The sequence below is a fragment of the Sinohyriopsis cumingii genome, chromosome 13, assembly GCF_028554795.1.
Source record: "Sinohyriopsis cumingii isolate HCF-2022 chromosome 13, ASM2855479v2, whole genome shotgun sequence".
Classification (NCBI taxonomy): Eukaryota; Metazoa; Mollusca; class Bivalvia; order Unionida; family Unionidae; genus Sinohyriopsis; species Sinohyriopsis cumingii.
In genome coordinates, this window is record NC_142973.1 from 37,137,368 (window position 1) to 37,425,725 (window position 288,358).

The window sequence follows — 288,358 nt, forward strand, 5'->3', positions numbered from 1 at the left end:
CAATCGTACACTTAGACGAGTTTGCATAATCACTCTGTCTTTTCTTCTCTTGCTGGCTGAACACCTCTCTCTCTCTCTCTATATATATATATATATACTCTCTCTCTCTCTCTCTCTCTCTCTCTCTATATATATATATATATATATATATATATATATATATATATATATATATATATATATATATATATATATATGATGAACTTACACAGCTCAAACCAAAACCTGTCTTAGCGGACACGTATATATAAAGAATGCATACTCGTGATGACATTATATACCTCTATCATAACGTTTGCTTGCATATTTCGCCTGTATATAAATGGCATCTATTATAGTTTGCGTGGCTCAAGGCGCCAACCTGGCAGAAAGTCCAAGCCAGTGGTGTTACTGTGGTATGCATGATTGTTTGGTCAATTGCAGCGCAGGGCTCCAGAAGCGTGGTGCCAAAGGCAACCGCACTGCTCGCCTGCCCTAAGGCCGGTCCTGTTGTCTTCTCATGCTATACGAAAACAAATACATTGCAGACAAAGTTCAGAAGAAAAAACATTAGATAATAACTAAAGTCTGAATATACCCCCATCCCCCGGTTTGTTTGTACTCCCTCACTACCGATTTTTAAAACTTAAAGCACAAATGAGATAAAAGATGCACAGGACTTAGTCAGTTAATTTATTGATTTATAATTTCAAACCTGGTTATGCCAAGGACAGCCCTTAACACCGGTATCGTCTGTGCGTTTCATTCCAAACGGACGTTTTCAGTGTAAAAGACGACCCTGCTCTCCAGTCATAACCAGTTCCTGGACAAGTCCAGTTTCGGCGAAGTGGTTGATGCATGACTAGACATGTATGTACATAGATGAAAAATACTACGTCGTCTGCTTCCGATATTTACAATGTCAATTCAAGCAAAGAAAAAGAATGAAAGCTACAAGTTTGCCTTTCACGTGGATTTAGGGTGCAAGGGGCATTTTTTTAAAAAATTATATATATTGCACACACCTGCCTAATATCAAACTTCATATATATATAAAATACATGAGTGAGGTCAAAAAGGTCCATATTTAGAGATAGGTATAATAAAGCAAAACAAAAGAATATCATTCACTTGACCTGACAAATCAGTGGAAATTCATAGAATAAAAAGTTGATGCACCCAAACCCCGAATTTATACGTGCATTTTTCATTTCCGAAGGTAATTTTTGAGAACATGTGCTGCTTACAGTGCAAACACAAGCCATTTCCCTAGGTGATAATTTTGAAAAACATTATTTACTTAATAGCTTGATGCAATTCAAAATAATTGTCATCCTGGCATTTTTTTTTTTTAAATAAAGATATTCTGCCTGCCTTTAATCAACGTTTTTGCTGCTATAAGTGGCCAGCTCTGCTTCTTAACTGACTATTGGTATTTCATTGGCTGCATACTATGCAGTGACTACAAGAGCAGTCCTACATGTAAGACATAGCACAGTTTGATTTTGTTTAACATAAATATCAGCGTCAGGTCTTACATGTAGGACTAACTACAAGAGGTGTACATGCCTCGCATCGATTTGGAGAAAAACACAAGCCAGAAAGACCACATTCTGAAATATATCCATATGTTTAATTATTACACAATAATAGGTCAAAACGTCACACCATAGTCTTAAGTTAAGATATTTTCCAGGGACCAATTTACAAAACTGTCCCTTCCCACCTATAAACGGTGTAATTTCCATATTCATGTGTGCTAAGGGATATAATTCTAAACTCTCAACATTTTGGTAATTTACAGAATTATCTGGCAGTTACCGAATAAGATGAACTACGTCATTCTGTTGTCTGAGGAAAACGGACTCGCCCATATTGTACGCAATATGATGTCGTATTAGTATGGAAAGTCTGTTAATCATGAAAGGCGCAGAGGATGCCCATCTTAGGGCCATCTGGTCAGAGTCAGTCTAGAAATTATAAATCAGTGGATGTATTGGCTAAGTTCTGTGCACTTTCCATCACACTAAAGATTTCTTTTATTGAAACTGGTAAGGGGGTACAAACAAACGGAGAGGTATATTCAGACTTATTTTGTTTATAGAGCACTCGAATCTGGGACACAAATAAAACACGGCATGCAAACAACTATTTTATTTTTGCTAGGAGACCAAATATGTCTTAATATTTCTTTGAGAGCTGAGAGTTCTAACATATTTTCAGCACACACACACACCGCTCCTGTGGCCTGGTGGTTAGAGCGTCCGCCTCGGATGCGGGAGGTCGTGGGTTCGATCCCAGGCCGAGTCATACCAAAGAGTTACAAAAATGGTACATACAGCAGCCTCGTTTGGCGCTCAGCATTAAGAGGTTAGTGTTAGGACTAGTCGGCCTGGTGTCAGGATAATCCAGAGCGCGCGCACGCACACACACGCACACACACACACATTTGATGTTGGATAAAGCCCTATAGTCTTGCAGGTACGACATTAATATACATGAAAATAATAACTGTCAAAAAACGAGAACCAAACAAGGACGCAAACAAAAATCAATATAAATAATATAATGAAATAAATAAATCAATTAATTCATTATTCGACTCTCATTTGACGAATGCAATTATTTTGTGGTGTACAAAGCTTGTGGGCCAATAAATCAGCTTCTTGCCATTTATGAATATGATTGGCAGTTTAGTGGATGCTATCACTTATTCATTAAAACATACACAAATCTGCGGAAATTTTTTTCTGCACGCATCGGTGTATATTTTATGCACTTACCGGTACTATCGTCGGCTGAAGGGTTCTTTTGATGGCATGTACGTTATATTTCCGGAGCCAGTCCTATGTTTGGAGCCTTGTAAACCTACATGGAATAGAACAACCCTCTGTCATGTGGGCATTTTGAATTTGGATACATATGGCTGTTACTACAAAAAATATCGGTATGTATCGAAAGCGTACGAAGGTTTGTTCTGGAAAGATTTGCATGCAGCAAAATTGCACATTTTAATGAACAGCTGACATCATACCCATATCTCGTCAATCAGTACCACCTCATATTTGGGGTTGGGGTGTTTTTTTTTTGTCGGACTACAAAGCCTGTACGTTGTATTTGATTAGGTATTATCACAAAGTGAAACGATTGCCATGTTATCCCACGAAAAGCTGACGTATATTCTGACCCTTTCTCTGTCTCTGTCTGCTTGTCTGGTATACACCCAGACATTACATAATCCCATGAAACTAACTGTTACTGTTTTTCTTGGACAGATTCATACGAAAGGTTAATTCTCTGTTTTATTTGCAGGCGGTGACTAATCATAAAACGTATTTCTTTTTTCATATGAAACCATACCGCTTGAGGGAGATCCAGTGGTTAGCATGCCGGACTCCCGACCTTACGGGTGAGGGTTCGAATACTACAATCGGACCAGCCTGGTTAGCTTCAAAGGTGTGCCCCGAGGCAAGGCACTGCAGTTGCCTCCGCACTAAAACTAACCTACTTGTCTACTTGTGTTGCTGTGCCGCAAAGCACCAAACCAACCCCCAATACCACTCCATACCGCTTGATAGATTTTAATTCCATACAGTCAGAGAATAATGAGAAGAAAAAAAAGATGACCTATTTTCAAAATGCGTTACTAGCGTTTCTTGTATTGGAATGCGCTCTTTTTTCCGTTACGTATATTCAGTAAACTGGAACATGCCTGCGGTCTTAATCGTGTCTGTGTTTATGTCCATGCAGGCATGTTATTGTCCGTTTACATTATAATAGTTGTTGGACGAATTTTTTTTTATTACAAAAATGTTATTTGTTTAACACTTATCCCCACACCCCGTTCCCCCCGCCATGCAGGTACATTATAGTCTGTGTATTTAGTATAAAAGTTGGTTACTGTAAAAAAAAACAAACAAATTATTTGCAGTGAAAACCCAATTATGTCTGGCCATGTACATATGCTTTCCATGTATCTGCTTTGAAGGATTAATTGACCTCAGCTGATTGAAGGATGAACCTAAAACACAGGTATAAAAACTATCATAAGACATGCACACTCACATGAATGATTTTAATATCGGATCATAACACAGGCGATTAAACTTTATAGGCTAAAATTTTATTTCAATTTGGGCGTGAAAGTTTATAAATGATAATAAAAAATAGTTTCCACATTGACTGCCAGGGAAGCAAAATGTATACCACCTGTGCAAAAGTGATATTGGTATTTAGATGGAAAACATGAATTTTTGATTCAATATTAAAAAGCATCCACGTCAACATTTTCATTTAACCGATGCTCTCGAAAAGACAAAGTTCTGCAACAATGATAACACGTGTATCAGCAGGCCAATGATATATTGGGGCATCGTGTCGCAGACATGTAGCATGATATCCCACCAAGTCACATTATCCTGACACCAGACCGCCCAGTCCTAACACTAACCCCTTAATGCTGAGACCCTAGAAAAGCAGCTGTTAGTACAATTTTTATAAGTCTTTGGCATTACTGCCCGGGTTTGAACCCGCGACCTCCCGCAACCAGGGCAGACTCTCTAACCGCTAAACCAAGTTACGAAGTTACATACTACGAAAATTTAAGCTTGAAAAAGCTTACGACGTCTAGACCCTCATATTGCGCAGCCACTGCCTTTTTTTTTTAATGGCGCAGCGTCACACTGAAGGTTATATCGTGCCTAAGCATGCAGTGCCCTTTCCATAAGCACACAACGACACTAGTTCTATTATATTATATTATATTATATTATATTATATTATATTACATTACATACGAACGTACGTACGGACGTACATACATACATACATACATACATTCCGTTTTATATCTAAAATAAAATGTTCGACATTTTTAATAAATCTAGATCAAATAATAGATCAACTGCACCCCATAAACCATAACCTAGTTCCGGCAAAATATGAATCATGCAAAACGAAATTACACACCGATAATTTCTGGCGAAATCAGTGCACAGGTGAGTAAAGAAGAGAACCTTTTCATTGTTGGTAGTCGAGCTTTATCCATTAACATATGTCGTGGGTATGATACCTTATGGGAGGTGAATGGAATAGCCAATCACATGGCGTGACGTCAGGGGGCGAAGTATAGTTCAGTGTGAACGTCAATAATAGTGAAGTTAAGTAAAATTTAATCTGTGACAAATAGGTTCGCATGGATTTATAAAATTAAGAAAACGCCGAAAACCCGAAACTTATGGCTGTTGTGGCCGAGGAACAAGCGCTTCACGAGGTTTTGAGTAAGTATATAAACATAAGTTCCAAGGCAATTATGTCGTTTGGAGGCGGTGTTGTGTATCTAAATAAAAAATAGTTGAATCGTCCAATACGAGAATACACAAATGCGAGCGTTTATGCAGACACACATACACGCCTTTTATATTTGAATAAACTGACATGAAATGATACGCTTTATCCTAAATTTCGAAACTGTTACAATTTTGCTGATCCAAATTTTTGTACTTGGTGAGAATCCTTTTTCATTCCCAAAAATATGTACTTTACTTGTGTCATTAGTCAGCAGACGTGACAAGTTGACGTGGTTTTCTCTTAGATTATTTTGTATTATTATAGTTTCACTTATTTCCATTAATTATTTTAATGTCAGTTTTATTTTTAAGTTGATGGAGCAGCAACAACCATGACAACAAACAACAATAATGTAGTATGTGTTGTGATGGATGATAAATGATGAGGTTTTATGTAATAATTAGTATTACAGTCTATAGCTGTATTTACTTCAGGACTCTCAAGGGATAAATTCGACACCTACTAGTACAGCGAATAGCTTTATAACTGCAGGAATCCCAAGGGATAAATTTGACACCTAGTAGTAATATTGATACAGCACAATAAGTAGATGAAATACTGTTAAAAGTATTTAGAGAATTTTAAGCAAATATTTTTTAATTGTGTCCCTTTCCTTTTCCAGTTTTTTTCAGAATTTTCCCTACAGTTTTATTTTGAGTTCAGTAGTTATTCAATGTGGAGTAATGAAACATAATTAAAAAGTGAGAAAATATTTAAATAAACACAGATGATTACGGTAGACAGATTATAATATAAATAATAATCCATGTGAACTTCTGTATAGTGCTACCATCTATACATGCTTACAAGTCAATTCCAACTGCAGATGACATAGCCCCTGATCTGCTGTAACATAATGTTTTGGTAGTTCAGGGCCTATGTTGTTTGTTTAGTTGATTACTCATAACAAAGTGCATAGACCCAGATCTTCAGGCACATTATGACTTGTATGTGCAGAGTGCAACTTGGTAGAAGACTAAATACTTACATTCTGTACGATCTACAATAGTCATCTATCAGTAAGTCTCAGAATATATTTAATTACTGCTTCAATGACTTTTGCAAATTTAGGGATGAAGTACACCCAGATTTAAAATAAATTATGCTTTAATTGTCAGTCAATCAATTAACTAAGATCTATTACATTACATTTTAATTTCGTGGCAAAATTGATGATCTTGTTGATAGCTAAACAAGAAAATGATATTTCAAAAGTATAGCACAGTAATTATCTACATATTTTATAAAAGGACCATATATATATATATATATATATATATATATATATATATATATATATATATATATACTCTTTTAATAGTAAAGTTCTTGCCTCGCTCTAAGATGCCTCAATGAAAGGTAGTCTCATTTACAGAGTGAATTTGTCATGGATCCCATTTAATTATTAATAGAAATATTTTGTAACAAATACCTTAATACAAGGTAACCTTGCCAAAAAGTCAGTCAGTTGTCTGGCCTCCATCGACAGTGTTACGATGAGTGAATACTGTACATATGAAGTTATAAATGAATAATTGTTAATTTCATCAACCTTCATGTGAAGAGTCACTACAATAAATGATTTGCATACATTGTCATTGTTGAGTTCATTCAATTCAAAAGCATGATAGCATGAAAACATTATTAATGGCACAAACATATTAAAAGCTGTTCATAATAATAAAATTTGAATTGGTAAAAACTATAAACATTAATTTTATCAAAATCTCGGAAGTTAATCCTGATAATTTTATTTGACATTTTAATTCTCAACATCAAAGTGAGATTTGTTAGTAGCTTGAGTGGAACTGGTAGGTTTTTAAAATAAACAATTCCATCAGAGCTTTCTGTATTAAACAAGGCTAAATGCATCTATATTTCTGACCTATTTGCCATCGCTTGATGCATCCATTATCTGTAATTAGGGGTATATAATTCAGAGACATGTTTTGCTATCTGTTTTTGGTAGTATGGCCTTAGCTTGTAGGTCTTTGGCAATTCATATTTGTGCGATATTAATCAAAGTGAAATATTATACAAGTACATTATATACAAATAGTGAAAGTAAGCACTTGTTCTGTGAATCACAAAATGCACTTTTTTGTTTTAAAATTTAACCATTCGGAGCAGTTGTTTTTTTATATTTGACCTTGTGCTGGCCAGTTATGTCTGCCTCAGGTTCTTTAAGTTCTTAAACTGGGAGGGTTGATGAAAGGATAACACAAGGTGGCAACTCAGAGAGAAAATCACAAAAATCAATACAGACAATATGTTCAACATTTTTACATGATGGTTTGGATGAAAAGTGAATAATGAGCCAGGCAGGATGTGGGAGAGTAGAAAAAAGTAGTAAAATACAAATATCCTTGTTGCACCTAATTCATCTTCGCAAGCCAAGGGTCCAGTGTGTTAACTTGCCTATAACTTCCTGATTGGTCAGATATTTTATTGCTTTGTCCTAGTGTTATCTGTTGGTTTTTGTGAGTTGCCTCCCTTAGTTTATAATGCCAACTTACCACTAGTGTGTAACAGCGCTGTATTGTACATATGCTGATAATGGTGGAGGCAAATAACTTCAGAATGATACATTTTAAGTTTAACATTGAAAGTATGACTATACCAGAAAAAAGCCATCACATGTGTATTTGAGGGAAAGGACATAATTGTGCAAACGCAGATTGGCAGTGGAACATTGCTTATTTATGAGTCCATTCCAGTCATGTGCTCTCCTTGTCTTGATCATGTAGTAACATTGTTCAGATTTAAACAAATTGATTTTGATTGGATGCAGTGGCTTGCCATTGAATCCAGTGAAAATCATAGACTTAAAGCACTGAAATATCATATCGATTCACCAACATGTAGATAGGTTAACATACCATAACCATGGCTAGTGAAGATGCATCTAGTTAAGATATTTAAGTCATTTCAAATGTTCCTGGTATGGAAAATATGGGATAAGCGTGAGGACTATGTTACAGCTATATTTGCTAAAGACATGTACTTTCACAGCACTAGTATCTTTTAGTGTTTGTAGCTAAGCAGTGAATGGCTTTATTTCATTGGCTAGTCCGAGTGCAAGATTTGACATTTGTCCAGCCACCATAAATTTTGGTCTTCTTTAATAGGAGCCCAGTGTAACAGTCATAATCAGGACAATGTTGCTTATTAAAAGGATCCTCTTATTAAAAGGATCCTGTTTGAATTAGGAAGGAGGCTTGTGTTCCAGCTCATATTTTCTGTGCAAAGAAAAGTAAGCAAAACAAAGCAAAACATAAATGGTAAACTACTGACATTATTGAGCTGGATACATTAAGAAATCTGCTACTTCAGTCTATTATACATCTTGGTAGCTGCCATATTTAAGTTTAAAATAAAAAAGAAATTATGTTTGCTCTGAATGAATAATGGATATATTTCATCTTCTTGGTTGTAAAACCCCCCAGTATTTTCATAGTTTTGTTCACCATTGAAATGAAATATATCCATTATTCACTATATGCAAGCAAATATTCCATCTTTAATTCAAATGATATGGAAGAAAGGATTATACTGAAACTTTCGGCTCAGCAAATCGTAGGTATAACTTAAACATATGTCCCAATGCAGTTTACATATGTTTCCAGTTAATTTCTTATTATAGAGTTGTCTGCACATGTCATAAAGCATGGATAATAAATAGCTATGGTCGGATTGATAATTATTTGATGTCTTTCCTACTGTAATTTGGGATTAAATATGGCTTTTCATGTCAATTAAAATCATGCTGTGTTCAAAGATGGCTTTCTTGGATCCTAACCTAAGTTTGCTCAATCATTTGGAAAAAAAGGCCCACATTTCATCAAAATGTTAACATCTCTTAATTAAATGACTTTGTTGAATATTAGGTCTGTGTAATTTTAAATCAATATGTAAGAGCTGTCTATCATTTAAATCAATATTCATTGAAAAGAATTACCTCTGACCTTAGGATGTAGATCACATGGTCAAATCTTAGTCCAATGTGAGAACATTTCACTTAGAGGACTTACAAGCCCATATGAGAAAGCGAGTTATTTTAACCTTTCTAGTGTTTGTTTCTGAGGTAGAATAGTTTTACACATTCAAATTCCTATGGAGTAATTGTAATTTGTAATGCTGCAAGTACTTGTTTGTTTCATCATTGCCTTCTTTACACAGGCTCAGGTTTCCAAGTTGATATCCATTACTTTCTTTTGTTTGCTCTTGTACTTTGACAATTGCAAACATCCTGGTCTCTCTTCTACAAATCATGCATGTATATTTTTTGCCATGAGGTCATGATTTTGCTGTTAAACATACAGCCAAGCTTGTACACTAATTGGCAGCCAGCTTCCAGAAAGGGCAAAACGAGAGGTTAATTTATTTTTGTGCTATTTCAGTGCTTCTCATTAAGAACACTGTTCTTGAAAGCCATGAAAGTGACCCTTGTTTTAAGTGAGAAATCTTTACACTGAGGGATGATCTCTCTCCTGATTATGCATTCAAAGACAAAAATGTGAAATCTCATTACACTTGTTTTTTTAAAAACCAAGAACCAAAATAAAGTATGGAAAAAAATCAAGTAGTGATTTTTAAGCCAAAGTAAAATAAGAAGCAATGATGAAGTAAGTTTTGACAAATTTAATGGAATCATGTAACTTAAACTGTGCAATAAGAGTGGCAGAAATATATTGAGGAGGTGAAAGTAATTAGAGAATAATACATTTGTTTGAAAATGTAATTATTAGCAGGTGTCCTTTATATTGAGGCTTCTGCCAAAATAGATTTCACTGTAGTTCTGTGTGGAAAAGCAGCATTACTGGAGATTTCGAGCTTACTGGGACATGTACATTATTTCTCACCTGAAAAGACAAGGTAGCCAGATAAATCAATTTGCCAGAAAGAAGAGTGGGGACTTAATAATTAAAGTACATGTGTTCACCAGGACTTTGTACAAATTGGCCTGGACTTGTCATCAAATGTGGGCTTATCAATGGATGAATATGGAATAAGCACAGTTCTTAACATATACAGCACTCCCTTCATTATAACATGATCCCTTTTGTAAGGTTGTTATGTTCATGGATCCCATTTTATTTTATACATGTAGGAGTACAATTTTATCAAATGCCTACTGTATTATTTATGTTAAAATGCCCATATCATAATTTTCAGATATGTAACATTTGTAGAAACATATATGTCATAATCATGTAAAGATGTCATAATATCATGCACAAGGAAGGCATAACAACTGAGGCATTCCAAATGTATTTCAAAGTCATTTCGCTGCACCATTGTGGTTTGGTAAAATAAAATTGTGCGATTAATTAAATCTGACATTTATGCAAATTCCAAATGAAAGTTATGAAACTTTTCATTAAGTTCATTTTAAATAAATGCTCATGTAAGATGCTTGATATATTCTTCATTATAAGGTGGTTTCACTTTAAAGCACTATACTCAGTGCTTTAATGAATAATTGCTGTATATACTATATACCATAGCATGATTATTATATGGGGCCCAGAGTGGCTGAGTGGTCTAAAGCACTGTCCGTTATGGATCACTGCCATCTCACCTCTGCCTGCATGGGTTAGAGTCTCAGATGCAGACAATGTGGGTATGTGAGAAAGTTTGCCAGTAGCTTCTTGTGGGTTGGTGGTTCTTTCTGGGGATTTTCCTGGATTCTTCCTCCACCATTAATACTAGCTGCCATGTATAGCCTATTTTGTGCTGAAAAATGGTTTTAAAGCCTACAAGCAAATCACTTCCTATTATAAGCCCATCCCTCTTTTATACCAGAATCTAAACTTGTGTATAAGTGGGGTCCAAACCATGTAGATCCTGATCTGCTGTTGCATACTGCAAAAAAATACGTGTTTACTATTGCACTGGTTTTAAAAATAGAATATGTGGGTAGGTATTTATAAAAAAAATGTGTGTGTGTGTGATTTTTAATGTAGCTTTGACAATTTTTCAGTCATATAGCTGTGATGTCTGCAGCATGGCAGTTTATAGTGATGTCTAGCACTGGGGCATCATGCTGCAGATACGTAGCATGATGTCCTACCAAGTCACATTATCCTGACACCAGGCGAACCAGTCCTAACACTAACCTGTTAATGCTGAGCACCAAGCAAGGCACCTGTTAATACCATTGTTATAAGTCTTTGGCATGACTTAGCCTGGCTTTAAACCCACGACATCCCACATCCGAGGCAGACTTTCTAACCACTAGGACACCAGAATGGTCCTTTTAAAGTATAACATTTTATATGTTATAATGATTAGTATATATAAATTGCTAAGTACATCTTGTACTGGGCAAAACTGGCTCAGTTAGATGCACAAACCAATTTTGCGAATTTAAAAAGAAATGTTTATATCAAAAAAATTTGCCATGGGGGGATGAGAATGTGCCAGGGTTGTAAATGAAAAACAGGTACAGTAAGCTGACCAGAAACATGGGGGGGGGGGGGCTAAGTTGCTGGCAGAACAGGGTGTTTGTTTTTGTTCTGCTGATTAGTCCTAACAAACTGCATAGACCCATATTTGCCAACAGAGTATATTATAGAAGATCTGGGTCATTTGGATCCAACATGTATGCAGATATATGGTATGAGGTGCCCCTTGGGAGAACATATAGTCTGTGAATCGGTATTAGTACAGGAAGAGTTCAACACAAAGACAATAATATGCCTTCATGATCTAACAGAACTAAAGTATTTCTTGGCAAGCAGATACGTGTCTGTGGTTGTTAAATTCACTGGCAGATCAGGATCTTGAAAGTATAATTATAATTAGCAACACAGTCTGACCCTGGTCTGCTAGCAGGTCTTTGGTCTGCTTTGTTTGCATATAAAATGCTGGTGAAGGCCTAGACTTTAATATAATGTTTGAGGAGGCAAATCCTTTGTAAATATGTACCATGAGACAAAAGGTAAGATGTTGCAAAATCCTCAAAAAGGCATGCAAAACAAAGATAAATGCAAAATGGTTAAATGTTCAAAAAGAAATTGCAAAACGGTAAAATCCTCATAAACAAAGACAAATGCAAAGCAGGATAAAATCCTCAAAAATGGTTCAGTATGAACTGCAGTTTTTTTACAACATACAAGATCTCCTTGACTGGAACATCAACACAGGAAGCATTGCACTGTACAGCAGACAAACAGGTTGTTTCTATTCGACTTCTTTAATTCCAATTGAAAGAGCATATTAAATCTATTATACAGGTCATAGAACAAGCAGGGGCATCACTGATTTGCAAAGACACATGATAACAATTTTAGTTTGCAGCTTTATACACCTAACAATTTTTTTCATATAGTGTACACAAGACAATAAATTTCCAACCCACGTAAGTTATATATGGCATGTATATCAGTCTTTAATGCTCTTGGAGGAAATCGGAGCTGATAATTTGCAGAGTAATTAATGATCATTTAGTGACAAGGACCTTGTCCAGTTGTTCTGAAGCTCTCAAGCAGTCATTGAGACTTTATCTACTTTCCACTCCTCTAAAGTGTTGTTGTCATTGGATTTGAACAAATCTTGTTTTGATTTACACTCTTCAGACAAGCAATTACTTATGGTTAATGAGTTTTAGATATTGTACCTCTACTAAAATTTGGGAGCAGAAATGACTTGTCTCTCCTTTTCATATGAAACTCTTGGACTACAATAAATCAGTTTTGTGTGCTCCCAGTGCTTGCAGAACAGGGATCTTGATTTGGCTAATTGTACATCCATCTGTTCCAAGAAACTTGTTGGCAAGATTGCACTATAACCACTTAATAAAATGTGGATGGCACATTTATATACTCTTTAATAATAATAATAATAATAATAATAATAATGACTTTGTATAGAACCTAATCTTTAGAATCTCTAAGTGCTTTTACGTTAGACAACACCTAAAACATAAAAAACATGTATAATGAGATGATTACAAAAAACAGACACCATGAAATCGGAAAACATAAAACAAGCTGAAAATATTTAAGGTAGGAAACATTATTAGGTCTTTAAGTTTGTTCTCGCAGTTGAGTGTGTGTGGTTCGGATTTTTAACGTAGCTTTAAAAAAAATTGGTCATATCACTACGATGTGTGCATGAGTGTGACAGTTTATAGTGATGTCTAACACTGGAGCATCATGCCGCAGACATGTAGCATGATGTCCCACTCAGTCACATTATCCTGACACCAGGCCAACCAGTACTAACACTAACCTCTTAATGCTGAGCGCCAAGCGAGGCAGCTGTTAGTACCATTTTTTGTAAGTCTTTGGTATGACTTGGCCAGGGATCGAACCCACAACCTCCTGCATCCGAGGCGGACGCTCTAACCACTAGGCCACCGGAGTGGTTTCTCGCAGTCGAAATTGGTGAGTTTAAGAGCGCTCTTGAATGAGATTACTGTATTTTAGTGTCTAAGTTCAGTGGGCAATTTGTTCCACATTGTTAGGCCCTGGTATGCAAAAGAACGTTGTCCATATGACTTCATTTTCATAGAAGGAATAATGAGTATAGGATTGTCAGAAGAGGAGCATAAGTATCTTGCTGGTGTGTACACATGGGTGAGAATGGATAGGTATGTTGGACTGGAGTGAAACGTAGCACAGAGAACAAATTTTGTGTTTGATTCTGGATTGAATGGATAGCCAGTGCAGGGTACAGAGCAAGGGGGGAGGTGTGCTCTGATCGTGGTACTCTCAGGATGATCTGAGCAGCAGGTTTTTTAAAAACTTTTTGAAGTTTCTGGAGTAGATATTGAGATATACCGTATTGTATATACAGTACATGCTTATAAGTTGGGTCCAGCTGTAAATAACATAGACCTTAATCTACCAGCAGATTATGTGTCTAGTGTCTATGTTGTTTGTTCTACTAATCAATCCAAACAAGCTGCTTAGACCCATACTGGTTGGTGCATAATATGACTTCAGATTTGGTTTTCTGCAGTTTGCAGTTGGATCTGACTTATATGTGAGTAATTAAAGTAAATTAAGATGACCTGATTAGATTTTCAGGCTATTGGTCAGTATTGCCATTATCTTAAACAAGATATTTCTATACTGCTGATTAAGATGATGTCTGACATATCAACAAAATGAGTTACAGATTGTGAAGTGTTGACATGAATATGTAGAGATGATGACAAACTGATGTATGTTTTCTTAAGATGGCATGTTGCCGCAATATAACAACTTAAGTATGTAAATAGGTCATTTTGACTGCATATTCATTTCAACACATTGCAGTCAGTAACTTTTGTTGATGTTAAATGATGTCTTGTCCATATATGGTATAGAAAAATCTCGTTGTGGTGATAGAAGCTTTAATACTTCCATATTGTATGCAGTTTTTTGCTTTTTAGACTTTGATTTTTGACCAAAATGTTAATCTTATCAAGCAAATATACAAATCTAGTCACCCAAATGAATCTGACTCCACTTTCCAATGCATAAATCAATGAATGAAATGAGTAGGTTTTGTTTATTTTTATGGTTGAAACCATACATATGTATATAAGTACATACATACAATGTATGTATGCATGCATGAATCCATCCATCCATCCATCCACACACACACACACACACACACACACACACACACACACACACATATAAATAGTTTGGTCTGCTGACCAGAAACACAATTATATTTATTTGCCTAATGCCACAGGTATGTATATTGTCAAGTGTGATTCATTTTGCTGTTTGACTTAATGGGTTATAGTTCAGCCACAAAAAGTAGGAACTAATTTTGCTGTTTGACTTAATGGGTGATAGTTTGGCCCCATACAATAAATAGTACTCATTTCACTGTTTGACTTGAAGGATTATAGTTAGGCCCCATACAGTAGGACTGATTTCACTGTTTGACTTAATGGATTATAGTTTGGCCCCGTACAGTAGGACTGATTTCATGGTTTGACTTGAAGGATTATAGTTTAGCCCCACACAACAGGAATGATTTCACTGTTTGACTTGAAGGGTTATAGTTCAGCCCCTGTGTAACTTTTAAAAATCCAACATTATTATAAACTGCTCAAGACTCAGACATGATCATAATTTGCAAAACACAAATTTCGCAATATGCATGCATGAGAGATGGAGGGATGGTTATCATACACTACTACAATGTAGTATTCTGATTAGTGAAAGTGTCTTCAGCAAGGTATGAACACCTGACTGGCAAATACTGCCTATGGCAGCTGTTTGCAGCCTATGGCATGCATGCCAGTAGTGGCATGCCAGACCCTTTGGGAAAGCACAATATGGTATGAGTTGTAGTTTTGTATTGTATGTACTAAAAATTATAATTAAATTAATAAGATGAGCATGACTTGGCACACAGCACTCTACACTTGAGCAGATCTGGCATGGCAGTTCTAACAGGTTGATGATGCCTGGCCTGAGGTATTCAGTATAATGCACAGTAGCTACCATTGAACCATATCTGGTAGAGAAATGGGCAATTAGCAGGGGAAGTAACTGGGGATCATTTGGGTCAGAAATTAATGATACGAAAAAAGGGAACATTATAGAATGAAACAGGAATTGGGTGCTCCTCTTGTAGAAATGAAATAAAATGAAAAATAAAAATTCAAGGCTTATTGGTATTAGTAACAAAGTTACAGTTGTAAGAAATAAAAATACAGGGAATATTAGTGTTGACAGAGTTCAACATTTTGTTACTCATCCTGAATGGATGCTCATACTATCACAATGAGGTTTTCACTAAAAGACTTCTTATGATTTCTATTTGGTCCTAAATAAAAATGATGGTGATCTGACACCCAATATAGTCACCATTTCATCCATGTTAAAAACCTTGCTATCACATCTTTTATGGAACAGAAATTCTTATTAACTTTGGGGTTTTCACCATAAGACTTCTTATGATGTCCAGTTGGTCTTAAACAAAAATGCTGCAGATCCAATGTCCAATATTGCTGTCATAGCAGCCATCATAAAAATCTTGTTATTGCTATTTCTTTTGAAAGGAAATCATATCTTGTAAAATATTGTTGTCTCTACACCTCTTGAAATGACATGTTATTTCAACATTGGATTTTCACCAGTAGATTTTTTTATGATACCTAGTTGGTCGTAGATGATAATGATGCCATTTGTATAACCAATATGCCAGCCATGACTACTCATTAAAATCATTACCACTACTCCTGCTCGTTGATCATTTTCACGTTTTCATCAAAAGACTCATGATGTCTGCTCTGTCCTAAATAAAAATGGTGCCAAGCTGACATCCAGTATGTGTACCACAACAGCTAATTTGAAAATCTTGTTATCACTAAAGAATATCAGAGATAATTTCAACACTCAACAGCTAAATGGAAGAAATAGTCTTGAATTTCTTTTGGAAAAAATTTCACCCATTAGGATGTCAGTTCCATCAAGGGACTAATGTTTTAGGAGAAGTTGAAAGTGGCAAACATTGTCAGGCAGATAGTATACAGTATGATGAGACTCAGGACAAATGTCAGGCCATGCCGTTAGTTGAGTTCATATGACCTTATGGCAAGGTGAGCTAATAAACCCTTCTTGAGTTCTCTTGCAGGGCAGTATGACCTTGGGCTTTTCTGGTATTTGGAAAAAGCTTTCAGCACAGAATTGTGCCTTATTAGTGTTAAACTTTTTGAAACTGCCTTTATTATAAAATAAATTATGATTTGATGTGATAAAATAGTTATAGAATTGGGAGGACACAATGAATCTGAGATGGTCTTCAAATAAAATTATATGATAATTAACTTGTACATGAGTTTGATTCAGAAGCCATTGACCAAGGGCAGTAGTAGATATTATTCTATTTATATGCAAATTGGTGACCCTTTAAGAATTTGTTTTGTCTTTTGTACAGGTAGAGACCTGTATGGAATTGACAATGAGGCCCTAGACTTTGATTTGGAAAAGTTCATTAATGAGGACAGTATGTAAGTAATATTTTCCTTTCCCATTTTCCTTGTTCATTTCCTTTCCCATTTTCCTTGTTCATTATGCAATTAAACAAGAAAACTGGATATGACTGGAGCCAGAAGATTTGTGCTGATATTCTCAATAGACTTTTTTCTCATTTCCTTTTTATATGTTGACCATAAAGCAGAGTGTAGAATGTTGTGATGCAAATATGTTAATTAATTTGTCCATCTGTCTGTTACCAATTAAGTTTCTGCACAATGAATTGAGTTGTCCACCATCTACGTTTACCAGACATTAGGCCAAGATTACTCTGATTGAAAGAACAAAAATGGTTTCTGCATAATAACTTGATCTGTCCACTGTCTACAGTAATCAAACTTTGTGGTATGCATGCACATAGACTAAATTAGAACCCTATTGATTTTGGAGTCAAAAGATGATGGTTAAGGTCACAGACAAAAAGAAGAAAAAGAGTTTCCAGACATTAACAAGAGTTCACCAGCATCTACAGAACAATACTTTGCAGATATCTTGTACTTAGGAAAAGGAAGAACTGTGTCAGTTTGTGGGTCAAAAGTTCAAAGGTTAAGGTCACAGTTACTGAAAGAAGCAAACTATTTTCTGCACACTATTATTACTTCATAAAATTCCTGAACCATACTTTGAGGCTGGGTTGCACATGGGTTAAAAAAGAAAATCCTTTTTGGGGTCCAAAAACCAAAGTTCAAGGTCACTGTGACTGAAACAGATGCTCTGTCTGCACAATAACTTTAGTTCTCCAGTGTAACAATTACCAAATTCTGTTGAAACCTTACAGTTGGGGTAAGTGAGAAGTCAGTCAGGGTGGGGTATCTAAAGGTCAACAGTCAAGGTCAGTACAAATGGAAAACAAAAAATGAATTCTGCACAAGGCCATTAGTTCTAAACCACAAACCAGGATCAGACTTTGTATATCCATGCACTTGGATAAGAAAGAAGAATATTGTGTTATGCATATTTATATTGTGTACCTAACTGTTGTCATGAGGGTTGTGCCTATCTGATTTTTGTCCTGATTCTAAGAAGTAAACGATATTCACTAAAAGTTGAGTTCAGTGCCTAACCTTGTTTATGAACTTGAACATTCTGGATGTGAACTTGTATACATTGTGATGGAATTTTCAATAAGAAATGACTCTCATCTAGGGAAGTTCATAGCATTATATTTTGTTTTGTTTTCTTAAAGGTTTTAATGCCGTTTCTCAGCACAAGATAGGCTATACATGGCAACCAGTATAATTGGTAGAGGAAGAATTGGTAAAAAACCCAGTAAGAACTACTGGTCCATGGGAAGCTACTGTCAGCTTTCTCACATACCCACATTGGTTGAGCCTGAGATTTGAACCCATAAGGACAGATATGAGATGGCATTGATCAGTAAAGGCAAGCGCTTTAGGTCACTCAGCCACCGGTATATTGGACTTGATAAACAATTATTCATTACTGTTTCATATCAGTCTTTGTGAATCTATGATCAGAGTTTATAGTTTTGTTCAGATATAATTCTAGAAGACTTATATTTTGAAATTATTCATTGGAAGTACAAAGTGCTCATTTACTTTTTTGGGACTAAAATACTACTCTGGAATTATAAAGGACTCATTCAAAGACATTCTGAATTATATCTCTGTGGTACATTGTTGGAGTTCGTTTGGAACATTTTATACTGGTGATAGGACATTTAGGATTATATTTAATTTAATTTACAATACTGTAAGCTCCTCCTAAATTTACACATTGTAACTTTGACAAATTGTTTGTTGAATTCTTCTTCATATCAACCGCTTCGGTGGCCTAGTGGTTAGAGCGTCCGCTTCAGATGCGGGAGGTCGTGGGTTTGAACGCCGGCCGAGTCATACCAAAGACTTATAAAAATGGTGCTGACAGCTGCCTCACTCAGTACTCAGCATTAAGCGGTTAGTATTAGGACTGGTCGGCCTGGTGTCAGGATAGTGTGACTGGGTGGGACATAAACTGCCACACTACAGACATCGTAGCGATTTGACTGAAAAATTGTTAAAGCTACATTGAAAATCCAAATCTCTTTCTCACACACACACTCACACACATGCACACACACACACACACACACACACACACACTTCCTTTCAGTTGCATAGTTTAGACTATATAGTCCAAAGAATTGATTTTTGAGTCAAAAGATTAAAGGTCAAGGCAACTGGTTGAAAATTGAAAATTGCTTCTGTATAAAAAGAGTCAGTTCTCAGCCATGTACAGTTATCTAAGTTTGTGGATGACTTACACTCTGGTGAGAAAGAAATCGTATTGAATTTGGGGTCATTGTTGAATACCATGATATAGTTTATTAAATTGTTATGCCTTTCACCTTATTATTTTTTATACTTATACACCTAGACCGTTGGCCTTGCTGACTAGAGGCTCAGAGCTGTTTAATCTTTTAACTGTCCTCTGTCCTTCTCTGGTGTTAGTAATAATACCATAGGGGGTCACGTGACAGTGACTTGAAGAAAAATGGGTTTTGCATGATAAATTATGTTCTAGACTAGGTTCTTTGTGGATAGCTTGCACATAGTATAAGAACAGTACCTTTAGATTTTGGGGGGCATAAATGTCCAGGTTATGGTAAGACTATAAGACTAATTAGAAAATAGTAGTTTCTGCCCAGTAAAATTAGTTGAAGACCACATACCTTGATTAAAATCATTGGTCAATAATCCCCAGTCAGCCATGCCATATTAGTGTTTTATAGAGGACTGTTGAACATGGGACAGGTGCATGATATAATTCATGGTACTCATGTTTTGATCCACCTATTTTACAGTCAAAAATCTGTTTTTCAGTTGTTACCATAAAGTGGGGGAAGTATATTTTTGCAGATTTACCTGCATATAAATGTAAAACCTTTACTCACATAGTATGAAATAGTTATGTCTCAGGTTGTGGGTAAATGTGTTTTTGGTTTGTGTAAGTGTGCTGGTATGGGTCTTTTACACATTGCATGAATGGGTTTGACATAAATTAGCAATGTGATATCCTGCTGTGCACCTATCCATGTTGTTGCCAAAAGATTTAATACATACAACATTTTGCCAGTTTAGTTGTAAAATCATTTTTTCAGACAAAAGGGATCTAATTCTTTTGAAGGTTAGGTTTCTCTTATTTTTGTGGGGTTATCATGAAATTGACAAATCATTGATTCCACTCATGTGTCAGTTCATTTTTGCATATTGGAAATTACTATAGAGTGCTAATCAATAAAATTGCAGGCTTTCCTGTACTGTTTGTTTATTGTTTTATAGCTGTAGTTCTAACACCTAATATGTAACATTTGCAAATAATAATTACAGAAACTTCACTTTTTGTAAAAGAGCAAAGAGATAAACAAATTTTTTCTTTGAAAGTTCTCTTTAAATAATATTTTCAAAAGAAACACTTTGATTGTACCACTGTATAGAAAATCTTATGCTAATGAGCATGTGTGACTGTGAAAAGAGGTGATTTGTTCATTTTGTATTAGTTATCTGGCACTCCAAGGGTTGAGCTTTTCATCCTGGATTTGGTTTCATCATTGTGCCTCTACAGTATTATTAAATTCATAGTGGTATGTTTCAAAACTTGTACCTACTGAACTTTTTTTATTATGCTGATTTGCTAGGTATCACAACAAAGGGCTTTTAAAGAAATCTTTTTTGCACAAATCTTTCTTGATATTGTAATCCAATATATGCACCTGTTGACATCTGCATAGTACAAGATTTTCTTATTTAGTAAAAACTGCACACAGCTGATTTGCCACTGAGAGTAGCAAAACCTGTAACATTAATTAATATTAATTTTTTTTACTCTAATCATGTAACCACACAAGTTTTATGTTAACTGTCATAATAAAACCCATGCTAAATAACTTTTTTCCAATTGGCAATAAGATCATTTCACGGACTATCTAATTAATTAAAGCATTTTACCATTTGGCAAGATTGTACAATGGTGGATACGTTCTTTTAAGTATTCATTGGTAATGTCTCTTTGCTTTTATATAGTTTTAATAGATATGACATGATGGCATTGTCATGTGACACAGCTGCTGTGCTGGTATTGAATATAAAGGACTATGAATTCTATCTTGATATATTAAAAGTAATTTTTTACACATTTGTTGAAATAGACAATAATGGGTCTATTCATACTATGTAAAAATGGCCACTGCTTAAATATTGAACATCACATTCTCCCCACATCTTTTTAAAAAAGACAGGGGGAACCCCTTCTGTGTGAAACTCCTTTGGAAATCACTACATATTTTTGCAAGACTGCACACAAAATGTATGATATTATGAAAGATGAACTGACAATCAGTGAAATCTTGCAGCTTAGTCATTTGGATCATAAAAACAGGTGGTCAGTAGTTATAACTGAAGTGTTATGATCCTTATTAGCCTCTCACCTGACAATTTTACCAAGTGACAGTTAATTGTGGACATTCTTCCCATAGTTATTAATGCAACCCATTTATGTTGACTACATGGACCTTGTACCAGTGGGAATGATTGCACTGTAACTAGCCAGCCCCTGTTTGTGGATCTCAGATTTTCATATAAGGTTTCCTATTTGATTGTTTTCTGCTTGTATGCACTGTCATGGTGGGTGACACTTAAAATTGTTTATAGGTGGAGAAAATTCTCGATTTGGATATGTCTGATCTAATGGTTCTGTACCACTTCTGACCTGCGGGTTCTCTTCTTCCAGGCTATGTGGTGAGGGGAGCCCTCAGTGGTATAATTTTTAATGATATGGTTGCCTGCTGTAATAACATATATTTATTTCTCCATTATAATAACTCTATATATTACATTTTCTATCTCTTCTATTCTATTAAGGCCCCATCTTGTATCTCTCTCTGTATTTCCTTATCTCTATCTCTCAGTATTTCCCTATCTCTATCTCTCTGTTCTCTCTCAATCTATATGTACCGGTATATATATAGCTTACCAAAATCCACTCCTTTACATAGGAATATGACAGGCTGACTCTTACTAAATGAAGGAGATGATTCCCCCACAGACCATACCATAATCAAATATGCAGATCCAGCATTGAGAAGAATATGACCCAATTACCCAGATTTGTCATTGCCTTCCTGAATTCCACCAACTGTCCCTGATATTGATGTGTTTTCCAAATTCTCCATTTCCAATATCACTCACTTACATGATTTGTCATGATGTTTACATAGAAGAATATGACCCAGTTACCCAGATTTGCCATTGCCTTCCTGAATCCCACCAACTGTCCCTGATATTGATGTGTTTTCCAAATTCTCCATTTCCAATATCACCCACTTACATGATTCGTCATGATGTTTACATAGAAGAATATGACCCAATTACCCAGATTTGCCATTGCCTTCCTGAATCCCACAAACTGTCCCTGATATTGATGTGTTTTCCAAATTCTCCATTTCCAATATCACCCACTTACATGATCTGTCATGATGTTTACATAGAAGAATATGACCCAGTTACCCAGATTTGCCATTGTCTTCCTGAATCTCAAATCCCTGTTTTCCAGATTCTGCCTCCCCTTTGTTGCAAAATAGAAACCCAATACTTGTAACTGTTATTGTGATATTTGCTGCCTATTCAAGCATATCCATTTACTTTTTTTCCCCCACACTTACACCCTTTGGTCATATGTGCCACACCTTCATATTAAATTTGCTCTGCGAATTTCCTATTAACTTAGCTATAGTATAAACATCCTACAGTATTATTATATTTATTAGACATTTTTATATGTAATATCACCTATTTTCAGAGCCAAAAAGATAAGCCTTGTTCTTTGGAAATACTGTATATATATATATATATATATATATATATATATATATATATATATATATATATATATATATATATATACACACACAAATCTCCATTTCCAAACACCATAACAATGACAAGTTGGAGATGGACAGGACAACTCAGTTCACATTCATACAGCAATAATATCATATCTTTAAGTTTATCCATCACAAAATGTGTCCATATTTTCTTTCTTCTTTCGTTTAGTTGAGTACCACTATATACATTTGCATGACTGTAGATTCCCATGTGTACTATAAAGCAAGAAAAGTAGACCTTAAATGAAAGAGACAATGCGGTCATGAATATTTCTAAAATTTCGACAGTTGGAAATAACAAGGACCTTTTTAAACAACTTTGTTTTGTATAGTCCTCTGGTTTCATGAATACATCATGTCTCATTTACTTCCATACACCAAACCTCATATTGTCACTCTTGGCTTGCATTAAGATGGCCTCACAAATGTAAGAACGAAGACTTATCAAGCCAAATGGACAATAGTGTGGGTCTCTTTGTTATTAATATTTGTTTGTTTTCTCATTCCATGCATGTAATTAGGTGGTATTTCATTCTTTTAGAGATTATATACCAGTAGTTTGCATTTGCATTTTCTTTTCCCTCAAAGAATTTTGTCTATATGAAACTCCCTAATTCAGAAATGTCTTGGGCACAAGCTTCTCCATTCTTACATAAATAAATATTGGTTAATTTTCTTATTTTAGCCTCATTTAGGTCAGGAATCCTAGTTCCTTAGCAATACTGATATATTTGGGATCAGTGTCCTGGACCCAAAGTCTGCTGTGGTGCCTGATGCTGGGAGGCTACCATCTGTTAAAGTTATTTCAGCAATAGAGAGCTGATTTAAATCCTGACAGAACTGTCATTATCCACTTCTGCATAACATTAGAAAATAACTGTTGAGCCACCTGTGTTCAATTTGTCAGAGAGGTTACTAAATACAGCAACAGGAAAAACTTCTTTCACTAATTTTTGACATTCATACCACTGATATACCACCCTGCATCTCTATGCAGTGAAAACTCCTGTGTAAATGGTAAGCTAAATAGGGTTTCTAATACACTAAATTTGATCTGAATTTTTTACTTCCTCCACAACCTACAGATACAAAACCATACCATATTCAATAGGTGCAAACTTTCATAATTAGGAACATGTAGTCATGATTACATGATTAAGCTGTTAAATTGTCTAGTTAATTAATTTAAACAGATTTTGATGATTTGTTTTAGTCTAAATGTCAAGTCCATTATAGGATTAGTAAATAATGACAAAGATGAAAACCAATATCCTTCTATGCTTGAAATTACAGACACATCACATGTGAATGAAAGGGTGATTTGCAAAGTTACAGTATCTCAGTTACATAAGACTGATCAGCCATAAAATGTTGCTTTCATTTAATAAAGTTGTAGAACAAAAAATACAATATAATATTTTTATCCCGTTAAAGTATACATGTCATTAAAAGAGATTACTCGTGTACTCCTACATGTATTAACATTTTGAACAATTGAGCAAAACTTATAACTGTATAACAAAAGGTAAGTAAAATGTGCTCTTAGTAACTTATTATAATCGATTATAAGTTTGTTAAGTGGAATTGATTATGAAATTCTGACTGATTTCCATTGCTAGATCTTACACATTTATAATAGAGCAACATATATTTTTGTCCTTTCTCAATGTCCATCATTTGTTTTCTTGCCCTTAGATCAGCTGAACTTGACTGGTCAGTAAGTTAGTCAGGAGGTGGGTCATTTCAAGATAAAATATCTGATTGGCCAGGCTTTTAATTGAGCTCTGGTACCCAGAGTACCCAGAGTCCTGCATCCATCAATTTTCATTAGCTCAGCTGTTGGTAACAAATTGTCTCAGCTTCAGCTAACATTGTCACCGACTCATAGTATGAACTTGTTGGCTTTGGTCCCGAATCTCAGGAATTAAGTATCATTAACCCGATACACAAACATTGAAACTAATGCACAAAATTAGATGCTAATAAATTCCTGGGTTACCCTGCTTTTGCATACCTATGGTGGGAGATATATTTGGGACTTCTTAAAAATTGAGACCGCAATTGATAACAAATATATATTTTTTTGTATGCATATTTGCAACAACAGTGAAAACTGCAACAGTGTTTCCCTTTCATAAGGCCCAAATTTATGGTTTGAAAGTTAGCCTTATAAAAGAGGTAGCCTCTCATGAGGGGTACAGACTGGGTAAATTACACTATTATGGTACTGATACTCCTTTTATTTGCTTCAAATTTATGTTCTGAGAGTACTGACATAAGCTAGTGTACTTTTATCCTCTAGCTCTTTTTGCATCTTCATGTCATAGAATAATGAAGTGACTATAATGGGTATTTACCTACCAGTTTAATGTTCTCACTTATTTACATACTGGATGTGCAGCATTCACTCTGCTTTTTACAAATTACTGCAAAAAATGTCATTGTTCATTCCTATATATTTGTATTATTGTGTGTACTCTTCAGAACATGGAGGAAATAAAAATATGAATCAATCAGTTATGCAAGTTTGCCTTAAAAGAGGGGTGGCCCCTTTTTAAAACATTAACCCCTGGAGCTTTTTGTCATTTTCGCCTGAAAATCGAGTAGGAAACACATTTTTGAAAGTTATTTCTGAATAGACTCGAAAACACCAAATCCCTGGTCATCTTTCAATAACATACTGCCTAGTGGTATTAGAAACATCGGTTTTCATTGGCTATTTGACTTGCGCTTGAGCAGAAGGGTGAAAGTTGGAGTTATTTTTTTTATTTTATTTTTTTGCTAAACGAAGCCATTATTTTTGTATGGAGACCACTCTTTAGTCCAACTGCCCATCTTATCCTACTTTTTGCAAAGGCTAATCTGTCTGTTTGCAGTTCATACCAGTTTGCCTTAGATCTGAGACCAAAAAGTCTAAAATCCTGACACAAAATCGGATTCCGACCACGGGCGAATTTTGGGTAAAAAAAAGTCATGTCCAAAAAATGATTTTTTTATCTGTATTTTGTAGTGCAACTTGATAATCCAGATTATTTGGTATCATTGTAGAGCTACATCGGTCTACCTTTCTATAATACCACCCACTTTAGTGTATCATGCATGACCATGATGCTACAGAGCTCGGCAGTAGGCTACTACCTCCTGCCCCGTTAAGTCGTCACTAGGGGTTAATGTGCTAACAGGGGCCTCAAAAATCAAGGTGAATCACTATACCATGCAAAAAAAGTGCATTCATGGTAGTCAGAGTGATAGAATGTATAAACCAACATTAGAGTTGATGCAGACCAGAGTGGAGTACTTTTATTGCAGTTTTCTTATCCTAAGATAGTTCTTTCCATGAGTGATGATCATGCTTCTGTTGGATTAAAGGTTAAGTATTTACCAGTTAGTGACTTTTTGTTGCAGAAAGAAACCTAGGAGCCGTCAAGGACGTGTTTAAAATTCTGGTACCAGCTTTTGTGATCTCCTCTTCAAAATGTAGTAAAGAGAGATAACAATCCAGTTAAATGCGGATGCTTTTTATTGTCAACATGATATTCTTATGGTGGCTGAGTTTCAAGAGCAAAAATAATTGGGCACACCATTTTAATAGATTTTTAAGGACTTACAAAATGGTTTATGAGTATGAAAATTGAAGTGCCTTGGAAACAATGAGAAAAACACAAATTCGCCATGAATATGATTTATGGGGCATTTGCTTCTTTTGCCGTGCCAGTTTTCTCTTTTGTAAGGTATGAGTAGCGTCTGGTAATGAAATTCAGTGTTTGCTTTATGAAAGGTGGCACACAAATATTGGGCTTAGTTTCACAAAATTATTGGTGTGAAATTTTCTTGAACGTGAGACTGACTTTGTTTTTTCCCCTCAAATTTAGTCATTAAACATGTCCACTGCTGGCCAGTTTATGTTTTCTACACAAATTATGATGTAATCAGTGATTTGCTATATAGGCATTGCATGATCCATTAGAGCTAGGTAGCACAGCTTTAAGATGCAATGATGACAATTTTACACTAGTAAAGAAAAACATGGAAAAATCTAAATGCTGTACCAACATAATATTTATCTTACATTATTTTGAAAAAGAAAACAAAAAGAGAACATTGCATATACTATTATTAATGAGATTATTGTAAATTTATGACCTGCCACAAATTGCTGCACTGTCTTTCGGCAAAACAATATCTTTACAGTCATAATAATTGGTACTGCAGCAGAAAATATCACTCATTTCTTAATGAAAAATTATTATGTGAGAGGTTAGAGATAACCTTCAAGGATTGTTAAATACCTCAAATGAAATTATTTCTGTAGATACATATATGTATTGAGATATTTCCTACTCCTGTGTTTAAGTGTAATTATTTTTTATATTTTAACCCATGTTTTAGAACCTATTGCAGTAAAATGCCTTTGCATTCTTTATGTTTTTAGATTGTTTTGATTCTTAGTGATGAAGAACATCATTTTTGCCAAAAAATACTTTGACATTGCACTAGTGACCATTTAGTAACAAAAAAGATAAATAACCCTCATAATTGTAGTATTTTGAAGCAGTATACAACCAGTAATCAGAGAAAAAGTGTAAGTTTATGTGGAGCATGGCATTCAACTTGAGGGACATCAGTTGATGCAATGTCTGATCCTTTCAGGAAATTACTGAAAATGCTTATATGTTGCACAGTATGCATTGCATTTTTTTATGGAGAGACAGTTCTGTCTGTAGGATGCTTTCTTATCTGGCACAGATTTCTGTTGAATTATCTGTCAATATGTATGTTTGAATGTATATGTATGTATGTATGTATGTATGTATGTATGTATGTATGTATGTATGTATGTATGTATGTATGTATGTATAGTTTCTGCCAACACTCCTGGCAGCTTGTATCCCTCTACTGATTTCAAAAACAAAAAACATCAAGGATATAAAAATATACAAAACTTTCTCATTTCATTTATTGATTTATAATTTCTAACTCATGGATGGTAGTGGCAACTTGATTTGGGTGACTAGTTTAAGGATTTAAGTATTATGAAAGTTTTCATTAGTAGCAAAAACCGATCCAGAATTTGATACGATGCAGGAGGGGGATGGTTTTGCAAGATTGAATCGTAAGTGAGGCTGGGATTAGCCCTTTCCTGGGGTCTAAGTCTTAGTGGAAAAGTCTGTGACCCATGCTATACAAACATTTTTAGGCAGAAGAGGCACACCACACCACCTCTTCCCCAGACTAAATCCAGTGAATTAGGTTGCCTGTAAATTTCCATGATTTATGACATGGTTCACAAATATGCAGTAAGTACCCACTTTGCTTCTGAGCTGAAGAGCTCTTGCCTTCGTTTTCAGTGAGTATTTAAGATGCTGTAAATTGTATTAAGGGCCCTCACCTGAAAACAGCACTTATCAAAAGATGATGTTTAAAACACATCAAAGGATTGAACCACTTGATTATATCACTGAGAGATTGTCTAGATCATAAAACAGAAGAAGTTAGCATCAATTTTGATTGATATACTTTAATATCAGGGGAGTTCAGATTTACAGATATCAGTGGATGTTGGTGTATTTTTCATATGCTTGTTTGTAAAATTCTTCTCCCAAGACAGCTTCTTAGGTATGATATATCAAATGTGATAATGTACTTGAAAGTGTCATTTTATCATGTATCCAGTGCATCAGTACTTTCATTTATAGCTCCACTGGCTATAAGGCCAAGTGAGCTTATGTGATGGCTGTGCATCAGTATTCCTTGTCCATCTGTCCCTCAATCATCCATCAATTAATTGTTACATTATGGAGACCAAATTTCCATTCTGATTATGGATTATAAGACAATATTATCATGATCTCAGACAGATGTAAAAATGAATAAATCTATGAATATTAATAAAGAAATATTGGATCAGATTTGCTGAGTTTGTAAGCACTCTGGAGGCCATATATTTTATCCAGTTTTGTTCAAACTTAGAACATGGGCTTTATAATTATCATGGTCTCGGATCAGTTTGAGGTCCATTCATACTAATGAGGCGGTCTTTATAATCATCGTGGCCTTGGATCAGTGTGAGGTTCATTCATACCAATGAGGTGGTCTTTATAACCATCGTGGCCTTGGATCAGTTTGAGGTCCATTTGTACTAATGAGGTGGTCTTTATAATCATTGTGGCCTTGGATCAGTTTGAGGTCCATTCATACTAATGAGGTGGTCTTGCATCTGTTGTCTGGAGTCAGTTTTTCTGATCTGAATTTCATCACTTGGAATGCTTGTATCAGCAAGATCTGGAAAGAGGTCATTAGTGAGCAAGAGTAAAGTGTATTAATGAGGTTATTTTGCAGCTGATTGGCTGAACTTGGTACCATGCTGAAGGCCATATTTATGATTTGATTTTGATGAATCTTGAGATTTGGGCTTAAATGAACATGATCTGAGACAATATTAATAATGAGCTAAATTTGTGCATATTATTAAAGTGATACTGCATCTGATTGGCTGAGCTTGTTAATGCTCTGGCAACTCTATTTATGATCAGATTGTGATCAGAGTTGTGAAATAGCCATATATCATCAAGATGTTGGAGGAGTTTGATTATGAGCCAAATCTACAGATATTATTGAGGTAATCTTGTTTATGATTGGTTGTACTTGTTACCAATCCAAAGACCAAATTGGTGAATTTCACCGGTGGCCTAGTTGTTATAGCATCCGCCTCGGATGCGGGAGGTCAAGGGTTTGATCCCTGGCTGAGTCATACCAAAGACTTACAAAAATGGTACTTACTGCTGCCTCGCTTGGTGCTCAGCATTAAGAGGTTAGTGTTAGGAATGGTCGTCCTGGTGTCAGGATAATGTGATGCCCCAGCACTAGACATAACTGTAAACTGCTACACTGCAGACAGCGTAGCGATATGACTGAAAAATTGTTAAAGCTACATTAAATGTCCAAATCACACACATACACACACACCAAATTTGTATAATGGATTCTGCTCAGACTTTGTAAATAAGCTTATATTATTATGGTCATAGACTTGCACTGTAACAAGTGAGAGCTGCTCATTTTTTAATGTGGTTAATTTGAAGCTGATTGGCTGAGCTTGTTGCCTTTCTAAAGACTATATCTCATCCTGTTTCAATAAAACCATGTAAACAGGTTTATATCATCAAGATCTTGAATGAGTTAGAGTGTGAGCTGGAATTATATACCTTTAGCTTGGAAGTTTCTTTTCTTCTTCATGGTAAGCGCTTTTCATGATAGAGATAGGAGACATGTTTGCTGTATTTTATGATTTTATTTGATGCTGTGGAGGATGACAATGATGTTTTTTTTTTAACATTGCTTACCCCTGTGCTGAATCTGTACATTGATCCCTTGGCAGACTAGATCATTTGGGTCACAACCATCAGTGACAAAACTAGTTATATGTAGGTCAGTTAAAATCAAGCATCATGTGTGAAACTTCTGATTGGTAGTGCTAATGAAAGTATAAGGAGTCAAGTCACAGTTTCCTGCAAACATTGTCCTTTAAATTCATTTTTTGAGTGATGGAATTTGAGAATCTAATTAGAGGAGTTTATTCACGATCATGCACATGGTTATCGTTATTCCCATTGCATGATGTTTTAATTAGTCCAGCACAGTTGTTAGCATTGATGTCCAAAGTGGTGTAGACCTATGATTACAATACCACTTTGACTAGCCACAAACTTGAAGCATGGTGGTGGTGGGTTTTGTGGGGAGGCAATGAAAATGCCTGTTATCTTTTATGGTTTTGAAATTCCATTGTTATTTATTTGAAATTCTAGTGTTATTTATTTGAAATTCCAAGTACAAGTTGGTGAAGTAAAGTTTCAGATTTGCATTGAATCATCATCAAATTCAGTGAACTCAGATTTTTGGACCCTTGCTTTTCAAAGAAAAGATGGAATTTTTATGATATTGCCCTTCTGTAATTGTCCTTCTGTACATGCATGTATTGTGTGTGCATGCAAAACAATTCATCATTAATTGGTGGCAACAGATCAACAGGGTTTTTGACTCAACTGGTTGAAAACCAGAAGTGCGTATACCATGGTCTGCCATAGCTGTTAGCACAGTTTTGTTATTGTGACTTCTCCCAAGGGACTTTCCATTTACTTTTTGGGATGGGGGACCCTCAAAGGATTTTTTGGAACTAGAATATTTTTTTCTTTCACTTTTTCTGCAGATGATTGATATTATATTTTTTTCATCACTGGGCAATGGAAAATAAGAATTTGGAATACCTACCTGATATTTATCAGGATTATGGAATACAAGATTTTTGAATAAATTCATAAGCTTTTTCTTTAACCTAAGTGAAATTATTGCTTGTCAAGTTTTATTAAAATAATATTGTCAAAAATGTGTTTAGATTTCTATATGTTGCATGATTAATAGCATGGCAAAGAACGGTTATGTCACAATTGCAGTACACATTGAGACTCGAGTAGAACACTAACAAAGTAGGCTAATGTGATACAGGTTTGATGCCACAAATCAGTTAATTCCCTTGTAGCTGTGGTCACTTGAAGATACTCCTTTCAGTTTGATTAATCCTGATAGTTACAAATATTCATCATGTAATACAGTGTATACCAAACAGAGACTGTCACACATCTATGGTCTGGAACTTAGTAACAGAAAAGAGCAAAAGTGAACAAGTTTTGTAAAATTAAACAAATAATTTATTTCCCTGTAATACAAAATTAAAATTAATTTTTTATATAGTACTGTGAATTAAATTCCAAATAGTCCTAAAAGTTCTATCCAGATGTAAGAAGTTCCAATTGAATTTCAGTGGTATTCCAAATAAATTCCAATATTGAATGTGTTATGTGCCTGTAGTCTTGAACATGCTGATGTGCCATTGGCTTGGATTGTGGCAAAGTGTTAAGAGTCTTTTGATATATCACAAAAATTTAATCCAACCATGATCTTCACTGAATTCAAAGTAATGTTCCAGTAGAATATTATTGATGAGCACTTTGTATTTCCAGGGAATAATATATTTGAATAAATAAATTCACCCAAATGAAAAACTGAACACAAAAATAAGACTGATTTTGCATTGTGATGTTAAGGCAAGAATGGGTCATTTTTAGATAAGAAAATTATATATCCTTCAGCTTGACCTAGGTTGCAATTACCATTTTATGGTAATACTCTGCCAATTAATGGAAACTTCCATTCTGGAAGTTTGTAACATGTAGAATCAAGACTGTATCTTTTAACTCAGATTCAGTTAAATATGTTTACATTAATAATGATATGAATATTAAATCCACACTGTGAAAATTTTAGATATGTATTCTGTTGTTTAGAAAATAAATGCCCCTGGTCAGGTATGCAGTGATCTTGATTTTGGACAAAGTCAGGTACAAATTACAAATGTATATAACATATAATCATAAAGAAAAGCTAACAAATAATATAAATTAAATATACATAACAAGACTTTCTTTATAAAATTATTCTGGTCCATAATGCCCTGCTGGACATATTTATTGTGGCTTATTTTCATAACTGTCCATCCTGTGAAGCATTGTGTAAAATATTCTTTCAGATTTAAATTTGGTAACTTTGAAAACTAATAATGGTTAAATGTTCCTTATTAGTAAACATAGCTAGCTTGCACTGACTGCCTAATTGCTATATTAATCAAATACCAAGTCAGAACAGGGGAAAATATGCTTTTCAGTGTTTTAGCTCACCTATAAAAAAAAAAGGGTGAGAGCCAATACAGTTACTGTGATAAGAACATAAACATCATTCCCAGCCATACTGAATTCAGTACCAGCATTCTGTTGTTTAATGTTTTAATATAGATACTAATGGTCTTCAGATAGTCTGGTTAATATAGATACTAACGGTCTTCAGATAGTCTGGTTAATATAGATACTAACGGTCTTCAGATAGTCTGGTTAATATAGATACTAACGGTCTTCAGATAGTCTGGTTAATATAGATACTAATGGTCTTCAGATAGTCTGGTTAATATAGATACTAATGGTCTTCAGATAGTCTGGTTAATATAGATACTAATGGTCTTCAGATAGTCTGGTTAATATAGATACTAATGGTCTTAAGATAGTCTGGTTAATATAGATACTAATGGTCTTCAGATAGTCTGGTTAATATAGATATTAACGGTCTTCAGATAGTCTGGTTAATATAGATACTAATGGTCTTCAGATAGTCTGGTTAATATAGATACTAATGGTCTTCAGATAGTCTGGTTAATATAGATACTAATGGTCTTAAGATAGTCTGGTTAATATAGATACTAACGGTCTTCAGATAGTCTGGTTAATATAGATACTAATGGTCTTCAGATAGTCTGGTTAATATAGATACTAATGGTCTTAAGATAGTCTGGTTAATATAGATACTAATGGTCTTAAGATAGTCTGGTTAATATAGATACTAATGGTCTTTAGATAGTCTGGTTAATATAGATACTAACGGTCTTCAGATAGTCTGGTTAATATAGATACTAATGGTCTTCAGATAGTCTGGTTAATATAGATACTAATGGTCTTCAGATAGTCTGGTTAATATAGATACTAATGGTCTTCAGATAGTCTGGTTAATATAGATACTAATGGTCTTCAGATAGTCTGGTTAAGATGGTCCTACTGTAGTACATATTCCTTAGTATCAGAGTGACTCAAATACAAAATGTAAATGTCATCGTTAAGTATTGAAAACAATAAAAGGCAGTGCAAGTAAGCAGCTGGAAAGATTACCAGTAGAAATAGTAGACCCATTTCAGGCAATTAGCTGATTTCAAATTTATAGCATGTGCCTGTGGTCAACATGAGACATTCTAATTATTGTTCTCAAATTTGAGCATGCACAATTGTCTATTGGATTTTATTAGACACCCCAAACATACATACAGTAGCATAGCAAGATATTCTGGGTCTCCGCAAAGCTTAATTATGGGACCCGCCCCAATACACTGTTAGAAAGTTGACTGATGAGAACTTTTGGCCCTCCACTGGGTGTGAGATGCTTTACAGTTGCCAGGGTGACAAGTCTACACAAGCAAGCATCATTTATCATACCTTAACTGGAAACATAATGAAGATGATTATGTTTTAAAGTAATTATATAGCTTTAGAAGGTGCTAAATACTAACGTCAATGACATCTATAAAATGAAGCTGTGTCTACTGTTTTTTTTGTGTGTGACCTCAAACAAGTATATTTTATGGTTTTGTTTTTGATGTTGATATTACAATGTTTGAATCACATAAAATAGAAACCGCTCTGGTGGCCTAGTGGTTAGAGCATCCGCCTTGGAAGCGGGAGGTCGTGGGTTTGAACCCTGGCTGAGTCATACCAAAGACTTACAAAAATGGTACTAACAGCTACCTCCCTGTGCTCAGTGTTAAGAAGTCAGTGTTAGGACTGGTCGGCCTGGTGTCAGGATAATGTGACTGGGTGGGACATCATGCTATGTGTCTGTGGCATGATGCCCCAGTGCTAGACATCACTATAAACTGCCACACTGCAGACATCGTAGCGATATGACTGAAATAGTGTTAAAACCTATGTTAAAAATCCTAATCTCACACACACACACACACACACACACACACACACACATAAAATAGAAGAATGATGTTGAAAAGTTGAGAGGAAGGTGAGCTAGTTACAAGACTGCATAAATTTTGTTGTAAATTCTTATGTTAAACACTGTTATCTTAAGGTTGTTATTTTGTCTTCTTGAATTCACATAATATCAATGTGAACTTGCAGCTGTTCCTATTGTAAACTGTAATAAAGTGGCTTGTGTACTGCTACAGAAGTACTGCAGATGAGCATCAGTACTTTTGTAAAGAAGAAGTCAGCAGACTTGTTCATATTATGGTATACCTGTTCATAGGAACCATGGAAGTTGATGGAAATCACCTAATATTGAAGTATTTTGTACATAATATTAAAATTAAATAATATAATAGGACCCATGGCTATACCTTCCTTTTAGAACAAACTCTCTTATATAGAGGCATCTTATAACGAAAGAGTACGAACCATTTTTATGTCCCCACCATTTTCAGTGGATGAGGCACAAAGTACTACCCATGTCTGTCTGTCCTGTTAAGTCTGTCGCCTACTTTTGTTCATGCTCTTTAACTTTAGAAGGCCTTCATGGATTGAAATAAGTGTTGGTAGGAGGCTATACATCAAGAATACCTAAATAATGTGTGGTTTTCACCTTTTTCTGGCAGATACTTACGGTGTTTTGGCCTCTGATTGACTTACATATAGCCCTTCCATTTTATTTCTGCTCAAAAACTTGTCAAGGCCATTATGGATTTAAATCTAATTTGATATGAACCTTTCCATTAAAAAGACCTGGGTCCAACTCCATTTTCAGATTTCTTTCAGACTTTTTATAGAGTTGTGGCTCCTTTTAGACCTAAATCTTTCTCTGTCCATAGCTTTTGAATTACTTGATGAATTGAAATCAAATATGTTATCAGGCTTTTCATTAAGTAGAACTATTGCCCATATTTGGCTTAGAGCTTTGCCCTTTAATTCCACTAAGTAACCTTGAGAAGGATTTTATGAATTCAAACCAAATTTGGCATAAGGCTTTACATTAAAAAGACCTAGATCAAATTTGTTTCTGCATTTTGTTGACAAAATATAGTGGAGTTATGGCCCCTGTTTGAGAATTAAGCCCTTTATTTGCATCATATTGGCAAGGGCATCTTTATCTTTTGAACATAAATTTCTCATGTATGTCTTTAATGCACATCCAGCGGCAAGCAGGCTGGACTAAGATATGCCATGGTTTTATAAAGTACTAAATACCATTTTACAGTTGATTATAAGTGAACAGCATCGACTCTGACCTGCCAGATATTTAGTGCTTATTTACATACCAGGATATTTAATTTATACATGAGTTTTCCTCTTGGTACTTTTACTGATTGTTTTTTCTCTTCTTTCCTTTTTCTTCCTTGCACATCATAGCTGTATGTTTTTTTCTCTTCTTTCCATTTTCTTCCTTGCACATCATGGCTGTATGTAAATAAATATTTTAAATGCTGTTTTATAAATATATGTGATGTACATGGTGTGATGTTTTACCCCAACCCCTTGTATTATACATGTATTTATAAGTCTGTAAGTGGAGCCAGGTAAGCTTTGTTTTTCCAAGTACCTAAGTTGGCTAATCCTCTTACGTAACCCAGTCTTTGTTGAGCTCTTGAGTGGAAATCTGGCGGGAATCTTTGTACATGGGAACACGTGACGTAGACAACTTCAAAGAGCCGGAAGCCGACAATGGTAGGCTGGACAGTACATGGGGACACACAGACTGACATTTTTATGATTGACAGTTCGATCAAATGACCAGAGTCCGTCGCCATCCAATCGGGATGCGTTGTAGGTGGGACTTGATTCGAGAAACTGGCATAAGACTTGTACAAGCCTGAAATTCGTCAGTTGGTGTTTAAGAGTCGCAGTGACACACACTCCGTTAGCCATTCGTAAAAATTGGCGGAATTTAGGAAATTCATGAAATAGCTTCGATCAGGAAGCTTTCGGGGGACGAAAGAATTTCAGAGAATTTCGGGGGACGAGAGAAGTTCAGAGAATTTCGGGTGATGGTGAGAGATACCGAGTGAATTTCGGGTGACCTCAAGGGATACCGTCAAGGGTTCCGGATACTAGAAGAGGAACCGGAAGTCAAGATAACGGCAAGGAACAAGGATTATAGAAGAGGAAGCGGAAGTGGAGATCACGAAAGGAGAGAAAGACAAGGGAACGAAGAGATTTAGATGAGTAGCACTCAAGAAGGGAAAAATCTCCTCACACTGTGAACTCAAATGATGATCAAAGGGATCATTGGGTGAAAGAGAGACATTGATTACTTTAAATTCTTTTAAATTTCATTTATTAAATTGTTATTGTTTAAATTTCATCTTTGTATTTCTTTTAATTTAACTGTCGGCATTGCTGACTGGGGGCTCGTAGCCATAAATATATTTAGTCAATAAATAATATAGTGTCCAGAATTAACCTTCTGAATAAGGACCAGGGGAACTTCTCATAATTCGTTAAAGTCTATAAGAAGAACCCCACCCCTAGACAACCACTACACCCCCACAGTGGGCTCTTCGTCCGGGATATGAATTAGACATATATATTATTTTGGGACTTAAAGTTATTGGTAGAAGTATTAGTGAACAGTGTGAGATATTTTCCATTCTTTGTATTTGAAATTTTGTGATTTTCTCATCTTGTATTTTTATTGTCATATGTGCAGGCTTTGTAGATCTTCCATTCATAGCAGTACGTGTGAAGCAGATATCGAACAAATATCTTACCTGAACGAAACTAGTTGTTGTCGACAGGTAAGTATTTAAACTGGTATTACAAATATCTGTATATTGTTTGAATTTTGAGACAAGGTATCACTTTACATTAGTATAATGGCTACCGAACGACAAATGATAAAGGAATACCGTGCCATGGGGTCGGAAGATCTTGGATACGAGGGAGATCGCCTGGCAACCTTTATAGAAGAAAGGATCAAGGAATGGAAGGCCGAAAAAGCAGCGGAAAGAGAAGCCCAGAGAGAACTAGCCAAGATAGCAGCGGACCAAGAGTTAGCCAAGATAGCAGCGGACCGAGACGCCCAGAAAGAGCTGGAGCTAGCCAGACTCGCTCACACTCTGGAGATGGAAAAGGTCAGAGTTGAAGCTAGGACCAACGGACGGGATGACGCCAGTACAAGCTCTGGAACAACCGGCCGACCTTTCATCGACCACCGGATAGTCCAGATCAACATGTCACGCTTCAATGATAGGGAGGAGGCTATTGACGATTTTCTCGTCCAGTTTGAGAAACTCGCACGCGCTCATCAGGTCCCTGAACAGCACTGGGCCATTAATGTCTCAGCCTTTTTGCAAGGTGCAGCTCGGGAAGTCTACCACGGCTTAACTGCAGAAGAGGCTGATGACTACACTGCCCTCAAGAAGGCGCTTCTCTGCCATTATCGGCTGACCGCCGAGACTTACCGGAAACTTTTCCGGGACTCGGTGAAAAAGGTAACAGAGACCCACTCTCAATTCCACAACCGTGTTCGAGGTTTATTTGAGAAGTGGATGAAAATGGCCGAAGTCGAACGCACGTACGAAGGGCTACGCGAGGTAATACTCAAGGAACATGTCCTGGGTACTTACCGTCGCGAGTTGACAGTTTTCTTAGCAGAAAGAGAACACCGGACGCTCGAAGAGATCGCTAACATGGCGGAGCGGTACGAGCAGGCGCACTCGAAGAGTGGAGATTCCGGGGTTGCTGACCGACCCCGACCCTCTGAGTCGCGTCGTATGGGGGAGGTTGAGCCGGCTGTCCGTAACCGTCAGGGCGACGGGAAGGTCGGAGGGGCACCTACAGGTAGGGCTGCCGCCTATCGACCTGGACAGGCCTCACCCACGAAACCAGGACTTGCAAGTCGGCGAGGGCCGCCGACATGTTTTAATTGCAAGCGCCTGGGGCATTTTGCCAGGGACTGTCCCAAGGGCAGGCAGACCCAGGTGAATGTCGTAGCTAAGAAGGAATGTGTGCCGGAAGCGAGTCGCAACCCAGCCAACCTTGCGGCCGCAACTGTCAATGGTGAAGGCGCCACCATCTTGTATGACACTGGGTGCAGCGTCCCCGCGCTTGTCGACAAGAAATATGTCAAGCCGGAGAACTATACAGGGGAGGTAATAGAAGTTCAGTATGCGAACTGCGCGCGTGACTCATTACCAGTAGCTGTCATTGACCTCGATTCACCATACGTGAAGGGGAAAATTGAAGCTGCTTGCTTGGAGGGGCTATCACATGACGTCATATTGGGTTGCCGTTATGTGTTACCCCAGCCGAACCCCGAAACCTGCACACCTATGCCAGTGAGTGCTGTTGAAACCAGGGCCATGAGTCGACAGCCGAAACAAAAGCCAATCCAAGTTACATCGACACCGGTTAGTAATGTTATTCCAGCGGAGTTAAGGAAGCTGCAACAGGAGGACGCAACTCTGGCGCAGTTGCACAAACACGCAGAAGCGGGAACAGAAAGGGAAACTCCGAACGGCGCGGTGAAGTTTGTCTACAAGAAGGGAATCTTGTATCGCCACTCCAGGAAACACAACGAACACTTCAAGCAAGTCGTCGTGCCAAAGGAAAAGCGTTGCGAAGTACTGAAACTTGCACACGAGAGTCTCATGGGTGGACACATGGGAATTGCTAAGACGCGTGACCGTCTTGTAAAAGAGTTTTACTGGCCAGGGGTCCAGGGAGACGTAAAACGGTTCTGTCTCTCCTGTGACAAATGCCAGAGAATGGCACCGAAAACGGATCAGTGACCCATCCCTTTGGGGAGTACGCCCCTTATCGATGAACCATTTAGACGTGTTGCCATGGATTTAATCGGACCGATAAAACCCGCGTCTGCGCACGGAAATCGATATATTTTAACGGTTGTCGATTATGCTACACACTATCCGGAGGCCGTTGCGTTGCATAACATTGACACGGAAACCGTCGCGGAAGCTCTGTTTGCGATCTGGTCAAGAGTCGGAGTGCCCGACGAGATCTTGACCGATCAAGGAACACAATTTATGAGTCGTGTGATGGCGGAGGTGAATCGTCTCATGTCGATTAAACACCTCACGACTACACCGTATCACCCCCAATGTAACAGATTGGTCGAATGGTTTAATGGGACCTTGAAAAACACGCTCAGAAATTGTGCGAAGGCCGCCCCAAGGATTGGGACCGGTATATTCCGGCCATGCTTTTTGCATACCGGGAAGTACCGCAAGCGAGTTTGGGGTTCTCTCCCTTTGAACTCTTGTACGGGAGAACCGTACGCGGCCCAATCGCCGTACTGAGACAGCTGTGGACAGACGACCACGCTGTAGAGGAAGTACGCACTACCTACCAGTACGTCGCGGACTTGCGCAACAAACTGGAAGAGGTTTGTTCTCTCGCGCAAGAAAATCTCAAACGAGCTAAGGCGCAACAGGCGAAAAATTACAATAAGCGCGCAAAACCACGTCAGTTTGAGGTAGGGGACAAAGTGTTGTTGTTGTTGCCCCAGGAACACAACAAGTTGCAAGTTTCCTGGAGGGGTCCATACGTCGTCACCAAGAAGGTCGGAGGTCAAACCTACCGGATACAGCTACCGACGAAAGAGAAATTGTACCATGCCAATTTGCTCAAGAGGTACCGGGAAAGGGAGACCGCCAGCGATTTTGTTGTCGCAGCGATAGTCACCGAGGATATCGAAGGCGATACGGAAGGTGCTAACACTGTCCCGAGCTGTCCATTAACGAGGGCCGAGACTCCGTCGGACGTGGAGTGTGACCCCATGTTAACTGAAGGGAAGCGGAACGAGATAGAGACCTTGCTGGCCGGATATTCCGACGTGCTAACAGAAAAACCCGGGAGGACGACGCTTGTCGAGTTCGGGTTAAAGATGGTGGACGACCGACCAGTTCAGCGTAAACCCTACCCCTTGCCCCACGCGAAACGACAAGTTGTAAGGGAAGAAATCGAGCAGATGATTGCTCTGGGAGTAATCGAACCTGCCGACTCTCCGTACAGCTCACCAGTAGTCTTAGTGCAGAAGAAGGACGGCACCCATCGGTTCTGCGTCGACTACCGGAAGCTGAATCAGGTGACAGAATTTCAAGTTGAAATGCTACCTGACCCCGAACATATCTTCGCTTCGGTCTCGAAAGCGAAATATTTTTCCAAACTGGATTTGTCCAAGGGGTATTGGCAAATTCCGGTAAGGAAAGAAGACCGACCGAAGCTTGCTTTTGCTACTCCCGACGGGACATACCAATGGTTGGTGATGCCGTTCGGGGTACAAAACGCGCCCAGCGTCTTTACCAGAATGATGCGGAAGTTGTTGGAGCCCTTGCGCGATAGGGGTGTCCACAACTTCATGGATGACCTCTTGTTAGCTACAGAGACATGGGGTGAACACCTCGCTCTGTTAGCTGACGTTTTGGAGCGGCTATGTCAGGAGGGCTTGACAGCCCGCCCTTCCAAATGTCACCTTGGTTTCAGGACATTAGACTATTTAGGACATACCCTGAGCCAAGGCACGCTGTCTCCAGAGAAGTCGAAGGTGGAGCAGTTGAGAAACGCCGCACGCCCCACCACGAAAACGGAAGTGAGGTCATTCCTGGGACTGGCCGGATATTACCGTAGGTATGTCGCTAATTTCAGCGCGATTGCGGGCCCGTTGTCTGACCTAACCAAGAAACGGACCCCGAGTAAGTTCGTTTGGACAGATGCGTGTGAGCACGCATTCCAAACGCTAAAGGATAGACTTACATCCGACGCAGTTGTTCGTCTACCGGACTTGGATAAAGAATTCGTTCTGCGCACCGATGCATGCGACACGGGACTGGGAGCAGTACTGCTCCAGGAGCATGACAAGACGCTTTTTCCTGTCGCATACGGCAGCCGGAAGTTGTCTGCTGCCGAGAAGAATTACTCAGTATCGGAGAGGGAATGTCTTGGAATCGTGTTCGGCATATCACGGTTCGAGCGATACCTATATGGACGTAAGTTCATATTGGAGACCGACCACCAACCACTCGCCTATCTGGCGCAGGCAAAGTTGTCCAATGGTCGATTGATGCGATGGTCGCTGTTTTTACAGCAGTACCAGATGCAGATCAGATACGTGAAAGGATCTGAAAACGTAGGCGCAGATTTCATGAGTAGAAGCGCCGAAATGATATAGATCATTTGTTATATTTTCGTGTTCATGCTCAGTTTAGCATTTAGTTCATTTTGCTGATTTTGTTCTTTATATCGTGTAACACTTTTGCTTTTTTAGTTTGAGTGAATAAAATCCTGATTTTATTCTCAAGCGTGGGGGGATGTGATGTTTTACCCCAACCCCTTGTATTATACATGTATTTATAAGTCTGTAAGTGGAGCCAGGTAAGCTTTGTTTTTCCAAGTACCTAAGTTGGCTAATCCTCTTACGTAACCCAGTCTTTGTTGAGCTCTTGAGTGGAAATCTGGCGGGAATCTTTGTACATGGGAACACGTGACGTAGACAACTTCAAAGAGCCGGAAGCCGACAATGGTAGGCTGGACAGTACATGGGGACACACAGACTGACATTTTTATGATTGACAGTTCGATCAAATGACCAGAGTCCGTTGCCATCCAATCGGGATGCGTTGTAGGTGGGACTTGATTCGAGAAACTGGCATAAGACTTGTACAAGCCTGAAATTCGTCAGTTGGTGTTTAAGAGTCGCAGTGACACACACTCCGTTAGCCATTCGTAAAAATTGGCGGAATTTAGGAAATTCATGAAATAGCTTCGATCAGGAAGCTTTCGGGGGACGAAAGAATTTCAGAGAATTTCGGGGGACGAGAGAAGTTCAGAGAATTTCGGGTGACGGTGAGAGATACCGAGTGAATTTCGGGTGACCTCAAGGGATACCGTCAAGGGTTCCGGATACTAGAAGAGGAACCGGAAGTCAAGATAACGGCAAGGAACAAGGATTATAGAAGAGGAAGCGGAAGTGGAGATCACGAAAGGAGAGAAAGACAAGGGAACGAAGAGATTTAGATGAGTAGCACTCAAGAAGGGAAAAATCTCCTCACACTGTGAACTCAAATGATGATCAAAGGGATCATTGGGTGAAAGAGAGACATTGATTACTTTAAATTCTTTTAAATTTCATTTATTAAATTGTTATTGTTTAAATTTCATCTTTGTATTTCTTTTAATTTAACTGTCGGCATTGCTGACTGGGGGCTCGTAGCCATAAATATATTTAGTCAATAAATAATATAGTGTCCAGAATTAACCTTCTGAATAAGGACCAGGGGAACTTCTCATAATTCGTTAAAGTCTATAAGAAGAACCTTACCCCTAGACAACCACTACACCCCCACACATGGGTTAAAAATTAACAGCAGACTACTACTATATATATATATATACACACACACACACACACACACACGTACGTATATAGAGTCAGTATCATATGTATCTACCTGTATTATCTATAGATTGTCTTCTTACTATTTTCTGTTTTCTTTTATGAAATTAATTTTTCCTTCTCTCATGACAATAAATAGGACATCTGGGTTAATTCATCATTAAAACTGAATTGTTTTAGTATATTATGATAGATGTTACTTTCTGTGCAGCAATTTATTTGAGATTTTGCTGCCCCTAAGCCCATTCAGATGTGCTGACCCCACACAATAGCAACAAGGTGAGAGGCGGCAGGCTTTGCAAATTGCAGATCTTATTTTTGACAACTTCCCCATAAAATTTGTCACCCTTGGCCTGTGCTGAGTTGTCCTGTGCAGAAATATGTCACTGTATATATACAGCAAGTGATGATCATGAAAAGATGTTGCAAGGTACATGTAGTCCTACAGCTACCTATGTACAGTACAGGGAATATTAAAATAGTATATATATACATATAGATACACACAAATACACACACACACACACACACACACACAACCTAAATTTTGATATCTTTTGGATTATTTTTGTAGGATCCACACTGTATTAATTGGATCATTGTTACTGGACAGGGTGCCATAGACATTTAGTCCATGCAATTTAATAACGGTTTCTAAATATAAATATCAATGAGTATATTGATAATGATGCAGTTTTCCTGATTATTTAAGGTGTTTGAGATTTGATCTTCATACCTTGGCAAATTCATAATTATTTTCTCCACTTTTAGTTGTCAAATGTTCATTCTCTTTAAGATTCTGATAAAACAGATAAACATCAAAAGAAATGTGAGATGAAAGGAAGAAACAAATTCAGTATCGGCTGATAATTAGTTTTTAGTGATTCACATTTAACAAATAATAATGGTGCATATGGCAGTGATAATTATTATAGAAATTACAAAGTGCCAATTATTATCTTGAAGGAGAAAAAAAAAGACCCGGATAGGTTTACATGTGTATGTGTATATATATATATATATATATATATATATATATATATATATATATATATATATATATATATATATATATATATATATATATATATGTGTGTGTGTGTGTGTGTGTGTGTGTGTGTGTGTGTGTGTGTGGTTACTATACACATATTTGGAAGTTTTGTTAAACAGTATATTTCTGTATATCATTAGAACATGGTTATAAATCCCAAAATGTAATAATATTGAAAAGTATAATGACTACTTTCAGTTTCTGTGAAATAAAATAATCAGGAGACAATTATTTCTTATTTCTTGTCATGTCACTTACTTCTTGTCATGTCACTTTTATGTCATTTTAAGTAAGTGTATATTTTGATCAAACCCTTACTTTATAAATCTGTCTGTGGTCAGTGAACCATCTCGGAATGTAATGATGGCTTTTTGCCCACACCTCCCATTACCAGCATCATAGAAGTTAATATTGTTTAGTTGAAAGACATGCCTTGTGATCAGGATGTATGATAAACTCATAGATTATCTGTCTGCGTAATTATTACATTATATCAGTGTTACATTTTATAAATTTGAGAAATAAAAATTCAAGGAAATTATTGAGTTTTGTCATCAATGAATATTGTTATAATTGGAAGTCAATAATTGAAAGAGTCAGTAATTCCCTTTAATTTTAGAGTTGCTCAAGCTTTCATTGGCCTTCAAAATGTTTTGTAGTACCACATATAGTTGCTTACAAGACCAACTCCAGACAACGTAGACCCTGGTCTTCTGGCACATCATGTGCTGGCAGATAAGGATCTGTTGTTTTTTTTTATTTCTTTTTCATTACTCCTAACAAACAGCATGGACCCAGCAATGCCATTATGCAATGGCAGATCTGAGTCTGTGAAGTTTGCATTTGGACTAGACTAATAAGTGATTATATATGGTATTGTTTTGTCAATGCATATAATTATTTTCAGCAGATTTTCTTATATGAATCCTAGTGTCATTTACTGGAATATACTTTTTCAGATTTGGCAAGATTACAATTTTAATAAGTTGTTGTTTTGCAAGGATTCTGTTCTATATAACATTTAACTGTACATGTTGTCGAATGTGTACTGCATGCAAGTAGAGGGGCCCCGAGTGGCCGAGTGGTCTAAAGCGCTCACTGTTTCGGATCACTACCATCTCACCTCTGTCTGCATGGGTTCAAGTCTAAGGCTTGGCTTGCATGGGTACGTGGGAAAGCCTGCCAGTAGCTTCTCGTGGGTTGGTGGTTCTTCCCTGGGTTTTCCAGGGTTCTTCCTCCACCAGTTATACTGGCTGCCACGTATTGCCTATCTTGTACTGAAAAATGGCGTTAAACCCTAGAACAACAACAACAACAGCATGCAAGTAGCAATTCTTGTATATTCATAAAGACAAGAGTGACTGTAGGAGTAACTACAGCAGTTCATTCTGTAAGTATTGTTATGGACCAACCTTGTTAAAAAGGGGTTATATGTAATTGATAAGCTGCCCAAAACATTTGCTTGTTTTTTCAGTACCATCAGACTCATTAGTAATTTCTTGAGTATTGCAGGACTGAATATGTGTTGATACATTGCTGGAATGTTTGTTCCAATTCTTACCTGGAGTCAGAGTAGGACACTCCTAGGTGAAAATATACATGTCAGCGATATACAATTCCCACACAGATAATTCATCATAACTGATATGTGGAATTTCCAACAAACAAAAGATACTAGCATGAAATCTAATACATGTACTTCAACTGAAATATAATCAGTTTTAAATCACACAGTGCATTAAAATGTCAATTATCCAGACCCACTGGGTAAAAACAAAACAAAATAAAAAAAATAGTCTCTGATTTTGACTGTGGTAATTTATATTGCATTTGCTGGAGATTTACCTAATTTGTGTCTTTAATGCAGAATCCAAAGGTTTAGTATAATATGTGGGAGAAAACCCCATTTTTTTATCTGATGATGTTAATAGGTAACACATGATGAAATGTTAAAATATATAAACGACATCACAATGTAACATGTCTGAGCCACCAAGTTATATCTGGTTCCTTTTCTATTCTTCCTCACCTGATTTCAGTTCATGTAGAGGGTGTGTGTGGGATGTATGATTTTGATTTTTAACGTAGCTTTAAAAAATTTTTAGTCATATTTCTGCAGTGCGGCAGTTTATAGTGATGTCTAGCACTGGGGCATCATGCCGAAGACATGTAGCATGATGTTCCACCCATTCACATTATCCTGACACTAGGCTTACCATTCCTAACACTAACCTCTTAATGCTGAGTGCCTAGCCAGGCACTTGTTAGTACCATTTTTATGTCTTTGGAATAACTCGGCCAGGGTTTGAACCCACAACATCCTGCATCTGAGGTTGATGCTCTTACCACTTTGGCTACTGGAGCAGATGTTCATGCAGAGGGAACCATTGTAGCAGCTAGTCAAGCTTCTAATGTGCTAATTTGCAGAGACAGTGAACTAATGTTAAAAAGATCTATGAGTTGAAATGTTGTTATTGCAATGATACACTGTGAAAGAGTATGAGCTGTTAGGTGTATGAAATCCAGGAAGAATATTTAAATATCCAGATAGAATAGTATTGGCTGATTTGAAACTTTGGATTAATTGACTAAATTATATAAATATAATGAATGAAAAATTATTCTAAATTTAAAATAATAATAATAGTGTTATTTTACAATACAGGCCACTGGCCCATGATAACATATCCTTACCTGATGCAGTACAAAAATCTGAGTATGTAACAGGAAGAAAACACAATAATATCCATTGAAAATGTTATACATAAGTAATCAGTTATTATATATTGTTTCTATTTGGGTGAAATATAGATGTATATTGCACATTAATCATATAGTATAGAGAAAAGAGAACTGTAATGCCTGCATGGAGCAGGAGCAATGCATAAATCAAACAGATGTTTTGTGATACTGGTCTAATGTCTACATAACAGGAATGGCTTCTCTAATCTTTAAGGTTTTTATATTAAACAGTGCTGTATTGGTCATCAGAATTTTTCTAGTATCATTTTGTTCAAAAGACTTCAATTTTTCTAAAGTTGGATTTTTATATACAACCAAGGGTAAATATTTTGTTTGCAATTCTCCATATATAATGGACAAGCAGTAATAAAATGGATATTACTATTACAGATTTGACATGATCTTTCTTCATAACATAAATTTTCGTTTTTTCCTGTGTGAGTTCTGATTGGCAAATTCCCCACTCTAAGCTTAGTGAATATATAATAAAAATCACCATCTCCTAACAATTCTAAATATCTTTGACTGCATGAATGCTGTTCTTAATGACCTATAGAAACACAGCCTTTCCATTGACTTCATCTCATCCTGCAGCTTCTGCCTAAAAGTATCTTCATATCTCTTATAAACAATCAAAGAAGTGTATTTTCATCATTTAAATATTAAACAAATTAAGGAAAGGAGGCTGAATGAAATATTTCTTCTGTTATTTGGAATTTTTCAGAAATAAATGCAGAAATTCAACTATTCATGGTGCCTTGAATTTCATTATTTAAAAATGCTGAGGTTGATACTGGTTGTGTCCAAGTTTGATAGAGACTATAAGCACAAATCAAAGGGAAAGAAATTCTTTTGACTGATGATCAAACTTTCATGTGCATCATTTGAATGAGTCTTGATTGTAATTTCTGTATAAAATACATGTAGAAACTGCATTTGTCTGCTTACGTTTTTAATAGTCCAAATATGAAAAGCAATTAACATGCAAACAACGTGTGGATCCTGTCTTTCCTAATCATTGAGGGAGCCATGGTATCTCATTTGGCAGTGTTGGACTTGTTATCCAAGGGTCACAGGTTTGGGTTCAGTATACACCCAGATCTGCCCAGGTCTGAAGCTCAGTGTGTCCTTAGGAAAGGCACTAAGCTTCCAGTCACTTACACTATGTACCCAGAAATATATTAAAAGTGCTGTTAAAACCAACCAGTACAAATGTCAAATCAATATGGGGAGACACAAAATCAGCAACAATAGGATGCCAGTATTTGCTACATTTTGGTATAGCTTCACAGTGTCGATACAGTACTGTATTTACTATGTTGTTGTGCGTGTCCATGACTGCAATTTGCATTAGCCTTATTAAAATCAAAATTTTATAACAAGTGGATTTGACAGGCACTGATAAACGTTCATGTTCTGGTCCACTTGATTTTAGTAAGCTATGAGAATAAATTAGAAATGATTGTTTTGAATGAAGCTTGTCACTGTCATAAAAGGTATAATTTGACTGATGATTCAGAAGGTTAGATCTCCATTATGCCAGAGATCTTGATCTTAATCAGATTGCAGTCGGCATAGACCCTAATATGTTGTTACATGATGCTTTTTGTGGTCCATTTTACTTATTTACTTGAACATTGTAGAGCCAGATCTGCAGGTGCAGTATGTTAATGTAGTATGGATATGTATGATTAGTTGCGCTGATTTTCAAGATACCCTGATAATGAACCACTTGTCGTCATAAAGGTCAAGGATATATCTCCAGTGATGATCCACCTACATGTTGTTACATCTAGGATGCCAAACCCTAATGACCAAGGGTCAAGTACCAGATGAAGATTAAAGTATGATGCAGTGAAGAATAATATTCCAAACCCAACCCATTTCCAATAACATGCTCAACTTGATTCTATCCATGGAGTAATGTATATACTTGCTTATACCTTAAGTTCAGCTGCAAACTGCACTGAACCAGAGCTGCCATAACATAATGCACCAGTGGACCTGGGTCTGTGCAGTTTTTAAAAAATCTAGAAATAATTGGCAGAACAAAGACTATAGACCTTGCTCTGTTGGTTCATTATAGGATGGTACATCAGCATCTATGTTGTTTGCAGTTGGACTCCACTGGTAAGCTAGTATAACTGGAACACTTTTGATCCAAATGTGCCTAGTACAATTCACTGTCATGGAGGCTCATCACCTGAATTAAGCTTCAATTCCTGCTTCAGACTTTTGTTGATTCTATGAATATAGACTACTTACCATTGGACTAGAATGATGAGTTGTGTATTTCCTTAATATATTTTCTAAAACGAAGCTTAGCGAGTTACATCAAAGGTTTTTGACCAACATTATTAAACCAAGTGACTTGTATTACAAAAAGAGCATAGTGGATTGTTGGATGTGGCTTGTAACCCTGGTGACTGTCTGTGACATTTGCACGCATTGGGGTGGGGTTCTTCCAATATAATTTATTTAAATTATGATGAAAGTTCCATCCTGTCTCATGAGGTTAGAAAGTTAAATTAGTGACGAGGTACATTTACAGCTCTGAGCCCCCAGTCAGCAATGCCAACGGTTAAATTATAGAGAACACGAAGATGAAATTCAATCAATAACAATTTAATAAATTTGATAATTTAAAAACGATAACTTCCAATCACTCGTCTTTCCCTCGACCAAGTGACAGCCTAATTCATCCCGTGATTTACAGTGTGAGTTTGATTTTCCCCCCGTCCTTGCATCTACTCATCTCTTTCTTTCCCGCCAATTCCTTCCTTCTTTCCATTCTTCTAACTCCTCTTTTGTCTCCGTTTCCCTCTCTACTATCTCCTCCTCCATTTTCGCTCACAGACTTCAACTTCTCCTTTCTTCTCCTTTCCTCCGTCTCTCTATCTGAGACTACGGGACCAAACTGTAACTGGTCTGTCCCTCAAAGCTTCCTGACTTCTCTCCTTTCTTCTCCTTTCCTCCGTCTCTCTATCTAAGACTACGGGACCAAACTGTAACTGGTCTGTCCCTCAAAGCTTCCTGTGAAAAACCACAAGGCGTTAACATGTTTTATCGAGTCTCACCTCACACTATATCAACAATTAATCATCAGATAAGCTATCATGGTTTCGGTCACGCATGCGTACACATCGAAATTCCCACACACTTCTTGCAGGGTAAACAATGGAGTAATAACACAGTATCAGCGAATTGTCATACAGACATCAATACATTGCATCAGACAGTATATACACATATATATTTAATCTTATCGTACTACAATCTGACAACAATCAGACGCATGTCTGTACATTACAGATATTCAACAATGGCAAAATCTATAATCATATGAACACATGTGTTAGTCTACTATAAAATACCCACATATCAACGAATTACAATATTGACTCTACGACGGCTAGCAAGCTATATAATTCTTTACAAATATCAACTCATTTCTTCAAAATATGCAAACATATTAACAAAACAAAGTAATTCTTTGTACTACGATTCTAGTAATAATAAAGTATGCATACGACCTACAATTAAAAATGCAGTCGCATTCCACAAAGACCGAACAAATATCCCACTGACCTTATTTGAAGTTCTCTGTACTTAGAATTTCCTGCTCTAAGATTTTCCCGCCAATAACGAATGGCTATTCGGAGTTATGCTAACCTCCACTCTGGGTAATTTCTCTTAGCAAACTAATTCTTGCCGGAAGACGCAGAGATATCATTCTACCCAAATCAAGGTCTCTCCCCTATCTCGATTCTGATTGGGTGGCGCTGTGACCCTGTCCAATCGTCTTAGCGGCCAGTTCAACCTGTCTGTCTGTTTGCAGGGAAAAGAAGTTAAGACACTCCCACTTCTTCAGGCAACTTCTTTTGATCTTGGAAAAACATTTCCACACCTAGGTGATAATTGGCTCCGCAACTCCGAGGTCCGGCTCTCCACTTCTAGCTAAGGCAATCTTACATAATGGATTAGTGCTAGCCTTCGGCAATGTTTAACATCAAACAATGGCTTGTCAGAATTACCTTGATTATACATGTTTCAACTGGGCTACTCTGGGTCGGGGTAAACATGACACTGTCACAGGATTTAAATCTGTAATGCACTTTTCTGAATTTGAATTCATATGTATTAATGCCAATTACAGGTTTTAAGAAATGAAATCTGTTGGCATGAATATTCTTGTGCTTATATGCAGAAGACAAAATGATCTTTTTTATTTTGACTTATACAGCCCTCCCTCATTATAACACTGTCGATTATAGCCATTGTCAGAGAAACATAAGTATAACACTGTCCATTGGAGCCATTGTCAGAGAAACATAAGTATAACACTGTCCATTGGAGCCATTGTCAGAGAAATTAAGTATAACACTGTCCAATGGAGTCATTGTCAGGGAAACATAAGTATAGAACTGTCCATTGGAGCCATTGTCAGAGAAACAAGTATAACACTGTCCATTGTAGATATTGTCAGTGAAACATGAGTACAACACTGTCCATTGTAGCTGTCTTCAGAGAAACATAAGTATAACACTGTCCATTATAGCTATTGTCAGCTTATATAAGTATAACACTCTCCATTATAGCTATTATCAGAGAAACATAAGTATAACACTGTCTATTATAGCTATTGTCAGAGAAACATAAATATAAAACTGTCCGTTATAGCTATTGTCAGAGAAACGTAAGTATAACACTGTCCATTGGAGCCATTATCAGAGAAACATAAGTATAACACTCTCCATTATAACCATTGTTAGAGAAACATTAGTATAACATTGTCCATTGGAGCCATTCTCAGAGAAACATAACATAACACTGTCCATTATAGCCATTATCCAAGAAACATAAGTATAACACTGTCCAATATAGCTATTGTCAGTGAAACATATGTATAACACTGTCCATTATAGCCATTGTCAGAGAAACATAAGTATAACGCTGTTCATTATAAGTATTTTCAGAGAAACATAAGTATAACACTGTCCATTATAAGTATTGTCAGAGAAACATAAGTATAACACTATCCATTATAAGTATTGTCAGAGAAGCGTAAGTATAACACTGTCCATTATAGCCATTGTCAGAAAAATTTAAGTATAACACTGTCCGTTATAACCATTGTCAGAGAAACATAAGTATAGCACTGTCCATTGGAGCAATTGTCAGAGAAACATAAGTATAGCACTGTCCATTGGAGCCATTGTCAGAGAAATATAACACTGTTGGAACCATCATCAGAGAAACATCAGTATAACACTGTCCTTTGAAGCCATTGACAGAGATGTAGTGTGATCTGAAACAGGTTGTAGACATAAACACAAAGATAATATATTTTGTTGAGCCTACCCTGGTGAAAGCTCAACACACTTGTAGTGATCACTTTGGCATCCATTTGCATGTATGTACATCTATACAGATCTCCATGGTTCATCCACAGCCTCAGTTAAAGTAAATGGTGAAGTTCTGTAGATTAAGCTGAGTGTTCAAGTATTGTACTTTCTTGACAACTATAACATGAACTGTATAAAGGGAGTCTACTTTGATTAATGATTACAAGAAACAGGCCTAAATTTATGATTAGAAAGCTAGCATTTTCCTAGTTATGAATCTACCCACTGACAAAAACAGGAACTAGAAGTTTCTTCCCAGTGATATTTTGAAGGTTTCTTTAAATTTCTGTCTGAAAATAAAATATGAAATATTCTTGTGAATGTTGAAAATAGCCTGATGCTAAAATAGTCTGATGTTTGCTGGATGGAATTATTATAGCTATCAAAACACTCCAATTACTGTAAAACTTTTATTTTTAAACCCAGGTGAAATTTTATTAACTGGTCAAAATGAATAATTGAAATATGAATTAGTTCACAAGCTAAAGCAGCTCCCAACATTATATACCCTGTTATATACTTGCTTATAAATCCACACAACATAGATTCTTCTATGCCATTGCATAATGTGCTGGCAGATCAGGGTCTGTGTTCTTCTACTTACTGATTGGACCTAACAGACTGCATAGGCCCAAATCTGCCCATACATTATACAAAAGCAGATCTGTCTCTGTGCAGTTTGCAATTGGATCGGACTTGTGAGTAATATGGTCTGTAACGCTGAGTCTTGAACTTTTCCAAGTTTAAGTTTTGTTTTGTTTTGTATAATGGTGCAATCTAGCAAGCTCCAGTTGGTTGCAGGCAAAACTTTCTGTGAGAATAGGACCCTAAACAGAATTTATCCAATTGAGTAGACATTTTGAGTAATTGACCTGTTCCTTTTCTTCTTTGGAATATTAAGACAGATGATTTCATAACATTGTTATAATAGCCTTGGATAGAACTCGCAGAAGTAAAAAATGGATTAGGTACGGAAACAGGATTCAGTGATGCTTTATTTTGATCTTCTTCATATATCTTTGGTTTCATAAAAATAAACGTCACACATTATAATTTTCGCAATTTCTTATTTATTCCTATAAAAAAATTTCAGCAACAGCTTCTTGTCTGTATGCTGTCAAATTGTTAGTGTTCAATAATAATTTTAAAAATCAAATTGGTGTCAATCCTAAAGTTGTACAATAGGTTCCTATGCTCTGATACCTACTACCAGGTACTCAATATTATCTGATTAAATGTCAATTACTTTAGTTCCTTTATTATATAATTGATTAGTTTCATGATTTTTATTTACTTCAGCAGGTGTAATGCACACCTTTTTATAAAATGTAGGTAATTATCATTGTATAGTTATTTTGAAATGTAGATAAAACGTTATTACATGTAATTGATGCCTGTTTTTTTTTTCACCTGTGAAATTCTAAGGCAGTAGGTAGAGATTTTTATACTGGATATTTAAGGAAGGATTGTAAGGTGCCACTCAGTTCATTCTTATTACTGGTATCCATTTATCTGTATTTGACATTTTTGTTACAACATGATTAGTATGTCATTGGCTTATCTGATAGGCAAACAGATGATTTTACAGGAAACTGAAAGATGGCCACACCTGTAGATTCTTCCACAAATTGGGGTTTTTTCTCCTTGGTTTCAAATTTGTGGCAAAATTCATAGTTTTTCCTGTTTCCTTTATTTTATCTTTTTTAAGTTTCTTTTCATTTTGTGAAGTTTTCCTGAAGCTTTCATTGAAAAAAAAAAAGCAAATTTAAATTTCACATGAAAGTTGCAATGATTTATCTCTAGCTGATGAGACATTACATGCAGATAGCTTGAGGCAACATTCATGGTTAAATTTTGGTGTTTTGTGGCAGAGCAGTGCATGTAGTTGGCAGTTGAAGTAAAGTGCCTTGAGCAGGGACACATTTTGGTAGCTGTCCCAAGCAGGGACACATTTTGGTAGCTGTCCCAAGCAGGGACAGATTATGGTAGCTGTCCCAAGCAGGGACACATTATGGTAGTTGTCCCAAGCAGGGACACATTATGGTAGTTGCCCCAAGAAGGGACACATTATGGAAGCTGTCCCAAGCTGATCCATTGTAGAAACCTGCTAACATAGCATTTCAAATCTGCTAATGCTGAAGATTACAATGAGCATTTCATTCCCAGAGTTAAAAGACTCTCTTTATGGAATCACTTAAGCAAGTCAAGATGATATTTACTATCATTTTCTAGATACAGCACTCCCTCACTACAATGACAGTCATTATAACATGTTTCCTGTTAAGAGGCAGACATGACCATGGATCTAACAGTAAAATTATATGTATATTATACTTCATTATAAAGTAGTCTAACTAAAGCAGTATACTCCATGGCTCCCATTTTGTGTCTAATGAGGGATTACTGTTTCATGTACTTCATTTTAAGGCAGTATATTCCATGGCTTCCATGGACAACATTATAATGAAGGAGCAATGTACAACTTACGTCTACAGTACTGGAGATTTTAAATAGAATTTGGAAACTGGTGACTTCTGCCATCGTCGCAAGAAGCAACAACACCAGTACCTAAACTTGGAAGGAACCATACTGACTCTTTCAGGTATTGTTCCATATCACTAACAAGCTGTATTTTCAAAACCTTGAAATGTATGATAAATGAGACTCCTTGTATTTCATATCCAACAAAGTACTATCAGACTTTCAGCGTAGATGGACTACACCTGACTATCAAATCAAACATGAAATAGTTATTTGAGAAGCCTTGATAAAGAATGAATATACAGAAGCAATTTTTTTTTTAATTAGAGAAAGCTTATAAACCATAGAAGCATAGCATAACGAGGTTCTTGGGACTGCCTACCCATCTTCTATATCCAGTTTTTAGAAGAACAAAAATTTGAAAGTTATGGTAGGTAGCACCATTTGAGAAAGCTACCTGGAATACGTGTGTACCTCATGGGAGCATACTTTCAGTCACCTCAGTGCTTCCAGATGAATAAAAAAAGAAATTGCTTTTAATAATAGTTTTGAGATTTCTGTATTTTTGGATGTTTCATGGTATTTTTTTGTTAATATTTGGACTTATTTTATTTTGTTTTGAAAATATTACTAGATCGCCTTATGTTATTTAATATTTCCAATGTGTCTTGTTTTATGTTATTTAATTTTTCCAATGTGCCTTGTTTTATGTTATTTAATATTTCCAGTGTGTCTTGTTTTATGTTATTTAATATTTCCAATGTGTCTTGTTTTATGTTATTTAATATTTCCAATGTGTCTTGTTATATTTAAAGATTCACATATACCACATACTTTACATTATTGCAATATTGTGGTTTAAAAAGGGTCAGAACTCAAGAAAGTGTTTTGTTGTTTACTAGAACAATGTCACAATTGGGCTCATTAAAGCAATGCATGTCTTTACATGTTCCAGATAACTTATCAAGAATGGCATGGAAGGTGGCTGAAGTTTAATGAACTGATTTACATGTACTTTGATTATTTTATTGTCAATTCATGTACAAACTGGAAGTGTCATTAGGTTTTATTATGAAATAAGAAACTGTTACCACAAGTAACTGGATAAAACCCATCTGTATGCCATATGGTTTTGACTGAATAAGCAAAGGAGTTAACACAAGTTTTTCATGTTGACATTTGGTTTGCAGAGCAAGCATGTGACTGTTACGACCTTTACATAAACTATCTATTCCTTTACATAAATTATCTGTTGAACTTACATATACACCATTGCTACATGTGATAAGCCCAATTTAACTGCCTTGTAAATATTTTGTAAAATGGTGGTTGGAAGAGTTTATAATTGGAAAAAGAACTAAGTTTACTTAAAGTAAAATTGTCGGTGTTTTATAAAAGGTGTGTGTGTGTGTGTGTGTGTTCTAGAGTGGGGGACTAACACTATTTTTGTAAAAATTTCTGTCTGTCAGTAGCCCAAAAATATCTTGCTCTTATTTATAACAAAACAAAACCATATTATATCCATTATATTATTTGAAAAAAGTAATTATCTTGAGATAAAATAAAATATATCTGTTCAAAACAAAATCACAGTACCTCATCCTCTGAGAATTAAAATGTTCAGTACCTTATAATAGATGAATTTGCATTGTGTATGCAAACTGTTGTTTAGATTGTAATCTAAAAACTGTCACTAAATTTGAATGGATTTAAATTTGGGTTACCTGTCAATAGTGCATTCTTACAGACTACATTCACTCCAAATTTCTACTGGAGAATCTGCATGTAAAGATATCAGAATCAATCTTCTGTCAAATGATACCAGCATACATAATACATGCTAACTTTTCTGAGCACAGAACATTTCTCTGACCACAAAACCAAAATATAACTAAAAATTCCAATTCATTTTTTTCATAACATTACACTTGAAATAAACTATAGCTTTATGTTATTGCTCTTTAACAATAAAATGTTTGTGTTACTAACAAAAACTAATGTCTCCTAAGCAGAGAGTTATGTGGGTGAATTTTGCTGTTTATATTCTTCATTATTCCATTTATCAGAAAAATGATTTTTTTCTCAGTTGTTCGGTTGTTGATTTTTTAAAATATATATAGTCATATTTAATTGTAACACTTTTCCTGTAACCATTGATTAGAATCCTCCTTCAGTCTTTTGAAAGTCTTTCAAACAGTAATTGAGTGTATTCTTTGCATTTTTAGCATCCTGCTTCATGCTGAGCAGACATTTGCTGTGTGGAAATCTTGAAATCATTGCAAAACTCTTGAAAAAACATCAAGATTTGTGCAAAGATGATTCATGCCTTATCAGTTTTTGAAATTTTAATTTAAAAAGAAACTTGCTTAACTTTTGACAACAGCTAAAATCACACAAATTTGCCTTCATAAAATGTATACAGTGGTTGAGTGTCATTTAGCAGTTGACATAAATTGATGTCTCCTGACCTAATTAAAACTGATTGAATGATACAGGCTGTACAATTGTACATTTGGAATTATTATTTATCTAATATGACTGATTTTACATTATTAAATCAATCTTGTGCTTTATTTATTATTATTTATATTAATATTTAACTACCTTCCAACTTATCTAGCCTTAATTGTTGAAGTCAGTACCCTTTATAATGCCATCTGTATAATAATGCCAGTTTTATGGCATTATTATGAGTGTGGACCATGTGATAATGAATACAGTAAACCCTGTGTAATGATAATGCTAAAAGCTGATTGTCATTGATACCATAGTTGTCATTAATATGATATATACTCACATGCAAGTTGAGTCCAGCTGCAAACCATACAGACCCAGATCTTCTGCTACATAATGCACTGGCAGATCTGTGTTTATGCAGTTTGTTTGGAGGACTCAGTAGAACAAACATCACAGACCCTGATCTGTACTTTAAGTTGTTTGTAGCTGAACTCAATTTGTAAACAGTATATACAGTACAACAGCACTGAATTCAGTGAAATGATTTTTGTATTTCTCTCCTTAACATACACCTAAATTTGAATAACAGATTGTTTTATTATTTGTGAAACAGTTAACAGTTCAGCTGCTTATGTTAGTAAAAAAAAAATATTTTTTTACTAACTATAGAACCTGAGTGCAGTAGGCAGTCACAGTTAACTGGTACTGGCAGTTATGAGGGCTTCAGTGTGTCATGCTTTGTAAATAGATTTTGGGTATGTAATGCTAGGTGTGATGTTGACAGGGTCATTGGTATCTGGATGACCACATGCTGACCTTGTATGATAGTATTTGCAACTCAGGAAATAGTGTGGATAATATGCCAAAATGAAAGGTGTATATTTGTACCCTGTTAGCAATCTAATCAGCTTTATCTTGCCTCCATTTCACATTTAATACATGTATCTGAAATGTAATACATGTAACTAAAACCTAATACTTGTAACTTGAATGTAATACATGTAAATGAAATGTAATACATGTAAATGAAATGTAATACATGCAACTAAAATCTAATACTTGTAACTGAAATGTAATACAGGTAAATGAAATGTAATACATGTAAATGAAATGCAATACATGCAACTAAATTCTGATACTTGTAACTGAAATGTAATACATGTAAATGAAATGTAATACATGTAACTAAAATGGCAAGCTAATTGCTTTATAACAGCAACTTCCTCATTGTTGGGTGACCATGTTCTATGGAAATGCCATTTTTGTGGAGTCTATGGCATTTGTTCATTATGGATGAAAAAAACGTTTTGCTGATTATGACATAAATGACTGCTGTCCTTTTTGCAACCCTCCCCCCAGCAAATGATTTTTATTCATTCTCAGCTATACTATTAACTGTGTATAAATAATCCCACAACACTGACATTTTGTTACAGATTAAATGTGCATGATGCAAGGTTAATTGGCCTTTTCAACTTCAAATATTGGGGTATGCCGATGTGCATTCATATATGGATGGATGTAGATACTAAAAACAGGAAAACCTTGAAACAGCTGTTTTCATAACACATTCAATCAACAGCATTGTAAGAAATCTAAACAGTAAGCATCTTACTGACCCAGATCTCTGCCAGCTTTAAACTTAGAATTTTTGGGTGAAATTTGTTTGTATGATTGCTTATAAAACACTTGACAGAGACAAATGAAATTTGGTTGGCATATTACCATATTCGTATGAGGGGCCCTGAGTGGCAAAGTGGTCTAAAGTGCTCTCCATTACGGATCACTGCCATCTCATCTCTGTCTGCATGGGTTCGAGTCTCAGTTTTGGCTAATGTGGGTATGTGAGAAAGCTTGCCAGTAGCTTCTCGTGGGTCAGTGGTTCTTTCCATGGTTTTCCCGGGTTCTTCCTCCACCATTATTACTGGCCGCCATGTATAGCCTAACGTGTGCTGAAAAATGGTGTTAAACCCTACATCAACAACAACAACAACAGCATATTCGTATGAATTATTGAACTCATTTGACTTAACCTATTTTTGCTTCAGTGAGAGAATATGTATCTCACAAACATATAGTTTACCCAAAATAATATGGTCACATTGAAATGCAAACATCGCATTCATGTTTGCATTGTTATGTCAGCCCAGTTTGCTATATAGGGAATACAGAAAATTCTTTTGGCAAGAGCTGTCATAATGGGTCTGCTGTATAAGATTACATTTTAATGATTAGGTCCTTTTTAACCTCCTACTTGTCACACACAAGCTTAAGGATAATTTTTTTAGGCTGTATAACATAACTCTTAACTTCTAAGGTTACAACATGTTTGCTGGAATGAAACTTATACTTAGAGCCACACTTGCTTAAAATATATTAATTAGTCCTATTGTATGACAGTTTTCTGCTTCCTACCCCAGGTCCTTTTTCAGCCTAATTTATTTTGAAACTAATTGTAATTTTAGCTTTGCCATTCATCATCAGCTTGTTAGCTCAAATTTTCACTATTCCTTCCTGAATTTTTACTGGCAGGATTGTCATGAAGCTTTATTAACACTGTCGTTCAAGGATCTGACTGGACCTAACTGAAAACATGCATCATGGATATCCTGTATGAATGTCATGTTAATCATGTCTCAAATCTTGTTATTCCCACTCCTTCTGAGCGGATAGTTGTGTTGACATGGAGTTTTCACCAGAAATTTCTTATGATGTACAGTTGGCCCAGAATGAAAATCGTGCCAATCTGACATTCAATATGGCCACCATGATGGCCATCTTGAAATTTTTCTCCTGAAAGTTGGTTATATCTTGAACATCTTGTTATTGCTTCTTCACCTGAACATTTGGTTGTGTTGACATGGGATTTTACTACAAGGCTTCTTATGATATCTACATGTCAAATGGGTTTTCACTAAAAGACCTCGTAATATCTTTGAGTTGACATAGGCTTTCACTAAAATAATTCTTATGATTTCAAGAAGGATTCTTATATTTACATGTTGATATGGGCCTTTGCTAGTGACTTATAGTTAGTACGAAATGAAAATAGTGAAGATCAGACCTTCATCAAAATGTTAGCTCTACTGGCTTGATAGCATGATAAGATGAAGTGTGAATGGATATTATATTTATTTACTAAACTCAGTTTGTGGATATATCTGAAGAATATGTTAAATGATACAAGTTCAGTAACTTGTTTTTGCCTCCACCCCACTTATAGATGTAACCAAACTTAACATGTGGATATATCTTGACATTGTCTGACACAATTAAATTCATTGATTTTCTATTCATAATATGAGGTATACGGTTTAACCTATATTTGGTGTTTGAATGACTTTGAATAAGTTCTTTGTCGAGGTCAGTTTCATAGCATTATTGATCACAGTGTCATGCCACTTCGACTTCATTCAGATTCAGGTTTCGTTGTGCTGATAATGTTCGTTGGGTCAAGATATATTACAGTAGAAGGCAAGGTCACTTTTGCTGATGCATTTATAGTGTACATTTAAAAACAGAAAACATTTACGTGAATGAAAGAAAAAAATGGTTTACATATAGCAGCTTGACTTTCAGACCATGTACCTTGATCAGAGTTTGTGCACTTAAGGTGTGGAAGAGCTCAATAGATTTTGTGTTCGGAAGGTCAAGATCATTTGGCGCAAAGAACAGGAGTCCCTGAAAGAGACTGACACTTGACAGACCAATTTTTGTTCTCCAGAAATCCAAGATAAGACCATTTCATTTTAACTCTTGAGTGTTGAACTATCTCATATATTCTTGAGCGATAACAATATTTTCCGTAATTGATTAAGAAAGATACCATTTTCATTTAGGATGAGCTGGATATTATAAGAAGTCTTTTGGTGAAAACCCCATTTTTGAAATATTATCCAATAGGAGTAATAATAAGATTTTCAACATGTGTGTTATGGTGGCCAGACTTGATGTCAGATCAGCATCATTTTTATCTATGATTCAGTATAAAAAGTCCCAGGTGAAAATCAAATGTCATTATAACATTCCTTGTAGGAGGAGTCACAATAACAAGATTTTCAAGATTGTTATTGTGATGGGATGTCAGGTTGGCACAGTTTTTATTAGGGATGTAGGTTGGCACAGTTTTCATTAGGGATGTCGGATTGGCACAGTTTTTATTAGGGATGTCAGATTGGGATAGTTTTTATTAGGGATGTCAGATTGGCACAGTTTTTATTAGGGATGTCAGATTAGCACAGTTTTTATTAGGGATCAATTAGACAACTATATGTTGATGTGTCTTCTGGTGAAAACTTCATGTGACTTCCAATGACAAAATTTTCAAGATGACTGCAGTGGTGATCGTGTTGGATATCAGATCTGCACTTTTTTCATTTAAGACAAACTATATATCGCAATAAGTGTACAGGAGATTTAGCAATAACAATATTTTCAAGATGGCCATTGTGGCAGCCATATTGGATGTCCAAGAGGCAGTACTTTCATTTAGGACAAACTAGACCATGGGATGAAAGAGTGGGTAAAATTTTATGATACATTAGTTTAGGAGTAACAATAATCTGTTAATGGATGGACATATTATATATTATGGACAAGAAGCCATTCCATAAGTTAATTCTGATCTATGACCAGAGAGCTAAAATTTGGGTTTTTCAGATCAACTTTTGTTCAGAAGAAGTTCCTTGACCAAAATTTGTGGCTGGCTTGCACTTAGGGTAATAAAGAAACTTATGGAGTATAGAGGTCAGTGGTCAAGGTATTGGTAAGTCAAACAAGAATATAATGGTTTATGATATCAAGTTTACTATGTTAATTGATTGCACAAAGGACTGTTAAACATGAGGAGTGTTTATTGTCATGTTTTGCAATTGTTTTTCACAGATATTTATGGTAATATGCAATTCAGGTTTCCCGTTCATAGACTGTATAAATGTAATTAACTGCACACCTAATTGATACAGTAGATGGATCCACAAGTTAATTTATTTGCTATTTCTACTATTCATAATAAAGTATCTTCTCATGTAGTAGGGAGAGATAGGATTGTAAAAACTTTGGAATTTTCCTTAAGGTAGGAGTCGATGGTTTCACATAATTGTCCGTAAGGTTTGACTACAGAGAAATTCATACTTTATCAACAACAATTTCCCTCATAACTTACAGTGGTGTCAAAAAAAAACACATACTACAGCAGAAACACATTTGTGTTGAAGTTTTGGCCAACAGTATGCATGAACAGTGACCAGGTTTTCCCAAAGCTCTGTTTTTATGCATTTTTGGAAATTTTTATAGGGAGTAATTTTGTTGGAAATCAGTCTATTCATGATCCACTTTCCTTATCATTAAAGTAATGACTGGAACACATTTGTCACCACCTATATTTTTCCACCTTTATTTTTTTGTTCAGTATAGTTTCTATATGGGTTTAAAAAATTTCATGTTTTAGGAATTTCACCAATTTTGGGGAGTGAGGTTGGTGTGACTCTGTAATCATGGAAGGATCAGCTTTGCTGTGTCATTTTTAGTGATTGAGTTTCTCCATTCTCTGAAGTGTTCGAAAATTTAGACATGTTGATGGTTGTATTATTTTGATAAGGAGTGGACTTAAGAATTGAGAGGGTACATCCCAAACCTTGTCCATAGCCAGAATCTGTATAGTGCTATGTGACCAAACAGAAAAATGGGTATTTATTAAGGTACGAGTGAATATTACATTGAATATGGCATATCCATTGTAGTCTTATTTCTTTCTAAACATTAATCAGTTTCCATAGGATTTCTAGCACAAGATAAGGATTCCTCAAATCATGTTCACAGATGATAATTATCCACCACCAAGTGAAGTTGTGGACTGGTATTGTAGTGTGTTCCATTTTTCAGTCCTTCAGTCTATTTGTCACACTTTCATTTCCGGAGCATAACTCCAGAACCATTCAAATATCCCTTTGAAATATGGTACACATATTAGACTAGTGGCCATATATGCCTTTTGCTGTTCACGCAGTTCTTCAGTTTAGTATGCATAATATTTTTATCCGTTTGTCTTTCAATCCATCCAACCATTACCTGCACGTTTGTTTCTGGAGCAGAACTCCGATACTGTTTAAATTCTGTCAGTGAAACTTGGTATACTTATTAGACGAGAATGGTATTCATGCCTATTGCTGTTCACAATTCTTCATATTCAGTATTTTTAACATTTTAATCTGTTTGTAATTCATTGACTCATTATCACATTGTTGTTGTTTTTGGAGTATAGCTCCAAAAATCATTCAAAATGTCTTCTATGAAGCTTTGTACACATATTAGAATAGCAATGTTGATGTGTCTTCACAGATCTTCCATTTGAGTATTTTTACAATTTCTTCTATTTCTTCATTGTACCATCCATCAATGACACTTTTGTTTTTCAAGTAAAACTCCAAAACCATTCAAAGATTGCACTTTGAAACTTGGTACACACATTAGACTTAATTGGTCTAGATGTCCCTTTTGCATTTCACAATTCTTTAACTTAAATTTGTTCATCAACACATCATTTACACTTGTTTCTGGAGCAAATGTCATGATGCTTGTCACTTTTATAAGTATACTTCGGAAGATCATTTCTCTTTGTATAGTTTTTAAATATGAATGACTGTATATGAAAAAACTTTGACAGATCTTTCTGCCTGCAAACAGACATTCAGGCAGGTTGAGGGATGTAGATGACCCAGTGTTGTTGATATTTAGTTTTGATTAATGACCATAATTTGGATATTTACTTGAGGACCATATCTGTATCCTGTTCATTCATCATGTTACAACACGAAGTTATTAATCTTTCCATTAACTTGAAAAATATGAGATGCTGACAAATCACATGCACATACTATAGTGCAGAATAAGTAAAAACCATCAAGGTTAAGAAATCCATTAGTCTTAATGGAACATGCACATCAATTTTGTCTTTCATTAAATGGCATTTGTTCTTTGGGATTTTAGATGGGTTCTGTATTTCAGAAGGCTTGTTTTTGAGCCAGATTTATGAAATTGGGAACCAAATGGATGTGATACATATAAACTAAACCAGGGGAGTTAAACATGTATGTTAGTTCCAGTATTCATAGGAACAGACTTTATACACATATGAACACAACTTCAAATGCTCCTTTTTGTCATTGTCTTGCTCAGCCTCTCAGTTTCAAATACAGGTTTACATAGATTGTTTATACACTAATTAAGGTTTGCAGAAACATGAGATGACAGTTTGATGATATTGTATATTTGGCTTAGCTAGTGTACCATAGTTTATACATGTATTATTAAAGGTATGCAAAGTTTGCTTTAGTTATAGTAATGTTTGCACATATTTTGAAATGAATCATCAATTGATTTCATGAGCAACAAAGACTTGTTGGACTGTACAAGTATTTCAAACAGGAATATACATCCTAAGTCAAGCACACACATTCCTGAAATATTGATTTACTTGACAATACCAATTTCTAACTATCTTTGCCAGTGAAGGGCAGTACATCTTGCTGATAATCAGAAACTGCCTCTGACTAAAATATGGCAAAAAAGTAAGAGAACTGGAAGAGCTTAAAACAATTTAAGAATTTATTTTTTGGCGTTATAAGTGTTGGACAATATCCCAGAAATGTGAGAAAACAATTTGCCTGTTCCAGAACTATCACATGTATGAAAGAAAATAGAATAAGAGTATTTTAATAATAATGTCATAACAGTAGGATAATAAACATGCTTATGCCCATCATATGGTACAGCATACTCTGCCATGATGCTGCTATCTACCTGCTGCTCATTTCATTTTTGCACAGTAACTCAAGTTATTTCACTTCTGCACATAAGCCCAAGTTCTCCGCTATCTACTGTTGCTGAACTTTGTGAGCAGCTAGGATTTTGAGAAAGGAACAAACCTTTTAATCAGAAGTTCCAAATGTCAATGTCAAATGGTCTGAAAGAATTAAGAATGTTTCCACAAAATAACTAGACATGTATACCAGATACCTTTTGACCAAACCCTGTATATGATATACTGTATATGATATAGGAAAGACATCTATTAATTTGTTTGTTAGAAGACCAAAGGTAAAGGTCACTGAGACTTGAAAAGAAAAATTGTTTACACATAAGGTAATAAAGAAACTTGTAGATTCTGGGGTCTTGCCAGTGATCAAGGTCATGGTATGTCAAATTAAAATGATAATGATTTCTTCATGGTATTAGTTTAGTTCAAGACCACATATCTTGATTGGGGGGCCCCAAGTGGCCAAGTGTTCTAAAGTGCTCTTCGTTACGGATCACTGCCATCTCACCTCTGTCTGCGGCAGTTCGAGTCTAAGATTTAGCCAATGTGGGTATGTGAGAAAGCTTGCCAGTAGCTTCTCGTGGGTCGGTGATTCTTTCTGGGGTTTTCCTGGGTTCTTCCTCCACCATTAATACTGGCCACCATATATAACCTATCGTGTGCTGAAAAAAGGTGTTAAACCCCCACAACAACAACAACAACATATCTTGATGACAGATTCGGATCATTAAGATCCATTGGTCAGTAATCTCCAGAGTCTACATAGAGGACTATGAAACACATATAATGTGATGTGCATGATAATCTTATTCTGATTTGTTTGATCTGTTTCTTTGGATTTTGGTAAACATGCACTGCATGGGCAAAAACAAGTAATATTTATTTAAATTGTTTGCAAATATGTTCCATGCTAAAGATCACATACTTATCTTCTCCCCACCCACCACTCAGCTCTTTATTTGATCATATAGCTAGTTTCACAGCTGATGTGAAGTACTCTTTTTGGCTGATATAACAGTGTCTTGGATGGTCTTAGACGTGGAGGAATCTCAAGAATCCAGAGGAAATCATAAACCTTTCTTGCTCAGTTATGGAAAATTTAGAGGGAAATCCCACCTTTCTTGCTCAGTTATGGAAAATTTAGAGGGAAATCCCACCTTTCTTGCTCAGTTATGGAAAATTTAGAGGGGAAATCCACCTTTCTTGCTCAGTTATGGAAATTTTAGAGGGAAATCCCACCTTTCTTGCTCAGTTATGGAAAATTTAGAGGGAAATCCCACCTTTCTTGCTCAGTTATGGAAAATTTAGAGGGAAATCCACCTTTCTTGCTCAGTTATGGAAAATTTAGAGGGAAATCCACCTTTCTTGCTCAGTTATGGAAAATTTAGAGGGAAATCCCACCTTTCTTGCTCAGTTATGGACAATTTAGAGGGAAATCCCCAACTCCCAACTTCATTTGATAAAATAAAGTGTAGAATTTGTTTCATTTGGTTTGGTGTTTTCCAACACAGAAACACAAATAGGTTATTTCATGCCAAGCCAATTAAACTAAAGTGTCTTGTCCAAGTATATGGTAGCTGACACAGGCTGTGCCAATAGTACTGTTTGATCCCATACCCTTTCAGTTGCGGGTGCTTAATGTTAACCATTGATTCAGTGCTGCAAATTTTTTTAGAGATTGCCAATATGATTTGCAGTTTTCGCACATTCATTTGACTTTTTGAGGTGATTCTATGGAGAAATTTGTGTGATTCCTACAGTACATTGTAGAAAAACTATTGCCTTGGATTGACAACCACTTATTTTTGCATGTGCCAAGATAATTGATCAAATGCAGGGTCATGAAGGCACAAAGCAAGTGACTTGCTGCTTAATAACTTTGACACCGAACTCCTAAACTTGATTGCTTACTCAATTCCAAAATTACTTTTGTGTTAGGTTGTAGATTTGTTAAATTGTTGCAAATAAGCTATACATAATTAACAGACATCTGTCTCAGAATATATTACTAATTTGAAATCTCATGTATTTTACTTAGTGTATTTATTGTACTCCAGCAGCAGAAGAGGTGAACAGACCTTTTGCTGAAACATTAATTTTGAAAAATAAAACCTCATACGAAAATAAATGAAAAATATAAGCACAATGATGCTAAACCAAAGCCTTTAACTTACCAAGAGTTTCTCTAATTGTTTTAGATTTTTGTTACTTCATTGATATTGTCTGTTTTTTCTAAATTTGTATATGCGTCTTGTTTACCCACCGGACATTTCACTGAGGTTGCACCTCCTCTGCTGCTATAGATGTATCTCAGTAATTAAATTAATCTCTCAACTAAATATTTAACCAATGCCTATATGATATGTAAATTTATTGTTATAAATCCGTGTGGAGCAGAAATCTGATGAATATTTTGCAGAGTATGTGTATCAACTCCATAAAACACAACTCAAATATTGCAGTTATCTCTGATCACTTTAGGTATTTGTGTTTATTGCTGAGTAACATAAATCACGTTTTTGTTTTTATGTTTGCCCTGAGAAAATATTCTTGTGGGATTTGATTGTTTGTCTAGCATTACATTGTCATATACTGCTAAATTATTAATAAATCCATCGAGGTCATCTACAGATGGGGCTTCATCAATATTGGTGATAAAATTAATAATGTCATCACCCTCTTTGTCCAACAATTTTGCGTTTTCATTAAAATCTTTTAAGTACATCGTAACATCTCTGATCATCAAAACTGCTCTGGTGGCCTAGTTGTTAGAGCATCCACCTCGGAAGCGGGAGGTCGTAGGTTTGAACCCTGGCAGAGTCATACCTAAGACTTACAAAAATGGTACTAACAGCTGCCTCGCTTGGCACTCAGCATTAAGAGGTTAGTGTTAGGACTGGTCGGCCTGGTGTCAAAATAATGTGACTGGGTGGGACGTCATGCTAAGTGTCTGTGGTATGATGCCCCAGTGCTTGACATCACTATAAACTGCCACACTGCAGACATCGTAGTGATATGACTGAATTTTTTTTAAAAGTTATGTTAAAAATCCTAATCACACACACACACACTCTGATCATCAACGGACGGAGCCACTAAATATAACTTGTCCCATTTGAGCCATCTCATTATCAAATTAAGTAATAATTGCATTTTACCAGACCCAGATGGACCTATTATTGTCATTCTGATGGAATTCGGTAATGCTAAAATATGTTTTACTGGCTCTTGTTTTCGTGTCGCTGAGATATCAGTGACATCCATGTCATACAAGTATAAAAAATATGATAATAGAAAAGTGTAAAGTATAAAAAATAATATGAATTTATATTGCGTTCCATGTAGAGCAGCAACCCCCACAAGTGGATTAACAGCGATAATAACAAAAAATAAAAAGCGTGCACTTACAGGTGAATATGTAAAATGTGGTACAAATAAATATAAGTTTATCTCCGGACACAGAGCGTCTGGTTGTGATATCGCTGTTTCATTAGAAAAATTACCAGGAACTCCATGCGCTAAATACCCAGGCGAAAAACATCTTCCAGGATATAATTATTGTGGTTCTGGAACCCGACTTGATATCCGACTTGACGAGCGAGATCAACCAAGACCTGGAGAGTATCCAATAAATGCTATTGATCAAGCATGTCACATTCATAATATATAGCTTCTAAAAGTAAAGATTTACAATAACGACATATTGCAGATGTGAAGTTGATTCACTTGTTAAATTCCATAAAAAATAATTCTATTAGAGAATCATTATCTAATTAGTTGGTAAGATATGCAATATTTTAGTATAAAATAATGGAATTGATTTATTATAGCCTATGAGAATATTGGAAAGGTAGAACAGCGATTAGTAAACTTGCTGATGCAGCAGATATTACATGTTCTGCTAATGAAAAATGGTTAGCACGATAGGCAATATGGCAAATTAACTACCACCACCTAAAAAAACTATGCATGCACATTTTGATGTCAGCACTCCTAATGAAGTTCATCAAGCAGATATTTTATTTATACCACACGATACTATTAAAATTGGAAGACGTCAATCATGTACATACAAATACGCGTTAACTGTCATTGATGTTGCAAGTAGATATAAGGAAGCAGAGCCATTATCAACTAATACAGCAACTGAAGTTTCTTCTGCTTTTGAACGAATTTATCAACGAGGATCTTACGATGGCCACAACTATTACAAGTTGATCCTGGCAAGGACTTTCTTGGTACAGTGTCATCTCTGATGTAAAAACATAACGTCAAAATCAGACGAGGACATACTGCAATTCATCTCCATCAGGTAATTGTTGAACAATTTAATTGAACACTTGCTGAGTGGTTATTTGGATATCAATATGCAAAGGAAATAACACAGAAAGATACAAGATCTCGCGAATGGGTTGCAAGATTACCAAGTGTGATAAATGCGTTAAATAATGAAATTACTCGAACAACTGCCATGAAACTTATTAATGCAATTATAAAAAAACATACCAATACAACGACATGAATTTTCAAAACAACTGTTATTAGGTAATGTGACTGTAAGATATTGATATGAACCCCGTGAACTTGAAGGCGGTAAAAAAAGAACAACTGATCCTATTTGGAGTATTATGACACATCATATTTCTAGCATAAGATCCATGGGTAGACCTGCAATCTACAGATTAGATTCAACTGCTCCTCAATGTGGATTTGTATGTGAACAATTACAAGTGATTCCTGAAGACACACAATTACCACCGCATTCACTTTTGTAAACTAGCACCTCAATGTTGATTACATTCAAGACAGGTCAGCATTACATTTTCACATGTATGGCCAAAATTACTATTAATTCTGTCTATGGTGAATTGTCTTGGATTATTTGTTGAATATTGCCACAACAATACTGTGTTACAGCTCACACAATGATTATTCTGTTGCTGTTTTAATGTCATGATAAATTACAGCATCAAGATCAAAGTCGCGCTTATTTTTTTTGTCACATTTTTTATAACTAATTTTTTTCTTACTATATCATTGCCATTGCCAGCAATGGTTTCCTGAATTTGATTATTTTCTATGACAATAATCCGCAACTGAGATATTCTTCTGACTCGTTACACTACGAGATAAACTAAATTTGACCAAACGATACGATCATCGACAATCCAAACATTTGTATCAGACATGGTTAATCCTTGTGATGAATGAATTGTCATTACATATCCTAGCATCCATGGAGTTTTGTCATTATTTAATGCTTTCTCAACAACATTGACAGGAACTAAAACAATATCATTCAATAAAAAATTTTGTTTTCTGACGATTCTGGTATAATAATGTTGATATTCTGTCATCGCGTACCTGCGGTTGATAACACAATGGTATGGGTAAATTTGAAATTTTTTCTTTATGTAACATAAATCATTGTTGTTCAAGTGTATCACAAACTATCTTCCTACTTGCAACTATCAAATCATTTAGCCTCCCATAAATTCCAGAAATTATTAATAGGATTTTCTGAAATTATTTCATGCATTTTTTCACATTGAATTTTATTCGGTTGTAGTCTGATTAATTTCTTGAACTCTCCTAATTCTGGATCAAGTGCTTTATGATCATCAGTTATTTAAAAATTAAATATTTTTAACATTTCTAATGAAACAGTGCATATTTCATCCCAAACAATTATCCTTGGAATATATTTCTCTCCCATTCATTCAGGAGTACATTTATCTCCCTTCCATTGAAAGAATTTATGATAAGTGCATGATTTAGTATTTCTTTCTTTCATTTCTCTTGTGAGTCTGTGTGTAGGTGTTAATACAACTATTTCTGAACAACTGTTCAAGAATAATTGGATCAGACGAGTTGTTTTACCTCTTGGCCCATTGAGATAAACTGTTTCATGTCTAGCTACATGATCAAATACAGATGGTGCTGATGACAATATTGATATTTGATTTTTTGGGTAATGAATATCCTTAATTTCAACATCAACAGATTCAGAATAATTGAGTATAATTTCTTGTTTTATTCTCCATTCACCCCATGATGCATAAGTGCCAATATATAATTGTTTTAGCAATCCTGTATTTTTTTGTTGATATAAAATGAATCCGTAGCGACTCTGACAGAAAACTCAAAAACTCTATTTATCATTGATAATAGATTTATCGAAAATGTATGCAAGCATTGAAGAACTTAAATGAGTAAACTGCGATGACTCACCATCACTATAACTCACAATTTTAACTAATTTAGCTCCGTATGATAAATTATCATTACTTCGACTTATAAACGTATTTCTATTTGTTGTATCAGCAGTTATAAAATATAGTTCAGCATTATCTATAATCAATCTTGTACAGTGTAAATTTTTGATCATATGATCCTCCTTGGGTGAATTTACCGATTATTTTTCTGCAAAGATCTTTTGTGATTTTATTCTCAAAATCAGTTATATCAGGATTTTTATCATCAGAATATTTCTTTTGTTGTGGTAACCAAACTTCTTTCTGCAGATGATATGATATAATTACTTCACTTACTGTTAACAATATAAGTATTTTTGCATAGAGCATATATTGTAATAATACTGTTGGTGCCCACATTTTTTCTGAAAAATGTTTGCCAAACCAGACCTAACAAATCAGATGAAGATTTTCAGCAAACTTAAATGACTCAATACAAGCAAATCCAGTCAGGTCAAAATCTTGCAATGGTTCATTTATTGATATTCTGGTCATCTCATGTGTTGGATGTCCAAATTGCTCAAAATGCTTAGAACACTCTCCCATACCAAGAAAACTTCCAGGATAACATGCAACCATATCAAACAAAATAACATCCTTATAATCTTATTTAGTATTCCATAATCCACTATGTCCATATTCGACAACAACAGCATATATTTCTTCAAGTAAATCCAGTCGTGTTAGTTTCCACTAATTTTTCTCTCTAGCAAAATGAGCAGCAACTGACAGAACAGTAAAAAAATTACTCAGTAATTGTTGAGCATCATCATGGGTATATTTCAACACAAGATTTTTCATTTCTTCATGGAAAGATTCAATACGATAAATATCTTCATTAGGCCATACAAACTGATCATAGTTTCCATTATCTGAACTTTGAAACAGCCATACTGATACAGGATCATTATTACTTACTTTGTTAATAAAAAAAATTAATTAAAAAAATCAAATATATCTCCTTTGTAAAATTTAACAGTTTGATTTCATGGAGATATTATTAATGCATTAGTCCATGCATGCACATTTAATCAATAATTTCAATCGAAGCTCCTTCCGATTTATATTTTGATTCATATAAAATCTCACTGCTTATTGTTCTTACTGTTATTGGGAATTTTAATTTCTTTTCTATCTCAGTGACATCTTTGACAGATGCTCTGGTATCTTTAACTATTTCTCCCCACTCATTTATTATTTTACGTCTTTTATCTAACAAATTTCAACGTATTGCATTTGTAAAATGTTCCGTTACTCATTCGGCTACACAATTTAAGTTTTAGATTATTAATGCTGGGTTTATCATTTATTGGATAAATTCCATAAATAACCACGGTTACAGGATAGCTTTTTCATAATATGGTTTGTCAATATCAATCAACATTCCTGGTTTGGAATTTTTACTTAGTACGGCAATTTTTTCATTATGAAGGACAGGGTCATGTTTGTCACTGATAATCAAAGTATTGTTGTTTGTTTCTGCTAATACAATAAACTTTACTCTGAAGAAATATCTTCGATTGTCGAGATAATAATCATTGCTTCTTCTTTGTCGTTCATTGTAGCATTGATGACTTTGTCGACATGATCGGTGTTGCATATGATTTTGAATGTTGACCACACATGAGATGCACCATCTTTGCTAAATTCTTTCTTGGCGTCATGAATAGTATTAATCAAAGTTTTATTCATTGGATCAACCAGAGCTCACATCGGTAAACATGGGATATTCTGTCAAGATCAGATTTATCTTTAGAAGGCTTAATTTTAATTGTGGATAGTATCTCATTCATATTATAATTAAGACATATATTTAAATTGATATATATATATATATATATAATTATTCAAACAAAGAATAAACTTAGGTGGCTTATGATAGGCTTGTGTAAACGAATTCTGCGGATATCATTTACAGAGTGTACGGATAGGGAGTTTAGAACCTAAACAGTGTTTGAAATGTGGTGTTGGGGGCTAGAGGAAACACACATTTGTGTGTGCAGTGTGGTGGTAAAAAATGCAGAGCTCAAAAGATATGATAATAAATAACACTGATAATAATGATAAAGTTATAAGAAATGTGAAAGATTATCTTGCTAGATTTTCAAAATAATAATTTAGACAAATAATCATTTAAACAAATAATATTATATATAAATGGAACAAAAAGAATCTGTGAGACATCCTATCATTAATAATTATGAAGCATCCCGTGATGGTGTAATCAGGAACTGTAGACTAAAAAAAGAACCAGTTGGTAATGTCACTAATACTGGTTATCTCATGATCAATACTAATGGGAATAAACATTATTTCAGTCACAGGTTTCTCTACGAGTGTGTTTGGAGGGTACTCGAAGATGGTCTTGTGATGAAGAAAAAGTCTTTAGATAATTTGCAAGCTATTACACTAAGCCAGAACAGCAGATTTGGTGGTACTGGCAAATATTTAAAAATTGCAAAACTTGTTAAGTCTATAAATACAGAAACTGGTGAAGAAATGATATGTCAATCAATAAATGCAGCTGGAAAATATTTTGATATTTGTAGGTCTTCAGTACATTCTGTCGCAAATAATATTACCAGATCTGCTTTCTTTAAGAAATATAAACAAAAGATAACTTTTCATTATTGTTCAAGGGAGATAACTCTGTCAAGCTAAGATATCTCTGGTAGAGTAATTAAGTAGTTATCTTGTTTGTTGCTACTAATATTATATTACTGTTTATTTATTTGATTTTTTTTGTGTCATTATACTCATTGTTAGAAGAATTATTTATTTATTCTGAGACTTCTATTCATCAATTGTGAAACTACTGGAGTTACATATATATTAGTGCACTTTTCCAGTCATGAAACATGTAAGTTGTTTTTTATGTCAAGTAAAATATCAAAATACAACAGTTATTTTATCATTTTGAGACTTCATTTTTGACATAATTAGTTTCATAGTATACTTTATAGATCCACTTGTACCAAGTTTCACAACTTACATATTTATTAGTGTACTCAGGTTTCAGAAATACTTTTCTATTATCATAACTGTGCATAGCTAGTGCAGGTAATCTTATCTCTTCAATAATTTTATGTAGGAAATATTCATCTCAGAAACTGTATCGTTTGATTTAGTTCTGATTCCTGCTTGTTTTGGTTCTGGTTCTTTTGCAACAGCAGTTTCAAGTTCTTTTTCACCTTCAAGTTCTTCGGTTTGGCATTAATATGCTTTTATTTTTCGTTTTTTGTTTTCTTATGTGGTTTTATTTTTCAAAAATGACGTTTCAGCAAAAGGTCTATTCATCTCCTCTGCTGCTACTGCTATCAATATTAGAGCTTGACTGTACAGTAAAGTTGTGGAGTTTTGTGTATATAGATCCAGGCCTTTATTTTACATTACCAGATTATAGGGCGTGATAATTTTCTTTTATGTGAGGGTTTGATGAGGTTATTGGTGCTTTTTCTGTTGTAAATTGAGTGTTAATGACCTTGCATTATTGGAGTTGATATAACCAATATTTGCATCAGATGTATTGCTGTTAACCTCAAATCCTCAAACACATGCTGTTAGCCTCCTCAAATCCTCAAATACATGCTGTTAGCCTCCTCAGATCCTCAAATACATGCTGTTAGCCTCCTCAAATCCTCAAACACATGCTGTTAGCCTCCTCAGATCCTCAAACACATGCTGTTAGCCTCCTCAGATCCTCAAATACATGCTATTAACCTCCTCAAACTATTGAACAAGTTCATGATGTTACCCTCCTCAAATCCTCAAACGAAAGATTGTTATCCTTACTCTAACACACTTTTGACCCTTTTGTCCAGAGAAAAAATGTAATTATTTGCCACTGCATTACAGGGGGAATCACAACATTACAAATTGTTTCAAAATTTCTAATAGCATATGTTGGTATTTGCTGCTGAACGTTTTGATGTCCAAAATTTTTTAAGTGGATTAAAATTGAGTTTATTTGCTTTTTACATTTCTCTGGGACATTCCATTCATGTGGATTTAAAAGATTGATAGAATAATAATTTGTTTGCAATGATGGCAGATTACTAAAATTTATGGAGGAGGGGGGGACTGTACACCAAAGATAAATTGCCAGGAGAAGGGAAACTGAGTGACAAACTCTCCCTCAACCATTAACTATTATATTTTTCTTCTTCTTTCTTTAACGTACCATTCCAACTGACCAATCCACCATCCTCTTGCATGATTCTCTAATTCACCTTCCCTGTGCTTGCTTCTTAGGAGTTACAGTGTTTGCATTGTTAGATAGATTGTTAGTTGCTGCCCTTGTTGTTTTTGAAGTCTTTAGTGAGGATAGGAAATTCCATGTTTGTGCATTCTGCTCTTTTCTGTTTTTCAATGAAAATGACATGATGTTTGACTAGGTTGTTAAAAATATCACATAAACATTTTTCATCCTTGTAATATGCAACACTATTTACATTTCGAAATCATTCAGAAAAACAATACTAGTATTTGCAGTTTTGCATACTTTTTCCCTTCCATGGTAGAACTTAACTTAATTCTTCTTCACAGATATTCTGACCAATCAAAAGGCTGCATTTAATGATATGAGCAAGATTTTAATGCTTGCAGTAATATTTATTATTTAGAATGTATAATAAAGTGTTATGAATAGATTGGCTAGATGTCTTTAAATGGAGGGGCTAGAAGTTGTATGAATTGATGGGTAGACGTGTTTGAACAGTGTATAGTAGTCATTGAATAGTATATAATAGTCACTGAATAGCATATAGTAGTTATTGGAGAGCATATACAGTAATACCTCGAACATTCGCGAGGTTAGGTTCCAGAACCAGTTGCGGATCAGGAGGAATCGCGAATGTTTGGTACGAGTCACTAAAAATGCTAATAAATGCTTATTTCTAGGGTTTAAACCCTAAATATGACCCAAATCATGCTCCCAAAGCACTTTAATTTTATTTAAAAGTTAGCTTAATACATTAACCTTAAAAAGAGAAATAAATGGTTGATGTAAAAATAGAGTACAGTATCGCCTAATGGGTATTTGCCACACTAGCGCATTTACAGTACAGTACATGTATATTAATATTACCCCTATACTAATTCATTGGCTGCAGTTTCCTTTTGCACTCACAGTAAGGTAAAACCAAGTAACGAATGGGACTGTAAACTTAATGACTGACGTTTTCTTTGTCATTGTCAGGAAGGTAAACTAGGTAAACTTCATATGTCACAGAAGTCATATAACGAAGGTACAATTCAATAAAATAAAAAAAACATGTACGTAGAGGGTACCAATGAAAATTTCGCGAATCCGTGAATTTGCAAATCCAGAAACGCGAATGTACGAGGTATTACTGTAGTAGTTATTACAAAGCATATAGTAGTCATTGAATAATATAGTAGTCATTGAATAGCATAGAATAGTCATTGAATAGCATATAGTAGTTATTGAATAGCATATAGTAGTAATTGAATAGTATAGTAGTCACTGTATAGCATATATTAGTCATTGAATAGCAGTTATTTTTATTAAAAATGGGACTTTTAAAAAGATAACTCACTTCAAAAATTGTAGCACACAATCAGATATGAGTTGGAAAAGCTTAATTTCTCTTTGTCAGAACAATTAATTAACAATTCCCACTTTCATAAAACATGCCTTTTAATCCACCTCTGACTTTAATAGTGAAATTTACAGAAAATAAATGTGTATTTATAGTGACAAAAGATGATGCAATAGGAAATATTAACTACAATGTTTGTATTGTAAAAGTGAAGGAAGGAATGGTATATGAACTGGAAACATTAGAGGAAAGGGGGAAAAAAAATTGTACCCCTTAAGAAGTTTAAAGGAGATAATCCATGTCAACTTTGTAATTTTGTATTCTAAGAAAAGGAATTCTTCCTCTACTAAAATCTGTAAAAAGGGAGACAACCCATTTAATTCTCTGAGATTATAATAATGATATTTTTGTAACTCTAAAAAAATACTTGTTAAACTGGACATTTGTAATCATGAGCAGTATAGAAAATTTAATCGGCTGTCATGTGATAATCATCATTATAACAACTTAAGACATGTCATATGATAAATATCATCAGTTTAACAACCTAAGAGGTGTCATGTGATAATCAGTGGTATAAACATCTTAACCATATGCCCTGTATCATCAACAGTAAAACAAGTTAACCATATGCCATTTTTCTTAAAGTTTTCAAAAACCTTACATTATGGGTAATAATATTGTGGGATAAAAAGTTTGCTCCAAGCAAAGAAGAACCACCAACCCACAGGAAGCAACTGACAAGCTTTCTCACATATCCACATTGGCTGAGCCCAAGGCTTGAACACCATACAGACAGGTAAAATGTCAGTGATCTGTATATAAAGGCAAGCACCTTAGACCACTTGGACCCCCCACTCACCCACCCCCTGGGGTCCTCCATATTTTGGACTGTAAATTTACACATTCAGACATGTAGAAATTATCTAATTTTAAAGCAGATTACCTTGAGATGAACCATTAACAAAAACAGTTATGTAGAGGTCAAAATAGTTATTTCTTGATCATTTACTATGAGTACATTTTCCCCTCTCCCACCATTGTTGATAGGGAATGGTCAAACCAAAATAAATTTGGCAGCAATCATTTATTGTTTGGAGGGATTTCCTCCATGGTGTTCTGTCCATTCTCTTTTATGAAATATGAAAACAGTAACAAACATTTTGTCATGCTAAAATTAATGACAAAGTTTAGATCCATTGGATTTCATGCCAGTTTCTTCAAGAGAATCAACTCAGATTTAGGCAACTGATTAGATCTTATAGTGGTTATCTCCCTTGGATTTGTTTTTTTTACTGGAATGCTTAATAATAATAATAATAAAAATAATAATAATACAGACTTTATTTAGAGAAGGTAACTCAGTTAGTTACAGAACTAATCTACCTTGAGACCTTCTATCTATTATGTACAATTATACAGTATATACAACATGATGTGAAGAGTCTGGCTTGACACTAAATAATTAAGTAATTTTAAAATTCAAAGTATCAGGCCTGGAACACGTGCACAGGCATCAGTGAAAATATAAACATATTTAAAGCATAAAATATCATCCTACATTGAAAAATTCAGCTATGAAAATGAGCTTGTGTTGAAGGTTTGAAAAAAAAGAGAAAGCAAGAAAGAATTCAAATCATTTCTTGGCTTTAATCCCCAGTTTTATTATATAAGTTACATATAATATACAACATGGTTTAGTTGGCAATATGTGGTTTGAATAATGAAGAAAAAAAAAACATTAGTCTGTCTCATCATTTCTATACATTCACTTTTACCTTGGAAACATTCTTTAACATTATTCATATGCTTGTAAAATATATAAATAATGTGAACCAACACTTCAACATTATCATTGTCAAGTTCAAAAATGTACAATAATTTTAGTACTGTTGTATAAAGTGAAAATGAAATTATTTGATTATTGGAACCAAGAAAAATGTAGACAGCCCAATATAAATGTCTGAAACACATTAAATTATTGAGAAACTCAAACTGCTCTAAAGAGCAGTTGGCAGCAGCTGTCAAAATAATACATAATATAGCTATTGCATGATTACAGGATTAATACTTCCCTAAGTAAGGTATAGCATGTGACCTAGTTACCCTTACGATTGTGAAAGGCAAATTTAGTAGAAAAATTGTCATATTAAAATGAAACATGAGAACATCTTAATGAAAATTCACCCAATAAAGAATGTTTTGCACTTGAACACCTTATGTTTACTTACGGTGATCAGAATGACAAACTCGACATTTACTCTTCTCTAAAATATTGGGAAGCATTCTGATTGGTCAGCCTATCAAAATCATTCAATACAATTTGAAATCTGTAATATTTATACAATTTATATTTGAATTCTTCTGCTGTATTCATTTTCATTGCTAATGAATATGCAAAGTTCAGAAGCTCTGGAAAAATAATAAAAACTGAAAAAAAGACTCCACATTTTGTTGTAGACTTGAATAAACAGTCACATCCATATTAACTATAAATGCAGGAGTGATGGTTTTAATAAAACTTTAAATATATATCATTACAAACTACATGTAGATATTTAAAATGTACTAACTTTTTCTACTATTCTTCTAGAAACAATAGCAGAAAATGCTTTAAAACAGAAATCACAATAATTTCTCAAATAATATAGCAAATGTTAGTATTAATTATCTAGTTACGTAGAAAGAAAAGGTAATTAAGAAAACATATTGCAGTGATAGTTTAGAATAATTTGATTATGATGTTTGTTGTTGTTATTGTTGTTGTCATTTTTCAGCACAAGATAGTTTATACATACAGGCCATTATAAATGGTGGAGAAAGAACCCAGAAAGAACTACCAACCCACGAGAAGCTACTGGCAAGCTTTCTCACATATCCACATTGGCTGAACCTGAGACTTGAACCCACGCAAACAGGTATGAGATGTTAGTGATCCTTAATGGTGTGTGCTTTAGACCACTCGGCCACTTGGGGCCCCTAATTATGATAGCAAATCTAACCTTAAATAGCAGTGTATCTGGATTCATGTACTTCCATCCGATATTATATTAATTAGCACCATTTCCCTCCAAACCATTAGCATTCTAAATACTATGAACATGGTTCAGATGGACAGGTTATGAAGAGTTGGTGCTTTCGTCAACCCTTCAGATTCCAGAGAGAGACAGGGAGACAGACAGACAGACAGATGTACAGTTATAATTGAGACCAACTGGGAATTTCAGCAAGTATCACACCTATGGTAATGATACATTTCTGTAATAAAAGACAGCATCCAATAGAATTTATGACAATCAGCATCCTTTCTAATTTATGTCAGATTTGGGTCAAAAAAAGTCATGATTTTGTGGCAAATGCTGAGATATTCAAATACACAGTAACAAGTGTTAAACTTGGTTAAAACTGCCTGGCCATTGACCTTTTAATTAGAAGAGGGAAGGTCGGTGGACTAGAATTGGTATAATACAGTAATGATATGAGTGTTCTGTGCGCGCTTAATAGCTCACCTGGCTGAACGTTTTTTTTAACTTGTGGCATGACCCTGTAACTGTCCTCTTATATCTACATTTGCTTTTGGACTTATTCTCAAAAGCTGCAGGGTAGATGTACCAAAATGGGCAAAAATGTTCCTTCTGACATGCTTTGCCAAATAAATTTCAGGGTGGCTTCCCAGAAGTTATGTGGCTTCCAAAGCAACCAGGTCGAAAACCAGTATTTAACTCTGTCTCTAGAATGCTTGAAACAATTTTTATCTCGGGAGGAATGTTTTCCAATACATGCTCTATTCAGATTGTGTCTAGGGTTGGTCCCATAGCAGTGATGTGGCTTGACTCTTCTCCAGAACAGCAGAGCAAATTTTAATGAAACTTAAAAGTGTTTTTTGGGACATGCTTCATCAGACTGATGTCCAAGTCGTCCCCTTGAGTAATCATGCAGCTTCCATATCAATTATATGGAAAACCTTTTTACAACATTTTTTCCAGAACAGCTGAGCCAGTTTGTAGCCAGCTTGGTTGAAATATTTGCTAGGACTTGCTCTACCAAACTTGTTTTCAAGGTGGCTACCTTAGCAGGCAGGTGGATATGGTTTCCTTAGCAAGCAGGTGGATAACCTGTTTTCAGCTTCTTCTCTAGAATGGCTGAGTCAGTTTCAGCCAATCTTGGTGGGAATGTTTGTTAGAATATGCTCCATCAAACTTATCAGAGTGGCTTCCCAAGCAATGTTGTGGTTTCCTTAGCAGCTGGGTGGAAAACCTACAGTTAAAAGTTAAATCAAGTGTGGCTGTTGTTACTAAAAAGTTTTTAAGAGAAACTATCACAGACTGACATTTTGTCCAAAACTATTTTACCAATGTGATAGGTAGAGTCCTATCATGAGCACCTCTTTGCATTCAAATAAAAATGCCAGTACATTGTCTAGCCCAGCTGAAATCACAAAAAGAAGAAACACAGTTGAACAAGATGTCAGCACCACCACTTTTTATAAAATAGCTGCGCTGAAAATGATCTTGACGTAATTGTCTTTCATCCCCAGTACTACATTTGCCTTTTAGACTTGTGTATGCCAGTGATATCAATCCCACTTGCGTCTCTTCTTATACTACATATGCAAATTCATGCACAGTAGTACCTCTAGTTCCAGTTGAATTAGACACCAATTAGAATACTACTGAAAAGTTATTGCAAAGTCTCGGGTCAACCTATGTTACCTGTGAGTTAATTAGATACACCTTATGGAAAGTCATGGCAATGCTGTACATTATCTATACTGCAATTGTCCTTAATTGAAGCACCCACCAATTTCATAACCTAGGCAATACCTGCATGCTTTATTTTACACAAAATGCATTTAATTAGCACACTGACTTCACTTTTGTTTACATTTGTAGAAGGTATACAGTTTTAACTCAGGAAATAAATTAAGATGTACAAAATTTTATGACAGAACACACTAACATACGTTTACAAATAAAATAAGCAGTATTTGAAGTAGGTATTTCATGTGCAAACTGATTTCTTCATTGACAGGAGGATATTGTGAGGAATTCCTGGACAGAGCTGAACACCAATTTTTCAAAAGCAGATTGTTCTCGTTTAGACTTTTATTTATCTGCATGTCTTATTGGTCTAGATGAGAGTAGTGGGAATAAATTTCGAGATTTTATGGAGTTTCAGTGTGCATTTTAATTGTATTTGTGATATTCATACAGGAAAGAGAAATCTTGATATGAATTTCCTACAATTGCTGATATGTATCACATATATTAACACATATCAGCATGATATCTGCACTTGTAGAATATATTATCTACTTGAGTAACTTTATATACTTATCTACAGAAAAGACAGGTGTTTCTAAGGGTAAAAGAAAGCTTGATTTTCACACACATATTAAAAATAAGAACCCCCTCCCCTTTTAGACTCTATTAAGGAGTTAACTTTGCAATGAATTGCACTTGTACCGGCCTGTGCCAGACATGAAAATAGCAATCAGTATTAGATTTCATGTAAGTTGAATGTTAAGAGCCCAAGTCAAGGCATTGATTGCTTAAATGGAAGACAAGTTGAAGTTTCATTCTAATAAGAGAAACATTTTACACCCATCAAGATGCATACTCCTTCAAGTATAGCTCATTGCAAGGTCTGAAATGCTGCTACTGTTAAGGTAGGTATGGTCCACATTTTTATGAAAGTTTTACTTTGATTTGCTTTTTGTTGCAGCAAGAAAATTCATGAAACATTATGAAGGCTTAAACATTCGAAGGTTGAATCTGACAATTTTAAAACTTGTAATTACATCAGTAATACATGCATGACTATTTTCATCCCATTTCCTTTCATGTTTTCAGACTAGTAACGATTGATTGATTGGTTGATTGATTGGTTGATTGATGTTAAAAAGCACAGCAACACATACAATATTAAATGATGTTGAGGCAAACTATGGTGGTCAACCCAATCTGGTAGGATCTAATCCTTTTGGTAGTGACTTGGGCATGTTGACCACTGAACCACCATGGCCTGCCAGCCTAGTAATTATAAGTTGTCTTTTCTTGTGCACACTACATGAATTAATAATAAGAGCATGGAAAACTTGGATACACATTGTGCTTGAGAGACATCATCAGTCTTTCTAAAACATATTTCAGCAATATTTTAGGAGTAAATATTTATATGGAGACAGCTTTAGGGTGTGGTATAAGATATGATTATTATATTCAATGGAATGGTTGTAAATATTTATAAATCTGATTAAAACATGGGTTGCTGTAACAACCATTAACCACATATGGCATTTATAAATCTGATTAAAACATGGGTTGACTGTAACAACCATTCACCACATATGGCATGATAATATTCTGTGTGGAGTCATTATAATGTACATCGAGGATATTTGCTTGAAATGAGTGAATAACATATTTCACTCTGAGATGAAATATATCCATTATTCACTTGTAAAAAGCAAATTTTCTTTTTATTTCATACTCAGACCTATTGGCTAGCAAGTTATACTGTATACGATTCCAGTAGCAGGATTCTTTACTGGATCTCTCACAACTTCAGTGGTTTACCATTTATGTTCTGTCTTATTTATTATTTGCACAGAAAATATGAACATACACAGTTTTCCTTCCCAATTCAAAGTTAAATAACATATTAAGAACAAAAAATTTGAACTTTATTGGATTTGAACTTCAGTCATCTATAACAGGAGGCTGCCATATTTACTGTTCGACTATGTAAGTGTCTTAGAATAACTTCGAATTTCATGGTTATAATGTTATTCATGTCTATCATAGTTTTTCACTCTAGTGAATATCAAGATTGTTTCTCTTGGAAAATTCCAAGTAATTCATGGCTGTGATTAAAATAAAATGGCATAATAATATTTTTTGTGAAGTCATCGGTGGAGATTGATGAATTTCAGCTGTGTTTTACACGTATCTGTTTTTGGGGCATGATGTTGTTTGTCATCTTGTTTTGGACATCTGTTTGACACGTTTCCCTCGACTCTTGCATATTTTCTTACAGTTTTATCTTTTGAATACAAAATATGGTGAAAAAGGATGTTAAAAATTGTTGTTTATACATGTACAGTAATAGTCTATTGCAGTAGAAACATGTTTTTGTCATAAAATGAAATTGGGTATTAAATTAAATTTGTCTGCCTTCATAGAATTTTATTACTATAATTCTTTTTTGTGTTTGAGAGAGAGAGAAAGAGTTTGCTTGAGTTTTGTGGCAAAGCAACATATTTTGGTTATTGAGTGCCAAAGTAATTGGATTAAAGCGCCTTGCCCAAGGAAATGCTACAGATGTTTTAAATTATTAGTATGATACATTGTAGACCCTCATTGGTCAGCCACATGTTATCCAAAAGTAGATCGGGGTCTGCACTGTTTGCTGTCAAGTGTACTGCTTTTTACAAGATCACCCTGTATATTGGGTATGTTTTATGGATATTAGGTCCAGTGGTTGTGATACTAAATTAAAAAAAAATTTAAATAGAGATTTAGTCTGTGTTGTAGTAAATTGACTGCATTGATGAAAAAATGTTTGGCCACAAGAAACCTTAAAAATAAAATGACAATTTTTGATGTATATAAAAAAGTATTAAAGCATTCAGATTAGTATGTCAACTAGCATGTAGATTGTAAATACATAACATGTGTCAGATTAGCAGTCATTATTTAAACTTCTATTTGTACCATTAGAATATGTCCCTTATTAAATTGTTTTTGAATTTTAGTGAAGACCCATAGGTTGAATTTCTAGACACAAAAATGTTATGTATGGTTCATTTACTTCAACTAACCACTGTTAATATCAGTAAGTAGTACATTTTCTCCGATATTGATTTAATGCATAATTATTAGTCTCAAAATGTAGAAACATTAATTGTTTGAACTGAAAGAATTGATTTAAATGATTATTTTTCATTCAGGCTAGTGTCACATTGATTTTTCATATTCCTGAACATTTTGAAATTAGCACTGTATTTGCACATGCATTCCAAAAAGAATAAATCCTTCCATGAATTAAAACATTGATTGTATTAATTGGTTTCGACATAATGGACAAAGCACTGAGATCTTATTTGCTGTAGTTTTGGTTAGACTAGTGCCATAGGTTTAGTTCAAATAAACCATCAATCTTGCAAGTACAGGTATTGCAATCTCTTATTACCTTTGTTAGTCTTTTGTTAATGTACCAGGTACAACAGGAACCCATTCAAAAGCACTTCATTTACTTTCACAAGCTCGAGGGGGATACTATTTGTGGTCAATCTACAATCAGATTTCAGTTATTCTAAGGGTGGCAAGGACAGTTTGTACTTCCAAATTAAAAGTGTAATTTTGACATTCCTTCGTGCGTGACTGAACTGCCTTAGCGTCAGTGTTCATGGTGGTGATTTTGATGTTGATACCCGACTTGGGACACGAAGTCTACTAAAACCTTGATTACTCATAAGTAGACATGGATGGGATAGGAAAGCAAATTGCCAAAATGGGGACAAGGGAGGTCATGTCCTAATTTATTATCAAAGTATCACTGAATTATGAAAATCATTGGATAATCGGTATTGCAGTACCAGATACAAATGACAGTTTGTACATTGAAGTGAACAAAACTTTTGATTCAGATTATTCATAACTGAACAAACCACCCTGGTCAGGTGCAGAATTGATTCATCAGTAATTGTTAACTCTGAGAATTAACCAGGCTATTTGTTGCCATCACTTACTTCAGTCTGTGACCCATGAAAATTTAAGACAACAGAAATTTGCACGATTTGTGCTTTGAATAGATTCATTAGTGTCTGGTGTCAACATTGACAAGTGAGATCGTAGTATTTGTGATGCAATGTAAATTACATTTTGTGACAAGGTGAAGGACTTTTTAAGTTTATTCTTTTCTGGATGTACATGAACCTTGGAACTAATATTGAAGTAATTTGTTTGTGGGAAATACCAAAGGATACATAATGCAGAGGTAGGTCATATTTTTGCATTTTCTTCTGCCTGTTAATGTTAAATATACAAAAAAATTGATGTATGTTTCTTATTTATATTCATTTAATATTCACAGATACACATACATTGTAGATCTTTTTACATGTAAATGGTTTATTTTAATTTATATATATATATATATATACAATGTATATATATATATAAACATAAACAGTCTATTTTATGTACATCAGCCATAAATAGCATTAAACACTTTTATAAAAGTCTTATTGAAGATGGTTTTTAATGTTGGGACTGGTCCAGTGGCCAAAATGGTCAGAGCATCCAACCTTGGATGCAGGCAATTGCAGGTTTGATCCCATTCCAATTATTACCATAGACTTACAGAAATGGCACTGGCAGTTGCCTGGCTTGGCACTCAGCATTAAGAGATTAGTGTTAGGACTGGTCATCCTGGTGTCAGGATAATGTGACTGGGTGGAACATCATGCTACATGTCTGCAACATGATGCCCCAGTGCTAGACATCACTATAAACTGCCAACACTGCAGACATCATAGCGATGTGACTGAAAAATTTCTAAAGCTGTGTTTAAAATCCAAATCACACACACACACACACACACACACACACACACAGTTGCAATATCAAAAATCAACATATGATTCATCATAACTGATCAACAATCAATTTTAACTGGTTATAGATATTTCTTTTGTTTTAGAGTTCAATTTCACTTTGTGCTTGTATTCCATAAAGTAGAATGGTTTGCCTTCTGCCATATTGTTAGCATGTGGGTTGTATTAAACTATTAATGAAGTTTATATTAACTGTAGCTGTTATTCACATATTTTACATCTCATGCAAGATTTCATCCTAAAAAGTTGAACAGCACAAAAAAATTAACATTAACTGTTTAGCATAAATACTTGCTTAAAAGTTGGGTTCAACTGCAAAACACATAGACCTGAATATGTCATCACACAATGCATTGGCATAGCAGGGTCTATTTGTTTCTTCTACAGATTACTCTTAACAGATTGCATAGACCCAGATCTACTAGTGCAGTATGCTATGGCAGATCTGGGGTCTATGCATTCTGCAATTGGATCTGACTTGCACATGAATATGTATGGTATATTTGATTCAGGTCTTCAGTTATTTGATATCTGGTCTTTTTTTTCCGTGCTACAAATTGTGTTATAAACAGTAGTGTTTATTTGTCACATTTTAACTTTATGCATACAGTTTTCGTTTCATAATTCCCAAGAGACTGTAATTTTATTTTCATTGGGGAAAAATATCTGATGCAAAATTATAGTTAATGCTTTAATATGTGCTTCACTACATGGATAAAATCTCTTTGAAGACTTAATTACTGGTTTTCCAACAGGTACTTATTGTATCCATAAAATGCAGAGGTGTTGGCTAAAAGTTTTGTATAGTTTTTTAATGCCATCGCAAAGTCTATTGTAAGATACATGATTTTGAGGGATTCATAATGATTTGTAGAGACAAACAGTCATACATACAATTATATTTTTATAAAGGATATATACTATATCAATTTTTTAATAAACATTTTATAAAATTTTATATAGTGTCTTGGTATTAAGGCCACTAGCATACAAAGTATCTTATATATCCAATAACTTTCTTTTATGAGTGTGTTCATGTCTCCATGCACAGTATCTATTGGCATGAAAGAAAAACGAGTAGAGAGTGATTATTGATATTAAAATGTATTGAAATAATAGAGATATTTATATGAAAAATGTTATAGAGATCCTCAGTTCTCCTTTGTAATTTCAAGACATTTTAATACCATTCATCACACTCGATTTATCTTTATGCATGTACCACTTTTCCCCTACTTGTAATAACAAAATACTTATTATAGTAATTAAGTTGTCATTTTAGAGGGTAATCCAGGTAGTTTTCAAATGGAGTCTCTGTTGATACAGAGATTTTAAAGTAAATGCTCATAGATGGGTTGTAGCAGTTATTTATAATTCCATAAGAAAGAGAGGGAACTTAAAGATTGTGTGTGTGTATGTGTGTGTGTGTGTGTGTGTGTTTAGGATTTTTAACATAGCTTTAACAGTTTTTCAGTCATATTGCTACAATGTCTGAAATGTGGCAGTTTATAGTGATGTCTAGTACTGGGGCATCATGCTGCAGACATGTAGCATGATGCCCCACCCAGTAACATTATCCTGACACCAGGCCAACCAGTTTTAACACTAACCTCTTAATGCTGAGCGCCTAGCAAGGCAGCTGTTAGTACCATTTTTGTAAGTCCTCTGTTTGACTTGGCTGGGGTTCGAACCCACAACCTCCCGCTTCTGAGGCAGATGCTCTAACCACTAGGCCACTGGAGTGGTCCTGGGAACTTAAAGATAACAGTTTGATATTTTGAGGAAAAGAAAAAAGAGATAAAAAATGTGTAGGAGAGAAAAATGTTAGAAATTAATCGTGTATATACAGTGTACATTATGTTGCCATTTTCTTATTATTTGATGAAAGGTGTAAAATGAGGGTGCTTCTATCATATTTTTACATGGGCCACAATATACAAACAAATGTCATAAATATTTTGTTTTTGTATTTTTGAATTTTTTTAAATATTACTTGTCAAAGATAATAAGAAGGTTGAATTTGGATTTCTGTGTTGTTTGACCACAGGTAGGAGACAATGAGGACACTTTTGTTTTTAAACTTTGCCTAAGTTTAGATCTTCTCACAAACATCCATTCCTTTCTTGAAAGTATTCCTATTTTGTCCACTACATGAATCCAGTCTGTTTATTTTTCACATAGTATAATCTTGAATATGTGTTCCTGGAGTCGGAACAGATGAGTTTGGCTATGGTATTCCCATACCATATTACAGTAATCAAGGTAGTCAAGGTAGGGCTGGACATAGTTTTTATTAAACATAACTCTATGAGAAAAAATAACGAAGTGCTTTATCTTGGATTGCAAGTAGTGTAGAGGAGACCTTTTGTATTACATGTCTAATGTGTTTATCATGTGACCACTTGCGGTGATATTGCTAGAAAAATGCAATATTTCTTCAGATTATCTTGATCTTCTCTGGACTGTTGTAATCAGAATTATTTTAGTCTTTTATGTATTAGAGTTATTACATTCTGTTTTCATCAAGATTCCACTTCATCTAGGGCACCTTGCAGATTAGTTTTGTATATATCCAAAGAGAACTGCTTCAGAGAGTGTGGTGTGTCAGCATAGACATGAATAGCTTTTTGCATTATTTTGTTAGCAAAGAAACAAATCATTTACAAAGATTAAACAGAAGATAGATTCTTGTATTGAACCCATGCAGAATGCAATATTGTGATATTGTATGGCAAAAGTTGTACAGATCAAAGAGGCATTACTATTTCAGTAATGGATGTCTTCTTTTAAAATTTGATTACACGTACCTTTAAATGGCATTCATTTACTTCATTTGGTTCCTCGTTAATCCATATTCCTTTAGATAGTCATTACTTTTTACAAACCATGAGAAATGCATATGGCAAAATTAATGTTAAATTACATTGCTTGTTTGACAAGGTCAGTCTAAAGGTTTTATCCAGTACAGACTAGATTGAATGTCACACAATGTGATGTCACAGCGAAAACATGTGTTAAAAAACAAATTTGTACTTCTCTGTTATTTGTTCTGATAGACCCAACATATTCTTTTCTTGATTCAGTTTACAATCTGGCCACCATGGTAAAAACTCCAAAGCGATCATTAATTTTCATCTGAAATTTTTTTTATGACATTTAAGGTGCAGAGCATTGATCAATCAGGATTGAATAGACTTTGGTTAAACCTGTTTTAGTATTATTGTATATACTTGCTTATAAGTGAAGTCCAACTGCAGAGACCTAGATCTGCCATCACATAATGTACCGCCAGATCAAGGTCAGTGCAGTTTGTTAGAAGTAATTAATAGAACAAACAACATAGACCTGATTGTCAGGCATATTATTCTTAGGCAGCTCAGGATCTTTGTTGTTTATAGTTTAACTTGACTTATAAGTGAGTAAATTTGGTAAAGTTTGGAGCTACAATTAAAATTTAATTAAATTTGAGTAAATGCACCTTCATGACCATATTGACATGCACTTTACAAGTTGATTACTTCAGAGCACCGGCGACTTATTGATACCTATTAATTAATTCTCTGTCCAGATTTGTAAATTTGTTGTTTCTCTATGAGGAGTTTATAGTAAACTAAGTCAAATGATTTTCCTTGGGAAAAACACTCAGCCCAATTTCTTCAGCCAATAATATGTTTTGAAGTGTCATTAAGACCAACAAAAACAAAAAAAATCTTATTCACCTTTTTATTTATGCACATGTTCATATTTTGTAATCCTATATGTTTGTTTTGTTTTTGAACTGGTCAGTTTCTAAAAATTTATAAAACTTGGGTACTGTATTCTAGTATAAAGAAGTATGGTGTTCCAAATAGGCTGATTAATGAGTATCAATCTCAAGGACCACCTGATTTACCAATATGATCACCAAACTCAGATGAAAAAAAAAGACATTTTGAAATGTGACTATGCAACCTTAAGAAACCACCAAATACTTTTAATTTGTTTGTAAATTGCATAGTTTCATTATCATCTAGAATTAAAAACTAAAACACACACAATATGAAGAAATTTCCAGATTCATTACGTGAAAACACATATGGATTTATATAAAACTCTGATACCTGCTGCTCCTCAGAATCAATATAATCAGTGGCATTGAAATGTCCAATGTCTCAATTTTTTTAGCAAAACATCCACTCCTGACACTTTCTCTATCATTAACCATAATGCTCCATTTCTGAATATCTATGGCATAGTCTGTCTTTAATCATGACACTGTGTTTCCCAAAATTCCAAAAAATAACATAGCACGGTCAATCTTTTACTATAACACTCCATTCCTCAAAATCCAATAATAACCATAGAATGAAAACATCCATGTTCTCTGTCTTTTACCATATTTAGCCATTTTCATGTAGATGCAGCTGCAATTTGCCATCACACATAATTATCTGCAGGTTAGAGTCTTTGCTGTTTGTTTCAAAATCATAATCTAAATGAACAGAATAGATCCTGATCTGTTGGCATATTATATGATGGTGGGTCTGGATCTATGTTATTTACAGTTAGATTTCTTAATATGGTAAATATGACAGTTTTCAAAAATACTATTCAGCTAGCTAGTACAGTATCTTGATTGTTTCAGATGTCTACCCGAAGATACAATACCAGCAGTAGCCTATAATACCCCGCACCAAAATGGCAGCACCTCTGGGTTTCACATTAACAAATATGGTGTGCCTCATAGCAGTGGGATGGGATTCAAGATCAACAATCACCATCTTCAAGGGCTTCCACACACCTCGACGAATCATCTTCATCAACAGCAACAGCATGGGCACATGCAGCAGCATACACCAACGACATCCATATACAGCTGTTCCCAACCCATGGTTTACCCAGATTCCTCCCAGCATGTGATCCATCCGTAAGTTCTCTTTCTTTTATGACCCTGCTTTTTGTGTGCATGTTTTTTGGAAGGCAGTATTTTTTTAACCTTTTCTCTCTCCAAAATATATCATTCAGTATCTGAAAAGAAATGGACTCGAACAAATCTAGTCCAGGCAAATAAACCCACACTATTAGACTATCACTTAAGTCACACAGCAAAATAATCACACTATTAGGCTATCACTTAAGTCACACAGCAAAATAATCACACTATTAGGCTATCACTTAAGTTACACAGCAAAATAATCACACTATTAGGCTATCACTTAAGTTACACAGCAAAATAATCACACTTTATCTTTACCTTAATGGATGAAAACCAAAATTACTTGAATAGTTTCATCAAGTTTATATTAGTTCACAAGAAAATGCAAGTAATTATAGAAAACACAATGTCATGTGAAGCAAAAGAATCCACCCTGTTTATTCTGATATCATCAACTTCCTGCCCATGAAATTTGGCATAAATATAACTCAGACTGGTTGCAGAGTTTGTCACTGAATAAAATCAAAATGAAAGTAGATAAGATAGGATGAATTATGACTGTATTTGTTCAATAGCAATGTATTTCATTAGAAGGTGGAGGAATGGAAATTTGGTCCAAAATATTACTAACATGCAACAATCTGATTCCGTGGTATAGTACAGGAAATTATATTAGACTATTCACATAATAATAATAATAATAATAATAATAATAATGCTTTATTTATAGAGGGTGACTCATTAGTCAAGGACTATTCTCCCTTGAGGCCCTCTTAAGGAGAGTATAACAATGCACATTATATGAAGATGGCAATAATTACTGTTTATTTTAACATGTTTAGTATTAAAATACTAAATTCCATTATCTGTTAGAAACACATACATGCTCATGATATCTTTTCTTAAATATTCTAATATTTTCAGCAGATTTTACATGTAGTGGAAGCTTATTCCACAGAACTGTGCCAGAGTATTGAAAACTCTTTTTAAATTGCTCTGTTCTTGGTTTTGGTATTAGAATGTTTCCATGTGATATTGATCTCAACTGGTATTGTGCTGAAAAAGGCCTGAATAAGTCTTGAAGATACTCTGGTGCAGTTCCATGTAGACATTTATATAAAAGAACTGCCTTGTGAAAATCTATCCTGTCATATATTGTGAACCATTTGAGTTCTGTAAATAATGCTTTTGAGGGATGATCAACAGATGCATCTAAAATTACACGTGCTGCTCGTTTCTGAAGTTTATAAATCCTGTCAAGCTCAGATTTGGCACAGTTTCCCCATACATTAGAACAATAATCCATTGTTGGAAGAATATATGACTTGTAGTATAGATTGCGAGTTTCCATAGGTAAATATTTCTTGATTCTGCTGAGAAGGGCAATTTTGGATGACAGTGTTTTACAAAGCTTATCAATATGGTCATTCCATAACAAATTATTATCTACAGACACACCTACAAGCCTTTCATGTTTGACATTTTCTAATGGATGATTATTTATTGCAAGAGACAGTTTTGGGTTCCCTGACTTGTGTAGCTTTTGTGATGTCCCCAAAATCATACATTTTGTTTTACCTTCATTAATTACCATCCTATTTTGTTGTGCCCAGTTTTGGACTCTGATAAGGTCTGAGTTTAATTTCATTTGGATAACTTCAGTATCAGAACTAGATGTATACAAAGTTGCATCATCTGCAAACAAATCTGTGTTTGTGGATTCATTATTTAATGGTAGATCATTGATATAGATAAGGAAGAGGAGAGGGCCCAAAACTGAGCCTTGAGGGACCCCTGAATGAATAGTGTGAGTTTGAGAGCTAATATTGCCAATGCTTACTTGTTGAGACCTTTGGTTTAGGTATGATCTAAACCAGTTTAAAGAAGGATTGTCAAATCTGTAACAGTTCAACTTTTGCAGCAGAATTTCATGATCAACAAGATCAAAGGCTTTCTTGAAGTCAAGGAAAACAATCCCAGTCATATGTCCATTATCCATTTCCTTCAGCCAAAGATCAGTTAATTTGGTAAGTTCTGTTTGGCACGAGTGGTACTTTCTAAATCCTGATTGAGCTTTATGAAATAGAGAGTATGTTTCGAAAAATTTATAGACCTGAATGGCTACATGCTTTTCAAATAGTTTTGACAATACAGGTAGAATTGATATTGGTCTGTAATTTCCTGGATCCTCCTTTTCTCCTTTCTTAAAGATAGGTGTAACCTTTGCACATTTCAATGTTTCTGGAAAATTACCACTCATTATACTTAAATTTATGATATGCGTTAGTGACTTTGTTATTACTGGTGCAGCAATTTTAAGAATTCGTGGACCAATACCATCCAATCCAGAGGATTTATTAATATTAACCTTAATTAGCATATCAAAAACATCACCTTCACTAACATTAGCTATTGAAAAATAATTTTCATCAGGAATTTTAGCTTTTATAAATAATAGAAGAGCATCAAGTTCAATTGGGATATTAGTCTGGTTCTGAATACTCTTACTGGAGATGCTTATGAAGAAATTGTTGAACATTTCCACAATGTCTTGTACAGATGTTGCTATATCATCATTTTGCTTAAGTCTAGGGGGAAGGCAACTGTTCTTGCGTGGGTTCAGCTCTTTTAGATGCTTCCACAATGTTTTGGTACTCTTACTTTCATTGATAGCCTGTTTATAGTAGTTCTCTTTTGCCTTATCTATCAGGTACTTAGTTTTATTTCTCCACTTTCTATAGCTTTTCATGTCTTTTTTCTTGTGGAAATTATCTCTTAGGTGCCTAGCCTCATTGATCTCAGGGGTAATCCACTTGGGTGTAATTTGGTGTTTAACCCTTTTTGTTTTAATTGGGGCATGCTTGTCTAAGGCTGCATTGAACATCTGATACTATTTGTCCAAGGCAGTGTTGACATCAGCTATAGTGCAGACTGATTGGAAAGGTTTGCAAACTAAATCATTTAAGAACATTTCCTCATCAAACTGTTTGAAGTCCCTGTATTGAATTTCAATGTGTTGGCCATTTTTAGATGATTTCGGAACATGTCTAGTTATACAGACTGGGTAGTGGTCACTCAGTGCATACACTGGTACCTTAATTTCACTTACGTTTTCAGGTTTATTAGTATAGACATGATCAATGATAGTAGCACTTTTATCCGTTACTCTAGTTGGGGTGTTAATTAATTGAGTAAAGTTGTAAGTTTCAAAGCTACTTATCCATGTTAATGGTGGAGTTTTCATATAGTCAATGTTTAAATTACATTCCAATAAATCACATCAAATAAGAAAATGTTTTGTGCTAGGCTTTTTTATATAATACATTATTATCCACTGAAACTAATTCCTATATATGCAACCAGTATATGAACATGTACATGTTTTAGGATTATGTACATTATATAAAAATTTGAACTTTAATGTGTTTCTCTTTTAATAAAGGTGACATGTTCTCCAGATGTTTGTATAATTGACCCATTATGTAATATGTGTTGAAAGAGTTAGTGTTCCTGATATCAATCACTAAAAACCAATATAAGGCTATCACTCATGCTTTTTTTATATATATTGACCAGAAATTGCAGACTGGAGTTGTTAGTAAAATTTGAAAGAAGTAGTAATTTTCCTTTTTAACTAAATTATTCCATAGTATCTGAACTGCCAAATTTTGCTGGCAAAGAAACACTTCATTTTGAAACTAGATTGCCTACTCCAGCAGAACGACTATAAAAAAAAACATTGCAGTTTTTGTTATAAAGTTATTAAGAACCAGTCTCCTGATTATATAATTGATCTACTCTCACCGTATTTTTTAGACATGGTGTCTTATAATCTGAGAAACTTGAACAGTGTTATATAGTATCAATGTAGAATCTCTTTTACCTATTAATTCATGGAATGAACAATCCACAATCCACAAGAAATTACTCATCTATACTAACCTTCAGAAAAGAAATTGTTCTTTAACAGACATTACTGCTCATTAAATAGGACACTTGCTATATATATTTAATTTGCAATGTTTGTTAGCTGGGTTTTTAAAATTCATTATGTGCTTTGGATAATTGTATGTCGGACTTTACCTTGTCCAAACTCAAGTTCATTTTCTGCCTGACCTGAATCATTGATTTTGGCTTTGTAAACAACATGTTTATCTCAATCTGAGTCCAGAACATTAGAAATTCCCCATGAAATGTCAGGTCTACCTGTTGTTTACTACCCTTTGTATTATAATCTTAGTAACAGACCTTCTAATTTTTACTAAGATTTTATCTAATAAACACATGGAACCTTCCGGAATGAAATTCTCTATTAGATAATAGTTTGTTTTAGAAAATGCTAATTGTGACCTGAAGTCAAGTAGAGGACTATATAATCTTGTTTATATAGAAATTATTCATTCATGCTGAGTAGAATCAGTTGTACTATTGTTGTGTCCAGGTTTTCGTTTGGCCAGGAATTTATTTATTCAGATTTTTTAATTCAAACTATTCCTCTCTAGAAATACAAAGTGCAAAAAAAAAAAAACATTAGTGCAAATAGGGACCTGGTTTTATTGTGAAATTCAAATAAGGATATATTCTTGGATTGTATTGTGATTCAACAAAAGATTGTTGATGCGTCACTATCACACAGGCCATCCCAGGCACAACAACACTTCCAGTGTTGGATTTATTTTGGAATATTAACAGTGTTTATTCAGAATTTTAATCATTATGACTTATGTTAAAAATTCTAGGATTATTTGGAATATATTTCCCAATAGCTTAAGCTGTTTTGTGCATTTTCACTTCATATTTTAGGGAAATAAATTGTTTGTTGACTTTTACAAAATCTTGTTAGTTTTCATTCTTTCCTATTAATTAAAGACAATAGAGTCATGATACACTTCATTCTAAACACCAGTAACTATTTTCATTCATATCAAATACTTTATCATCTACACTTGCACCAAAGCCAGGCTTGACTTTGCAAATAATATGCCCACTTTTTCAACATCAGCTGCTGAAATTCCATTTCACATTAAAAATTTACATTTATAACAGTTAGGAAAATTTTGAAATAAAGAATGTTTAACTTCAACATAAGTAAAAAAAATATTTTTTTAAAGTTCGTGATTTTTCTGATTGACTAACTTAAGAAAATCACAAACATTCGATTATTAATGCTTCATTTTACATGCCAACTTTCTTGTTTGATACACGAGTCAGTAGGCAACAGGTTTGAAAGTGATGACTGTTTGCTTTTTACATTAACAATTAAGTTTTAAGTAAAACAGCGTTAAACAGCAGGAATAAGTTTTGAAAAAGTGTATATTTTATGATCCCCTTTTGTGTTCCAATTTTGCACCCAAAACATAAACAATAAAAAAGTTATGATCATTCAACATCTAGTGTTTTTCAATTAGGTAATATATTCATTTATTTCAAAGTGTCTGTTTTCTAGACTTTCATGAGGAGAAAAATTATTATTACAATTTGAATTCAAGTCATTTACATTTTATTCAAATGGTCTTTAAAATTGGTACATATATTATGAGGGGTCCCAATATTTTAAATGTCTTTTCAATAAAATAATTTTAAATAATTCAGCAAATTATGCTCAATAATTTTGAATTAAAGACTTAGTTTGAAGATACAGGGAAATATTAAAATCCACTTCACATAAAAATATTCAGTTTTGCAGCAGTTTCCTAAAATAACTCCATTACACATTTAAGACCTGTCCTTGCGTATGTTCTTATTGCATTTAGTTCAATGTTATGACTATATATAAATGCTTCAGAATTATAGGTTGAACATTAAATGCTTTTCACAACACTCTCTGGTTTTTTGGACTTGATTGTTTTCCCAGAATTTGAAACTGTTAGTTTTGTATGATTTAACTGGATATTTTAAATAAAAATCAACAAGGTTTGTGCATATGTAGTAGTACTGTACATGTACAGAAAAGAAGAGAATTTGAGGCCAATCTCCAGCAATGAACGCTTTATTTTTGAATTTTGAAATTTTTTGAGATAATGCAAGATCATTAATTTCAAGTATTCTGAAACTGCCTTACTGGAATTTTATTCTTTTTTAGATCAAATGTTAGATCAGTATTAAACAATTTGAATCATACATGCAACTTGCTGAGGTTATTTCTCATTATAAGCATGCCATTTCGCCACTTTCTAAAAGTGGTATTAGCCAGTCTTGCTTGGCTTATCATTTTAGAACTACATTTATGTCCCAAAACATGAGTGCGTAAGTAAATAAATTTCAAACAATCTCTGAAAAGTATAGGGCATGAACAAATATTTGACTGGAGATGTACAGAAAATATGTACTGCATTATATCATTTTTTATACCCATTAAGTTTTTGTATAACGTCACTTCATAAAAGTCATACCGTATTGACCATTTATTTTCAGATACCATAATATTTTGGTAAAATAACTTTTTCTTGTCTTGTTGGTCATGGACATCATTTTTAAAGAATTTTATGTATGCACTTGTGTTTTTAGGCATAATTCTAGTTCTCCATGTTATAAGATAAGATGGAAAAGACTATCACTTTTAGAAAGTTGAGGAATTTCTTGCTTTTTATCAGAAATTGCCTTGACAAGTATTGTTGAAAAATGGGAGAACCATACTTCACTATTCCTTAGGTCCATTTATTCTAAAGGAAAATAAACTTATTTTCATGTTTCTTCAGTGAACATGCAAATTGGAATGGATATCATGGATATTAACTATATTGTAAATAATAAAGATGAATTTAGGTTAAGGAGATACACTAGAAATGTTTTGTGCAACCTTCTCCAAGACTACTATTTTTCACTAAGGTGTATATACACCACACAAATTTTATTCTAATTCTTGTGACAGTTTTAAAGATAAAGGTGATAAATTTCAAATGTATGTGTCAGTAGTGTGGGCTACAAGAGTTACCATCGTGGGTATTAGCCATATAGTAAATAATGAAGATGAATTCAGGTTGTGTAGATACCCTAGAAACATGTTTTGTGCAGCCTTCTTCAAGATTCTACGGTACTATTTTTCTTTTTGGTAAAATAACTATCACTGATCTGTTAAAGCTCAAAATTTTATCAGATTATTCTGAGATACTACAAAGAGGTGTACTTCTTTTTACATGAAAACAAATTATATCCAAAATAAATATAAACCTATATCTACCAATACTTCAAGTAACTTTCAACTGCCTGTTAATTTGTCATAAAATCGGAATGGACTAAACAACATCACAGGTATACACTATTACTGCTATCACAAGTGAAGAGCATTTGGGACTCTTTGTCTATTTCTGTAATACATACATTATGCCTCAGATGTATATCACATTAGTAATTTTCAGAAAAATCATACATTTTGTTCACTGGAAATTTCTCTGCATAAATGGAAACCTCAATCTCAGACGTCCTTGGCTATTTATTCAATTGGATTGACCACAGGACAGACCAAGAAGTTCTGAATGAAAAAATAGTTTGATGCTTTCACAACTTCTTTATCAATCCTTGTTTCTTAAATAGCTGAGGTTTTCCAAATGTCCAATATTGGCATACTTTTGAGGCATGGGAAAGACCTCAGAGCATGATTAAAGTTCAAGCTTCATAGTGGATAACACTAAAACCTACACCCAGTCACTTACAAGAATAGCTTATTCAAAAATTACTAATGAACAAAACAGATCCTTATTTTGCATGTTTTACTATGAATTTACGTTGGAATGTGAATAGTAAAATGTGATTATATACCAGTTGCTTTGGATGGTAAAAAGATGATTGGTTCATTAATTCTCATGTAACATGTACACTTTAGCCTTCTACTTTCCTGCCTTCTGTCAAAATACAATTTTTTTTTAAAACTGTGGAAAAGTATTATTTAACACTTGTCATCATTTATATGTTTTCTTTCTGTTTTTTCTTGAGTGATAAATCCTGAGAGCAGTCTCAGTGATAGTTTATAAGATTTTCTTAAGCAGCAGATGACAGTAGGAGAGAGTGCTTCACACACAGTTGTGTTTCTTAAAATGCTTACATTTGTTTATGTACATGTACATGTATTGAAGCTTTTTGGGGCACATCAAGAAAGTAGTGGTTATATGTTAAGTTTAAAAAATCTTATTGATTGAAATAATTATGGTCATACTAGGCAGGTAATATCTGTTCTCATTCAATTTAATGCACATAATGCATGACTAATTTGTTGTTTTACAAAATGGGTAAATGTTTTCGTTTGTTTTTTTTGAACACTGAAGGAAATACTTTATATTTCTGGAACAGCAAAAAATATAAATTTTCTTGTCAAAAACAAATGGCAATGGGGTAATTGTTTTTGTTTTGTAATTTTTTTTGCAGAAACTTTTTTTCTTATTGAAAGTTTGTATATGTATATTCTCAAGAATGAACTGAAAATTATAGTTAATAGTGTTACTAACAGTTATTTTGTGCTTTCATTATAATTTGAACTTCTTATTCAGAAATGTTGCAGATAGATTATAATCTAAATATTTTATATATGACAAAAAAATGACATCTTTTAAAACATTGTTGTCAGCTGTGAATCCTTCTTAAATGTTCTGTCTAAATTGAAGGACCATTAAAGGTTTTAATTTTTAAATTTCTTCACTTTTAGAATTATAAATATCATTCTTTTTAAAAAATAATGCCATCCTTACAGCTTTTCAGTGTTTTTTTTTATAAAAAAAAGACAATTTAGATATGATGCAAAAATGTAAATAAAGAAATATGGCATTTTTTATTTAGATTCTTTCCTAATTTTACCTATAATTATCTGTACATTTTAGAATTTTAATAATGCGATACTGTGTATCTATGTGTTTTTGTCTTCACATTTCCATCCATCTTTTTATTTTCCTTTTAAAGTAATAAGCATAAATTCACTCAGATTGGTGCATATAATGATAGCCATCAGCAAGGACTATGATTTTGGGCACACTTCCCTTGGATCCCTTGGAGGTGCCAAATTTTATATGTATATTCATGGAATACTGTATTTGCTGGACATGTCGGATAGAACAAAGCTTTTAACAGGCATATACTGTGAGGGACTGGCAATCAGTGTTTTCATTAGATCAAATTGACTTTGGTTGTTTATATCTTTAAATCCTTAAAAGTTGCCTTAATGAAGTAAAATTCAAAGTTATCTGGTTCTAGTTTGCAGAATTTTTTTTTTTTTTTTTTGCCCGACAGTCAGAAAAGATGTCACCCACTAAGCTTAATTCAATGTTTACTAGTCTGTTTTATGCTTTGCGTCTTTGTTGGACAATCATTAGAGGTGTTGTGAACTTAAATTGTTTGGTCAGGATGATTACCAAATTGTTTTAATACTCAATTTATTTGATAAACCTCATTTTTCTGGAAATACTAATCATTTAGATGTTACATACTTTTGAGAAAGTAATTCAGTTTCTTTAATTAATAATTAATTTTAAAAACAGTACAATAGAATATGATGTTGATCAGTGAAATTCTGTGTTTTAGTTTTCTCAAAGTTTTTTTTTTTTTAAATCTTTGAGAGGAAACCGTTTCATCAAGAAGTGTGTGTGTGTGTGATTTGGATTTTTAATGTAGCTTTAACAATTTTTCAGTCATATTGCTACGATGTCTGCAGTGTGGCAGTTTATAGTGATGTCTAGCACTTGGGCATCATGCCGCAGACATGTAGCATGATGTCCCACCCAGTCACGTTATCCTGACACCAGGCCAACCAGTCCTAACACTAACCTCTTAATGCTGAGCGCCAATTGAGGCATCTGTTAGTACCATTTTTGTAAGTCTTTGGTATGACTCGGCCAGGGATCGAACCCACGACCTTCTGCTTCCAAGGCGGACACTAACCACTAGGCCACTGAGCGGTATATTTCATCAAGAAAGAATAATATTAACAATAAAGTGGCAGTAAATCTAGAACCTAAGATGTCACATTTTTCTCTACATAAAATAATTAGGTAAATTGTTGTGATTCTTTTTGTCACATCTTGACATAGCTTGTTTGAATGTTTTTATACTATATTTCACAATATATTGCTCCAACATTAATTTTTTAGAGTAAATGTCTGACAAGAGTCGTTAAAATTTCAGGATCGTGTGTGTGTGTGTGTGTGTATGTGTGTGTGTGCATGCATGCATGCATGTCATGTCATATCATGTCATGTCTGCCTCTGTGGACATTATGGGTTGATTAGTTAAAAAGTCTGAATCATGGGGACATGAGGGGTTAATTGGTTGGCAATACATTTGTGTTAAAAAGCTTTGTGATTGTGATGACAAGCCATCAGAGTTGCTGGCAATAAATGACAGATATCATATGATTTGATTCATTCAGTCGTGTACACTGTAGTCTGAGTGTTATATAAATGTAACTACATTTGATTTTACAGACTGATGTGCACAAATCTGAGTTGTAAAAATTGTGACCGATCTAATCAAGAAATTATCTTTGAGTAAAACTAGTCATTAATAGATTTGGTACTGCATGGGTAAATGACATTCAGTGGCTAGGAAGGTTTGGAGAGAGAGTTAGAGTGGTACCTATTGTGAGATCCAGTAAATTCTTCTGTAGTACCTTGGGTTATTTATCACCTTCCATTAAGATCTGGTCTTATAAAGAAATGTTAAAGTAAATATATTAGCTTGCTTTTCCTAAAAATGTACAATTAGCTTTTTCTGGTTGGATATTAATAAAGATTAATGGATGTGATTAGACTGAAGGTAAATATTTTAGTAAGAATAATGCTTTCATCAGCTAGAAATTTGAAAAGCTAGAGAATGGAAAGCTGGCAAATTAATGAAAGGGAAATTCAGGAGAAGAATTTTTTTTATACAAGACACATAATTTGTAAATTGTGCGTCTTGGAATATACAGATTGGTATTTTGAAAAGTTTTGTTGTTGTTTTAAAACAAAGTAATTATCATTAAGTAAAGTTGATTGATTACAGTGTGATTTGTTGATGAAAAACAAATTATGTGTAAAGGTAACAGTGGAGAATTATAACCAGTTTAACAATAAAAAAGACATTTTAATAAAATGGTAGTAAATCACTTTCAAAAATAAGTTTGCGTTTGAATAATAAAAGCAAGCAATCGATTTATTAGAGGGAGGGATTGTGATCGGTTTGCCTGTTCATAATTTAGAAAAATCATCAAGGATATTCTGTGGCTTCATCTTATATCACTTGTCAAAAAATGGCAAGTTTTTATAGGCACATAAAGTCTTCTCTTTTTGAATGGCTGCTGGCCAAGCCATCTATTGTTTTCCGTTACTCAGTGATTGGTTTTGCAGTTGGACAGTGTTGTTTATGGTGACATGTCTTCCACTTTTTCAGTTTCAGCCCACTACATTGAAAGACCATGAAATGACTGACATGTCTTATGTCACTTGTTTAGGCTCGAATAAACAGTAACGCAAGAAAGAGTGAAAACAACAAGCTTTTTAAAATGTAACAAATAATTCATTTGCCTGGAAAAATTCTGTAAAAATAAAAATAATATGAACTTACGGTTTAATAGAATCAAATCCAAAAAGGATCCAAAAATAGAGAATAAAATTTTAGTAGTCCTAATAACAAAATGTTCTACTGATTCACGTTCGAATCTTGACGAAGAATCCAAGATGGAAGATGATGATGTGTGCTATAATCTGTAGTGTTGAAGTCTACAGTTCCTTGAAGAAATACAAATAATGACATTCCAGTGTTGGAAATCCAAATTAAATTTGTAAGCAATGTCTTTCCAAAATTTCTATGTAAGCACTCCTCAAAATATTTCCAGAGAAAAAAGAATGAATCCTTTTGAAATCCTACTGATCTGAAGAAAATTATAACTCAAAATCTGGCTACAACAAAATAACTTAACATCAGTGTAAAAAGCCCAAAACTGAGAAACCTCTCTCTACGCATCTCTATTAAAACTAACAGATAATGGAAAAACCAGAATTGCGAAACACAGGGCCATGTGACCGTGTTTACATATAAAATAAAATCATGTACACAGAATATGGCCTTGATTAGACCAGTGATTTACTCCAAGAATAAATATAAAAAAATTACATCTTAAATCATGACCTCAACAGCAACCAATCATTTTAAAATTAAAATAAAACTTATTTATGTGGTTGATACTAATTTTGAATCAAGGTCAAGATGTAGGTCAACACCTGGTGTTTACGAAAGAATGATTCAGGTCAACTGATTTTCGGGAAAAATATATCTCCAGTGAATAAATTTACATTATAATAGCATATAATAGAATAAAAAATTTAAAACTGACAAACAATTAAATTAAAATAAATATGAATTAAATTATATATAAGTAGCACATGCATGAAATTATTGCTTATTGCCAAATGTGACAAATTTGATGATTCTTGGGATTTGGACATACGATATTTTTGCAGATTTCTTCACAGAAAAATGTAGTAGAGAGAATTACCCAAAATTAGTAAGTATTCTTAAAGCTTGATTCACTTAAAATGTCATGATCCCATTTTCATCCATCCTGGTATCTCCCAGAGTTAAGGTTATTCGGCCAGAACAAATAACAGCACTATTAATCTATGCAAGCTTCTGTTTTTCTGGACAAAAAAAACATTAAAAAATTGAAAACACTGAATTAATTCATCTAAATTTAATTAACTGACATTTCAAGTAAACCGAGGATTCAGACTACAAATTAAATGAATGTTATTTGTCAAAATTATTATTCAGACTTAGTACAACAATAAACATTCCTTTAGTGCTGAAGACGGATGGTAAAGAATTGCAGAAACTCAATGACGATTTCGTTTAAATGTGGGGATGATCTAAACAGTTTATCTGGGAAGAGATTTGTTCATATATATATGTGGCCAATTTAAATTAAATAAATTTTTGAATATGTTGATTCACTTGATGAATACATAAAGGCTTTTTTGACTTTGGTATGACTCCTTTTTTATACCAAGTTCTACATCAATGTGCCATATTGTACATTATCTTTTCAAGACTGCCTGAATGACAAGGAACAGAAATGGCAATGTTACAAGCAATATGATTGTTCAGAATTTTTTTACATCATGATTGCGATGTGAATGGGAGTTTGAATTTGAGATGATTCAGCAGGTTTGAAAGTGTTACCTTGTAAACTTATTCAACAGCATAAAGTTTACATTTTGCCCTGTTTCATTTACAAATTGCCATAAAACTCAGTAAACAAATATTTGAATACCAGTTTTCTTAGAATATTTGCAAAAAAGTATTCTGATTTGAATGTCTGATCATTCCTTGCAAATCTGATGATAACAAAACTTGCTGGATATGTGGAAAGTTGCAAGTCAGTCTGGAAGATTCATTGTTCTATAATGTCTATAGTTATGAAATACAAGTTAACATAATAGCTGTATACCTTTGATACATAATTTTAGAAAATGGGGTTGAATGTGCTGATGTGCCAGCAGTCTTGATATACCACAATGATATAAGCCAAAATGTCATTGAATGAATTCACTATAACCCCAGAATAGTGTCTTAATACAGTCAATGAACACTTTATAATTCAAACAAATAATTTAAATAAATGATTTCTCTCAAATTATAACTGAACACAACTTAAAGACAAATATTAAGATAGTTATTGTTTACTTCTTCCTTATATACAGACTGTCACCTGACTTATGACACAAGAAAATGGCCTGGCCCAGGTCACTTACAATAGAAATTTCCATCAAATTCATTAACAAGGTTGGGTCTGTTTACCTAAATTTCAGTGAACAACATGACAAAAATCGGGTAGACCACAGAATTTCCAAGGTTAAAACCAAGACCCTGAACTCATCTCCAAATAATTGTTTTCAAATTTGTACAGTACAACCCAAATCATGTACAAAAATTAAACACACAGTATAGATGTACATAAAAGTACTTTAATTTGGCTTCCTGTCCAGACAGGTTGCACATTTTTTTATCACAGAATGGTGATTCAAATGCTGTTCAAACATCTATTGGTGCCAGGCCACTTCTTTAAAATGGTCCAAACAATGTCTGGTTGAGGGAAGTTGTACATCTGTGAATTGTGTTGGAAAAAGTACAATGTTCCCATCGACCTATAGTGCTTCAACATAGCACAGTCCCTCTTATGTCACAGGTCTCATTGTACTTTGTAATAATAGTATATGCACATTACGTATCATGAACCCTAGTATAAAGCAACCTCACGTATATTATTATATGCTCATTTTTTCCCCCGTTAACTTTACATTGTCAGAATCGTGCAGTATTACCCGATACTGAACCCCCGCGCCAAAACACATATAGCATTCACATGCATAAAGGAACTACTTTCTGTTGTAAACAAACAACGGACACAGACGCCAGCACTTTTGATTTGTAAACAAATCATGTACACTTACATAAGAGGCACTTTATGTTTTGGTTGTTTAAATTTGTTTCTGAATGAACTAAAACAGATGTTTCGTCGACTGCCACATACCAGCTGCTTTGGCACATTCTGCATTGATACAATATTTCAGATTTAGGCTAGCTACAGTATACAACAGACGCAAGAACAGGTCCTTACAAATAAGAATGGCAAAAAAAATATACTTAGAGTTTTACATCCTGAATTTCCTCAAAATGTACTTTCTTAGTTCTGCAAATCTGAATTACATGAGCCATGTCATAGGTTCTCAATCTTGATTACACATTTCAAAATTGTACTGTAATTTCAATGATAAGTGCAATTACATCCTCCTTACTGCACTCAAAATGAAATCAGCATTAAATTCCATAGCGTCGTTTTGATAGTTGCTATTGAAAGACTTCATATTTTTCCCACATTATGATTTCAAACATTCATTGACAGAAACAGAAACACATTTGCAGATGTCAACACACTTCTCCCTAGCTTCAATCCCATGTATTTCATGTGGAATTGTCACATACAAATCCAGTCCATAGTCATGAAATTTCATAGAATGGAAAAAAAATACCAAAATCTATTCATTCAGATCAAATGGAAAAGTTGTTGCAATGCACATTCATTCACAATATGACTCCAAATTTCAATTTTAACTGGACAGGTCATTTTCTTTTGAAAGTTATGTTGAGTGCACGACTAAGTTCAGATTTATCTGGGCGGAGTTATGTGCGCAGTAATAATGTTGTTGTGTAATAACGAATATGCGCTTGTGTATTTAGTTTGGAATACGGCATACATTCATTTTCGTTGTTTTTTGTAGTGTATTTTGTTTATATAATTAAGCCTTAGGTAGAATAAAAAAATGAGCATATAATAAAAAGGTTACTAAATTTGTATGGGAAAATATGAACTCGTTTTGTCGGATGGATATAATGCACTCCCAAGGTCGTGCAGTATTCCACCCAAAAGACTTGTTCATATTTTCCCATACAAATGCAGTAACCTATAAATACATTAATACTTCTGTGGCTCCCTTATCTGACATAAAACACATCACAGTGTCTCCAATAATTTCTTCAGGAAAACTTCATTGGTGATATAGCAGGTAATTTTTCAAACATGAATGGATGTATTACCATTAGATATAGAAAAACAATTATCTCTTGTTTATTTTTGTTTAATAGGTATAAAATTATAACCTTTCTCTGTTTACACATTTTTGGTCCTTAGAAATCGCAGAGCACAGGATAGATGAAATAAGCATTTTTGCTAAAGCTAAATTAAAATTTTTGTGATCATTGTCTCAGCCTGTCTGAAAATTAGCTGACAGTCACATGACCAAAACTCACAGTCTGTAGGACACATGATACTAATTGTATGGAAACATGGTAACCAATATGGAAATGGGCAAAAATAAAATAGAGTATATACGGGTTTGGCTGCCAGGATTGATTGATAATGAAAGATAGAATATTTTGAGAGCTTATCCTAGTTGTAACATATAGAGACATTTTTTTATTGATGGAATTTCAGTCCTTTAGCAGTCTTGAATTTGGAAAACTCATTCTTATTAAATATTTAATATCATAGTGTGTGAATAGGTTTACTATGGGAACTGAATTTGTACTATGGGTCCTGTAAATAAAAGCTACATGTAATGGTTTAGGCATCATAAATGGAACTATTTTTCTGCCAGGAAGAGTCTATCTTACACAAATAGGTTGTAACGGTAGTCACTTTTTGGGCACCAGATTTTGCCGAGGATTGAATGCATCTCATTTATATATCCATTGTTATGTATTATTTTTTAAGCTACTTACATTTTCTTGCTGAAAGGCTTATGTTTAAAATGGTAAATCAAATGGGATGTGGGAATGGGTTAAGCTGATATCAACAAATTTTCTCCCCTAATGAATGATGATAGGGCTAATTCATACCCTGTCACATGGTGCATGTGCTGTACATTGTTTTTCATTTTCATTGTTAGAAAGAAAATCATTCTATGGCAGGTTATAGTTTAATTCTTTAGCAATCAGTAACAGAAACTGAAAATTAATAACTTTTAAACAGCAAAAATAATGTGAAATTAGGTAGGCAATGCCAGGGTCCAGTTTTCTGTATTTTTATAGTGGATAAAATTAAAGCAAATAATGTCATATATAACTCTCCTACTAGTCTGCCTTTGAACCATATCTACCTTTTTTCAGCATATATAACTCTATAACCCTATCTCTCGCTCACTTGCATCCATGTCTCTCTGTCTGTCTGTTGATATCCATCTATTTCTCAGTCTTCATCTGTTGATCATATTCATTTTCTGGAATAAAAACAAGACCATGCAACTACTCCAAAATTTTGTTCCTATTGCAGTATTTCTTTCTTTACAGAACCTTGCCAGACAGTCCACCTGATTCAGAACCCTACTCTCCACCAGATGGCCACCACTGTCATACCCATACACACAACCACATAGGTTAGTATTCATACTAGTACAGTACTCCATCACTGTAACGTTGTTCATGAAAGCCATGCAAGTTGAGTGCCTTATATTGAGGTATTTGTACATAATACTATTAGTAAATAATGACATGGAATCCATGGATATACTTGCTTAAAAAGAGACTGCCAAATGTTGAGTTGTCTTATAGTGAGGTGGTATGGTATTTGTTCTGTCCCTAGTTAGATTTACCCTTGATGCCAAAGGTTGTCTTCTAGCTTTTAGATCAGTCTACCATGATATTGTTATATATTGATGGGAATATTATGATACTAATAATTGGAACAGATTGTTCAGATTTCATGGTATGACCTAATAATATATCAAGGTAACATTTTCTGTATTCTTAATATTAAAGTGTTCTACACACAAAATAAAGTCGCATGAGCACTCTTCAGATCATCTTACTCCTATTAGCATACTCTTACAAGCTTTAAGACCTCTTTTTGTTACAAGAGAATTTTTAGAACACTAAAACTAGGGATTAAAACCTAAGCAAGTGTGTTACCATTCAGCCAATTCATGCTCTGTGAGTAAAGGCATCATAAGAGAGCATTTCATCATTTGAATTGTTATTTAATTTTCCAATGACAGTTTTGTTGCTCACTGTTGTACTAAGAATTAAAACTTTGTTCGGAGTAATATGAAACTAGTTTAGTGTATGATCCTTTTTAAAGAAAACTTACTAAATTGAAAATCACAAAGTAGTCCACTGTATTGATCTTTATTAAAGAAAACTTGTGATCATGATTTTTGGGTTTGATGCCATTTCTTAGCACATGATAGGCCCAACATGGCAGCCAGAATATTTAGTGAAGGAAGAGCCTCGGAAGACCCCTGCATGAGCCACTGACCCAGGGGAAGCCATTGGAAAGCTTTCTCATGTACCCCCATTAGTTCTTGTGGGGGGGTGGCACCAGACAGATGTCCCCCATTCCAAGAAAATATAAAAAGTATTTTATGTTTGTATGTTTCCCTTCAGATATCTTGTATGTTTTATTTAAAAAGAATTTTATTATCAAAAATTTTAGTTTTAATTTTTGATGGGGTATTTATTTTTCCCTAGTGTTATCTATAGGGTTGTTCGTCCGAGCCTGGTTTTATTCACCTTGCTCGGAGTCCCTTCCCTGAAAATGTTTTGACCTTTGCTAGAGGTGCCCTAAGTCGCAGTGTTTGCTATTTGTGTTAGTACTATGTTGTGTGTATGCTATATTTTCTGTATGTTTGAGACAGCAAGTATAAGTCAGGATTTTTCCCCAGTTGTCTTATTTCAATTCTTTGGATTTAGAATCCATTATAATATATTTTATATTATTTATCCGTTAATTTATTTTCAATTTAGAATTTTATCGATCGGAACGGTGTGCTATATTAGTTTAAGAAACAGAAAAAATCCTATTGTTTTATTCGAGTGTTAATCTGTGTCATTCCTCGTAATAGGTTCTTTAAATATACAGGTAGGCTGTGCTCGATTCAAGGTCCACACTTCTTTATTCTCCTTGTATTTCTCCTGATTCGAGATATAGGCCTCCTTTTATTATTTAAACTATTTCTTAGAAATTTCCAAAATTGTTTAAGACACTACAAGAATGTCGGTCGGTTGACCATACAGTGTGGGAGCTGTATGGTTAGAGAAGAGGAAGATAATCAGTGGGAGTTATACTGTATGTATTTGTGTTTGTGTTTGGTCTGTTTATGTTCTATATGGGGTGTTTTTCCAGGACTCTTTCATGGGCCTGTCCACTTCGCATAGCGCCTTGTGACGTAGCCCCATGATGTCATCACCTTGTACCTTCCCCATATAGATTCTCTGTGGATTCCCTATAGTTCCTTATTTCAGATACATGTAGTAGTTTTTTGATTTTCCAAAGTATGAGAACATAGGAGTCTTTTGAATTTTCAAGTGTTAATTGAAGAATTAATAAGTATGGGTTCCTATTTAGAATATATTAAAACATTATAAATTAAGAATTTTTTAATTCAAATTTATTTTTAAAAAATTATTTTTTAGTATTTCTTTTTTAATTTAAAAAAAAATTTACAAATTTTAAATCATATATATATCTTGGGAAAAGATTTTACTTTTATTTTTATTTCATTTCCCCAAATAATATTGCTGATTTAGAAATTTAAGTTCTATGTAGTTTTTAATCAAATGGTTTTAGGTTCCTATTTAATATTATTTTGGTTGGGGGTTTAGAGATGTTATTATTATATATTTTTTTTATTAGGATTTTGTTTTTTAAATTTTAAAATTTGAATTGGATCCTGGGGTTTGTAGGTTCCATGTACGGGTCCAGGGATGAGTTGGAGGCTCTGACCTGCTTACTGGCAGTATCCCACCCCTAGTGGGTAGCTAACCAGAGCTCCCCCTCCCATCGCCCTTTCCCTCCATATTCTCCCTCCCCTGCAGGTACCAGTTCTTTATTAAAATGTTTCATTTTAGCTACTTATTACAATTATCTGCCCACAGGCCCTCATTATTCCTATAATATAATGCGTAATTTTATAGAGTGTGGTTTTATCGAAATTCCTGTCTAAAAATAAAATACTTTCTCTTTTATATATCCCCTTTTTACATATTTCCCCAATTAATTTTATTCTATCTTCTTTTTTCTTATCACATTGTGTCATAGTGTGGTACTTAGTAAAGGGAGCATTTTTACATAGTGGACATTTTGGTGATACTCTGATCATGTGCCGTCTCACTGCCACCTCTCCTTATGCATGTATTTGAAGCAGAGGCTTTGAATTTTTATAGATCATAGTTAATTCCAGTACCCCCAGGCCCTTTCCCAGTTACCTCCTAAATTTTCTTGTTCTATTTTGCTCTTGGTTTTTTGTTGTTGTCTCTTCTCTAATCCATTGGTATGTATTTTTCTCTTCTTTTTCCCATAACTCTGTTTTATCATGATATTTAATTAATAATTCCTTAATAAGTCCAAATTACCTAGGTATTTCAAGTTTTTATAAAAAAATTATTATTTTGGTATATCTCTCTTTTATTTCTCATGGTAAAACTGTACCAATATATGTATATCCCTTCCCACAATAGGTTGGATTCAGACTGAAGTCTATTAAACCTATTTAAAATATTAGCATGTTTAATTAAAATGGGATTAGGTAGTGCTAATCCCCCTCTTTCCCTTGCTCTATACAAAGTTTCTTTATTTATGTAGTGTGTTTTATAATCCCATATAAAATTAATAATATCATTGTATATTTTGTTTAATGTGGCATTTTCTATTTCTGCAGATTTTAAAATATAATTTATGTTAGAATACATGTATGTTTTGGCCATCTGGGCCACATTAGTTGGGCCAAGACTTGAATCCATTGTAAGAAAGGTGAGATGTGAGTGATCTGTAAAGTCAAGCACCTTAGATGACTTAGCTACCTGGGGCCCAATTAGAGAAAACAGACTCCAGTAGTTGACTAGTGTTACATAATGTGATTAGATTTATGCCACTGGTTTAAATGTAGCTGAGCATTTTGTACAAGTAATAGGAAGAAATGGCACAAAAAAGAGTAATTTGCGACAGGTGTATTTTTGTTGAAGGAGATTAAAAATAAATATAAAATCTTGTGTGGGTCAACATATCAAGTTACAATATGACCTGTTTATTCATTGTGTGAAAAATTTATCAGTTGGAGATGTCTCAATTGTTACCTTGAATTCATTAGACTGACAAAGCCTTTCTGACATGACAGTGAATTCCTAGTAAACAGATTTTGAGGGAGCCTCAGATAAAATGTGTTGTTCAAATTCATATTAGATAAATTTGTCTGGGTCTTACTTTATGCATTTGCCATGGGTTTTTTGGCATGATGTACAAGGTTTTAGTATAAACAGGGAACAATATCTGATCTTGAATTTCAGTGACAAGAAAGCAAAATTCTATTTCTAGCACAGCTTTGAGGTAGGTGGAGTTAAAAGATAAAATCTGTACTGGGGTATTACATTTAAATCTGTCTCATGCAGCCACCCATAGAAAGTATTTATATGAGCTTGTAAGAAATGTGATGGCTTAGTTGAAGTTCATTTCTAAAATAATTTGAAAAGACTTCACTAAAGTGACTCTTAAAGAAGTCTAGGTGATTTCTTAATATAGTTGGCATTTAACATAGGTGATATAATAAATTTATATTTATATGCAATTCTATGCATGCTGAACAGGATTCACATTTAATTATATAATAGTCACTAGTTTCAGTAATAATTCCTGGAGTTGATTGATGGATCAAGTTTGTGTTAAGCTGTTTTACACTTCGCTTGGCAAATTGTGCATTTGATTAAATCAAATTATTTCCTTCAAACATAATTTAGCAATTACCACATTCTTCATAATATGCAACATTTGTGCTTTAAAAAAATATGCTTTGGATCAGTTTCCTGAGTTTAAAGCTGATGAGGAATACACTGATGAAGTCATAAACAATGTCTCTCTCATGTACTGTTAGATCCCTTTTGGTATGTTGGGAGTAGAGCTGAGTGCCGCAAAATATTTTGTGCCATGGTGTTTCTGAAAATACCATGATACATGTACATACAATGGTATAACATTGACTATATTATTTCAAGAAAAAGAAAATTAATTATCATGAGATAAAACAAAATAAAATATTTCAAGAAAAAAAAAATTGCAGTAAACCCTCCAAAAATGAAATGGTCAGTTCCTTATAGTAGATGAAATTGCTGTGTTAACACATTAACCCCTGGCGACAAGTTGACGTGGCAGGAGGTAGTAGCCTATTGCTGAGCCTGTAGCGTCATGGTCGTGCATGATACACTAAAGTGGGTGCTATTATAGAAAGGTAGACAGATGTAGCTCTACAATGATACCAAATAATCTTGAATTTCTTGTTACACTACAAAATACAGAGGGAGAAACCTCATCTTTGGACCCAATTTTTTTCTACCCAAAATTTGACCATGGTTGGAATCTGATTTTGTGTCCGGATTTTATACTTTTTGGTCTCAGATCTAAGACAAACTGGTATGAACTGCAAACAGACAGATGAACCTTTGCAAAAAGTAGGATAAGATGGGCATTTGGAATAAAGAGTGGTCTCGATACAAAAATAATGGGTCTGTTTAGCAAAAGAAAAATAAAATAAAAAAGAACTCCAACTTTTGCCCTTCTGCTCATGCGTGAACCAAATAGCCAATGAAAAATGATGTTTCTAACACAACTTAAGGCAGTATGTTATTGGAAGATCACCTGGAAGTTGGTGTTTTTGGATGTATTCAGAAATAGCTTTCAAAATGTGTTTCCTACTCGAATTTCAGACGAAAATGACAAAAACCTCCAGGGGTTAATGTGTTAATTGTTGTATAAGTTGTAATTTAAAAGCTGGAACTAAAGTGGGATGATTAAGTTTACATTATAGCTGAAGACATTTTGCTGACATTGGAGTGCCTATTCATAGAAATAAGAGGTGCTAATACTGAAGCCTACAATTTTCTAGCTGCACTATTGATATAATAGGCAGGGAAAAAATATTTAGTGGACTTAAGAAATTGCGTAAAGTTTAGACAGAAAACAAGTACGCTTCTGAATATTGTAGGATGATTTACAGTCATGCTAACGAATACATACTCTTAAAAATATTCACATAATTTAGTACAATGCTTAAATATGACGTGTTTCTTTTTAATCTGAAATTTTCTGAAAGTTGCATTTGGCCCAAATATCTTTCACAACATTCCATTTGGACACCACATTGGCATACATGACCCATGTCAAACATGTGATCAGAGAATCATAAATATAATTATATTTGTAATATTCACCATTAATTTGTGGCAGAAAAAATTATAAAAGGATTATCTTTAAAACTATTTTGTCATAAATAATGAAAATATGTTCATATCACTAAAATCATATGTGCTGTTGATGTGCTGGTAGATCATGGTCTGTATTGTTTGTTCTACTTATGAACCCTAAGAAGCTACATAGATCTTGATCTGCCTCTGCATCTTGCAATCTGGATCTATGCAGTTTGCATTTGAATCCAATTTATATGCAAGTATATATGGTACCAAGCGCTTGATTTTTGTTGTTGTTGCAAATTTTGACCAAAAATGGGTTTGCATGCTTTTTAAGGTATGTTGGAATATTATGTTGACTATGGTATACATGTATTCACTATTTAATTTTTCTGATCAGTTGCAGATTTCTGTGCAGAAAGTATCTTTTCTTGAGAATTTTCAAAATCCTTTGATACATTTAATTTAAAGTATTTTTTCATGGAACTGGCAATTTTGAAAATATAAATTTATTATTATTTGATTATTTTCAAAAGTTTTTATTTTTAAGTGTACATTTATTAAGGAGTAAGATTGAACTGAAAAATTACATTTTCTTGCAGTCCTAAGCTGTGGTTAGTTACACACACTATGTAGTCTTTCACACTCCACACAAAAGAGTCATCACCAATTGTTACCAAAAGGACATATTTTGAAAGAGTTTGTTTGAGTGGGTCAGCCTGTTTATAGATTCCATTTGTGATAACAAAATAGGAATAATGAAATAATAAAGGCCATTGAAATGGCTGTCACTGAAGGCAGCCCAAGGTATTAATTCTGCTTGATGAAGCAAGCCTGTCAGATTAGGTAGTTTATATGACGATTCAAAACCTTCATACAAAGGAACTATGCTCAAGGTAGGTTTTTCATGTTAAGGAGGATTTCTTTGTCCTTTCTGTCACTCTTTTCCTGGGACAGACTTAGTGCTGATTGCTCAAGCATTACATACTCTACTAGTTTAAATGAAGTTAGCTGACTTACAGCTGTCAATATATATAACTAGCTGATTTTTCAACTTTGTCAACATATATAACTACCTTGAAAAATGTATTTTCTAAACAGTTTGAAGTTATTGATGATTTTTGATTGGTCATCTTCATTTAACTTTGATGAAAAGTGTTAAATATAATTATGTATTTAATTTCATTGCTAGATGTAAATTAACATGTGCAACAAAACTAATTTTTGAAACATCAGTTAAAATTACAAGAAGGAACTATTGAAAGTCATTGGTGCTACCATTAATTGCTAAACCTGAGATGTTATTAAGGGCAACTTTAAGTTCTTAACTTGGATTGGAACTGAATTAAATTTGACCACATGTAGTTTGCAACAGGTTCTAGTTTTTCATCTTTTGCAAGATAATTTACTACATTCTAAATAAATAATCATGTTTGAAATTAAAAGTCTACCATTAATTTACAACAAATAAGCTGAATATGATTAATTGGATTTTTGAAAATAGCTCAGCGCTTTTTATATATCATGTTTGTCCTTACAAGAACCAAAAGTAAATTTTATTTTGCAAAGTTTGGGTGAATGGGTGTGGGTTTAGCCATTTCTATTTTGCTATGTTTATTTATAGTTTTCATTTTTTTTTTTCTTATAAACTAACTTAAATGTGTCCTTGTCTGAAAAAAGATAAATGTTTTATAAACTGCAACGTATGAAAAATATCAGAATTACAAGTTACATACTGTACAGTCCATTATTGGTTTAGTATATTTTATTATTAGGACAGTAGCATTTTTGCAGGAATTAGGATCAGTGTATAATAAAAGTCAAGCCTGTGAACAGCATGTAGATAGTTTTCTGTTACATCATGTATTTTAGTGACAATTTTTACAAATGTATCATCTTAATTTATTAGGAAGAAAGGTAGACAGTAAGACTCGACATTGCTCTTATATGACATCATAATGATATGAAACATTTTTAATAATCTTGGAGCTTCGTTATTAAATATTTTTTAAAAAATATAGAGGACAAACAATCTCATTGAGTGCTGATATTTTTTAAATTGGTTTCAGTATTATTATTATATGAAAAAGTATTTTTAATCCCCAGTGTCATTGTTTTTGCAATTGTTTTCATTGATTATTTTGGAACTAAACTTATATTCAGTACTTTATACCTTTTATAATGTTGACATGCTTTTCTACCCTATACATTTATTCATACATGATGTATACACCCATACATAGTCTACAAAAAGTCATAATAACAAGGGTATGAGTTTGAATGCTACCATCAAATCAGCTACTGTTGTGTGACCTTAGTCAAGGCAATTTACTCCAATCACATTGGCGTTAAATAACATTCTTGTGTTGCCTACCATAAAGCACAATACAAGACCAAACATAATGTGATTAGGCTATCCATGGAGGAGGTGTGTGTGTGCGTGCATGCGTGCGTGCGTGTGTGTGTTCAGGGAGATATATAACAGGTACAAATTGACACTTACCCCAGGGGCATCTCCCCCTCCCATTTTGTAGGAAAACAAAAGCTATCTAACTAGCTCGAGTGCTTTTGACTCTTTAATGAGTCTTTTTCAATGGTAAATACAAAACATAGACAAGACAAAGAAATAAAACAGAAAAACGGTTATGTTTGCGAAACTTTACATGGCTGTTTCTACAGGAATTAACCCGTTTAACTTTATGTTTCAACTAGTTTATTTCAGCTTGTTGCTGATACTGGAAAATATTTGCATTGACCTAGAAATTGATGAGCCATTACAACATCTGTTATTTATGTAAGGGCAGAGTATATCCCGGATATTTCATTGTTATAGTAGTCATAGGCTATTAAGCAAATTCAGAGAATTATTTAAAAGAAAATGTGTCGGCTGCAAAAGATAATTTTATTTGTGCATGGTTGTCTTTTTCTTGTCTTCTTGGTTTAAACCGCTTGGTTTCAATGTTCTAAGGTGGCATATCCAGTAAGATTCCTTTACTTTCCTGGTTTGGGAACTCCAGGAAAACAAGAAGTAGACTGCTAATAAATTATTGTTTGATTGATTAACTTTATAAATGGCATACATGTATATTTAGGATATTAGTTTCTAAAAAAGTGTAAATTACATGAAAAATTAAATATAAAAAATATTTTTCTCATTTTCAAGAGAGTTATTATAATAAATCTACTTCTATTTGCTATTTTATTTCTGGAATGTATTTGTTTTCTTCTGGAAAATTTCTGCGAGGATCATATCTGCAAAACCAGTTATATTAATGTAAGAATTTACTGACAAATATGTAATTTTTTGCAAAACTCCAAAAATACAATTGAATTCACAGTGCTGCAAATAAATGTTTAGGAAATTAACTAATTAGTGACAGGCCAATGATACTGTTTAACATCAAGAAACCATGACATATAATGTGTAAAAATTAGATTTTCTCAACAGTATTGCATTCTTTTGTGAACAAAAATCTATTGTGTCATAGGCTCATGTGTATCATGGGATGGTGGGGTTTGCCAGGCTCATGTTAGTGGGAAGAAAGTGTCATTTTATGGCTTTAGCAACAACAGCATCAGTAGTTTGGTAAGCGTTTGGTTCAAGTTTGTTAGTCATGTACATTTCCTAAACATTTTGATGGATTCTCATTATAATTAGCATGAATCATTTAATAAAGTTAAGGTAATTCATCCTGTGACATGCTTTCTTGCTTGCATCATTTATCATGGTTTTAAGATCAGTGTCATAGAAAATTTGCATTAAGGTTTAGGTTAAAGATTATTAATTTTCCTTAAATCATTATGAAACTAAGACAATTTATTCTGCAACATGCTTTCTTAACCTTTTGACCTTGGGGTCATGGACTTGTTTAAAACTAAGGCTGTGATCATTGGGTCAGCATGAAGGCCCTTTGTTGTCTTGTTTTTTTCCAAAGTTTTGCAGAAATTCCATTATTGAACAGTCTAGTAAATGCTGCAAAATTGCTAATTGTTTCAGTTTGAACATACTTTAAATACAGACTCTATGCTTTGATTTCATTAACCTCATCTGGTGGCTTTTAAAATAGTTTGAACTTTGAATTTGCTTTCATTTTTTACTGCAGTCATCAAATTCATAATCTACATATTCTCATGTAACTATTTTTTCATTGTTACTAAAATTCATCTGTACATATGTATGTCTGGCTCATTTTCTCATGTACTACTAACTGCAGGGGAATGCAACGAGGAGATGATAGGGTGTTCATACTTATGTACACATTTCTAGTTCGCATTCATTTAAACAAACTTTGGTCTTTATCACTGCTCATTACTGTAAAATGGAATTTGCTGAAATGGTGCTTGTACGTTTTACCTCTGTGAAATGTCACATGCAGTGATATCAGTTTCTAAAAATAGCCATTTGGACAAGGCGAACAGGCGTAATGGCATTCAATGTTCTTTTCTGTGTTATTTTTCTTATTATTGTTCATACTGAAAACCGTGTGCCAGGCGTTAAATTTGTTCAACTGAATATAGATGTGCATTCCAATATTTAGTTACAGTGCTGCTTAAGCCTGCAGACTGTATAAATCATATGATCAGATTTGACGAATCTTTCTAGAACAGTATAATATACAAATTGCTTGCATTTCATCACCGATAGATATACCCTGAATATTTTTAGATGAAAATTCCAAGAGAGCTACCCCACAAAATAAAATAAAAATAAATAATGTTGATAAAGTATTCTTAGATGTGATTCATGTTTTGACATATAAATAAAGAGGGATATATGTAGGAAAGTGACTATGTCTTGTATTTTGTTTAGTGCATAAACTTACACACTGCTTAGTTAATGCGAAATTATGCATCTAAAATTTTGAAATGATGCATATTTATTCCATAAATTTAAAAACAATGTATTAATGTTTGTTGGGGCCCCAAGTGGCGAAGTGACCTAAAACGCTGTCCATTACAGATCACTGCCATCTCACCTCTGTCTGTGTGGGTTTGAGTCTCGGATTTGGCTAATGTGGGTATGTGAGAAAGCTTGCCAGTAGTTTTTCTTGGGTTGGTGGTTCTTTCTGGGGTTTTCCCGGGTTTTTCCTCCACCAATAATACTGGCCACCATGTATAGCCTATCATGTGCTGAAAAATAGCATTAAACCCTACAACAACAACAACAACAACAACAACAAATCAATGTTTGTTTGTTTGTTTTTTTGTTTTCGGGGGTGGGATGTGGTAGTCGTATTATGCATTAGTGATTTTACTAATGATTCTGAGGTGTTAATCAGTAACAACATTAAGAAAAGAGGAGAGAAATTTTTTGTTTATTTCAATGTCTGTTTTAGAAACAAATCATAATTTTGAATGACAGTTTAGAACATTTAAGAATGCATTATGTTCATTAGATTTATGGTGTTGAAAAAACCAGCACTGGTTGATTTTATCTATACTATGTGGATGATAAATTTCCTTTATTAAAAGATATGTACATTTTGTTGGGAAGTATAATTGTATGTATTGATGGAAACAGCAAAACAAAAACTGCTGACCCTAATGATGATAGCTACCCTTAAAATGATACACATTTTACACACACAAACTTGCTGAAAAGGAAACAAAGTAGATATAAATCATAATTCTTGGTTTCAACACATTCATTTGGGACACACACACACACATATATTCCTTTGATGTATACATACAAGAGTTTTACTCAACGTTGATTTGAAAACAATGCAAAAGGATGACTAAAAAATAAAATATACAAAATTATTACTGTACACATATTATAGTTGAATATATCAAAACATTACATAATGAGGGAAGTGCAAATAAAAGCAACTTAATTTTGCCTATATGTCACGTGTTACTAAGTGTCTCTGTGCTTTGTCCGAAAACAATATGCAGCAGTTGGGCACAGTGATGTCATGGTCTATTTTTAGCACAATGTAGATTTCAGTACAAGCGCCATAGACAGTGGTTGTTTCACTGCATCAGATGCAACCCATTCCCATCAAAATTGAGGAGCCATGGCGGCTTGGTGTTTCACTTGCCTAATTAAATCATGACCAGAAGGGTATGGGTCAGATCCTGCAAGACCAAGCCATGCTGGCTAATGTGGCATGTCTTTATTTAAATCACTTGACATGATTATTTCAGTACAGTAAAAACTTTCAGTGTTAATGTGCCATTAAACATTGCAATAACCCATCAAAATGATCCAGTAAGCTTAACTTTTGAATAAACAATCAAGATTTTGAATGACCTACATACAGTAATTTGCTATCATCATGATATTATATATTAATAATTGTCAGCAAAGAGGAAATTGTATTAAGTAGACTACCAGTAGTTTGTATTGTATATCTGTCATAGAAGTAAATGTTCTACTCTTGGCTTGATTAAAATCAGTGAACCGAGGTAATATGACTTCCAGGTTAACATAAGCCTGTGCTTAAAGGACAAAATTGGTGCCTGAACACTACTAATGAAATGAGATGTGAAAAACCTGTTGTTAGTTACTCAATCATGTCATTGTGTGCTAATTGGCATGTCAACTACCCTCAGTTGATTATTATTTATTGGTGATTGTGTATGCTGTGGACCAATCATTTTGCAAGCTAAGTGTGAATTGTCTGGACATTTCTTAGGTTGTACCTATTTCTTGAAGCAAGAACAAAAATGAAACAACAAATTATGATGTGAAAAACTTCATGGTCAGGGTAATGGCAACATAAAATATAAATAAGTGACATCTAGCAATGTATGCATATAACTGTCCAACATTGGAAGATAGATTTTTAATGAAAATATATATGCATATATGTAAATGGTGTAATGGAACAAATACAGTGCCAAGTAAGTTTAGATATCCTGAACAAAACACAAAATAAAAATTAAACCATAGAATGGTAAAATCTTTCAAATGCAAAGTAAAGTTATTCTATTGGTATATAAAATGAAGCTGCTTCTTTTGAAATGTCCACAACCTTCTCAACTGGAACAGCATCATGGTATGCATCCCAGGGCAAAATGGCTGCCTCCACTAGCCACATGTTATAACTTGTAGGATGGTACATCAAGCCTATTCTAAATCCTGAGTCTGCAAGAGAATACTCTTTCTAGTGAAACTTTAGTTTCATACTGTATATAGCTTTTAGTTCGTTATATATCTTGACTTCACAGTGTCAAAGGCATTCAGTCATACCCCTCTCCTTCAACCTGTCACAACAAGGGATCATGTAAGTCAGACACCTATTTCCTTTTTCCAAGTTGTCACTTTTGAACCCCTTAATTGAACCCCTTAATATATTTTGCTGAAATTTTACCCAGGTCCACACCTTATTACAGTAGTCAAATCCCTTGCACAAAGGTCCAAGGTCCAAGGTCATAAGTAGGGAAAAGGTCACAAGATGGGCATATCATGTGCCATTTGTGGTACTCTTGTTATTTTTTTTTTCATAATAAAATTATTATGTTTTGCCAGCTTTATATATATATGTATGTATGTATGTATGTATATATATATATATATATATATATATATATATATATATATATATATTGTATTGAAAGAATACTTAATAATCACATAAATTATTATGTTTTGCCAGCTTTTATATATATATATATATATATATATATATATATATATATATATATATATATATATATTGTATTGAAAAAATACTTAATGATCACATGACTGATTTTAAAATCTAACACAAGTCACAAGAAGATCACACAAGCCTTCACTTGTAAACGATCTTTACTTTTGAATTTTCAGTTGCAGAAAATGTTCCAATGTTTGAGTCAGAAAGGAAACCTAATTCTTTTAAATTGATGACTGTTTAACAAATGAGGACAGATATATTGACAGGTTTTATGAAAGCAAATATTTGATCATTGTCACTAGGTACTCAGAATTAAATGACTTTGTGAATTGTCAAATGCAAACAGTTATTGTGCCACCCCAGAGAGTAGTGACATGAGAAACACTTTAGTTTGTATTGCAGTGTACATGCAGTCTTTTATTAGGATGGTTGACATTTTGTATAGTTATTTAGAGACCGTTTTTGCTACAGAATTAAAGTATATTTTATTACCTGATATCTTAAAATAATTTTTTTCTCAGTTGGTCCTAAAGAAAATGGTGACAATCATCCATCAGTTGTAGCTTCCATGACTGTTTTAAAAATCTTTTTGTCACTATTCTACCTGAATGGACAATCATTATAGCAATGACTTTTCATCAAAGGACTTATTATGATGCCCACAATCATTATAGCAATGACTTTTCATCAAAAGACTTCTTATGATGCCCACATTCATTATAGCAATGACTTTTCATCAAAAGACTTCTTATTATGCCCACAATGATTATAGCAATGACTTTTCATCCAAGGACTTCTTATGATGCTCACAGTGTCCCAAATGAAATGGTACCAATTTGATTACTCTACTGTATGCGTACCAAAGGCAGATAATTTGAAGAAAAAAATTATTATTGCAGAAGTGAAACAGAGATGCTTTTAGCACTTAACAGTTAAAAAGAAGAAATGGTCTTTTCTTGAATCCTGGAAACTCTTTAAATTAGTAGTGCATTAGTCCCTTTGATGGGCTCTTTGTTTTTTTTGGGGGGGGGTCTTGGCATCTTTCAGCATTATCTTTAGAAGGATATTTTGTTTGATTCAGATATCAAAGTATTTGTAACTCCCAAGTGGTACTCATTTACTAATGATAGTTATTTAACAATTAATATTTTTAAATTTCAGATAACAATAAATACAACATAACATCGACACAAAACTCATTCCATACAGCAATGTACTCCCCACATCATCGTCCCCCAGGCCTGGGACCACAGCCACCACCGAAGACAACAGTCACAATGCCAGGGTATCATGAGCCTCCCACCCTGAACCACTTACCCCCAACCTCACAACCTCAGCCTCAGCCTCCACAGCCATCCTCCTATGCTTCATCAGTCCCGCTCAACCAGCAAATACTCTCACCCACTAATCTCAGGTAGGTATCAACCTGTTCTAAGTTATTCCTTGTTTTCTTTACCTTAATATGCAGGAGTAGGTTTAACCATCTTAGTGTCAGTATAAATTAATATAATGTTTATTATCAGACCCTTGTTGAACTAAGTGTCTTCAAATTTATTCCTTAAATTGAGATTTTTTATTATCTTATTGCTTGATTGCTAAGAATGATTTTTCATGGAATATTCAACAGTCATTAGAGTTTAAAAATGAATTGTAAAATCTTTAGTTTTCCATAAGGAAATTTGTCTTATTTCTGAGGAATTGTGATTTCCTCAAATTTAAGGAATTTTTTAACTGTTTTTTTTCTGCCAAGAAATAAAAAGGTTTCCATGTGTTAAATTTTAAAACTTTAAAGTGATTCTACATACTCTGAACAGTATCTACCTGTGACAAAAATATTGTTATTCTGTGAAATATTATAAGTAATTTAATGTAAAATCTTTATTTGAGAATTTCAATGAAACTTGGACTTGGTCTGCCAACTCTAAGACTAGTTGAGCTTGCTAGTTGAGCTTGTACAAGATATGTTTTTTGTTGTTTGGCATCTGGTATATCTGGCTTCCATCCATCTGTTAACACATGGCTTGTTAAAGTTTTCCTTGTGAATCATGTGAAAAATTGTTATAAGATGTGTGCCACATTGTAGTGCCTTGTTTTGCCCTTTTGGGTTCTGACTAGTCACCACAGCCCGTATATAACCTTATGACTTGGGAAGCAAGCCACATAATACATTCTTGAAGCTGGTACAGTATCATTATAGCTCAGTAGCAGGCAGTTATGAGGCAGCCAGTGCTCTATTGATCTGTGTGATCACTTCATCCAGTTACAACCAATGCAGATTTTATCTAAACAGTTGATCTTGTGTGCGTTAAATTCAGAGAGAGATAGGTTATTTAATTTGCACTGAGTTAGAACAGCTTTGCTAATATAAAAAATGACAAATATGTATAGTGAATGCACTGGAAATATCTGGTTCACCTAGAAATACTAACTATGCTTACCATTACCTGAGGTTGTGGATATGCCTAAATAGTAATGGTATATTTTTCGATATTAGCTGACTAGGGAGAGTGGTTACTTCCATGTTTTCCAAAAATGTTGTTCACTCATTCAGCCCCAATCCTGCCTGTAGGCATGATGAGGCTGTACCCTACTTCTGAGCTCTGCAGCATCAAGGTCATTTAAGATACACCATAGTGGGTGGTATTACAAAAAAAGCAGACAGATATAGCTCTACAATGATACCAAATAATCTGTACGTTCTAGTTGCACTACTAAATATAGAGGGAAAGACCTAATTTTTTGGACCCGATTTTTTCTCACCCAAAATCTGCCCGTGGTCGGAATCTGATTTAGTGTCCGAATTTAGGCATTTTGGCCTCAGATCTAATCAGACTGGTCTAAACTGAACACAGACAGGTGAACCTTTGCAAAAAGTAGGATAAGGTGGGCATTTGGAATAAATAGTTGTCTCGATATGAAAATGATGGGTCCATTAAGCAAAAAAAAACCAACAGAACACCAGCTTTTACCCTTCTGCTCATGCGCGAGCAAAATAACCAATGGAATACAATGTTTCTAATACAACTAGGCATCAGGCTAATGGAAAATCTGTTGGAAGTCAATGTATTAGGATGTATTCAGAAATAGCCCCCAAGATGTGTTTCCTACTTGCATTTTAGGCGAAAATGACAAAAACTCCAGAGCTGAATGAGTTCATGCCAAATACATGGTTTTCATTTACTTTCTCAGCACAGAACAATGGCTGTGAAAGCTAAAGTATTGAGCTATCAAACACAACATTGCTGGTTTGAATCCAAGTTTTAAAGAAATTTTTTCTTTAATAAGTAGGAGACTTAGATGAGTCTGGCTGGTGAAATGTGAACAGTGAAAGTCAGTTTGATGCTGTAAAGTCAGTGTCAGTAATGGAGACATGGCACATGATCTTTTATTCATATCTGAAACTGATATGAACTGTACACATCGCATGAACAGCATACAGTTAGTCGCATGCCAAAATTTAAAAGAAGTTAGTAAAAAAAGCGAGCTTGGATGGAAAAATCTCCTTAATATTAAAGAATTACAGTGGTATATAATGGCAAAATATATATGATTGACTCTCAAAATATTTTGAACGAGTTTATTGAGGTCCCTAGAAATTGCATTAAACTACCAGATGACTGGGATATAAAGCATGTGGCAGAAAGACTTAAATCGCTTTATTGTTTGAATGCTTCATGCAGATTTGTGAAAGATGTAAGATGCGTTTTCAGAGACATATTTGCAACACATAGATAAAATGATTAACTTGAGAGTAACCATAGAAATGGAATGGAATAAACTGGACCAGGCTAATGAGCAGAATACCTGTATTGTGCAAGCAACAATGAAGTCTCTGATGCTGACTAAATCACCCACTATGTCTGAAGCATCTGAAACAATGTCTGAATCATGTGATGATTTTAGCAAGTGTTCTAGCTGTAATGGTGAGGATATACAAGAGCAAGTCAATTAAACAAATATTGTCTGCTATCAATATAGGAATGGAATTTGAACTCACCAGTCATCAGTGGATATATGAATTTGATCACAGACAAGCAGAAGAGGAACAGCAAAACAGTTGTCAGAAGTTATTACTAAAATCAAACATTGTTGAGGACATTTACCAGTACACAAGACATTTGATATTGCATACAAATGTACAAAGTCTGGTCGTACTTGAGTTAGCATAATATTCAGTGGGGGGTCATTTGAGTTACTTTGGGCTGATAATAATTTGGAATTTAATTCATCTGTGTTTGCAGATGAATTTATGTCTATGTTGGCAACAAATTATGTCAATACCTAAAAGAACAAGTATTTTTATTTGAAAAAGCCTGATTTAAAATTTAAAAATTTTGAGGTACCATAAAGTTGCAAAATGGTCTATAACTATTACACCATTGGTTCACAGTGGTGCTCGTACAATCCAGAACCTTAGCGACACCATTGCTGTAGATGATGAAACTAACAAAGGCATTGAAAAAATTAGAGAGATATTGGAGAAATACACCAATGCAGGTTTGGGATGGACTCTGACTGATGTGCCAAAATCAAAGTACATATCTCACCATATCAGTCATTTTGTGGGTCCAGGTACCTACCAACACAAATGTGGGTTCTGCAAAGGTCATTGATAAATGCAAAGAATTATGACAACAGATGTTTGGATGGGCAATTTTATCAGCATAATATCTGGCTAATAAATATTAAGACCTGCCTATAAAATACAGGCAGCAGATGTGTGAACTAAACTTTTAGTGATATCGAATTTCTTGTGCAGGTTACTAAGGCCACGTTAAACAAATTTGAAACATTTAACCCAGGTATCATAGTTAATGTGTTCACTTGGGATAAATGCTTTTATCTGCTTGCACTATCCCCACATGAACAGCTTGGATGAATCCAGATTGATTTGTTGTTGCTGAGTGAAATGAAAAATTCAGAGTCGGTATTGCATTACATAAAGCTCGGTTGCTAAGACACAGCAAGTACAAAGGTAAGAAATATCTGGAACAAGATAACTGGGTGAGATTTCAGATTTACAACAGAACACTTTTGATGGTGATACAAATAAAATGTTTAATGACGAATGACTTGAATGAGAAAAGAATCATGATTAATATGTGCATATAATATCCAAATATTGATCAATTAACATAATCTGCATAAACTAAATAATGAAAATGCAAATAAATGACCGTACACAGTACAAGGACAATGGGTGAATGATTCACAGTGATTTCACAATGAAAAAATGATGTGTTTTACTCTAATAGTAAAACTGGTATTTTACTCGTATTGTAAAAATGTATTCACTCAGATAGTGAAAATGATGAAAACAAAGGGACAGATGCACAAAATATCTTTATGATAAGTCCCCAAAACAGACTGGGTATTACAAACCCCAAAGATTAGCCAACGGCTAAAAGATTACACTTATGGACTTACACACTCCGTCACCAGCACACATGGCTACCAGTCACACTGGTCTATCAAGTAGTCAGTGTTCCAGGTTGGTCAATCAAGCAATCAGTGCCCACCAATGTTGGTCAGCAATGCCCAATCACCTGCTACTCAACCGACAACACTGTTTACTCAGCTCTACAGCTGCTATGGTTCAGCTTCACAGCTGCTATGGTCAGCTTCTATGGTTGGCTCTGCAGCTGGTACCACGCCGGTTCCAATCACTCTAATCACTCTAGTCAGCTATACAGTTGCGACTCCGATCACTCTGGTCAGCTGAAAGTACATCTAACCCTGTGTACTGTGCATGATATAGGCATATACGATAAAATGTAATGACGTTATATAGGGTAAGCTATATAGATTACATTATTGGCACAATAATTACAAAACAATACAAAAGTTCAGAAGTGAACCTAACTATGCCTGACAAGAATCCTATGGTACTAAATGTTTCTTCAAAATGCAACTTCATATATTGCTAAAATAAATCTCTTGCTAAGTCACAAACATGAATAAAAAATATTTGCATGATCCTGTGTAAGTTGAAGCTACATAGAAAATTACAAAAATAAATGTGGTAGTACAATAGTTATAAAGTTGTACACAAGAAACACATACCTCTACAGCTGAAGATGTGCAAGTCCTTAGACCACTCACTGACAAGACATTCCATAACGTCAAGATTTTGACCAACAGTGAGGTATTTATACACAGACAATGCCACAATACATTGTCTGTGTGCTGGAAGTATTTGGTTCTACAAATTGAAAGCAAGTCACACCTGCGGCATATGATGAACCGAACTCACTATTTCTAAATCTTTGTAGAACATACATAAATCAACCTCGGGTATCGTTTTACACAAAAAACGAAACCCAAGTACATGCATCTAATAAATAAAAGGATTTTACACAATTCTTTGACAATATCTTTGCTGACATTGCTTGCATGTATTTAACACCCAACAACTATATAATTACCATGACTTTTACAGTGGTCACTCAGTGAAAAACTGCAGCAGACAATAATGCCAGAACAAAGTAAAAGCATTCTCAAATTCACTGCAGTGCAATGAAACATGAAAGTCCCTTATATCATCTGTGCAGACTTTGAATGTCTCAACAATGAAGTAAAAGATGGAGACATGTTAAAAAACAACCAAACAAGTCACTGAACAAGTCACATGCAGGCTTTGTTATATAGTAGTTAGATGTGATGGGCAAACTGCTTGAAGCACCAATGTTGTAGCCAGGATTCATTTGAGGTTTTTCTTAAATCGATTGAAGTTACAGAAAACTGGATTTGACAACATCTCTATTCATCCACAGCCATTATTATGACTGGTGATAACATTTGTGAGCTTTCCACTGCAACTCATTGCTGGATCTGTAAAGTAGCTTTTGCTTTCACTGAAAGGCAGAGCCCTTCCATTTGAAGTGCTAAAGTCTGTGATCACTATAGTGTCATGTCACTTTTGCGTATAGAGAAACTGCTCACAACGCATGCAATCTGCAGTAGAGAATTTACTAAAACAAAACAAAAATCCCTGTAGCACTTCATAATTTGTCAGGGTTTGATGGTCAGTTAATAATGGAAGCATTAGCCATGTCATCAAACTCACCAACAAGGATGATCCCCAACAATATGGAAAAATACATGGTGATTTGGCTGGGTCAATTATAATTCATTGATTCTTTACAGTTTCTGAATTTATCCTTGGACAAGTTAATATGCAATCTAATGGCAGAGAACTTTGCAATTACTTGTAGCTATTGTCCAACAAATACAGACCAATTAATGAGAAATGGTATGTATCCATACAAGTACATGAGCGACTGAGACAAGTTTGCTGAAACTCAGTTGCTACTAATTGAAGCATTTTATAAGTCAATGTATCATGAAGATATCTAAGAAAAAGATTACAAGCACACAAACTAAAGTTTGGTCAACATTTGAATGCAAAAGTGAGGGTCATTATCATGGTCTGTATCAGTGCACAGATGTGTTGTTGCTCTCTGATGTCTTGTTGTTCACTGATGTGTTTGAGAGATTTCATGACACTGCCAGTCCTGCACATTACTACTCATCACTGAGAGTGGCTAGGGATGAATTGTCAAAAACCTAAATCGAATTGGAATTGGTCACCAGTATTGACTAGAATCTGTTTATTGAGAAATCACTTCATGGCAGGATATCTGTTGCAAGTCACAGATATGATCTCAATAATGCAAATATAAATGGGTTTGACCTGCTGCCTCTAATGGTTACATCATGTATCTAGATACAGATAACCTTTATTGATTGGCAATGTTGCAACCATTGCTGGTTGGTGGGTTTCAGTGGATTTATCCCACACGCTTTGACATGCAGAAACATGTGCATAATCACAGTATAAAACAGTGACCTTGGATACTTCTTTGAAGTTGATCTAGATGATGTACACAATGATTATCTGCTGGCAATTCAGAAACATTGTCAGTGCCTGGTGCATGGTTGCTCCCATATCAGTGCATGATTGTTGATGAATCTGGATGCAAATACACGGAATGCACCAAGCTAGTACCAACTCTTAGGAAAAAACATAATGATGTATGACATCTGCGAATCCTCCAGCTGTATCTGCAATTGGGTATGTGTGTAACAAAGATCTATCAAGTGCTTGAATTTTGCCAGCACTTTTGGATGGCACCATATATCCAGATGAATATTGATCTGAAAACAAAGGTCACAAATTAATTTGAGAAAAACCATGGGGAATCTGTGCAAACAAATTCAAGTCAACCTTTATATGTGAACAAGAACAATATCAAAGGCTCATCGCTGACCCAGCGTTTGAGTGTTAGAAGATCTTGGATGGTGAACTTATTGCTATTCACATTAAAAAATCGAAACTCAGGCTGACAAAATGAATCTGTGTTGTTTTGTCCATGTTGGACTTGTTGAAGCGGCTAATGTACAAGTTTTACTATGTCAAGATCAAACCATTTTACTAGGATCAGGTCAAGATGTTGTACACCAACACTGACTCAATGCTGATGTGGACATGGTTGAACCAAATTTAGTAATTAAATTTGATACCAGTTATTATCTGAAAGAACATCTGTTGTTTACGAACACCAAAAAAAAAGTTGTTGGTAAATTCAGAGATGGCTGCTTGGGTAAACCGGTCAAAGAGTATGGGGGACTGTGACCTAAAATGTACTCGATTGTTGGTGGCTCTAAGAACATTGAAAAAGCAAAATGTTTTTTTACAGGTTATTGTGCAAAAGAATATAAAACACAACATGTACATGGAATATTTTCAAGACTGACATGAATTCGCACACACAGCTAATATGATACTGTCTTTGCAGATGCAGTAAAGTGGGTTTGTCCCTGCTTGATACCAAGTGATAGGTACTCCCCAACAGAATCACCACTAGCCATGTTTGGCCATCATGCTGTTGTGAACCCAATTACCACTGACGCATGTTATTGTAATGCACTAGTGCATTGACATGTTAACATGTTAAAATAATCTTGTTTTGTATTTGCTGGAACGACTTGCGATTCCTGTCATGCAAATGCTCAGCTGGAAGAATTGCTGCTTGTTCATTAATAGACCCCAGATGGTAACATGTTGATTGTCTTGGAGCATCAGTCCGTTCTAAATTCATAAATACAGTAACGCAATATTGCCCACCTTCTAACTCTCCAGGCACATACAGATAGCAGTAAATCAGAGTGGTTGCAATGGTGCTGGCTTTGAATTCATTTTCTGAGTAAATGTGACAGTCATTTGTCAAATCGCATTTGCTGGTTTTAATCTGATTATGTCTGCTTCATTGTTTAGTACAACTATGACTAGTGAAAGATGTGCGATCCATTCTTGAAATCAAAGATCTGCCAACCCTTGTGATTTTGCTGTAAGTCTTAAGGAAATTACCTTTAAAATATGGACTTATGGAATAAAAGGACAAATTGCAGAAATATAATTTTTTGGCAGTTAAATCAGGATATTGAACTGTCTGTGTTTGATTCAGATCTTGGTTTCATAAAAGATTCAGTGGAGTTGATCAGGGAACCAGACTTATTTTACCAGAGTACCTCAGACACTTTAAAATGCAATATTTTGTGATGCATAATGTCTGCATGATCAGGCTGTTGCTTGTATTTTGTTTTTTCCAACAAGTGACAGGTCAGGATGAATCAGACCAAAAAACTCTTGACAATGGGACCAAAAAACTCATGATATGTTTTAATAGTGCAGAAGAATAAAATAGAAAAGTCTAATTTTTGTGGAAACAGCAGGAAGGGCAACAATTACATTTAGTGGACATTATATGTTGAAATGAGTGCATGTCCCTGTCACACGGCAGGAAAAATGGTTGCCATTGCCATGGCTGATGTCAGATTATTATTATTTTTAAAAATGAGAGATCTCAAGGAGCCTTTGAAACTGTACTGGAGGTAAGTAAGGTTCAAGTAAACTTTAAAAACTTTTGAGTTGAACATGATCACCATTGCTGCATCATTTTAAAATGACACTTTTAGACTTTTAAATGCTTAATTTCAAACTTGATAATCGTAGTACTTGATATCTTGTTGTACCTTTACTGAAAACTGGTCCAAGATACAGAAGAAAATCGACTACCTTACTGTGAGGGTCTTGTTAGATTTGGTATGTCTGAGATCGCTCTTGAGAGTTAAACCCAATCCAAGTGCATGTCCTCCAAGATTTCATAAACAATTCCTGCGTGTTGATAGTGATTGTTGTCTCACTGGTTGATGAATATTTGCTTCAAAACAATGTTATCAGACCCTCGTATGCAATGAAATATAATCTTGTTATGGGTCAAATTAAAATCAGCCATTGGAACCACCCAAATGTACAACTACCAACTCAAAAGCGAACTTGGATTCATTGCATCAGCACATGAAAACACCCAAGCATTGAGTGTACCACCAGCTGAAAAAAAACACTCCAGGATTGTTTCTACAATGGTGAAGTTGTTTGTGTACTATGTCTTGTGGATGTTCACTAAGCCTGTTGGACATCCACTCCATCTAATGGAACACTCTCAGAGGTTGTATTGCAGCTGTAGTGGGTTTTATGGTACTGATAGTATTTGCCCCATGAGTTGATCCATTAAGCAAACAAATAGGAGAAACTCAGACACCATAAACCTGACCAAGGCTGGTGTCAGTTTCATACATGCACAAGACTATACAGTAATATTGCCAGTGGTATTTATCTATGTGCAGAAAAAGTACATGTACCAGGTTTTAAATTTCATGGACATCATCCCTTGTCCATGACGGAATGTACATCAGAAAAATTACTTAGCTGCAACCTACATCCTTTTTTACTGACTGTGTGTACCTGTACTTGTTTGTAATTTATACCCATGTAGAAATTTGCATACTGTTCTGTATTGGGCAGTAACTTTGATGCTCTTTCTCAATAAATATTTAATAAAAGTGCTTCTTGTACTGCATATTAATTTGCTACAGTTTCCCTTTAATGTTCATATTATTATTTCCAAAGCCTTCTTTAACAAATAAGTTCTACCTGAGATACATGTTTAAAACCAGAGCAATAAGAGATGGATTTTATAGCCTTGGCAAACAAGGTATTATTAATAAAAAAGATTTCAGTAATATGCATGCTTAGTAAAGTCACCTAAAACAGTTGGTCTATTGTAAAGACAAACATGTGTCTGTCTTGCTGTTCAGTTCCTGAAAAAATGTGTCACAGTTATATGTATATTTGGTGTGGAAGAATTATACAGAGGATGGACCTCAGATTGTATCTCATATAGAATTTGGTTTATTTCATTGTGTGGGAACATGTTAAGCGGCTAGGGAAATGAACAAAAGAATCAGCACATTTTTGAAATTCTTTATTATGATAAGTGAATAAATAGTCCATACACATTGCTTCGGCACATTTTTCTTGCATGAACCTGCTAATACACTGTGTTCTTTCTTTTTGTTTGTTTAAAAAGCATAATCCTAATGTGTCCATCATAGTCATTAAAATCACTGTATCATTAAACATTGTTTTAATATTTTGTGAAATACCTAAATATTCTCATGGGATTCTTTTCTTGTGCAATAGATGTATGTCACTGCATTTTAGTGGATGAGTCTTTGAATGTTAAATGTTATTGTGTTCAAATTAAAAAGAACATTCTGCACTGACAACTGTAGCTTAGCCAACACTTAAGTTCCACACAATGTGATGTGTGTCCACTATTACATAATTATATTGATGCAGGTTTCCAGTAGGGCAGTATAACTTAATCCATCCACTACTGCAGTGTTGTGGAAATCCAGGATGACTAATATATCTGGTCCATGATGGACACAGTCACAGCAGCAAAGAAATTTGCACAGCAACCAACACATTTTAAGTGATTTTGGATTACTTGGACCCTTACTTATGTAAAAATATACATTTTTTTATACAGTTAAAACCCCCAATATTTGACCTTAAATTCATAATCAAGCACACTTACTCATTGTCTATGCTTTTTTCCTCACTTATCAAAAGAAATGAGGCCATTGATAAATTAATGTTATTCATAGGGTCATACTATGACATTATTTTTATGCATATCAATTTCTTGGGTTTTATATTTTTTTAAATATTTTTTGTTGATAATTACATTTTTAATGGCTTGGGTCGACTGATTTGTTGCCATCAGAAGTTAAAATTGTTCAGGTGGTCTTTGTGTTTAGTAGCAACCATGAAAATCCACAAAACTTTATATTCAATTGATAACAGTGAAAAGCATTAAAGTGTTTGTCAGATAAATTGAAGTTGGAACAATGAAACTAGACTATATTCACATACTTAATTCTTTCAGCTCAGGGATGGTTAATCCCCAACACAAGAAGAGGAAATACTCAGACTCCCCAACCAACACTGTAACAGGGGCAATCTTCAATGGTAGGAACAGCAGTATGCTGTCCAACATTAAACAGGAACCCACAGGTAAGCACTAAATAACAAATATACTATATATGTCAGTGGCATACTGTACATCTCCATGATAAACCCAGGCTAGCCTGACTTGTAAATGTAACATGTGCCATAGATGTCACTGGTATAATGCACATGTCCCATGTTAAGCCCAGTTTTGCTTGATTTGTAAACATAACACATATATTAAGGCAGTGGTATAACATGTCCTGTGATATGCCGATGCTGGCCTGACTTGTAATTATGACACATATACTAGCTATGGCAGGGGTATAAAACATATCTCCCATTATAAGCCCAGGCTGGGATGAATTATAATGACGAAATGTAGGGGATTGGCATATCAGAGCAAAATGAAAAAAAATTCTCAAAATATTGTACATAAAATGGGGGCATGAGCTAAATTATCATCAAGCCTTGACTAATCATATGAGAATTAGGGTAATATTGGCTGTGTAGGTGGAATAGTCAGTGTAAAAATTCAGTACTTAAAGAGAAATCAATAGTCAATTTGATTCTTCAAAAAAAAGATGTTCTTTATATCTCACAAACACATTTTCACTCATTAATTCCATGTGAGAAACTTGGCAAATTTTGGTGCTGCAGATGTAATATATTAGAGAATTTTACAGCATTATTAATTGTAATACAGTGAAACATTGCAAGCAGAAAAACACTTACAACCCAGTTGAATACTGTCGGTGTTGAGCTGTTTTTGGTTTACAGAGAAAATTTATTGACCGATGGGGACTCCTCCTGGCCAGAAAATTATTTTGTCTTAAGGAAATTTAAATTTTCTGAGATTTACTGTCATGAGAGATTTTACTGCATTTTAAGCACTATTAGAAGTTGGCTAATTGATTGAATACAGTACATTCTATGCATTAAATGATTCAAGTTTACTTGTTTACAGAGTGTATTTTGCTGACTAATTCATTGAATACAGTACATTCTAGGCATTAAATCATGTGTATTTTGCTTGTTTACAGTGTGTATTTTGTTTAACTATGCTGCTGTTACTATGAATAAAGTTTTGGCAAATTTCATTATTTCATTATATTAGCAAAAGTTTTATGTGTATGAAAATTGTATTATTATATATACAATAAATTATATAGGCTGGCAGAATTTATATATCTTTAGCTTACCTTATGTTAGTCAACCCCTAATACATACCAATACCTATGGACTGCTGAACAGTGCTATCACTGGCAAAGGTCTGAGGCATAATCAAGATATATATATATGTGCACTAGAATTTTGAACATTGAGGCCTAATGTCCATCACGTACCCAACTTCCACTTTATATCATGTACCCATTTGAATTATCATAACTTAATATTTTTCAAAACTTTTTCATGAATTTTCAGTATACACTAAAATAATTTACATTATTTCACATGGAGTATGTGACGGCATAACATACTCTCATTTTATATGTGTAATGCTAATGAATTATCTCTACTCTGGTGATAGGTCAGATAATTCAGATGTCCGACTGTGACAGTATGTATAAAATTTATTAAAATTTTTACTGAAATATCATTTGCACTAACAGCTTGCTTTTCTATACATATGTTCGTGAGAATGCCGATATTTAATTATGTTAGGTCTCAGAATTTGTAGCGCTACAGGTTATATGCCAGAAGAGCTTATGGGACAGACTGTTGTTCCTTCATCCATCATCTGTCTGCTTTCTATCCATCTGGTAGCACATTTTTTTATTGCTTACTCTGCCCCCACACCCCATCCAACGACTTGGAAAATTGCCATCAAAGATTACACACAATGTCTAGTTATCCTAAATGAAGATGGTGTTACTCAGATGTCCAATATGGCCACCGCAGCAGCCATTTTGAAAATCATGGTATTGCTAATCATGTGGTCAGTTTAACATTGAGGTTTATTAAAGCTTCATATGATGTCTGGTTGGTCCTAAATGAAAATGGTGTTAATCTGACGTTCAGTATGCCACTTTGGAAGCCATCTTGAAAATCTTGTTATTGCTGCTTCTCCTGAATGGAAAGTCATATCAGCAAGAGGTTTTCACTTGAAGACCTCTTATAATGTCTAGTTGGTCTTAAATAAAAATTTTACTGATCACCACAGTGACCATCTTGATAATGTTACTGCTCTGCAACTTGATAGAAAGTCATATAAATGTTAAGTTTTCACCAGAAGACTTCTTATGTTGTCTAGTTAGTACTAAACAAAAATGGTGCCAGTTTGACACCCAGTATGGCAACCATGGCAGCCATCTTGAAAATATTGTTTTTGCTATTGCTTCTAAATAGAATGTCATATTGACCAGAAGACTAATTATGATATCGAGTTAGTCCTGCATGAAAATGGTACAGCTCTGACCTCAGTATGGCATCTACAATGAACATGTTTAAAAATTTTCCTGAATGGATGGTCATATCAACATGGGGTTTTCACCAAAGTCTTTTAATTGTGTCTTGTTTGTTCAGAAGGAAAAATGTTGCTGCATTTTATTCAATATGGCTGCCAGAGTGGCTAATTTGAAAATTGTATCAGTTAATAATATCAGAGATGGTATCAACACTCAGCAGTTAAAATGAAGAAATTCCTGCAAATTCTTTTCACACAGTTAAGTGTCCATCCCAACAAGGGACTCTTCTTTTTCTATAGTATGCCACTCCCCCATAAGACCCTTCATTATACCAATGGTTCCTTTTCTAAGGTGAATATGGTGATGGATTCATTTCAATAATTGGTAATAAATTCATGTGTAATATGTACTTCATTGTAAGGTGATTTTGCCATCAGGTGATATACTGTTTTTCACATGAATGGTGTTATAAGGAGGTAATACTGTATAAATGTACTGAACTGGCTGCATGTGGTATTTAAACCAGTATTCTATGTAATTTGTAAATTGAATGACATTCATGTACTTTATTAATGTTTAAGCTGTTGACCTATATGTTGAATTTAGCCTGAGGGTGATGTTCCTTGTAACCCTCATATATGTGCTCATAAGGACAATGATTTTGTTTTTTATTATATATTTCACTTATAAATGGTACAAATCTGAAATTTAAAGAGATATTCAGGCTGTGAAAGTATCAAGCTGACAAATAAATAAAGGGCAATCTGGTAATTGATGGCTGAATCCCACAAAGAATTTAGGAATGTGTTATGCTGCAAACATTAAGAATTGAATTAACATATGAAAATTATTGATATTTAAATGTAGGTATTTACTGATTTCCATTTTTTGTTGCTAGCTAACAGTTATACAAACTACCTGACTGACTGTGATGATGACTACTCTGGGTATGACCCAGACTCCAGTAGCACAATAATGGATGGCACATACCAGGTCATCAAATGGCAGCCATACCAGGTCACCAAGTGGGCTGTCCTTACAGACAGCAACCTGAAGGATCTGTAAGTTTGCATACAGTATTTCTTGTAATACTAAACAGACCCTGTTCACTGGCTATTGCCTTAAAACAAGCAAAAGTTTAGGTCCCAACAGTGTCAGGAAGTTTCAGAATTAAATAAATGTATATAATGGGGTTGGTACATGATTTTAACATCCTGATGTATCCTTGATAATGCTTCCTTCAAATACATGTTATCTGATATTAGGTGTTGAATCAAATATTTTTCACTGCCATGATCTTTGCAGTATTTCAATCAGGCAACTTATTCTGCTGCTTTTTAAACATTAAACACCATCATTGCAAACCATGGGTGAAAATCAACTATGGTCGTTTTTAAGTTTCATTTGTGGCTGCCGGCAACAAGATCTTTTCCTCTCTCTTGAATATGATAAATAAAAATATATCATCAGCAACACAGTAAACAAGATGTTATGCATCAATCAATGTGCCTGTTGAATTAATCAATAAGTGATTGATTTTGGAAGAGAATTTTTGATTGGCTTATTCAGACAGTACAGAAGGTCATGTTGGGTCAACTTGTCAGGAAAATTGTACTTGTGCTCTCATTGAGTGGTTGATCAAGTAGATTCATTAGAAACAAGGAAATCTTATCTCAGGCAGCCACAGATGAGAAAGAAGTATAGCCAGGTTTTGACCTTGGATTGTAATGATGAAAGAAATCAAGCTCAAGTTTAAAAATTCAACACCAAATAACTTGAATTAGATAAAAAGTTTCAACCAGGAAACTTTCAGAATTTTCATATATTGTTCCTCTGAAAATGATCTTTGTTAATAACACATGATTATGGCAGATATATATTTATTTTGGCGTTTGAGATCGAATAAATGGAGTATTGTATTTCATCCATTTGTAAATAAATTGCAGTATGCTTTGTGGGACCATTTCTGCAAATATATGATATACACACATTCTGCAGTCTGTAAATTTGGAATGGTACGCTAACACAATTTTGCACACAATTTGCAAAGGTGGATGTATAAGAACAAGAAAGCAAATATTCTGCAAATTATTGGTAGCAAATAGTTTGCAAAGACCCAGTGGACACATTTCCCTTTGGAATCCCTCTACTGTAGAAGCCAGCTGCTGCAAGGAACCTAACAACATACTAGATTTGTAATTTTGGTTAAAATAAAGCCTTCCCGACCCCACCCCAATGTCTTGATAAGAAATCAAGTCCTCAGATTATGTCATCTGCTTGGTAGAATGTATTCATGTATATGGCTATCAAAAGGTCCACATTAGAAAAACTTTGGACTGCCATTTAAACAATAATATGTGATATGATTCAACACTTTAGTCTTATTTTATTGGCAATATTATGGTTGCTACTGCTTGTATCACCACAGTAGAAACAACTTGCTCAGTGTCTTATTTTTAGTTTTAAATTTTTTAAAAAAAATGATAATCATAAACAATATTTATTCCCCAGGTTATAAATAAATTTTTCTATAAAAAATACATCTACTCTGGCAGAATCTTTCATTGTGATACCTGGTACACTGAGTACCGAATCTGAATGCAGCCTGGATTCAGCTCACCTGGCAGTGTTGTTATCTTTCTAAATCCAATGACTCATTTTGCATCAGCTTGTAAATGAATACTGCTTCCAAGATGTATTGTCAGTGTGTGAGTTGTAATATGTTTACATATATGATAATGGAAAGCAAAAAAGCAAATAAAGCACCCATAATCTGCCTTTTATAATTCACTGGAAACGGGAGAACCAAGCGTGGCTAAGTCTAAATTACGATACAATCCTTGCTGTAATTTCAATGTTGAAACACCCTTATGTTGTAATTTAATTTTACACCATCAAGCAATACATTATTTTCTATGACTTTATTCAAAATAAGATATGGTGCTAAACTTTAAAGTTTGTTTACCCTTCATTTCAAAATGAAAGAGATGCGCTATCAGAAAAGTTAAAAAGTAATTAATACACAGTCAGAAGGCAAAGATATTTCTGCTGTATTTTATACTTGACATAGCTTAAGGGTATTTGAATCTTACAGTATATTGACTTAATATACCTCCACCTATGTAGAGGCAGGACTAAATACTGTAGTAATGCTTGTGTGATGCCTTCACCTTTGTAGTTACATTTAATTATTTATTATATCTCCACCTATGTAGAGGCAGGACTATACACTGTAGTAATGCTTGTGTGATGCCTCCACCTTTGTAGTTATATTTAATTATTTATTATATCTCCACCTTTGTAGAGGCAGGACTATACACTGTAGTAATGCTTGTGTGATACCTTCATCTTTATAGTTATATTTAATTATTTATTTTGTAGTTATTATTTATTATACCTCCACCTATGTAGAGGCAGGACTAAATACTGTAGTAATGCTTGTATGATACCTTCACCTTTATAGTTATATTTAATTATTTATTATACATCCATCTTTGTAGAGGCAGAGCTGTATAATAATGTGCGATACCTCTGGGTTTGGGATTGACTGTCTGAAGGTGTAATTTGTTGTCAGTGAGTCAGAGTTGCATTTTGAACAAATAAATCAGCCTAACTGGATAGATGGATGGATGGGTGGATGGAAAAACAACAAAACTATATAAAATATACTTGTATTATTGAGTGGAATATGCCACTGATAAATTAACAACATACAATTTCTTCTAATTAAATCCACTAAAATCCAACGTGTTAGACATTTTATATCAATTCATATGATAAATCCATGAATTCAATTATAGGTCACATAGCAATGTTAAAAAATAATTCAGAATGATCTGATTCACAATATCCAATTGTTAATTGTTAATATGTTAATTAATATGTTAATTCCAAGTGTATTACAACATAAACAATGAAAGTAAAGTCCACATTTTTAAAATTTAGAGTATCCTATAAATGTCACTACCAAATGTCATCTGGTACAAAGTTCAAGAATTCATACTCATTGATAAAGTTCTGAAATCCCCCATTATTGTCTTGTAAATTGTATTGGTCTAGTTATCATAAATATCGTCTGAGTCCCCTTCCTTTGCCTCGCTGTCATATGTGGGTGTTTATGTAGAGACTGAGCTTGGGCTCTGTAGGTAACACTTTGATCATAGTTTGTGAAATCTACTAATGATTACAACTAAACACGTCAGTTTTGTGACAAGATCAAGTAACCACTAGAACTGTACTAGCTTAAAAGGGACCAACTGTTCATTTAGGGGGGTGGGGGTGGGGTGTAGAGTGTCGATTCCAACATATTCCTTCCATGCCTACCATTTAAAAAAAAATCAAAATCACAATATTTCTATCGCATTATGAAATTCATTTTGCACTGCTTCTCTCTCTCTCTCTGTCTCTCAACACTTAAGTTGAAAAAAGAAATGGACAAGAGAGAGACAAAAAGATTCAGTTGTTAATTTAACCCATTCTTACGACAGCAGTGTGAAAATAATCAAGGCCTTCGTCCAACATTTTAACTTTCCGACCCGGTAGAAATCTTTTTTCCTTTCTCGTCAGTTCATTTTGTTTCATTTTAATAGAGCTAGTTTCCGATGTAGGCCAATGAACATAAAAAGCTTGATCTCTTTCTTTTTTACATATACCTCAATACCTCAAATGTTTGACAACTTAGAAGTTAAGATATGTTAAGATTGTTGCTGAGAAATTTAATATCAAATATTTTTGGCATGCTGCAATTGTTAATTATCATTGAAAACCTTACAACTCTTGCTCTGTAATTTATAATCAATGTGAAATATTTGTTAATTTTCGGTAATAATGACTTTCAGGCCTTTCAAATGTACAGCTCCACTCTAAAGAATACCTGATAACCAGTATCACTATCAAACATGTGTGCCAGACACAAGACCTCTCCAATGTTTCAAACTCCATCTCATTGTGTTCCTACTGTTGTTTATTTCTGCCTCACTTGGCGGTAAATATCAAACAGCTAACTTGGTAGCACACTGGCATTTTTTTGTGGCTGTTTCATTACCATATATACTGGGTAACCGAAAATTCATACACTACTCTTGTGTTGGGAGAAAACACAAACTAATGGCGGTGATAATGTTGCTCTATCCTATGATAGTGCATTCACATCATTCAGATGTAGACACTAGAAAGTAAAATGATTAAATATGTCTATTTGGTAGGCCACTGACAGTTGAGGGAGTGAATATTTTTTAACAGTATTTTTTAATTTTGAAAGAATAATTTATATTTGTTTCATTTACATAATGTGATGAAATAATAGTCCACTGCAGTTAATAACAAACCTGCAGATGGATATTGTTTTCAGTTACTACATTTGTCACATCTATAGAGATAATTGTATCAAATTTATTCTTGCAACCAACAGTAATTGTTTATAGAGATTTACATAAAAATCTATAAGACATCTGCCTTTCAACAATTTTCGGATGAGATAACTAGTTCTACGTTAGTATGACTTCACTGCATAAACAGTATTCTCATCACCCTAAAACATGACAAATATAATTGTTCTACATTATGATAATTATTATTTTACCTTCATAATTAAAACAACTTGATGATATTGAGTTCTTTGAACAGTGAATGCTGTATTTAGTTGGATAAAAGATTCTGCCAACAATATTATTTTAAACAGTCTTTTGAACCTTTCAAACACTAACATTACTTTTTGGTTCCTATGGTAACCAAAGCAAATTTATAATTATTTATCATTTTCAGTAAGATTAGTATTTGTTCCTTAACAGTGAACTATATAAGCGAAGGGAATTATGTTTTATGTGGGAAAAATTTGTGAATAATAACTACATAAATATTTCACCTTCTAAATATTGTACCATACTGAAATGTAGAGACATGTTTGAAAGTAAAGTTTTAATTATCTAACAGAGGCCTAAAAGTAATGAACTGAGGATGTGTAATATATAGAAGCAAATTAACTGTACATGTACACATTCAGAATAACTATATTTGATGGAAAAGTATATACTATATTCGATTATTTGGGGTCAACAATTACTTTTCCACCCATTTTCTGTATTTGGTTGCTATGGTAACCATGAACACATCAATCTCACCAACATTTTTAGTGTTTGCATATATGCATCACTTTGTACAATTTCACAGCAATCTGATTATAAATACTGGTTTTGTAGTTGTTATATGGATTTGGCCCAAAAGTCTGTATTGTTCTGAAACAATTCAGCATACACAGAGAGGGCAGTTAGAAACAAATCAGCACTGGCTTCAAGGTCATTTCAAAACAACACAGCACTACCAGGGGAAAAACAAATATAGTTATTGATTTTCATGTAAGGTAAGTGGTTTAATTTGGGGGTGGGTCAAAAGTTTGTAAAATATTTTGTTTACTATTTAGTGCCACATACTTTCAGGCAAATGAGGTTGGGTATTTTGTTTATTGGTATTGTGTCTTAAGATGAGTTGTTGACAATTTAGTTTCTATTCCAGTGACTGTCCATCAGGTTAAGAATGTTGCATCATCAAGCATGTAGTCTGAGTCTCTGTTTGCAAAATAATTAAAGCGTAAAAAGTCCTTGTTTGCAAAACCATTGCATGTGTGCTCTCGCTTAACCTAATGGAATTATTTTTCTAAATACCTATTTGCAAAAGCTTTGCAAAAAAAATTATAGTGGAAGATGATATTTGCAAAATTATTGCATTACTAAGTAGCTATTTGCTTTCACTTTGCTGTCCAATAGGGGTGTTTACCAACGTTTTGCATATCACAGGTCTTTAAGTTTGCAAGTTCATCCATCATAAAAAATGTTGTATTCAAGTTTATCACTGAATTTTTGCAATCAGTTTTTCACCTTTCATTGTGCTCTTGAAAGATGACAACTTGCATTAATTGAAAATAACACTATTATGTATCCTTCCTCTGATGTTTAGTTAAACTGCCAACTGCACAGACCAAGATCTCTCATCACACTGTATATTCTTGCTTAGAAGTTGAGTTAAGCTGCCAACTGCACAGACCAAGATCTCTCATCACACTGTATATTCTCACTTATAAGTTGAGTTTAACTGCAACCTGCACAAACCTAGATCTGCCATCACATAGGTGTCATCAGATGTGGTTCTGTGCAGTTTATTAGGAATAATCTCATCTGCCTGTGCTTTATGCAGTGACAGAACAGCATCTGTGCTGTTTGCTGTTGACTTACACATGAGTATATATGCTACAGTTGATAAGTTTTAGATCATTGTATTGGAATCCAGATCCACTACAATGGGGCAGCTCATACCTTATGCAAAACTTATTTTATAGGTTTGAAAATCATATATTATTAAACTTGGGTTTTCCAGACTTAAATCATTTGACATTCTGTTTATCCTAAGAAAGGCAAACTCGAGGAAATCAAGGTCTTGATATTGTCCACTTTGATTTACAGCTGCATTTTAAGATAGCTGAAAGTCATTCTTTTTGTTGTGGTGGTGATGTTGGTGGTGGTGGATCTTAGAACTCTCTTCGGTGCTTGGAGTTAAAACTTTGCCTCATTGGGGGGCTCAACCCATGAACTATCACATCATGAGCTGATTATTAGCGGTGTATGTATTTTCAGCTTATTTCCATGTTGATTGATAGCCATTTTTCTTTTTTTCACTTCTCATTCTAGACCACCACCTCAGTACCGTGTTGATGCAGACAAAGGATTCAATTTTTCGGTGCCAGATGACTCTTTTGTGTGCCAGAAAAAGAATCACTTCCAGGTCACATGTCATATAGGGATCAATGGTGACCCAAAATATGTCAGGACTCCAGAGGGAGTGAAAAAGATTGACAGTTTCTATCTTCACTTTAATGGTGCAAAGGTAGGTATATTTTATTTAGCCATTTATAATGTCCATCTGAAGGCAAAAAGAAGATATCTAGATCTACTATTGTAGAAGGCACCATAGTCTGAATATACCTCCCCATTTGTTTGTACCCCCCCCCATTGATTTCAGTAATGGAAATCTTTAACGGGGTAAAAATGCACAGAACTTAGTCAAATCATTCATTGATTTATAATTTCTATCCTGACTGTGACCAGAGTAGCCCTAACACTAGCATCCTCTGCGCCTTTCATGCATAATGGACTTTCTATACTAACACAGCGCCATATTGCATACACTATGGGTGAGTCTCTTTTCCTTGGACAACATTGTGATGTAGTTTATCCTTTTGTGTAATTGTTGGATAATTCCATAAATTTCCATAGTGTTGACAGTTTAGAGTTATATCTCTTTGCACACATGAACATAGAAATTACACCGCTTGTTAAATCCGAGTGAAAGGAAAATTTGTAGTTGCCATTCTTTTCCTTTGCTTGACTCGACATTGTAAATATCAGAATCAGATATGGTATTTTCCTTCTGTGTACATACATGTGTAATCATGCACCCACCCCTTTGCTAAAAATGGACTCATCCAGGAACTGGAAATGACTGTTGAGCATTGTCGTCTTTTACACTGAAAACTTCGTCTGGAGTGAAATGCACAGATGATAATGGTGTTAAGGGCCCCCCCAGGCATAATCAGGTTTGAAATTATAAATAATAAATAAACTGATTAAGTTCTGTGCATCATTTATCTTATATGTGCTTTTCGTTTTTTAAATCAGTAGGAGGTACAAACAAATGGAGAGGTATATTCAGACTAGAATATCACTATAGAGATAGATGTACCTTATTTTTTGTGATCAGACAGTTTTGTGACCACAGGGCTTGAACTGGCAACACATAATATTTCTATAGATTATGAACAGCTTTGAGCAGTGTTTTTTTTTCACCATTCAGTGCTACACTGGATCTAATTTTAAAAATCCAGCTTAAAAATCAATGAAAGTACCATTATAAGCCTTATCAAGGACATCTAAATAATTGTAGATAATAAGTTCTATTCTGTGTTAAAAAATCGTCATATTTAGTCTGTCTTGTGATTAGTGCTGGATTGTTGATATTGACATGTGAATACATGTATGAATCTTGCAAGTTGTATTACCTGATTTAAAAAGATCTTTGACTTTTTTGACAGAGGTAAGGGTATATATACAAAGGAAAAAAAAACATATTGGGCATTGAATTGGCTTTGATGAAAGTAAATAGCACTTTGTGGGTGTGTTATGAATGATTAATGACCTTATTTCATGCTGTGTGTAAATTGTGCTGCAAAAGCTTTTCATGACAAAAGGGAACCAGTACAGAACAATTAGTTTATTGATTTCATATTACATGTTAGACAAATGGTCCTTGAGGATTTATGAGAAAGAACACAGTCCAATTCTTTTTTATTCTTAAGAAAGAGAGAAAGACTATTCAATACATCCCTAGTTCTACTGCTACGCAGTGTTTGACGATGAATATACAGCGTAACCTTTAAGTGTTCTTTAATATACAGGGCCAAAACTGTACTTTTTGTATGCTTGTACCCAGGTCACTTGAACCCTTGAACCCTGACCTCTTAACCTTTTAAATTAGTGCCAGGTGTAAAGATTGTTTTTTTAAAAAAAATATTTTCTGTACTGTTTTCCTCTCCTAAACACCACAGGAAAAAGATGCTCTGCAGTTTGGATGCATGTCCATTCATTTCAAGTTCCAAAAGTGTTAGTCAACCAGATATATTTTGTAGCTTTTTTGGTACCAATGTGCATTTATTTGAGTATTTGCTTATACCGAGTTATGCCATTGATTTTAAAACACTTTTACACTGATAAAATAAGATACATAAATTAGCATAATCTAAAACTCTTAGAGTCACCTAAACATATCTTGTTTGATTAGTGTACTGTAAAGTTTGGATAAGCCTTATTTGTTAAATTATTGATGGTTTTAGGCACTTATTAGCTCTCCTGGTTGAAGACCAGTAAAGTTTTGTGGTGGCCAGTCATCTGGCATCTTGAATACATTTACTATCGCTTTTGAACTGCCAGCAGCGAAAGCCATGAAACTTAACACCTTGTTTCATCTTGAGGTCTAGGTGATCCTGAATTAAAATTGTACTCATGAAACATCCAGTATGGCTGTCACAGTGGCCATCTTGATAATCATGTTATCACCATTCCCCTAGAACAGATGGTGGTGCTGACATGGGATTTTCACTAAAGTCGTCTTAAAATCTATAGATAGTTCTTCACAAAAATGGTGCTGATCTGTTCATCATGGTTGCCATAATCTGCCCACCATGGTGGCCATCTTGAAAATCTTGTTATTTCCTCTCATCCTGAAAGAATGGTCATAACAACATGTTTTTTTTCTCCTAAAGTACCTTTTATGACATGTAAATATTCCTGAAAACAGTGAGTCTGTCCAACATAGCTGCCATGGTGGTCATCTTAAAAATTTTGTTATTGCTGTTCTTCCTGCAAAGATGGTATTTGGTATTATTGTTCAGATGTATGGGGAAACTGTGCTAAATCTGAGCTTTACAGGATTTATAAACTTCAGAAACAAGCAGCATGTGTAATTTTAGATGCATCTATTGATCATCCCTCAAAAACATTATTTAAAGAACTAAAATGGTTTACAATATATGACAGGATAGATTTTCACAAGGCAGTTCTTTTATATAAATGTCTACATGGAACTGCACCAGAGTATATTCAGGATTTTTTCATCACAATACCAGTTGAGATCAATATCACATGGAAACCTTTTAGCACCAGAACCAAGAACAGAGCAATTTAAAAAGAGCTTCCAATACTCTGGTACAGTATATTAGAGTATTTAAGAATAGACATCATGAGCATGTATGTGCTTCTAATAGATAATGGAATTTAGTATTTTAATACCAAACATATTAAAATAAACAGTAATTATTGCTATCTTCATATAATGTTCATTGTTATACTCTTCTCAAGGGAGAGTAGTCCTTGACTAATGAGTCACACTCTATAAATAAAGCATTATTATTATTCATTAATACAAATAATACTGTACCAGTCTGCTTATGACATGTAGATGGTCCTTAATATAAATGGTGTTGACCTGATGTCAAACATGGCCAACATAGTGGCCATCCTGAAAATATTGTCCCTCTCCCTCCTTCAATCACTTTTTCTCAAAACTGACCACTTTGATACAGAACATCCTGTAATGGTGGACATTCAGATTTATACAAAAGATGCTGGCTTAACTTCAAATATGGCAGTCATTACTAAAAAGAAAAACACTGTTCAATAAAATTTAACCATCTTTGCATAAAGAACCTTAAAATTATACAAATAATACTGTACCAGTCTGCTGTCAAATATGGCTGCTGTTATTAGATACAGAAAAACATTGAAATAGTTTTTTCTTAAACACCACTCTTCAGAATTAGACCAAATTTGACAAAAAAGAGCCCTGGCCTGAAGGGCTTGAAAATTAATGCAAGTAATGCCAATCCACCACTAAATATGGCTACAATTAATAGCAACAGAAAACTTTATCTCAGTAGGCTTTGCAACAGAATTGGACAAATTTTGACAGAATCATAGTATAAAAGCATCTCCAAGGTTGAGCAAATCCCATATCCTGGCATCTGAGACAAATGTAGTTCATAAACGAAAGCCTGGTGTCTAGGACAGCTGAAATTCATTGTTGGACTTGTAAAATGTGTCTGAGTGGCTTGTCCAGGACATGTCAGTATTTGTTAGTGGGAAAATAGATTTCCAACTCTGATTGATAGCTACTGTATCATGTAGAATAATCTTTCTTAGATAAATCAGTTGCTTTTACAACTAAATGACACTAATAAATGTGAATACTTTCTATGCAAGTTATCATTAAGCCTGTCCACTGCCTACAGCACTCAAAAGAACATATGCCAACATGTGTTCAAGACAGCCCCAAAAAATTCCATGTCACAGTGTGAGACCCTAAGTGTTAACACTGCTGTATATCCACAGTAATTCTCTGCCACGCTTTTCTTGTAAGATTAAAGTCCTTGGGTCAGCAGAGATGTTTGCATTGATACCATGTATAACAAAGTAAATATAAAATACCATTATGACAAGAAAGTAGACTCCAGCACTGATACCTTGTATTACCAATTAAAATTAAAGCAATGATTTTGACAAAAAGTAGACCTAGAACTGATTAACTAAATATAATAAACCCATATGTTCACACTGTTCATTCATTAATGAAAATACTCATTTCATTAGTACCAAACAAACACTTTAAATGCATTATGCTATTAACTGTACAACATGTAATGTTATTTATTTGATAACTTGTAGAAATATGTTGGAGAAACCCATCATTATCTAAACAAATGAAGAAACATATATTGGACTTAACATAACTTTATCAATTCATCTTATATCTCCACACACTTTAGTCATGGCTTCCATTATTTACAAGATTTTTTATTTAAGGCAGTTGATATTTTTAATTTGGAAATAGAACATCTGTTGAAAGAAACATTTTATTCACCGTCTGGATTCTATCAATCCACTAGGTTTAAATTCTAATATTACATATGAACGTAATTGATAAATATGTTGTATTTTGTTATTTATATTGTTATTGGTGTGGGTCAGAAACACATTCTCAGCATCTGGTGTGGTTAGGCTAAACCCACTTTAAATATTTTTCTACAGTATTTTGAGGCTTTTTTTAGGCTAAACCCACTTTAAATATTTTTCTACAGTATTTTGAGGCTTTTTCTGCTTCTTGTCAGTGACCTTTTTACAATGCTGCTTGGGTTTTGTTTCTTTTTGCTTAATGCTGTATATGTAATGGAAAGTGCCTACCCCATAACTGTGGAGCTGAAATGTTGTAATTTGATTTTTGTTAAATAGAAAACTGACAAAAATATCAACACAAAAATGTATTGTGCAATTTAACAGTATAAATCCTCTTCATTCTATGGTACTTTTTTAAACTATTCCCTGTCAAAATAAAAAAATAAAATTTCATTATTCCTAATTTTTAAATCTGATATGGAAAATTTTACAATTTTAGGCAATGTTGGACAATAATTGTACAAATGGATATAATTCAGTATTAATTCTGTAATGGATGTCTATTTGGATTCATTATTTGGATACTATCAGATGATTCATATTATTTATAATCTTCATTGATAATTTCATAACATTTAATCAATTGTATATATTTAAAGGGAAATAAAATGTTTCTCTATTTCTTTATATATGTTCTACCAATAAATAAGAAATTAATTTCTGCCATAATATATATTCTTTTCTTATTATAATAGAACAGCAAGTTTCAAACTTTAATCCGGTTCAGATAGTAGTGTTACAATAACAATGAATCAGTGTACATGTGTTACCAATTATGTTGAAAAGAGAAGATGAACACCTCATAGTTTTTATAAAATCCACCAGCATTTTTAGTTTCCTTCAGATGTTTTTGCCTGGTGTCTATTGATGACATTCATTGTGATTATTAATTTTCACATTTAACAGGCTTTCAGTAATTTTCTGGCCAAGAGTCTACTTATGTCTGTTATGTGATACTATTTCTTCTTTCATTTACTTTATTACAATTCAGGACCTTTGCTACTTACCTGCATTCACTTAAAAAAAAAAAATTTTCCAAGCATTTTTGAACATGTAGTAGTTTTAGCCAATGTTTTTTTAACATTGGGATAAAATGCATGTTTCTGCAATTTTGTATAAATTTACCCCTGTAAATGATCTTCACTTAAATATTCCTTTTAAACCATCTGGAGAAACACAGTAATAATTAGAGATGAAGAAATAAAATTGTTCATGCAAGTGTTCTAAAATCAGTTTTTTTGTTGATTTCTGTTTTTTATTTCACCTTTTCCAAAGGTCAGCCAAGTTGTAATCAAAGACTTGCAAGACATCATTGAATCACCATTGATTCCTCTATTATTTATAATGCATCAATAAATATCCTCCCTTTGACCTCAAACTCTCCATATTATGACAGTAAGACAACCCATATATAGTTTGTTGTGTAACAAAATTTTTCATTGGATGTTCAGAATGCATCATTTCATGAGCTACTGAAGTGGTGAAATAGTTTTTGTCCCCAATAGTCAGGTTGTGACTGGTTTCTATGTGTGAATACAACATGTAAAAATACCTTTCTTTCCTAATTTTTAAAACAAATCTTTTTCTTTTGGGAAAATAGTATATCTGTTTTATTTTTGGATGCAGAAAAAGTGTTTTGAATATGTATGTAAATTCTTAAAGTTTATTCTTTAAAATTCAATTTGGAACAAAAACAATGTAACTAAAAATACCAACTATTAGTAGGTTCTGTGTTACTTAAATTATGGACAAGTCAAACATTCTGCAGGACAAGTGATTTTCAGAAATCACTTGTCTGAAACCAATGGGTCAACAAACATTTGTTTAGCTATGATTTGAATGTTAGACAAATGATGCTGATGTGAAAATACAAACTTTGAAACAGTTGTTTTTATAATGTATGCAGTCAAGAAATTGGAAGAAATTTCTTCTGAAAGCGTCCTGCTGATCAAGAATTTTTGGCCAACTGCTTTTGCATTTGGCTACTAGACAGATGTCAGTCATGTGACCAATCACATGCCGAGGCTTCTTGTTCAGTAAACAGAATGGCAGCAGATTGACATTGATTCAAAGTTCAGTGGTCTTGACTGTGATGGCTTGTGGGCATGATAATACACATAAGCATGAAGGAATGTTTTTTTTTTTATTAAAGCCAATTTGTGGATATGATGCCAGTTCGGTACTTTGTGATTTTTTTATATTTAAAAATTTAATTATGGATTTAAGCAAACATGGCATGTTGGTATATCTTGACAGTATCTTGGGCAAGCTTGCTGATCCTCTGTCTATCATGTCATAAGTTACAGCAAAAAAATTTTGTCATGCTTTTTTGTTGTGAACATGTGAACTCAGACATTTAAGAAATATTTTTGTTACTGAATTTTGTATTGTAGTTTCTCAAAAATACCTGATATAATTTCATTACTCTCCAATTAAAAAGAATAAACAAAGGAAAGATATGGACTTATAATTGATTGCTACAAGTTCTCGTTAAATAGTAGAGTGACAGTCATTTTGGCTTATTGCTAGTTACATTTCTTCTAATACAATTATTCCGAAAGTTTTGATAGTTACTGTTGGCTGTCATTTAAGAACATACTGCCATTATATAAATATTGTTGATTAAAGGAAGGAGTGAGAAGTCTGAGTCAAAATGGGGTAAATAAATTAGTAATGCAGATCATCTAGTTAGGAAGAAAATAGTGTAAGAAGTGCAAAGTTGAGGTCTTAAATTTATTTGCTAAAATTTGCACATATATTCACTTTATTTTTGCTAACATTTTTACCCAAGAACGGGTATACATTTATTTTCCCTAAATTAAATTTTTTTTTATTTGTGCTTATTATCTAGATTTAAGGGTATTTTATGTTTTTTCCTTCAGCATGAGTCTCCCAATCAAACCATCAAGGTTGAACAGTCCCAGTCAGACCGCAGTAAAAAACCTTTCAATCCCATCAAGTAAGTTTCCAAGCACTTCTCTCAACCAATGTTGTTAATTTCTAGTACAATCTGGCATGGTTTACTGCTACACACTTTTACTGGCTTAGAAGGATTTCATCCCTCAAAGCCTAAGGCATTCTGTCTACTGTCAGTCATTCTGTCTAAGGCATTCTGTCTACTGTCAGTTACTAAGCATAGCTTATATTTCTAATAATAAGGCATTTTCTATATTAGTTTGTCTTGAATTTTAACTTTGAATGGCCAGTCCAGTTATATAAAGGGACAAAACTCAAATTCAATTCCAAGAAGAAATGATTAGTCAAAATAGTTGTCTCCCTCTGTATAGCACTTAATTTAATACAGAATAATTTTAATAGAAAATACCTATGAAATGTGATTGCTTAAAAGTTTTTCTCAGAATATTGTTTGAAGTTTTTTAATCAGTTCTAAGTTATGAGATAAAGAGAAGACACGACTTGAGACATTTATTAATGACTGCATGATTGTGTTTATATGTGTTTAGAAGATTATCAATATTTGCTTAAGATTGTGAAAAAGGATTATCAGTATCTCATAAATTATGTTGAGCCTATTGTTCATGTTTGATCTGGTACACACCAAGGCATTCCATTCTCTATACTTTGATTCAAAACCTTATTTTATGTCAGCTGTAAAACGTGCGCTTACACCATAGGCACTCACAAGATCTCCAATTCTGGAACAGGAGACCTTTTTAGAAGGAGGAAAGTTAAGAATCCAGAGAAAAGAACCAATGATGTGTGGTTGAACTCTTAGTTACCTCTCCAAGTATTGGAATCAGCAATTTAACTCTGTCCTACCACTGACTTGTATATCCATGGCATACATGTGCCTTGTCTCCACAGTGACTGATAAATCCGCTTGTAAACAAACACTGACATAGTGGATATATCATCTTGCCTATTATGTGCTTTAGACTTCAGTGATGGATAGATCTACTCTGTATGTTCATGTTACAAATGATCTGATTTGTTAATAATGGGCAGTAAAAGGACATTCAGCAAATCAAAATAGAGCTAATAACTGATGGTTAGCGTATTTAGTATGTTGACTTTTGATAGAGATTTGGAATTGTAATTTTCAGGTTTTTCAGAGGATAAAATTGATGAAACTGAATTATGAGGTGTTGGCAGAGACCTTGAGTATGATCTTTTTCAGAAATTGAGATTGAATCAGATGATGAAGACTGTGCAGTGTGAATAAGAGACCCACATGTTCTGCAAGTCACAAAGTTAAATGAAAGCATTGGTCCTACTTTTGTTTTGGATGAGAGAGATATAAAGAGGTTTCTTTATTTAAATATTTATCACTGGTATTGAAAGAATTGTGACTGGGAGAACAGCAGAATGCATAAAAGAGAAACCGGACAGTGTTTGAAAGAAAAGAGCCACTACAAGTTAAAGAGATAACTTGAGACTGCAGAGCAAGTATAGTACAACATAATGATCTATCACCATAACATTCTTGAGGAGAAATAATATGAAAAGCAAATATACAGTGAACAATGAGAGGAAAATATTTCAGTACATATTAATATCTGTTAAAGATCAGTAAGTGTAAGTTGATTCCAGTTCTGCTTTATTTTGTTTCAGAGTGGACTTAGGTCCAGATAACATGACGAAAGTGACTGTGGGGCGGCTACATTTTAGTGAGACAACCTCAAACAATATGAGGAAGAAAGGACGGCCCAATCCAGATCAGCGTTACTTTCTTCTTGTTGTTTCTCTTCATGCTCACTCCGGTGAAAATAGTTACATGGTGGCAGCAAGTGCATCAGAGAGAATCATTGTCAGAGTTAGTACTGAATAATATTAAGATTCAAACTTATTAGTTTGAATTTAATTCCTGGAATTTGAATATTGTGTGAATTATTAAGAGAATGTACGAGTTAGCTTTATTGCAACACTCTTCATTTTCTGCTCACCTGGATGTAAGGCCAAGTGACCTTATGGTGTGACACTGCACTCCTTGTGCAGTTGTCATATGTATATCAACAGGTGTAAATTCCAACTTCTCAAAAATCACTAAACCAATGTCAACCAAACTTGGCATTATCCTCAAATGCAATGAAACCAATCCACCATCAAATTAGGCCACCATTTCTAAAAGTAAAAAAAAACAAACCAACCTCAAATGACCTCTATTAATTAACTATTCAACAGAAATGTGACATGAAATGCATTCAGATTTAGCTAAATAATGCTGATCCACTATCAAATATGGCTACCATTACTAAAAATAGAAAACAAATAAAACTTCTCAAAACTGCTTAACCCTTTACCTCATGCAAGAGCCTTTGGACGCCTCTGCTCCATTTGCACACAAGCGCCTTAGGACACCTCTACCCGATTCGCATACAAGCACCTTTTGATACGTGCTGTAAAAATCATCAATTTTGAGCAGGTTTTGTTTGCACCACTTGCAGGGAAAAAAACCTATTAGATACTACATTCATTGCTGTGGATGACCATTACATCAGATCACATGGTCACTGTTTATGCTCTGGTCAAAATCTGCTATTTAAAGTAATTGGGTCATATTCTCCACTCTCCAAAATGGAGGTCATGGATTTTGTTTAGTACTTATGGAGTTTTCAGGATTAGAATCACAACTATGAAAGCTTCAATAACTTAGGTAAAGGCTCTGATATTTATGTTGGCAGCAATTAGTTTTTATAAATTATCAAATTCAGATGACTTAGTGATGTAGACGCAGACAGAGAACTTGTAAATTTCGAGTATGAGAAATGGCAGCTATGATTGGTCACGCAGCTTCATTGACTTGACGGTGAATGAATTCTCTCAAAATTTTAAAGCACAAAAACAAATTCTTCCATGAAAAATAATTACACAGCTATAATGATCGGACTTTACTCTTATTTTTCCATACATAATTGATGTGTACCAAAAATGTAAAATGGTTAAAATTGCTGTTAAACATAATATACACTACACTGCTTAACAGTTAACAGGCAGGCCTATGTGTATGGAGTCAAATAGGTAACAGGTGTTCTGATTATAGCGCACTGCAGTGGGTAACTTTGCAACATGTGTATCAAGGGACTAAAAAGCCATACACTCTATGAGGTAAAGGGTTAACACATTAACTCCTGGAGGTTTTTATTGTTTCCGTCTGAAATTTGAGTAGGAAACACATTTTGAAAGCTATTTCTGAATACATCCTAAAACGCCAACTTCCGTTATTTTCGTATTGAGACAACTCTTTATTCCAAATGAACATCTTATCCTACTTTTTGCAAAGGTTCATCTGTCTGTTTGCTGTTAATACCGGTCTGCCTTAGATTTGAGACCAAAAAGTCTGAAATCCGGACACAAAATTAGATTCTGACCACAGGCAAATTTTAGGTAGAAAAAATTGGGTCAAAAGAATGAGGTTTTTTCCTTTGTATTTGTAGTGCATCTAGAAATTCCAGATTATTTTGTATCATTGTAGCGCTACATCTGTCTACCTTTCTATAATACCACCCACTGTAGTGTATCATACATGACCTTGACACTACAGAGCTGGCAGTAGTTTACTACCGCCTGCCATGTAAACTTGTCACCAGGGGTTAATGTGTTAACAGAATTTGTCCCAATTAAACAGAAGGCATAGTATATGGCAATTGCAGTTTGTTCTGAAAACCAGATTTTTCATAAACTGTATAAATTATCATTAATTTTATAAGATATCTTATAGAATTGTTCGCTATAAATATTTTGTATGTTTTAGAACAGATCTTATAAATGTAATCAGATATCTCAAATATTACAAGATATCTCATAAACATTATGAGATATCACATAAAGTTTATAGGATATCAAATAAATAATATAACCTAAAAACATGGTTTATTTATTCACATATCCCATAAATTGTATGAGACATTTCATAGAGTTTATAAGATACCTGATAAAATATGTAAGATGGCCTCAAATCTTTCTAAGATAGCCTATAAAGGCTATAAGATATTTTAAAACATTTATGACATATCTTGTAAGATGATTCACATTGTTTATGATGTATCTGTATATGTTTATCAAAAACAAATTACTGTTATTCAAAAAACTAGATATGTCATAAACTTTATGAAATTTTTTACAAATGTAGGAGATATAAAGTTTTTATGAGATATCAGAGATACCTAGTTTTTGTGCTGACCTCTTCAAACTGCTCAACAAAATATGACCAAACTTTACAACAAAAAAACATCCAGGCATGAAGGGCTTTCAAAATTTATGCAAATAATGCAGATCCAGCATCAAATATGGCCACCATTCTAAATTAGAATTTTTTTATATAACTACTTCTTTAAAGCAACTCGACATAATTTTACCAAAATTGACAGAAAGAATAATGGCATATGGGGCTTTCAAAGTTATGTCATTGAGGCTGATTTGCCAACTGATACTAAAAATAGAAAAGCTGTCAAATGACTTAGCAAACTGCTGAAACGAGTTAGAAATCATCCAGGGATGAGGAACTTTCAAGTTTGTACATATGGTGCTGCATCATATTTAGTTAATATTATTAAAAACAATAAAATTTAAACAATTTTGTGTAAAAAACACATAATTGATTTAGACCAACTTTGATAGCAGTCTGGCATAAAGACCATTTAATATTATACAAAAAAATGATGACATGTTTTGAAATATTTGTGAAGATGCTATCAATAGAAAAGCCTTGAAGCAACTGTTTGCATAATATCTGCAGTAACTAGCAATGGAAGAAATTTCTACAGGAATAATCCCACTGACCCAGATGTTTGGTAAAGCTTATGCATTTATTTATTAGGATATGCAGGCCAAATTCGGTTTATTGTTTAGGTCTGCTGGTCAAAGACCAGTATAGTATATGACATGTCCATTCATTTGCTGTTTGACCAGGTTTTCTAATTTTAACAAAAGTTTGTTATTGCTATGGAATCCATCTTGGATCTGCCATAGAATCCATCTTGAAAATCTTATCATGAGTTGCTGAATGGATGATCAACTCATTGGTACATTTTCACTAAAAGAATTCTTATGATCATAAATGTAAATGGTGCTGATCTAACATCCAACTTAGTGGCAAAGGCAGCCCTCATGCAAATCTTGATATCTTTTCTGCTTTTGAATGACTGTTTTTTATGATATGCATACAATCGTAGATGAAAATGGTGCCAATCTGACAGCCAATATGCACAGTTATGGCAGCTTTGAAAATCTTATTATGGATACTCCTTGTGAATGGTCATCATATCGATACAGGGTTTTTGCTAAAGATTTATAATAATATGTAGTTAGTCTGAAAAGAAAATGGTACTGATCAGGTTTCTAACATTGCTGCCATGATGGACACCTTAAAAATCTTGATACTGCTATATCTCCTAAAAAAATTCTTGTGTTGACATGCTGTTTTTCATTAAAAGACTTCTTAAGATACATATTTGACCCTAATTGAAAATGGTTCCGATCTGAATGGATGTCCATCTTGAAAATCTTGTTACTGCTACTTCTCTTAGAGAGGCATGGTCATAATTGACAATGGTTCTGACCAAATGTTTTTTATGATATGTAATTGGTCTTAAATGAAAATGGAGCTTGGTGGACATCCAACATGGCCAGCATGGTAGCTATCTTTCAAATCTTGTTATAACTTCTGAACAGATGATTATATCATCATAACATTTTCACTACATGCCTTGTATGGTATGTTGTTGCCTGTAAATTTTTTAAAATCTTATCTGACCTCCAATATTGCTGCCATGGCAGCCATTTTTAAAATGTTGTTATCACTAGTCTTGAATGGCAAGTCATATTGACATAGAGTTTTTATTGTTCGTAGTTAGTCCAGTTAATAAATGTTGCCAATCTAACTTCACAAAATGTCCACCACTTTAGTCATCTACAAACTTTGTTAGGACTACTTTTCTTGAATGGACAGTTATATTGATATAGGGTGTCAACTGAAACATCTTCGAAGATATGTAGTTTATCTATACTGAATATGTACAGATATAACCTTACAAAATGGCTGCCACTGGGACCATCTTTTAAAATTTCTGACAAGCAGTTACCTTTCATTTCAGGCCTCGAATCCAGGTCAGTTTGATAGTGATGTAGAGGTAATGTGGCAGAAGGGTCATTCTCAAGATTCCATATATCATATGGGGAAGGTCGGGGTCAACACGGACCATCCAGATGAGTCCATGACTGTCCATGGTAACATGAAGGTTACAGGTCAGTTGTACCATCCGTCTGACATTAGGATCAAGGAGGATCTCAAAGAGGTAAAAGTCAGTTTCTTTATATATTTGTTAGCTGTATAGCATGCATGTTTTTGACGTGACTTTTACAAGCGAGTATTATGGTAAATAAAAGTTTATCTTGACATAAAGGGTGTTTCATGTTGTTTTTTTTATTACAGAGAGGTATTTAGTTTTAAACAGTTCTATTAATGTCTATATGTCTGTTGGCCATTTTCTTTGTGCATTATCTCTCTCTTTCTCATACAGAATAAGTACATGTATAAACTTTTTGCATTTTTACATTAGATTGACTCTAAGGACCAACTTAAGAAATTAGCGCAAATGAAGATATACCAGTACAAGTACAGCACAGACTACGCCGATCATGTTGGTATGCCAGAGGACCAGCGTGAAGCAACAGGGGTCATAGCGCAGGAAGTGAGAGACTTGCTACCTGATGCTGTCAAGGAGACAGGAGATATTGTTCTTGGAAATGGCCAAAAAATTGATAATATTCTGGTTGTAAATAAGGTAGGATATCCGTTTACCTGAGAATGTTAAAAAGTTCAAAAGTTACTGTATGCAGCTAGATCAATATAAATTCTTAAGTGTGTTATTATATGTCCCAAACTTAAGACTCGCCATCATCTGAATCCCTTGTTTCTTATTTGCTGGAATAACCTACACAATAATTTACTGCAAATCCATTTACTTCCATGAGTAAGCATTTACATGAGCCGCAAGAATAGGTAGATTGGATCAGCTTGGACAGTTTAAGTGGTAGAGTGTCCATCTATCTTTAGGGAGGTCCCATGTTCAGTCTCTCAGTGACACATAGTTTTGCAAAACATTACCTTTTTGTCAGTAATTAAATTCTTGAATCAGGGAAGAGGTCATGTATTGTCTTGAAATACAGATTTTTTTTCAGTCTTGGATCAGGGAAGGGATTATATATTGCCTTAAAATGTGGAATACTGTTTTACTGGCATTAATACACAATTTGCTACTATTGCACTGATGTCTTTTCTGGGACTCCTGCCCCCATTCATGGCTAATTTTACCCACTTCCAGTTAGTATAAAGGGTCAGAATTGGAAAGAACATGATCCCAGTATGACTCCTTATTTAAAGCAATCATATATCTTCGTTTTTCTTTGGACTATATTTGTAGTATGCATGTGACAGATGGCACAATACAATTCACCTTTTTTGTTGTCTGTAAGGATCATCTAGATAATCAGATACCTGTTTTATGTTGACTGAGTGTTTTTCTCCTCAGTCCTTGCTTTATTGGAGTGTTTTCTTGTTCTCATAAATGCTGTCTTTTCATCTCGGTGAGTTGACGCAGCTGCTTAATCCATCAGTTGTTTGAAGTGTGAGGACCCGTTTTCATGCTTAATTCCAAAAGCTGGCCTAACAAAATGTCAGTCGTGTATTCCCCAATCATAGGTAAAGTTTGGATGCAAATTAAAGGAGCTGCAAAATTGATTAATACTTCAATATGTATGACAATGATAGGAGAATCAGTGATGATGTCATATACATGAGGGACTAGAGTGAGGATACAGTAATCTTGTGTGGACCTTTTTCAAATATTATTTTGATTTATTTTAATTTGCTAAATTGCTATACTAAATATATCTATCTTGATAGCATACTGCTACTGCTAATAATAATGCATGTGAAATAATAATGATAATACTACTAATAATAATAATACATGTGAAATAATATTACTAGTACTAATAATAATGCATGTGCAATAATAATGATAATACTAGTACTAATAATAATGCATGTGCAATAATAATGATAATACTAGTACTAATAATAATACATGTGAAATAATAATGATAATACTAGTACTAATAATAATACATGTGAAACAATAATGATAATACTAGTACTAATAATAATGCATGTGCAATAATAATGATAATACTAGTACTAATAATAATGCATGTGCAATAATAATGATAATACTAGTACTAATAATAATGCACGTGCAATAATAATGATAATACTTGTACTAATAATGCATGTGCAATAATAATGATAATACTAGTACTAATAATAATGCATGTGAAATAATAATGATAATACTAGTACTAATAATAATGCATGTGCAATAATGATAATACTAGTACTAATAATAATGTGAAATAATAATGATAATACTAGTACTAATAATAATACATGTGAAATAATAATGATAATACTAGTACTAATAATAATGCATGTGCAATAATAATGATAATACTAGTACTAATAATAATACATGTGAAATAATAATGATAATACTAGTACTAATAATAATGCATGTGCAATAATAATGATAATACTAGTACTAATAATAATGTGAAATAATAATGATAATACTAGTACTAATAATAATACATGTGAAATAATAATGATAATACTAGTACTAATAATAATGCATGTGCAATAATAATGATAATACTAGTACTAATAATAATACATGTGCAATAAGAATGATACTACTACTACTACTAATAATAATACATGTGCAATAATAATGATAATGCTAGTACTAATAATAATGCATTTGCAATAATAATGATAATACAAGTACTAATAATAATGCATGTGCAGTAATAATGATAATACTAATGCTAATAATAATGCTTAGTGCAGCATTTGTCACAAACCAAGTTTGAGAGATGAACCTGCCTTCAGAGGTCGCCTGTCTAAAAAGGCCATTTTGGCCCTTTCCCATCGGTGGCCACTGTAGACATGCTTAAAGTTTTGAGTTATGTCTGGAATTTCATTATAGTGAGGCACATTATTACAGGAAAGAGCTTTACAAGTTTTATCTTTTATAATGGGTACATTGTACCGACATCTAGATATTTGCTTGCCAACATGAAAATTAACTTGCCTGGGAAGTGAGAAAAATTAATTTTAAATCCTGTATCATAGTAACAGCAGTTATCAAGTGACTAGTTACCTCAGACATTTTATAGCACAAAAAAGGTTAATATGAATTCTTTTTTTCTTAATACAAACACAAGGTTTTATTCATTTGATCACTTATGAAAAAAAAAAATTGTTTACCTCTTAGGTTGCCTTTCCTAATGAAAACATCAAACTTTTATTTCTGTATTTCCAGGATCGTATATTTATGGAAAATGTGGGTGCAGTAAAAGAGTTATGTAAATTGACAGACAATTTGGAAGTAAGAATAGATGAGCTAGAAGCAATGAACAAGAAATTGTCCAGATTAAAGCGATATGACAGTCTGAAGTCAACCATAAGCTCCAAATCTAGTTGCAGTACAAGCACGATCAGGTAGGTACCTCTAACCAATATGTCAGTTGTTAGCTCATCTGATTATAAAGTATGCTATGGTCCTATGGGGGTGGGGGGATGGGATGTGTTTGTCTGTCACATGTCATTCCTTAGACACTTGACCAATTTCAAGCAGGTTTGGCAGAGAACATTGTGTGATGAAGGCCTTTCAGATTTTTTAACATCCACCATCCAAAAGAACTGCTGTTATTAAATATAGAAAAGCTCTTAAATAGCTTGTAATCAAAAACACATATGAAAATTTTTATTATAAAGCATCCAGGCATGAATGTCTTTCAAGTCTGTATGGATTTGCAGAGGCTGAATAGTTAGTTTACCAGACTTAAATCCAGAAGGCTGCAGGTTCTGCTCTTGCTCAAGACCATGCAGGCTGGGCTGCCATGGCGTATCTCTTGAATAGACACTGTAGGCCCATTGCCTTATCATCATATACCTAACACATGTATTAATGTACCATTAAAACTAATCAATCAGTCAGTCAATAATGTTTGGTAAATTGATGCAGATCAGTCATACATTATTGCTACCACTTCCAGCAGTAGACAGAACCTTAAACTGACATTCTTGAAAACTGCATTACAGAATTTGAACAAATGTGAAAGAAAGCAATGATGCTGACCTACAATCCAATATCGCTGCCATTACTTAAAATTAAAACAAACTTTAAATGATTTCTTTGCAAAAAAACAATCCAGTTTTTTTAAAAATTTGACAGAGGGCATAAATTTTTTTTATTTTTTTATACAAATGATGCCAATCCTCCATTTTGCATGGACTAATTTGGTATGGTGCTTTACAGCACAGCAACACAAATAGCTTAATTATTACCAACATTAAGTGCACACCATAGTAATTGACTGGCTGGCCTGTAATTAGCATGACTGCTTTTATACACAGCAAATTTGAAACAACTTGAAAATTACTGAAAAGAATTTGGCTAAATTTGACAGAAAGCATCTTGGCATAAGCCTTTCAAATTTACAAATATGACACCAATCTGCTTTCCAATATGACAGCCTTAACTCCATTCATAAAATGCAAAAAGTTATGGTAAAACAAGGAGCAGTTTCAAAGTGTGATTCGTTTTTAAAGGCAGAATGCCAAAATCTAGCAGTGATTCAAGGAAGGCTGATCCATCTGTGAAGCAAGCAAAGCTCATGGTTGACAGCGTTTGACTTTGTGAATCACAGCTGCAAGAGGGAGCATTTTATGCATTTCACGTACTGCAATCACCATATCAGGATTAGCCATTCTGCATTATACCACATCCAGTGATACAGTAACACCACCCTGCACTGGAACAGATGCAGATAGACCAATTTCAGTGGTCAAAAAAATTCAGAAAGATGTAAAGGAAATTTGAATAACAGTACCATTCTAATTCTAATATGTGCAAATGATGAAAATTAATGACACTTGCATCAAACATACCAATAAAACTTTGTCAGCAGAAAATCCACACTGCTTTAGTTACTACTGTATTCCACATTTTATTAGAGTAGATAACTTGTTTTACAATTTAGCTTATTTGGGTCACTTACATTGTCCTCCACTTCGATACTTAAAACAAGCTTTTTGAGCCTCAGAAAGCACCCTCACCCCACCCCAGAAAATGCTGGAAGTTTGTAGTTGCAAAATTTTTCTATGATCATGTCTTTAAGATGTATAGTCATGTTTACACTGTAACTAATGCTGCAATTCTAATTTAATGATATAGTCAAGTATTGGTTTATTTCACTGAATGATAAATCACTTGATCAGTTTCTTTGATCAGTTTTGGTTCAGATTTACTTCTGTTCCATTTCAGCTGTTTAAGACTTTAGAATCACTATGCATGGCTCTAGAAAATGCCTTGTTTTGGAGAGAATTAATGTTAAAAATTTAAATGATTATTCATGGATCATTTAAAAGGAACAAATGATTGATCATGATTTTCTGCCAGTTCCCCAGCTATTACACCAGCTGGGATTCACACTTTATTTTTTTTAACGAGATTTGCATTACTAGTTTCCATATTGTTCAGTGGTGTCTGTGTTTTACTTTCAGCTCAGCACCAAAGAAGCCACATCATCACCATCACCATCATCATCGACACCATCATTCTGCACCCACTCCTCCGAACAAAACTTGGTGCAGCAATAGATTTATCCAGTTCACAATCATAATACTCATTTGTGTCATGGCATTCTGGTGAGTCACACAGATATTACAGTCCTAATGCTTATTTGTGTCATGCCATTCTGGTGAGTCACACAGATATTACAATCATAATACTTGTGCCATGTCATTCTGGTGAGTCACACAGATATCAAACAATCCTAATGCTTATTTGTGTCATGACATTCTGGTGAGTCACAGATATTATAGTCATAATACTTATGCCATGGCATTCTGGTGAGTCACACAGATATCAAACAACATTCATAATGCTTATATGTGTCATGGCATTCTAGTGAGTCACACAGATATCAAACAAGATTCATAATGCTTATATGTGTCATGGCATTCTGGTGAGTCACACAGATATCAAACAACATTTATAATGCTTATATGTGTCATGGCATTCTAGTGAGTCACACAGATATCAAACAACATTCATAATGCTTATATGTGTCATGGCATTCTAGTGAGTCACACAGATATCAAACAACATTCATAATGCTTATATGTGTCATGGCATTCTAGTGAGTCACACAGATATTACCATCATAATACTTGTGGCATTCTGATAAGTCATAGATATCAAACAAAAGTCATAATAGTCATTTGTGGCATAGCATTCTGGTGAGTCAAACAGATATCAAACAACTTTGATAATACTTGTGTTATGGCATTCTGTTGAGTCACACAGATATCAAACAACGATTGTAATATTTACTTGTGTCATGGCAATCAGTGAGTCATACACATATCAAACAACAATCATAATTCTCATTTGTGTCATGGCATTCTGATGAGTTACTCACATGTCAAGCAAAAATCAAAATACTTATTTGGAGTCATGGTATTCCAGTGAGTCACTCAGATATCAAGAATAAATGAGTGAGAGCAGGAAAGACAGACATACAAACAGAATTAGATACCGAGTTATTTTAGGGTGCAAGAGAATTTTTGGTATTTTAAAATATGATAGTGAAATTTAATTAACATGAATTGTTTTCATAATTTGTAGAGTTTCAGTACTTGGTACAAATTAAATGTAAACAGCTTCATTTCTACCATTAGTATTGTTTCCTGTTAACATCAGTCATATTCATATCATGGTTACAATGTGAAGAAGGCCTGCTGAAAGGTCAATTCATTCATGATAATATGACAGTATGGAATAATATTGATAAGAAACCATTTATTAACAGTTTGGTCTGTTTTTACAAACAAAAGCAATAGAACTGATTAGCTGATTCATTGCATTTTTGTATCCCCAAAATAAAACAGTATACTTGTGTTTGTGCATTAAAACCTGTCTTGTAAGACTACTGTCTTAAAAGACCACTTGTCAGGAGAGAATTCTGAGAGATCATATTATCAGTACACTGATCAGTTAGTTATGGTATTCTGACCTATAATTAGAGACCACCTGTTTTAAGAGACCACATTCTTTATGTACTGATTAATTAGATATAGAGTGATCTGACTTGCTGGGAGAGCTTTGGACTCCTAATCCAAGGGTAGTTCGTTTGAATCCCACCCAGACCAGCTCAGTTCAGCTGTATGAGCACATCTTTGGGAAAGGCACATAGCTTCCATTTCCTTGGCATGATGTAGACAATAATGTTAGAAGTTCCATTAAAACCAACAGAAACAAAACAATCTAACCTCTAATGAGATACAGTAGAACCCCATGTTATATCCGAATTCGCATTATAGCGGGGTGCGTTACAGTGGGGTTGCACTGTACCACTTTTAGCAGGCTTAAGAGAAGGTGTCGCAGGACATTCAGAGACCATACTGCTGTATTCAGTCAGTGTCATATTTGTATGCTTTTTCATGATAAATTAATTTCACTGTTTCTATGAATCAGTTTCTCTGGTAGGCTTGTAAAAAATTGGCTACTGCTGTATTCAGTCAGTGTCATATTTGTATGCTTTTTCATGATAAATTAATTTCACTGTTTCTGTTAATCAGTTTTTCTGGTAGGCTTGTAAAACATTAGCTACTGTGTAAAAAAAAGTTATTGTATTTTCTTTCTGTATTTGTGTATATATGATACGTAATAATGTCTTTTTTCAGTCTCGTAGCTATCTCGATATTATACATATTGGAAAGACAAAAGGTCAATAAGATTGATGTGACAGTAAACCATTCTGGGCCAGTAGCAGACACCGGACAAACCACCTCACAGTGAGTAACAATTTTCACCTAGTATAATGTGTTGCTTTTTCAAGAAATCTGTTTGATCACTTCCAATTTATGTCTTTGAGTTTTTAAGATATTCAGTTCAGCGCTGCTTCTGTTTGGCCATTTTGAAAAACAGTCCCTGTCTTAGCAAGACATCATGTGGATAGATTAATCTGTTACTTTGATTATATTTAATTTTGTGACTATCAAGTTTTATGACTTTGCTAACAATGACATATTCATCTGTACATAAGTTCATGGCTTTTAGAAGGGGTCTTATTGTTTTCACTGAATGATCATTGTTGGTTGGATCTTTAAATTCAGGATTAGAAGCAACATAAAACCTGGTGAACACACATAATACTTCAATCATGAGTTTGTCCAAACAAACTGATGATCACCCCTGACAATTAACTGATTTACAACCTTATTGGAATCGGGCATTTTGTAAATGCTGATGGAGGCAAAGTCTCAGTCTTCATTTATTAACTCATTTTAAGTGCACTTACTTAAAACAGCTAATGAATGTTTAGTAGAAAGTATTTATTATGTATAATTTCACTTATGCATTGGCATTATTATAAAGTATTTACATGGTCATTATATATATTAGCAGGTACAGATCTATATCTCACAATCATATGCCATTTTCTTGTCTATGAAGGTGCTCTATTATTTCCAGTTGTGAATTCTCTGAAACTTGCTTGCCCACAATAGTCTGTATCTGTGAAATCAAGCTCTTTATTTTACGAAGTATTCATTTCGCTTGGCTGCCTTTTTATCTTTGATCACAATTATGAAAGAGTCGGTTAATTTAAGGTAATTTATGTTACATACACAATAACATTTATGAGTGTTCGATTGATCAAATAAAGTGAGTTCACCTGACATACGACCGGGGCAGCTAGATTTTAAGTTTGTAGGATTTTCATGCCTTTTATCTTTTCTTTTATTCCACCTCCTTTATTTGATTCAAAAGACATATTTAATGTGATAATATGGAGGAGACCAGCTTTTAATTCAGTGCAACAATACAACAAATACTTTCGGAAGCCAATTATAAAAACACGGTCGGTGCTTAGGCCTAATTAGGTTGTGAAAGAAATGCTCGTGGACATAGCTGTTACGGTAGATTGACGCATTTTACACTTAATTACAAGAGGACACATTGCATTTATGATGATTACACTTAAAAGGAACTAAAAGATAGAACTAGTAAACAAATTTCAATTGATAGTTTTTTTTATTTAATTTGTATTTATTTCTTAAAGTACTGCCTCCACTCTGCGTAAGTGACATTTTTTTGATCGAAATTTCCTTAAATATCGTTAATTGTAGTGTACTAGGAATGTCGTTTGGAAAGAAAATGTAAAATATTGTATGACCTATTTTTAAATTTGATATTTCATAGCATTGATTTAAATTTCCAGGTCCTATCTACCGTTTTTGACGATAAAACGAGCGATACATCAAAGTTTCCATTACCAATTTTTATCGCAATTTTCTTCAAGTTAAACAAATAGGGCTCAATTTTTGGGGTGTTTTCTGGTTTAAAAAATGGGATCCATGCCTGACCTCGCGTTATAAGTGGGTTCGTGAGTTATCAGGGCACAAGTTATTTAGGGAGTGGTGTAATTATAAATATGGTTTATAAATATGGTCTGGAAAGCTATAATAGTAAATGTCTTTGTGATTGTCAGTGATATAGTCTGCAATACTGTAATAGTACTTGTTTTTTGTGATAGTGATATGGTCTGCAATACTATAATAGTAATTGTCCTTGTGATAGTTAGTAATATGGTCTGCAATACTATAATAGTAATTGTTCTTGTGATAGTAATATGATTTGCGATACTGTAATAGTAATTGTCCTTGTGATAAGCAGTGAATAAAACGTGTATCCTTTAAACAAGTTTCAGCTGAGAAACATTATTTGGCATGAAAGACCTTCATCAGTGCAGTTACTGAAATGTTGAAAAAAATATAAAGAAAAGCATGATCTAATAAATATAGATATAAATATCAGTTTAATCTATCAAACCGTTATGGTTTGATGTTATATGATATGATATGCATAATTTTCAGGATGGACAATACAAGCAAAGGTTCCATAGGCCCTGGTCTTTTGAGTACAGGAACAAAAGCAACTCCAACTAAACCTGTTTCTTATCCAACAGCAAGAATGCTGCCAACAGGTAACTGTTACTTTTTTTCCCACCCTGATTTTTGTGCTGCCTCCTAAAAATGTAATCCAGTATGTTATAGGAGTCTCAATATCTGTCCATCATCCTCATCTTTGTTGCTGCATCCATCACTTGCAGCAGTTGGTTTTGGTTAAACTATTTATTCTTATTTTGCTTTGGTATTTCTTAAACATTCTTTGCACACAGTTAAGTTTGGAGCAAAGAAGATCCTTAAAGATGGTGGGTGAAAAGAAAGGTCAAAGAGAATGGACATATTACTTTATATATTTATGAATGGTTGTGTAGTTATCATTGGTCAAAATTTTCATTAGTTGCTGAATCTGTTTTTGTCTGTAAAGCAACTGGCATTAAGTATCTTGAAGGATTTGGAGGCCAAGATGAAAGTTCAGAGTTGCAAGGGCCAATTCATTAGTTTGGGACATTTTCATGAATATAATAACATAGCCTTTCTCACAAGTAAATAAATACATTTCGGGAGTTTTCTTTCCTTAAAGCATCATCATGTAGGCAGTGAGCTAAGAATACTTTTTTCATTTATATGTGCTCATATTCCCAGTTGCAGAACTATAAATGTTTTCAGTGGCAGTTATTTTCCCTCGATATTTGAGTTTTTATAATCAGTGGAAATTTTACCTTGATTTTTGAAGTGGCAAAAACAGGAGAACTTAAAGCTATAAACTGGGCTTGCACATATCAGAATCAGGAGTTGAACCCAGGATGACAAATGTGCAAGGTGAGTTTGACATCACTGCAATATCCACGTGCTTTCCTCTGTGCATTCAGGATATAAACCAACATCTAACCCATTGAGGGCATAGAACTTCTTGAACAGTCAGTGTAAATAAAGTGTTAACAGCATAATTATCTTTTATTTCAGTGGTAACCTCCCATGTTTCAGTTATTCCTCCATTCCCTTCATGCAGTCCTCCAGATGGCTGTGAAATCTACTGTTGTTCGATGAGCGGTGATGAGCCACAATTTCCCTATATTTACCATGGAGAAGGGGGAGAGGGTGAAGTTTATGGACCAGACACAGATGGCTCTGGACCCCCATGTAAGTCCTAAGATATACTCTTTTTGATATGTTGACAGGATGTAGGATTCACTTTGTTGATTCTTTCTTATGTTTAACTGTCTGTTCTTTCTGTTTTAAGCTACAATTCTGATTTCAGTACAACATTAAAGTCAAACTTTCAGTGTGTTTGCACCTATGGGTCAAGGTGTGAAGCATTGACTTGGCCACTGTGACTTACTTTCCTGAGTTTAACATCATTTTGAAAACAGTAAAGTTTAAAAACCAATATTTTGTCACAATTTGCCACAATAGTTTCCAGTACAGATGCATCTCAGGCTGAGAGTGTTTTATCTACCAAAACTGGATGACAGAAGTTATTCAGCATTTCTTATGTATACAAATGTGAACTGATTCACTATATATGTGTCATTAGTAAGGTTTTCATTCAATCTAAAACATTAAGTGTCCTTTCAGAAACAGAAAAAGGGTTTGGTTCCTGGCTTGTTTTATGTAGAATATTCTTGATGCACTAAACCTTAGTTAAGAACTGATTATTGTCCTTCACCTTTCATAAAAAGTAATGGATATTATATTGGAACTGTCCATCTTTCCATCCTTCCATCTGTCTATCATTCTGTCTGTCCATCCTTGTTTTGTTTCTGCATGATGGATTATTCTCATGCCAACAAATTTGGCAGGGATATGGTCATTCAAGATGTCCTTTTGAAACTTGGTAGACATTATTCTAATGGTCCACAGTGTCCCATTGGAACTTGATAGACATTCTAATGGTCCACAGTGTCCCATTGGAACTTGGTAGACATTATAATGGTACACAATGTCCCATTGAAACTTGGTAGACATTATTCTAATGGTACACAGTGTCCCATTGAAACTTGGTAGACATTATTCTAATGGTACACAGTGTCCCATTGAAACTTGGTAGACATTATTCTAATGGTCCACAGTGTCCCTTTGAAATTTGGTAGACATTCTAATGGTCCACAGTGTCCCTTTGAAATTTGGTAGACATTCTAATGGTCCACAGTGTCCCATTGGAACTTGGTAGACATTCTAATGGTCCACAGTGTCCCTTTGAAACTTGGTAGACATTCTAATGGTCCACAGTGTCCCATTGGAACTTGATAGACATTCTAATGGTCCACAGTGTCCCATTGGAACTTGGTAGACATTATAATGGTACACAATGTCCCATTGAAACTTGGTAGACATTATTCTAATGGTCCACAGTGTCCCTTTGAAATTTGGTAGACATTCTAATGGTCCACAGTGTCCCATTGGAACTTGGTAGACATTCTAATGGTCCACAGTGTCCCATTGAAACTTGGTAGACATTCTAATGGTCCACAGTGTCCCATTGGAACTTGGTAGACATTCTGATGGTACACAGTGTCCCTTTAAAACTTGGTAGACATTATTGTAATGGTCCACAGTGTCCCATTGGAACTTGGTAGACATTCTAATGGTACATATGTCCCTTTGAAATTTGGTAGACATTCTAATGGTCCACAGTGTCCCATTAGAACTTGGTAGACATTCTAATGGTACACAGTGTCCCTTTGAAACTTGGTAGACATTATTCTAATGGTCCACAGTGTCCCATTGGAACTTGGTAGACATTCTAATGGTACACAGTGTCCCACTGGAACTTGGTCGACATTCTAATGGTACACAGTGTCCCTTTGGAACTTGGTAGACATTCTAATGGTACACAGTGTCCCTTTGAAAATTGGTAGACATTATAATGGTACTCAATGTCCCATTGAAACTTGGTAGACATTCTAATGGTCCACAGTGTCCCTTTGAAACTTGGTAGACATTCTAATGGTACATATGTCCCTTTGAAATTTGGTAGACATTCTAATGGTACACAGGGTCCCTTTGAAACTTGGTAGACATTCTAATGGTACAGTGTCCCTTTGAAACTTGGTAGACATTCTAATGGTAAATATGTCCCTTTGAAATTTGATCAACATTAATTTTTTGGTCCACAATGCTCCCTTGAAGTTTGGTAGGCACTATTCTGATGGTCCAGAATTTCCATTTGAAAATTGGTAGGCATTATTCTGATGGCCCAGAATTTCCCTTTGAAACTTGGTAGGCATTATTCTGATGGCCCCGAATTTCCCTTTGAAACTTGGTAGGCATTATTCTGATGGTCCAGAATTTCCCTTTGAAACTTGGTAGGCATTATTTTGATGGTCCAGAATTTCCCTTTGAAACTTGGTAGGCATTATTCTGATGGCCCAGACTTTCCCTTTGAAACTTGGAAAACATGATTTTAATGGTCCAGCTTCCTGATAATAATAATAATAATAATAATAATAATAATAAATAATAATAATTAATAATAATAATGACCATATTTAAAGAGGGTAACACAATTAGCTAAGAACTAATCTACCTTGAGGCCCTCATACAAAGTAATTTATTTATTTTAGCTGCATCTCTGAAGCCACTGGATATAATGGGTTTGGAAGAAGGAAATAAGAGTGGGCATTTCTAATCTCAACTTGAATACTATTCCAGATAAGAGTTCCAGGGTATTGGAAACTTTTTAAAATAACTCCTTATTTGGTTTGGGAATTTTATACTGTTTGGTAGACATTGATCGCAGGTGGAAAGTATTACCAGATAGCCTATACTAGAATAGTGATTGTAAATATTCAGGAGCACTATTATGGGATATCCTGTAGATTAATCTGGCTTTTGTCAAACAGATTCGGTTTTTAATAGGTAATATTTTTAACTTACCAGCTAAATTTTCCTTGCTTTCTTTCTGGACTGATATTAGCCATAATGCTCTTTTTTGAAGAGGTGCCAGCTTTGCTATGTTTTTATCATTTGAATTACCCCATACTGTATTACAGTAGTCTAATTAGGGTTGTATGTAACTGTTATAAAATAGTTTTCTGTGCCTTTCAGGGAGAAAATGTCTTATCCTATTGAGAAGCCATAAACTTGAATTGACTTTTCTACTGATATGTTTGATATGTTCAGTCCATGATAGGTTATTATCTACCAGAACACCAAGTAGTCTATCATGACAGACCATTTGCAAATTTTTATCCTTCCATGTCAGACATAGTTCATCACTATCAAGATTTGTCCTTTTTTGCCATGTTGAGATAAGTAATATTTTAGTTTTACCAGTATTTACCACCATGCCATTGCATGTGCACCAGTTTTCCAGTTTGTTTATGGCATTCTGTAAAGAAATTTCGAGTTCATGCTTTGTGTTTTGGATGTCTGACAATGTTGTGTCATCTGCATACAGAACTGTAGATGATATTGAGTCTCTTAGTAAAAGTGGTAGGTCATTAATAAATAAAATGAATAGTAATGGACCTAGAATTGAGCCTTGTGTTTCTCCATATCTAATTGTTAGAGGTTCAGACATAACATTATTTATGTAAACATGTTGTGTTCTCTCACTTAAGTAAGAAGTAAACCATCTAATTGTTCTTTCATCACATTGGTAGATTTTCAGTTTCTTCAAAAGGATTTCATGATCCACCATGTCAAAAGCTTTCCTGAAATCTACAAATACAGATCCTATTATTCTACCTTGGTCATCCATGTTTTATTTCTGCATGATCGATTATTCTCATGCTAACACATTTGGCTGGGATATGGTCATTCAAGATGTCCTTTTGAAACTTGGTAGACATTATTGTAATGGTCCACAGTGTCCCACTGGAACTTGGTAGAAACTGGGTAGACATGATTATGATGGTCTAGATGTCCCTTTGAAGCTTGGTAGGCATTATTCTGATGGCCCAGAATTTCCCTTTGAAACCTGGTAGGTATTATTCTGATGGCCCAAAATTTCCCTTTGAAACTTGGTAGGCATTATTCTGATGGCCCAGAATTTCCCTTTGAAACTTGGTGGGCGTTATTCTGATTGCCCAGAATTTCCCTTTGAAACTTGGCAGGCATTATTCTGATGGTCCAGAATTTCCCTTTGAAAGCTGGTAGACATGATTATGATGGTCTATTTTGTTCCTTTGAAACTTGGTAGACATTAATCTAATGGTCCAGTGTCCCATTGAAACTTGGTAGACATTCTAATTATCCAAATGTCCCTTTGAAACTTGGTAGGCATTATTCAAATGATCCAGAATTTCCCTTTGAAACTTGGTAGGCATTATTCAAATGGTCCAGAATTTCCCTTTACTATTCATATTTCTTCAGAGTCATTATTTTAATAGTTTTGTCTTCTTTGTCTATACATGCATTTATATTGCACTATTTTTTCATCACAAGGACAAATATCTTTTTAAGATGTCTCGATTAAATGTTGTCCTTTTATTTTAACTAACACTGTAGATATGTCTTTTCTAGTCGTAATTCTTCATTTTCAGCATTTTCAATGTTTTCTTATGGCTGTCTTTTAATCAATCTATCATTCACATTTTTGTTTCTGGAAAATAACTTGAAAACCATCTAAGATATATATATGAAAATTGGTATACTTATTAGACTAGTGGTGTAGATGTGCAATTTTGCTGTTCCCAGTGATTCAGTATAACTATTTTGAATTTTTTATTCTTTATTCATCAATCCATCATTCACTCTTTCATTTCCAGTTCTATATTAGTGATGTACATGTGCTTTTACTATTCACAGTTCTTTACTTTCAATAATTTTTAGCTATTTTTTATCTCTTCATCCATCTGTTATCAATTATCTGCACATTTGTTTATGGGACAAAACTTAAAAACTGTTTAAGATATCTCTTGAAATTTGGTATACATGCTAGAATAGTGTTGATGTACCTTTTTCTATTCACTATTCATTTGTTTTATTTCTTTGTTGCTTTATCCATTTTTCTGTTCATCATCCTTCCACACTTTAGTTTCTGTAGCATAATTGCAAAACCATTCAAGATATGTCTGTAAAACTTGGTGCATATTTTAGTGCTGGCTTGTGCTATTCATACAGCTACAGTTTGAATATTTCTAATATACTTATCTTTTTTTAATTCATTCATGATTTCCACTTTCATTTCTGGAGCTATTATCCCAAGCCATCGATAATATCTCCGTGAAATTTCGTTATTATTGGATTTTGTAGCTGCTTGATGTTGATGAGACCTTGTTTGATCTTGCTTGCCAGATTTAAGTAGAAATTTTTGTACAGAGTTATACACCCTAATTGTCAGACCTCACCATTTTAATTCTGTACAATAACATTTTTATTTAGGATTGGATTTCCCCCACATTTGGTTACAGCATAGTATTGATGAGACCTCAGTTGAGCTTGATTATATGCAATTTACCTTAGTATTGAACTGAGTGATGGGAAATGGCTGATTTACTTTATTATTTAGTATAGTGATGGGAAATGGCTGATTTACTTTATTATTTAGTATAGTGATGGGAAATGGCTGATTTACTTTATTATTTAGTATAGTGATGGGAAATGGTTGATTTACTTTACTGTTTAGTGGAGTGATGGGAAATGGCTGATTTACTTTTATTATTTAGTGGAGTGATGGGAAATGGCTGATTTACTTTAGTACCGAGTGAAGTGATGGGAAATGGCTGATTTACTTTTATTATTTAATGGAGTGATGGGAAATGGCTGATTTACTTTAGTACCGAGTGAAGTGATGGGAAATGGCTGATTTACTTTTAGTATTTAGTGGAGTGATGGGAAATGGCTGATTTACTTTTATTATTTAGTGGAGTGATGGGAAATGGCTGATTTACTTTTATTATTTAGTGGAGTGATGGGAAATGGCTGATTTACTTTTATTATTTAGTGGAGCGATGCGAAATGGCTGATTTACTTTAGTACCGAGTGGAATGATGGGAAATGGCTGATTTACTTTTAGTATTTAGTGGAGTGATGGGAAATGGCTGATGTACTTTAGTACCGAGTGAAGTGATGGGAAATGGCTGATTTACTTTTAGTATTTAGTGGAGTGATGGGAAATGGCTGATGTACTTTTAATACTGAGTGAAGTGATGGGAAATGGCTGATTTACTTTTAGTATTTAGTGGAGTGATGAGAAATGGCTGATTTACTTTAGTACCGAGTGCAGTGATGAGAAATGGCTGGTTTACTTTAGTACTGAGTGAAGTGATGAGAAATGGCTGATTTACTTTAGTACTGAGTGCAGTGATGAGAAATGGCTGATTTACTTTAGTATTGAGTGAAGTGATGAGAAATGGCTGATTTACTTACAAGCCTTAAAGTACCTTACATAAACCTTTTTAGCTTACCTGGCTATAAAGCCATGTGATGTTATCCATCATCTGTAATTGAATATCTGTTGTTAGTCATCAGTTGTCAATTCATTATTATTATTTACAGCTCCTAAAAAATGTTTGAAGAATTTTACATGATTATGCATAAAATATTTTAGCCTTCAAGGCCTTTAACTTCTCAGCATCATCTGATCTGTTATCCAATATGGCCACTATTTAAAAACAACAGAAAACTCTTTAAAGAATGTCTTCTCAAAACCTGCTTAATGGAATTTGATGAAAATGGTTCCAGCATGAATGTCTTTCGAATTTTTTCATTTGATGCCAATCCAACATCAAATATGGCCACTGTTTCTTCAACAAGAAAAGCCTTTTAATGACTTCTCATAAACTGCTGAACAGAATTTGACCAAATTTGACAGGAAACATCCTGGTATGGAGAAGTGGCCTTTTTCCTGGTGTCCAGTGTCTGTTAGAACAAGTTTGTTATCGCTAGATAACCTGGATTACTGGGAGGATATCCTCTAAACTGTCCCGACATATTTATCCCATGTTCCAGTTATTTGGAAATAAAAATGTTGCCCCTCAGACATCCAGTGTGACCACTGTGGCAGACATTTTTGACACCTTGTTATTATTACTCTGCCTGAATAGAGGGTCATATTGACATGGGATTTTCTTGAAAAGGCTTCTTTTAATAACTTGTTGGTCCTAAATGAAAGTAGTGCCAATTTGATATTCAATATATTGCTGCTATGGCAACCTTCTTGAAAATCATATTGCTACTTATCCTGAATAGATGGTCCTTTTGACATGGGGTTTTCACTGAAAGACTTGTGATGTCTAGTTGGTGTTAAATGAAAATAAATGTCAATCTGATATCTTGTGTGTCAGTCATGTTGGCTGTCTTGTGTGTCAGTCATGTTGGCTTATCTTGTATGTCAGTCATGTTGGCTTATATTGTGTGTCAGTCATGTTGGCTGTCTTGTATGTCAGTCATGTTGGCTTATCTTGTGTGTCAGTCATGTTGGCTGTCTTGTATGTCAGTCATGTTGGCTTATATTGTGTGTCAGTCATGTTGGCTGTCTTGAAGATCGAGCTATTGCCACTCCTCCTGACTCTTATAATGTCAAGTTGATCCTTAATGAAAATGGTGCCAGTCTGACCTTCAACACATTAACCCCTGGAGCTTTCAGTCATTTTCGCCTGAAAATCGAGTAGGAAACCCATTTTGAAAGCTATTTCTGAATAGACTCGGAAACACCAAATCCTCGGTCATCTTTCAATAACATACTGCCTAGTTGTGTTAGAAACATCATTTTTCATTGGCTATTTGACTCGCGCATGAGCAGAAGAGTAAAAGTTGGAGTTCTTTTTTCTTTTTTTTTAGCTAAACAGAGCCATTATTATTGCATGGAGACCACTCTTTATTCCAAATACCCATCTTATCCTACTTTTTGCAAAGGCTCATCTATCTGTTTGCAGTTCATACCAGTTTGCCTTAGATCTGAGACCAAAAAGTCTAAAATCCAGACACAAAATCGGATTCTGACCACGGGCGAATTTTGGGTTAAAAAAAGTCGGGTCCAAAAAATAAGTTTTTTTATCTGTATTTTGTAGTGCAACTAGATATTCCAGATTATTTGGTATCATTGTAGAGCTACATCTGTCTACCTTTCTATAATACCACCCACTTTAGTGTATCATGCATGACCATGATACTACAGAGCTCGGCAGTAGGCTACTACCTCCTGCCCTGTTAAGTCGTCGCTAGGGGTTAATGTGTTAATATGACTACTGTGGTGGCCATTTTGAAGATCTTGTTATCTCTATCCCCCCTGGATGGGATGGCAATATAAAAATAGTGTTTTCATCAAAATTATGATATCTAGTTGTTCTTAAACAAAATGATGTGGATCCCACAGCCAACTTGGCCACCATAGTGCAAATTTTGAAAACAAATTGTTGCTAATCCTCCCAAAGGGATAATCATGTCAACATGTTTTCACAAAAATTCTTCTTATAATATCTAGTTGGTCCAAATTGGAAATGGTAACAATCTTAATTCCAATATGGCCACCACAATGGCCATCTTGAATCATGTGTTTGCTATTCTCTTAAGTGGATGATTATGTTCACATGGAGTTTTCACCAAAAGACATCTTATGATGTTGAATTGTCCTAAATGAAAATATCACCAAGCTTACATTCACTGACCCATATGGTATCAACTCTCAGCAGTTAGAAAGAAGAAATATGCTGACCGTTACTAAAAGTAAAAACAACTTGAAATTACTGCTATTTAGAAACTTCAACAGAGCTAAATTTGACAGACAGCATCTGTACAAGGGGCTTCAATTTTTGTGAATGATGCCAATTAGCCATTAAATATGGCCACCAGTACTAAAAATAGAAAAATATTTAACTTGTGAAAACTATTCACTAAAATGTGACTGTTTTCAGAAAGCTTTCTGGCATTGAGGGCATTTACAAGTGATGCCAATCTACTATGAAATATGACTGTTATTACTTAAAAAATAATGGAAATACCTTGGATATCTTTTTTAATAAATGGTCTATGATGACTGAAGGTTCCTAGCTTAAAGTTTTTCAGATATTTAGAAATGATACCATTTCACCATTAGATATGGTCACCATTACTAAAACTATAAGAACATTTAGCTTAACTGAGACTGAAATATGGAACCAACATTGTCACAGCATTCTTTCAGTATTGAACAAATAATGATGATGTGCCATCAGATATGGATGATGATACAAAAACTTGAGAAAACTTGAAGCCGATGTTTTCATAACATATGGAGTTGACAGTATTGTATGAAATTTCAACAGAAAACATCCTTCTAGCCCAGAGTTCATGATGATTTGTTGTTGCCTTTGGCTTTTAGGAGGTCAGCCAGGTGTGTTATCTCAGACCCAGCTTGGGCCTCTTTTTCTTTTGTATAAATGACTTCAATTTTATAATTACAGATGAGGTAATAAATCAAAACAAGAATGACAACAACAAAATATATAACAACAGTGGAAATAATGTCTCGGAAACAAACAATAGCATCAATCCAGTAGTGGTAAGTCACAACTAAAATTTTAATTTCTCAAACTGATACTATGTGCACGTCAGACTATCAACCTTCTGCAATCTTGAAATGTTAAAACATTAAAGCAGTCAGTTTAGTAAAATGGTAGACTAGTCAAGGTATGACAAAATCTAGACAGCAGTTTTCTCTTCAGTTACATTTTAACTTTAAAGGGCCACCTTCCTTCAGAGATTACTTGAAGATTCCCACAGGTGGTCTTCTGCAGTAATTGATATACTGTTGTAAGTCAGTTTCTAGCAGGTGGCAATAACTATGGACTGTTAACCAATACTGTGGTTGACAAAGGTGTCAGGCATTATGTGGTTTATAAGTATACTGGAGATTTGTTGGACATTTAGGCCCAAAATCCCTCAAACGGTTAGAACACCCCTGACTTCTCAAAACTGTTATTATATGGACTGTTGACCTATTATATGGACTGTTGGCCTTATGATGTGATAAATGCATTATGTCCACCCACCTTGTGCTTCTTCATGACTTTGATTATGACCAAGAGATGATGTATTATATCTTCAGAATGAATAATTATGTAGTAAAACATAAAATCAACATGCTATGAAGTTTGACAAATAGTTTACATAGGTTGTGTTCTTAACAATACTACATAAGCCTGCTTATTCAACTCGTCAGCCATTAACTGACTTATGCCAGGTGAGCAATATCAGGACCACTTGGGCCTTTTGTTTCAGTCAGTAAATATGTAAATAAAAGAAAATCAGGTAATAGAATATACCTGCAAATTTGTTAAGTGAAAGATTAAAATAATATAGTCATAATTTTGCAGTATTATTTAAGTTCATCAAATTTATTAAATTTATCATATTGTATTGCTTTGTTGCAATTTATATATTGTTTATGTTTGTTAATAAATATAATATTTTGTTATGAAATTAAATATTTGCCATAGTCAGAGAAACATTATGCCCATGAAGATGGTTGATTCATAATATTTATTATACTTATTCCAACCTGTATAATATGAGCAAAGTCACAGTGCAGATTACCACAGCTCTTGATAGTTATGTTGATGTTATTATTGTTGTTGTTTTGGGTTTAATGTCATACATGGCAGCCAGTATAACCGGTGGAGGAAGAACCTGGGAAAATACCTAGTAAGAACCACTGACCCACTTTTTGGGGTTTAGTGTCATTTTTCAGTGCCTGATAGGCTAGACATGGCAGCCACTATAACTGGTTGAAGAACCTTGGGGGGAAAAAAACGGTAAGAACCACCAACCCACAGAAAGCAACAGGCAAGGTTTCTCACATACCCACATTGGCTGAGCCTGAGACTCGAACCCACATGGACAGAGGTGAGATGGTACTGATTAGTATAGGCAAATGCTTTTGACCATTCAACCACTCAGGGCCCCACTCTTGATAGTGAAAATTCTTGCTTACAAAACCAACACTTTCTGGTCCTGGGTTCTCACTTTTGAAGATTTTCTCATCAGGTTACACTATTCTCTAGCTCTGTTCCTTGGAAAATGTAGACCTGGACTTCCATTTTCAAACTTCTACATAGTAGATTCACAGAGAAATAAAATGTCTTGTGTTATTGCAACATTCCTTTACTAAATTCTTTATTTTATTTTATTTTACAGACCCCAAACTACCAAGTTTTTGTTCAGGGCCTTGGAGATAATGGTTCACAGCGTAAATTGGGTGGCGGGAATACTAAATCTAATCATATTGATGAGGGATCATATAGACGCAAGAAGAGGTTTTTAGATCAACAGAGTGGTAAGTAAAACCACTAGTTCAGTCATACTTTGCCCATCAGGGCTGGGAAGGAACATCCATAATGATTTAGTGCCCATAATTGCATCAGGGGTGGGAAAGAACATCCATAATGATAATTGCATCAGGGCTGGGAAGGAACATCCATAATTATTTAGTGCCCATAATTGCATCAGGGCTGGGAAGGAACATCCATAATGGTTTGTGCCCATAATTGTATCAGGGCTGGGAAGGAGCATCCATAATGATAATTGCATCAGGGCTGGGAAGGAACATCCATGATGATTTAGTGCCCATAATTGTATGAGGGCTGGGAAGGAACATCCATAATTATTTAGTGCCCATAATTGCATCAAGGCTGGGAATTAACATCCATAATGGTTTAGTGTCCATAATTGCATCAGGCCTGGGAAGGAACATCCATAATGGTTTAGTGCCCATAATTGCATCAGGGCTGGGATGGAACATCCATAATCTGTTAGTGCCCATAATTGCATCAGGGCTGGGAAGGAACATCCATAATGATTTAGTGCCCATAATTGCATCAGTGTTGGGAAGGAACATCCATAATGGTTTAGTGCCCATAATTGCATCAGGGCTGGGAAGGAAGATCCATAATGATTTAGTGCCCATAATTGCATCAGGACTGGGAAGGAGCTTCCATAATGATTTAGTGCCCATAATTGCATCAGTGTTGGGAAGGAACATCCATAATGGTTTAGTGCCCATAATTGCATCAGGGCTGGGAAGGAAGATCCATAATGATTTAGTGCCCATAATTGCATCAGGGCTGGAAAGGAACATCCATGATGATTTAGTGCCCATAATTGCATAAAGGCTGGGAATGAACATACATGATGATTTTGTGCCCATAATTGCAAAGGTGAAGTCAAAAGAACCATTGTTTAAAATTTACATTGGTAACCAGTGGTTGAAGTTTATAGACCTCACAATATTTACTGTTGCCATGGATATATTGTTACTATACAATGAAAATAGGTTTCCCATGGCATATAAAATGTATCTATGTATCTTAACATTTTCTGGTAGCCACCCATAATAGGTTTGTGGCATTAGCCTCATGACTCATCACTTTCAACCCATCAAATTCTAAATAACCACTCGGATGTTTGAAATTATAAGGTTTGATCTGGGCAACTCACTTTAACAAGCATGACGACCCAGTTTTGGGTTGTGACCCATGGGTTAAGAACCAATGATATATATCAAAAGGTCAAAGGGCAAGGTCACAGTCATTTGCTTCTGGTTTCATCTTATTAAACAAAATTCATCATTTATGGAATATAAATTTTAGTAGAGGTTTTTGCTACAGACCACATATTTAAGGATCAAACAGACTGAACCTTCTGTGAAAACTCTAGGACACCCTTCCTCTCTTTACAGATTAAGTACCAACAAAAATATCCTTTTTAAGCTAGGTACAAATTTAATTGTTTATGTATATATGAATTCAGGCATAGATTGATAAGACTAATGGGTCAAGGTCACAGGGTTAATTATTTTTAACTTTAGGGGTAAATAATTTCTCTATTGTTTTTAAGTGGATATATCATCAGTTTCCATATGCAAACTATTATAAAGTTTTGGCATTCAGGTTTGCCAGAGGGAGCACAACCTCTAGCAACAGATACTTATAAAGTCAGCCATTGAGGCTGCAGGTGTCATTTGGTTGCGTGTATATAAGGTCACAGTTGACAGTGTCCAAAATGATATGATAATTTTATGTATGCTGTAGTTGGAAATAATGGGGTGCATTACTACCATCATGAAAATAAAGCTTCAGAAGTTTGTAATTAAAGTGGAAAGTATGATATAAAAGACTGTCATGATCCTTTATTTAAAAAATTGATTAATTAATTACTTAATGAATAATTATTGTGTTGATATACAATTATTTAAAGTGCTCCCTATTTATAATGATGTTCATGAACCATAAATGGGATTAGGAAGTGAGAAGCCTTGTACTGAGGGAAACTACAACAAGTCTATGTTATAATAGACATTAAAACACAAAAATATCTTGATCCATTACCATACTTGCATTATAATAAGGTGGCAGATTAATGAGTGGTTTTAGAATGAGGGAACAATCATCTTTATTCATAGGACTGTTTCATGTTTGTTTTGATCACTTATTGTAGAACTTGCTACTGTTATCAGTTTCACATTTTACTAATTAACTTATAACAGTTAAGTGATGCTTGTTAATTTCTGTTTTATTCACTTTTATTTGCAGATAGTGCTTCTAATGAAAGATTCAATGCTGTCATCTCAATACCAGAACTGAATTTTACACTTGGTTTTGGAAATATCAACTCCAATATTACCAACAACATATCCTACATACTACCATACAGCAAATATTTCAGCATGACAGAGAAAGTCACCATTAGTTTCCAGTAAGTACTTTAACAGTTTTAAATCAAGTATTCCTTTGCTTTGAGGAACCTTAGCATAATGCAGTCAGTTTTATAAAGTGGGCTTTGTCTTGGCTCCTATTTCATTATAGAAAATTAAAATTTATAAAATTTCCCTGAATATGGCAGTCAGTTTAATAAGGTGGGCATAGTGATGAATCCCATTTCATGATTGTATAGTAATATCTCTGTATAAGGTAACCTCAAATAAAAGATATTTTTCTTGCATGGCTCCCATGAGTGTGTTTTTTGTAAGAGAGTACTTTATTAGTTTACATTTTTTTCCAGAACTTTCTGGACAATATTTGGTAAATCAGACCTTTGCTGATAATGGTCTCCAATACCCTCATTGATTAAGTAGAATATTTATAACTTTGTTCACCTTGGTTTAGATTTATAATTTGCATTGTTTGAATTGCATTATAGTGAGACTGCCTTATAATGAAATAAATGGTAGCACAGCCTCATTATAACACTGACCATGGGTGTAGAATATACTGCCGTATGGTGAGACCCACCATAAAATGAAGTACATCATACAGAACTCTATAACCATTATAATGTTATCCATGGGAGCCATAGAGTCTACCATCTTACGGTGAGACCACCATATAATGAAGTACATTACACATATAATTTCATTATTACACAACAAAATGAGATCCACGACTATACCAGCCTTATAACAGGAATGTTGTTATAATTAAGGACCTTATGGTGATGGTGTACTGTATTTAAATTAGACTTCAATTTCATCCAGTTGGAGTGCTAGATTGTACACTCAAAACCAGATTTAATTTAGGCATGTGAAATCCAACTCTGACCATGTGCTCATGAAAAGACTATACTGTCAGAAAATTGCAAGTTGAATCATCCACAAAGCACCATATCTAATAAAAATTGGCCCAATTGTCACATGCAGAATTTATCATCCATTTAGACAAACCAAATATATAAAATTATACTGCAAGCATTTGATGCCTAGGACCAATTTACATGCAGTGACAGTTCTGGGACATATTATTATTGAAGCATATGCCATTGTTAACTTCAATTTTTGATTGAGTGCATCATTCTTTGAGATGCTTGGAAAGAATGCTTTGTATTAATGAAAAGAGAACACACTTATTTCTCTACTGAACAATTTCTCTCTGCTGTGAAACTGTAGAACATAACAAGATTGCACATTTTTGGTGAATACAGACATGATGTAGAATGCAGAATCATTTGATTTGGGTGCACCTCAGAAATAAACATAAGATACCAGGGTATCAATGCCAAGTGAAATCCAGTGTTTATACATAGATGCAGCCACATTAGGGCATCAGTGCCATGTGAAATCCAATGTTTATGCATGGATACAGCCACACAAGGGCATTAGTGCCATGTGAAATCCAATGTTTATGCATGAATACAGCCACACAAGGGCATCAATGATATGTGAAATCCAATATTTATGCATGAATACAGTAACATTCATACACCTCATCCAACAGTATTGTTCAGGCATTTTAATGTAGGAATCTACAGTGAAATATACCAGTACCTAAAATACCTTTCAAATTTTAGAGATTTAGAAATCATTTCAAATTTTAGCTGTAATAATTGGGTCACTAAAGAAACTGAAAACAGAAAGTAGCTTAATGGGGAATTAAAATTGGAAAATGACAAAAAGTGAAGTTGCTCATTAAAGCAAGTTATATATTAGTTATCAAATAAAGAACTCACTTTTTCTTGAACCTACTTTAACTTATCTAGAAAAAATATACATAAAAAACTGAAGTTAATCTATGATGTTAGAACGAGCACACAGATGCTTAAAAGTCATCACTATGTTCAGCTTCTACAAGGTCAGGCTTGACAAAAAGTATAATGTTATTGTAATTAGTACATAGATCTATCAGGTATTACATCTGACAGCAATGATGTGCTTTTCTGGTTCCTTAATAATGATTTTTAAGGTCACCAGATGGCAAACAGTTGACATTTTTCACATGCAAAGACCAATTTTAAGTTGCAAGTGCAAACATTTTGCTCATAACCTTGAATTTGCAAAGTAGGCCCAGGCGGATTTAGTCAGCTTTTAAAAAGTCCAAACAAGTTGAGCACAAGTGGATTATCAAGTGTGTGTTCTCCACAGTTAACAGGTGTCTGTTCTCCACAGTTAACAGGTGTGTGTTCTCCACAGTTAACAGGTGTGTGTTCTCCACAGTTAACAGGTGTGTGTTCTCCACAGTTAACAGGTTTGTGTTCTCCACAGTTAACAGGTGTGTGTTCTCCACAGTTAACAGGTGTGTGTTCTCCTCTTTGATTCAACACAACTAATGGTGTGCATTTATTTCATGAATCAACACAGCCTATGGTGTGCATTTTTTTCATAAATCAACTAAATACGGTTCAGAATCTATGTAATGATTGCATATTTACCTGCCAAACACTAATAACTGTTCAAAAATCACTTACTCCAGCTCTTCGTTTTGCAAGATGGAATGTTAGGACCATGTGATAGCAATAATAACATAATTCTTTCTTCAGAATTGAAGTTGGGCAGACAGTGACCCTGTGTAACAGTTCTTTTCACAGCCCTTGTGCTTTAGCTCCACCAGATGGCAGCGGAGAAGATGCTTTCAAGGCAATCACACCTTCACCAGGAGTCTTCCAGGTACAAAAGCTTACCTTGTTTATACTACTTATTTTTCCTTGTTTTGATCAAAGAACTTATACACCTCCATTGTCAGATTGAGATGATTAAAAAGAGATGTGAGGTGAAACCAGCAATCTTGATGTACAAACACTCACCCATGTACGAATTGAATCTTGGGATCAAACATGATAGCATGGAGGCATAAAGTAAAAGCAAGTATATTATTGCTGCGCTTTTTAGGATATGCAAGTTACTTACTGGCAAGTTTCTGTTATGCCACTATCATTTATGCTAGGCAACTGTAGAAAAGATATCATAGATTGAAATAAAGTTTTTTTGGAGTTTATATCTATGTCAAGAGTTATGGCCTACCTAACCAGAGTACAAGATAACATGTAAACTGAACACTCCAACAGTCTGGGCACAATACTAAGAGATAGCATTTAAACTGAACACTGACAATCAGGACAAAATACTAAAGATAGAATTTAAACTGAACACTAACAACCTGGACACAATACTACAAGATGGCAGTCTCTATTTCCATAGGTTTTAATGACAGTTGTGAGGAGATGGTAAGAGGGCAAAATGATTTGCTACATGTTTATTCTGGCCTGGATTTTACATGCTTGTTTCGCTAGTCTTGCTCAGTGAGAGCTTGGAATATTTCTTCCGACTTCCACATTCCTTTTCCACTAGATATTTGAAAGAGGGATATCAGCTTCCAAGAAGAGGAAGAGAAGAAATCAAATTGAACAACCAAAAGGGGCAGGTTCTTGCAGAATTTGAGATTAAACTAACCAGTTAGCTTGATGAAAATGCTGGTTATGTGTTTGGTTTTCAAATAAAAATTTGATTAACATTTCCATCATTAGCACATGTTCCATATGGAAGGGGAAAAAATATTTTCAAAAGATGAATTCAGTTTACCATTTATCCCAGTGTTGATGATTTGACCATCTGCACTGTCTTACTGTTGCCCTGAATGATCTTTACAAAGAAGAATACAATTAACTGAAACAAAAACAAAGATTGATTGTACAAATAAATAAAAAAAAAGACAATACAAGAATAAAAGAAACACATTTTGTGTATAATCCAACTTATTCACATTATTTTTCTCCTTGTCAGTGGAAGATGGCTATTGGAAGATCTGCTGCGACATACATTTTCCGAGTGTACCCTGTAAGTATTTACAGCCATTTCCCTCAACATCAAATCAGAGAAACATGTTTCTTATTGTTTTTGTGTTTTTGTGTTTTCTTTTTGTATACTGATGTTTTTGCAGAAATTGTTGCAGTTGTGGTATATTTTTGCAGTGTTTCAAGGGTGGAAAGAATTTATCATAATCTACAAATTCAAAGATCAAAGTACATAATAAATCTACAAAAAGATCAAAATACGTGCACATTTTTAACTACTTTTGAAGTTACCTTTATGTAATTGATGTGATAATCATAGCTATAAATTAGAGTAGTTGACTGAGCCAATAATTCCTTTTATAAAGATGTTTTTAAAACATTTTTGTTTCTTTGTAAACTGTTCAATTTAGCTTTGCAGAATAATTGATGATTAACATAAAACATCATCTGCAGAAATTAAATAAAATTTATTGAAACCTGAAGGCAGGAAAAATTATAGGAAATAGGTATTATACTAACACCATTTTTCAAAATGAAACTGATCATTACTCTCTTTAACATTGCTGTTACTTAATTATATTTATAAGTAATGTTGTAAACAACTCATTTTTAGCATGGTCTTATATTTACTTAATAGCATATTGTGGTGACATGCAAATGAAATAAGCTTGATTTTATTTTGGTTATCACCATGTACAAAAACAAACATATTTTACTTGGAAATATTATTTTTACTTTAGCCAGAGATAATACATGAATGGTGGGGGGAAAAGTCACATGTGAGAAACAGGTGTATTTAATGAGTCAGTGATTATTCATGTAGCTATGTAAATAATAGAGAGCCACAAGGTAAATCAGTTCCATAAAACTACTTGTGTAATAATAAATGAAGTGGTTATTATTATCATTATTATTACATCTGAAAACTTTAAAAATTATTTCTGCAAATTAGCAAATCAATTTAATTCACTAAAAACTGAATCATACTAATACATTACAGCATATATACCATATGTACAAGTCAAGTCCAACTGGAGATTACACAGACCCCAAGTTAGCCATCACATAATGCACTAACATATCTGGATCTATGCTGTTTATTAGGAATAATCAGTAGAACAAACAATAGAGACCCGATCTGCCAGCACATTATGTGATGACAGATCAGGGTTTATGTTGTTTGCTGTTGGACTCAACTTGTAAGCAGATATATATGATATTCATGACTGTATGTTATACCATGTTTATTTTATCCACAAAAGTCTAATGACACAAACATATTGTTATCTAGAATGATTTTTTTCCAGGGATCAATTCAAGTTTGTGAGTTGCCATTGTCAGAGAGTACAGGGAGATTTACGGAGTACTTTCTGCATTTCTACCGTGATTGTCACACCAGTGGTGAAGAGAGGCGATGAAAGACATGCAAAAACAGAAGATTGGAAATTAATATGTAGAGAGAAAGGATTATTTTAACCATAATGTGTAACTTAATTACACTGATCATCAAAGATGATCATGTATAGTTCAGTTTTTTTTTATATTATCTAGAGGCATACATTCCATTTGGATGCTCTCTGGATTTATCCTAGTCTCATTTGATTTCAATTCACTGTTAAGATGAAGTAGAATATCTATGAAGCTAAACCCATCTTTATGGAGTAACAGCTTTATATTTTGGTTAAAATGTTGTGAATTTTTGTTATAAATTTCAAATTTGATTTATATGCCATAATTTTATTTCTTATTTGTGAGTTACCTATTTCTCTTCATTATGAATAGTCCCAATATTGTACATCATGTGTAATACATATTGTAATATATTAGAATACATATTTTCTTCATATTTTTACTCAGAACCATATAAAGCAGTGGGTAGCTATGAGCAATAAGAATAATTGCTAAAGTTAGAAAAAATTACAAATCATTATAGTTGGACAGTTCCATAGCAGTAACCTTATATGTGGGCTGAACTGTCCAGTCGATTTGACAGAACCATGTTAATGTGTTTTGGTGACTTTGAAATTGGGGTTCTTCTGGATGCCCATGCACTTATGATGGACTTGTACAATAACTGTCTGTCTGTATAACATTTAAATGATTAATTCTATTCCTGTTGCTTTCATCACTTACATTAATGCAGTGTCGAAGGTCAGAACTTATCATAATTTATTCTACAAACTATGTGCACACTTAAAAACAGATTATTTGAGTTGATTTCATGATTTTTAAGCTCATCACTATAAGCACACATAAAGAAAGGATCAGTGTTCCTAGCACATATACATGCTAGAAGAGTTAACTCCCTTCATATATATATATATATATATATATATATATATATATATATATATATATATATATATATATATATATATATATTGCATGTTGTCCAATGTGAGGTTGCATTCTTTCTTCCATTTCAGCCAAATAAACTATATATATGATCCATATTTGTGACTGATTTAACCATCAAAATTAAATAGTAATGAGACAGGTGGCATGCATGGTGATAATCTCAAAAAAGTCATGTCATTCTTTGAGAGTTTTAGCTGCTGCTTTCCTCCCACAATGCATATTAGGATCAAGACCATTGTATTAAGCACTGACTATTTCGTTTGAGTTTAGGTGTAAAATAATGGGTGTATGCTTATTGAGTTGTGTGCTGCTGATATTACATCCAGTATGGTGCATTATCAACTTCATGCAGAAATTTATAAAGTACTTATATGCTTACTAAAAATTAATTTTATTATCTGCACAAATTAATGTTGGTAAAAGTTCTAAAGCTGTTTGCATTTTTTTCTTCTATTCATCCAGAACTCCTCAGTGATATATAAATTGCATTCTTGATGGTGCTTACAACTTTGTGTCTGCTTGTCAGGTAATGTGTTTTTTCAGATAAAAAATTAAACTTTTTTATTATTACTTTGTAATTTTTGAAAACTGATTGTACTATGCCACCAATCTTAGACATGAAAGGTCCTTCAATTCAGGTTCTCATTTCCTTGATTTCATGAAATTTGATTGAACTATTATGAAATTTATTGAAATATTTTGTACTAAATAAGCCCACTATGTGTAGACTTGAAATTGCTCAAGAGGTTTCTGTCTAGTATATATATATATATATATATATATATATATATATATATATATATATATATATATATATATACTTGCTTATAAGCTGAGTCCAACTGCAAACAATATAGGGTCTGTTTTGTTTGTTGTACTGATTACTCATTACAAACTATAAAGACACCAAGATTCCTACAAGTTATGTGAGGGAGGGTCCACATCTGTGCAGTTTACATTTGGGGTTAGAAGGGAGTATATACGGTACATACTAAGCTGCCATATATTCATTTACTTAATCATTTATTGATGATACTTTTTGCTTAATTACAGTTTAGTTTTATTGTATGTTATGCCATCTCCATATCTACGGATGAGGATGTAGTATTACTCATCAATCAGACTACTGAATTATTTTTTCCTTGCTTAATTGCTTTTAAAGAACTTAGGGATTAAAACCAAATTTGGTGTTAGACTGTGCATGAAAATGATCTGGGTTTGTTGGATTGTCGTCATTGTCTAACAGACAACTGAGTAATGGCCCTTGTATTACCTGGCATTTTGTCATTTAGACACACCATATAGGTGGGGCATCCATATAAAATAGACATATTTCTAGCTTCATCTAAAGCCCTCTAATATTTATATAAGTACTCTGTTTTAGCATACACTCTCACTAGTTGGTCATTTATCATCTATATGTACTTTATTACTACAGTTATAATATTTTTTAAGGAACAATATTCTTAATCTTGAATGTACAGATATGATTTTTTATCATTACGTTTTTGACTTACGGCTTTTATATTTTGTAATGTCAGACCTATTTTTGTTTTGTAATCTTCCCTCATATTTATTGGATGTTTTATGTAACAATCCTTTCATTGAGACTAATTATTTAATTTTAGCAGACATGGTTAATGTACTCAGTGCCATTTATTGCATGTTGGTCATTTTCTTTTGCTTTCTGCAAAAACAATAGTATTCCTGTTTGCGAGATTTTTTTCTGGAAGATTTATATGTAATCTTAGAAAAGGGATATATCAGAGATTGATCAGAGATTGATCGATTGATCAGAGATTGATCAGAGACTCTAGTAAGCGTTATACTGTTCTTTTTTTGCTTAATTTCTTATGTATTACTTTGTAACTGATCATAATAGAATATAAAGTCAGTCTGTCTTAATGTTGAAGTGTCTGACATTACAGGTTTAAATATGCTGTTGTAAATAAATCTTTGCAAATACTCTTGAATTAAGATGATCTCCAGTAAAAGTTATTATTTTGTGAAGCGGATCACAGTTAAAATATATTGTTATATTAGCTTTGAAGACGTAGATTTTTTTGTGGACATTTCTTACTACTCATTAATCTGTTGTGTTATGTCACATGCATATTTGACAACTCTGGGTTGTTTCGAGTTATCTTGCATACACATTAAAACAAATCTTGGTTGTTTTGAGTTATGTTACATAACGCATTTGACAACTCTGGCTTGTTTGAGTTCTGTTACATAGACATTTGACAACTCCACACTTTATTCTTGTTATGTCCTTTGTAATGAATAGAAATAGAGTTCATAGCAAGGTGCAGTAATGTCAGCAGTAAATTATCCTTTAGAATTATCACACGTTACCACTTTCAGTATAATTGCAAAGACAGGTGCTGTGAGTACACATTAAATTAGCATTCTTTCTTTGTAGAGCTTTGTTGGCATAATCAGAGAATTGTGTACTCTGGATTAGTATGTAGTTATTATCACCTGCAACCTGGTTGTGTGATCTTGATACATTTTAACAACATGTTTTGATTTGTCTCATTGATCAGAGCTCCTGATGACATGTATTTATTTTTCAATAGATGTTTACAATACAAATGGTCAGAATAAGAGTCATTATTGTCTTTTACCATACTGATGAACTTCATTCTAACACTGACTGATGGACAAATCCTGCATGTTTCATTGTCATGGAAGCTGACAAATTTAATACAAAGTAGCTCACAGAATTTCTTCTGGTAAATACTGAAGTGAAGAACACGATTTCTTTTGATAAATATTGAAGTGAAGAATATGTGTACAATTGTTTTATCTTGAGGACCTTCATAGTAAATATTAAATATTAAATACTGCAGACTAATTGACTGTTATGAGAGTTAATGGCTTCACCATCTTTCAGAATGATTTAAAAAATGAATGAGGCACTTTAAAAATGGCTTTCATCATGGGACAAACTTCATGAGTAGATTTTTATTTTTCATTTCCATGTATACCCAAGATTGAATACTTTTCTAATTTTGTATGCATCAGTACATTGTGAAAATGTAATAAGTGCAATTTTACTTTACCCAGAATATTTGTGATTTTAAAATTGTGCTGTTATCCATTGTGATTAGATATTCATTTTTTTAAATATTTTCTAATCAAATTAGTTCATATAAATCATTCCATGTTATGAGTGTGTAATGTATATATGTTATGTCTTTGTCATACCGCCATTAAATCATTCCTGTATTTGACACAGACTAAAATCCAATTTCTATGTATACAGTATGTCAAATTGTGTATTCAGCAATGCCTTTTTCACCTTTAATTTACCCCTGACATATCCATTATGTAGATGCAATAAAAGATAATTTTTCATTACATGGTCTCTTTTTGTGCCACACTTTTTGTCAGGCTTTGCATTTAGGACAGTTTTCATGCAGTTTAGTAAGGCATCCTTATTCCATCAAGAGTTCTAAAAAAAATTCCATCTGTTCGAATAGATGAAGAAATATAGGGATCACCACACAACATGAACGTTTAGTCACCAAAAACGGGGGAAAGCATGTAAACCTTACTCTTAATGTGGTTCATGCAGTCTTGAAAAATCAAATTTTAGGGTTACATTGAAAATTACCTGAACTTCAGAAGTTGTTTTTATTCTGGGAAGGTTCTTGTATTTCTTGGGAAAAAACTAAAACTAAATAAAATATATCACTTTTGAAATTTGTGATCTTTTTAGTTACACAAATAACAAATGCTTTATGGTGAAATAGACTAAAATTAGTTGAATCAAATAACTTATGACACTTGTAGTTGCCAGAGGTAATGGTGTTCCTTCACTGTAGTGGTACACTATACACATTTACAAATTGATGTTTAATTTAGGTAAGGACTGTGACTTTACTAGAAATGGACTGTGTTTTCAGGTCATAATGCAAGTATGAGCCATTTTCTGTGAGAAAAAGAATATTTCAAAAAAGTGTTTTGGAAGTCCTTGAAAACTCATTGAAAAAACAGTTCTCCAGGACTATGTTTTCAAGTTGTGGCAACTTTTGCAAGTCAAATAGTGTGCCATACATAACTGTTCTTTTCACAGAGTGGACTCAGAATTCAAGTTAACCCTTGTACTTCCCCAATAGTAGTATATAGACATGATTTTTCTCCATTTTAAAGCAGAATTCGGACATGAATCAGAATTTTCTTGATATATTCCATTTTTATACCATCTCCGATAAGGTTCTTTAACAATTGGTCTCTCTGCTCCCATGCTACAACGACCCTTGTAAATTATTCATTTCATACATTAGTTAGCACACGACTCTCATAAAGAGTATTCTGATTGGTCAAAGGTTAAAATTCATCCAATGAATCTTTATGCAATGGAAACTGATGGCAATGGAAAGAAGAAGCATGCTTGCAAAACATGGTGTCCCGGTTGTTGATAGAGAGACCATGACACGAAAAATTTAGATAAGGTTTAAAAAAACTTATGGAAATGGGCATGCTGGAGCGAAAGGTTGATGGAAATTTAGTTGGTCAGTTTATAAGAAAACTGAATGCTAGAGGACTGGCATTTTGTGATCTCTGCAAGAAAGATCAGAATTACGGTAATCAGGGTTGGAAGAGTTTGGAACTGTCACGTTATAAGTACGGAACAATAGCCAGATTGCAACATGTATATGCTAGACCCTGAGGCTAATTATTCACTTCATAAATGTTGCGAGTGTCAGCCTTGCAAACAATGAGTGTCAAAGCATTGTGTACACAGCTGGCCGGCTGGCTTATATTACGATAGTGTAAGCCGACATCAAAAGGATGGGTGGGAAACCAGTTGTATATAACATGGCCATAGGAACTTGTTACTGGTTCTTTATTTGGTTGCGTGCGATTCACAGGTAAGTGGCATGAATTGCCAGTGTTGGGCTCAAAGGAACATCAAGTGGGGGTCGTAAATCCACCCTTGACAGACTGCCGGGGAGAGGGCAATGTTGCTAGTTATGTAGGCCATAGGTGAATTGCCATCCACTCAGAATTGAGCAAGGCGTGGTCACCATTGGAATCGCAAGTTTAAATCTAGTGTATTGAAACTAAACATTAGTAGTCGCTAAACCATCTTGTGGGAATTGCATAAGGAAGTTATAAGCTACCCCGACGTCATTCGAAATTGGTGGGAAACATTGTTATTCTGGGAATTACAAAGGAGCTTCGGACAGGACGCTTTTAGGGACTGGAGGAGCTGTAGGAGACAGAGAAGGAAAATACCCTGGTACAGTTGGTCCTGAGTCTCTGGGAGACAAGAAAAGGAGAGAACGGAAGTGGATGAAGTGGAAGGGTGAAGGACGTGGTTGTTGGACTGAGGGGGTACTGGGTACCAGTCAAGAAATACTACAGATGAGTAGAAACACAGGACAGGAGGAAAATCTATCACACTAAGTCAGATGATGAAAGAGGCCATCACTTGGTCGAGTGAAAGACAAGTGATAGGGTTTTGAATATTGAATTTCATTTGAGGAAGGACTATCTGTTATTGAATGGCATTAAATTTGTTGTTCATTTGAATTCCACCTTTTGTGTATTCAGTAATTTAATTGTCAGCATCGCTGACTGGGGGCTCGGAGCTTTGCATCTCTATCACTACTTCAGTTTCTAACAAAAACAAGCCAGGGTGGGTCTTCTGTAATAATTAAAGATAATACTGGGAGCACCCCACCCCAACCTAAGGTAGTCTACGAGACCTTTACAGGAACAGCACCTACAAAAGAAGCTGCATATGGAAAAAGTGAAGCTCAGAAGGCATCTGGAAAAAGTGCAATTAATTGCGATAAGAAGAAAGATTTCTTGCATGAGAGAACAGATGTAGCCCTCTGTCAAAATCTGTGCACTGCATGTTACCAATACAAGCACCAGCTTGAAAGGAAAAAGGCTCTCATTGAGAAGGAAAATTGCACATGGAGCCAAAAAAGTCAGTGGTGACAAAAAGGAAGGCTAAAGAAATCTTTGCCAAAGCCACAAAAAGAGCTTGACTGGCATATCAACAGGCTATGTCCATAGGTGAAAAAGACAAGTGAATGTATGGGTTTATTTTTATATAGTTGACGTATTTGGGTGTTTATTTTACAGATTTGTTATGAAAAGAGAGATAATATATTTGCTGCAAAAATTTACAAATTATTGTGACTTAATTATGATGTGAACACTGACATGCACATGAAATAACTTAAGCATCAATATTATTGGAGAACAAATTCATGTGACAATAAATATTGTGAAATTATTGAAGTCAGGATGAACAGTTTTGGTAAGTTTATTAGTTTTTCAAATGATTATTTTGGTTTATTTCATGATGATAAGTTGCAACAGGAGCAGATTTTTATGAGTGTAAAATGCGATTCTGGATCCCCAGATATGGGGCACTGCCTTTCGAGACCCCATTGGGGTAGGACCCCCAAACCCCACTTAAAAAAATTTCAGCTTTTTTATGGAAGACCAGAATCATGTCTATAAAAAGTACAGTGTAAAGGATAAAGATAAATCCTATATAAATATAACTGAAGCATTGTCATATTGTGAGACAATTTGCTGATGCTTCATGTATACATAACTTCCTATAGTTAATTCGTAGTTCAGAACACCTTGGATAATGTCAAAACATATTATATAAGATGACTATAGACCCGATTCTGGACACCATTGTGCAACGACCCGTCTGCGGTAAATTCAAAAGGAATTCTACAACCAGGCTGACAGGGTAGAGACTCTGATGTTTATTATGCAATCTGTCAGTGATGTCACGAGCAACTTGAAAGCAATTTCGGGCTTTGGCAACAAGGAAACCAGAGAGTGACAAGTGTTAAATTAATCAAGGCAGTTTTCAAAGAGATCAGACCATATCCAATCAAAACTGAGAGATTCAAATCTAAGACAGAGTCTAAACAAACAACCACTTATGTTTGAACTAAATCCATTTTTCAATCAGTACATACGGAAACCTCACCAGGGACGGATCATAGAAAAGTTGAGAGCCATTAGACTGTACTCTGAGTAGCATAAGTTGTGCACTCCTTAAAAGCCAGAAGGAAATTATAGTTGGAATTCTAGGTTTGTATTTGCAAACAAATGCTGCTTAAGGTAACACATATTTGCCTGAATTTGTCTTACTTTCATAAATAGGTATTGTAAGATTGATACATTATTATGTACAGTTAGTTTATTAGAAATTTAATCTTCCATGTAAAGCTGAATTATCAACATATCGTAACGTAGCATATAGCGAATTATTAACATGCAAGATCAGCGAATGTAGATTGTTGGACTGGAATCAAAGTGAATTGTGTAATTTACTACTATGTTGCATCATAATGCATAACTGAATTTATTAGAGGATTGTGTTAGAACTTGTACATGCCTTATCAGTATATGAATATATAAATTGTGTATTATGCAGAGTTAGTCATTGTTGGACTTAGACAAATATAATTAGGTATTTGCATGTGTCATTTATAATTCATAGGGTAGGAAATGCATTTGATTGCTATTGATGATGATAGTTTACTATATTGAGAAGTTAATAATTATGGATGTGTATGCATGTATTGGAACTCCTTGATATTATTATTATTATAGTACAATTATTATAGAACAAAGCATGTATGGAATACTTTGATCTGAGCATGTGAGTTGACCTGTTAATTTATTCGCCAGTATTCTGATGAAAGGTCTGTGAGAGTGTGGTGAATTCTCCTGAGATTAGAGTAAGGAGACAAGAATATACGTCCCTTCAAATTCTACAGGAAGCTTTCTGGATGGGTGTTAGAGTAGACATCTAAGGATCGGAGACCAGGGAAGAGACGTGGAAGCACATGGTAGGTGTTTATATTGACTTCAGCAGTTTGTGTGGTGGTGCAGTGCCGAAAGGAACACATGATAGAGAGCACTGGAAGTGTTGGAGGAACAGATCTGGAAGTGCCAGGAGAGCACAGAAGAGAAATAAGAGGCAGATAGTGATTGACAGATGAGTAACAGAGACAACATTGAAGGGAAACAGTCTCACTTATGACCTTTAATTCATTTGATGAAACAGTAATTGACATCCTTGGATAGGTCATTGATTGTATTTGTTAAAAGAAACTGTGATCAAGAAAGTTGTCAATAAATTATTGAACACATTTGCTGTATTTTATTAATTTGTTATACTTTTCACCTTGAGTTATTTGTATACCTAAATCATCGGCATTACGAACTGGGGTCTTGGAGCTATTTAAGTTTTAATTGTCCACCTTTCTCAGGTATTCAGAATAATACCGTAGGAGGCATGTGACGAGCATTAGCATACTTTGACCAATATATGTTGATAACAGAAATGTTACCGCATGAGCCAAATTTTAACAAATTATTTTTCAGTGTGTTAGTACTTTAATTAGTTTTTAATAAAATAAACTATTGTTATGACTCTATGATCGTAACGTAAGTAACTGAAAAGAGCAAAAAACAACAAGCTTTGTAAAATTCAAAAATAACTTATTTCCCGGGAATATAAAGTGAAAATTTACAAGAACTTACAGTATTGTGAATTAAATCCCAAAAAGTCATAAACATTCTATAACAAGTCCAAATGTACAAAGTTCCAATTGAATTCCAATGGTATTCCAATACTGAATGTGTTAATGTTACTGTAGTCTTGAATGTGGTAATGTGACCATGGCCTGGAGTGTGGTGATGTGCTAACATTATTTTGATGTCTCACAATAATATAATCCAAAATGTTCTTGTTTGAATTCACTATAATTCCAATTTAAAGTTTTATTGCAAGAATAATATTGAGCACTTTGTAATTCCAGCGAATAATATTTTGAATAAATAAATCCACCCAAACTAAAAACTGATCACAACAATAAGATTGATTCTGCTTCATATGTTGAAGCAAAAATTAGTCATTTTTCAAGTAAACAACATTATATAAAATGTTAAGACACAATACTAGAGCCATGATGAAGGTCACTCTCCTCGATAAAACATTCAAAGTTGTCAACAAGTTTAGGAATTAAACATGTTTACCATTGATAATATCTGAATATTTCATCCACAACGATAGATATTTCCTATGCATTATTATGTTTACAAAATAAATGTCACTGTTCAGGTAGGTACACCATTAATTCCATTTTGGACAATGTCAAGTACAATATACTGATGTACGTAAGATAATTATTAAGAAAACCCAATGATATATATATATATATATATATATATATATATATATATATATATATATATATATATATATATATATAACACTTTAAATTTTGCACAGATGTGAATATGCTGCTTTTAAAATATTTCACTATTAAATTGCTGATATAAGATAAACAGTTTTACATTATTTCATTTCATTATATATAACAAAGCCATTTTGTTGCATAAAATCATGGCTTGGTTTCCTTCAGTGCAGGTTTAAGTTCATCAAAGTACTTGGAGAAAAAAAAAGAGTAATATCACATTTAAAACAAATGCAAATGTCACATTTAAAACTTAACAGTTCACATGGTCCAAAATCTGCCTGGCATTTTGTCCAAATCATGCAGTAATTTGGTCCAAATCGGGCAGTAATTTGGGCCTAATCAGGTAGTAATTTGGTCCAAACTGCGCATTATTTTGGGCCTAATCAGGCAGTAATTTGGGCCTAAACAGCTAAAAGTTTGGGTAAGTAAGCCTGGTCTGAATACCACTGTGATTAGGAAACTGTACTGAATAGTTTCCCTAGAATGAAGGACAACATCACGTTTCTGTAATGACTGGGATATTATTGGGTTGTCAGAATTAAGATTCTGCAAGGCTTTCAGTGTTGAAAGGGAATCTGAAAATACGATGAAATTTGTTTTCCAAGGTTTTAGTGTCGTTCAAAGTGGCTGCAATTTCTGTAATAAAAATTGATGCTTTGTCCTAATGACTAGAGATAGTGTTGCAGTGGGAGCTCCAGCATTGTCTCCATCATTTAAGTTGTCTTATATGCAAGGGTATATGCCCAGGGGTTTTTAATTTCATTGAATTTACTCTGAAAAGGGAGAGCATTTGTTGAGGACTTGTTTTTTTTCCACAAAAGTAAAATACATGCATTATTTTTCTGACACAAGTAGCGGCAAGGTGTGCTTTTGCCTCATGCAGAAGAGGAATCAGTACATATAACTGAAGATGGACCCTGCCTTGCAATTGATGCAGTATTGCCATCCTGAAATAAACATGGTGACGTCAATGAAATAAATAGGGACAATAAATTGGGTGTATACATTATTGCACGTTTTATCCAGGGCTGCGGACAGGATAGGACAAAATTCTGGGGGGCCACAAATCCTGTTCGCAGTCTATTTTATGAAATGGCTCCTTACTGAGATTATTATTTATTTAGCTCCATTGAAGGGAATGCCATTCTTAAATTAGTTTGTCATTTTGTGCGAATCCAGTACTATTCTATAAACTGCTTCATCATTGTTTGTACAGTCCTATTGTCGGTAAACAGACCATTCTTGACAAACTTCACAAGTTCTGTGTTTTCTCAAAATCGATCACTTCTTTCTTGCCATTATGGGATTGTGGTCTGCATGCAAGATTTACTTGCCTCCAAAATTGAAGAGCTTAACAACATGTCAATCTACGTAACACCAAAACTTGAGATTTGACAAAATGGACGTGATCTAAAAAGCATGAGCAACATTACTTTTTGCAAAAACATATATCAACACATTTTTACGAAGAATATTACATAATTTAAGTTATAATCATAGCATTCTAGTTGAGAATAACCTCTGCAAATCATGTGTTATGCATATTTAATTTGCATTGTTTGTGAGGATTTTAAAGTTGTTTAAATATGCTATGGATATTTGTATTTGGACTTAACCTTGTCCTAAATCAAGTTCATTTTCTACCTGACCTGCATCATTGATTTTTTTTTTCTTCTTCTGTAGTTTGCTAATATGTAGCGAATATTTTCTCTGTTAAGTATGGGTTTAATATTAGGATCATTATTAATAGAAGTAAACATTTATTTGGGTCTGGATCTAAGTTATTGGAATTCCCCTATAAATATACATGGCCTACTTGATGTATTCCAAATTCTATATTATAATTTTAGTAACAGACCTAATTATAACTAAGATTGTAATTTGTAACCGTTGTTAACCGTATAGAATGAAATCTTCCATTAGGTAATATTAGGGGTAGTTTGGTTTAGAAAATGCTAATTGTGACATGTGGTCAAGTAGAGGACTATAAAATCTTGTTACTGGAAAACTTATTTATTCGTACTTTAAGATCTGGACATAATCAGTTGTATTATTGTCGTGTCCAATATTTCATTTGGGCTGGAATTTTATTTATTCACATTATTTTTTAACCTGAAATACAAAGTGCTCATTAAAAAAACATCCCTGGAAAAAAAAAGACTTTGAATATATAGTGACATTTTAAATAAAGATATATTCTTTGATTGTATTATTGTAATCCAACAAACGACTAATGGCACATCACCACTAGACGGGCCACCACAGGCACATCAACATTTCCAGCGTCGAATTTAATTTGGATTTCCACTACAGTTTATTCAGAACTTTAATTATTTGGACTTGTGTATGTACTTCTAAGATTTAATTCGCAATACCGTAACTTCCTTTCTTTTTAGATTTTCATTTTACATTCTTGTGAAATAAATATTTAATTTTACAAAACTTGTTGCTTTTCACTCTTTTCTTTTGTTTTAAGACCATAGATTCGTAACACTTGAAAATAAAGAAAGTAGTGGGGCCAAGTGTTTGCATCTATTTTGTACTCGCAACACACAGACGTGTCCTTAGAGCTGTTCGGCGTAGAGATAATATCCAAAATTGGACAGTAAATCGCCAGAGAGCAGAGTCTCACATTTCGCAACTATGTGGAGCAGAGGGAATTCTGGAACCACTGTCTCTCTATGTACATCATCAAAACTTCTAGTTTAGGTGTCGAAGATGGGCGAAGGCCCGTTCGGTATGTTCCGGCGGTAGAAAACGTAAGGCAAGCATTCTTCTTGTCAGCCAGTGGACCTCTTCGTGCTTCTTGTATGTTTTCAAGCCTTGGGAAGTCAACTCAGAATATCACAAAATACCTTTTTTATCTCCGCTACGTTAAAAAAGAATTATGCGTGTGTGTGTGATTTGGATTTTTAATGTAGCTTTAACAATTTTTCAGTCATATCGTTACGATGTCTGCAGTGTGGCAGTTTATAGTGATGTCTAGCACTTGGGCATCATGCCCCAGACATGTAGCATGATGTCGCACCCAGCCACATTATCCTGACACCAGGCAGACCAGTCCTAACACTAACCACTTAATGCTGAGCGCCAAGCGAGGCAGCTGTTGGTACCATTTTTGTAAATCTTTGTTATGACTCGGCCGGTGATCTAACCCACAACCTCCCGCATCCGCAGCGGACGCTCTAACCATTAGGCCACTGGAGCGGGTGGTGGGGTGGGGTGGGGTGGGGGAGAATGTCCAAAAGACTCAATCAAACTTATAGACACCTTGATTTTTGTGCGCTTCTACCAAAGATTCTTTTGCAGGTCTTCTTTTCAAATGCGGGTTTCATTTCCCGACTGCGGATTAAAGTTAAGATCTTTTATTTCCCAAATCGATCATCCTGTCATAATTTCTATCCACGATATAAAGTGAACAAAATTATAAAGGTTATGTTCTAATTCGAGTACACATACCTCCTATGTCGATAAATATTGATCTTTTAAAAAATTCAAAATCATATGAAAGCTTGTTACGTCATATGGAAATTACAAATCGGACTACATGGGCCGCGGTACAAAGAGCTACACGCGCGTCATTGGATTATCACTTACGACAACAACAACAAAAAAAAACAAACGCAAAAAACCCCACAAAAAACCAACGTAGTACAGACCTGCAGAATTAATCTGCAAGGTTTGAAAGGGCTATTGGACAATTCGGCCCAAAGACAATTCGGCCCAAGACAGTTCGGCCCAACTTGGACCGAAAATAAAACAATTCGGCCCAACTTAAAAGACAATTCAGCCCAACTCGAAAGACAATTCGGCCCAATTTTATGAAACAACTGACAATAGTTTTAACAAGTATTTATTTTTAACATATATTTTGACAATTTGTATATATGTTTTTACCATATAGTTCAAAACCCTTGCATTATGTAACTTAATTATTCATTCTCATTTTAATTAGTTTGTAAAATAGAATAGGTTGAGAATAAAATTTGAAACATTAGGTGAACTTGATAAATGTTTTCCGAAGTTATAATGGTTAGGAGCTTTCTGATATCTTTAGGAAAACCGTCCCAAAGACGTCTGATAAAAAGAAGTATAGGAGAGATGGGCGTGATGCTTTGGGAGTTACGTAGACAATAATGAGATGCATCATATCTCCTGTAGAAGAAGGTCGATTTTGTTAGGCACTTGCCCACTTGGTCTCAAAACCTTAATTCTCTAGCAAAATACATACGTTACAAGAGATCTTCTCGTATTTGAACGTATTTGTTATGATTTACAAATAAAATGATACCGGGAAAATGGTTGAAAATTGCATAATTAGGTATTTTGCGATAATTTCACATAAGTTTAATTCAGAACATTATTGCGTTTTGCTAGTATGAGTTACGAAAAAGACAGATAAATGTGCACAACGTAAGATGCATCTTTACCAAGATTTCTCGTATTTTAAATTTCAGTTAAATTGATAATAATGAATATTCAAAACACCAAAAACGTTTTAAGTTGTCAAATTAATACCATTCTAATCATAACAGTTTCCGATTAAAAATATAAGCACGAAAGTTTACAATGTGTATGCCTTTTTAGTCACTCCAAAAATATAACGTATGTATCAGATACATACGACAAAAGACTGTTCATTAAATCTGTAATCGTTTTCCCTCAGCTTTCTTGGTTCCCTTTTGATCATGAAAATATGGCATGAAATTATTACAAATATGTTTGATTAACTATATTAAACACGTACATTCGTCATTGCAGTTATTTCTCCTGTATGTGACAGCTGAACATCATCATTATTCACATGATCATTGATCTGATATAATCATTATGACTTATTTTATATTTTATAAGAAGATAAAATTGATAAAATTTTATACTTAATTAAGTGCTTTCACGAAATTTTTAAAATAAAAAAAAATAATGTATTTAATAAAATGTTTTGTAACGTAGAATGGTAACGTATGTGTCGTAGTGTAAAACACGGATATATTTTAAAGTTCAAACAACTTAAATGTATACTTTTGTGTGCAATTAAAATGGCCTGAACTTATATACAGTCTCACATATAGAAAACAAAATTTTTAGCCGATAAATGTGAGGAGTCCCCTCACGCGTACTGTTTAGGTAACGTATGTATTTCACTAACGTGAAGCAAATGCATTGTTAATTAATTCCATTTCGGCATCAGACATTTTGAATATTCAACCCATAAATAATCTGATGTAGAACACGACGTCATTTTAGAGAACGAGACTGCTTTGACGCCTTTGTTTCAGACAAAACTGCATTGCATACAAGAAGTTTTCGTCTTACAAGATTCCGTCTTCTTGGGATCAGATATAAATGTATACACCTCTGCATCGGCTCTTTTACTTGGTGTTAATTCCTTACGTTCTGGCAACAGTCATAGTACTTTACTTAGTCGTTCAAATTTCCTATTTTTTGTCTTTATCTTACGTCTCAGGTTTGAAACGTCAGTTTTCAGAATACCTATATTGTTGTGGGCACGCGCAAGAGCCCTACGCCTGATCATCTGAAAACATTTTCTTTTGTTATTTTTAGTGATAAAGTGTCAGCGACATTAATTTGTGCCTCATTAGTGAATTTGGGTGTCAGAAGCATTTAATCGATGCAGCTTTAATTTTAATGTGTTTCTCCAATCTGCCCGTATCTTCAGTAAAGGATTGTCAAGACTTGGGAAACATATTCTAATATGTGACGTATGAAAAGTATATATATATATATATATATATATATATATATATATATATATATATATATAATTAGACCAAAGTTCCTGCAAAAAGTTTTAGTCAAGCACAATATGTATGTATGTATGTATGTATGTATGTATGTATGTATGTGATGTGATGTGATGTGATTTTGATTTTTAACGTAGCTTTAACAATTTTGCTGTCATATCACTACGATGTCTGCAGTATGGCAGTTTATAGTGATGTCTAGCACTGGGGCATCATGCCGCAGACAGTATGTATGTATGTATGTATGTATGTATGTATGCATGCATGTATGCATGTGTGTATGTCTGTTGATATGTATGTGCACTCAAGCTGGTGAGTCTTTGCATGTGTGTATATTTGTTTAAAAAAAACAGCAGCTTATAAGGGAACAAAGATAATTTGTACTAGTTAAGACTAGTAATCAGTTTATTAATTTCTAATTTGTATGGAGTAAAGGAGGAACTATGATTGACGATACTGACTGGTAGTGTAAAGAGTTCAGTTTCTGCACACAACAAAATATAAACTTAACTGGTACGAGGTTGATGTTGCAGCAACTAAACTGCCAAAATGCTCGGCATTTCTCTCTCTCTCCTCTCCCTACCACACACACACACACACACACACACACACACACACACACACACACCCCTGATATGAAAATAACGCGACTCAGTTCTTCAACTTCGTGGTCCGTGGATCCTTTCGCACATTCGTAGAAGATTGTTGACACTGATTTCCTTATCGGTGTACATCCTCCAAATCTTAAAAAGTTTTCCGCTAAACACACATTGCTCAAACAACGAATTCGAAGGGGAGAATCAATTAAAAGATGTAATAACAATTACTATAGCCTCTCTGAAGGACATCTATGAAGCCTGGGTGAAACATATGTCATAGGCATCAAGGGTCCTTGATTTTCTACTCTATTCGCCGATGAATAAAATAACAGATCGTCTAACAAAACAAGTAAGTATTCATTAAAAGGTAAGAAAGCCTTTGAAGTATCCCTCTCAAAGTAGGATTAGTGTTTTCAAGAGGTATGCATGGCCTCTACTCTTGTCGCTAATTTGTAACAATATATCCTTTCTATTTTATAAAGCTATGTACAATCGAGTGTGTCATATATGAAGCAGTATTACAATCTGAAGCCTAAAATCAAATATATTAGTATAATATCTCATGTACGGTGTCGCTACTCTTAGAAAAATGTAAAGATATTCTGTAGAATATTATCTGTTAAGTATTATTATTTGATAAATCAATATAGATACTTTGACCAGACGACTTAAATTGAGAATGTCGTTGTACAGATGCATATATTTTTTTAGCATAAAAAATAAATGTATTTAAGTATTTTAATTAGAAAGCGCAATATATGTTTGTGTTTTCTCTCTCTCTCTCTCTCTCTCTCACACACACACACACACACACACACACACACACACATATATATATCTTACATAGTATCTACTTGCTGTTTGAAGAAAAATATCTTTATGCAACTATCGCAAAGTTGGGCCGAATTGTTTTTCGAGTTGGGCTGAATTGTCTTTTAAGTTGGGTCGAATTGTCTTATTTTCGGTCCAAGTTGGGCCGAATTGTCTTGGGCCGAATTGTCTTTGGGCCGAATTGTCTATAAGTCGTTTGAAAGAACTGTTGAGTCAAATATATTGACACCAAATACTCAACGCAGAATATTTATTAGATCCGAGATATCAGGGGTATCCAATTTTTCGTTTTTATGACGATAAACGTGATAAAAACGTAGCTAAATAAAAATACAAATAAAACAGACGGTGATAGAATAATACAATCAACTTGTGGACCTTAACAGACGTAGGGATATAAATTGATATAATTATTGTCAGTTGAAAAGGAACATACTTCAAGGTTTCAATGTCAATTAGCTGATTTAACTATTTACTGAAAATCGTAATATATAAATAGTCAGCAAATTTACAAATTTATCAGAAAATAATAATAATAATAATAATAATAATAATAATAATAATAATAATAATAAATATCAAATATCTTGTGATAGTGTAAGATGCATGACCCAAAATTCGTTGGAAAAAAAAAAAAAAACCCACCTGCCTCAAATACGTTGTTACATAGCAGTACTTCGCTGTTTGAAGTATTCCAAACATGCCATAACAGCTTTCGATTTAATATATGAATGAACGGGCACCTGCTGACCTATGTGTGTAAGAGTTATTTCCCATGCCACGCTGAGCACGCTGGGTAATGACACACTTTATAAAAAAATATGGCTACTAAGATGGGGTTTTCACCGGGATGGTTGTTATATTCGGAGCCATACAAATTCACCAGTCTTCAAAATTAAGACCAGTTATGAAACGGAGACGAAAACTTGAATGAATATGGTTGTATCTGACCATGAATATTAATAGGTGCTACTAATCGGGACTGTAAAAATTGATGATGTAGACATGCAAGACTCGATGACTATGTTACTCTAAGCATCACTGGCGGTTTGACGGATATATGTTTATTCTGAGATTGTTATACACAAACGATCTGTGAAAATGATGTGCGACGTGATGCCCACTATCTCCGAGGACGGATCCACAGATCGAGAATCGCAGGAGTCGGGTGATGACACAAATTTTGAGCAGCTGATGGTCAACATGTTGGATGAGAGAGATAAACTGATGGAGACGGTCCGTGAGACCCAAGACGCCCTGACTCTTACACAAGCGAAACTTCAAGAAATTGAAAAAGAAAAAGAAGCCTTACAACGTCAGCTTCAATCTACGACCCCACAGGTAAATCCAAGCAACTAATTATTTTTAACATACTCGGTGACTAACACGTTCACCCACCCCCGTACGAGGCATATCTGCAAGTTGATGAGACAATTGGAATATCTCGGTCGCCATCTTTACACATACATTATCTCTCAACCTCTCACAAGTACATTACAATATTTTATGTATGATGTAATTCATGAGGACAAGATAAAAAGCTTTCCCCGACAGTTTAATCCTCTAAAAAAAAACAAGCTTTTTTATGGGAGAGAATATGCAACAGCCACTTGGCTCTGCACATTGCCCTTCACAGCAAATTATGGAAGCACTAGTGGATTAGTCATGATTGATCAGAAGTTATTGATCAAATTGCAACTAGCCACTGCTCGCTTACTTAAAGCATTTACCCATTACTTTGGGGAAATCAAGTTAGTTGTCTTAATTTTGCATTGTTTGTGTTGGCGTACCACTGCAAATTAAAATGTGCCCGGCATGATTTTGTGGAACAAAATGTCATTTCATGTTTAGTTTGGTACTGCACATTGCATTTTCACACCGATGTTAAAGACTTCCATTTCGTAACCTGCTTGAAATCACTTGATGGTGATAAAATTTTAGACTTCTCATATAACCAAGATATGTCATGCACGAGTAAAAGTTCATGTTTGTAACTTTTGTATGCTGTATCCATTTATTATATTTAGGCACCTGTCACAGCATTGCACTGCATTTTATAGAGAATTACCATTAGCAGCCATATCTTCTGAATGGTGTTTTTCGCTTTTGCTGGTATCAGGGCTTGAAATTATGCAGCTAGTCTGAGTCTAGTAGATTTCCTTCTGAGCTAGTAGTTTCATTATCTCATGACTAGTAATAATCTTGATACGTGTCTGACACTGATTAATTTTGGGAAAGGATAGAGAAGATGCAGCAGGACTGTGAACAGGTACTCGGGTACTGACATGCCGCAGTCAGGTTTTCTTCCAGTGCATGTGGCACCATTAGCCCTTGGCTTGTAAAAGCAGTACTCACTTTGATTTCAAGTTTATGTCCTTTTGATTGAGCTGTGAAAATAATACTTGTTTATTGCCAAGTAGATTTCTGCCTCATCCAGTAATTTGTTTTACTTTAATCTCTTTGCATGTTTTCCCACCTGACAACCCTTTGATTGAGCAGCAAGTGATGCTTGCTTAGTGGCAAGTAACTGAGGGTGGTTATTTGATCTTGTTACACATTTTACAACTTTAATAGAATCCACAAACTATATGATGAAAGTATTACCTTCATATCACTGTGAGGCCAAGGAAGTGGAATCAGACAATATTTACAATAACTACACATGACAGTTTACTAGATGACGATCGATGATTTCAGAACTTTATTAGAAATGGGGTTGAATTCTTGTCTTTGTAGCAAATGACATTTATAGGATACTTAGAATTAATAAAAAAATGTGGACTTTACTTTCATTATTTATTTTTTAAGATGTATGGAATTAACATATGGGATATTGTGAATTGGATCATTCTGAACTGTTTTTATACTGCTATGTGACCTATACTTGAATTCACTGATTTATCATATAATTGGATTTAAAATTGTTAATTTAGTGTATTTAATTAGAACACATTGTTATGTTGTTAATTTATTTGTAATGTATTCCACTCAGTGATTAAAGTATATTTTACACATTATTTTGTTAATGTTCCCATCTTCTTATCTATCTATCAGTCCAACTGAGCTTACTTATTGTTCCAAAATGCAACTCTGACTCAGTGACAACAAAATCACCCCTTTAGACAGACCCGACTTGCAAAATTGACCCCAACTTGTACACTTCAACTTAAGAAAACAAATTCACTTTTGCATGCTGCTCTTGTGGGCATTAACATACAACAAAGCAGTTTATGTTTGTACACATTTAATACAATTCCCATTTTATCAGATACCAGGGTAACTGATTGACGAGTACCCAGTAGAAGTTTCTTAAAATTTTAATACCTCTAAGCATGACAAGTAAGTTTTTTAATCTACTAGTCCTTCTGTCCATAGATACATTTGTTAAATTTTTGACTCGAGTATAAAAGCTGTAATTCAGCAAAATATAACCTTGTAACGATGCATCTCAGATTTACTTATTTAATAAGTAGACATTGAGTTTAATTTGATTTAATAAAATTCTGTATGGTAAAGCAAGTAAAGTTAAAGCACTGATCCGACTGTGAAGAGTAGTCTTAATTGATTGGTTCTTTTTATTTCACTTGATTGGTTGTTTTATTCCAGAGGATAAATTTGCTCCTTTAATAAGCAAATTTGTGACTTAATGTATTGCCCTCAAAGAGTGGTTATTTTTTTTAGGTCCCAGTAAGTGAAGTCATTGTGTTTATTTTATGGGCAAAGGTAGGGAAATAGGAAAAAGAAGTGTTAAATGTCTTGCTTAAAACAACCAGTTTACTAAACCTTTTTACCCAAGCAAAGAACATACAAGAAAAGAAATGCTTATTAACCCTCATGAATGCATTGTTTTTAGATATACAGGTAGAGTTCATGGGATGTCCTGTTGTCTGTTATCTATCTGATAGCCCCAGCCGAGTCATACCAAAGACTTACAAAAATGGTACTAACATCTTCCTCGCTTGGTGCTCAGCATTAAGAGGTTAGTGTTAGGACTGGTCGGCTTGGTGTCAGGATAATGTGACTGGGTGAGACATCATGCTACATGTCTGTGGCATGTTGCCCCAGTGCTGGACATCACTATAAACTGCCACATTGCAGACATCGTAGTGATATGACTGAAAAATTGATCAACCCCACGACCTCCTGCATCCGAGGCAGGCACTCTAACCACTAGGCAACTGAAGTGGTCCGAAATGAATTGGCACTTAATGACCTATGTGTGTTGCTGTGCCAAAAAGTACCAAACCAAACCAGTCCAAAGGAGCTGATTGGCCATAATATAATTCAGGTTACAATGTAATAGCCTTCCAGTTCTTTTGGCCGATCAGAATCTTCCCTACTGTAGGCGCCATGAAATAAGTTTAACTGAAATGTATTTCTTGGTAATAATGTGCATCTAATTCTTCTGAGGCAGTTGAAATAAAGTGTATTACTCAGGAATAGAGGATGGTACAAAAATCCAGGCTAATCCATTGGTATGATTTCAAACCTGTGCCCTTTTGGTCATGAGTCCACAGTGTTTCCCTTTACCCTCATTTGCACTTGAGAGATCCCCCAAATTTTTAATTTGACCTCCAGCTTTGATACCAAAATTGTTTTTTTACTTTGTCTGACCCCCCAGTTTTGACACCAAGGAGATTTATGACTCTCAGTCTTGCACCTCTCGTGGGAACACTGGTCCAATACTGTATGCAAGCCACAACAGTTGCACTAGTACCCTGGCTAGTTGGACATAGGAATTAACTGTCATTTGCTGAGTTAATACATGTTAATATACACTTGTAATATGTGGATAGATTCAAGAAAATCTAATTTTTTAAATAAATGTTGAACCATTGACCATTTTGCTGGGAGAAAGCAAAAGATTGTTGAAACATTTTCACTTAAGTTTTGATAGTTTATCTGGACAATGTCTTGTTTATTAAATTAGGTGCCTCCACTGTTTAAAAAGATATGGTAAAAACCAAACAGACACTCGGTTTTTGTAAAATATAAAATTATTTCACTAAACTATCAAATGAAACAAGTATGCCCTAAATTATACTATCAATTTCACACTAATCTAGAAACTCAAGTTTCTCACTAATCTGGAAACTGTCCAAAGGTATTCTGAATGAAGGTTCTAACATTGTTGTTGTTGTAGGGTTTAACGCCATTTTTCAGCACACGATAGGCTATACATGGTGGTCAATATTAATGGTGGAGGAAGAACCTGGGAAATCCCCGGAAAGAACCACCGACCCTCAAGAAAGCTACTGGCATGCTTTCTCACATACCCACATTGGCTGAATCCAAGACTCGAACCAACGCAGACAGAAGTGAGATGGCAGTGATCCATAACGGTGAGCAATTTAGACTACTTGGCCACTCAGGGCCCCAGGTTTTAATGTGATTATTTGCTAATATGCTAGCACGATTGAAGAATCTCAGGTCTAAATCCAAAAGTTTTTACTCAAGTTAATTCAATGAAAGTAGAAAATCACTGAAGTCCTTAAAGTTTTACATAATCCAAAATAATTATCTAAATATTTAAGTCCTTGAATAAATTCACATCATCTGATAGGTATTAAGTGATTAAATTAAATGTTTTCGACTCTGCTATTCCATCATACAATTATAAATAAATCACCGCTCTCTTACAAAGCTGGCATAAACTGTAGAATAATAATATGGTGCTTTTAATTCTCTTATATAGTCACTATATGTGCACCAAAATGAACAAAAAATGAATCACAAAAATATTGTCAAACGATTTAAATTATTAAAAATAACAATAGAACAGTTATGGTCTTAAATTGAAATAGTTGTTGACATGACCTTGCCAACCAGCATTGATTTATGAATGGAAATGTTACTTATGTTGTACATGTACTTTACTATACTACCAACCAGCCATTGAGTTAAAGAATTTGAAATATAAATGTCATAAACCCAAATGACTTAAATAAAACTATATTATAAATTTAATAGATGATACATATATCCTTAACATTGTTAGAAATTATGTAATCATAATGAAACAGTCATAACATCTTTCTTTAAAATTGATGCACTATATTTTGCATCACTTAATCTTTTGTTTCTCAAAATTTGTGCTGTCATTTGTGTTTTTAATTTTTTTGAAGGGTTAAAAGCTGAGAGTCCCGGCAGCAGCCCCATTTTTAACACTTTTTAAAAAGTAGGTGGTCCCAAACACATTTTGATACTTGAGAATTCACCTTATGGTGTCAGAGATAAACCCTGAGCATGACATCCAAACCATTTGCTAGTGTATGTAATGTGGATTTATGAAGTCACTTTATTGGTATAAATTGACATCCAGTACATAACATAGATAACTTGTGGCTTTAGTGTAACAAATCCATTGATATCAGGCAATTATTGTATAGTATGACTGGTCCTCTTCTCTCATTCCAATATGAGGACAAGATTCTTCTAAAAATGTCTACTTGTCCAACATCTGGGACAATATGTACATGGGTTGATTTTTGTTGTTGTTATAAACCATATTTATCCCAATAGTCTCTTGTATTTGTTATATATCTGTTAAAGGAAGTGAGTATTGTATTTAAAATTCAAAGATAACTGCATTGTAAATTGTAATGCAATCAGACATGGGGCAGACTTTGAAGTACATCAGTATGAACACTTGTGTTTCCCCCAGAAACAAAAAGGGCATGGTACTTATTGTGGACAAAAGGGCACTTTAAATGTAGAGCCCCTGCTCACGAAGGCACCATTGTGAATCATTGTTGTTGTTGCTCTTCTTATTATTATTATTGTAAAATTCAATGTTTGAGAAGCTGACTTGGAAAGTTTAAAAATATTCTGTAGTAATAATAATCATTAATTACATTGACTATAGGTGACGTGTGCTTTGACAAATTCTTAATTTTTATTTCTTTTTTATCATTCAAGCAACCTTTAATTTCCTTGGATGAATATGATTTAATTTATTGAATTGCAGGATCTGTGTTTTATTATTCATTAGATGTACCTTTAAAGAACAAGTCAGTAGCATTTAGTGTACCCATTGATTTTGTCATTACAGGAATGAAGTAGTCTACTGCTAAAATGGCAGCATAGATTTTGTATTTGATTTTTAGCTTTAATTTGGAATAATATTCTATAATATTCTACATGAATATCAGTTAGTTATTATCTGACAACAATCAGAAACTTTATTAGAACAATACATTAGATAGGTTCAGATTCAGTGCAATGAAATATCACACATCGTAAACTCATTAGCGGAAGAAGAAAAAAAAAAAACAGTTGCATGTCATATTGGATAAACAAAATAGAATGCACCCAGTCAGGAGTGGAGCTGGCATGTGCAAAACTCTAACCTGACACCTAATTGTTTTCATAATCAAGTTAGAAGAATTATATATCATTTTAGTAGCTGCAATAACTTATTGGTCACTGCTGTGAGGATTTACTTGTTCTTGCCAGAAAACTATATCTGTTCATTGTGAACACATCTTCTGACAGAGTGGAGCATTGTCAGTATAACAAGGTCTACTTCTGCACCTATCATGCACATGTGTAGAACAGTTATAATTTTCAAAATGGACATGTATGACCAGTGAAAAATGTATAATGTTGTTAGTGCTTTACCACAGTGTGGTCTTATTTCACCAAACATTATCTTGGTGCTGTATGTACAGTATCCATATGATGGGCCCCAGGTGGTGAAGTGGTTTTAAGCACATGCCTTCATAGATCACTGTCATCTCACCTGTCCGCTTGGGTTAGAGTCTCAGGCTCACCCATTGTGAGAAAGCTTGCCAGTAACTTATAGTTCTTACCAGAGTTTTCCTGGGTTCTTCCTCCTCCAATTATTCTGGCCACTCTGTATAACCTTTGAGAAATGGCATTAAACTCAAAACAATGACAGCAACAGGAATATGTAATTCCTGTATATTACGGTAAGGTATTCATGTACTATTTTGTGAACACAAAAGACTTAACCCATAACCACTGTAAATGATAATGAATATGTATGTGTCCTATGGGATGGGATACAGCATGGTAACCTATCATGTCCCTTAACAAACCAAACTCTGAAAGAAAGCAGGGTTTACAGCATGTAAATACATGATGTATACGGTAAGGATACAGTTGCTTTTAAAAAATTAATTATCTAAACGCCAAATCCGGTGCTATTTTTACCTCTGTATATTGATAATTGTTCTTCGGACTCATGTCACATTGGTATTGTAGTTTTTGCATTCACACCACATTTAACAGTGTAACATCTTACTTAACCACAGAAAACACATTCTGAGAACTGTTTTGTCTGAAGCCAAGACCCTCTGAGGAGGACTCATTCCTAACATGGCTTTGCTAGATTTGAAGAATCATAAGCCTAGATCCTTCACTTCTTCTCCTCGCCCATCACAATGAAGTGTACTAATAACAATTGATCCAGGGTCCACAAAATTCTTGCAGCGTTCTTACAAGTACAGCCTTAATTTACTGTGCATCATCAAATGAGTCTGGTTCATGGCATGGAAATCAGGGAAGAGTTATCTAGTCTACTTTCTTCTCCTAAGGAGGGTGGGTGGGTACTGATTTAGGTACTTACACTATGCATTCCTCTACCAACCCCCCCCCAACCCCCCCCTCCGTTTTCAATTAGGCTTCTTTTGGGCATCTAGCATCATGGGCAATGAGTGAATCCTTTCTATTGTGAGTGAGGGTTAATGACTTGAGTTTCTAGAACAACCCTTCTATCAGAACCCGCCCTGTTCCCTCACCAGTCCAAGCTGGTGAAATTAGGGGAAGAGGTACATACCCTTTTGCAGAAAGGGGTACTTGAGAGGGCCATGAACAATCAGTCTTCCACATTCTGCTCTTGAATCTTTCTTTTCACTAAGAAAGCAGGTATTTTAATTGCAACAATACATTCTACCCATTGCTTAGTACTTTTTGGTGTTGAAAATATTGTATGTTCACTGTAAATAGATCCTTCTACAGAGTGGAGAATGGTCAGTAGACACCTCTGCCACATTTGCACAGAAACAGTCCTCTTTTTCATGGAGGCCATTTAATCGTGATCAGAGAAAAATTGCATGTTACATGTTTAAACCACATTTGGTTTTTCCTTCAGCTATATTTCATCTAACTCATCTTCTTTTCTTAAGTCAGTAATCCCTGTTGTTTTTAAGTAATTAGTTCCAGAAAGGTCTTTTCGGTTCAGCACGTTGCAATCCACCCTTTAGTGGTTAGGGTACACTCTTATTTTTGTAATATATTTGGTTCATGGGTAAGTTTTGTGTGTTAACACAGTATAAGCCCTCCAAAACAGTTAATAGGAATTCGTAATTCCATTGATAAATAATTGCATAAACATCATTTTTGAAGTTTTTAATGTATTGCATTGTTTTTGACATGTCATCTTGTTATTGTATGCATTGCCTCTAGAGTACAGTAATGGTTAAACAAACTAATGTCTTCCTTATTAAAAGGAAGGAGAGTTAGAATATGGGAACTTGTCCCTGATTAATTCTTTATCATTGTGCATATATGGTGATGTATTTAGCACACAGTACAAACAAGTTATGTGTAAACACACTGATGTGTATATAGCATGTAGTACATATGTACCGGTGAGTTTCATCATATGAAAATAATAAAACATTGTAATTATTAATATTATTGTGATATTATTATTATTGTTTCTTTCAATTACTTTAATTCAGAGAACAATCATGTACATTTTGCATAAACATTGGGGGTATATATAACACACAGTACATATCAACAGGTGAGTTTCATGTGGAACAAATAATACAGTATTGTTATTACTGCTCTCCTCTTTCTAGTAGAACATTTATTTCAGAGAACAATTATGGGACAGTCTTTTGGGAAGTGTGGTCTCATTAGGGCCCATCAGACACTTACCTTGACTGCCTCATATTTTTAAAGCATTCACTTGTGAATCATGGTACTTATTGCTTTACAATGCATAATAGAAGAAAATTTAAGGGTCTCAGTAGTTGATGGGATTGTCTTTCTCTGCAAGGCAATTGAGGCCATTCCTGAAGGAAGCTAATGCCTCCCCCTAGAAGGGATGAGATTTTTAAACAATTTATGTTCATGGTAGTGTGTTGCCCTGCACCTTATGCTCTGAGTAGTGTGTTGTTCCCTCCCATTAAGGAGGTAGAGCACCTCACAATCAGGTTGGTCCATTAGGGAGGCATTTGAGGCCATTCCTGAAGGAATGTTCAAGGAACTTTTGCCTCCCCCTTGAAGGGATTAGATTTTTAAACAATTTATGTTCATGGTAGTGTGTTGCCCTACACATTATGCTCTGAGTAGCGTGTTGTTCCCTCCCATTAGGGAGGTAGAGCACCTCACAAACATGTTGGTCCATTATGGATGTAGAGCACCTCACAAGACTGTTGGTCCATTATGGATGTAGAGCACCTCACAAGACTGTTGGTCCAGTTGGGATGTAGAGCACCTCACAAGCATGTTGGTCCATTAGGGAGGTAGAGCACCTCACAAGACTGTTGGTCCATTATGGAGGTAGAACACCTCACAAGCAATATGGTCCATTAGGGAGATAGAGCACCTCACAAGCATGATGGTCCATTAGGGAGATAGAGCACCTCACAAGCATGTTGGTTCATTAGGGAGGTAGAGCACCTCACAAGCATGTTGGTTCATTTGTGATTATTATAAATATTGACTAAAAGCAAGCTAATTCAGGTAAGGTTCCTATGATAACTAATAAGGTCAAATGACCAATAATTGTGTAAAGTTTAATGTAAATCCTGTATAGTTACATTGTGTGACATTTTAAGTTATGACTGGGACAACTCAATTTATTTTATTTTTTGGACTTTATTATAGGAAAATACTTTGAAAAGCAGAAATGAATGAGTCATAATGCTGGGTATTAGAAAATCTACATCGTGAGAATTGTTTAATGTTTGTCAAGGTGAATGAAAAAAATGTTTGTTCTAATGCTGAATGCGGTGTGCTTTAAAAACATTAATGGCTGAGACAAAGAAAAGATTAGGTCTTGTCAAGTCTGTTAATATAATATCAATAGTGTATGTGTTTAATAAATTGTTTGAACTAGATTCACACTATATGCACACATGCTTCATTTCCCAAAGAAATTGGGGAGTAAACATAACTTTTTCGGTTGATCCAGAGAATTTGATTCCTGATCACAAAAGGTTACTCTAGAAGAGAAGATAATCTTATTTGAAGCATTGTGTACATTTTCTGCTTTCTCTCAAATTAATGTAGTGAATTTCAGTTTTTCAGTTCAGATGTCAGGAAGGAATGGTTGACAACATTAATTGCCTAAATTTCTGCTACATGAATACTTCCAAATGTACTTTTGAGTGCAGGGAACGTTTCTATTGTATAAAGCGAATAGACGGTTCATTTTGGGCTGTGCTTTTGCACCAGTGACAGAGTTTTCAATATCTGTTGCAGGTTAGTTTATTTTATGGCACCCATAAGGTGCAGAAATAAGATCAAAGAAGATTTCTAACAAACTAAATCAGTTGTATCACATACTGTACTGAATAAATTGCATTCATTGCATAAGATGAGCAATTTCATTGGCTGCAAAAAATGTTTAACTGATTTTGATTAGCTTGGTTCCCATGAGAGCACATGGTTAATGACCATTGATAGAAAATGTAAAGAAAAAAAGATTCAAGTTTCAGCAAAAACACAGCTATATTATTTTTGAGGTAGGAATGAAGACAAAATTCTCAATTAAATTCTAGAGGGGAATGGTTACTCAGGAATGAGAAATTCAAATCCCAGTATGGAAGGCTTGTGGGAGGCTTCCTGCCTTTATATACATTGGATCAATGACTGCATCAGTCTATTGCTACAATCTTGTTGTCACTAAAATAAATGTCTTCTGATCAGTGGACAAAATTATCGAACTCTGCTGAAGTCTGACTATAAAGTGACTGACTTAAAATATATAATGCTGGAAAATTTAATATTTATTCCAAAAATTAATAAATCCATGATGCTGAATGAGCTTGTTGCCACTTTGGGGACCATGTTTTGGTTTTGTTTAAACTTGGAATATGTGCTTATGTTATTAATTCATTCGGCCCCAGAGGTTTTTGTCGTTTTTGCCTGAAATGTGCGTAGGAAAGACATGGGGGACTATTTATGAATACATCGTAATACATTGGCTTTCAACAGATATTCCATGAGAATAATGCCTAGTTGTATTAGAAACATCATTTTCCATTGGATATTTTGCTTGTGCATGAGCAGAAGGCTAAAAGTTGGATTTTTTTTCTCTTCTTTTTTCTTTATTTTTTTTTTCTTAATGGACCCATCATTTTCGTATGGAGACCGCAATTTATTCCAAATGCCCACCTCATCCTAGTTTTTGCAAAGGTTCACCAGTCTGCATGCAGTTAAGACCGGCATGCCTTAGATCTGAAGCCAAAATGTCTAAAGTCCGGATTCAAAATCACATTCCGATCTCGAGTGAATTTTATGTGAAAAAAAACCAGGTCCAAAAAATGAGGTTTTTCTCCCTGTATTTTGTAGTGCAACTAGAACTTCCAGATTATTTGATATCATTTTAGAGCTATATCTGTCTGCTTTTTTTTAATACCACCCATGTTGGTGTATCTTAAATGACCTTGATGCAGCAGAGCTTGGAAGTAGGGTACAGCCTCATCACGCCTACAGACAGGATCGGGGACGAATCGGTTAAGATCTGGGTCACCTCTAATAATGAGTGAGAGCCATGCATAGTAATGAGATTATCTTACATCTGATTGGCTGTGTTTTGTTATTGTTCTAGAACCCATACATGAAGTATGGGCATATCTTCATCAAGCTCTTGGATGAGTTGAATAATGAACAGAATTCATGCATGCTGATAAATTGATCTTGCTTCCGATTGGCTGAGCTGGAGACCATAGTTTTCTTATTTTTTTTAAAGATAAAACTTGGAATGTATTTTTTTTATGGGACTGATTTCACACAAGTCCAGTAATGAATAAGATTCACTCTTGTTAATGGTTTGGTCTTGCATTTTATTTGCTAGAAACTGTATTTATTAAATCCAGTTTGGGTAAATATGGTAAATAGACTTAAGTCATCAAGGTGTCCATGAGTTTTATTTTAATCTGTGCATATTCATGAAATAATTGCATTTCTGAATGTTTTTTTTTCTATCTCTCTCTCGCTCTCTGTGTGATTAAAGCAAGGGAAATAACTTATGCTATTGAGAATCACAGGTTCTGGGGTTACACAGTTCTTCCCCTTGCAAAAATAATGAAAACCCATATAAAAATACATTTTTGGATATAGAATGTGCAATTTCATTTGAAACATTTGACAAAAGTTTGCAAAAAAAATTACACCTCAGGGATTAAAATGAATAATTTGTTATTTATAACTAAAGTAAAAGTAAAATAAAAATGGAAATAATGCTTGAGAAAATGTCAATCTGATTAAAATCTGACTGCAATTAATGTTCAGGTGACCTTTGGATTAGATAATGGAAATGCAGATATCTGAAAGTGAATAAAATTATTCAACAGACACTGATGATCTTTAGCCATGCCGTTTACTCTCCCAAACATTACGATATAAGACTTCATCTAATTGGCTGATAAAATTAGTGATTATGGTAATAACGTAGGTCACCAGGACATGATCTCTAAGTGGTTTGTGTCAGATCTGATTTTAATCAGATTGCAAAAATGTACAATTGCATGCTAGCACATACAGTGTGCAGAGTTAATTAAGTAATTAAGGATCAGAAGTTCTATATGCATTTACAGATATTTGCTTGCAAGTAAATGTGTTCTTATTTAAATATTGATTTGGTTCAAAGAAGAACATATTTCTTATAAGATCCAAACCCATCCCAAGTTTATAAGCTTATTTGCAGAGAATTATTTATCACATCATTTCCTCATGTTTATTGCATTATAGTTTGACAGTTACTGGTACTGCCATATTAATATGCCTGAAACATTTATTATTTATGTTATCTGTTTTGGTATTTCATGTACTAGCATTCAGTGCCATTACTAGCAAATTATTTAGTAATTCGCATTTTGAATTTCTAGCTTTTAATTAAAAAAATACCACCATATGTCCCTAATGTTTTTCTCCTGAAACACTTCCAAATTAATTACTAAGGATAAAGAAATAGACGGCCAAAAATAAACATGATATGTGACGCTGTAGTCCCATGATTAAAGATTCATTAGTATACTTAAATTTTAAGGGGCTCCGAATGGCCAAGTGCTCTAAAGCGCTCACTGTTCCGGATCACTGCCATCTTACTTCTGTCTGCGTGGGTTAGAGTCCAAGGCTCGACTAGCATGGGAAAGCCTGCCAGTAGCTTCTTGTGGGTCAGTGGTTCTTCCCTGGGTTTTCCAGGGTTCTTCCTCCACCAGTTATACTGGCCGCCATGTATAGCCTATATTGTGCTGAAAAATGGCATTAAACCCTAGAACAACAACTTAAATTTTAAAAATCAGGATGACTTTCATTATTAGTTACGCCTTGTGAAAGAATTTTGTTACAGACAGTCATAAATCAGGTAAAATCGACATTATATAAAGTTTGGCAGATTGTTTACATAGGATGTGTTCTTACTAGGGCTGCACTGTTAAACCTTCAATCATATAATGATATATCATGATGGTCTAAAGAGCTCGCCTTTACCGATCACTTGTGGGTATATGAGAAAGCTGCCATTTGTTTCCCGTGTGTCTATGGTTTTTACTGGGGGTTTTCTGTGTTCTTCCTTCAGCATTTTTACTGGCCACCATGTATAGCCTATCTTGCACTGCAAAATGGAGGTAAACCTCAAAACAACAAAGCTTAATTCCATTTTAAATCAGTAAATTTTCAAAGACGTTGGAAGAAGAAACAAATTACCATATTCTGCTCACTTGTTTTCTTCATTTCATCTTTAAGCATCACATTCATTTTTTTCTTAAATGAACGTTAACAAATTTCTCCATACCAAATCCTTGGGTTGCCGTTGCATTTTTCCTGCCACAGTTGCAACACCATGTGCATAAACTAATAATATTCCATTGTTTTCTCGTTTTTCTGTCTATTGAAATATTCAGCTCTGTCATTTGTTTCATGAATCTCTTTATGCCTTTGATGTTGTTTTTTTGCGTTAAAACTAGATGCCTCTACTAATTTCTGTCAGTGAGTCTCTCGTGTTCATCTGCATTTGTGTACTTGGTTCCTGATTATCTAAGAAATTATGTAAAGTTGCCATTGGAATAGTACACATATAATAATCATGTGAAAATGAAAGTATATATGTACATGACACAGAAAACAGCTGATTTTATGATGATTTACATATCCATCCAACAAACAAAATAAGTCACAAAATACTAGCATTATTTTGTTACATGTGGTATATGATAAACTCCAGGTGTTGCAAATATCATAATAATTTTTGGATATGATAGATTAAAACTTTGATGAAAAAAAATATTTCAACAAGAAATAATACCAAAGCCCCCCCCCCCGGCTTTAAATGGTCACTACCTTACTGTAGATGAATTTGCTATGTGTTTGTTAAGTGTTGTGTAAGTTGTCATCTAAATACTGTAAAAGCATATTAATAAAAGTAGGAAGTGTTGACACTGAAGCATACAATTTACTGCCTATACTTTATAATAGGCATGGAAACTTTGAGAGGAATGCACAATATTTAGCAGAGAGTGCCTTGAATATAAAACACTGATTCAACAAGTGAGAAAATATTTAGTGGACAAGAGAATTAACATAAAATTTAAATGGAAAACAACTTCCTGAAAATTTTAGGATGAGTCTTGGTCTTGCAAAGGAATACATGTACTAACTCATCAACATGTGCTTGTAAGAAACCGAAAAATAGACATTTTATGTAATTTTTAATCTGCATGTCTTTAAAAAGTTGGATTTCGAGTCTATAGTTTTTTTTACAACATCCTATTTGGTCACGTCGTTGGCATACATGACATAGATCAAACTTGTAATTAAAAGTTCATTAATATAATTATAGTTCTAATATTCAAAACTAATTTATCACAAAAATACAACTGTTTTCTGAAGTATTAATTTTTGGAATTGTTTCTAGAAAAATTAAAATGTGCTTATAATATTAATTCCTAGCAAGATTACTATGGAATTTCCACAGATCCATACTGATGGAAACTAAGGAAGAATCAAAGAGTGGTATCAGATCACACATGAGTAATTAGACTTTTGATCAAAATGATCATTAGGAACTTACAATTGATTAACAGGTCGTCCTCATTTCCTTGTCTTTAAAAGATGTAACTTATGCAGGTTCACCTAATCCCATGACAATCATTTGAACATTGATAGCTTGCACATTGTATGTTTGATACACACTTTGTAGAAACAGATCAAATAAAAGAGAATTGGACTGACAAAAAAATATATGCATGCAGAGGACTTTTTTCGGTGTAAAAAAAAGAGAAAAATATGCATACTTTCACACAGTTTGGTGTATGGGGAACCCTCGTGGGTCTAAGCATTTTCAAAATCAGCAGTATCCATTAAAGAGTCTTAACTGTAAAGAGTAAAATAAGGGTCCACTCTAATGACACCCCACAGAGCTTTCTGCAGAATTATAAAGTCAGAAGCTCAAGACGACATTATGCGAAAACTGATGAGTGCTTTGGACAAAGTCTCTCACTAATGAGTCCTGCCCATGATATGAGACTGAGTGAGAGAGAGACATACAGAGAGACAGAGAGAGATTGTTGAAATTTTGGGCTTTAATGCTAGTTTTTATTATAAATTGCAGCCAGTAAATTTGGTGAAGGAACTGGGAAGACCCCCAGAAACCACTGACCCACAGGAAACTACTGGAAAGTCTCATACACCCACTATAGTTGAACCAAGACTTAAACTCATGCAGACAGAGGTGGGATATGTGAGTGATCGGTAATGGCGAGTGCCTTAGACCACTTGGCCATCTTGGGCCTCAGAGAGGGAGAGACACGTGAACAGGGCAGTTTAACCCATATCATGGTCATCATCATCAGCTGCACTAAGTTGTGTACATTGTTTTATAATATTTGAACATTACATTTTTACCAGTTCATTGGATGTTGTGAAAAATGTTTGACATAATGATCTATTAAACTAATTACATACTTTTTTCATGGGGCCCCGAGTGGTCTAAATCGCTCACCGTTATGGATCACTGCCATCTCACCTCTGTCTGCGTGAGTTCGAGTCTCAGGCTTGGCTAATGTTGGTACATGAGAAAGCCTGCCAGTAGCTTCTCGTGGGTCGGTGGTTCTTCCTGGGGTTTTCCAGGGTTCTTCCTCCACCAATTATACTGGCTGCCATGTATAGCCTATCTTGTGCTGAAAAATGGCGTTAAACCCTGCAACAACAACATCATGTTTGTTTAGATTTAAAAGAAATCGTGCAAATTTAATTTCATTAATACAGGTTTACAAATTCTAATCTCTTGAAAGTTTTGGGTTGGTTTCATTCAGCTGATACATTAATCCCTTGCATTTATAATGTTGTGCAGGATTTGTCTGCCATGCTTGTATACTGTTCAAAATAGTTCATGTGGCTATGGATTAAAATAGCATAATTTGGGGCTTTCAGAAACCAGCAGAGCTTACCTGAATGTAAATATTGATCACAGTAACCTGGTTTTCTTGTTTTTGTATACTCTCTTCGGACAGTGGTTCTTAAACTTTTTGTGCAGACCACTTGAATATTGCTGAGGGTCTCTGCAGATAACTTATTGATTGCCAAGGGTCTTGGTGGACCACTTAAGATTCTTTCTTAAGTTGATTGTACCATTAGCTAACTATTATAATGATTATGTGCTTTGCATACAGCGTTAGATATTAAAAAACTTAATAATAATTAATATATTTTGTTCTACAAATAAAAGCAAACAGCTTATTTTAAAATCAGTAGTATTTCCTTTCTAATGTGATGGATGAGCCTACCCTTTTTTTTATAGAAAGTTCAGGTTCTCATTTATTCTGCAACCATTCCGTGGACCACATGAATAGAGCTGTTGGACCATCAGTGGTCCGCATACCTTAGTTTGAGAAGCTCTGTCTTATGATACATATTAAGCATCGTGACCGTTCAATAACATAGGGACCAGAATAAGACAAAATTTAGGTATGGAAAATGAGTAGAATATAATGATTTTGATTTTCACATTTTTAAAACAAAAAGTGAAGTTTTTTTTATGCCACAGATATTCTCACTGTTAGTCATCTGTTTGGCCAAATTTTTCATTTAGGTCACTCTCTCATTTACTTTCGGCAGTGGGGTTATAAAGCTTGCCATGTTGCATTTTGGTGAGTGCATTGTCTTTCGATCAGGTATAGGTCACGGTGTGCAATATATCATACTTCTGTAACTTCAGTTTTTTACTTGGGTCAGTTTGTCAGATATTGTTGTCTGAGATACTGTTGATCTGAGTCTTACACATATATATTTGGTTATGTATACCAGACTAAAATAATGTCACCATGACTGTTATTTCACACCTAAGTGAGTTTGTTTAGTTTTACATTAAGGTCAGTTTGTTGGGCATTCTTTCCTTTAGAGTTATGCAAGTTTTATGTGTGGAAACAGTGCAGTACCTTTGTTTACAAATTGGGTTACTATGACTTATTGACTTCAGTTTTGCATTTTGGTAACTGTTCACTGTGTGCAGAGTTGTGTAGTGTTGTGTTTGGAAGAGTCTTTGAGTACATTACCATTCCACCAAAGTAGATCACTGTAGTTTGGCATTTGTGTTTCAAGAAGATGTGTGTAGTTTTTAGAGTAAGCTATAGAGGTTTTAAAATGAAGCATAGTAAATACTCAAAGTTCCAGATTTTGTAAGTTTTGAAAATCATTGTCTTAGTGTTAGCCATGTGACTTTATGTTTTATACACCAGCTTATTGTTTTTTTTCTCCCCATAATTTGTAACTAGCCTCTTGGTCTGTGGTAACAGATACTTAATAGACTTAACACAGATGGAAGTATTTGTTTGCAGTCTGAACAAGGACATTTTTTCCCACTGTGCTTGGGGTTTTGGACAACTGGAAAAATTTTATATTTTAATAGTTGTAACTTTTTAAAGACGTGATATCCATGAGAGAACGAAAACTGTTGTATTGGATTGCTAATCAGATCTGATATATGACCAGATATATGAAGAACAGGTGCTTTACTGTTGTATTATATTGTCTTCATCCATCTTTACTTTGACCCCCCCCCCCCCGTAAGATTTTCATAATGTTCACAGAGAAATTTGTACAAATTATTGTACTAAAGTATAAATGCAGTTTTTTACAATATTATCTTTTGATTTGAAATATTGTGTATCAGGATTTGTAAACAGCTTAATTTGGTAGTTTTACCAGAAAATTCAGTTTAAGCTACATAGCCGTTAGGGATTTTCACTGTGTTTGCTAATAGTTCTCATACATTGTAATGCTGTCCAGTAGGCATAATTGATTATATACATGAAATAACCTTTTAGACACAGTCAGTAGGGAATTATATTTTGATGTCATCCTCACATTATGATCTTTTGGGTTGAATGGGGTGTGGCACTTGTATCTCATTTGCATACTTCATGCCCTGCCCAGAGAGGTGCTAGTCATTACTGTTAGTTTGATTGTTCATTTGAGGTCCATTGTTAGTTATCTTCATAGATATGCAGAGAAGCTAGTCTGTTCACTGTTAGTATGGTTAAATGGTCAATGTTGAAATTTTTATGACTGTTGGGTCTGTCTCTTGTATTGATATTGATTGGAAATGTGTATATACTAGCCTGGTAATGCCTTGGCTGGCAGTCAGCTGTTGAGCATGTGGTTTGTGTACACTATCTTCCCAAGTTATTCCTGATGAGGATATTCTTACAGCATTGTTCTTGTGTGTGTTAATTACAAACATTGATCAAATTCCTCATTCAGCCCTCATTGCGGTTTGGATACCTTGATGTTTACTACACTTTTGTCTGTGTGTTTTGTGTGCTGATAAGTAAGCAAGTGAGATGCATTAATTTACAAGAGCACTAATTTGCACTTTCATTGTCGATATAATGCTTGATAAGTAATTAGTGTCACACACCATTCATCAAGGATGTAGTGTTCTGCAATCCCTCTGCAGTTTAAAGGATTCAGAAGTGATGTTGATTGCAGAATCCGGCAGTTGCAATTACCGTCATTTTCTTCATTGATATACACTGGTGGAGTTAAGGGTCTTATTATTTTAATGAAAATAAATAGTCGAAATTTTCCTTTGGATTTTATCTACAATCAGCTTCTGCTTCTTGTAAGAAGAGGAAATCATTCATGGTCTGATAAAGTTCGAAGCTGATAATAGCCTTCAAGGCTACCAGGAAAAAGTGTTATTAGCAAGGCACTTATATTGTTGGTTGGTCAGTTTTTATGAGCACTTTCATCTTTTTATTCAGATATCTTGTTGTGGAAATGGGAACTAAATATTTTTCCCAGGACACACTGAATCAACCCACCAAATCTGGCCTGTGTTGTGTATTGACCCAGTGACTTTCAGATGATGAGTCCAGTACACTGCCAACTGAACTAACATGGCTCCCTAAATATAAAACTATTTAGACTACCTTTTACTTTTTTATATTTTATTAACAATTACTGTTCTTTGTGAAGAACAATTGTAGGTACACTGCAATGTACGTTTTGAGAAAAAAATTCAAGATAATGCATGGTATCTTACAGGGCTCCAAGACTTCATGGTGCATATAGTCTAGCTCCAGTGCTTTTAGAACCCATGAGAATTGGTCTTAGGATTTGTCAGACCCTGATTATTGGACTAGAATACTTGAATATTGGTCAAGAATACCTGAATATTGGTCAAGAAGACATTAATACTGGTCAAGAATACTTGAATATTGGTCAAGAATACCTGAATATTGGTCAAGAATACCTGAATATTGGTCAAGAATACCTTAATATTGGTCAAGAGTACCTGAATATTGGTCAATAATACTTGAATATTGGTCAAGAATACTTGAATATTGGTCAAGAATACCTTAATATTGGTCAAGAGTACCTTGATCGTTTAATCTATATCATGAAACTAATTTTTTGAAAATAATTTTTAAAATAATTACATAAAATAAAAATATTGGCAGTTTCTTCAAATTAGAATCATAATAAGAGATTGTCTAAAGATGCCATTATGTGAACACTCCAAATGATTTTCAGAAAATGGGTGGCTGTTTGCTATGGAGAATCAAACTAATTAAGTGTACAATTGGATTTTGTGGTTTTCTCAAGCAAGTGGTCTCCTGATAGAGGTGGTCTTAAACACAGGTTTGAGTGTATTTTGTCCTGGGTCGATAAAGTAGGTGAAGTTTACTTTGGATTTTATACCAATGACAGTGGTTAAAGATTTTTAAGAATTGCACAGTTTGACTTCAGAAGAAAGAAAAATCTTTTAGAATTCAGATCTGGGTTCAGTTTTAAATAAGTTATTGTTCAAGATGGATCTAATTTCATATGCATGTACTATATATGTGGATTTCCCCCAGTTTCAAAATTACTTGTAAGATAATAAGGAGCCTCCATATTTAAGGATATGAGAGGAATCCAGGTACAGTGTAGCAGGCACACTGTATATCTCATATGGAGTTGTTGAGAGGAATCTAGGTACAGTCTAGCAGACACACTGTATATCTCATATGGAGTTGTTAAATTTCCATGACTTGGTCACTGACAGTGATCATTCTTTATGGTTCATGTGTTGAGGAGAGGGAGAAATTGATATAAACAGTTAAAAAGTATTACATACACAACGACTGCTGAGGATTTAAAACAACAGAATTGGAAAATGAAGAATAACATAGGATGATAATTTCCACTAGAATGCCATATGAATAATTGCAGATGTTTTGAGGTAGCCTTCTAATTTTAAAAGCATTGGTGTGTGATAAACAGCCAGACATTTGTAATCTTCTAAATGGCCAATGGATTTGGTTTCTACTTGGATATAAAAGAATATGGGGAAGACTGTGTTTTCAAGAAATTGATGAACAATGGAAGATTAACAGTCGACATACTATTTTACGTAAGTGTTTATGTAAGTTTGCATTTTTGTTTAGTCACCAGTGTAAGTTGTTTGTGAGACAGAGGTATCATTATAAGACTAATAGCTTTGGTAGCATCCACATGAAAATTATTTGTTATTGCTTGCCCAACTTACTTTGTGGGGGTAGCATGATATAGAAATGGGTTCTGTCCAGTGGGGGTAGGGTGATATAGAAATGGGTTCTGTCCAGTGGGGGTAGGGTGATATAGAAATGGGTTCTGTCCAGTAGGGGTAGGGTGATATAGAAATGGGTTCTGTCCATCGATTAAAGAATATGTCCATGGATCACACTTTTGTTAAACTTTTTGTAGACGAGTTACAGGCATGCCTGTTTATGGAGTATGATACTTTTTATAGACGAGTTACATGCATGCCTGTTTATGGAGTATAATACTTTTTATAGACAAGTTACAGGCATGTCTGTTTATGGAGTATAATACTATTTATAGATGAGTTACAGGTATGCCTGTTTATGGAGTATAATGCTTTTATAGACGAGTTACATGCATGCCTGTTTATGGAGTAAAATACTTTTTATAGACGAGTTACAGGCATGCCTGTTTATGGAGTATAATACTTTTTATAGACAAGTTACAGGCATGCCTGTTTATGGAGTAAAATACTTTTTATAGATGAGTTACAGGCATGCCAGTTTATGGAGTATAATGCTTTTTATAGATGAGTTACAGGCATGCCTGTTTATGGAGTATAATGCTTTTTATAGACGAGTTACAGGTATGCCTGTTTATGGAGTATAATGCTTTTTATAGACAAGTTACAGGCATGCCTGTTTATGGAGTAAAATACTTTTTATAGATGAGTTACAGGCATGCCTGTTTATGGAGTATAATTCTTTTTATAGATGAGTTACAGGTATGCCTGTTTATGGAGTATAATGCTTTTTATAGACAAGTTACAGGCATGCCTGTTAATTATGCTATTATGGCTTAAGTACTTTTACTCTTTCTGTCTGTTTGCCTGTTATCCCCCATCTGTTATCTACATTTTCATTTCTTTTGGTAAACTTAAATCAAATTATGATACATATTTAGACCGATCGATTGATTGGTATCTTTATTTTCTCTATATTTTATGACTTCAGTCAATAGGTTAAATAATACATCAGTAATGAAAAGTTACAGTAGTTAAAGGAGAAAAATACATTACATTTTGCATATGATGGTTTAAAAATAAATACGTATATAGTGAGCATTCACCGTGAGAATTAAGTAACGATAACTTGATATATCATTATTTCATAATTTATTTTCAGCATTTTGTTTCTGTATATTATAACAGCAATATTACTATTTAAATAAACACGGCTGGGTTGGTTGCAAAGTAACTTTGACGATTACCTGCTTCAGTGAAAGGGAAATAAATTTGAATTAGATGTTTAGCATTACTAACCCTTATACTGCTAGCCAGGGCCAGTGCAAGCTCTGCACTTACATAGCCATTTTTAGAGGGGTGCCAATTCAAAGAAGAAATGGGGCACACAAGGCATACAAGGGAACCAAAATGAAACAAAACCTTTTTTTTTCCTTCTTCATATGAAAATCTTTTTATTTTGTCAAAACATACATCAGTTTCTTTTGAGACTTCTTATCAGTAAATTTTTTAATGATTGGTGGGGTGTGTGTGCCAAATGTATGTTTCACACAGGGCTCTGTAGTCTATGGCAGCCATCTTGAAAATTTTGTTATTGCTACTCCTACTGAAAGGAAAGTAATATTACCAGTGGGGTTTTACCAGAAGGCTTCTTGTGATGTCTAGTTGGTTCTAAATGAAAATGGTAATGCCTGGAGAGACACTATGGCCACCAGTTGCATTTGTTAAAATCTTGTTTGAAATGTTGCAGCTCCACCTGAATGGATCATTATATCAGCATAAAGTTGTCACTAAATCATTTTGTGTGATGTCTAATTGGTATTAAATGAAATGGTATCAATTTGAAATCCATCATGGCCACATTAGCAGCCATCTTGAAAATCTCACTATTGATGCTTCTTCAGAATGGAAAGTCATATCAGCATGGAGTTTTCACAGAAAGACTTATAGTCTCTATTTAGTTTTAACTGAAAGTCTTAGGTGTCACACTTGCTTATTACTCTGTTGTCAAACTCCATCGTGTAACCAATCAGAGGTTGTTTGCAGCTGACCAGGATTGTTGCTGATGATGTCTGTAAAGATGTTATGCGAACCAGCAAGTTATGTGATATGTGACAAAATAAGAAAATTCTTTAAACAGGTAGCAAATAGACCTGACATAAATTGTTTAATGACAAATCATGATGACCATTAAAATGAAAGAACTTGGCAAGGAAACACCAGTATTTTCTCTGCACTCTCGAGATGGTAATTTATGAATGACATTGAAACCAGCCTCAAGTAATATTTATGGATCAGATGTGTTCATCCATGCAACGTTGTTATGTAAAAACAGCTGTAATGTTAAAAAACATTTAAACTGGAATTTAATACCAATTTATCCTATTGACATGCCTGAAAGCAGTCTTATTATTGACATTTGGTCTTTTTGCAGCACTGTCAAATATTTATTTCTGACCAACCTGCATGCAAATCACGTAACATTGACAGCCATAAAACTTGATTACTCTTTAGTGATTCTTGTGTATTGTTATATTAGGAGAATAGCACTCACTTGCACCGAATTAAACTGAAATAAATACCACACATTTCCAATTATGTACTGTGTATAATTTGATTACTTCTAATTACCATATGTGGATCTCGCTTAACACTTATGGAGTAGAATTGGCATTTATAGTAAGATGATTCTTGTCTAGTTGCAGAATATAACATTGCTTTGTTTAAAATCAGATTTCAGAAGAACTTACATTGAGTACTGTCAAGAGACTTTATAGCAACAGCAGTATCGGATCAACAATAAGGACTTAAATGTTTCTTTTGACATCAGGTGATTAGTTCCGAAGTCAACCTAGCCAGTTATCATGCCACAGAGCATATATAAAACCCATGAAGTCCAGAGGAATCAATATTATATATTGCAAATGAAAATAATACATCAAAATATATTATCTAGGACTATATAAATATTTTAAAGTACATGTACATACAAGTAATATTACATTACAGACACAAGATACTAAATAAATAATACATTGTACATCAGTATTATTAGATTACATCAGAATTATCATTGCTGGCCAAATTTTTCAAGATAGTTGAATTTTTTAAATTTTAAATAGAGAAATAAAATTTTTGTGTCTTCATCTTTGTTACATGAGTTACATTTTCTATTGTGTTAAAGTTATAATATTAGTATAATGGAACATGAAACAATGATGTATTGTCTGTTGTTTGTGCTAATTGCAAATGGTCACTAACATCTTAAAAAACACTTAGAAAATGTTTCACGTGACAATACATGTATTTGTAAATTTTGATAAATGGACACATTTTATACACATCTTAACCAGACGGATGCCACCACTGATGCTTCTTCTATTCATTATGTAGTTGTAATAGATTTATATTAATTATTATTCAGATAATAAAATATATAATCAGTTAAAATATATAATTTTTTCTTTCTGTGTTTTTGTTTTTAAAATATTTTTAACATAGTCAGTGTATCCCCCAGGGGTGTAAAATTGAGGGTACAAAAAACCCCTTGGTGTCAAAACTGGAGGTCAAATAAAAAATGTTGGGGTCAAAAAAATACTGACAAATTTTCATACGACTCGTACTTTTTCAGCTTGAAATAGGATATTGCAACTTGCACAACATACTCTCTCTCTCTCTCTAAACATACAAATATACCAACATGCACAATTAACAAACAAATGCATTGTCCATTCAAAGAATAATTTTATTAGTTCATTTATCTTTTAAAGTTGTACTTTTAATAGTCTCCTCAAGCAATAGTATAGCCCAACACATTACATATAAGCCAATACAAAAAGCCAAATACATCTTTTTAATGAAATGGGAGTTAATTTACTGCCTTTCATCAAATGTGTACTATCATAGGTTTCATTGTACTTCGTCCTACAACACATTTATTCAAATATCCAGGAGGATAATGATTCATCTTCTTTCTAATAAGTTACACTTGAACTTTTCAAATCTTTCTTTTATTGCAGCAAAAGTTAAAAACAGACAAAATCTGCAATGACCCACTGACTTCGTAATCCAAAAAACGCATTTGCCTCTGCAAGTTTACTGATTTCATTGTTGTGAAATAATGTCTTAGGTTATAATATGTTCTCCAGATATCTTATGGCGAACGAGGGCAGATTTTTGAAAATTCCAAAATCCTGTCACGAAAAGATTATTCACTTTTGCAGTCTTTGCAATCGTTGCAATCAGAAGTCGCACCAGTAATCATAATGAATGTGCCGTATTCCAGTCAAGGGAATTATTTTCTCCATTTTTCATTAAAGTTAGTTCCACAGTTACTCTTTTGTGTTCTGCTTCTTTCACTTTCTTCGCTAATGCATTTTAGTGCTTGACGTTTTAATCTGGTGATCACTTTCTAGTGCAACAAGCCTTGAGATTAAACATCTAGATGACAGCTTGCTGAGCTCGATGGAAATTGCGAGAAGCTTGCGAGATTAGGGGAAGCTACTCCGTCATAACATTGCCTATGCTAGTCTTGTTCATTGTTGTATATGTTCCCTGCATTGCACTTTGCTATACGAATAGAGGAGCGCAAGGCAGGGAGCAAACAAAGCGGGGAACCAGTCAATGCCTATACTCGAAGTATATACGAAGCCATACATCGTCTAATGCATTGGGTATTAAAATAAATCCTGATAATATTATGAAAATCCTTTGCGTCAAAAAAATGCACGACAACAAAATGTGTGCGTCAATTTTCTCCAGCGTGCGTCCCTGATGCACAACTGTGCGTAAAGGGAAACACTGATAGTTTTAACAATCTGAGTCATTGCTAAAATGTTTGCAGTACAGTAGTTTATAGTGATGTCTTAGCACTGGGGCATAGTACAGCAGACATGTAACATCATATCCCACCCAGTCACGTTATCTGAACACCAGGTCAACCACTCCTAACACTAACCTCTTAATGCTGAGCACCAAGCAAGGCAGCTGTTAGTATCATTTTTATAAGTCTTTGGTATGACTCGGCTGGGGATCGAACCCACAACCTCCTGCATCTGAGGCTGATGCTCTAATCACTAGGCCATCGGAATGGTAAGTATTACATTTGTATTCTATTGTTAAACATCTAAATCATGCATACACACACACTTACCCCTATGACTGGAGAACAATAATGGAGAACATTCATTCCTTGACAAGATCCAAAGACCAGTGTGTCAGTTAGAAGACAAACGTGCCTTAAATGTACAAGAGAGTGAGTATTGGTAAGGGTAGAATACCTGTGCATACTGTGCTTTTAGTGTCTCTTGCTGCAAGCAATCTACGACGATATACATGCTTGTTCAGTTGCTTACCTAGAAAAACAATTATCCGCCCTAGGTAACGTTGTACATAGGTACGACGAAAATGATCAGATCATTCTGAGGCAAAACCAAGTTATATCTCGCCTTATTCTGTGACAAGTCAACTACAACCTCCTGGTACTATTGAATACAGAGCAGGGATATAGCTACATAAAGTACTATTGAATATAGGGCAGGCATATAGCTACATCAAGTACTATTGAATATAGGGCAGGCATATAGCTACATAAAGTACTACTGGATATAGGGCAGGCACATAGCAACATAAAGTACTATTGAATATATGGCAGGCATATAGCTACATAAAGAAATATTGAATACAGAGTATGCATATAGCTACATAAAGTACTATTGAATACAGGGCAGGCACATAGCTACATAAAGTACTATTGAATACAGGGCAGGCATATATCCACATAAAGTACTATTGAATACAGTGCAGGCATATAGGTACATAAAGTACTATTGAATACAGGGCAGGCATATAGCTACATAAAGTACTATTGAATATAAGGCAGGCATATAGGGAGCGCTCACCAGTAAATATGTACTTTTGAGAGAGTGACGTATGTAAGGTGAAGTAGTTCGCATTTAAAACATGCACAATGGAGAGAATGTTGGCATACCTCTATGCTACATTAATGTAATGTGGATGATATTTCTTTGGATATTGTACTTTTGGAAATTTTACATGATTTAAGCACACTGCTAACTAAAATGACTGCTCCCTTGTGTTAAAAAATCAGCCTGAATTAGTCTAAAGTACACTATACATAGCAGCTATTAAAATAATGAAAATGAATTTTGCCAGACTAGACAATACCAGCTTCTGAAAGTGCAGTGAATGAATTACCAAATATATAAAATGTAAAAAAAAGTTATCGGCTCTTTTTTTTATACAATTTACCTCTGAAGTTCCGGAAGTGAAAATGACCAAGTAGAGCTAGCACTTTTTTGAAAGGTGCACATCTGAAGTAAGGCCAAGCTGTATACTCTATAACCCATATTACACCCAACAATCATATACCAAAATAAAGGGAATTAAAGGTTCTTTGAATTATACCTAAGATATACAAGGTCTTTTTTAAATAGCCAGTATAACCAGTGAGGAAAGCCGGGGAAATTCTTTTTCTTTGAAAACCTAATCTGTGCAAAATACAAAACTGTAGAGCGCCACCATAGCTACATACTACATAATGTACTATTGAATATAGGGCAGGCACATCAAGTGACATTCATGCTGGACTTAGTTTTTGGATACTTATAGCCCTTGACTATTGTTGTCTAATCCTGCAGGGATTTTTTTTATAGTTTAGAATGGGACTGGGACCAGTATTTCTTGGGTATAAAAAGGTCCACTTTGCAGCATAATGTTTAGTAATGACCTGCCTATCTTTGGAATACTGCATGATTTTTAAAAAATACTTCTCAGATGTATAACATGGAGCCTTATTATGAGGATTTCCAAGTAGGGTAGGTTTATTCTGTGTGCTTTGTAAATAAGCTGACTGTCTACACAATATCTGATTACTGTCTGTGCAGATGTAACAGTTAGGGTAATAAGTGTATCCTCTGTGCTGTTTTTGTAGTTTAGAGGTAATTGGAGTATACTATGTTCCATATCTGTGATATTTCTTGTAGGTTAGAGGTCATTGGAGTATACTATATTCCATATCTGTGATGTTTCTTGTAGGTTAGAGGTCATTGGAGTATACTATGTTCCATATCTGTGATATTTCTTGTAGGTTAGAGGTCATTAGAGTATACTATATTCCATGTATGTTATGTTTCTTGTAGGTTAGAGGTCATTGGAGTATACTGTGTTCCATATCTGTGATATTTTGTGTAGGTTAGAGGTCATTGGAGTACACTATATTCCATACCTGTGACATTTCTTGTAGGTTAGAGGTCATTAGAGTATACTATATTCCATATCTGTGATGTTTCTTGTAGGTTAGAGGCCATTGGAATACACTATATTCCATATCTGTGATATTTCTTGTAGATTAGAGGTCATTAGAGTATACTATATTCCATATCTGTGATATTTCTTGTAGGTTAGAGGTCATTGGAGTATACTGTGTTTCATATCTGTGATATTTTGTGTAGGTTAGAGGTCACTGGAGTACACTATATTCCATATCTGTGATATTTCTTGTAGGTTAGAGGTCATTAGAGTATACTATATTTCATGTCTGTTATGTTTCTTGTAGGTTAGAGGTCATTGGAGTATACTGTGTTCCATATCTGTGATATTTTGTGTAGGTTAGAGGTCATTGGAGTATACTATATTCCATATCTGTGATGTTTCTTGTAGGTTAGAGGCCATTGGAGTACACTATATTCCATATCTGATATTTCTTGTAGGTTAGAGGTCATTAGAGTATACTATATTCCATATCTGTGATATTTCTTGTAGGTTAGAGGTCATTGGAGTATACTATGTTCCATATCTGTGATGTTTCTTGTAGGTTAGAGGTCATTAGAGTATACTATATTCCATGTCTGTTATGTTTCTTGTAGGTTAGAGGTCATTGGAGTATACTATTTTCCATATCTGTGATATTTTGTGTAGGTTAGAGGTAATTGGATTACACTATATTCCATATCTGTGATATTTCTTTTAGGTTAGAGGTCATTAGAATATACTATTTTCCATATCTGTGATGTTTCTTGTAGGTTAGAGGTCAGTAGAGCATACTATCTTCCACATTCTATATATGTGACTTTGGTGTTACTTTTAATTGGGCTTGTGAATGTTAGACTCTTCTGTTTCTGTTTCACCTGGCTGGTATTCTTGAAACTTTGTGAGCATGAAACTCAAGGTCAAGGTCAAATACTCCCCTCATATACAGGGTACAGTTCACACAGCGTATTGACTGTTTTTCAATTGTGTTTGTCAAGTATCCACTTAAGTGCATCTCATTACAAGAAATCTTCAGGATTTACAGTTACAGTGAACCAATGTTGTTGCACTGATCTGTTCGGCAATTGACCCATGATGTTTGCATCTGCAGTAGGTACTTTAATGATAAACAGGTAATGGCAAACTAGTCATTTAGAATCCACTCTTGAGTGGAATTGAGTGAGAGTTAACACCTGGTGAGACAAGTACAGATAGAGACAGGATTTTCACAGGCTTAGTTCTCAGAATTTCTGTATGCTCTACAGCACACTGCCAAGACAGGTCAAATATGGTCAGTGCATTCTGTACTTATGGTACATCATCATTGGCGAAATTTAATAATCTAAGAGGGGAACATTAATTATGAAGATACTGGAAGTTCTATGATTCTAACTTAATTTTCGCTGAAGTTGCACAGTTTCAGAAGAACAGTAAAAGCTGTCTTGATACCATTGCTATGAGAGACCACCTGTCTTAAGAGACCATGTCCTCCATGTACAGATTGTTTGATTATATAGTGATGTGACCTGTCATGAGACACCACCTGTCATAAGAGACTATTATGTTTTGGCAGAAGTGGTGGTCTTTCAAGACAGGTTCCACTGTATTACACTTTCAGCTTGTACTTGAGCGAGTTTTGTACCTAGAAAGTTTAATAAGTACAGCTAGAAATGACATCCAACTTCTCTACTTTTGTAGCTCATACTAAAATTTCAAATTGAGGTATGTTCAGAGTATATATTTTAATTAAATGTATTTATATGTGACATATTAATAGGTTACTGAAAGTTTGTGCAACAGGTTTTGAATGTTAAAAAAACTTTAAATTATATTTCTTTCTTTCAAGTGTCATCTGCTTGATGAAATCATACCAACTTTAACACATAATCTTTTAATACTGTAGTCCTGAAAAGGGTCAGATATTAAATAATCATTTTAGTATTAGTTTTTATATATAGGTACAGTTTAATGAACTGTACTTTATGTTCTGTAGGTACAGTTTAATGCACTGTACTGTATGTTCTGTAGGTACAGTTTAATGCACTGTACTGTATGTTCTGAAGGTACATTTTAATGCAGTGTACTGTATATTCTGTAGGTACGGTTTAATGCACTGTACTGTATGTTCTGTAGGTATGGTTTAATGTGCTTTACTGTACATTCTGAAGGTACAGTTTAATGCACTGTACTGTATGTTCTGAAGGTACGTTTTAATGCAGTGTACTGTATATTCTGTAGGTACGGTTTAATGCACTGTACTGTATGTTCTGTAGGTATGGTTTAATGTGCTTTACTGTACATTCTGAAGGTACAGTTTAATGTAATGTCCTGTATATTTTGAAGGTACAGATTAATGCAGTGTACTGTATATTCCGAAGGTATGGTTTAATGCAATGTATTGTATGTTCTGTAGGTACGGTTTGATGCACTGTACTGTATGTTCTGTTGGTACAGTTTAATGCACTCTACTGTATGTTCTGTAGGTACAGTTTAATGCACTGTACTGTATGTTTTGTAGGCATGGTTTAATGCACTGTACTGATGTTCTGTAGGTATGGTTTAGTGCACTGTACTGTATGTTCTGCAGGTACAGTTTAATGCAATGTACTGTACATTCTGATGGTATGGTTTCATGCACTTTACTGTATGTTCTGTAGATACAGTTTAATGCACTTTACTGTATGTTCTGTAGATACAGTTTAATGCACTGTACTATATGTTCTGAAGGTACAGTTTAATGCACTGTACTGTATGTTCTGTAGATACAGTTTAATGCAATGTACTGTATTTTCTGCAGGTACATTTTATTTTAATTTACTATTTGTTATGTAGATGTGATTTAGTGCACTGTACTGTATGTTCTGTAGGTATGATTTAGTGCAACATATGTTCTGCAGGTACATTTTATTTTAATGTACTGTTTGTTATGTAGATGTGATTTAGTGCACTGTACTGTATGTTCTGTAGGTATGGTTTAGTGCAACATATGTTCTGCAGGTACATTTTATTTTAATGTACTGTTTGTTATGTAGATATGGTTTAATGCACTGTACTGTTTGTTCTGTAGATATGGTTTAGTGCAACATGTGTTCTGCAGGTACATTTTATTTTAATGTACTGTTTGTTATGTAGATATGGTTTAGTGCACTGTACTGTTATGTTCTGCAGGTACAATTTAATGCACTTTACTGTATGTGTGTAGGTATGGTTTAAATCATCCTTGCTTGGTTTTGGTATGAGCTCCATTTATTCTGGACACATACATACCTGGTCATAAAACCTGCACATTCATCTTGACAGGTAGTACTCACTGCCAGCAAAGGTAGGTCATGCTGACCTACTTTTAATGCTAAATGATTGCATAAAGTTTTATAGTCATCAGATTTGACATATTACATAAATGTGATTTCATTTCAAGGGTTAAACATTAATTTTTAAAAATAGATGAGATTGAGCTATTTTACTTGCTCTTGTGACTATAGATTATTAGATGCAAGTGACGCTGCATGCAAGCCATAGCATTCGTGGAATTTTTCGTTATGTATTGTAACACTACTGTATATTCACAGGTAGTCAATCGAAAGCTATTGATTTTTGATTGGCATTCTGTCTCCCTAAATAATCTCATCAATAATGAAGCTATCCGTCAACAGACAAATACGTTCTTTCATCAGCTCAATTTATGGATCTAATAGAAGTTGGTCAATGATTTTGATTGTGGTTAATATGTTTACTTAGAGAAGGTGGTACAGAGCCTGGTCTTTTGGGACAGCTCCATCTGTTATGAGATCAAAGTGTAGCACCAGATCACATGCATGAAAGCTCACATTCTCTGGGGCTTGATCAATATTAGGTCATGGGAAACCATTAAACTGCTTAAATGCTACCTTTTTGCATGAGACAGTACCACATTTTCTAATATCCCCCCCCCCCCAGTTTTCTTATATTAAGATAACAGAGTAGAATTAAGATTGGAAAGTGTTTCATTTTTAGGCCATAAGCATTTTCTACAGGTAATCAAAATCTTCAGATTATCCTATTTACAGTTTGGTTGTTTTATCAACATAAGTAAAATGCGTTTGCCACACCATGCTTGCTGACCTGGGTGAAACCAATGGTAGGATTTGAACCTACACCCTTTGAATTTATAAGCTAACTACTGAGCCACTATAGTTTGTGCCTTCAGTCATCAGCAATGGCATTACCATCATATGCAGTATTCCCTCAGTATAAATCCTTCAGTTTACAGTATAAAGTACCTTTCTATACTGCATCCGCTTTTATAGCATGGGTATTGCCCTGATTCCATTGTATCTGCTAAACTCTGATCTTGCACAGTTTTTTTAAAATTTAATGTTTATGTTTGTTGAGAAAGCAATTAAATTCTGGTTTCACATCATTACATACCATGCGTTTTCTCTGTTGCAAAAGAAAAAGGTGAGACATGACAGTTGCCATGTAAGGTGGAAGAAATATTCCTGATGATTCAAGGCCAAATGCAATTGCCCTTTAAGGTAGAAGAAATATCCCTGATGATTCAAGGCCAAGCTTGAATTTCAGTGTGATAGGGAGCAGTTCTTTAAATGTAGGGTGTGCATTATTATGATTTTTGGATCTGACATTTATTGCCAGAGATAAATTGATATCAGACACAGTAAACTGGTAACGGTCAAAAGGTTAAAGGTCATGATCATAGGGATTAATGCCTTTAGTTTTGGAGGAAAAAAGGATATGTTTCTTGATAGGTTCTTTGTGTGCAAATGTTTGCAGAAACCAGAGAGTCTTTGGCAATAAAAGTAACACATGCAAATTCCTTGCGGTTCTCCAGGTACTTTAATCACAGTCCTATTCAAGATGTGCAGAAAATAAGGAAACTAGAAGCAAAAATTTCATTTATGTGGCAGCTATCCAGTTAGGTGTATTCCAGCCATTTACACCATACCATAATATGAACCGACTTCACTTACCATATACTTGAATGCAAGTCCTTTCCAACTAGAAGCAACATCGATCTGGATCTGTCATTGCACAATGCTCTGATAGATCTGGATCTGTCATTGCACAATGCTCTGATAGATCTGGATCTGCCATTGCACAATGCTCTGATAGATCTGGATCTGTCACTGCACAATGCTCTAATAGATCTGGATCTGTCATTGCACAATGCTCTGATAGATCTGGATCTGTCATTGCACAATGCTCTGATAGATCTGGATCTGCCATTGCACAATGCTCTGATAGATCCTGATCTGCCATTGCACAATGCTCTGATAGATCTGGATCTGCCATTGCACAATGCTCTGATAGATCCTGATCTGCCATTGCACAATGCTGTGATAGATCAGGGTCTGTGTTTTTTATTCAGTGGATTATTGAGTAAAGACAGTGATAGAACTAATTTTCATAATATTCATTCCAATGCAAACAACCAGCACATTATATCAGATCTGTGTTTGTGCAGTTTGCAGATGGACTTGTAAGCATGTCTGTACCCTTTTTTCTCCTTTCTATTCTTCGGTTGGGAAGCAAGGAGGGCAATTTTCAACCCTCCTTGAAATTTTTTTATCCATTAAAGAATAAATTAAGCATTAAAGGTATATTTAAAAGTTTTTTCAAAATAGTTTTTTACATAGCACTCCAAGCTCCTAAGGCTCTTATAAAATGAGTTGTTAGCAAGTTAGGTCCAGCTGCAAACAATAATACCGCTCTTGGTGGCCTAGTGGTTAGAGAATCCACCTCGGAAGTGGAAGGTCGTGGGTTAGATCCCTGGCCGAGTCATACCAAATACTTACAAAAATGGTACTAACAGCTGCCTCGCTTGGCGCTCATCATTATGGGGTTAGTGTTAAGATTGGTCGGCTTGGTGTCAGAATGTGACTAGGTGGGATATCATGCTACATGTCTGCAGCATGATGCCCCAGGGTTAGACATCACTATAAATTGTCACACTTCAGACATATTAGCAGTATGACTGCAAAATTGTTAAAGCTACGTTAAAAATCCAAATTACACATACACACACGCAAACAATATTGACTCTTACATGCTATTGGCAGGGTCTGTGTTTGTTCTACTGATTAGGATTTTCAGAATTTTAGTAAACATCTGCCAGGTACCTGTTGGTCTTGGTTACCCATGTACCTGATCAAAAGGAAATTATAGTAGACGTGAACAAACCAGTATCTATGTGAAGTCTGTTAAAGGTTGTAACTTAACATGTGTCAGTTGTGTGGCAATTCAAATAACCACCTTCTGTTACTTGACACTGAGCAAGTATCACTCATGGCTCAATCAAAGGGTTGTTAAACAAGAAAACAAAGTGCAGATTATTGTCAAACATTTCACTGAAAGAGACAGGACACTTGGCACTGGACAGGAACATGTATTAATTTTGTGGCATGATCAAACAGATTGTCAACATGAAAACAAAGTGAGTAGTGCCTTTACAAGCCACGGGCTTATGGTGCCATGTGCTCTAGCAGAATACTTGACAAATATCACCTGGCAAATATCACTTAGGAATTAAACCTAACTAATGGGGGGAGGGGAAAATACATCTTAAATCAAAACTTGTATTACTTCAAAGTAGTTAGCAAAACACAACCATTAACACAGGGGCCCCGAGTGGTCTAAAGTGCTCTCCGTTACAGATCACTGCCAGCTCACCTCAGTCTGCATGGGTTCGAGTCTAGGATTCGGCCAATGTGGGTATGCGAGAAAGCTTGCCAGTAGCTTCTCGTGGGTCGGTGGTTTTTCCTGAGGTTTTCCCGTGTTCTTCCTCCACCATTAATACTGGCCGCCTTGCATAGCCTATCGTGTGCTGAAAAATGGCGTTAAACCCCACAACAAACAAACCATTAACACAAATGCAGGACTTGACTACAAGTGGAAGCAATATGCTTGCTAGGAAGCACTGATCGTAAACAATACCGACAATTTACTCTGTGGTGAGTAGTATTTAAATTACCCATAACACTGGACAACAAATTTTTACAAAAGTCATGTTACTGAAATAAAATTAGTCAATTCTTATCAATTTTTATGTGCTGAACACGAATATGACAGTCAAATTGCAAAATTGGCTCTAGTTTTTTTGTAATCTGCAAGAAATTAATGTTTACATAACGAAATGCATTCCAATAGTAAAAGGTCAACTGTGATAGCCTACCTATAAAAAATCAAGTCATTGACTACATCTTAGATTTCTTCGCCTGTCTCTTGTACAGCTGTTCGGGAGCATCTCTGAGGAGTGTCCAGCAGTAGTCAGCCAGCATTGTAGTGGACCATTTTCCCTGGTATCTTTGTTCCATTGTTGCGATATCTTGATGAAAACGTTCGCCGTGTTCATCACTAACAATACCACAGTTGCTAGGAAAGAAATCCAAATGGGAATGAAGGAAGTGAATCTTTAGAGACATATTGCAGCCAAGTTTCTTATACTTCATCAACATGTCTTCTACTAGTTCCTTATAGTTTTCTGCCCTAACATTTCCGAGGAAGTTTGTAGAAACTAGGCGAAAAGCATTCCATGCTTGTTTCGCGTCACCTTCCAGCAAGTTGTTGAACCGGTCATCTTTGAAAAGCTCTCGAATCTGAGGACCCACAAAAACTCCCTCTTTAATCTTTGCTTCGCTGAGTCGAGGGAATTTTTCATGCAGGTATCGGAATGCTGGCAAAGTCCGGTCAATGGCTTTCACGAAGTTCTTCATCAAACCTAGTTTGATGTGAAGGGGTGGTAGCAAGATTTTCTGAGCCTCAACCAGAGCTGGGTGTTGGATATTCTTCTCTCCAATGGCTACATTCTGCCTGTGAGTCCATTCCTTCCTCATGTAGTGCATTTCCCTTGCTCGGCTATCCCACTCGCATAAGAAACACATGTATTTTGTATATCCTTGCTGCAGTCCCATTAAAAGGGCAACTACCTTCAAATCACCACAGAGGTGCCAGCTGTACTTGTTATACTCAATGGAATTCAGTAGCTGCCTTAAGTTGTCGTATGTCTCTTTCATGTGGACAGCATACGCTACTGGAATAGATGGAAGAATGTTTCCATTGTGCAAAAGCACAGCCTTGAGACTCAGTTTCGAAGAGTCCACAAATAGTCTCCATTCTTGTGGGTCATGAGTGATTTTTAAAGCATTCATGAGGCCCTCAATATCGGAACAGAATATCAGATTACTTTCCTTTCTGAAGAAAGGCTCCAATTGCTGGTGGCGCTTTCGATATGCAGTAATTGTGACATCTTCTTCTAGAAGATTCCATTGTTGGAGTCTTGATCCTAGCAATTCTGCCTTGTTCTTTGATAAGTCCAAATCACGAATCGGGTCATTTAGTTCTTCCTGTGTTATTCTGTGTGGGGTTGATGATGCACCACAGTGAAAATCTGGATCACTGCATGCTGATGGACCAGGAGAAGAACAGGTCGACTCACCTTTGTCTTCGTCAGATGAATCAAGAGAATATTCTGCTGGAGGTTCTGGAATAGGAAGTCCCTCACCATGTGGAACTGGTCTCAATGCAGACGGAATGTTTGGGTAGACTATTCTCGACTTCTTTCGCTTCGTTATTCCGCCGGAAAGAGGAGGAACCAAGCAGAAGTAACAGTCATTTAGGTGGTTGCTTGGCTCTCTCCACACCATTGGGACTGCAAACGGCATTGATGACCTTTTGCAATTCAACCACTGTGAAAGCTGTGTTGTACATGTAGCACAGCATATATGCGGAGCCCAAGGCTTGTCTTGGTCACCAACCTTGCATCCGAAGTAAAGATGATATGCCTTCTTCACTTGAGAATTGATACTTTTCTTCTGGTTGGCAAATGTCACTTCCCCACAAATATAGCAAAAATTGTCCGCGGTATTAACACACTTTCGAGGCATTACTGTTCTTTATTGTACGTAAATGGATAAAATAATAAGTTTTATGTAACAGTAGCTTGAACTGTCTCGCACAACGTCTAAAATATTTTAAATGCTGAACCTATCTGATTGGGCTTTATATAGTACACTGCTTACGTCAGCTTCAGCAGCCGCCTGGCATTAGTATAATAGGCCTACACATGTATAGTACACTGCTGACGTCAACTTACTTCAGCAGCCGCATGGCATTAGTATTGCATTGCATCAGAAAATGATCCAATCAACTGTGGATGATGTGAGCATGATGGTATTATGCAATGTTACATCATTATTCCGGATGTTGCTGCAGTCCTACTGGAGAAATTTACACAGTGAAACATAGAAAATGAGGTATATGAATATCTTCAAAACGAGAGCCAATACAAATTTTTCACGGTTATATTCGTGTTCGGCACACCAAAATACTACAGATTAGGGCCTTTTCAAGTCAGTAATGATTTCACTGTTGACCAGTGTAATGGTTTCGGGGCCCCAAGTGGCTGAGTGGTCTAATGCGCTCACCGTTCCGGATCACTGCCATCTCACCTCTGTCTGCGTGGGTTCGAGTCCAAGGCTCGGCTAGCGTGGGTACATGGGAAAGCCTGCCCGTAGCTTCTCGTGGGTCGGTGGTTCTTCCCTGGGTTTTCCAGGGTTCTTCCTCCACCAGTTATACTGGCCGCTATGTATAGCCTATCTTGTGCTGAAAAATGGCATTAAACCCTAGAACAACAACAACAACCCATAATGGTTTCAAACTATTAAAATCCAAATAACTGTAGATACAAGCATTGTGTAATGAATACTGCCATGAAACAGATAAACACTGTGCATACCATATAAACACTTCTAAATGGGGATAGAGGCATGAAAAAATCTAGTCCTACAACGTAAGACACATCACCCGATATTTTTGTTCTAAGGGGGGTGATGGGTCTTACTGCCTAACTAATGGCACTGTGTAGTGTGTTTTGATGTCGACTAACAGTGTAACTAAAGTCAAATTTTCAGGAATATCACACAGAACTGGCAACCAATAACGATGCTTTTCTACAAAGTAAAGTTATAATGTTTTAGTCAGACTTTACTTATCCTGATGTCTTTTCTCTAATAAATTGAAATTCTCACAAAAGAAATGGACCTGTTTTCAAATTTCGTTGCCCAACATTTCATTTGGCTGGAAAGAAATGAAAGCTCATAATGCCGAAATCAGGTTAAGTTGAAATATTATTCTTCAACAAAATGAATAAATATATATTATGCCTGTTGGAACTGTAAGCAACAGTTCATTTTGTTCAAGAAACATATCCACCACATGAACCTACTTAAACATACTTTGGCATACCTCGACTACCATCGCATTGCAACAAATTCAAATGTATGTCAATGGAACATGTAAATGTGTCCATTTGCTAGTGTCATATTTTCATTCCGCCACGATAAAGACAGCACAGTAAGTATATTAATTACACATAAATTAGTGGAAGACTGTCGATATAGGCAGCCAGGTGTGTGAGATATTCCTGAAACATTGACTACTCATTCTGATGTCAGCTGACATCGGAACAGGCTATCCAAGGGTGTTTTTTTTGGATAGTAAGACATAGTACTAAAACAAAAACAACATGTGCTATGTCCTACTTTATAGGACTAGAAGGCATGAAATTATTTGAATTGAAATTACTTTTAGATTTTATAACCTTACTCCCAAATTTATACAATTTTTAAAAAGAAAAGTACACTTATCAGCAAATATAAATGGGTCACAATGGCTCATTTTATTACCTGGATTATGGGCATGTTCCTGAGTACCCTGGTACCCTTTGGTAGGCATACCACTGATTAGGCCAAACAAACTGCATAGACCCAGATCTATGGCACATTATGAAATAGCAGATCTGGGTCAGTGCTGTTGGATTCGGTTTGTACATGAATATATTCTGTGCATTTTTGAATGTACGAGGTTCATTCTTTTGCATGCATCCAGTGATACCATATATGCTTGATATTATTCATATTTTATTGCATGCCTTTGCACAATAAGTGAGATGACTTTTGGGAATTCAATGCCAACTCTTTTAAGTAGTCTTGAGTAGATTGTGGAATAATATGACCTTTAAAGGAGAGGAAACCAGAGAGGCTATTTGCATGTAGGAAATTACGGACCTCATATAGACAGCCATTAGCTTTGCCTGAGGGACCAAAATTTGGACTGCATAGCAAGTGTATTATCACTACTTTTTATATGTCTGACTTCTGATACCTCTAAGCTTTTGCTTGAAATTAAACTTACCCACTGTTTTTTTTTACATTTTCAGGAGATAGCAACATTAACAAAGGAGTTGAATAATTTACGGGACCAACTTCTAGAGCGGGAAGAGGAAGTGGTGGAACTCAAGGCAGAAAGGAACAATACTAGAGTAAGTTTTACAAAAATGTTTCAGTATTTTTAGTGTTAAATCTGTCAGTAATATAACATTGTATATGTGTGTTACTACATTTTTGCTCTGGATTTGTCAGCAGATAAAGCACATTGATGTATGCGCTTGAAAGAGTATAGATCCAGATCTGTGGTCAAATAATGTGCCAGTAGATCAGAGTCTGTATTGTTTGTTCTACTGATTATTCCTAACAGACTGCATAGGCTCAGATCTGCCAGAGCAATATGGGACAGCAGATCTGGGTCTGTGCAATTTGCTGTTGGACTTGACTTACAAGCAAGTATATATGGCATTTCTTAACTATTCATTTTATGATCCTTGTGTTTAACATCACATTTTTGTGTCAAAATGTTTTGAAAATCGTATAGTTGATTTTCGTTTCAACAAGATTCATTACAACATGAAAAAAATATATGTGAGTTCCGACAAATACATTGATGAGAACAAAAAACACGTCAGTTGTAAGTTTGATGTTTATACTGAAATATTCAAATTTCAGCTCAAACAGCAATTTCCCAGTAACAAATGTAAATATTTCCATTATATAATTATTCTTAACAACAGCTCTAACAGCAGTTTCCCAGTAACAAATGTAAATATTTCCATTATTTGATTGTTCTTAACAACAGCATTCTTTGGGACTTTTTTCCTTTGATCAGGAATGTGTAGGAGTATTGTATGTAGACTTTTATTTTTTGAAAAATGAGTTTTAAATAAAGGAAGCTATACAGGAGAATAACATAGCAATTACAGTAATACAAGATAATAAAGTATATGGGGCTTGACATAATAATTACAGTAATACAAAATAATAAAGTATATGGGACTTGACACAATAATTACAGTAATACAAGATAATAAAGTATATGGGACTTTACAGTAATACAAGATAACAAAGTATATGGGACTTGACACAGTAATTACAGTAATAAAAGATAACAACATATATGGGACTTGACACAATAATTACAGTAATGCAAGATAAAGTATATGGGACTTGTCACAATAATTACTGTAATACAAGATAAAGTAGATGGGACTTGACACAATACAGTAATACAAGATAATAAGGTATATGGGACTTAACATTAAAGTAACACAAGATAACAGTGTACATGGGATGTTACATAATTATAGTAATACAAGATAACAAAGTATATGGAACTTTACATTAGAATATCCTTGGTTATATTTGATTTTCTCCATTTTCCAATGAACATAATGTAGTTACAATCCTTTCTTGACTTAGAACTTTGTTCTTCAGCTGCAGCAGAATTTTCCTTCTGTCCAGGAATTTTAAAGGACTTAACAGACTTAAATTCAGATTTGATATAAAGTTTTATATTTGGAAAAACATGTACAAGTTCAATGTTTACACATAATTTTGCATAGTTATGGCCTATATTTCTTACTTTCTCCTTTGATTTCATCATATTGGTGTTTGTATCAGTGATGTACTGATACAGATATGGTTTTCTTTTTTCACAAGTCTATGTCCGGTCTTGTACAGTTGTTGAATTGTGGATGGGTGGGCTTTATATATCATAAACAAAACATTTTTATCAAAACAATTGCCATTTTTGTGAAGCAGGAGATTGGCTTACTATTAAGAATCTGACCATCATGGGACAATTATAATTATTGATTTTCGAATAGGAAATAGATTACAGTACATAATTGTTTATAAGTCAAATCCAGCTGCGAACAGTATAGACCCTGATCTGCAGTCACATAATGCGCTAGCAGATCAGAGTCTGTGTTTTTTATTCTACTGATTATTTCTAAGTGAATGGCTGCTTTTCAGTTTTTTTAACGTAAGATTCTTGATTGTTGTAAATTATTATTGGGTACATACCTGTTGTGTCAATAGTTTCATCATGTTGAGTCAATAATAAACTTTCTTACAATGTAGAACTTGGTTTTTATTATGCAATACAATACTGAACATTTCAAAAGATGGTCTTCCATTCAGATGTCTCAAGAAAGTCATGTAAGTTTGTTTGATTTCTGCATTCCAACACAATGGAATTGAAATTGATTTTGTATAAACTGAATATTGTTTTTGTGCTTTAGGACTGCACTTATTAACATGTCATCTCCCATGGGCTGCATATGATAATACTGAAGTCTAGCCATAGCAATTTAAATATTGTTCAGCATCTATATAAATTCAGTATTTTATGGAAGGATGGAATGCAACCCTTGTTAGTCCATGTACATGTTTTGTCCATTGTTATGTATATCTATATCATGTATATTAATTTTATAATAAGTTTTTAAAGAGCCATTTAATTGATTACATTCTTAATTCAAAGATATTATGAAGAAGCTTTTTATTCTTTAAAAAAATCATGTATTCCAGAATAGACCACAAAGGGTTGCAAATGAAGGTCATGCATGTTTCTAAGTGTTATGTGTATTTAAATTACGTTGTTCATTAGTTTTTTATTATCTTTTATTTCATTACATGCTGTCATTAGGTAACTTTGTATGTTGGACTTGACGTTGTCCAAAAATTGAGTTCATTTCTGCTTGACCCGAATTGACTTTTTTATATTTTTTTCTGCGTGAATAACTAATACTTAGCTAAATTATTTTCTATGTATGGGTTTTAAATCAGAGTTATTATTAATAAAAGTAAATATGTTTATTTGGGTCTAGGTCTAGGTTTTGAAATTTTCTTGGTGTATTTGACTATTTTGTAAACATCACTATCATTCTAGAAGGTTGTTTACCATTAGGTAATAGTTGTTTTTAGAAAGTGCTATTTGTGACTTGAGGTCAAGTAGAGAACTTTGTAGTCTTGTAACTGACAGGATTTTTCAGTTGTGCTTTAAGAGCTAGTACTTTGAAGTTGTATTATATGTTGTGTCCAGTTGGGCTGAATTTCATTTCTTCAAATTTTTTAATTCAAGTGATTACTTTCTCAGAAAATACAAAAGTGCTCTGATAAAATTCTTTGATATTGACATTCACTGGAAATTTTAGTGAAAGAAAACTTGGAATTATATTACTGTGGTTCAAAAAAAGACAGTTGACACATCAACACTCCATAAGCTACCATAGACACATCATCACCTTCAGTTTTCGATTTATTCTGGACTTCTTTTGAATTTTATTCAGGACTTTAAATTACTAGGACTTGTGTCTGTAATTCTTGGTTTATTTTGGGATTTAATTCATTATACAGAAAGTTTTTTTTTCTCATTTTCACTTTGTACTCTAGGGAAATAAATCACTTGTTAAATTTTACAAAACTTGTTGCCGTTCACTCTTTTCTGTTACTTATTTTGAGAGCATAGACTCGTAACACTAAGAAAGACTCTTGACTTTTTGATTAGTCAGTTTGAATCAGCTGATTTGTTGACGTTTCAAAATACAGGATGATTCATTGAAAGTTTGGCATAAGCTTTTGTCAGTTACACATTATTGTAATATATTTAAAAAAATAGACATGAAAATCACTAGACTTAATGTTGTCTGGACTTGTAAGTAGTTGAGATTATTCATTTAAAATTGTTTGTTGGAATTACCATGTTCAGAATATTCATTTTAAAGAACATTTGCATACCTATATTGAAGCTATACTGGATTATTGTGAGTTTATTTGAAGGACATATGGATATTGATATAATAATATTCAAAGACTATATGGATTTTTTTGGATTTACCGTGAATTCACTTAAAGACATTTGGATTTAAATCTTCTGTACTGTTGTCACATCAGCACATTATTGTTATCATTTGGAATACAGGGCCCCGAGTGGTCTAAAGCGCTCTCTGTTATGGATCACTGCCATGTCACCTCTGTCTGTGCCGGTTCGAGTCTCGGATTCAGCCAATGTGTGTATGTGAGAAAGCATGCAATTAGCTTCTTGTGGATCAGTGGTTCTTTATGGGGTTTTCCCGGGTTCTTCCCCCACCATTAATACTGGCCGCCATGTATAGCCTATCGTGTGCTGAAAAATGGTGTTAAACCCCACAACAACAACAACATTTGGAATACTGTACTTTTGGCACATATTTGGATTATATTAGATCTGTTGGAATCGATAGAAATTTTTAGGAAGGAGGAAGTTATTTTTAATTCTCTCATTTTGTATTTTAGGAAAATAAATTAATATTTTGAATTTTACAAAATTTATTAGTTTTGCTTTACATTTTTTGCATAGTTAAACCCATAGAGTCATAACACCATATATCTGAGCCATCAGTATTTTAAAAATTCTGTGTCCATCATCAACATTTGAAGGACGTCAAGGATAAGAGGCTCCTGATCAGATTTGATTTTCACTCATTTCTGATTAAATTTGACTAAGCTATCACTTTTTGTTTGACTTAGAACTTGTCTTTGTTTAAGGAATTATGTTTCTGCCAAAGTTTCGTTCAAGTTTTGTCATGACTTGTTTTTTTTTTTTTTTAGTTTGTAAATCCTTAACCTGCACACTGCCTGATTGGAAATATACAGTACCCTAATGTCATCAGATATTCCCCTGATTGGAATATACAGTACCATAATGTCATCAGATATTCCCCTGATTGGAAATATACAGTAATATTAGATATTCCCCTTATTTGAAGTAATATTAGATATTCCCCTAAATTGAATATAATATACGGTAATATCAGCAGATAATCCCTTGAATATACATGTACAGTATTAAATTGTAACATTCGATAATCCCCATCCCTCAGTACCACTAGGGTTTCTATGTTCTCTCTCTGATCAGGGCCATAGGGTCAAGAGTTTTACTGGGGATATATTTTGCTTGAAATGTATTTCATTTATATTTTCATAATCCCTTAACCAAGAAACTTACTATTTCGAGTGTAACATGGACACTTTTTGACCACATAGATTTTACCACTCCTACTCTTCCATTCTCCTGCGGGTCGAAGGCCATGGGGTCAAGAGTTTTATTGGGGATACATTTTGTTTTAAGTGTTTTTTCTTCACCTTTATTTCCAAAAATCATTAAGCAAGAAACTTCCTATTTGGAGTATAAGATGTACACACATGGACCACGTGGATTTTATTACTTAAAAAGATTGGGTTATTTTCTGCCATAGTCGTATTTTGCACAACAATGTTAGAAGTACCATGACTGCCATTTAAACAGAGTGGTTGAACCCTATTGTCTGCAGATTATGTAATTGTTGTATCCAATAAAATCCTCTGAGTAAAGTTGCTACAAGAGAGTTCTGGATCAGATTGGATGATTTCTGTTATCTGGTACTGACCACAATTTATGTTCTGGTTAGGTTGGTTAAAGTGTTTTCACAGTGAGGTCTTCTTGTTACAGATATCCCTGAGGTGTTCTTTTATTGAGTGGGAATTTAAGTAGTAGCAGATGCTTGATGGGTTCTGAAACCTCCACATTCCATCAGGCAGTACCTCTTCCATGTTTTGTATAATCTTGAAAAATCTTTGAATTGGGAGCAAGTTTGTTTTATTCTTGTTAAGTCTTTGATTTTGCAGAAAATCTCTGAATTTGCTTCCTGATTTTCTCTGAAATACAGACTGTTATAACTGAATAAAATATGTAACATTTTAAATTCTGAATTTTTGTTATATATTTTACAAAACTAATGAATATATGAAATGGTTGGATGAAATGACACTGACATATTGAGAATGTGGTATCACACATTTGTCCTCCCCATTAACATTCCTACCCCTGAATCAAGTCAAAAGGTGGGGCCATGCGGTCAGTGTACAGGACACTTTGAAGTTATTAAAGTTCTGATTCCACCTCTTAATAATCATACATTTTCAGATTTGTAATATTGGATGCAATACAATCCCAAATTTCCCTTTCACCATACACTGCTGTCATGACCATGTGACATTCCTGGATGCAGCTATGGGGTCAAAAAGTATTACACTTTTGATTTACTTTTTGGGGGTGGGGGTGGGTTGAGTGCACATTAGTGGGAAGTGAGAGATACTATGCAGTCACTTTTCTGTTATCAATATTACATTATACTCTGTTAAAATTATTCCCTTGACAAGTTCTCATCTTTCTTAACACAAATCATTATGAAGTTTAAACATTTCATTTGTCATACATTGAAGCATTGTTAAAGCTACATTAAAAATCCAAATCACACACACATAATCCTTCTTTTAAAGTTTGTAAAACAGTGTTGATTTGTTCATTTTTTTGATCTGATATGTTTTGAAGTTTGCAAAGATCCATCTGCACTAACATATTCCATTGTATAACATCCACAAATCACACCGTAAAGCGTCTAGCTTATAATTTGGCGCCATTTTCTGTAAAACCATAGACTGGTCTGCCACCTAATTTTATTATAAATATAATGAATCTGCGAGGCTGAGCTTAAATTGATGAAACCTGTCTGTTTTCTTGGAAATAAAATGGGTCATATTCAGTTGCTATAAATAGAAAACAAGGAAAATTGTTATGCTGCAGTGATGTTTTTAAAGCCGATTCTCAAATTTATACAAGTAGAATTAAAGAGATGATACTAAAAATGATAAACACATATTTTTCCTGTTTTTTTTATTTATTTAAATTTTTAATTCACCGAAACAGGGTAATCCATATACTAGAGAACATAAAACATAATTTGTTTGGAGAAAAAAATGGCGTAATGATTACGACTGCGATATATGGATCTAACCCCCAAATTTGGAAACAGCATTTTCTCCAAGTCTCAATGTAAAAGCAACAAATGGTAGTAATATTTATTATCATAGGGTTTATCTTCTAATTTAATTTGAATCTTTAGTGTGTCGTCCTTTCACGATCTGGAGCACTATACTTATTCAGCTCCACTCGGAAATTAACACATACTTAATTAGCATGACCTCAGCAGACGGCATAGAAAATGCTTGAGACATCTGTTTTGAGAAAGCTGGAAATTGACTTGGTTTGCAATTTTTATTGCGTCCTATGGGACTCTTAGGCTGGGATTTTAATAAATATTTTTTAAATTTTATTGTGTCAGGGACGTACATTTGTGTGTTATCGGAAGCTTGTCTATGCCTAAAGTGTATACTCTCATATATTTGAGTTTTCTGTCCTGCCTGCTTAAGCAAAAAGTTGAATCATCATATTGCTATTTACAGTGAAGTACCTCATCCTGTATTTATTTATTTTTAATGACTTTGTCCAGAAATATATTTTAATATATTTAGATGCAATATTATGTTTGTAATGTTGATACTATGTTATGCTAAAGTTAACATAGAGATTGAAAATGTGAATTAAAATTAAATTTATCTGCCTTTCAGCTGTTATTAGAGCACCTGGAGTGCTTGGTATCACGACATGAGCGGTCACTCAGAATGACAGTAGTGAAAAGACAGGCATCCTCGCCCGCGGGAGTCTCCAGTGAAGTGGAGGTTCTCAAAGCCCTTAAGTCTCTGTTTGAACATCACAAAGCCCTTGATGAAAAGGTAATAGAAGCAGTAAAATAAATTGCAAATGAAAATTTGCATATTGTGCTTTTAATAAACAGTCAACGCTGTCACTAACAGCCACTTGTGGGAAAAGGCAAAACTGGCTGATGCACACAGGTGACCGCTGTACACAGGGTTCACTTTATAAAATTTTTGTTTTCTCCCAATTTTATGTTTCACACAAGATAACTGTATCATGCTCACTTTAATTCATCCTATAAATCAAATCATTATCTTCTTTGAAATGTACAGCAATCGTAGATTATTCATGTTAAGAAAATAATATCTCTATTAGTCGGTTGCTCAACTTACCAGGATCAAAAGACAGTCAGCTTATGTGATAAGCTTATGATAAACTGAAAAGCAAAAGAGGCCATATATGGCTTTTTGTTTGACCCATAAACCTAAACTTTAGCTGTCTTTACAGATATGTTTTAAATATTGAATGACCCCCTGACCCTAATGAAAAGGGATGTAACTCATATCTCTTCCCAAGGATGAACTTTTTTCTCAAGAGATGGCTTTAATTTACAGGCAGGTAGATATATCTAGTTTTACCTGTCACACTGGCAGAAAGGTGTCTTCCATTTCTTCTGTGATAACACAGCTAATTTTTCCACCATCCAGCAAACAAATTTGACATACTGACACCTTTTTACACTGACAGTGTGACTGGAGTTACGAGTACAAGAAATGTTTGCACACTGATTCTTGTGATATTCCTTCATCTAAACAGTCCCTTCATGAAGCAAAAATTCAGTTGGGGGAAATATGATGACCATTGTGAACAAGTGACCACTACATAAGGGTGATCAAGCTATCAAGAATATGCTGTGTGCTGTATGAGTTGTAGAACTGCAGTAAAACATATAGCACTGAAACAAACATCAACACAGTAAGGCAAATGTTGGAGGAGTTATTTAACTGTGGTACAGTTCATATAAAACACATATAGTGGTGAAACAAACATTAACACAGTGAAGACAAACATTTCAGGAGTTATTTAACTGTGGTACAGTTCATATAGAAGTGAAACAAACATTAACACAGTGAAGACAAACATTGGAGGAGTTAAGGAACTGTGGTACAGTTCTTATAAAACATATAGCAGTGAAACAAACATTAACACAGTGAAGACAAACATTGGAGGAGTTAAGGAACTGCAGTACAGTTCTTGTAAAACACATATAGCACTGAACGTTACCACAGTAAAGACAAAAATTGGAGGAGGAACAACTACACAAGATTTAATATGGTGAGGTGATGTATCTTAAGGAATATTGGATCTTAAATAGGTCATTGTGATCTCATCTTAATATTTCCAACATGAACATGTGCCCTGTTTACGCATTTAGGAATTTCATGTATAGCTCAGAACTGATCAATTATAGTACATCAGGTTGCAAATAAAATGGTCACAAATGTTACAGAATTCAAAATAACAAGTCAAAATTGTCAGCTAGTTGCCCTGGTGGCTTTGAGAATCATAATGTGGCAGTTAGAAAATTACACCAACACTTTTTACTCACCACATATTTACTTTGCAGTACCACATTTTACACTGTAAGCATTCTGCAGTTTAATTCACAGCATAATCACTTTAAAATTGTGAGATATCCTGATTGTTACATAAACAAGGCTTGTGGCAAGATATTGGATATTTACAACATGGGAGAAAGTGTTCTCAAGATTTGTCTGAAAAGTGAGAAACACAAGAGAAATGCAAGTTTATAGGATGTCTGGTTGTGTTCATTTTATAGGACTAGGATGAAAATTTAGGCTTCTAGAACTTATTGTTTGAGTGGAAGGTAAATAGTGTCACTATCTACACTGCCGTCAGGTGCCAAATGATATTTTAAAAGGGGAATTATTATGGAATTTGAAAAACCATGACTGATTTGTATCATTTATTGTTTCAGTCATCATTTCCAGATTGTGATATACCTGGAAATATTTCTTGAAAAATGAGCAAATCCTTGAAAAATCTATGAAAACAATGTCGTAGGACTGTACAAACCTGTTTACACAGTTTGAAAATTAACTTACCTTAGATTGTGTATGTCATTAGCTCCAAGATTAAACATAAACATAAATTTGAGCATTTCTTCAATTCCAGGTGCGAGAAAGGCTGAGGGTGGCACTAGAACGGGTAGCCAATCTAGAGGAGGAGCTAGCAGCAGCCAATCAAGAGGTTGGTAGTGAAAGGTCATGACCTTCATGACTGGTACTCAGTGTTTATCCTTCCAGAAAATTCAGTTTTGTTAGTACTGAAATTCATGGTTATACCTCTGTGCAGGAAGGGTGTTCCATTGTCTTCACAGCATGGTCATGGTTTTAGTAACCACAAAGTTCACTAAATTTCCTATGCCTATAAAAAGGAATTAATGGCTATGTCGTACTGAATTTTTTTAAAGACACACTGAGACAGCTGACCCAGGCTGGCTTGGACAGGTATTGAATCCCTGACCCTTGAATTAAGTCATACTACCAACAGAGCTACCAGTACTGTGGCTTCTATAATTTTATTTACAGCAAATACTCATTAGTCTAATATAAACTGAACCTGTTAGGAAATCAAGGGAAACAAACAGATTGATTAACATGACCAGGTAACTTTAACTCTATTGAAGCAGAGAGATCTGAGTTTTTGTTTTCTTTTTTCAATCTGGTCAAAGATCTTGAAATCAGAATTTACTGAAATAGAACACAATGAGAAGAAAATTGCAAAATTATAAAATAATTAAATATTTAAAAATTTCACAAGAGGAAAATTAAGTAAAATTTAACATTACTAGGTTGGTGATTACATTTCCAGAGTTCTGGCCTAATTTTTCCCAGAATAGTTGTGACCTGTTAGATTAAATAGTGGATCAGAAAATGGCTGCACAGTAGAATTTTCATTTGTGCATCTGGCTTTTATTTAACTTTGGTCAATACCGTTAATCACTAGTATTTTCTCATATAATTCCTCTCGTTCTCAGAAATTTCTTTTAAAACTTAAGTAAGATTGATTTATTGCAAAATTATGTATTTCTTCATGCTACATTATTTGGAAATTTAATAATAATAATAATAAACTCGAGCAACTGATGTTGTTATCAATCATTAATCCCCATTCTACTTTCTGTATATTTCAACCTCTACTACCACCCATTTAATCACTCTCACTGCCAGACACTGACCCATGGGTACCACTCCAGTGTCTTATGTTGTTAGAGCGTCTGCCTCAGATGCGAGGTCATGGGTTTGAACCCTGGCTGAGTCATACCAAAGACTTTAAAAAAACGGTACTTGCAGATGCCTCGCTTGGCACTCAGCATGAAGAAGTTAGCGCTAAGACTGGTCACCCTGGTGTCAAGATAATATGACTGGGTGGGACATTATGCTACATGTCCTTGGCATGATGTAAAAGTGCTAGACATCACTATAAACTGCCACACTGTAGACATCGTAGCGATGTGATTGAATTTTTTTTAAAAGTTACCTTTGAAATTCAGATAACACAAACACACACACTATACTATTTAGGATTTCATCTAATACACCTAGGAAGAAATGCTGTATCGTACTTGTTTCTAAGTCAGATCCAACTGCATAGACCCTGTAATATAATGGCCAGCAGATTTGGGTTTATGCAGTTGGTTAGGATCAGCCAGAAGAACAAACAATACAGACTCTGATTTGCAAGTGTATTATGTGATGGCAGACCAGGGTCTATTTTGCTTGCAGTAGGACTCTACTTACATGCAATTATATAATGTACTTTGGGCTTATATGCAAGTATATATGGACTGCTCCAGTGGTCTAGTGGTTAGAGCATCTGCCTTGGATGTGGGAGGTCATGGGTTTGATCCCCGGCCGAGTCATACCAAAGACTTACAAGAATGGTACTAACAGCTGCCTCGCTTGGCGCTCAGCATGAAGATGTTAGTATTAGGACTAGTCAGCCTGGCCTCAGGATAATGTGACTGGGTGGGACATCATGCTACTTGTCTGCGGCATGATGCCCCAGTGCTAGACATCACTATAAACTGCCACATTGCAGACATCGTAGTGATATGACTGAAAAATTGTTAAAGCTATGTTAAAAATCCAAATCACACACACACACACTCATTTATGATTTTACATGCCCATTACTAGTGTTTATAGATTTTGTTTTGCTTACAGCAGATGTATTCCACCAAATTATATTACACTAGATGTAATGGTGTTGAATGTAACTTTTTTATGAAGTAACTCTATACTATAACAGAAAGAATGCCTTGGTCTTTGTTTTTAAAAAAATTAGAGATGAGTTTATTTTCTAGTAAATATTGTTTATACAAGTCGTTTACAAGGCCACAGGTTACTATGCAGTCTAAAGCGATCACTCATACATATCACCATTTGTATATTTGAGTTCGAGTCTCAGCTCAAACAATGTGGTTATATGAGAAATCTTGCCAGTATCTTCCCGCAGGTCATTGGTTCTTCCTGAGGGTCTTCCCAGGTTCTTCCTCCACCAAATATACTTGCTGCCATGTATAGTCCTATCATATGCTGAGAAATGGTGTTATACACCACAAAACCAATCCAAACCAAACCAAACGACTCTCTTACATCAATTATGTCATTTTTACAACCTACATTAGGGTAGTGTTCATTAGTAATTTCAAAGCAAATAAATCAATTAGTTTTCAAAAATGTTTTTATTTAAACAAATTGCCATCTGAACATTTTTATTGTATTTGGCGATTTTGGCAGTCAGTTGTGCCAACAGAACATGGAAATCTCCAAATGCCCCAGACACCCTTAAATTATGTGTGTTACATATTTTTAGAGCCAAATAAAACTAGATTTTAATGTCCTTATATTGTCACAGTCACAAGTTTTCTTTGACATTTCTTTTATAGCTCTTCACTCTCAGAGAGCAGCAGACCAAGTCCCGACACTCTAGTGGAAGCACAGAGGATGGGAGGATAATAGCTAAAATTGAGGCTACCACTTCACCACTTGGCATGGATCACATGGAAAGCAAAGAGGCGTATCCAAAAGTAACGTACCACAAATATCGATTTACGTTGTAATATCAAGTAAAAATTGTAAATAAGAATTGAACTTCATATTTTACAGCATTCATGAAGTCGTGAAGAGTGAAATTTGATTACATAGTTCCCAATAACTGTAATAGTGAAATGAAGGGCATTCGTGTTTAGTGTTCAGTCAATTTTCAGGTTTTGTGACTTAATGAATCCAGTGCAGTATGAAGTTCAGTTTGAATAATTACAAATATTTATAGAAATAATAATGAATCTCAAGAAATAAATAACAGCTCTATTTTAACCATTGTTTACATAGATTGTCAGAGCACACAAGATGGGTGCATGAATATATAAATGATATAATATATTTGATATAATATATAATTCAGAATGAATTACTGCATCACATGATATGATTTTAACCAATTGAAGTGTACTCACGAAGGCATGGTAAAAACTGGTGATCATTTGTAGTAACAGATGGTGAAATATCATCATCAATACAGTTTTAATGTTATATTTTGAAAGACATATAACATGTTATATAGACATAGAAGCCAAATAACATTATTTAGTCATTGACAGAAATCATGTAACATTATTTAGACAAGGACAGAAATAAATGCTTGTTATATATTCATACAAAGAAATCATATAATGTTATATGTACATATAAATTATATAACATTATATAGATATAGAAATCATATTACATGTTATATAGACATAGAAATCACATTACATGTTATATAGACATATAAATCACATAACATGTTATATAAACATAGAAATCATATAACGTATTACATAGGCACAGGCAGAAATCATCCATATTTTACATTGTACCTACAGATGAACATTCCCATTTTTAAAAGCATTTTATAACCATTTAAGAAATAGAAACCTTGAATTACATTTTTTAAAAACATTTGTCTCATAAGTCTTTTTTTATTTTTTTAATTTGAAGAGCTTATGTGATGGGCCTGTGTCCATCATCTTTTATTGGTTGTTTATTGTCAGAACTCTTCCTGAACTTCTTGGAAGAAAGTCAGTCAGTGTCATTCAGAGCTCTGTTTGGTCCACTGTGAAAATCATGTCCCTGGAGTATCCAAAATGGTTGCCATGTCAGGTATCCTGAAGAACTTGGGTGATGGGCTTGCATCCATCTCTTTGAGATACATTTGTTAAATTATATAGTTTCTCCAGCTTTGGATGCTTTACAAATAATTTATGGATGTTGCTTTAACAGTTAAAATTTGTGTGCATCTTATTTTAAATGTTGCTCATTTTGATTTTTTTCAGCGGTTGTCAAATGGATCTATTGATCCTGATTCTGAAGTAAACAGGGTGATAGAATTACAAGAAACTGTTGAAAAACAAAATTCTGAACTTACATCAGCACGGACAAAAATGTTAGAAATAACTAATAAGTGCACTGAATTAGAGGAAAGCTATACTACAACCCAAAAGGATTTATTAAAAGCTCAGGAACAATTAGTGAAATTACAGAGAGACCTTAGAGAGGTAAGTCAAACAACTACACTTTTACCCATCTCTTTTTAAATTTCATTTTGCTTCCCTTAGACCAATGTATTTTTAATATTTGAAGGTGTTTTTTGTGTGCTGTCACAATGTTAGGAAGGATATATGATGAAAATTAATGTGAAAATATTCATTCTTTTTTTAAAAAGAGAAGTTGTTTTAATCATTATTTGCATTTTTAACATTTTCAATTTAATTTTTTTTATGAAGGAATTCATACCATGCTACTAGTAAGAAAAATATGTAAGTTTTAGATAAATTCTTGATGCCGTACAAACGTTTTTGCAACCTATTTAAAAATTACTGAGAAAAAATTGCTCCACTTCAAACAGTAAATTTTCCCAAAGGAGATGGCATATCCTGCCATATGAAGTAAGTTTAAATTGGCCTTGTATTCATGGGGAATTATGGTATCTCTGTTGGTAGAGCTTCAGACTCGTGATTTATTTCATTTCCTGCCCAGGCAGGCCTGTATTGGCTGCCTCTGTGTGTCTTTGGGAAAAGCACTTAGCTCCAGTTTTCTTGGTACAATATAACTAAATTGCTGTGAGTGCGGTTTAAAATTTTTTTAAGCCAAGCAAGCAACCCAATCTTCTTTAACCTTTTTGAGCAAAAATCTCAAGCTGAAGATCAAATATGATTCTTTTAGTTGAGGTGGCAGTGTTTACATGTGTGAATTGCTTAGTTTAGTTTATTGCCTGTAAATGTTTACAAAGTCACTAACCATGTAAATGATATATACATGTGGTACTTATTGTGTTTGCCAGTGTGCGTGTCCAGGAAGTACGTATTGTTTCATTATCAACCTTTCATGTACATTATGTAGCGGTATGAAACAATATTATTATAATTATAAGGATGTTTTACTGTAATTATCAGATATTATCAGTAAAGGCACTCAGAATACTGCATGCACATTGTTAGTGGGCTGCATATAAATGGTTCTCAGTTGTAGGCCTATAATGCTGATCAGGGGAAATGGCTGAGTTTTAAATCAGTTCAGTTAAACAGCATAGTTTTTAGTTGTTGTATATTGTGTACACGTTTATAATTTTTCAGTCTTGTATTAAGCCGATGATTGAAATTTTGAATGATTTGTAGATGAACCACAGTTAAAATGTTTCTGAAAATTCTTTGATTTTAACCTCATTTTAATAAAAAATGTCGGAACATTGAAGTGTCAGACTTTGAATTTGAACATGACTTTGATAATTATGCATTGGAACACGCCATAGTTTAGATATAAATTATATATATAATTAGAAAAAAATATATTGCTAGAAATGTTTCATCTGTTTATCATTGATGCAGTCTTTAGCTCAGAAGGAAGACCAAGAAGAAAGAATAGCTACTTTAGAGAAAAGATATTTAAATGCTCAGCGAGAATCTACTTCATTACATGATCTAAATGATAAACTAGAATCTGAACTTGCAACCAAGGAAGGACAGATCAAAACTGTAAGTACTGATTGATTCATATATTTTGAAATGTATTTTTTGTGTTTGCTTTTGTTATTCTCACAGATGGTTTGTTACAAAGATGACAAAGTTATAATGTTAGACATTGTAACTGACTAGATAGAGGAGATCAGTGGAATACAGTTTTTATATAGGAAAATATAAATTGAGATTGGTATCTTTTAATGAAAGTATCTGATATATATATATGTCTGTGTGTGTATGTGGTTATATTTATATCACTTGATTGTAAGTATAACCTTGCATCTGTCTGTGTGTGTGTGTGTATATATATATATATATATAATGTTTTTGCAAGTGTCTACATATTTGAAGATCTGATGCACACACACACAAACACACACGAATCGATCAAACTTTTGTTAACAATGATGCACAAAGCTGCTTTGTAACTTTGTAACCTTTAGCTGCAAACTTTCGAAAACAAATGACCATAACTTCATCATGGAATTCCTCACTTCCTGATGTAATAATGAAAGTTCTCGCTTGCTAATGTACTATTGGACAAATTCATTTTTCTTCATTAAGCCTCAAACACTGCATCTGAGATGGATACGGTTTGGGCTACAAAATGATGCAATTTCTTGCTCGTGAAAGGTTCACTTGTTACTTCTGGGAAGATCCTTGTAGATCAGTAGATGTAAACAGCCACTAAATTTTCACAAAAATTTAATACAGTGTTAGTGACTTTTGAGAAATGTCTTTTCAATTACAATTTTAAAGTCATATAAGTGACATAAAAGTTGACTTTGCACACAAAAAAACAGTAGTATACAATGATGTGTTTGTGTGGAGAGAGAGACAGAGACAGATAGAGAGAAAGACAAAGAGAGAGAGATGAGGAGCAGCTTCATACAAAGCAAGTTCTACTTGAAATTCTCAGTTTCTTGGTGGGGTTCCGACAAGACCCAGAGTGACAATTTTTTTACCAAATCCTTCCCCAAGGTGATTCACCTACCCAGAGTGAATACTTAAATTTAATTGATTGCTTAATTGGTCATGGTTACTGGTTCACATATTGCCTAAACACTGATTGGTATTGCATTAGCTCTGCTTTAAGGAATGGCTACCTTGAAGTTGATAGATTGCAGGTCACTAGCTTACATTTTGTCACCCTTTTGATTGAAGTAATCATTGATGGTTTCCAGGTATTGACTTTTATAGCATAATTAACACTAACCCTGTTGTGATGTTAATACAAGCTTTGACAGCAATGTACTGCATACAGGGTCAAAACTGATGCATGTCACATGGAAGTTACCTTGCAATTATGTACATCAGCAAGACACCTTGCCAGAAAATTTGTACATAAAAATTGAATTCTCTGAGAAATCCTATGGGACCCAGTAATGTTTCAGTGTTTAAGGTTTTTGAGGCTCTAAAAGCTTAAAATGAGATCCAGTTATTTATGTCTACTTTGTGGTCACATGATTATGCCTACTTCTGTTTCCATTTTTTCTGTAAGATTTTACACCGACTGTGTTTTGCACAAACAGTGGCACAATATTTCCAACAATTAAGATGGAAAGCTGTCACTTCAGCCAGGTCTAAATACTGATTAGCCTTTGTTTGATGAAGGAAAATTAAGGACCAGAAAAAACGTGTGGGGTGGGATGGGGTTGGAGGAGTGGGTCTGTATGTGGGATTCTTTTATTCATGTTTTCAAGTTCATAGCTTCTGATGTTGCTTTTTTAATTTATTTAAAAATGGAAAAGATAACAATTCACTTGTATACATAGTTTTAGTATCATTGTAAATATATTTGTTTATCACTAAAAACGTTATAATATAATTTTTTTATGATTAATACTTTAATCTTTTTTCAGACATTATTTAGTGAGATTTATTGCTTTTATTAATGACATACTTCAGAAGATTTGGCTGTTTATACCTTTGATCTACATTTAATTAATGAAAATAACTTTCATTGTGAAGCCTTGAAATTATCACATTTGAACCATTAAAAAGTCAAATTTTGAGTGCTTTATTAATTTAATTACTCCTAAAAATAAGTATGTTTTTAGAAAAAAAGTAATTTGGAGAGTTGTTTCCCCTGAAGGTTTCTTTGAAAGATTAAGGGTACACATACATCATCCTAGTTGTGCAGGTGCCCCTTAGTGATGACAAGAAAGTACTCCATAATATTTATGTATTTGCATAGCTAGCTAGCTATAGTTTGATCAACTCTGTGTGTGTGTGTGTGTGGAGAATTTGAGATCTTTTGATAAGATTTTAGATAGCTATACTGATATATTGATAGACGTGCTGGTTAAATATATGACTTGTTCTCTTTAAACCAGTATTCCTAATGAATTATTTTCTGTTTCACATTTCTTATAATCATTCATAAGTTTCAGTTTCTAGAGTTTTATTTTGCTGAATTCGTATTCATGCAATCTGTTTAGAATTTAGATGAGAGAACATGTGGGTGTAAGGTAAAAACATGTTATTTTTCCTTCTTTCAGTTGTTTAAGGTTGGGAAATGAATTTCTTTTTGCATGCTTAATTTTTTTTTTTTTTAACAAGTGCATGTTTGTACTTTCAGTCTTTGTGTACTGAGCTGGATCTTATTTGATCAAATGCAGTTTGATTTAATTGTACAGAATGTTTCTGTTTGAAGATTGATGATGGTGTTGTTGTTGACAATGATGAGGATGATATCTACCATATGTACTTGCTTTTTATAAATTGGAGTTTAATCGTAAACTACACAGCTACAGATCTGCCATCGCATTTGCAAATCTGGTTCTGTTTTGTAATCATTTGAACAGACAACACAGACCTTGATCTGCTGCCACATTATGTGATGACAGCAAATCAGGGTCTGTGTTGGTTATAAGCAAATATAGAAGGTATCATTATTTCTACACTTAAAAAATAAGTTTACAAAAACTTAGACCATGTAGTAATAATAATACTACTAAAAATATTAGTAGTCATTCAGTTGTCCATCCAACAGTGGAACACATTATTGTCAAATATATTGACCTGTACCATCAGAGACCAAATTATTTTGATTAAAATTTTTATATTTTTTATCTTTTATTTTGTATATCGTCCAATGACTTTTATCATCCTTACCTTTCATCTTTTATCTTGTAGGACTGCACATCTATATTTATTTGGAAGGGCTTATCTCCATAACATTTTTTGCAGTTTTTTTATCTTTTCCTTTTTATAACTTAAATTTTAATTGACACTATGTGACCAGTCTTTTACTCACATACAGCAAAACCCTTTTCATATGAATGCTTGTCAATCACCGATGTGGATTTCACAAGATAACTTTACTGTGGGATTGCCTCTCAGCCTTTCTTTCATTTCTGCAACATAACTTTGCCAGATATTGTTGGAATTTAACGCAAATTTGATAAGCAGGTTTATATTTATGATGCCTTGAACAGGGTTGAGTTCCAGTGGTCCATGATGTCATTGACTGGAGTTATGCCGCTTGAATTTATGCCTGATTATTGTGTCTGCAGTTTAATTTTACCAAGCATTGTTGGGTGTTAACAGAATTTCGTGTGAAACTCTGTCTTGTTGAGATCTTAAACAAATTTGATTTCCAGCTTTCCCTAACATTATTTGCATTACTGATTGTTTATTTTCATTTCTTTGATTTCCACTGTATAGTTTTACCAAGGATCACATAATGTAATGTAGTTGTGTTTTTTCATCTTCCGAACTTTGATTTTTGCAGCATAACTTTACTTTGTTAAAATTTCAGCCGAATTTAACATACACCTTTATTATGATATCCTGTACAAGACATATGGCCCTCTGATTGTCTAACCCTTGACTTTGGTTTCTGCAGCATCAGTTTACCAGAAATTGTTTGATTCGTGCATCTTTATATTGATGGGACTTTGAATAGGTTGAATTCCAGCATTATGTATCATCATTTTGAGCAGTGATAGCCCCCAAATGTTCATTTTTCTTTGTTTCCTTGTTTATTTCACAAGTGTCAGTGTTTAAGATCTTACCGGCAAATTTCAGTTGGCAGGAACCATACAGTAATAAAAAAAAATTATTGCGACTATTTCCATCAGTCTGTATCTTTCCATCAGTCTGTCTGTCCATCTGTCTGTTTGTCCATCTGTTAACACTTCTCATAACCATCGTAGCTGTGCAGCCCTTGCACATGACCATTGAAAACATGAGAGACTTTTCATAATTGCTTATATATGTCCTTTTGGTATATTTCTAGAATTTGTTTTGCGACAATAGTACAGTAACATCGGGCATGTTTTTAAGGGTTTTAATTTCGTTTCTTCTTTTTTTGGTAACAAATATCCACCACCAAATCAAATCTGCCACAAAAATGAGTGTTGATTATGTGTAAGGTAGAACAGGCTCTGGTATGAGTGTTCATTAGATGTTAAATTCAGTGAACACATTGTATAATTTAATATGTCTTTAGCTTCTTGCAGTGAGTGTCATATTGTGTAAATGACAAAGTTTCATACATTTCAAACTTGTCACATGTTGACTTAGATTTATTATTTCACTGAAGTTACTTTGACTTTGTTAACTGTTATGTCATTGTGTCATGTGACACCTGTGTTGTGACTTAGCTGTTATGTCGTTGTGTCATGTGATACCTGTGTTGTGACTTTGTTAACTGTTATATCATTGTGTCATGTGACACCTGTTTTGTGACAGTTAACTGTTATGTCATTGTGTCATGTGACACCAGTGTTATGACTGTTAACTGTTATGTCATTGTGTCATATGACACCAGTGTTATGACTGTTAACTGTTATGTCATTGTGTCATGTGACACCTGTGTTGTGATTTTGTTAGCTGTTATGTCACTGTTTTGAATCTAAGGTCATAAATTAAGTTAAAAGGAAGAAGTAAAGCCAACAAGTTTTGTAAAACTTAACAAATAATGTAGTTATTAAAGTTATAAAATGAAAATGTAAGAGGAATTTACAGTATTATGAATTGAATCCAAAATAAAAAAATCGAATGTTCCAAATGAATGTCAGGTCCTTGAATGTACGTATCACAATAGCATTGTCCAGAACTCCTTTGAATAATTCACAATAGTCCCATAATAATGTTCTAGTCCAATGAGCACTTTGTGATTCCAATGAATAATCCTAACAACTTTCTCCTCAAATTATTAAAATGCAACATCAAACACATCTGCAGACTGATTTTAACATATGAAACAAGAATCAGATATAGGAAAAAAATAAAAGTAGGAATGAATCTGTTTTGCTCATTTTTTTTTCCTATTACTGGCAGTCTGGGGACAGTGCTCTTCTGTAGTCGTAACAGACCTTGAAGAGTCACAATATACAGCACGTGACAGTTCTTACTACTTGATCTAATAGTTCAGAATACTTATTCATGTGACCTAACCCATCCAGTGGGAAATAAATTAATTCTTCCAAGAACCTATCTTATTTACCTGTTCAATGGAAAACAACACCAAACTTGTAAACAGGTCTTAATATTATTTTTAATGGTTGTAAACAACTACGTCAGCAACTATTTATAGATCCTATGCAATCTACACTTTTCATGTCTTAAAATAGAATTTTTTACCCAGGTAGAAAACTTGGCTGTAGAATATCCAGACTATAGATGATCATTGCAATTTATAGTGATAAATAAAAACTACACACAATATAGACACATTCATGTACAAATAGTTACAAAAAATACAGATACATAACAGTCACTTTGTATAATCTAACATCTGATATGATTTTGTTTGCAGTTATATCACTGACATGTGACACCTGTGATGTAACTTAGCTGTTCTGTCAGTGTCATATGACACTTACGACATGATTGACAAGTGACATTGTTTAAATGAATAAAAAATTTTTTTTTTTCCATAGGCAGAGGAGAAGATGAGAAGCCTGCAGGACAAATATGATCTACTAGAACAAAAACTTCAGCAATCATTGCGGAAAGCTGAGGCATTACCCACTGTGGAAGCAGAACTTGCTCAGCGGCTTGAGGCACTTTCTGAGGCAGAGGAGAGGCATGGATCAATAGAAGAAAGACTCCAGCAACTGGAGCAGAAAGTTTCTGAAAAGGATTCCGAATTACAGAGGGTGAGACAAGGCTTAGGGTAACACAGAGGGTGAGACAGTGCTTATGGTAACAGAGGGTGAGACAAGGCTTAGGGTAACACAGAGGGTGAGACAAGGCTTAGGGTAACACAGAGGGTGAGACAAATCTTAGGGTAACACAGGGTGAGACAAGGCTTAGGGTAACACAGAGGGTGAGACAAGGCTTAGAGTAACACAGGGTGAGACAAGGCTTAGGGTAACACAGAGGGTGAGACAAGGCTTAGGGTAACACAGGGTGAGACAAGGCTAAGGTTAGTACAAAGGGTGAGACAAGGTTTAGGGTAACACAGGGTGAGACATGGCTTAGGGTAACACAGGGTGAGATGATGCTTAGGATAATACAGTGTAAGACAAGGCTTAGGGTAACATGAAAGGTGAGACAAGGCATAAGGTAACACAGAAGGTGAGACAAGGCTTAAGGTAACACAGGATGAGATGAGGCTTAGGGTAACACAGATGATGAGATGAGACTTAGGGTAACACAGAGGGTGAGACAAGGCTTAGGGTAACACAGTGTGAGATGAGGCTTAGGGTAACAGTGAGACAAGGCTGAGGGTAACACAGGGTGAGACAAGGCTTTGGGTAACACAGAGGGTGAGACGAGGCTTAGGGTAACACAGGGTGAGACAATGCTTAGGGTAACACAGAAGGTGAGACAAGGCTTAGGGTAACACAGAAGGTGAGACGAGGCTTAAGGTAACACAGAGGGTGAGACAAGACTTAGGGTAACATCAAGAGCAATGTTATTAACATCACCAGTTATAACAATACCATCAGACCTAGTCCTGTAGTCCCAAAATGTTTTGAGCACAAAACCCAAGGTCAGGCTAAAAAGAAAACCCCACATAATTTGACAGTAACTTTATGTTTGAAAAATAGGAGTTTGAACCACATACATTGCAGGATTTTCTGAATTTGGTTCCTTAAACACTGCGCCATATTCTTATGACATAAAATTTCAGGTGTTGGGCTATTATTTCAGTGAAGCTAAAAACCATAAATTTAAAGACCCAACTAAAACTAGAACCATTATGAATGCCAGGTTTAGCTTCCCTCTGTAGAGGTATGTGGTGCATTATTTGTACGCAGTTGGTAAGGTGTCAGACTAGTAAGCCAAGGGCTATGGGTTCTATACCCACCCAGGCCAGACTGGGTAAGATGCCTTTGTGTATCCTTGGGAAAAACACTTAACTCTCATTTCTTTTGCATGATTTAGCCAATAATATGTTTAAAGTATTGTTAAAAACAACCAAATCAGATCATCATTAAGTTAATGTGATTTGCTTTGATGTCTTGCACATTGCAAAGCATGAAGTTGGCAGTAGCCCCCTATCCCAAGGCTATTAAAATTCATGTCAGACGAGTAGTTTTCATAAATTCAGTAGACCAATGGCTAGTAGAGTTACAGTTGGGAAGGACTAGTGAAGATTCAGCAGGACAAATACATTTTTCAATCTACTTGTCTTTCTGGCTTCTTTGCACCATGTAGATGTACTGATAATCAGAATTTATGAATCTTGATGAGGAGGTGTATATGTATTGACAGTTACTCCACCCTCATTACAAAAGTAGGGCACTGTGACCTATGTTTCATACTTCATTATCTTTGGTTCAAGCTTATTTCTGCATCTCTTTGTAATACACCCTTACAACAAAAGAAGCTCACAGACCTAATTTCACATTTTACCTGCTTAGGTTTGAATTCATGACCAAATAAATTGTATGCACCCTGTATATGTGATGTTATTCTAAGATTCTTAAAATTGGTGAGAAGATGCATCTTTACAAGCACTACATCCTCATCACTAAAGTAGGTCACTTTGACCCATATTTCATGCTTCACTGATTTGGGCTCTATCACAAGCGCTCACCATTCTAGCTGGAGTCATCAAACAAAATGACTGTTTGAATATTTATTAACAACCAGATGCTTAATTAAAAAAAGATAGTCACTGTGGCCTACATGTCACTTTTGGCTGGCTCATGTTAAACTTGTATGTGTAGCTGAAGACCACTTTTTGTTTTTACCCCTGTACACATACTGCTGTACCAGGAATCATGGAACTTGATTAAGGAATGCATCTTGATAAGTACAGTTCTTCACCTCTGATAAGGCCACCTCTTCTGCATTAGGAAAGTGGCCTTATATGAAGGGTGGTATTTATAGTGGGTGGTCACACAGATGTGAGTCTAAACTACATCTAATGTATGCAAGGCTAAACTAATTTTTAAACATGAATTATTTTCATTTAAAAAACCACAGGAATGTTTCGGGTTATAGAGTTGTGATAAAACTCTATTAATGTTATTTTTAAAACATTATAAATAATCATCATTAGTGGTGCAAAACCTCCTTATCAGTAAAATTTGGGCACAAACATGTGACTGTAACTATCCCCCATGCCCATCGATTATGTTTTTCTACTCACTGCAGTTTAGTGTATATTGACATTGTTTATTTGAATCTTTATGTAATTAAATTTTATAGTAGTGATCAAAGGACTCTTCCACTTTTCGTTAGGTCGAATTGCTTTCACCTTTCGTTAGGTCGAATTGCTTTCACTTTTTGTTCTAAACTGATAATGTCTGATGGCACTTTTCAGTTTTTGTTGTTGTAGGGTTTAACGCCATTTTTCAGCACATGATAGGCTATACATGGCGGCCAATATTAATGGTGGAGGAAGAACCCAGGAAAGCCCCAGAAAGAACCACTGACCCACAGTAATCTACTGGCAAGCTTTCTCACATACCCACATTAGGCGAATCCGAGACTCGAACCCACGCAGACAGGTGAGATGGCAGTGATCCATAACGCAGAGCACTTTAGACCACTTGGCCACTTGGGGCCCCCTACACTTTTTGTAACAACTTATATATTTGGCAATTTGTAGTAATCACACTGTATGCTCAGTGTTTACAAAGGATATGAGCTTGTCACATGATCAACTTAAAAAAAAATTAGTATGATACCCAGTTAAGTACATCATGTAAAGTCAGAGAAAAGCCACAAATGCTGAACAATACTTTACTTTATTATCTAAGTGACATCTAAGGAATTTGCATTAAGGATAATCAGATTATTGGTATGGATTAAATTTACTTTATCGATGTGTTGGAACAAATATCAATGTGTTGAGAAATAAAAAAATATTAGTGAGATTTCTTTCTAAACAACCATTATGTGGCTGTTCATGAGGAGTACATTTTTAGAGTTTTTGCACTATTATGCCAATCGCTGTCCATAGTAGATGGGTGGCAGCCCTTGAGGGTACTTTTTAACACAAACTCTAGGATGCCATGAAATTCTGGACATATAAAGTGGTGAGAGGCAGAGGGGGGAGGCATAAAAGAGGGGAACCACTGTACTACATCATTATCTCAAAAGTAGGTTGATGTGACCCATTTTTTTTGCCTTACTTTTGTATGTTGCAGTTTATGTTTTAACTTTGTTAGGGCTTTGTTTCCTGATTTTTAATGCAGTAATGGAAATAGGTTATTCAATACTCAAGCAATTGGGGCCCGTACTGTTAATGCTTGAAACATTAAACTTGAAGATTCTATATATATATATATATATATATATATATATATATATATATATACATACATACACACACACACATATACACACACACACACACACACACACCACTCTCTCAGTAACTCGCGCCCTAATAACTGGTGAACCCGCTTATAATGCGGGGTCAGGTGTGGATTCCATTTTTTAAACCCCTAAATACTCCAAAAATTGATCCTTATTTGTTGAACTTGAAGAAAATTGTGATAAAAATTGGTAACGGAAACTTTGATGTATCGCTCATTTTATCATCGAAAATGGTAGATAGGACCTGGAAATTTTAATCAACACTATGAAATATCAAATTTAAAAATAGGTCATACAGTTTTTTTACATTTTCTTTCTAAATGACATTCCTAGTACACCGCAATTAACGATATGTAAGGAAATTTCGACCAATGAAAATGTCACGCCAAGTGGAGGCAGTACTTTAATAAATAAGTACAAATTAAATAATTTTTTTTATCAATTGAAATTTGTGTACTAGTTCTGTCTTTTAGTTCCTTTAAGTGTAATCATCATAAATGCAATGCGTCCTCTTGTAATTAAACGTAAAATGCGTCAATCTACTGTAACTGCTATGTCTGAGAACCCAATTAAGTGCCGACCGTGTTTTGATAACTGACTTGCGGAAGTATTTGTTGCATTGTTGCACTGACTTAAAGCTGGCCTTCTTTGTATTTCATGTTAATTATGTCTTTTGAATCAAATAAAGGAGGTGGAATTAAAGAAAATTTAAAAGGCATGAAAATCATAAAAAACATAAAATCTAGTGGCCCCAGTCATGTGTTGGGTGAACTCACTTTATTTGATCAATCGAACACGTACAAATGTCATTGTGTATGTAACATAAATTACCTTTACCCTTTACCTCATGCAAGCATCTTTGGACGCCTTTACTCCATTCGCATGGAAGCGCCTTTTGACGTCTCTACTCCATTCGCATGGAAGTGCTTTTTGATGCCTGCTGTAAACATCAGCCATTTTGAGCTGGTTTTCGTAGCGCCACCTTCGGGGAAAACCCCCCTGTTAGATACTACATTCATTTCTGTGAATGACAATTACGTCAGATCACGTGGTCGCTGTTTATGCACTGGTTAATATCTGCTATTTAAAGTAACTGGGTCATAATCTCCACTCTCCAAAATGGTGGTCGCGGATTTCATTCAGTACTTACAAAGTTTTCACGATTAGAATCACAACTTTGAAAGATTCAATAACTTAGGTAAAGGCTCTGATATTGATGTAGGCAGCAATTAGTTTTTATAAATTATCAAATTCAGATGGGGCCCCAAGTGGCCGAGTGGTCTAAAGCGCTCATCGTTCCAGATCACTGCCATCTCACTTCTGTCTGTGTGGGTTCGAGTCCAAGGCTCGGCTAGCATGGGTACATGGGAAAGCCTGCCAGTAGCTTCTCGTGGGTCAGTGGTCCTTCTCTGGGTTTTCCAGGGTTCTTCCTCCGCCAGTTATACTGGCTGCCATGTATAGCCTATCTTGTGCTGAAAAATGGCGTTAAACCCTTGAACAACAACAACAACAACAAATTCAGATGACTTAGTAATGTAGACGCAGATGAAAAACATGTAAATTTCGAGTATGGGAAATGGCAGCTACGGTTGGTCACGTGGCCTCACTGACATGACGGTGAACGAGTTCTCTCAAGATTTTAAAGCACATAAAAAATTCTTCTGTGAAAAATAATTACACAGCTATAACAATTGGACTTTACTTTTAAATTTTTCCACATATAATAGATGTGTACCAAAAATGTAAAATGGTTAAAATTGCCGTTAAACGTAACATACACTACATTGCTTAACAGTTCACAGGCAGGCCTATGCATATGCTGTCGACTAGGTAACAGGTGTTCTGTTTATAGCACGCTGCACTTTGTCACTATGCTCTATGAGGTAAAGGGTTAAATTAACCAACTCTTTCATAACTGTGATCAAAGATAACAAGGCAGCCAAGCAAAATGAATACTTCATAAAATATAGAGCTTGGTTTCACAGATACAGACACTTGTGGGCAAGTGAGTTTTAGAGAATTCTTGAACTGACACTTAGAGATATCCTCAAAAGATGATAAGAAGTTTCATTATTACTTCCAATGAAATCACGACATCAATATTGTACTAAATTGAACAATACAAAAATTGAGATTCAACGTAGACAGTTGTCTCATGAAATAAATGTTGTGTTTGTGTAAAAAAGGAATCTTGTTTGGTGGTGTATCAACAGTTAGTCTAGTTCCCTGCTATTTGGACTCCCAATTTGGCATGATACTATTACCACTATGGGGACCAGCCTCAAGAAAACAAAAAGCTTTGATGTAATACACATAATTTTTGTGTACATGTGATGGTTGTTGAAACCAATTGGAACAGTCTTTCATATGTTGGACATTTTGAAAATAAATCTTATTTAAACAGAATAACGAACAACTTCATTAGAAAAAGTGCATTATTAAAAATTATTATTGACGTGATTGTAAAATGAGGATTCAGTAATTAAACAGACCAATTCCCTAATGCTGCTCCCCCCCCCATGGTTTTCTCGATGTCAGAGCGATCTTTTTTAATATTTGGAGGTCCCCAGACCAGCCATCTCTTACGATTTTGCCATAAGTCTTATGAAAATTACCCTTAAAATACGGATTTACAGCATACAAGCAAAAACTAGAGAAAAATGAAAAATTGCTGAAAAATCCAGATAATTGACTCATCAGTGTTCTATTTGGATCCAGGTTTCATATTAGAATTAGTTAGGGAACCAGGCTAAATTTACAACAGCACCCCAGATGCTTTAAGCTGCACCAATTTGTTCATGCAAAGCATCTGCATAATCAAACTGTTGATTATAGATTTTTTTTAAAATGGCATCCCAAAAGTGTTGAATGATTAAGATGAAATGGAACATAAGCCTCTAGAAAGTGTTAGGAAGAATAAAAAGGAATATTCATATTCTTGTGAATAAAAGATGAAAAGGACAATTGTGTTTGTTGGAAGTCATGTGCCAATTTGAGTACATCTTGTGGCAGGAGATATGATTGCCATCGTCATATGAAATGGAAAAAGAATTTCCAAGAATTATGTCAAGTTTTGAGATAGCAACAAGCCATTGAGTTGCATAGGGTTGGAACTAAATTTTTTGCAACTGTATTAGTGGTAAATAAGGTCTACACATACTTTACAAACTTTTCAGTTGAACATAATGTTATTGTTGCTGTGTCGACTTTTAATTACGTTTTCCAGCTTCAAAATAGCAGTTATTTATATTTTTTAGACCTAACTCGTTGGGTTGGCAGGTCTGGGTCCTTCAGTAACTCATGGTAACTCACGCCTCGCTTGTAGTGTGGTCTGTGTTTGTGGACCCCATTGTGCACGAGTTATTGAGGGAGAGGTGTGTGTGTATATGTATGTGTGTGTGTGTATATATATATATATATATATATATATATATATATATATATATATATATATATATATACATATATGCCAGGGTACTTTGACTTACAGAGTTCGTATTGAAATCATACAAAAATTCTACATTGCATCTGTGGGTTAGTACCCCACTTTAAAAGTGCCTTCCCTGGGTCCCATATATGTTTTAATGAAACAGCTCTTATGCAGTATTTAATTGACTTATGTCATACCAACTGATGTGTCACTTTGATTACTTGCATATTATTGATGCTATGCTAGTTATGTCTGTGTTGAACTGCCTTACATTTCAGTGATCTAGAATATTGTTTAATTTGTGCACAATACATGACCCCCCCCCAAAAAAAAAATGATCAAATTTTTATAAGATTGAATACTTAGTAACATATTTTAGGGATATATCACCTTTCTTTGGCATAATCATTTTCTATGCAATATATTATTTTTAATAAAAGTCAAAGATCTAGTGATTTATTCATAAATTCGTCTTGCATTACTTCTTTCAGGCCAGACAGAGGGAGAAAATGAATGAGGATCACAATGCACGACTATCTTCAACCGTTGACAAGCTGTTGACAGAGTCAAACGAGCGATTGCAGCTCCACCTCAAGGAGAAAATGTCAGCACTGGAAGAGAAAAATCAGCTTACACAAGAACTAGAGCGAGTCCGAAAGGCACTGGATGATAACCAGCAAGAAAAGGTCAGATGGGAGAATATTTTTTTCAAGCCCTCACAGAAATTAAATGGGAATTATCTGGGCCCTTTGCGTCCATGTTTGTGACATTACATCTGTCCAACATCTTGGCCCTGTTATTATATCTTTGTCAAATTACATCTTTCCAACATCTTGGCCCTGTTATTCTATCTTTGTCACATTACATCTTTCCAACATTGTGGCCCTGTTATTCTATCTTTGTCACATTACATCTGTCCAACATCTTGGCCCTGTTATTCTATCTTTGTCACATTACATCTTTCCAACATTGTGGCCCTGTTATTTTATCTTTGTCACATTACATCTGTCCAACATCTTGGCCCTGTTATTCTATCTTTATCACATTACAGCTGTCCAACATCTTGGCCCTGTTATTCTATCTTTGTCACATTACGTCTGACCAACATCTTGGCCCTATTATTCTGTCTTTGTCACATTACATCTTTCCAGCATCTGGGTTCTTTCCATCCATCTTTGAACATTACATCTGTTCAACATCTGGGTCCTGTCCATCCATCTTTGTGACATCTGTTCAACATCTGGGTCCTGTCCATCCATCTTTGTGACATCTGTCCAACATCTGGGCATTGTCCATCCATCTTTGTGATTACATCTGTCAAGGGAAGCTTGTTACCAAGTGAAAACCATTTAATGAATTATGATAGACATTTGATGACCTGATGAGATTTTATGTTATTTAAATTTTGTTTGCATTTTTGTCCTTGATAATACCCAAATCTCCAGATTTGGCAATTTAAACACGGTGGACATGTTTCCATGTTGATGACCTGATTAAAAAGGTATGCCGTTTAAATTGATATTTAAATTTTTTGTTGGTTCATTTTTTAATTTGACTATCGAGGACTAGAAAAGCTCAACTGATGGTTTTGTGTCCATAATACATTAGTGTTTATTTGCTATTTCTACTCCCACTAAACTTCTTGGAGGAAAGTCATGAAACTTGGAGTTTAGTTTTATTCTGAGGTCTGGTTTTTGAGACATAACATTAGTTTTTGAGACAGAAGTTTTTATGTGAACTGAAGGAACTTTATGATTAAAATCTCATGCAGTTTAAATTGATACATGGATTTTTTTGTTCATTTTTTAGTAACCATATTGATAGAGGACTAGAAAAGCTTATGTGATGGTCCTGTGATAAGCAGTGATCTACTATAACCCCCTTTTTTTGATCTATTAGTATCTGTTTGCTATTTCTGCTTCCACTAAACTACTTGGAGGAAAATCATGAAATTTGGAATATGGTTTTATTCTTAGGTCTAGTTTTATAGACAAGTTTTTTGTTGTTGTGAACTAATTAATTTTATGATGATATACTGCCAGAGAAAATGATGGACTTTTGAAGGAATCAATTTATGCAATGAACTTTGACCTACATTTTAAGGAATATGTATTTGTTACCTTTATATTGTATTTAATGTACAGAATTTTAATATTCTTCCACTTGTATTGTTGTACGTTGTGAGTATATTATTTTTTGAAGAGTTCTTTATATTTATTTTTGAGAACTGTACTTCTAATAAGCAACATATTGCCAGTATTGTGCTGGTGTGTTGTTAAACCCTAATACAATACATCCTATCATATTCTATTTGTAATTGCTCTCTTTTCCAGCATGGTTTAAGACAGAGAGTTTAAAAAAATCCACTCATACTATGTCTGTCTATGTGTGTGTGTCTCTGTCACTGTCTCTGTCTCTCACATTATTACAAATCAACAAACTAGCACAATAGGCAAAAAAAAAAATTGTCTAGTCGTCATATCTATTAGTTCATTTTCCTTTCATTATAAAGTTGCACTTTTTACAGTCTATTTTTTCTTTTTACAGCACAACTACAAACAAATACATACCTTTATAAGCCAAATAACCAATTAACCTAGTTTACTGACTCCGTCATGAAAATTATACTTTTATCAGTTTTAACATACTTCTTCCTAGGGCACATTTATTCCAAAGTCATAGAGTTTAATGAGTCATTTAAATTTTTATCACATTCTTTTACTGCAACAGTTACAAATCAACAAATTACATGTTAGAAAGCATTTCAAATCCATAATAACTGCCTGTGACATCTAAATAATGCAATAACCCTCTTTGTAATACAAATAACATAACTCCCTTTGTAATCTAAATAACACAATTATTTTAATCCTTCCATAAGGAAATAAGCATTTTCACCTTTGCTTTATTTCTTTGATGCTTACATTTTTGTCAAGCTCTTGCCTGGCTTCATATATTTTCTGATCGACAGACTTCAGCAAAATATCGTTTCATTCGATTGATTGTATGGCATTATTAACAGTGAACCTTCTCCCACACGGCACAGAGGTGAGTGGGATGACTTGGCAGTGAAGTGAACAAAGTTAAGAAAAAAAATCTGCACCAACTTGAAGCATTGGTTGGCTAATTTCAGCAAACTCCTTCTCATTATGTCTTGAACGGTAATTTGTTCAAGGATGGGTAAGATGCCCCAGTTTCCTCAGGGACAACTGGAGGATTTTCCCCATTTAAAATTGATATTAAGCCTCTCCAAAGACTCTGAACCATGAGTTATGTTTTCTTCATTGCTTTGAGGCAGCTTTCTGATATTCAGGACTGTGGAGAGGTCTTTTGAGATCTGCTTACCACATGGAGAGAATCTTTTTCCTTGTCTCTTCAATACATGTGATAAACTCTTTCCCATGGTTCTTTACAGACACTTTGGTACCCTGATAATATTCTTTGGGTTGTACACCTTGCTAATTTTCAGATATGTCAGGTTGGTCATTAAGGTTCAGGCACACATATATACCCATCAGCATTGTTGACATGGTCAGTGACTGCTTCCAGATTAGCATTAAACATATGCTGTACCTCATCAGTGCCAGTGACCTTCTTCTGATATATTTTGCTGCATTTAGTTACCTCTTGCAAAACATTGTATTTCTATACCAGATGCCTTTTGCATTTCCAGCATTTGTAGAGTCATTCTGATCTCAAGTGCAAGAACTAAATGTCCCCAACAGCTGTCAATGGCTTGTACCAAGGGACTTCTTTCCTCCAGTTTTCTTTGAATTTATGCATCACAGTTACGTTTTTATTTTCTGCTTCATTTGTTTCTTGGTTGGTGATTCTGAGTACATGATGTTTTCATCTGGAGGACTTTTTCTAGTTAAAGAAGCAGTGAGGTTGATTTGTCTGCATGACATGTTGTTAAGTTGCATAAGAGCTCAGTAGATTAGGCAGACCTACTCCATCATTACATCGTCTATACTTGGAGGAGACTGGTCAGAACTCAGTAGATTAGTCAGACCTACTCCATCATTACATCGTCTATACTCGGAGGAGACTGGTCAGAGCTCAGTAGATTAGTCAGACCTACTCCATCATTACATCGTCTGTACTCAGAGGAGACTGGTCAGAGCTCAGTAGATTAGTCAGACCTACTCCATCATTACATCGTCTGTACTCGGAGGAGACTGGTCAGAGCTCAGTAGATTAGTCAGACTTACTCCATCATAACAGTGCCTATGTTGGAGATTGAACAATTCCTGATAGCAATGTGTTTATCCTTTGTGTCAGAAAACAAAAAAATGTGTTTAAATTTTTGGGAAGCACACAGATGATCATAAAGGGAAAGACTGCTTTACCTGAAAGTTTTCTTTTAAAATATGTTTTTAAGGAAATGAGTTGCCATTGTCTATTTTGATAATTACTGCTGCCAACATGGATGTTGTTTTCTTTTTTTCAGGAGAGAACAATAGACGACTATCAGCGAGCCAGGAGAGAAGTGGACACATTAAGGCAGCAAATAGAACATCTAGCCAGGTCAGATATCTCATCATTTGATGCATTGAAATCTATAGTACTGCCAAAACAATTTTGTCTTGTATTGACAGGTGTTCTTAATATAGAAAGGTTTCCAGGAAAGTTTTATGTTTGTAGCTGCACATTAAGATACATTCCATATCCCCTTACACCAGCCTTAAATAAAAAATCAAGATACATTCCATATCCCCTTACACCAGCCTTAAATAAAAAATCAAGATACATTCCATATCCCCTTACATCAGCCTTAAATAAAAAAAATCAAGATACATTCCATATTCCCTTACATCAGCCTTAAATAAAAAATCAAGATACATTCCATATCCCCTTACATCAGCCTTAAATAAAAAAAATCAAGATACATTCCATATTCCCTTACATCAGCCTTAAATAAAAAATCAAGATACATTCCATATTCCCTTACATCAGCCTTAAATAAAAAATCAAGATACATTCCATATCCCCTTACATCAGCCTTAAATAAAAAAATCAAGATACATTCCATATTCCCTTACATCAGCCTTAAATAAAAAAATCAAGATACATTCCATATCCCCTTACATCAGCCTTAAATAAAAAATCAAGATACATTCCATATTCCCTTACATCAGCCTTAAATAAAAAATCAAGATACAATCCATATCCCCTTACATCAGCCTTAAATAAAAAAATCAAGATACATTCCATATTCCCTTACATCAGCCTTAAATAAAAAATCAAGATACATTCCATATCCCCTTACATCAGCCTTAAATAAAAAAATCAAGATACATTCCATATTCCCTTAGATCAGCCTTAAATAAAAAATCAAGATACATTCCATATTCCCTTACATCAGCCTTAAATAAAAAATCAAGATACATTCCATATCCCCTTACATCAGCCTTAAATAAAAAAATCAAGATACATTCCATATCCCCTTACATCAGCCTTAAATAAAAAAATCAAGATACATTCCATATTCCCTTACATCAGCCTTAAATAAAAAATCAAGATACATTCTGTATCCCCTTACACCAGCCTTAAATAAAAAATCAAGATACATTCTGTATCCCCTTACACCAGCCTTAAATAAAAAATCAAGATACATTCCATATCCCCTTACATCAGCCTTAAATAAAAAAATCAAGATACATTCCATATTCCCTTACATCAGCCTTAAATAAAAAAATCAAGATACATTCCATATTCCCTTACATCAGCCTTAAATAAAAAATCAAGATACATTCTGTATCCCCTTACACCAGCCTTAAATAAAAAATCAAGATACATTCCGTATCCCCTTATACCAGCCTGGAATAAAAAAAATAAAGATACATTCCGTATCCCCTTACATCAGCCTTAAATAAAAAATCAAGATTAACTGTTTAAAAAAGAACACTTAAAAAATGTAATTGTAAAAAAATCCCATGCTGCAAGCAAACTGGTGAACTACATTTATTACATTTTTCTATCAGAAATATTAACATATGTGGTGATACACTGTTTTCTAGATGTAGTGAAAATGTGCATATTTAGGAGAAAAACACATCTTTACATGTTAGACAGGTTTCCATTATATAAGGAACAATTATAACAGGATTTGCATTGGGGATTCCTGAAACTGACTTTTTTTCTTCAAAAGTGGCTTTTATAATGTGTTCTTTAAGGTAAATTTTACTCTATGAATTTACTCGTGTATTGAAGATTATAACATTAAAAAAGTCAATTTATGAATATGATCAAATTCATCCAGCACTTTAACTGTTTCTTTAAGTATTTACCCAAAGCCAACCAGTTGCAAATAATGTAGACAAATAATATAAACACAGATTTGCAGTTAGGTAATGGGCTGACTGCACTGTTCACTTGAGATGATAAGTAAAACTGGCTGTGAAGACCATTAAAATATTACATTTGAAATGTTGTTACTGGGTGGTCAATAGCGAAAACTCAAATTCAAGCCCAGAGTTTTTTTAATCTCTGTATGGTTGCATGCTGTTTGCATTGTTTGCTATGTATAACAGGATTCTGTGTCTTTTTAGGTTTGGTGGTGGCTATCCCAGCCTTGTACCAAGTCCTGATGACAGTGTCCCTCGGCGTCAGCAGAGAGGGAGAGAGTCCCTTGGCGAGGATTCAACCAAGGTAAGACCAAGAAAAATCTTCTCTAATATCACATAATTGATATGATGTTTTTATGTTCATGCCATAGCTGTTGGGTGGATAAATAGTGCTACCCATGTCCGTCCACCACAAATTTAATTTAAGCTCTTGAGGGACTTGATGAACCAAATTTAATTTAAGCTTTTGAGGGACTTGATGAACCAAATTTAATTTAAGCTTTTGAGGGACTTGATGAACCAAAATGAATTTTTTTATGAGGCTTCACATAAAGAAGACCTAGGTCAGGTTCAGTTTTCACCAGATTCTTGCAAACTTTGACAGAGTTATGGACCCTGTTTGATTTCGAACTGCCTTTTATATTTTGTTTCTGCACATGACTTTTTAGAAGGACTTCATGGAATGAAGTTTGAGGTTTGTATTTGGAAAACAGGACATGTTCAGTTTTCACAGTTTTCAGGCAAATTCTAATGGACTTAAGTCCCCAGTTTGACTTGCACTTAAGTCCCCAGTTTGACTTGCACTTATGTCCCCAGTTTGACTTGAACTTAGATTAAAATAAATTTGAATAAGATGCTTAACATAAAGAATTCTAATGGACTTAAGTCCCCAGTTTGACTTGAACTTATGTCCCCAGTTTGACTTCAACTCAATAGATTGAAATAAATTTGAGTAAGATGCTTAATGTAAAGAAGACCTGAATGAAGTTTGATTTTTACCTTTTTCCAACAAAAATGTTTGCACTGCCAAATGTAAGATAATTACTGGAAACATGGAATCACAATTCTCAGAATTAATCTTGACATTAACGTTTTTATCATTAGAAGAGTTGTGGTGGCTCTACAGTTAGCATGCAGGATTTGTGTCTGAAAAGGTGTGGGTTTGAATCCTACCATCAGATCAAGCCCATTTGACTACTTTGGTGTGTCCTGAAGCATGTCATTTAGTTGCCTTAGCACTAAGTGATGTTATTGTTTTGTTGTGTCATAAATACCCAACATAAAACACATTTTATATCTCTGGTTTCCTTTACCACATGGAAGGCATTCTGCCTTTATTTGCAGTGTTGAAATTACCAAATAATAAGTTGTGTTAACTTCTTACACAGTGGATGTTTAATATAAAAAGACTTGATTTTGTTTCCAGGTAAACACCCTAAATGAACAAGAATGGGAGAAGCTGCAACAAGCCAATGTTCTTGCTAATGTTCAGCTCGCCTTTGACACTAGTGATACAGAGGGTACTGATGACAATGAGAGTATGCTTGGTGGCTTTGATCTGATGTCACCGACTGGCCCTACAGATGCACAGACCCTTGCACTGATGTTGCAGGAACAGCTAGATGCAATAAATAATGAGATAAGGTAAAGAATTGTTGAAGCAAGCATTGTTTTCTGGTACATTTCCATGATTTTTAAGATGGAGGCTGATGGCACCTAGTTGTTCGTAAATTTTAACTTAAAAAAAAAAATTCCAAGTCTCATGTACTGAATGACACTTTTTGAAATGTTCCAATTAATTAATTTTTAGAGCTTCAGGAAATTGGGAGTGTTTTAGAATTACAATTTGTATGCTCTTGCCACCTCTTAGCATGGGTATATATTAATCCTAGTGTCTGTCTGTCTGTCCATCCATCCAGCACTCATTACTGCAGAATGTCCCACAGTTTTTGATGACTTGCCTTGAAATGTTATGGTAATCATTTGAAGATGTGCATTTCAGCAAATCGCTGTGTTTTGCAGTATTTTGGTAAAGTTATTACCTTTTTTGTCCTGTAGTTTCATATGACACAATTTTGTTAGTGCATTCTAGTCCTGCAGTTTTTGGTGGATTACTATTTTTATATATATTTAATCAGTATTAACTGTAATTTTGTTCTTAATGATTATATATGTACATCTATATTTTGTACTTGACCTTGTCCAAAATCAAATTCATGGTATACCTGATCAGTGACATTTATTTTGCAAACAACAGAACACATAACTAACATTTTCTTAATGATTGTGGATTAAATATTCAGTCATTATTAATGGTAAACATGTGTATTTTATTCTGAGTCTTGGACATAATGTTTTTCACTTGGAAATTCCTAAACTAGTTGACAGCTTTTGAAGTGCTCAGTAATATTCTTAAACTAAAACATTAATTTGGAATTATAGAAAATTTAGACAAGGACATTTTGGATTGTATTATTGTGATAAAGCAAAAGACTGCTAGCACATCAACACATTCAGTGTTCGTATGTATTTGGAATACCATTGGAATTCAATTGGAACTTCATACAAGAGAAAAGGGCAATAACTCTAACAAACTATTGGTATGAGAGTGATGTGACTGCATATCTTCTGGTCAGCACCATAATATTTACCAAATTTTATGGAGTTATGACTTTATGGTCTTAAACTAAGTAACAGAAAAGAGCAAAAACCAACAAGATTTATAAAAAAAAACAAATAATATATTTCCCTAGAAAACAAAGTGAAAATTTTAAAAAAAATTACAGTATTATGAATTAAGTCCCAGTTAGTCCTAAAAGATCTGTTACTAATCCATATGTATGAAGTTCAAATTTGAATTCAAGTGATATTCCAAGTTCAACAATGGATGTATTGATGTGCCTGATAGTCTCAAGTGTACTAATGTGTTGTAGCCTGAATTGTGATATGCTAAAAGACTTCCAGTTAATCACAGTAGTATATTCCAAAATGTCCTTGTCTGAATTCACTACAATACCAAATTAATATTTCTGTCCAAGATCAATATTTAAGAGCACTTTGTATTTCCAGTGAATAATAATTTGAATAAATTATTTAATCCAAATCAGATCTGAACACAACAAAAAGATTGATTTTGCCTAAACATGTTAAAGCAAGAATTATTAATTTCTTAAGTTAATAAGATTATATGAAAAACGAAGATACAAAAGAAGAGTCCAGATGTAGAACAAAAAGTTAATTTGTAGAACAATATAAATTATAATTAGACATGGTCTGTTACTAAAATTATAATAAAGAATGTAGTAAACATAATGGGCTTGACTCAGTCTAAAATAATTCTCCTGATATTTAACCCACACTCATATTAAAATATTAGCTATGTATTATTTGTTAAACAAAATAAAAACATTATTGTCTCCAGTCAGGAACAACGAGCTTGATTTTGGACAAGGTCAAGTAAAAAATACAACTATACATAATCATGAAGAAGAAATAAAAAATGCAAAACTTGCAAAATAAACTTTAATAGTTGAATTTATTTGCTGATGGTATGTTTCAGACTGATCCAAGAAGAAAAAGAGAGTACAGAACAGCGCGCTGAGGAGCTGGAAAGCAGGGTAGGAAGCGGCAGTCTTGATGCCATAGCCAGCAGATGGCATTCTGGTTACGAGCGAACTTCCCCGCCCCTAAGTGGGCGATCAACCCCCACTCCACGAACATATCAGTCGAGAGATTTACTTCAAAAATATCATACAGTAAGTCTGGGAAGTGTGACCTTGAAATTATATTTTCTTAAGGTCATCTTCCCAGTGCTTTTGATAAATATTGTGCACCCTTTTGTGGTAATATATTAGCAGTCTCTCTCCTGAAATTTTCATTGACGTGCATTTTTCTTCTCATAACTTTTCCCTCGTATCCTGATGTTCAAAACATGCTCTGTCATTCAAATATGTAGATAGCAGATCACCACTTTGTAGATATGGCTTAATTTTAATTTTCATCTCTTTCTTTTTTCTCCATTGATTGTGCCTCATATTGTGGAGTTAAGTTTGGATTTTTTTCCAAATGTTGGGTAATGCATTTGATTTTTAAATTTAAATATATTGAATAGTCTGAATTTGGTATTTGGACAGTAATGGTGCAAGCATTATTTTAAAAAATTAGTGTTATGAAGTCCATCATCTTTTGTGGAAAACAGCTAGTTTAAAGGTTCAGTATAATTACTCTAGATATCCATTGCTATTTAAGTGATTTTATTTTCTGATTTTTTTTTTACTGACAAATTTGATTAGAATGGTGAGCCAGGATAGTTTTATAATTTGTACTTTTTTGTATTAAAGTTTTCATTTGAATGCCTCAATATTTTTTGGTGATAAATGAATTGGAATGTGCCTAGAAGAGGAGGTTACCCATTTTTGTTTGAATAGGAATATTTGCTAGGTTCACTTGCTTAGATTGTTGAAGGACAGAGCATGTTAATCAAACCATCTGCATGGTGTTTAATGATTATCACTATGGCAACTTGAACATGTTTATGTTACTATGGCTACTCACATGCTTGAGTTTTAATGTCTAGGATGTAACCTCAGGCAGAAGGTTGTCCAATACGTAAGTAAAATAATAGTTTTAATGGTTTACAGAGGCATCTCTTATCTTTCTATCTGGATATTAGTAAGGTATGTATAGTTTTATATGTATATTTGAGAGAGGGTGAAAACATTTTTTTAAATCATGATGTAATGGGTATTCTTTAATAACAGGCTGTGTCTCTTCTCTTTTTGTACCTTTCCATATGTGATTGATATTTAACGCTGCAACATATCTCACATTATTATAACACTGTACTATCTTAAATTTACACAAGACCTAAATTTCACCAACAGAAAGTAAGTCTGGACTTAGGTCTGGCCTAGCAATTTGATGGGGTGAAATTTCAGCTGGTTTAAATTTCTTTTAATTAGAGTGATGCATGAGATATATCATGGTAAAATTGTCAGATTAACTCAGTTCTATGTTTGAGACAGCCTTCTGTCTGAACTTATATCCATAGTTAGTAGAAGCAGCTATGCTATTATGATTTTTTAAAATCTTTTTCATTTTCTTTTTTATAGCTCAGCTGGTCATAGACCAGAAGGGCTTAAAAGGTTGGCCTGTTTATTGTACATTTGTCATCCATCATTTGACATCTGTCATCCATCAGTTAGCAAAAGTTTTTTTATTGCTATTCCCCCTAAACTGCTTGGAGGATTGCCATGAAACTTTGCACACACATAAATCTTAAGTCTAGTTGGTCCTAAATTAAAATGGTGCTGCTCAGACATCAGTATGGCTGCCATAGTAGCCATCTTGCTGATCTTGTTATCACTACACCTCCAGAATGGATAGTCATACATAGGATTTTCACTGAGAGACTTCTTATGATGTTGAGTTGGTCCAATAATTGCTTATTTGACATCCAGTAAGGCTGTCATACAGTTATTTTTAAACTCTTGTTATTCTTACTCCTATTGAATGGAAAGATATATCATCGTGGTTTTTTTTTCAGCAGAAGACATCTTATGATGTCTAGTTGGTCCATTAGTGCCACTCAGACTTCCAATATGGCCACCACAGCAGCCATCTTAAAAATCATGAAATTGCTAATCCGTGTGAATGGATGTTCATATCAGCATGGGATTTTCACTAGAAGACTTGTGAAGTTTTGATGACTTTACATGAAAACGCAATCAGTCTGATGTCAACTATGACTAACATGGCAGAAATCTTCAAACTCTTGTTGTTGTTGTTACTGCTTCTGAATGGAAAGTCATATCAGCATGGGGTTTTCACCAGAAGGTTTCTCATGATGTATAGCTGGTCTGTAGCCACTGAGACATCCAATTTGACTGCTGTTACAAGTCTTGAACTAAGTAACAGAAAAGAGGAAAGAAAACAAGCTTTGTAAAATTAAACAAATAGTTCATTTCCCTAAATTACTAAGTGAAAAATGACAAAAGAAACTTACAGTATTGCAAATTAAATCCGAAAATAATTCAAGAATTAAAAAGCACAAGTCCTATCAATGAAAAGTTCTCACTGAATCTTGATAGAACCCAAAAGGGAAAGCAATGATGTCTGTAATAGTCAGCATTGTATTGGTGTGTCAACAGTCTCTTGTTGAATCGCAGAAAATATTATTCTGGTTTTTTAATTCTGTAGAATTTCCAAGCAGTGTCTTTGTCCAAGACTTATCAGAGCACTAATGTATTTCTAGGGAAAAGAATCACTTGAATTTCAATAATTTGAGGAAAAGTAAAAAAAAACCTCAGCCCAAACTGGACACAACATAAAACTTGATGTCTCAAGTGTTAAGGCACAATTGCGAGAATTCTTATCATAACATCAGCTATAAAACTAACTACAACCCAAAACAGATTCCCGCATGAGGGTTAAGAGTTCAACCTTTTGCAAGAAATAGAAGCTTGTTACATGATAAATATCACGTCGACCAGCTGTGACCTTGACTCAACTTAATGATTCTTACACTGAGAAAAAATATAACTAACCCCATAAAAAAGTTGTTACCAAAACTGTCTCTGACTGTGAAATAATGTCAGCAAAAAAATACAATGTATCATTTATTAGTTGTTTACATCAAAAATAAAAATAAAGAAAAACTGTCAGAACTGAACTCCATTCTGGACAATATCAAATCCAGTAAACAAAATTACATTAGAGTAGCATGTAATGGAATAGAAATAAACAATTTAAAACAATCAGTTAAATTACATATACATAACACTGCCAAAATGCCACTATCTTAACTTTTTTTGTTCTATTATCATTTATTGCAAGTCGTGTTTTCACTGAGAAAGATTTCTTATGAGGTTTACTTGATCCTTATTTGAAATGGTTATCATCTAACATCCAGCATGGCCACCTTGGCAGCCATCTTGAAAAAAACTTTTATTGGTATTCAGTCTTATATGGAAAGACTTTTTAAAATGAATTTTTTTACCAGAAAATTCTTGTGTCTAGTTGGGACTGACTGAAATTGCTGCTGATCCTGGTCTTGCTACTCCATGCGAATGGATGCTCATATTCGCTTTGGGTTTCCATGAAAAGAGTTCTAATGATGTCTAATTTGGTCCAACCAGAGCAGCTGATTTGAAAATCTTGTTATTGCTAAAAGAATATTAGATTTTTTTCCAGGAATTGAAAATAAGAAATGGATCTATCTTGAA

At 34.4% G+C, this 288,358-nt stretch overlaps 2 protein-coding genes across 10 annotated transcripts in view; both read left to right on the forward strand.

Annotated features, from left to right (window-relative positions):
• Positions 1–4,997: 4,997 nt before the first annotated feature.
• LOC149785220 (uncharacterized) lies at positions 4,998–192,258 on the forward strand. 7 transcript variants are annotated; one of them, XM_089979034.1, is made up of 24 exons: positions 4,998–5,258; positions 17,224–17,296; positions 91,223–91,504; positions 108,320–108,405; positions 122,965–123,217; positions 134,100–134,227; positions 135,693–135,722; positions 137,468–137,630; positions 144,249–144,444; positions 152,003–152,079; positions 153,672–153,894; positions 158,174–158,374; positions 158,639–158,863; positions 161,462–161,640; positions 163,708–163,851; positions 165,892–166,002; positions 168,085–168,194; positions 169,081–169,257; positions 178,446–178,543; positions 180,178–180,316; positions 182,571–182,733; positions 185,287–185,413; positions 186,527–186,580; positions 187,845–192,258. In XM_089979034.1, exons 1-24 carry the CDS (start codon positions 5,216–5,218, stop codon positions 187,953–187,955), a joined length of 3,393 nt encoding a protein of 1,130 aa, XP_089835160.1. In that variant the 5' UTR covers positions 4,998–5,215; the 3' UTR covers positions 187,956–192,258. The 7 variants fall into 7 exon arrangements, with proteins under 7 accessions (XP_089835160.1, XP_089835165.1, XP_089835162.1 ...); XM_089979039.1 differs by having other exon boundaries at positions 122,965–123,088; XM_089979035.1 differs by having other exon boundaries at positions 5,000–5,258; positions 153,693–153,894.
• A 13,924-nt stretch (positions 192,259–206,182) lies between these two features.
• LOC149785221 (liprin-alpha-1-like) overlaps positions 206,183–288,358 on the forward strand; it is a 152,320-nt gene continuing 70,144 nt past the window's right edge. For all 3 annotated transcript variants that reach the window (XM_089979042.1, XM_089979043.1, XM_089979044.1), the window contains exons 1-13: positions 206,183–206,694; positions 246,066–246,167; positions 253,450–253,614; positions 255,734–255,808; positions 258,513–258,653; positions 259,944–260,165; positions 261,495–261,641; positions 267,518–267,736; positions 275,280–275,474; positions 279,239–279,315; positions 281,340–281,439; positions 282,562–282,779; positions 284,695–284,752. In XM_089979042.1, the coding sequence (XP_089835168.1) occupies positions 206,455–206,694; positions 246,066–246,167; positions 253,450–253,614; positions 255,734–255,808; positions 258,513–258,653; positions 259,944–260,165; positions 261,495–261,641; positions 267,518–267,736; positions 275,280–275,474; positions 279,239–279,315; positions 281,340–281,439; positions 282,562–282,779; positions 284,695–284,752 (1,959 nt within the window). In that variant the 5' untranslated portion in view covers positions 206,183–206,454. The remainder of the gene's footprint in view (positions 206,695–246,065; positions 246,168–253,449; positions 253,615–255,733; positions 255,809–258,512; positions 258,654–259,943; positions 260,166–261,494; positions 261,642–267,517; positions 267,737–275,279; positions 275,475–279,238; positions 279,316–281,339; positions 281,440–282,561; positions 282,780–284,694; positions 284,753–288,358) is intronic.

Excerpts from the sequence above, each read along its gene's own strand:
- LOC149785220 (XM_089979034.1), top strand. The coding sequence starts at position 5,216 with ATGGCTGTTGTGGCCGAGGAACAAGCGCTTCACGAGGTTTTGA. Across the intron at positions 134,228-135,692 it reads CATTAAACAGGAACCCACAG|GTCAGATAATTCAGATGTCC; the intron begins GTAAGCACTAAA and ends CTCTGGTGATAG. Across the intron at positions 144,445-152,002 it reads TTCACTTTAATGGTGCAAAG|CATGAGTCTCCCAATCAAAC; the intron begins GTAGGTATATTT and ends TTTTTCCTTCAG.